This window comes from Balaenoptera ricei, chromosome 10 (assembly GCF_028023285.1).
Source record: "Balaenoptera ricei isolate mBalRic1 chromosome 10, mBalRic1.hap2, whole genome shotgun sequence".
Classification (NCBI taxonomy): domain Eukaryota; kingdom Metazoa; phylum Chordata; class Mammalia; order Artiodactyla; family Balaenopteridae; genus Balaenoptera; species Balaenoptera ricei.
The window spans coordinates 97,584,350-97,848,874 of record NC_082648.1 but is presented as its reverse complement, the minus strand read 5'-3'; the positions used below and the strand labels follow the sequence as shown (position 1 = coordinate 97,848,874).

General features: G+C 55.4%; 6 protein-coding genes and 1 non-coding gene across 9 annotated transcripts; 2 read left to right on the top strand and 5 right to left on the bottom strand.

The window, feature by feature from the left end:
* Positions 1–46,587: 46,587 nt before the first annotated feature.
* On the bottom strand, positions 46,588–161,952 carry CACNA1I (calcium voltage-gated channel subunit alpha1 I). The gene is made up of 37 exons (XM_059934866.1): positions 161,923–161,952; positions 151,496–151,749; positions 132,764–132,875; positions 131,040–131,173; positions 112,060–112,157; positions 97,249–97,408; positions 90,597–90,912; positions 89,339–89,431; positions 85,799–86,105; positions 82,971–83,392; positions 75,378–75,529; positions 74,526–74,711; positions 74,098–74,215; positions 73,200–73,355; positions 72,617–72,710; positions 71,743–71,945; positions 70,599–71,072; positions 70,123–70,223; positions 69,244–69,367; positions 68,901–68,969; positions 68,106–68,290; positions 67,525–67,651; positions 66,093–66,218; positions 63,591–63,680; positions 62,010–62,202; positions 61,299–61,450; positions 59,940–60,049; positions 59,204–59,337; positions 58,276–58,346; positions 54,968–55,046; positions 54,151–54,272; positions 53,326–53,670; positions 52,931–53,077; positions 51,955–52,077; positions 50,153–50,318; positions 48,448–48,644; positions 46,588–47,238 (listed from the first exon to the last, which is right to left on the bottom strand). Exons 2-37 carry the CDS (start codon positions 151,726–151,728, stop codon positions 46,588–46,590), a joined length of 6,570 nt encoding a protein of 2,189 aa, XP_059790849.1. The 5' UTR covers positions 151,729–151,749; positions 161,923–161,952.
* TRNAW-CCA (transfer RNA tryptophan (anticodon CCA)) lies at positions 130,505–130,577 on the top strand. Its single transcript has one exon. It is a non-coding gene; the product is annotated as a tRNA-Trp (tRNA).
* A 24,994-nt stretch (positions 161,953–186,946) lies between the features above and the next one.
* RPS19BP1 (ribosomal protein S19 binding protein 1) lies at positions 186,947–190,431 on the top strand. The gene is made up of 4 exons (XM_059934865.1): positions 186,947–187,055; positions 187,218–187,346; positions 189,469–189,566; positions 189,960–190,431. The coding sequence occupies exons 1-4, from the start codon at positions 187,004–187,006 to the stop codon at positions 190,092–190,094; spliced, it is 414 nt and encodes a 137-aa protein (XP_059790848.1). The 5' UTR covers positions 186,947–187,003; the 3' UTR covers positions 190,095–190,431.
* Positions 190,432–193,479: 3,048 nt separating this feature from the next.
* Positions 193,480–195,572, bottom strand: ATF4 (activating transcription factor 4). The gene is made up of 3 exons (XM_059937011.1): positions 195,370–195,572; positions 194,490–194,807; positions 193,480–194,399 (listed from the first exon to the last, which is right to left on the bottom strand). Exons 2-3 carry the CDS (start codon positions 194,713–194,715, stop codon positions 193,567–193,569), a joined length of 1,059 nt encoding a protein of 352 aa, XP_059792994.1. The 5' UTR covers positions 194,716–194,807; positions 195,370–195,572; the 3' UTR covers positions 193,480–193,566.
* Positions 195,573–199,941: 4,369 nt separating this feature from the next.
* On the bottom strand, positions 199,942–210,494 carry MIEF1 (mitochondrial elongation factor 1). Of its 2 annotated transcripts, none has more exons than XM_059937009.1 (5): positions 210,409–210,494; positions 204,498–204,648; positions 203,477–203,654; positions 203,015–203,277; positions 199,942–202,097 (listed from the first exon to the last, which is right to left on the bottom strand). In XM_059937009.1, exons 2-5 carry the CDS (start codon positions 204,639–204,641, stop codon positions 201,291–201,293), a joined length of 1,392 nt encoding a protein of 463 aa, XP_059792992.1. In that variant the 5' UTR covers positions 204,642–204,648; positions 210,409–210,494; the 3' UTR covers positions 199,942–201,290. The 2 variants fall into 2 exon arrangements, with proteins under 2 accessions (XP_059792992.1, XP_059792991.1); XM_059937008.1 differs by having other exon boundaries at positions 210,395–210,485.
* A 7-nt stretch (positions 210,495–210,501) lies between these two features.
* On the bottom strand, positions 210,502–212,771 carry LOC132373598 (mitochondrial ribosome and complex I assembly factor AltMIEF1). Its single transcript, XM_059937010.1, has 2 exons — positions 212,632–212,771; positions 210,502–210,751 (listed from the first exon to the last, which is right to left on the bottom strand). Exon 2 carries the CDS (start codon positions 210,721–210,723, stop codon positions 210,511–210,513), a length of 213 nt encoding a protein of 70 aa, XP_059792993.1. The 5' UTR covers positions 210,724–210,751; positions 212,632–212,771; the 3' UTR covers positions 210,502–210,510.
* A 15,963-nt stretch (positions 212,772–228,734) lies between these two features.
* Positions 228,735–259,191, bottom strand: MGAT3 (beta-1,4-mannosyl-glycoprotein 4-beta-N-acetylglucosaminyltransferase). Of its 2 annotated transcripts, none has more exons than XM_059934863.1 (2): positions 259,076–259,191; positions 228,735–233,533 (listed from the first exon to the last, which is right to left on the bottom strand). In XM_059934863.1, exon 2 carries the CDS (start codon positions 233,530–233,532, stop codon positions 231,931–231,933), a length of 1,602 nt encoding a protein of 533 aa, XP_059790846.1. In that variant the 5' UTR covers position 233,533; positions 259,076–259,191; the 3' UTR covers positions 228,735–231,930. The 2 variants fall into 2 exon arrangements, with proteins under 2 accessions (XP_059790846.1, XP_059790847.1); XM_059934864.1 differs by lacking the exon at positions 259,076–259,191 and adding an exon at positions 247,906–247,921.
* Positions 259,192–264,525: the final 5,334 nt, after the last annotated feature.

Here is a 264,525-nt window from a genome sequence, read left to right as displayed (position 1 = left end):
GACACTTGAAAATTTATTTGTACAATTAGCACAAGAATTTGTTTTTTGCTTCTGCCAAGTGCCAGGTGCTATTGCACCACCATACTGGTTAGGTAAATCAAGGTCATGGCTTGAAATTTTCTAGAATACCCAGGTTAATCTCAGACTTAAATTCCTCATAAGAGATGATTCATTTCTAATTCATTCTCAATGCATAGCCATTGGGTTCCACTTTGCTGTAAGGAGTATCTCTTGTTAGATGCCCCACCTTGTGTGCAGTAATTTCTGTTCCTATCACCTTTCAAGGCCATCAAAATGAAAGTTGGAAGTTGTTGAACTCAACAAGTGCTCTTAGGGAAAAGTGGCTTATGTGATCATTTGCCTGTCAGGTCTCTGTCTTTTTCAGTGCCTATTATTTATAAGACTCCGTACCAGGCCCCGGGGATACAGTGCTGAGCAAAATCAGATATAGCTCCTGTCCTCACACAGCTTGAGTTCTAGAATTCTGGAGAAATTTGATAGATTAATCAAATTGTTTTTTAAAATGTGAGAGGCTAATAGTTCTGGGAAATAATATATAGGATTTGACCTGGTGAAAGAATTCTTTAAGGAAATAATTTTTGAGCTGAAATATGAATTCCAGTATTATTGAAATAAATGCCACTAATGACATGTTGGGCAAATAAACTTCTTTATGAAATAAAGCAGAGCATAAAATAAGTATGAAATCTTAAGACATCTTCTGTTGGCTTTCTTCATGCATCTGGGAAATCCACCAATGGATTCTTAAGGGGTAGTAGGATACAATATCTCTTTTTTGTAGTGGCTATAGAATTTCTTAGTTGCACATTGCCAACAGTTGAGAAGAAAAAGTTTCCAGAGATAAAGCATTCTTCACTCCCCACCCCCCCATCACCAAAAAGTGCTACGTCAGACATCTTGAAATTTACTCGTTTAGAGAAACCCCACAAATAATTGAGGCAACAAAAACTATCCCTTTGAGAAACTACTTTACTTACTATGTGCTTGTTGCATGCACATAGTAACTTCAGATCTTAACTAGGTTTTACATAGCTCATATATTTTAATTCAACCATTTGTTAATTAGCATAATTAACAAGCACTTATTTGAGTTTCTATTTAGCCAACTCCATTAAACAAATAGAGCAAACTTGGCTTAAATTAGGAGTGGGTATATTCTGATTGACTTTGTAATTATCTCAGATTAAAAATACTTCATTAGATGTTATTCTCTTAAGCATTTTACTTGGAACTTGAGGATCTTATTACAAGGCAGTTATAAAAATATTTTACAGTTTACTTACTGTCAATTACTCATGTGTTCATTCTTTAAACATTTATTAAGCACCCTTTATGAGTAGGCAGTTTGCTAGACATTGGGGATACAATGGTGAACAAGATGGATGCGGTCCTGTCTTCAGAGGCACGGTTTAGTGGAGACACAGACAGATAACTGGGCAGTTAGAGTGTAACGTGCAAGTCCTGTGAATTCGGGAAGCACAGGACGGTGTGGGAGAGCCTGGTAGAAAGCCACAACCAGCTCTGATCTGGGGGTCAGGGACTGCCTCCCGGGGGAAATGAAGTCCAAACTGAATTCTGAAGGATAAGAAGGATTTAGTAAAGCAAAGGGTGTTAGGGTAGAGAGAGAATTTTCTAGGCAGAGAGAACAGCACGTACAAAAGCTGGGAGCCAGAACTAGGAGAATTTGAGGATAGGATTGCAAACTGGTGGGTCAGAAATGTGAGCACTTTAGTTTCCCTTTATGCGTCGACACAGTAGGTGATGGGTAGGTAGTATTTATAGACTAAATAACAGAAAAGGACTGAGTGACAAGGAAATGGATCGTATTGAAAATGATGTGTCATAGAAACGTGGGGGTTAAAGGGTTTCCAAAATCCATTCACAAACGGGTAAAAATAGCCTTTAAAAGGGGGTTTTGGAGACCTTGGTGACTCATCTCCTCACCAAATGAGTTTGTGGTGACAGTGGTTTGCTCCTGGCTGCCCAAGGAGTCCCTTCTTTCGTGGGCCTTCATTTGACAGAGAAAGGGAGCAGAGGACAACTTGGCAAATCAGTTACGTACTCAGTATACTGGGGACTATTGTAGGTTTCACTTTAATAGAGTGGATTCTGAGATGTGATAAAAAAGGGTTTAGGATGTGGAACTGAGAGATTTTTATTTCTTGCAGAACACCAAGTAATTTGGGGAGGCCAACCATATTATCGTTATGCCAGAATATATGTGCCACCTTTTATCAGCAGGCAGGCTTAGAAAAGAGTCAATTGGCTCAGAAGAAACTAGGTGTTTGGTAATTTCAAATTCTGTCTTCTCACTGATGGTGCAGAAAGTTCTCAGAGATGTGGTAATTATCGTAGAATTATGGCTTCGGGCATTCGTAGCTATTCAAACAGTAAAATTCCATTATAAAAGATGACAGTCTGTGTGTTCAGTTGTGCTGCAGTTGAGAACTTGTCCCCTATAGTGTTACTGCATCGTTCTTACGCCATAGAGCAACGAAACAAAATGCAAAAAGCAGTAGTTCTAGGACTGGGTGATTGATTAAATCTGGAGGATGCGAAATAGGAATGAATCAAGGATGAGCTCCAGAATTCTGGTGTGTGTGTGTGTGTGTGTGTGTGTGTGTGTGTGTGTGTGTGTGTGTGTATCAACAACAACAATAAGAATGGTTGACATTCATTGACTGCTAACAATGTTCTAAGCACTTTTTAATTCTCTCCACAACTGTACCAGGAAGCGATTGCCACATTGCTTATGAGAAAACAGAGGCTGAGAAAAGCTAAGGAAGTTGCTTGTTCAGGGTCACACAGGTAGTTGTAAGGGTCAGAGCCAGACCTGGAACCCTGGTCTGTCTGGGTGTAGAGCTTGTGCTTGCACCGCTGCTGGCTGCACTGCCTCGCAGTTCGGGGGGAGGGTAGCCAGGTGGGCGGTGGTGCCATTGGCTGGGATGGGAAAGTGAGGAAGATGGGTGGGCCTAGCCTGTCTGCCCCCTGCTTGGGGAGGAGCTGGAGCTCCTGCCATGCACAGCTGCCCTCCCCATCCACACCCTGCTGTCCAGCCGGTTGCCCCCAGTTTCTAGAACCGCTCAGCTCAAGTGGCCGCCCCGGACCTTCTGGGTCTTGTGCTGTTGGTTCTTGTTGCTGAGGAGCTTTCTGCTTCCACACACGCTCCCCAGCCCTTCCCTGCCCTCTTTCATGTCTAGACCCGAATTAGCAGAGCCTGGAGAAAGCTAGAACATAGTAAGAGCTGGTTAGGAGGTGGAGAGACTGCCCCAATTTCTTTTTCCCACATAATTAAACCTGGGAAATGCCATGTAGCCTCACACACACGATTTTTTTTTTTTAATATTTATTTATTTATTTATTTATGGCTGTGTTGGGTCTTCGTTGCTGTGCGAGGGCTTTCTCTAGCTGCGGCAAGCGGGGGCCACTCTTCATCGCGGTGCGCGGCCCTCTCACCATCGCGGCCTCTCTTGTTGCGGAGCACAGGCTCCAGACGCGCAGGCTCAGCAACTGTGGCTCACGGGCCCAGTTGCTCCGCGGCACGTGGGATCTTCCCAGACCAGGGCTCGAACCCGTGTCCCCTGCATTGGCAGGCAGACTCTCAACCACTGCGCCACCAGGGAAGCCCACACACACGATTTTAATTGGGGATTGCGTTCACTGGTTCACCCCAGCAGTGGAGAATTTTCATTTCTATGATGGGTCTCTGCCTCTGGAGTATATAATATGCACTTGAAAACCACAGAGCGCAACCCAGAAACAGCCGACAGAAACTAAAGAAAAAATTAGTTTTGATTCAGTTACATATGACAGTAATATGCTCATACTTCAGTCTTTAAAAAGTGATGGGGGGACTTCCCTCGTGGCACAGTTCATAGGACTCCACGCTCCCAATGCAGGGGGCCCAGGTTTTATCCCTGGTCAGGGAACTAGATCCCACATGCTGCAGCTAAGAGTTCACATGCTGCAACTAAGAGTTCACATGCCGCAAGTAAGGAGCTTGCCTGCTGCAACTAAGACCTGGTGCAACCAAATAAATAAATAAATATTTAAAAAAAGAGAAAGTGATGGGGAGCTCTTTCTCCATAGTGACTCTTGGTGGTTAGTTTCATTATCTCTGAGCTAGTGGTGTGATATTTGCTTTACGTCCACACTCTCTGTGTGAGAGAGTCCCGGGGGGTCCCCGGAGGAGCTGCTTCTATTAACCCTCAACCTGTCTGTTCCACCTGTATTCCCTCCACCCCCAAAAAACCAAAAACAGGGAAAGGACTGAACCAGAAACAGTAACACACGAGATTAAGCCGAAGGTGAGAATAGACGCACAGCGTGAAAAGTACAAATTCCAAAGATAAAGAGAAGTAGCAAGAGGGAGGAAAACAAATGCGACACCGGGAATGCGGGGGCCCAGAAGGCACAGCAGCCTGTCCCTTTCACAGGGCAGATGGCGGCCAGTACAGACCCTCCGTGGGCCATGTCAGCTGGCGGTTGCCGAGCCTTTGGACAAGGAACCGGAAGGGATGTAACTGAGAAGTTGGTCTGAAGCTGAGAGAGGCGGTCGTAGGGGAGGGAGGTCAGTCTGCGATGCGAGGCTGGGAGGCAGGGCCCAGCCTCAGTGGGAGCACAGCAGGACCCGAGGCAGTGCCGGCAGGCATACCTCCCCTCGTGGGGACCGTGAAAGAGGACACAGGAAACACGAAGCCAAAGCTTCCTACATTCCTGAGACAAGGTGCCCTTACAGAAGATGCCACCGCGCCTCGAGATCCACGTATGTGCCCCTGAATAAACAGGAGCCCCTGGAGGCCCTGAGAGCCCACGGGGAGGACGGGCTTTCCCTGCCTTCTCCCCCAAAGCTGCGGTGGGGACCGGGCTGGCGGTCCTCGGGGAGTGGGCTCCGTTGCAAACACAGCCGTCTTGTCTGTGGCTGGACAGATCCCAGACCAGCTTACTGGGTTGCTGGGAACCACTGCCGAGTGTGGCCCTGCCACCTTGGCCACTAAATCGTCAAGGCTCTACTGAGGGGAGGTGCCCTTCACCAGCTGTGGTCCCCAGTGGGGACAGTAATGGCAAGCAACTTAGGAACCAAAGGTCCAGAGGCTCTTCTACCGGCCGTGTAGGTGGGAGCTGGCCGACAAGCCTCATCCCGAAGCCTGTAGATTTCCTCTTTTAGGGCATCTTAGGAAGCTACAGGAGGAAAATCTCAATACATGGGTTCGTTGTGCTTAACGGTTATTCATCTCAGAAGGTTTTCACTGCTCAGTCTGTTCAAATCCCCTTGGCCTTTGTGCTTCCTAACGTTTGTGGGACACCTTACAGGTGGCAAAGCACTTGAATACATCTCTCTTTAGTCTCATGGCTCTTCAGAGAGCGAGGCAGATGAGGGATTGGAGCCTCAGAGAGGCTGAGTCAATGGCTCAAGGTCACAAAGCTCTGAGCAGTGGGCGGGACGCCTCCCCCGGGTTTCTGATGCAGGAGGCATCTAGCTGTGCCCCCTCCGGCCCCTCTCCTGGCACAGGGAAGCATCAGCATCCTAATCAGTTGCCAAAAACTCAAAATATGGAGTCTCTGCCCTTAAAATTGTCTTTTACATTCTTAAGCTTGTAGATTAGCTTTGTTTAAGCCATTAACATATTTCATCATCTCTAATATATGGAAATCAGTGTTTTCATGTGGCTCATTAATCTCCACTCCTTCCCCTAAAAGCCAGAGCTGTTGGGAACAATATTACACAAAGACCAGAATACCTCACATCCTTGAGATGAGCTGGAAAGGGGCAGCGGTGATTATCCACCCTGAGTCTGCCTCCACGCCTAGATGACAATCTTTAAAAGGGTGAATTTCAATGACTAATCTGCGGAGGTTTGCAGCCACGCTCTGCTGTTTAACATGAGGACATAAGCAGTATTCGACAGCTTCTCAGCCCATCACCATCACGGCATGGAAGAAAACAGTAAATAGAGATGCTTGATATTCACAAGCAATTGATTATTAAAATTCTGAATTTTAAAGAATTTTAAAATAATCTAGGGGGCGGGACAGGGTTGGGAGTGAGCGTGTGCCTTTCTGTGATTTCTCGCTTCTGTGTCTGCAGCTGGCCCCTGCAGATCCGCCGGGACCGCGTCCAACTCCCTGGTCTATATGGGAAACGTGATAAGGTGAGAGCCGAGTCTTCACCGCAGCTCCCTTGGGATGGGGGCGGGGACTTCCAACGGGCGTACTGGTGTAACCTGAGCCGTCCAACGTGGGTCGAGCTGGCGTCGTTGAGTCAGTGGCCTGTCCAAGCTGAGGGCCAGAGCTGAGGGCTCCCACAAGGGAGGGGAAGCTGAGCCACCACCGTCATCCCTGTATTAGTGTCCTAGGGCTCCTTGGCCACAAGCTTGGTGGCTTAAAATAATAGTAATTTATCACCTCACCGTTCTGGAAGCCAGGAGTCTGAGATCAAGGTGTGATCTGAGGGTCGCGAGGGGAAAGTCTGTTCCAGGCCTCCCTCCCTCCCACCTACTGGTGGCGGCTGGCAAGCGTCATGTTCGTCGGGGTTCCTTCGCGTGGAGACACCTCCCTCCAGCTCCCACCATTACGTGGCGAACTCCCTGCGTCTCTTCACGTGTCTGCCCTGTGCACATGTGTCTGTGTCCAAATTTCCCCTTTTTATCAGGACACCATCATGTTGGATTAGGGCGCATCCTAATGACCTCATGTCAATCTGATGACCTCTGTAAAAAAGACTTTCTGAGGGACTTCCCTGGTGGTGCAGTGGTTGGGAATCCGCCTGCCAATGCAGGGGACACGGGTTGGAGCCCTGGTCCGGGAGGATCCCACATGCCGCGGAGCAACTAAGCTCATGTGCCACAACTACTGAGCCTGCGCTCTGGAGCCCGCGAGCCACAACTACTGAGCTCAAGTGCCACAACTACTGAAGCTCGCATGCCTGGAGCCTGTGCCCCACAACAAGAGAAGCCACCGCAATGAGAAGCCTGCACACCACAATGAAGAGTGGCCCCCGCTCGCCGCAACTAGAGAAAGCCTGTGCGCAGCAACGAAGACCCAACGCAGCCATAAATAAATAAATAAATAAATTTATTAATTAATTTAAAAAAAAAGAAAGACATTCTGAGATACTGGGGGTTAAAACCCCAACATGTAATTTTTTAGGGGACACAATTCAGCCCGTCACAGTCCCCCTTTCCCACATGCAGCCTCTCCTCTACTCACATGTGAACAAACATTTCAATAAAAGCAACCCCTTCCCCAGGCTCCCACCTAGCTCAATCCAGCCCCGCTCCCGAGAGAGTGCAGTGTGACCCGAGGCCAGCCCTCCTCATGTTCCCTTTCAACCATTCGGAGGCTGTGCAGGCTCACAGGAGGAGGCAGGGTGAGAATCGCACTCTGGGGATCGGACAGTGGGGACCTGAGTTCAGGCTCTGCCCGTTCTGGGCTCTGCAGCCCTAGGCCTACTACTCAGCCTTCCGAAGCCTCTGTTCCTTCACCTGCATCGTGAGTTAATAGCACCCACCTTGCCTGGTTATTGTGAGAATTACGCGAAAACATGTCTACAAGGTGCCTTGCACATAGTAGATGCTCAATAAATGTTAGCTCTCTCTTCCCATCTCCATGTTTCCCACACACCTCACACAGTCCTGGGATTTGGGGCTGACCTGACATTATTATATAGGCAGTTCTGCAACAAATATGTGCTTTTCGAGCTGCATTTGTGGCTCAATTAGTTGGCAAGGAGAAGCATTTTTCAGTGCCTGGGTTTTCAGAATCCACCAAGGGGTACCAAGCCAACTGGTAGGCTGCCTTCTTTGGAAAAGACACAGGGCCAACGCCGTGCCTGGCAAAGATTGACTGTCGCAGTGTCTCTCCAAGTCCCATGTTGCGTGGGCCTTTGTGTCTGCCGTACAGAAATCAATTGCCCTGTTCCCGGGAGACTGCATCCCGAGGAGTAGTATTCAGAAGAGAGCAGCTGCCCCGGAACACGCGTCTCTCTGCTCAGGGGCCCCGGCTGACACTGGCTCCTCCGTCCTTGCCTCGGGCAGGTGAGGCTGTAACCGCTGCAAAATGACACTCATGGGAGTGCTGCCCCTTGCCGAGGTCACCGCCGCCTCGATTTTGCAGGTTCAGGAAATGCTTGCTTTATTAGCTTTTCCAGAAGTGCTCAAGCCAGAGGAGACTGATTTGTAATAACCCAAATCAAAAGAGACTCTTTTATAAGCCGTATCATTCTTTGGCACCAGACTTCAAGTGTTTATTCATTCATTTGTTTATTCATTCACTCATTCAACAAACTTCTAAGGAGGGCCAGGCACTTTCCCATGTTGACTCATTTAATTCTTAAAATAATCCCAAGAGGTCTCATTATCCTTCCCCTTACAGGCGGGGAAACTGAGGTTTGGAAAGATGAAGTCATTTCCCCAGATGCCTGCTCTTGTGGTGAACTCAGGATAGAGACAGGAAAGAATATGGGGGGGCCAAAGAGAAAAGCAGTGAGGAGACAAGGCTGGAGAGGCAGGTTGGGGCCTGATTATAAACCTGGGGGAGGGGGTGTCCATTGAAGAAACAATACACCAGCATCCTGGTGACCGTCAACCCAGAGAGGAGAAAGCGTGTGTGGCCAGAACGCTTGCATGGGCACATGTGGGTTGCCCAGCATCCTCCCATCTCTTCATTAGGGTGCCTCCCGCTAACCACAGCTGTGCCTCCCCCAGAAGCGTTCCCTGATCAACATGCTTATAGCCAGTGTACTAATCAGCTCTCGCTAAGTTATGCTGTGGTCACAAACACCCCAGATTCTCGGTGGCTTATGACCACCACAGCTTATTTCTCTCTCAGGTTAAACCTCAGCTGCTGGTCAGCCGAGGCTCTGACCCACAACATCTTCTTTTTGAGATCCAGGCTGAAGGAGCAGCCCCTCCCTGGGATGTGCTCTCACAGCAGAAGGGAAAGAACAATGGTGGAACCACACGATGACTTTTAAAACTTCTGGCAAAAGTTACCAAGTAAGCCGCCTGGCCAAGCCTGCTGTCCCTGGCAGGGGAGTAGGAACGCTTTCAAGTCAAGGCAGCAAATAATTGGCAACAGTAATATAACCTACTCTAACAGGTTATTTACATTTATGGTCTATTTTACAATATGGAAATCATAGCAGTTCCCTCTTAACAAGGCACTTACGTAGATTAAATGAAATGCAGTGTGTCTGGCAGCACAGTAAATTGTCAATTTACTTATAACTTTTTAGTGCCCAGCACAGTGCCTGACACACAGTGGGTGCTCAAGAGTTATTTGTGGAACGTTATTCATCAATGAATAGTTACCAAGCACCTACTCTGTGCCAGGCGCTCTTCTAGGAAAGTTCTTGGGATCTAGTGGAGAACGAGACAGGCAAGGTTCCTGTTGTCATGGACCTTACAGCCCAGTTAGTGGGCACAGGCAATAAACAACTAAATCAGAATTCCAGAGAGTGGTAAGAGCTGTAAAGAAAATAAAACAGATTGACTGAAAACAGGCCAGAGAGTGAATGACACTAATTAACAAAGACCCCACCAAAGAGGTAACTTTGAGCTGAGACCTATGTGATGAGAAGGAGCCAGTCATGAAAAGATACAAGGAACCAGCATCCTGAGCAGACGGAGGGTAGCACGGACAAAGGCCCCGAGGCAGAGATGAGCTTGACTGTTTAAGGAACAAGTAGAAGGTCAATCAGGCCAGGGTGTCCTGAGCGCAGGGGGCACCCACACAGAAGGCAGCTGGGGAAGAGGCAGGGGCCTCTGCCCCTTTTCTAGTGTCTTGCTTCCAGGATCGCCAGAACCTAGCACAGTGCCCGGGGCACAGCCAGAGTCTCGGAAGCATCTATTTGAGAAAGAGACCATCACGCTGGGACGACAGCCACACCAGAGGCAGAGCTCCTCCCCTGGAGGGGCTGTGGATGCTCTGCCTGTTCTTTCTTTCTGATTCTCCTTCTTGGTTCCTCATTGGCCCCTGGAAACTTCTCTCAGAGCAGCGTCACCCCATGACATGTTACAATTTCCAAAATTACAGCTTTCTGACGTTGTAGAGATGGACTTCATTCTTATAAATAAACCCTCCCCAAATCACAGTGTGGGATGGGCCAAAAGGAATCCCACCCACTGCGATTGCTGTCGGCTCTGCCTCCAAACCGTGGCAGCCACTGACCTTGGCCTGGATTTCAGGGTGACTTTCATTTTGGGGGCCTGCATCTCGCTACCCACAAACAGTGGAGTCACATAGTATGCAGGTCTAACTCCACCTCCACGCTTCATACTACGCCGGCTTGCAGAAGAGAAGGAGCCAGTAATTTAGGTGAACGCGGTGGACTCAGACCTCAGAATGAGCCGAAATAGGACACGAGACTCAACGGTTCCCTCGGTGCCCTGGTGCCTCTCGCGGTGAGAACATCTTTCCTTCCGTGGTCCACAAGGTCCTAGTGTTTAAAGATCTGGGAGGTCTGAAGACACCTGGCTCCTGTAAAGTGATGGCGCTTAGTGCCAGCATGGAGGACGCCTGGGCCGGGCCGGCCACGTGCAAGCCGGGACGGCAGTCTCACGGGGACGCCTTACCAGGGGTTCCAGTGGGGAGTGGGGTGAGGAGTCACCATATGGGCAATCCCACCGTCTGGGCTCATTTTAGAGCAAAGCCCCGAGCTGCTTGTGCACGGAGGGCACTGGAGGAGGCCTGCGTGCTTGGCTGGGAGTCAGAGGACCAGATTCTGGCCCTGGCTGGTCCCTGAGTCAGGTGACCTGGGCCCCAGCTCCCCATCTGTAAGACAACGGGCTTGGGGTGGATGGTCTCAGTGCCCCGCCCCCATCTCTGACATTCTGGGATCTTGCAGGGGTTGCTGCTGTGGGAATATGGAGCATTGAAGTGAATCCTTCTGGGGAGGGATAGTGGGCAGAGGCCACCTCTGGGTCAAAGGAGCCATGGAGGGGACAACCATTGGACCCTCCCAAGCCAGACTGGAGGATCAGCTCCCACCAGGAAGGAATCGGCCTGTCCAGGAAGCCCTTCAAGAGGGGCCATGGCCCTGGAAGCAGGCTGATTCGGGCAGTCAGCCGACCTCCTGGTCCAGGGAGGCTCCTTAGCCAGTGTCCTCTTTAGCATCGGACGCCCCAGAGGCAACAAAGTGATGCACCGTGTAGGTGAGCAGTCGGGGTGGAGCAGGCCCGGCCCCGGCCTAATTAGAAAGAGTCTCGAATCTCTGGTGGGGCTGGGGCACGGCCCCTCCTGCCAGAGGTCTCAAGGCGAGGTGGGTATTGGAAGCAGACGGGGGTGATGAGGGGGAGGCAGACCCACGAAGGCAGAAATGACAACCTGAGGAGGCTGCCAGTCAGCTGAAGCACCCCAAGTCCGGGTTGCCTAATGATGCAAAGAGGGCTGCGAGGGGGCAGGGCATGACCGAGCAGGCGGCCAGGAGGGTGAGCCGAGGGAGACGGAGGCCCCACCGGGGAGCTGCGCCCAGGGCACCCCTGAGCAGACGCCATGCGGAGCCGTGACCGAGAACCTAGCAGACGGGGCCCTGGGTGGGAACCAAGGTCTCCTGAGTGCCCGGCACAGGCGGGGCCGTGGACGAACCCATGCCAGGGACGGAGCTGTGACACGGGCTAAATATCAACGTGAAGGTGACTCGGAGTCGTGGACGCACGTGGGCCAGCCTCTGAATGGAGTCACAGGCCAGAAGCCCAATCTGAAGAGCCAAAAGCAATAATAAGGAATTCCCCTTTTTGCCTTTACATCTCTTAAAGCTGATGCAGCTTGTGTCCTGAGTGGGACATTTTGGACCCTCTTTTTCCCTCATGCCCCACTCCTCTCCTGGGCTGCTCCTTTGCCAGAGCCCCAGCACCCCAACTCTCCAAGCTCTGCCTGGCCCGCGAGCTCCAGAAGGGGGAGAGAGGCCCTCCCAGCCCAGGGCAAGCCAGGGCCACCCACCTGGGACTGGGGGACACACATGGGGGGTGGGAAGCCCAGAGGAGGGCACTGTGGGCCTAGGGCCAGGGCTGTGGTGGGAGAGGGAGATGGAGAGGGAGGAAGGAAAAGAGGAAATTAATCACCGTCACACACTAAGCTCTGCAAACTAGGCGTTGCCTTCCCCAGGCTGTGGTGAGGACATTAGGCTCAGAGAGGTTAAGGAAATGCCCAAGAGCACACAGCCAGTACAAGTCGGAGGCTGGATTTGAACATGGATCTGCTTGAGGTCAAAGAAGTATTCTTGCAAATACATGACACTACACTTCCTATCAGAGAAGTGCAAAGAGAAAAGTACCCAGAGCTAACTCTGTGCGTGTGTGTGTATGTGAGTGTGTGTGTGTGTCCAGGTCGGGTGAGGGGTGGGCGATGGGGGAGAACAGTGATAAGAAGATACCATTAGCTAGAAAAGAGAAGCGAAAAGAAAGAGCTGCAGACGGAGAGAATAAAGAAGTACAGTTGCAGGCATGAACCTCAAGGACAGACATCTGGGAACTTTTAGAGGTTGTCAAATCTTTCTTGATGTGTTTTTTCTAAAGCCCTGGTATCCAACTGATGGCATAACTTTAGGACAGAAAAACGGAACCAATTAAAGGACACTCCACCACGAAATGTTTTCCCAGAAACCTCTCCATTGCCCTTGCAGGGCCCCAGGGCCCCACTGAATGGTTTAAACGGCACAGTGTTCAGTCACAATGTAAAGACCCAGCACTTTGCATCCGTAGCTGTGCATCATAATGTTTGCTATCAGGCTCTGGGGCCCAAGTCTATTAAAATTCTGATGCTTCTGTGGCTTTGGGATTGGATAATGATAGAAACTTCAGCAGAGGAAGAAAAAGCTCTAATGGCAGTTAGTACAGCAGAAGTCAAATGCAGAGAGCACAGTCACAGAGCAAGGGTCGGCTCAGAGCCTTCTGTCCTGACAGGAAGAGAGCACCTACAACCACTTTGGGTTCATGGTCACAGCTGATTCTTGGATGTTGTGAAAGGCAGGAAGGCTTATTAATAACAGTAATAACAACAATGATAATACGTTAGGAGCTTACATTCATATTTCACATGTGCAATTTACACCTGCAGAGGACTTGATGTTTAACAAAGTGCATGTCATACAATTCCCTCTCTCCATCCTAACAACAACCTAGCGAAGCAAGCAGGAAAAACACTGTGGAACCAAATATACCTGGTCCCCTCCTCCCCCCACGCAGAGCAAAACTGCACGACCACTCACCGGGAGGTTATGGTGGCCATGTCACTTAAAACGTCGCTGAAGCCTTTACGTTAAAAGTCACGTGTTCCCTGCCATGGAACAGCCTGGGTCCCAGAGCAGGGAGACACCGCAGAGTCCCCAGCCAGCATGCGTGTGCGTCGGTTGGTACACATGGACGTCACCACAGCACCACCTCACCATACTGATGCCAAAAACTCGGCCTCTGTGCACCAATGTCGAATCGAATCTCGAAGACAGAGTTTTGGGTGAAGTAGAAAAGAATAGCTTTATTGTTTTGTGGGGCAAAGGGGAACACAGCAGGCTCCTGCCTCTCAAAACTGTGTGTCCCAACCTGGGAGGAATTGGTGAGGAGTTTTATAACAGTGGTTCAAGGGCGGGGTTGCTGATAAGGATTAGGGTGTGTGCAGGGGCCTGCACCCCTTTAATCTGGCCTCAGGTGGTCTTCTCTGGAACAAAGAATGCTAACATTTTCCATTTGTTGGGGGTTTTAGTTCTATAAAGAGCTCAAAGATACTGTTATTCGTATCCCTTGAGGCGGAACCAGGACCCTGCCCCAAGGCTGCACTATTGTTTCTTGGCTGTTCCTCCCTTGTCTCTGCATCCCACCCCCCCCTTCCCTGATTAGCAGTTGTTCTAATCTGCCCTTTGGGACTCAGGGAAGATCATGGAGGCTGGAGTGTATTCCCTACAAACAATAAACTGTGGGACAGAAAGGCTTCCGTACCCAGGAGGCCCACAGGGTCCCACTTGGTTTCAATACTGACTGGTGCAGAAATTAACCCCATTTCCAAAATGAGCCATCAGGGAGAGGAAGGATTGAATCCAGCCCTGCTTGCGTGTTAGAACGGGTGACCCCGGGCAAGTTTAGCCTCTGTGAGCGCTGCATTGCTTGTCTGGGAAACAAGATGAACACCAGGTGGTTGGGAGAACTTAATCGGATGCCGCAGGGAGAGCGCTTGGCTGTAACGGGTGCTCGGCGGCCCTGCGACCCCGGCCCTGCGCCCTCCCCACTCCACCGGCGCCATATCTCACAGGTGCTCCTGCAACTCAGGGAGTTTGAGGATGACTCAGGGCTCCCCAGACACACTCCTTGAATTGCTCTTCCTTCTGCCCTCAGCTGAGTAGAATTTTTATTCCCGTCCGGGCTCAGAATCCAGAAGGTGTCTCCTCTGTGTCCAATTAGAACATTTTTCATTTCAAAATGTACTGTTGTCCGGGAACAATGGTGTGAGGCAGCGCTGTGCTGCTCCTGAGAATAGAAGCAGTGGAAGGCGTCTGAGAACAGTGGCACCTCTGAGCGGCACCAGGTGTCAGCAGGAAGGACTCTGTAATTAATTTTTAAATTTGCTATTATCATGCGTTTAGGCAGTAGGCTGACGTTTCGCTTGGTTTTGACCTTTAAAAATGTTACAGGCAATATCAACTTTTCTCCGATGTGAAGGACACTGACCCAGAGGCTATAAAAACCACAGCCTCGTGGATTGGCATCCTTCCTTTTAAAGATTCCTCTCTTTTCCCTTTATTTTACTTGTCATCTATATAAAGCAAACCCACACACACACAACCTTTGTTTTCCGGAAATGAGGTGTATGTTTCCATCCCTTCATTTTCCATTCCCAAAGTGTCTGTCACACCTTTCTTTTGGTGGTAAAATATACGTAACAAAGTTTCCCGTGTTAGCCATTTTGAAGGGTTCCATTCAGTGGCATGACGTACATTCACATGGTTGTGTAGCCATCACCACCATCCATCCCCTGAGCTTTTTCATCTTCCCAAACTGAAACTCTGTGCCCATCAAACACTAAGTCCCATCCCTCCTCCCCCAGCCCCCGACACCCACCCTTCTACTTTCTGGCTCTACGAACTTGACTCCTCCAGGTACCACGTATGAGTGGCATCATATCAGATTTGTCTTTTTATGACTGCCTTATTTCACTTAGCAGAATGTCTTCAGGGTTCATCCATGTTGTAACGTGTGTCCGAATTTCCTCCCTTTTATAAATTTATTTATTTATTTATTTTTGGCTGCATTGGGTCTTCGTTGCTGCATGCGGGCTTTCTCTAGTGGTGGAGAGTGGTGGCTTCTCTTGTTGCGGAGCACGGGCTCTAGGTGCGCGGGCTTCAGTAGTTGTGGCACGCGGGCTTACTTGCCCTGCGGCACGTGGGATCTTAGTTCCCCAACCAGGGTTTGAACCCGTGTCCCCTGCATTGGCAGGCGGATTCTTAACCACTGTACCACCAGGGAAGGGCCAGAATTTCCTCCTTTTTAAAGGCTGAATAATATTCCATTGGCTGGATAGACCGCACATTTCTTTTTTTAAATTTTATTTATTTATTTATTTATGGCTGTGTTGGATCTTCGTTTCCTTGCGAGGGCTTTCTCTAGTTGCAGCAAGCGGAGGCCACTCTTCATCGCGGTGCGCGGGCCTCTCACTATCGCGGCCTCTCGTTGCGGAGCGCAGGCTCCAGACACGCAGGCTCAGTAGTTGTGGCTCATGGGCCCATTTGCTCCGCGGCATGTGGTATCTTCCCAGACCAGGGCTCGAACCCGTGTCCCCTGCATTGGCAGGCAGATTCTCGACCACTGTGCCACGAGGGAAGCCCCAACCACACGTTTCTTAAATGGTAAAAGACCCTTAATGGTTAGTGGTTACGCCCTGTTTCTCAGTGTAGAAAGTGTTGTCTCTGCACCTGATTTCATTTGGTCCCCAGCAGTGTTTGGAGATGGACGTGATTAGTCTGTCTCAGATGTGAGGAGCCAAGTCTCGGAGACGCTCAGGCCTCGGACCCAGGCCACCCTGATCTCAAATGTGAAAAGCAGAACTTATGCTTTGTTCGGGCTGATGTTCACTTTCCCATTTTACTTCTCTCCTCACATATATTCATTCATCTGAGTTTCCAGCAGGGGCTCAGACAAGGTCAGGGTGTTAATAGACTCTCATCTCAAAAACCTTTTGAGAAAGAAGGAAAAAAACCCACCCCAATCCCAGTGCCTCCTCTGTGATCTGCCAAGTCTAACTCCCAGTCTTCTTTTTTTTGTTGTTTCACATCTTTATTGGAGTATAATTGCTTTACAATGGTGTGTTAGTTTCTGCTTTATAACAAAGTGAATCAGCTGTACATATACATATATCCCCATATCTCCTCCCTCTTGCGTCTGCCTCCCACCCTCCCTATCCCTCCCCTTTAGGTGGTCACAGAGCACAGAGCTGATCTCCCTGTGCTATGCGACTGCTTCCCACTAGCTGTCTATAGTCTTTTTATAGGAGAAGATCATGATGATCGTGGGGGAAACACAGCAGAAGGAAATCTCTTATTTGCATTTAAAACCACGCAGGTGAGGCTGGGTCAAGGCTGGGGCAGAACCACACCAGGCCAGGCCGGGCCGGGGAAGCCGGGGAGGTGACAGTAGCTGCTGTTGGCCGAGCACCCGGGGCAGCAGGTCCTCTGCTGGGGCCTTTGGTCCCATGTCTGACGACAACCCCACAGCCAGGAACATCTGCCCCCATCGTGGAGACAGGCAAGCAGGAAGCAACCCGGGTAAGGACAGCTGCAAAGTCCACGTTCTCCGGCCTCATCCTCAGCTCCTCTGCTGCCAGGCTGGAGACAGGAAGGTGAGACCACTCCCCAAGTCCACCTTCGGGGACGGGGACCTGTGACAAAGCTCAGGCTGGGGCTCTTCCCACTGCTGCCACCACGGCAGGGCCTGGGGACCCTCCTCAGGGACAGGACTCCAAATGTCATCCCACCCCGCCCCCTCCCTGGACCACCTTCAGGCAGGGAGGTATTGGTGGTGGTCCTTAGCGCCGAGATATTTCTTCGCCTGTTCTCAGTAAACCGTGGACATTTCCTGAGTGCCTCTGCTACGTGCCGGGCTCAAGGCTAGGCACCAAGGCACCAAGATGAAGATGACCTTGTCTGTGACCTTGAGGGGCAGACTAGAGACAGCCGTCCCCTACCTGTTACCATACAATGGTGCTGGGTGAGGGGCTAATTCTGCCAGGGATGGGGAGGCGCAGCACAGAAGAGATGTTATTGAGCCGGGTCTACGAGGCTGAGCCCACCAGGTGGAGGCATGGGGTCCAGGCTCCACAGGGGGCACAGGCTGTGTGTCGTGCGCGGAAAGTCCGGCTGGTGAGTGACAGGAGGTGTTCTGGGAAGCAGGTGGGTGCACCATCCGTAAGACCCTGAAGACAATGAACACAGGACTTGGGACTTTCTCTTGCAGGCAGTGGGGAGCCAGGAAACATCTGTAGGGGGGAATCAAGGGCTCGTCAGCGCCTGGTGGACAGACACAGGGGAGCCGCTGGGAAGGAGTGGGCACGCTACTCCCCCTCCTCCCCCAGGGCAGACAGGGCGCCGGGATGGCGCCTGTCACGTCGTGGAGGCTTCTGGGGAGCAGATGTGTCCTCAGGGGCTTCGGGCCCTCGGATCAGCGTGTCTGTTAACAGCCGCTGCGTGCCTGGACTGAAAAGTCTCTGCTCACCCAGCTCATTGAGGGCTGGCCGGCTACGTCTGCGAGATACCACCCGCGGCCGCACAGTGGGGAATGGAGGCTTCAAAGGAGGCAGAAAGGCCTGGCTGGCCGGCCCAGCCTTCCAAGGGAGCTTTGGGGTGTCATGAGGGGTGTGAGGCCGTTCCTTCCCCGACCGGCCTGCGGAGGAGGCTGAAATGTCATCAGAGGCTCATTCCTCTGACATGAGGTCTTTTCTTTCCAAGCACCAGCTTTAGAGGTGCCGTTCAACTTGGCCGCTCGCATCAGCTGTGCGGTCATCGGCAAGCCCCTTAAGCTCTTTGAGCCTCGGTTTCTGCAAGGAATTGACCAGTTTCCTCGAGAATGGTAAGACCTACATCCTCCAAGGTTGGCAGCAAGGGGACACTTCCGGGGGGGATGGGGCAACTCTCCACGGTTCACTGATCCCTACTGCCGGCCACATGAACACATGCCCCCGTTAATGCTCTGGTGACAGGTGGACACTGCCCTTGAACCCACAGACTGGACTAGGGTGACAGCAGAAAAGCAAATGTGACTATGAAGAGACAGTGAATGGACACAACACAGCCCGGTCTCTGGGTTCAGAGGTCCTGTTCTGCTTGAACAAGTTCCAGAGGGAAAGAGCCCCGATGGGCACCAAGTTCTGACGTCGTGACTCTCTCTCCAAATCTAGGTACAGTGACTTCACGTGGGTAGCTTGAAATCGGCCATAGCGGAATTATTTATGCCGTGGAAATTGGCCAGCACTACACAGCAGGACTTTTTTCTTTCTCCCCAAAGAGCTGTTGGTTAAATATTTATTAGCACACCACTGGTTAGTCCCACTTGCCCACTCTCTGACCCAGAAATTCCACCTCTGGGTAAAAAGTAAGAGAAAAGAGTCCAACCATCCATCCAAAGACAAGGGCAGGAATGTTTGAGCTGCCACATTTATAATAAAGCCACATTCATGAATAAACAAAGAGTAGAAATGGGCCGATGTCCACTGGGAGGAGAATGGGTAAACTGAGTCACACCTGTACAATGGATACACCTCGGAGAGAAAGAGGGGCAAATGTTTGATACACGGCACTCAACAGCATGGATGAATCTCACAGACTTTATCTTGTGTCTCACAGAAGTCAGACACAAAAGACTACATTGTGTGATTCCATTTACATGTTCAAGAACAGGCAAAACTGGTATAGAATGATAGAGGTCAGGATAGTGGTTACCTCAGTGGGGGGCACAGGATTGGGATTGAGTGGGAAGGGGCAAGGGGTCTCTTCCATATTTTGATATAGGCGACAGTTACACGGGGGTACATATTCATAAAAGTAAATCAAGCTATGGTTTAAGATTTGTGCACTTTGCACGTTACATGCCTTGCAGGTAAAAACTAAAGACTGTGCGTGTGTGTGTGTGTGTGTGTGTGTGTGTGTCTGTGTGTCTGTGTGTGTGTGTGTGTGTGTCCTCCTCCTTCCTAGCTCCCGGGGCATCTCAGCCCCCATCTCCCAGGAGTTCAGACCATCCTTAAAGCGCAGACTTAAGAAAGATCACCTCCTGAGTTCTGGTATTCCGGAACACGCCGCCCAGGCTCACCTAGCTAGGATGTTCCAAACTCAGGCTCTAAACCTACTTCTTCCACCCAGGATCTGCGATGCTCTGGAGAAGGCAGACCTGGGGCGCACAGCGGAGGTCTGAACCCGCCTGGGGAGGGTGAGGCCGGAGGATCCGGCCCAGAGGACTTGGGGCTGCAGAACTGTCTGAGTCAGTCCTGGGGACTCAGGAGAGAAGGAAGTCAAGCCTTGGGAGGAACTGGAGATGCAGCAGAGCCAGGTGAGGCCCAAAAGTGTGCTCAGCATCCCGCCGGGCCCCTGCCTGCACGAGACCTCAGACGAGTCTCCCAAGCCCTCTGAGACTCCATTTCCTCATCTGTAAAATGGGGATGAAGATTTCACAGGCCTCTTACTTGGATCACAAGAAGTGATATGAGTGCAATACCAGGCAGAGTTTTAGGATGTATGGAAACACTATATGTGCTCAAGGAATATTAGCTGAATATGTTAAATCTAACAAAGCACACCCCCCCCCCAAAATAGATGAATACTAAATACTCCTGCTTAACCAAGCCCAAGGGTCCCAGGGGTTGGAGGGTGGCCTATTTGTGCAGGAAACTCCCTCCCTAAAGCCCTGAAGAATAAAACTTTCTCATGCTTATCCTGCTTTGCTGTTACTTTTATTAGAAATCAGGAATTCACCAAATTCCTCCGGCTGATGCCCTGACCCTATTCCACAGCCAATGCCCAGCTCAGCAGGACAGCTCCCAAGCCCACCCCGCAGTGTCTGCTGGACCTGTAGGGAAATGTCTGCAGTCACCGAGTGGCCCGGGGCGGGGCGGGAGCGCCGCAAGGAGAGAGCAGCCAGGCCTTCTCCCCAGCCCCCTCCCCTGCTTCCTTCGGACCCCTTCTTTCTCAAGGGCACCTAGTGATCAAATTCATAATGCCCCAAGCTTCTGCCTGGTGAAGACACCTTTAGAGGAAACAGCAAATCTTTTCTGCAAAGCCTCCACCTGCCAGGCCACGTGCAGGCAGGGCATCGCTTTAGGGCTCAGGCCCCCAGACAGAGCAGGACACAGACCCTGCCCAGCAGGCCTGGGGGTGGGGGTCACCGATACCATCCCTAACCAGAGCCAGCAAAAAGGCTCAACCTGCTCTGTGCCACTCATCACAGAGAGTGGGGTAGGGGGTGAGGCTACCTGCGGCCCCTGAAGCAAAGGGAAGGGGAGGCAAATGCAAGCTCTCGGTCCCAGCCTCCCAGGCCTGTGCTGCCGGCTCTGGGGTCCTAAATGGCCAAGTCCAGAGCCAGGGCTGGCCAAGATGCCTGCTCGCCCTGGTGTCTGCTGTGTGTCTGGACCCTGAGCATCTCGAAGGCTAGCGCAGACTGGGACCAGACTCTCCAGTCACCCTCTTCTGACCGCTGGCGCGGCGCCCAAAGTGCTCCTCCTGCTTGTCTGTGTCGTGGGGATCCTCTAAGTGCTCTCGACCTGTGACCTTCAGAGGAGCCAATGAGATGCTAGGTGGCAGGGCCCAGCGCCAAACCAGGCACATGGCCGTGGCTGTCACGCTCACATATGTCTAGTCTGAGTGCTCGTGTTGGTGCAGTTATTTCTGCTGCCCTTCCCTGGTCTGTGCGCCCTGGGCCCGGCTGCACCACCGTGGCTCAGACCCTGCCTGGCTAGTCGGCGCAGGCTGGCCCGTCTCCTGCCCTCCCTCAGCCCCTGCCCTGAGCCCAGGGCTGATGCCGCCTGCACCTGCTGGCCACCCCGTCCTGCACACCCCCGGGGGGGCCGACCCCCCCCGACTACCTCCCCCAGAGCCAGCCTGGGCCCCAGTCTAAACCAAGGTCACCCCGCCTCTTGTTTGAGGGCAATTTTTTCAAGAATCGTCACATTATTAGCAAGCAACCTGCTCCTTCCTGCCAGAAAGAAGCTAAATAAGTTTGTTGTTATTTTCCATCTTTAATAACTGCTTTTCAAACTGAGACAGAAATAAAATGGAAAAAGCAAAAGGGTTTAGGATCAGTAAGATGTCCTTGTCTGCTTCCCAGCCTTTGCCACGAACATTTCTACACCCATGCAGGGTCACACCCCACCCGCCCAACCATCCCTGCTTTTTCTTACACCATCCTGCACACGCTCTTCTTCATTTCACAACGCCCCTTGCAGTCCTTTTGTTATCAGGCCATGTAGATCGACTTTATTCTCGCTAATGGCTCCTGGGATTCCATGGTATGAATGCTCCATGGTGTATAGTGTTTCGAACCCATTTTGATGGAAATTTAGGTGGCTTCCATGCTGTACTAAATATCTTTGTGTACTTATGCCAGTAATTCCGTGGAATAAATTCCCGGAAGTGGAATTGCTGGGTTGAAAGTCAAGGCCTCTGTGGCTATTTCGTAGTGACTGCTCCCCGGGGGTCAGCCGGCAGCCTGCCAGGTGTCCTGCGCTGGTCCTGCCCAGCCTGCCCACCTCCCCCTGCCCACGAGCTCCAATGCAGGCCTCACAACCAGGCCCACCCACATTTGACAGTCATTCATTCACTCATTCATCATTAGCTTCTCTGGCCGGCCTCGTGCTAGGTGCTGGGAATGCTACAAGGCCTGGCCTTGGATTAAATCCTCCTCATCGGTTAAGCCACCTGGAAGCCCTCCGTGCCCTCTTCCTGCCCCTGCACCTCAGGAGGGCAGAAACAGCTCCTCCTGCCCGCGGAGAGTGGAGCCCACACACAGAGAAGGGCAGGAACCCCGAGAGGCCAGAAGAGGTGCCCTCCCTCCTGCAGTAAGTCCTGGGGGATCTCCCTGGATCCTGACAGCAGACTCACTAACTCACTCTATTTATACTGGCTCCGAAGAGGTTTGCTCCTGGGAATTCCCTGGCGGTCCAGTGGTTAGGATCCCGCGCTTCCACTGCAGGGGGCCCGGGTTCGATCCCTGGTCAGGGAACTAAGATCCCGCAGGCCCCGTGGCGCGGCCCAAGAAACAACAACAATAACAATAACAAAAAAAGAGTTTGCTCCTTCCGACCCAACAAACCCTAGGGTGCTTCCCTCCTCTGTGGGCCCCTGGGGCGGAGACCCGGCTTCCGGTTCTGCGTCCCCAGCACCTAGCAAGCGCTGACAGTCACTTTCAAGGGCATCCACCATGACCCTGTGAGGGAGCACATGCCCCTTTGAAATCAGGACACTCAGGCCAAGAGGGTCTGTGTTTTGCCAAGAAATGACAGGGTCATGGTTTCAACTCGGATGTTCGCTCTGAGTCCGACTGTAACTGCTTCCCACAAGGATGTTATTGACTCGAATCCAGCAATCCCTCCACTTGTACCAAGTTTCCTCAGAGCTCCAGTCCGACCCCCTGACCTAGGTACGCACCCTGGATCCCCTGTGTCTTATCAGCAGAGAGGTTGGGAGTTGTAGGAGTACTAGCATTTCTGAGAAATGGAAGGAATGCAGATAACAAGGCAAATGCACTTGCATGAAAGTGCCAGGCTGTACAGCACGGTGCCGCCCTGGGGTGGCCCCAAGGGTCCCTGGGCTCCTGAGAGCCCCTGGGGCTGTGCCCCAAGTCCTTTGTGGGCCCCTGAGGAGGAGGAGGAGGTGACAAGACCAGCCCCGCTCGGGAACACGCAGGGTTTACTGTCCCTCAGAGGCTCTTCGGTGTTGGAACAGGGCCCCAATGTGGCTAGGGCTTAGATAAGTCAGAAAATTCAAAAGTTTTCTCCCCATGTGACATTTCACAACCTCGCTCCCGCCCCTCCTCATGACAAGAGCAGGGACACTTCCAGGGAAGACAGAAGCATTCAAGGCCCATGTGACCCTTGTCCACAGGGACCCCATCTGGTCCTTGTCATCCCCTCCTCATGGGCTCTGAGAATCTGGGGTCTATTTGCCCAAGGACATCCTGGTGCCACTTGGGTCCTCCCCAGGCCTTCCTGATGAGAACATGTGATGAAAACAAAATGATGTGATTCTGGGGTGGGTGAGCTGAGGGGACCGGGGCTCTGAGAGCTGAGCAGCCCTCTCCAATGGATAAGACAATGCAGGCTGAGAGCAGCTATAACCGAGTGGGATCTGGGAGAAAAGCCTGCTGGCCGAGGAAATGGGCTTCAGACCCCTTTCACAGGAGCAGAGAGCCCAGTGCTGCTCCTTCCCTCCCTCAGGGCCAGCTGGTCTCCAAGGAGGGAGGTGACAGGGCAGGTCCCAGGAGCCGAGGGGCACGGGGCCCTGGGAGCCCTCCGGCCAGGCTTCTCCCTCAGGATCCCAGCCAGTGCTGGTGCCCGGCCTCAGGAAGTTCTGGGCAGCTGTCTTATGCTGGTTTGCGGGTTCCATCTTGGTGAAGTTAGTTTCTATCTGCATCAGAGGCCCCAGGAGTGACAGAGTCAGGTAGCCTCGTGGGCTGGGATTTGGACAGAACTAGTGTTCCTGGAGAGATGGGACACTGGGGTCAGACAGATCCAAAACAGGCGATGCCATGACATAGCATACTGAGAGGGAGTAGGGTTTTGCAGCTCCAGGAGGACTTCCTGGAAGAGGAAATACCACAGACACTTCTTTTTTTTTTTTTTTTAAAGACTTCTTATTTATTTATTTATTGCTGTGTTGGGTCTTCGTTTCTGTGCGAGGGCTTTCTCTAGTTGTGGCAAGCGGGGGCCACTCTTCATCGCGGTGCGCGGGCCTCTCACTATCGCGGCCTCTCTTGTTGCGGAGCACAGGCTCCAGACGCGCAGGCTCAGTAGTTGTGGCTCACGGGCCCAGTTGCTCCGCGGTATGCGGGATCCTCCCAGACCAGGGCTTGAACCCGTGTCCCCTGCATTGGCAGGCAGATTCTCAACCACTGCGCCACCAGGGAAGCCCCCACAGACACTTCTTATAAAACCGGTAGTCACTCTCCAGCAAAGCCCAGGGAGTTGGGGAGCGGAGAGCATCTAGGCATCCAGGGACCAGCATAAGCAAAGATTTGGGGGGCGGGGGCAACATGAACCAGGTGGGCTGCTGTAGCTAGCATGGAGTTTTGAGACAGGGTACGGAGAGAAGGCTGGAAGAGTGGGCAGAGGGCAGCTGATGTTAGGGAGAGGGAGTCCTGTGCCAAAAGCACTGGGGAGCCACCAAAGGTGAGGGGCTGATGCAGTCAGATTCATTCATGCTTCACATAGATCCCGTGGGTCAGTGAGGAGGGCGAGTGAGGGGACCCCGTGAGGTCCAGGGGAGAGATGACAAGGGGACCCGGCACAGAGGTCTTGGCGGCAGCAGAAGGACCCCAGAGACATTTAGGAGACAAAGTTCTCGGGGCCTGAAGCTCAGCTCCCTTCAGCTCAAGGCCTGAGCAGGGAGAGCTGGTGGCCTGGGCAGGTCCCAGAACGGAAGTGGGCTTCATCCTGCAGGTGGCGGAGGAGTGGCAATGAGGCGGTCCAGGGCGGGAGCCCGAGGGAGCCCATTACACCCAGAGCCCAAGGGAGGGAGAGGCCATTAAACGTGTTCACTAATTTAAGATCAAGTAGAAGCTTCTCTAATGATCGCTACAGGCTGCCCCGGAGGCCTGGCTTCCGGAAGTCAGGGTTCTGCTTGTCAGCTCCAGGTAACAGCAATTCCATTCACATATTATAATCTCAGGCCTAAGCGTCTGCTTTCATGTTCCAGAGACAGAAGAGAAATGGCCCTTATCGTTTCGTTGTATCTAGTGTCACCACCAAAGCTGCGCATAGAGGGCCCTGAGCTGCTTTTGTACCTTGTTTAGTAGGCACTTCAAGACCTTTCTCCAGGAAGAAGACACATCTGAGCTGAGAAATGACTCCTAGTTTAACACAGTCCAAATCCACAGGACCCACGTAGGGGCGCTCACCCCTCCAATTAGAACCGCAGGGCGAGCCTCCAGCAGGAGCGATGGCATCGGTGCCCCAGGGGGCAGGAAGTCAGCAGGGGGGCAGCCAGCCTCTCTCCGGATGACCGGCGGGGTGTTGCAAGAGCAGGAGAGGAAAGGGTGGCGAGTGAGGGCGGGCTGAGGGCCAGGCAACCTGCCCGGCTCTCACTGAGGACCCTCGGGGTTACTCCAGGCGGGGTGATGATCGCCAGCCAGCAGGGAGGACGCTGTGGTCCAGAGGGAGAAGACACAGCCCCTCCACCAGCACCCGTGGGGAGGCTGGGGGGCCGGAGGCCTGCCCTGTGATGGGTGAGGAGATGGGGGATCTTAAAGCCACCACACGATCCAGCCTCCTTATTATAGACCTAGGTCCTAGTCTATCTTTCAAACTAATGAGAAATCTTGTTTGGACGCATTGGCGGTTTTTTTCCTTCATTTTTTATTACTTTCCCCCAAAGCCTTTCCTGAATACAAATCTATATGGGGAAGGGACGTGGCTTAGTGTGCTGTCAGCTCTGCAGGTCCCCTCTGGGGAGGCCGAGCTCGCCCAGGAACCGGTGCTGACCTGAGGGTCTGTTCAGGAGGCAGAGCTGACACTCACACTTCTTTCTTACTCCCCATCTGCCAAGCACCAAGTTTCATGGGTGAATAAAAATCCCACAAGCAAACAGTTCCGAGTGCTGCCTTCTGACAGCAAGAAAGTTGCAAAGACAACAGCAAGGCTGTTCCAGAGTGGAGGGCCAGAAGGGAGGGGAGGCCTGGGCAGGGAGGGGAGGAAAGGACAGGGACGGGGGGGCAGCGGGAGGGGTGGGAGGGGAGGGCGTTCGGGGGGGGCAGGCACTGGGTGCTGGGGTGGGTGAGGTCTGCAGGCGGGAAGAAGTTTCCAGACCAGGTCCAGGCCAGACTGTACAGGGAGACAGAGGTCAAAGCAAGTTGCTGCCAGGGTGTGGGGACCGTAGGGACCAATCATTTTGCACAAGGAGGACATCCCTGCTTCACAGCCCAGTGGCCTCATCGGGACCCAGGATAACAGCCCATGCTGGCGCTCAGCAGCACCTACCAAGAGCCAGGCTGGACCCCTGTGGAAGTGGGTATCAGGTCCCTGACTCCTTTTTCCGGGAGAGACCGGGGGTGGTGAAGCAACTGGTCTCATAACGCATGACAGTGCAAGATGCGTGGCCTCGCACATGCTGGAAGTCACGGTTCGAACCCTATCTGAACTCAGCAGCTGAGGAACCCAGGGAGGCGAGGCCTCGCGGCAGGCAGCCTTCTCACGGCAGCAGAAGGGGAGAACTAGTTCCTGCCTCCCCAGGAGGCGTGCTGGAGGCCGGGCATGAAGGAGGGCACGCCCTCTGCACCCCAGGCCTGCCGCCCCCTCCTGGGCTCCCCGAGGGCACCCCTGCCCCGCACAGCGCAGCCTGGGCGCTGCATCGGAGCCTGAGTCATGGGTGTCCCCCAGGGCCGGAACTGCCTTGGCACGTGGTCCCGCGTGGAAGGAGGGGCGGCACCCTGGGGACCGAGCCACTCAGGGGAGCTGTGAGCGAGCTCCAGGGTGTAGACGCTCCCCCAGGCTCTGGGATGCGGCTGAGAGATCTCTGGAAATGCTCTGCTCCCGAGGATATGGCCACGTGCCGAGGTCCCCATAGGTCCAGCTCCCCTAAACAGAAAGCTGGGCTCTGACACGAGCCTGCGTGGTGGTGGTGTCTGAATCTCCACCCTGCCGGGTGACCCGGGCCCCCCAGGGCGGCTGCTGATGCCTGCCTGGTCCCCCACGGGCAGAGCAGAGGGCCCAGGCCACACCGAGCTTCCCTGTCAGAAAGCTGTCACTCTTTGGGCCCCCATCCCCTCCTGGCCCCAGGCAGCCCCAGAGCTGTGACCCTCCCCTGCTCAGGCGGGGGATGCAGGCCAGGTCTGACCCGCCTCGGGATGAGGTGGTCCAGGAGGAGGGCCGTCGCACAGCCAACTGTGCATCTGGAGAAGTGGCCTCCCCAGGGCCCCGGGCCTCTCCCCGGGCACCTCCCACGCCCAGTGCAGTAGATGCCCCAGGCTGCTCTCCGTGCCAGAGCCAGCTTCAGCCCCGACAGATGTCACAACCAAGACACCCTTCCTGAAATCGGCTCAGTTTCAACCCGTTACTCCTCATTACTCTCCTGAACGGCTCTGTATAAAGCTTCTCCTCCTCCACATTTGGTTCGTGCCCTTCAGAGGTTTGCAACGGGACTCATTTCTTGGCCCCGGGAGAGGCCGTCCATCTTCTTAATCTGACCTCAGAAATCAGCCACCTGGGCATCCCCAGCGGCCCCACTGCCCCCTCCAACCCCCGAGTCCTCTGGGCGCCTCTCAGGGCAGCACCCGTCCAGACATCCAGCCCCTCCAGGAGAGGGACCGCTGCCCCCACGTGCCCTGCCCCGTCCTCCTCCCTCCCGCCCCACCAGGTGAGGGCTCCCAGCTGCTCCCGCAGGAGTCCGCCCGCAGGCTGGCAGCTGCCTGTCCTGTCAGCAGGGGCTTCTCCCGGAACCGGGACGTCTTAAGCTTGTTGGGATCAATTGCCCGTGGCGTTCCGCCTAGCCCCCCTGCCAGGCACTGACAGCTTCAGTGATGGGGAGGAACGAGGGCTTCTCAGGACTCTGAACCAATCCCTAAGGGACATGGCCTTCAGGGTGGAGAATGAAGCGGGATCTGGAGGAGGCGGGGCAGTAAGAAGCATCCCAGAGCCAGTGACCTTGTATTTAGAAAAAGCCACAAGGCTGTAGGCCCGGGGGAGCCCTGTGAGGGGCAGCAGGACCAACAGAGTCCGGTGCCAGGCCCGGCACACAGTGGGCACTCAAGAAGGCCTACTGAGGGGCAGAGGAGGTACGGCAACTCTGGTGAAGGGAAATGGTGTGTGTGTGTGTGTGTGTGTGTGTGTGTGTGTGTGTGTGTGTGTAGGGTGTGTGCATGGTGTGTATGTATGGGTTGTGTGTGTGTATGTGTGTCAGTGATTTCTTGGTGCGGACAAGTCCCAGCCTTCTCTATCTTTGACTTGAACCCCCATTCAAAGACCCACTGGCTGGAATAGACCCTTTAAGTTTATATAGTGAGCAGTTCAAAGAAAACTGATTGAGCATCTGCTCTGTTCTGAGCAGGCAAATGATGAAAATGCAGCGGTAATGATGAAGACGCAGTCCTTGCTTCATGAAGTGTGTGTGCATTCTGGAAGGCTTCCTGGAGGAGGGGTGTTAACCTTGCAACAGACCAGAGAGACTTGGGATTATTAGACTAGTGGTTCTCAAACTGGGGTCTGAGCCCAGCAGCACCTGGGAATTTTAGAAATATAGATTCTCAGGCCAAATCGGACACAGATGGTAAAAAGCCCTCCAGGTGATTCAGGTGAGAACCACTGGGCTGGGCCATGGGAAGACCAGCACCGAGGGAACCAGACCCTGGGAATTCTCTCCTTTGGCCAAGAGTTTGGGGCCTGAAAGCGGTTTCTGGGCTCCTGTCCAGGTGCTGAATCAGCCTGCAGGTCAACAAAGTGTGCACCTGGGGTATGGGCAAAGCAGAAAACATTTCTCAAAGAATTTGATATTTAGTATTTCTCCAAAGAGCATCAAAATCATCATCCGGAAGTACCAGAATCTTGAACATTTTATCTGTTTTATCCCCCAAATTAGTATTAGGACTGCTCTACAAAGTCAGTGTATTCAGGCTTTCCCACGCATGGACCATCTCTCCGCCCCCTGCTCTTGCCCCCAGGGACCCCCTTCCTTCAGGAATCACCTTCCTTTAGATGTGGGTCTCGTGAAGGGCCATTGTGCCCCTCTTGGCTTTCTCTGAAGATGTCTTCATCCTGTTCTTGAGAGATATGTTTACGTGTTACAGATTCCAGGCGGACAATTAATTGACCCGTGTTTTAGTCTTTGATGATATTGGTTTCCAGGCTCCTAGCCTCTCTCACTGTGGTTAAGGAGTTTGCCTTCCATCGAACTGCCATTCACAGGTGGGTCATTTTCTCTTCTCTCGGCTTCTTGTAAGATCTCCTTGCTATTCTGCATCACTGTGACGGGTCCAAGTGTGGTTTTTTGTTAATCCCTTGCTTAGGATTTATTGTGCGCCCTGAACTGAAATTCATGTCTTTTATCAGTTCCGGAAAATCCTCAGCCATCACCTCTTTGAGTAATGCCTCCCTCTCCTGTTCTTTGTTCTCTCCCTCTGGTTCCCCAAGCAGCTGCGCATTTATTTCTCACCCCAACCTTCTCGTCTTAGCCTCCATCTCGTATCTTCGGTCTTTCCCTCTGTCCTGCGTTACGCATTCTGGTAATTTCTTCTGCTCCATCTTCTAGTTCCCTGATTCCCTCCTGAACTGGGTCTACTTGCTATTTCTCCCTCCCATCTGTGGAGTTTCGTGTTTCAGTTATTACGTTTTTCATTTCCAGAAGTTCTATTTGGCTCTTCTTCATATCTCTCTGATCACTTTTTTAGCCTTTTCCCCCCCTTGTCTGTGTTCTCAATTCTTCTTTCTTGAAACATTGTTAACTTATTTTTTTTTAACATCTTTATTGGAGTATAATTGCTTTACAGTGTTGTGTTAGTTTCTGCTGTAGAACAAAGTGAATCAGCTATATACTTATTTTGATTCTAGTTCTGATCATTCAAAACTAGATGAAATCTTTTCATCTAGTTTTGCATGCATGGTTTCTGCTGACTCTGACTCATCATGGATCGTTTTCTCATGTGTTTTGCAATTTGACACTGTGGCCTGATGATATTCTGTAGGCACCCAGGAGGACTCAGAAGACGTGGGTGTGCTCCGGCCATGCGCCCCGGGTCTATCCACCCAACACCACTGTAGGTTAATTTCTTGGCCTGGGGTTTTCTGGACCACTGATCTCACAAATTAGAACCCCAAATGCTAGCGAAGTTCAGGCTAAATTGACGCGTTCTCAGGAAGGAATCTTTTTATCGTCCTTCATTGCAGAGCCCCGGACAAATGAATGTCCTTGTTATCTTTCTTTGCCAGAAGGTTGGTTCTTATAGCCCACCCTTATGCTAAGGGTACCACCTTCGAGTGTCCCAGCTTGAGACAAGGATCTCACTTCCCACTCCCAAGCTCTCATGAGCTCTAGATAAGATAGTGTCTGCATTGCAGTTAAAACCAGAAGTTCTAGGCTCCTGATAGCAAATGCCTCAGGGCATCCAAAGGTCAGCATTTGCTTCTTGTTCTGGTGTCAGCTCCCACATCATTACTGGCTCTCAGGAATTTCCCTTACTTTCTTGCCAACTTAGCTATGCATTGAATAAAGAAGTTTGTGGTAACTGAACCTGCATTTTTAGGTGTTATTATAGCAAGAGTGTCCCCCCAATGCCCAGGGGATCTGACTATAGCAGAACAGATACTGTTTACCAAACCATTTCTTCTTCCTTTGGGGCTCACACCTAGACCACATCCCCAGCCCCCCTTGCAGCTAAGCATGGTGACATGTCCAGTGGGACCATTTCCAGGTCAGGCCCATGAAAACCTCCCACACGATCCACAGCGGCAGATGGCAGAGCCACAGGATGGATGTGCCTGCATCCCTAATCACTGCTTGAAGGAGAACTGCCTACCATTTCAGATGTTAGATGAACAGGAAAAAAGCCCCTGGGACTTAGGGGTTTATCTGTGACAGCAGCTAGCGTTCCTTAACTAGTCCACTGGTCCACCATTTGCAGGAATTAAAGTCTCACTTAGAACTGTCCCACAGTTTAGTATCACCCACATAATCCTTTCACGCCTTAGGGGCTTCAAGGGTATTTATCTGGCCTCACTCTCAGGAGGCAGGACAATGGGTCACAGAGCCTGAGGGGCTCACTGGAGTTGCAAATGGGATGATGGTTTGAGAAAGATCCCCCTTCCCTTCCCTTCCCCGCCTTGTCACCACTCTGTGCCACGCCGTACACTGGCCACTAAGTCCCAGGCACGGCCCTGCTCTTGAGGAGCTCCTGTGTATTGGGGACACAGATGCAGATACAGGCAAGCCTGGGGCAAGAAGACGATGGTCGTAGTGGACTGAGGGGCTGTGATGACTCAGGCTGTGGCCCATTCAGACTGAGATTCCAGGGCCTGGCTGGGCAGCACCTGTCACAGGGACCCCGTGGTCCAGGTCACTGGAGACAGAGAATCAGGCGGGCCTTTCCCTGATCCAAGCAGGCAAGATTCCAGAGGGCAGCACAGCCTGCCTGGCAGGGAGGGGCCAGGGCATGCTCTGGAGGTGGACACGTGGCCCACAGCCAGCAGGACTTCGAGGCCACCCTGGGCAGGAAAACCTCGTTTCCACAGCCCTTAATGACACCTTGCTTGGTCAGCTGGCGACATTGTCGAGATAGCACCTACAGTGAGACATCAGGCCAGGGGATGGGGCTACTGGACCCCATCTGGACCCCAGTAGCCCATGGACCCCATGGGCTACTGGACGGCTCACAGCCTGGAGGGACGAGGAAGGGCCCCCCGCTGGGAACCAACACTCCCCCCCTCCTCTGCCCCTCCCAGCTGCTGGTAACAGCAGTGTCCATAGCCCCCAGCCAATAAGAACACAAGTCGATTTTATGTGTCAACCTGGCTGGGCCGTGGTGCCCAGACGCTTGGTCAAACACTATGTAGGTGTTGCTCTGCAGGTACTTTGTGGGTGTGATGACATTTCCAATCTGCTGACTTTGAGTAAAGGAGCTGGCCCTCCATGATGCGGGTGGCCCCATCCAATCCGTTAAAGGCCTTAAGAGCAAAAACTGAGGCTTTCCAGAGAAAAAAGGATTCTGCCTCAGGATTGGAACACGGACGTCCTGCCTGAGTTTTCACCTGCCCTTGGGATTTGGGATTTGCCAACTCCCACAGTCATGCAAGCTGATTTCTTAAAATCAGTCTCTCAATTCCCCTCTCTTTCTCTCTCTCCCCTGCCTCTCGGCCTTCTCAGCCAAACCACAGTCTCGAGAGCTTCCTGTGCACCAAACACGGAGGGGCAGCCCTTGTCTTTCAGTTCCTGGTGGGTCTCGCAGGGGATTCAGACTCATATACGATGCCAACCCTGACATATCCCAGAGGATGGGATCCCAGCCAGAGGTTCGGGGAAGATGGCCCAGTCTGGGAAAAGCCTTGAGGGACAGGCTGAGAATTCTGCACTTTGCTCTGGAATGTCGTGCCGGCCTCTCCACGTCCATCCTGGGCCTGACTCCCACACACCCAAAATAAAATGTCTGAGCGCACCCCACACCTGGGGGAATTGCCAGAACGGGAGGGGGTGACAGCAGGGACGGCCCGGCCTGGCCTCGCTCCCAGAAGCGTTTAGCAGACAGAGGAGCCCCGCATACCCGCACCGGGGCTGCAAACTTGCCTCAGGAGATCGATGGTCACTGGGCTGCACCTGCTCAGCGTTCACTCCACGGCCACAGGGAGGCCAGGCTCCTGGGAAACAAAGTGCCATGTAAACACCCATCATCTCCTACTCCCCTCCCATCCCGAGCTCCACAGGTCACAAATTCCAGAGGGAAGAGGAGGCCGGCACTGGGGGCTGCGGTCACGTCCCAGCTGCATCTGTTGCTGCAGATGAAGGCCCCGTGGGAATGGGGTGCAAAGGGTCGCCATCAGCCCAGGGCATCCCTGTCAACCCCCCACATATCCTGCAGCCTGGGCCAGACCTCTGACCTTGATGGGGACTATTTTGGTCACTGCCCTGCATTCCAGAGAAAAATGCTCCTCCTCTGCTCCTTCCTTCTCTGGTTACCCCACCTTGGAGTAGAGCCTCTGGGTTTTTAGGGTTAAAGAGCAGTGGGAAAGCTGTGAACACAGGTGAACTAGCTGTTAAGAATTAATTAATTAATTAATTAATTAGCTAACAGTTAATTAGCTGTTAAGAATACTCAGAAGGGGGGCTTCCCTGGTGGCACAGTGGTTGAGAATCTGCCTGCCAATGCAGGGGACACGGGTTCGAGCCCTGGTCTGGGAAGATCCCACATGCCACGGAGCAACTGAGCCCATGCGCCACAACTACTGAGCCTGTGAGCCACAACTACTGAAGCCTGTGCGCCTAGAGCCCGTGCTCTGCAACAAGAGAAGCCACCACAATGAGAAGCCAGCGCACCGCAATGAAGAGTAGCCCCCCTGCTCGCCACAACTAGAGAAAACCTACGCGCAGCAACAAAGACCCAACACAGCCAAAAGTTAATTAATTAATTAATTAATTAATTTTTTAAAAAAAAAAAGAATACTCAGAAGCCCACAGACCACTGGGGAGTGTAGTTCATTTTCACTTACATCTTAAACCCTGTGGAGCCAGCCGGAAACAACACAGACCTCGGTGCCGGCTGGTCAGAGCTGGAATCTCGGTGCTGCCCCCGACTGGTGGAGGGCCCTGGGCTGGTCCCTTCACCTTTCTGAGCCTCCAACTCCTTGTCCACAGATGTGGGGATAATAACATCCTCTTCACCAGGCTGCCATGAGGGTGAAGGGCCACAAGGAAGCGCTCAGCCGGCATCCGGAGCTCTGTGCCCAGACCCCCAGCTCCACCTCTGTCCCTGTTTGGAGAAGCCTGTGGGGACACGGGACATGTAACAACTAACACGATTCCGGGGTGAGAGGCAGCTGGGGGGTCAGAGAAGGCCGGGAGGGATTTCAGGTGGGGAAGAGCGTGGGCAAAGCCCAAGACAAAACGTGGGCTTTGTAGGCATTTGAGGGGCGTTTCCTGTGCCCCTTGATACTTTGAGAAGTAGGGGCTTGGAGGCTTCGTCTCAGGCCAGGGCTCCAGATGGACCGAGCGGCCTCCCTCCTTGTGAAGGGAGGGACGGGGGTGAGGGCCCCGTGGAGCCCTGGGCTGTAAGGCCTCATCACCTCTACAGCAAGTCGCGTCCCCTGTGGGATCTGACCACGCGGGAGTGAGGCCCCAGAAGCCCCCCGGCCGAGTGTGGGAGCCGCAGAGGAGAGGAGGCCAGCCTCTAAGGAAGGATACGTCTCCCTGTCCTGAGTTACCTACCGTGCACCGCCCCTGGTGGAGGAAGCAGGGCCACAGAGGTGAAGTTCATGCACTGAAGGGTCTCACAGTGCCTTCCACAGCTTCTTGTGGCTACAACATGGAGCCTGTGCGGAGCTGCCCTTGAGAAACATAGACACAGTGACCTGATCCCACCTGATGCAGCAGTTTCCATCTTCACTTCAGAGACTAGGAAACTGAGGCCCAGAAGGACGTGACACCTCTAGACTGACACAGCTCAAACCTTCTGAGTACTCGGACCCGGGGGATTCCCAGCTCTGTGGCTTCCTCGCTGCATGACCCTGATGGAGGCACTCCCACGTGCCTTGGTTTCCCCATCTACAAACTGGGAATCATCACTGCTTCCTGTGCACTGGCCCTAATAATGAAATGAGATAACACACGTGAAAGAGCCTCATCAGATGCCTAACATAATAAACCTTGATTAGAATTAGTATCCAGACCACAATGCTATTATTCTAATTTTCTCCCATTAAGTACTCTGTATTTGCTAAATGAGTGATTTTTTTTTTAGCGTTTTATTATGAAAATTTCAAACACACAGAAAAGTTGAAAGACTTTTTAGTGAACACCCAGATACGATAACAGTAGAATTCTACTGTTTACATTTTGTAATACTTGCCTTATCAATATCCATCCATCAATCCATCTTATTTTTTGATGCATTTCAAAGTAAATTGATGATATCAGTCCAATTCCCCTTAAATGCTTCCTAGTTAACTGTTTGAGAGGTGAAATTTACATACAATGAAATGCACAAACCTTAAAAGTCATTTGCATATAAATGTGTAACACAAACTTGTATCAGAATAAAAGACATGATAATCATCCCAGAAAGTTTCTTCGTGCCTCTTTTCAGGCAGTCCTGCCCCTACTCCAGGGAGGCAACCACTGTTCTGATGTGGTTTCCACTATAGGTTTCCACTATAGGTTAATCTTCCTGTTGTAAAATTTCACATAATACAGGACATGATTTCATAACACAGTACAGTATGTACTTGTACCAGTTATCTGTGGCTGCATAACAAATTAGTCCAAAATTTAGCAGCTTAAAACAACAACACCTAAGATTTCACAGTTTCTGTGGGATGGGAACCTGGACATGACTTAACTAGACCCTCTGGCTTGGGGTCCCCTAAGGCTGCAATCCACACACTGGCTGGGGCTGCAGTCTCATCTCCAGGCTCGGCTGAGGGAGGTCAGCTTCCAATCTCACTGGAATGGGTGTCGGCAGGATCAGTGTCTTGGAGGTTGTTGGACTCAGGGCCTTGTCCCCCCAGATATTGGCCTGAGAGTGGCATCTTTCAATCCCTCGTCACGTGGGCCTCGCACACAGCAGCCCACAGCATGGTGGCCAGTTTCCATCAGAGCACGGAGGTAAAGAGTCAAGAGAGGGCAAGAATGATGGAAGCCAGACTTTTTGCCGACTGCTCTGCAAGTGACATCCTGGACTTCCCTGGTAGCGTAGTGGTTAAGAATCCGGATGCCTGCCAATGCAGGGGACACGGGCTCAAGCCCTGGTCCAGGAAGATCCCACATGCCGTGGAGCAATTAAGCCCTTGCGCCACAACTACTGAGCCTGCACTTTAGAGCCCGCGAGCCACAACTCCTGAGCCCGCATGCCACAACTACTGAAGCCCATGCACCTAGAGCCCATGCTCCGCAACAAGAGAAGCCACCACAATGAGAAGCCTGGGCACCGCAACGAAGAGTGGCCCCCACTCACCGCAACTAGAGAAAGCTGCGTGCAGCAAGGTAGACTCAACACAGCCAAAAATTAATTAATTAATTAATTAATTAATTAATTAAAAGAAGTGACATCCATCACTTTTGTCATATTCTATCCATTAGAAGGAAGTCACTAGGTCCAGCGCACACTCAAGGGGTGGGGACTGTACAAGGGCATGAGTACCAGGGTCAGGGTCACTGAGAGCCATCTGAGAAGCTGCCACCACGGCACCCTTGGGCAAGACACCCAGGGCCTGCCCATCACCAGCTGGAACGGCTCTCCTGGCTGCTCTTTCTCCAAATGCCCCTCTGGCTCCGGAAGATGACCACAGTGACAGTGCTTGTGTCCCTTGGCGTGGCCTCCTGGGTAGGAAGATGCTCCTCTCCGTGGTTGCAGGTGGCCTGGTTCTTGTCCCAAAGCTGACTGGGGCCTTGAGCTCCTGACCTTTGCCTCTCCGTCCTCCTGGAAGGAGCGTCTGGTGCGGAACACCCCTTCGGGGAGCATGTAGCACGGGGTGCCCTGGGGTGGGGATGAGAACTCCCCCAGCTCTGCATTTAGCTCTCTTTTCCTTGGGGACAGTGCTGGCCATTTTCAGCACCAGCACGGCAGGCTGTCCCCTGATTTGCCCAAGAAGCGTGACCCTGGGCCATGGTCACTCAGTGGCAGGACAGGGACACTGACCTAAGTGCCCTTCCCATCACCTGAGACACAGGACGCGAGAGCGCACTCAAAATGCACCGTGTGAGGAGGAAAGAGCGCAGAATCAGGTCCAGGCCGTGACTCAGCCCTCAACCCACGTGGAGACCACAGCCCTCCCGCCACAGACTGTGAACACAGAGGGCCTGGGGTGGCCGCCTGGCCGGTGATGTGCTTTCTATTATTGCAAGTATGAGGGGGAAACGGGCAGGAAATCAGCAGAGAACCAGAGATGGAGGGAAATAGGACAAGACAGAGAGACAGAGATGGACAGAGAGAGGCAGGCAGAGACGAGACACAGAGATGGGCAGAGAGAGAGGGAGAGCAGCAGAGAAGACAGAGGGACCAGGACGTGAGGCTGGAAGGCCCACGCTAACGGGCTGAAATGCAGTGAACGGGGGTGTCGGCAGCAGCACGGGGGGAGACCTTCCTCCCAGTGCCCTGCATCGCCCAGGGGAGACTCAGAAGCCTCATCCTCAGGAGCTTACATCTGGATCGTAGCTGAGGAGACCCCAGGAGCTGCCAGCCTGGCCCCGGCGGGGCACAGGGACCCCAGGCAACTGTTCGGGAGAAGATCAGACCCGACCCCTGGGAGCGGGCACAGCCGGGAAGGCGCTGCAAACCCACACACACCGGACAGATGGACGGGTCAGTGCAACGTGTGTGGAGGGAGGCTTCCCGGCCCAGGAGCTCAGAGAGGCCCGAAATGCCACTTCTGTGTCCTCGGGGGTTGTCCCCACCCAGGGATTTGCCTCAGCGGTGTCCAGGCCTTAGAGACCCCTCCCCCTCCCCCCACCCCATCCCCCGAGCTCGTGAGCCGCGTGTGGCCCTGGGATGCTTCGGCCGGGCAAGTGCTCCACACGGCCACCCCTCCTGGGGTCAGACCCCAGTCCCGCCGGAGCAGAGCTCAGGACCCTCTGCTGGAGCAGCGGGGCAATGCCCCCTCCCCACCCACCCCCCTCCTCCTTGCTGGGAGCTCTCTCCTCCTCCCTCCCCAGAATCTCCAAGTTCTCCTTTGTGTTTTGGAAATAAAAATCAGGAAGTCTTGAGCAGCACTCATCTAAGCCGCTCGCCTCCCCTGAGGCCAGGAGGCCGGAGTGTGCTAAAAAGAGAGGAAAGGAAACGAAGACGGGAAAGGAGAGGCAAAAATCTATAGATAATATATCCAAATATTAGCCAAGCCTCACACAAAAGCGAGGAGCGGAGGGGGCAGTAAAATGGTGCGGCTGCTGTGGAAAACAGCACAGTAGTTCCTCAAAAAATTTAACACAAGATTACTACGACGCAAAAAAAAAAAAAAAAAAAAAAAAAAAAAAAAAGATTACTACGACGCAGCAATTCCACTCCTAGATTTGTACCCAGGAGAAAGGAGAGATGTTTGTGCACCGATGTTCACAGTAGCACTATTCACAACAGCCAGAGGTGGAAACAACCCAGATGTCCAACAGCAAATAAACAAAATGTGGTGTATCTGTACAATGGAATATTATTCAGCCTTTAAAAGGAAGGAAATTCTGACACACAGATGAGCCCTGAAGACATTATGCTCAGGGGAATAAGCCAGTCACAAGAAAACCAATACTGTATGATTCCACTTATATGAGCTACCTGGAGTGGTCAACTTCGTAGAAGGAAGAATAATGGGTGCCGGGGGCTGGGAGGAGGGGGAGGGGGAGTTGGGCACAGAGTTTCAGTTTGGGATGATGAAAAAATTCTGGAGATGGATGGTGGTGATGGTTGCACAACCTAGTGAATGTTAATGCCCCTGAACTGCACCTTTAAAAATGGTTAAAATGAAAAAAGAAATGGTTAAAATGGTAAATTTTATGTTATGTATATTTTACCATACACACAAAAAATACATAGCTAATTTTTTTTAAAAAGTGAAGAGCTGGGACTTCCCTGGTGGCGCAGTGGTTGAGAATCTGCCTGCCAATGCAGGAGACACGGGTTCGAGCCCTGGTCTGGGAGGATCCCACATGCCGTGGAGCAACTAGGCCCGTGAGCCACAACTACTGAGCCTGCGCGTCTGGAGCCTGTGCTCCGCAACAAGAGAGGTCGCGATAGTGAAAGGCCCGCGCACCGCGATGAAGAGTGGCCCCCGCTTGCCACAACTAGAGAAAGCCCTCGCACAGAAACGAAGACCCAACACAGCCAAAAATAAATAGATAAATTTATAAAAAAAAAATTTAAAAAAAAAAGTGAAGAGCTGATAGTCATCAGAGGGTGGAGACCACCTGGAGTTGCAGGAAGGTTTCTGTAGGCAGTGACACCCAAGTTGGGGCTTGAAGGCTGGGGAACAATGACCAAGTGAAGGGCAGGGAGGCGGCGGGGACATCATAGTGGTCGGAGGGTGAGGACCAGAGCACCAGCAGGCCTCCGGGCACGGAGCCATGGAACAGGGTGGGGCAGGCAGAGGTGGGCTCAGAGGGCTCAGAGTGAGAACAGATTGCAAGGGCGAGACTGGCAGAGAGACTGCAAGCAGGCTTCCAGGAGGACCAGGGCAGGGTGGCGGGCCACTGGGCAGGGTGTGGGCCCCACTCCACCACTCTGGACCTGGGCAAGTCACCTCATCTCTCTGATAGGCTCGGCAGATTTAGCAATTAAGAATCTGAACTTAAAGAAAAGAATCTGAACTTCAGACAAACCACAGATAACTTTAGTGTAAGTATGTCCCCAGTATTGTATGGGACATACTTGCACTAAAAAATTATTCGTGGTTTATTTGATAGTCAAATTTAACCGTGCATCCTGGATTTTATCTGGCAGCCCGACTCTCTGAGGGGTGGCCAACGCATTTGCATGGCTGTCTACCTCTTGTCCTTCAGGCCCTGGCTCAAACGACTCCTCCCCAGAGAGGCCTCCCCTGACCGCCCCTCCCCTCAGTCACTCTCTGTCACATCACCTGGCCGTAGCCTTCTTGGCCCTCGCGGGCTCTAAAACAACCCCACTCATGTGTCTGTTTGCTGTCTATTTTCTGTCTCCCCCTCTGAGATGCAGACCCATCCATGCTGTATCCCCAGCACCTACCACAGGCCTAGCGCATAATAGGTGCTCAACAAACATCTATTGAAAGATGAAAGTGAGGAGCCATCAGGGAGGGGAGTGAGAAGATGTGGGTGACGTTGGGGCACTGTGCACTTGCTGATTTTTCATACCCCACCCCTCCCGCTGGTGACTTGTCCCCTCTCCTGTGAGGCTCAGGGCTGACTAGGGGACAGAGCTTCCCCGGGCCCAGCCCGCAGGTGGGGCCTGGAGGTCTGCACCGGCCCAGCCCAGCCCGGGCTGGCCGCCCCTCCCCACAGGACCAGCCTCCTATCCACAGACTCCTAGGGCAGCCCTGTTACCATGGCAATGGCAATCGGAGGTCACAGCACTGGAAACCAGAGGATGCTTCCCTCCTGGAACGCCACCTCCAAGTCAGAATCTAATTCTCACTACAGTCATAATAGTGGTTTTGCATAATCGTCCATATATTAGTACCTAACATGCCAGTGTTTATTTGGTTAAAATTCATGAATTCAGGCCTAAATAAAAAGTGCTGATGGCCGAAGTTTTTCATTCTCTTAAAATGTTCTTGGTTTTTTTTTTTTTAAGTCAGTCTCTCTCCTTGACAGCAGCTTGCTTTTAATCCCATTATAAACGGGTAAGGGAGAGGAAAACAAAGCACGGCTCTGCTCCCCAGGGCCCCCCACCTGCACCCCAGCCTCAGCAGCAGAGCTGGACGCTAACTCCCCGGAAGGGGCGGTGCGGGTCACCGTCACCCCTGGCATTGCCTCCCTGTGTGACCTGGCACATGCCATGCCGCCTCTCTGGGCCTCAGTTTCCTCAGGTAGAGAAATGAGGGAAGGGCTTAGTTAGTCTTGAAAATCCCTTCTGCTTCCAAAACATAGACATGTAGCTGACATGTGCTGAGGCTCAACCAGGCACCAGGCTCTGGGCTGGGGGAAGGGACCATGGCTGCAGTCCTCTGACTGACGCAGTGTGATGGGGGCTCAGGAAACAGACAAGGACATCGGGGAAAAGCGTTGGTGTGGAGGAGAAGTGGAAGCTGGGGGGCAAAGACATGGGGCAGCCAGGAAGCCTTCCTGGAGGAAGTGACGTTTGAGCTGAGGCCTGAAGTGATAAGTAAGAGTTAGCCAAGGGATGGGGAGAAAAGGAACAGGGGAGTCTAGTGGGTGGGCCTTGTCCTATAGGACACTGGGGAAGAGGCGTGGGGTCAGCAGCACACGGATGGTCTGCAGAGTGAGAGAGACTGACGAGGCCTGGAAAGGGTGAAGAGGAGGGGCCTGGCCCCAAGGCTCCTGTGAGAACCATGAGGCAGGGACAGCCTGGGGGCTGGGAGGGAGGAGAGAGTTCCAGAAGGAGGGATGGTCCTAGTGACAGCTGCCTCCACAGGGCTCAGCAGGGTGAGCTGCGGGGCTGAGGGACGTGGCCCTGGGGGTCAGCAGGGAGGGTTGGGAGGGGATGAACGTGTTTGGATGAGGAGGAGTTTGGGTCAGGGAGCAGGAGGGAAGCAAGTGTGAGGTGGGCCTGATTCAGGCCAGGGTCCCTGGTAAGGGAGGAGTCGAGGCTGGGACCGAGACTTCCAGGGAGGGATAGGTGTTGGGGGACAGCGATCTAGAGATTTTGGACACGTGGAGTCCAACAGGTCTGCCTCAAGGGGCTGGAGCAGGCGGTCTCCCCAGGGAGCCAGGGCTTGCTGCACCCTTCGGCCATGAGATCCTAGGTTGGGCAGCCAGACCAGGTCTCACAGGTGAAGAATGAGGCTCAAGCTGGGGCCTGGACCTGCACTTGGCCTGCTCTGTGGACAGCCTGCCTTGCCTCAGTTTCCTCAGCTGAAAATGAGGGTAACACCCCTCTCTGGACGGAGGCAGGCCCGTGGCCGGCACACAGCCCCCACCAGGGGTCGCCTCTCTCCCTGCCCCCACTGCTCTATCTACCGTGAGGCCGATGCCCAGGTAGAAGGGCCTTGGAAGGGCTCCCCTCTAGACACCCCGAGCAGGGAAAACATGGTACTCCGAGCAGCAGGGCTGGCAGCTGGGAGGGTCCATGTGGGTACCATGCAGAGGGGCCTAGACAGCTGCAGTGATTTCCCTGTTATCTGCCAGAGCTGCAGGGGCCACCAGAAGGGGATCACAGAGCAGAAACGGGGAAAGCAGGGGCGAGCGGACAGGATCACGCAGGGCCAGGGTTACAGGCCTGTCTGTGGGGTGGCCTCCGCTCACCTCGTTCTCCAGAGTGGGCGGGGCCTCAGAGAGGGAGGTGCAGTGTTGGAGGTTACATGCGATATCCCCGTGTCCCTGCCTTGGCCATGCCGAGACCCCCAGTCAGCCCCTGAGGAAAGACAGCACACACTGGGGGGGTGGGAGGCCCAGAAAAGGCTGTGAGGACCAGGCAGGCCCTCTAGCCACTAATTTGGCTATTCTGCTCCCACAGCTTGTTGACATCCAAGTGACCAGTCTCTGGACCTCTCTGGGCTCCTGGCCTCATCTGAAGGGCGGTGATGAGAGTGCCCTTCCCAGGGACGAAGCTGCAGGGAGCTTAGCCCGAGGCGAGGTTTTGCCGCATGCCCAGCCTTCATCCCCTCCTTCCAACAAGCGCACAGCGGTTCTCCTTGACAGTTCCTCCCTATCCTGCTCTCAGGCCATGATGCAGGTAGGTCACCCCCATCCCTGGATCCCCGAGTTCAGACCTGGCCAATCAGAGCATGGCACGTACCCCAGTCAACCTATGAGATTCCGTGAACTTTGCCAGACTGTCAGGGAGAGGAGCTCTCTTTCATCTGGGGATAGGCAGACAGGCCCAAAGCCTGGGCTGCTGGTGGCCACTAGGAGAGGAGGGAAGCAAACGCAGAAGGAAGCAGAGCCAAGAGGTGGAGAGAAACTTCATCCTAGCAACATAGTTGGAGCTCTTGATCCAACTGCACCTGAAGGCAACACTACCTCTGGACTTTTTAGCTACTTGAGCCACTAAGTTATTTCCTTCTTGTTTCTCACTTTCCTCCCTCCCTTCCTTTCCTCTCTTCTGGCTCTTTCTTTCTTTTATTCTCAATTTCATTTGAGTTGGGTTTTTGTCCTTTGAAGCCAAAACAGTCCTGAAAATACCTATAGTATGATTTCAGGAACAGTGCCAGGTGAGTAGACTATTACTCTCTGTGACCCTCTCACCCAGGTCCAGCATCTTAGCTACAGAACCAGAGTGCGAGAGCCAGGCCCCGCTTCCTCCCCAGCCCAGCCGTCCCCAACCCATACCCTGGCCATGAGAGGACACTTTCAGGGGTGTCTCTAAGTCCCAGACACCCCAGGCCCCACAGCGTGGGCATGATGAACACATCACCACCCCACCCCCTAGGAAGCCCCCCAACTCTACACCCACCCCGCTGGAGAAAGAACAGCACAGACACATGGAGAAATTCTGAAATAAGCTTCTGGGTTTTATTCAAAACAGCACTGGTGGCAGCTGCCGCTTGGTTTCTCTATCCCGGGCCATCTGGGCCAGCAGGTACCAGCGCCATCAGCAACTAGGAGGGAAGTTTATTCACACCATAGAAACTGTACAGCGACTGGGAGTGCGATAGTCACAGCAGCAGGGCTGGGTCGAGGGCTTCCAGGAGGAGGCGGCCTCTGTCTCCTCCCTAAACCCCAGCACGGCCCAGGCTCTGCCAGGAACACTGATTATTGCACAGAGACAAAAAGAGTATGTGTATCTGGGCTAAACAGCGGCTTCTAAGACCCCAAGCCCTTACACAGCGCAGCAAAGGGGGCCAGAGGTGGCCCTGGAAACAGAAAGCTCCAGTGGGAAGATTTGGGGGGAAGACAGGCAGACAGGCTGATACTGTGCACACTTCGTCCACTTTTAGGGGGCTGCCTGGTGCAGGAGGCGGCCCAGCAGGGGACAGGAAAAGGGTTTGGCCGGGTAGACTATGCCCCATCTGGGCTTGGGTCCCTTTGTACAGGTGTTGAGTGGCCCACCAGCCACCACTCTGCAGAAGCCTGCAAACAGACAGCTTGGGGTGTCCAGCACCAGGGTCCCCACTCTCCGCAGGGCCAGGCCATGTGGGTTAGGGTAGGTTTGTGCTTTTGTGATGGACAGGCCACAGGATCAGGGAGGGCCGAGGGGCTATTCACCCAACCCTTAGCCATTTGGGCTTTTCCTGGCCAGCCAATCACAGCTTCCCTGGTCTCCCATCGCCTGTAGCTCCCAGGAAAAAGGCCAAGTGCCTGGGGTCAGCATTTGGGACCCTCCAGGAGCCAGCCCCATCTCCCACAACTCCCTCAGACAAAGCTTCTATCTTCCGTGTTCAGCTATTCCCACCTCCAGACACACCCTGCTCTGTCCAGCCCTCGCACCATTGCTCAGGCGATGCCTGGATCACTCTTCCCACGTGTCTGCTTGCTCTGGGGTCACTCAGTTCAGGGTAAAAGGATGGCTCTGTGTCAGTTCCCTGCCCAGCCACTTATAACCCGGTGACACCAAGAAAGTCACTTCCCTGGTCTGTGCATGGGGCAGCAGTGCACACAGCTCAGGGCCACCGTGCAGAGTAAACAGGATGACACCTGACCCCAGAAGACGGAAGCCGCTGACTGGTGTCAGATGCCATCCCCTTGAACGCCAACCCACCCTCCACACACGGTCCTCTCAGGTCCCACTGGCCACCCTCCGGCCCCCAGCACACACGTCCCTCCAGGAACACGCTGCCGTGCGCAGCCACTGTGTGCCTGGGCTCCCCTCCACCTCGATGGCTGGGGCCAGCATGGCGCTGGGAGGGCGGGCGAGGCAGAGCCGGGCCGGCTACCCGTGCCCCCTTCTTCCCCAGACGAGCGGGCGTCCCCGTGATGAAACCATGGGCGTGGCAAAGGCAGCCAGCGCAAGGCTCTCTGGAGCAGGCAGGCGGCTTGGGACTTGGGCCCGGCCTCCCTCACCAGCCAACAGGCCACCGGGGGCAGGAGGGGACGCGACCCCAGGCCCAGCCAACCTCCCACCCTGGAGGCTCCCGTCCTGGGAGGGAGCACAGCGTCTGGGGATCGCCTTGTGTGTCCTCATAGCGACCCCTCGAAGAGGACTGCCCACCACCACACTTCTGGGCGAGGAGAGGGAGGCTCCAGAAGCGCGGGGGCAGATCCAGGTCTCAACTCCCCCGCTGCCAAAAGAGGCCCGCGGCCAGGCTGTGCCTTCTGAATCCACCCGCTTTGAAACACAGGGTCACTGTTTCACATTCCAGGTACTCAGGTGCTGGCCCCCCAACGGCACCCTAGCCTCTTTGCTGCCCAGGCCCCGGGGGATCCTGGGGTGGCCCCTTCACCTCCCTGGGCCTTGGTTTCCTCAGGTGTAAAGTGGGCCTGGCAACCCTTCCCCCCACCAGCTCTGGGGGAAAGGCTTTGCAGGCCACATTGCCCTCTCCCTGTGCACGATGCCCAGGCCCCAGGAGGCCCCATGCTGCCCAGAAGACACCCAGAGCCCGTCAAGCAGACCCTCCCCACTTGCAGCCCAGCCCAAAGCCAGACTCTTTAAGGTCAGGGTTTGGGAACAAGGTCAAGGGCTCCTCAGTGGGGCCCAGCTGAAGCCACTGAGATGATCTCACACAGGCAAAGGGCCTGGTTATTCCTGAAGCACAGTGGGTCCCAACTTGCAGCCTTTCCCACCCCATGACCCCTGCGTGTCTGCAGACCATTCCACCACCACATCCCAACCTTCTTCAGACTGACTTCAAGTCCATTCACTGCTCAAAAACCTAGCCTTGACCTCGGCAATATGTCTGTGAAATCATGGGTTCAGTGTACTGTCTTTTTTCTAATAACTACTAAACTAAATGCATAACTAGTCAAATAAAAAAATACCTGTCCGTGAACCCATTTGAGAAGCACTGCAGCTCTGGGAAAGTGGGGGTGATGGGTATGAAACAGAGACCCAGAGACAAGCAGCGGGAGGAGGAGGGAGGATGTGGTCTCCAGGTACCAGGCTGGGCATCACCCCTGCTTAGAATCCTGTCAGATCTGCTTTACCCTGAACTCCATGGAGGGTGGGGAGAGGGGCAGCAGAGCAGCTCAGGGGACAGGGGGTTGTGAGGGGACGGGGGGTACAACCTCCTGGAATGGCCGTGGCTCAGGGTCCACCTGGGGGGTAAAAGGCAATAAGTAACGAGCCACTGACTGCCCGAGCCCAGAAGCCCCAGGGGCAGCCCGAGCAGCACAGACCAGGCGGGTTCCCTTGACCTCCAAGCATCTCATCTGCTTAACGCCTCCACCTTTCCTCCCCCTCCTGCAGCCTTGCTGCCCTCAGCCTCCTTGGGGCAAAGCCACCCAGGCCGGGGACCTCACCTGAGGCAGAGGCCCCTGCCCAGCCTCGGAGCCGCCCTTCCCCCCACCCCTGCCCTAAAAATGTACGACTACTCACCCCTGGTTTTTCTAAAGAAAGACATCTAACTGGTTGACTAAGAGAGTTTGTGTGCTCTGGGGCATCTACAAAAGACTGTCACAACAACCAGACGATCGGGAACAAGACAGACACCCCAACACCTGGACAGACGGGATCTTAGCAGCGTTTCTTCTTTAAAGGAAAAAAATGCACCCTGAATTCCACCTCTTCTTCTGGGCCTGTCTCCCCGGCCATGGGACCCTGGGAGGCCTGAGAGCCCTCTCCAAGCTACTCTCAGCCCAGGGGAGACGCCAGAAATCACAGCTGCCAACGCCCCGGCAGGACCTTCTGCCCTGGAGTGGGTCTGGCCTGGGTCCCAAACATCAGGCCAAAGCCCCATCTGGGCCCGGACCTGCACTCCCCAACTTTAGCACTTTCTGGAAGTCATAAGCTCTCGGTAGAAAAAATAAATAAATATATATGTCTGTCTCTATGTATATGCATATGTATACACGTATATGCACGGGCAGGACCACGCTGAGCCCATCTGAGCCTCGGCAACCCGGACCCTGCTCCTGCCCCAGCCCCGGCGGCTCGGCGCGGCGCCCAGGTCGCGGACGAAGTATTGCTGTCTGCCCCTGGCTCCTGAGGTAAAGAAGGTGAGACGGAGCGGGCGGGCGGGCGGCGGCCCTCATCTCCTCCCCTGGCTCGCGGCGTCCCCGGGCTGTGGCTCTCCCGGCGGCGGCGGCGGCTCGGGCGCCCAGGGGCCCCGGGCGGCGGCCGGATCGGCCTGGCACGGCGGGTCCTTGCGGCGATCGGCGGCCCAGGAGGGGCTGCGGGCCAGGCCTCGGGGCCGGGCGGCGGCGCTGGGGCGGCCGGGGCCGGCGGCCAGGCTGCTGGTACTGCTGAACCTGCGCGCGGGCGGGAGGCCGGGCGGCGGGGGCGGCGGCCCGAAGAGGGAGGTGAGCGAAAGGCTGCTGAGCGTCTCCGAGTGCTCGCTGCCCGCGCCCCCGCCGCCCCCGTCGGCCCGGCCGCCCGCGCCCTCGTCGTCCGACGGGTCCATGGAGTCGTGCTGGGTGCAGCCCGGGCTGGTGGAGCCCCCGCTGCTGTGGCTGCGCTGATGCGCCCGCAGCCCGCGCAGGCTGAACGGGCCCCGGCCCCGCAGGCTCGGGCGACGGAGGGCGGCTGGCGACGGGCCGGCGCGGAGCCCCGGGACGGGCGCGGGCGGCCCCAGGGCGCGCCGCGGGCTGTCGCTGAGGGTCAGGCTGTCCTCCAGCGTGGTCTGCAAGCTGCCCGCCGAGCTGCTGCGGCTGCCCTCCAGCGACGTGTTGCTCCCCGTGGCCTGCGGGGAGGTCACAGGGGATGGGGGACCGCCCGGTGTCCCGCAGCCCGCCCCTCCCGGTGACACGCGGGCACGCCCAGCCCTCCTTCCAAGCCCTCAGGAACTCCCTCGGGTCACACGCGCCATCCCAGGCTTCCCCTTCGCCCTACCACCACCTGTCTGAGCTCCTGGGTGGCCCTCCGACCCGGCCCCCTGCCCCACCCCACTCCCTGACCCTCGGGGACAGTCGGCATCATCCTTCTCGGACCCCATCAGACCCTGGCCCCCGGCGGCGGCGGCGTAGGCTCCGGGCTCACTGGGGGTAAAAGCCCTTGGGCCCCACCCCACCCCTCTGGGACCTCACTTCCCACCACCCTCCCCCTTGCTCACCGGGGTCCTCCCAGCCCAACCACACTCCCCTACCCCCACCCGCACCTCTGCTCTGGCTGCCGCCTGGAAAGTTCTTCCTGGCTGATACCCAGCCGCTTCACCCCTCACAGCCTTCCCAGCCCCTCCGCGCCCCCGCTCCCTGCACAGCGTTCCTCCTGGCCCGTATCACTATCAAAGAGACTGTACTTTCCATGCATTTCTTTTGGTGTATCTTCTCTCCTCCCACATCCCTGCAACGCACTAAACACTAAACTGTAAACCCCAGGAGGCAGGGATTCTGTCATTGTGCCGCCCGCTGTAGCCTCCAAGCCTAGCACACAGCCAGGCGCGCAGCTGGGGTCCGCAGTCACCAAGCAAGCAAACGACTGCCAGGGCCCTGGGCCCCGCCCTCCCTCCGCCGCAGGGTGCCTCTCCCGGAGACCTGGTCCCTTCCCCCAGTACCCGCCCACAGAAGAGGGACCTCATGTCCGCTGACCCTAATCACACCCCAACCCCCTCAGAGCTCCACCCCACCCCCTGCAAAGCCTCCCAACGCCCCCTCCTCCCCATCCCCTCAAGCTAGAGCCCATGACCTTCCTTCAGGGCCCCCCCGGCCTGGGCCCGCCCCACACTCTTCTGTCCCCAGATGCCCTAGGACCCGGCCCTGCCCATTTTATCAGCCTCTAGGGCCACCTCCTCCCTCAAGTCTCAGCACTACCCCCTCACTTTCCCAAGTGCCCCCAGCACTGCCGTGCCCCGTGCCTTTGGCTGGGCCCATCCCCTCCTCCTCCACCTTGGACTTAAGGGCCCCCCTCAGATGTCCCCTGACAGGGGAGCTCTCAGAGCTGGGAGGTGCCATACCTGCTGAAGGAGGGTGCAGTTGACGCTCGGCAACCGCAGGGACGCCCAGGAGCCCTGCAGGGCAATTTTGGGGAGTGTCCCGGCACCAGCGCCCTTCTCCTGTCCTTTCTGGCTGGCGGCCACAGCAGGGTGGAAGAACTCGGCCGGCATGGGCAGGAGTGGGCTGGAGGCATCCGGGGAGAAGCGGCTCGGGGGCGCTGCTGGGGGGGGAGAAGAGGGGGCTGGGGAGCAGGCTCAGGCCCCTGAGGGTGGCTGGCAGGAAGGGGCCACCTAACAAACTGGCTGTGAGGCCGTGGGCTCCCTCTCTGAGCCTCGGTGTCCCCTTTGTGAAAGCAAGAGAGGAACCCCGAGCCTGCCCGTGTGAGTCCTGGGAGGGTGGGCACTAGGCAAAGGCACAGGTTCTGGAGCCAAGCAGACCCAGGCTCAAGGCCCCCTGGGTTCCTTCCTCTGTGAAATGCGGACCAGCTGCCCACCTCGAGGAGTGGAGAGAAGGCTGTAAGAGCAAGAGGCAGCTGTGGAGCTCCCAGCCCCGTGCAGAGCAGTGCTCTCTATGACAGTCACCCCCCCCCCCCGCAGGTCCTGACACCCAGGAGGTCTGGCCAGGCCTGGGGGCCCCCCTAGGACAGCAGGCAGGATGGCAGAGCAGACAGAGTGCTGGGGATGGAGAGGGGCAAGGAGAGGGCGAGGGGGAAATGAGAGCTGGGGCCGGTCTGTGGGGGCAACCTCTGTCCACGGTCCCCTCAGTGCCTTCCAGGATGAAGATGGAAGCTTGAATGTCCCCAGGTAGGGGGATTCCTAATGTATGTCTTATTATTTAAGAAAAATGCTAATGAATGGTTAGGTAAAGAAGATGGGATTTCGTTGGATCAGAACGGCTCTTGGGTCCTGTGCCCCAACTTTTGGTTCAGGAAGTCTGGGGTCTTGGCCCCTCAGCCATCATGTCCAGTCCAGAGGCCGTCAGCTTTAGGGAAGGTCCTCGGAAAAGTCACTCCACCCCCAGCTCCTGGAAAGCGCTCAAGGCCAGGCCCCCCAGAATAGTACTTGGGGTGAGCTCAGGGTCTGGGGGCCCCTCTCCTGCTGAGCTCACCCCTCTGCCCCCTTCCCCAGCCAGTGCTGTGAAGCCAGATCCCATCACCCTCCAAGGGGACTGGAGGTGAAGGTAAGTCCGTGATGGACCAGTCAACTGAGTCCTCAGTCCTCCCGCCCAGAGCCCAGCCACAAGCCCAAAGCGCTAACAGAGGATGCTGAGGGCGGGGCTTTGTATGAAAGAGCTGTTGAGGACAACAGGCTTTCTGTTGTTCAGCATTACCTTGTGTGACGATCTGTGGGATAAACACCTCTCGAATTCAGCTCTAGAAAAACCCTTCAATAATTAGGCAGCTTTCGTTCTGCTTGATGAGCTGTGTGCCAACGTGTTTCCTCTTTCACCACAGCTCCTGGGACACTCAGCGTGAATCTTCCACTAGCCTAGACTTCTGGTATAATTATGATCTCATTTCTCTGTATTGTTTGGCTCCTAATCTTCTGTCATTGTTCTATCAGGCCTGAGATTCCTATCTTTTATTATCAGTTATCCATCTGGTTCTTTCTGGACTCAATATAATAGTCTAGGCAAAAATACCAAGGAAAAAACTCAGCCCGCCCCCTCTGAAGCCAACACCCGAGATCAGGGCTGTGGGGAGCTGACGGGGGCTCCACCCCTCACCTTGGCTGCTCTCGTGTTTCAGCCAGGACCGGACAGGGTTGAATGGGATCGACTCCATCTCACACAGGAAGTTCTCCGGGCCCGACGAGACGGCCGTGTTGGATAAGGGAAAGAAGCATTCACCCAGGTCCCCTACCCGCATCGGCTCAGGCGGGTCCGGCTCACCCTACGGGAAAAGGGAGGTGAAAGGGGCAGGATGGTGGAGGGGGGACAGCCTGCCACAGCTGCTTTCATGGCCCTGCTCTTCAGCCCTTTGCTTGGTCGCTCTCACTGCCTGGGAAGGCCTTCTCGCCTCCGCCACCTGGCCAGCAATCATCATCTTCCAAATCCTGGGTGAAAGGGCCCCGCCTCCAGGAAGCCCTCTCTGATGTCCCAGGCAGGTAGCAGTTTCCCACTCACTCCCCTCATGACTCTGAGATCCTTGAGGGTCTTCCTTGTCTCTGTAGCCAAGTGCCTAGTTCAGACCCTGGCCAGTAAAAAAGCCAAGTCTAGGCGGGTAAAGGCACCAGAAGATTGGCCAAGCGGCTGCAGGGCCTCCCTGTGAGCATGACCCTGGGCAGGTCCCTTCCTGTGGCTGAGTCTCCGTTCTCACAGCCATAAACGAGAGAGTAACCCCTCCTTCTGGGGCCTGGCACCCAGAAGCTGCCAGCCTTCCTTCCTGGCACTCCCTGGGCCCTAACCCTTCTCAACCCTGCAGCCCAAGGCGACCTCTGCACAGTAAGCTCCTCAAAAGCTGCCTCAATGTCCCTCCCAAGGCAGATGAGCCCCCTACGAACTGTTCTTTGAGTCCTAATAAAACAGCACCCATCTAAGCCCAACGAGGCCCTAGAAACTGTGCACCCCAACATCCTGTGTGGAAAACAGTGCAGGGGTGCAGGAGATACAGGAAGGGGCTGGGGATGGGTGGCAGGAGCTGTAGGAGCTCTCAGCTCTCAGGGAGGGGACAGGGGGGCAGGGAGGGGCTGGGAAGATCCACTCCCCCCATCCCAGCCTTCCTGGAGCTGATGGAGGACAGCCCTGGGGGGCAGTGGTGCCAAACCCAGGCTGCCCCAGGAGTCAGGGGTCAGGGGGACCGAGGCTCTCTTAGGGCAGGGCCACTGCACCCCAACCTCAGGCCAGGGGCTCCCTCTCACATCCCCGAGCTGGGGCAAGAACGACTTGGCCTTGAGGTCACAAGCCAGGTGGCAGACCTCCCCTGCCCGGGTCTGCAGGATCAACACAGTGGCCCTTCCAGCCCTCCTGGCCTTCTCAGACTGACCACCTCAAGGGCAGAGGTTGGGGACCAGCCCCAGGGCTGGCTTCCCTGCTCTGCCTTGCCCGGCTGTGTGACAGGACAAGCTAGCTCACTTCTCAGAGCTCTCATGTCCTCACATGTGAAATGGAGCCACATTATCCCTGCCGCACAGAGCTGGGGAATGGACACACTGAGTGCAAGTAAAGTCTGGCACACAGTAGGTGCTTGCACCTGTTTCAGCTCTTCAGCCTTACGGCCCCCTTGTAAGTTTGGCCCACCAGGGACAACTCCCATTAAATGGATCAAAAACATCCAAGGCTACAGTGACTGGCCAAGGCCACTTGGATGCTGTGATTGGAGCCCTGGCTGGCCTTGTTGCTGTGTGACTTCAGGTAAATCACTCCACCTCTCTGTTCCCAGCCCTCATCTGATCAACAGGCGATGAGGGCCCAGCACACAGTGGGTGCCACTTAAATCGTGAGCCAGGAAGAAGCAGTGTTCCGGCACAGCAGGCAGAGGCCAGGCTCAAGGACAGATCCGCCTGCCCAGGAGCCCACCGGGCGCTCACCTTGCTGTCTCTGGGGCCGGGTGGGCAGGCTGCGGGGTCCTCCAGACTCAGGTCATCGCCAAGCAGGATGGACGAGGACCTGTCTGAGTTCAGGGAGAAGGCCTCTGTCTCGGCCAGCTGCACCTGCAGGGAGAGGCGGCAGCGTCGGGTCACCCCTGGGGCTGGGATGGGGCAGTCCGGTCCTCCAGAAGGACGCAGGGCAGGGGTCAGAGAGAACCAGAGATCTGAGAATGGACAACATGTCCACCCTGTGAAGGGACCCAGCCTGGGCAGGGGGTGGGAGACGACACGAGGGTGTCACAGCCAGCGGAGTGCCAGGCCTGGGCTGGGCTGGAGGGCAGGTGAGCTGCCGTGAGCTGTGAACCAAAGCTGGTCTGCTTGCCCCCAGGCCGAGTGCCACTCGAGGCTGGCTGGGTCTGACTCACCCGTGGCCCTGTGCAGGCTACCCGCACGTGCGGAGGTGTTTGCAAGCCCGGAGGACCCTGGGGAATTTGAAGCCACTTCAGGCTAGGGGGGTTCCCAGGGGCTGGAACACCCCTGGGGAGGAGCTCAGGGCCCCACTGGGGAGAGGGGAGAGGGCCCGCCTGAGCCCGCACAAGACAGGCCCAAGGCCACTGGACGCCCTGGGATGCCCATCCGGGAAACTCCGCCTGGAGTTTGTCACAGAAAAGGCAAACTGCACCAGAGGTGACACATGGGCTTCCTGCTGGCCCCAGCAGCCCACCACCAAGGTGGGCCCTGTCTGAGCACCCACTGTGTACAGACACAGAGAGGGGCCTCGCAGCTCCTGAGGCCACGCCACAGGCCTGCACTGAGCGGAGGGACAGGCCAGCCCAGGCTCGGGGAGGCAGGTCTGCCACAGCCCCCCGGGGCAGCGTCGGCCAAGTCGGGCCAGCCAGGCCTCCGCCCAGAGCCGCTCTCCCCTCCGGCTGGCCCCCCACCCCGAGGCCCCAGCTCCCTCCGGGGCTGCCACTACCTCCTGCTTGTCGTGGTGACACTTCTCGCAGCCGGCCGGCGAGGAGTAGTGGTGGAAGATGGAGCCGGACAGGTTGTCAATGATGGTCAGCTCCCCCTCCAAGGAGTCCTTGATGATTAAAGAGACGCTGTCCAGCCACAGGTTCTCCTAGGCGGACGGGGCGGGGTGGGGACAGGCGGGATTATCGGCCGGGTCGGGACGGCGGGGTGGGCGGGCACAGCTGCCCTCCTGGTTCTCTGCCCGTGGCCTGGGCCCGACCCCTCATCACAGGGTCGCCCCATCAGTGGAGCTGAGCGATTGGGGCCCGAAACGACAGAGCTTTCTGCCCGAGGCCCCCGGCCCAGCTGCCCTCCCGGCCCTCGGCGACCCCGCTGCCCTCTCCGGGCCCCGCCCACCTGGGCTGGCGAGTAGCAGTTTCGGATCAGGCGGCCCTCGGCGTCACCCGCGCTACCCGCCCCTCCTGGCCCGCGGCCAGGCACGTGCGCCCCCGGGGAGCCGGCGGGTGGCCGCGGGCCGGGGCCCAGGCCGTGGGCCATCTCCAGCTCGAGCTCAGCGTCCATCTCGGCGTCCTCCTGGGCCTCCTTGTTGCTGTCGTCCAGGTGCTTCATGAGCACGGCCACCACCACGTTGATGAGCACGAACTGGGCCGTGAGCACGAAGCTGACGAAGTACAGCGGCGACACGAACTGCAGGCTGCTCAGGCAGCTGCGCTCGTCATGCGTGCAGTCCCGCAGCGTGTCCTGCGCCCGGCGGGGCGGGGAGGCAGTGGTGAGGCCCGGGGGCCTCCAGGCACAGGCCTCATCTCTGTCCCCACGAGCCCCTCCCCGCCCAGTCCAGGCCAGACCGCGGGCCAGAGCCGGGGAGCCTGCGCTGGGTGATGGGCAGTGAGGCCAACGCCGAGGGCCTGGCACCCGGAGGAGCGGTGCCCGGAGCCCCTGGCCCTGGCCGTGGGCCCCCAGTCCCCTCTGGCCCTGGGCGGAGTCCTGTCCCCTAGAATCTGAGCACTGACCCCAGAGCAGCACTTAGGGGCGGACAGAGACCCTAGCCTCATCTCCACCTCACTGTGCTTCAGGGTCCCGGGCAGGTCCCTCTGCTTCTCTGTGCCCTGCACCCCCCTCCCGTGTGCGACGGGGCGCTGGGCAGGCAGAGGGCCCGGGAACCCTGGCTGTCAGGACCCGGAACCCAGCCCAACTCTCCCTCCCCAGCCCACCCACGTGTACCTTCATGATCCCGTTCCAGTTGTCGCCAGTGGAGACCTGGAAGAGCGTGAGGAAGGCCATGCCGAAGTTCTCGAAGGTGGCATGCCGGCTCATGCCCTCACACGGGTTCTCGTCATTGCACACTGCAGGGAGAGTGGGGTCAGCCCGGGCCACCCTGCACTGCTGCCTCTCGGCCTCATCTCAGAATCCCCACGGCAACCTCAGAGGTGCGTGCGGACTGTGCCCAGCCCACAGATGGAGAAACTGAGGCTCGAGGAGGTGGCACACAAGCTGGGACTCAAATTCCGGTGGGCCTGGCTCCTCCCTCCACCCAGGTATCAATTCCTGAGAGAGAGGATGGGGTGGGTGAGGGCCAATGCCCAAGGGAGCCCCACTTTCTGGAGCCAGCCCTGTGCAGGGCTGGGCTGGATGTGGGCTGTGTTGCCCTTGGTCTGTGCCCCAGCCACCCTGCCTGCTGGGGCGGCACTGGCTCTGGACGGGCACCGGCAGGTGGAGCCGGAAGGGGCAACCCTGAGACGCCAGACAGTTGGGGGGCCCCAAGTCGGCGGTCCACTGCACAGGCCTGGGTGTGCCTGCGGACCCAGGCTAACGTCTCTCAAAAGCTCCTATTCACACTGGGAGGGGCATGTGGATGGCTGAGGGTCGCCCATCCATCCCCGCCCCCAGGCCTGCTCTGGGGGCATCTCCCCAGTACAAAGACCTTGACGGGACAGTCTGGTGGGGGAGTGAGTCTCAGGCCTCTCCACCCTGCCGAGGCCCTCCACCAGACCTGTTCCATGAACCCCCCAACCCCAGGCCTGCTTCAGGCGTCACTCACCCAGCTTCCCGAAGAGCTCCACTCCCAGGGCAGCGTAGATGAAGAAGAGCAGCATGAAGAGGAGGCCCAGGTTGCCCACCTGTGGGGACAGCAGGTGGGACTGGGCAGGGCCTGGGGAGGTGGCGGGTGGCAGGCTCCAGGAAAAGGACCAGCCTGAGGGTCGGGGCAGCTGTAACATTTCACCAGGCTCTGTGTCCGTGTCTGCCACCCCCGCACAACCTCCTGGAGGGGAGGCCAGGTCCGGCACAGAGCACAGGACAATAATAAAACACATGTGGAGCCTTTGCTGTGAGAGGCCCAGTTTCAAACACTCCACGTTCATTACTGCACACAGGGATCTATGAACTCTCTTTTATCCCCATTCTTCAGATGAAGAAACAGATGTACTGAGAGGTGAAGTACTTGCCAAGGGCCCCATCGCTAGTAAGTGGTAGGACTGGGATCAAGCCCAGCAGGCTGGCCCCAGGGTCCGTGCACACAGTCGCTACACCTGTGTGTGGTTAGTCCCATCCCACAGATGAATGGAGAGAGAGAGGAAAGGAAGGTGCAGCAATAATGCCACCTCCTCCACGAAGCCTGCCTGGATTCCTTCAGGCAGACCAGGATGCAGTCTGACAGCATGAGAGTAACTGGTGTGTCCCTGTCACTGTCTCTGCCAGTCTGGGAAGTCCTTGAGAGCAGGGACATGGCTGAATTAATTCAGATCTGCTTCCTCAGGCCAGCACGGGCCCCGACAACAGAGCAGAGTGAACATAGGAATCATGCAAGACTGGGGGCCCCAGAAGCCTCCTGCAAGTGCAGCCACCCCCATCCCACAGCTCCTGTGGGAGAAAAACATCGCAGATTCCAAACCTATTTCAAATCTATCCATAGTCCAGAGACGGCCTTTAACTCGTGTTATGGATGAGATAAGGCTCAAAAATGTTCCTGCCCTAGAAATGAAGTATCTCCAAGAACCCTCAGAAGACCTGCATGAATAGAATCCGAGGATGTTTGCATTAATTGCTGAAAAATAAACCACGTTAATCACAGACTCCTAATGCTTCTTTGCTGCAGACAAGGGTTTCCTTCCGATCTGTGCTACAATCACACCAACAGTGTCTGACTAATTAAATGATGCTCGTTCATTAATGAAACAAGCACTCATTGAGTACCTCTGAGGCCAGATGTGAGTCCCCGACTGCCAAAAGGAATCGGCAGGGCCTGAGCCTCAGCGCAGCTTCCCACCCTCTGCGGGCCCAGGTCAGCGTTTCTTCGACCTCACCTTTCCTACCAGCTCCCCCTCTTCCCTGCCCTCAGCATCTCCGAGTCTGCATGGCTACAGCAGCCTCCTCAACGGCCTCCCTCCCTCCAGCCTCTCCCTCAATCCATTCTCCTCCTGGTCACCAGAGCAACCTTCTTAAAGGCAGCTCTGCTTGAGGCCTCCCTTATCCAGACCCTCCCGTGGCTCTCACTGCCCACAGGACAAAGCCCAGGTTTGCTGTCTTGGCATCTAAGGCCTGTGTGATCCAGCCCTGCGGACCCCCTCCCAGCCTGATTTTCCACCCCGACTCCAACCACACAGAAAACAGACTCCATTTGCATATTCTGTTTCCTCTGCAGGGAAGACCCTCTCTCTGTCTTTGCCTGTTAAATGCCTCCTCCCCACCCCTCAATACCCAGATCATGGGTCACCTCCTCTGAGAAGCCTTCCCTGATGCCTCCTCCCTCTGAGTGCCTGAGGCAAAGCCTGGAAGGATGGGGCTGAAGTTTCATTTTCATATCACTTTACATAGAACCGAGGAAATGTCCAGGGTCAGCTAGTAGATGGTGAGGGGTAAGCCCCTCACCCCAATACCACATGGTTCTTGGCACACGCATCTCTTAAAGTATAATTACTGTCACGTGTCTCCTACTTGAGGCTGGGACCTCCTAGGCATCTCCACATGCCCTGTGCCAACTCAGGGCTGGCCTGGGAGCCACCCTAGGATGCCCAGGGGTCAGAACAAGGGGAAAGGGGGAGGGGCAGGGGCAAGGAGGCCAGGCAGGCTGGGGGCACACACTTGCCACCCCCATTTCCATCCTTAGCAGACTCTTACCTGGCACTTCCTATGATCCAGGTACCGTTCAGTGCTTTATAAGCTTTAACTATTTTAAACCTCACAACACCCCTTTGAGGTAAGCGCTGATATCATCCCCCATTTCACAGGCAAGAAAATCAGGGCACGAGAGACTGAGTCACACACCCAGGCTCTCACGGGGGATGAGGCTTTGACCACAGGTCAAAAGGGCTTGAGTCTGGGCTCCAACCCACTTCCTGTCTACACCCCACTCCCCCAGCCCAGCATTCACCCTCCGTCTCCCATGTGACAAATTCCTCTGAAGAGATTTCACGTTAGGAAAGACCACAGCTCTCTGAATGAAGGCCCTTGCTTTCCACCCAGACCTGCTGTAAGCCGTGTCACTTTCCCTTTGCAGCTAGGCTGCTGGGAAGCTCACACCGACCTCAGAAACAGAACTCATTAACATCCTTAGCCCAGGTTCCTGAGAGAATTAGCTTTGCTTTCACCTGCCCCGGGCTGCTAATCTTTTATCCTCATTTTTAGCATGCTGTATCCGTGCCTTTTACTTTAAGACACTTAAAGTTCCTTAAGACTAGGTGAGTCATAACGAATAAATGAATGTATATGAGGCTCACCTCAGAGTGAGGTGAGACCACACTGAGGGGAGGGAGAAGGGGAGCCATCAGTAGTCAGGACAGTCGGGGAGGGGGAGCCTGGGACTGCAGAATTCCGAGGAGGATGAAAGATGCACCCTCTGTGGCCCTGACCCATCTCCCTTCCACTCACCAATGTGGGGGGCTTTCCTAACTTCCCAGGGTTCTCACCCAGGTCAGGGTTTCATGCTGTCCCCTCCTCGAATGTCATATCTGTCACCTCTCCATCCACATCACCACCTCTCCTACCAAGCCACCTTACAAGGTCAAGCTCAAAGTGCCCTGACGCCTTCCCTGATTCCCCAGTGTGAGGGCCTCTCCCCACACCTCCCGGAGGCCTCTGTCTTCCCCACCAGGCTGGTGACTCCTGAGGGCAGAACATGGGTGCTCAGTGGCCAGCCCAGGGGCCGGTACACAGCAGGCATGGGCAAGCGCTTGGCGAATCAGGGAGAAAGAAGCAGAGGGGACCCCGCCCATCTCTCACAGCCCCTGGCTCACATTTGCTTCTCTGGAGGTGGGACTCTGCCCCGGGTCCGGGAAGGTCTGGAGAGAAGGGAAGTCAGGGCCCATGCCCCCCAGGGCCCCAGAGAGGGTCCAAAGGAGCAGCTCTTACCTGGGGCAGAGCTTGCACCACGGTGTCCAGCAGGGCCCGCATCCCCGTGGCCATCTTCAGCAGCTTCAGCACTGTGGGCGACACCCAGCCCGGCCCACTCAGCCCGGGCCAGTGGGGACAGGCGTGTGCACGTATGTGCTCGTGTGTGAATGCAAGAGAGTGAGAAAGTGGAGGAGCGTGACATCAAGGATGACAGCTCTGCGATGCCATACTACAAGCACGTGGGTTCAGCTGAACAGGGCGGGGCGGGGGGGGGGGGGGGTGGGTGCACAAAAACATGTGTGCCAAGGTCGGAGTGTCAGTGTAAAAAAGTCCAAGAGAAGGGGGGCAGGCACAGTGGGAATGGAGGGACATTAGGTGTGTGAGTGTGTAATTCACCGTGATGAGGCCACGATGACCGACGCGTGAGTGGCCCTGGGGTCTCTCCCTTCCCCTCTGGCTGGAGAGGGCCCCAGTGTTACTGCTGAGTTTCTCCACTGGCCCCCGCACCACTTCAGAATCTGGGGGCAACAGGCAGGGCAGGTGGAAGGGTGAGCACTAAGGCAGGAGCTTTTTGAAAGAAGTGTGAGGACAGCCGTGGGGAGAAAGGGAGGCTTCCGGGAGAAGAAAGAGGATTTCAAGGAAAGCGCGTCCCAGGCAGTGTTGGAGAAATGCTGGTGAGGACCCAGTGTCTTCCCAGCTGCACTGGGTTCCTTTCAACCCAACCTGAGACTGGACCGCAAGGATCAGGGTGTTATATGGAGGGGGCGTGCAGGGTGCAGTACAGAGCTGTCAGGACGAGGGTGCGTGTGTGCCCCCGGGATGGTGGGTTGAGTGCGTATCAGGTATGGGCTCCTCCTGGCTCCTGTTCCCCTGCTCAGCGGGAGGCCCATGCTGCCCCGCAGCCCTCCCCCACCTGTCCCCACCCGGTGCCCGGCCCGCCCCTAACCCCGGGCAATGCGCAGGACCCGCATGATGCGGATGATGGTGGGGTTGATGGGCAGCGCCGCGTTGATCTCGATCTCCTCCAGCGTGATGCCCATGACAGACAGCAGCACGATGGCCAGGTCCAGCTGGTTCCACCTTTGCGGCCGGGCAGAGGAGGGCAGGAGTGAGAAGCAGGGTGAGAGGCACTCGAGGTTAGATACGCCCCAGCTGGGAGGAACTTCCCAGCTCTCCACCCTCCTGCCATGGCCCAAGGGGATCCCTAACAGCCCCTCCAGACCCCAGTGGTTCCAGCTCCTTCTCTGCCCCCCACAGCCTCTGATCCCTCAAGCAAGAGGCTGACCAGGCTAAATGAACATCTCTGGCCTCTGCAGGGAAAGAGGAATGGGCTCTGACTCCTAGGTCTGAACCTTGAGCCAGATGCTCCCCCTGTGTGGCCTTGGGCTAGTCCATCAACCTCTCTGGGCCCAATGTGTTCCCTCTGAAAAGAAGGACTAGCATGAGGTATGCCCTGCTCTGCCTGTGGGGTATGGAGGACCCAAAAGAGATGAGCTGAGGAGGGCTTGGCAGAATGCCCTGCACCCATCAGGGCTGTAGGCAGCTCACACCTGGGGTCCCTGGCCATCAGTGCCCAGACACTTATTGGTTCCCCTCCTCCAGCTGCTCCAGGCTTCCCCAGAGGTCAGGACTGCTTCCCCATCCTGCAGCCCACTCTCTGCTGCCCCAGCCCAGCTGCTCACCGGTCCTTGAAGAAGCGCCTCAGACCAAATGCCACCAGCTTCAGCACAGCCTCCAGCACAAAGACAGTGGTGAACATGTAGTTGCAGTACTTGAGGGCTGTCTCCAGAGACTGCAGGGGCAGCAAAGAGAAGCATGATCCAGGCCCCATGACCTGTCCCCCACCTTACTCCAGCCAGAAAATCTCTGCCTTTTAAGGGGAAAATTTACTCCATTCACATTTAATGCAATGATTTACATATCTACTTTTATGCTTTCCACCTTACTTAATGTGTACGATTTACTTTACATTGCTGTTTTCTTTTCCTTATTTCTGCTGGCTTGGTCCAATTGCCACTCTATGGAGGCAGTATGGGGTAATGGTTAAGGGTTGTGGTTAAGAACCAGACTGCCTAGATTTGAATCCAGACTCAGCACTTACTCCTTATTCACTGTGTAACCTTGGCAAGTCACTTGACCTCTCTGGGACTTAGTTTTCTGATCTATGAATTGGGGATGATAATAGCACCCACCTCAGAAAGCTGCTATAAAAATTAAATGAGGTAATAGCCCAAGACCAGACAGAATAAATACTTGGTAAATGTGAACTATTATTATTCCATTTCTTCATGTTAATTTAGACGTTCTACAATTACTGTTCCATTCCACCAATGGTTGCCTTCCTTTTCCCTGCACTCATAATATTCCTCTCCTACCATTTAAAATAAGATACTAATTCCTCATCTGGAGCCTCTGCTCTCCCCTCCTTCCCCGACTCCAGTAAGTCTTTAAGAAGACTTGCCCCTACGTACCCCTCACGTGTCCCTCAAGCACACTGCCTGCAACTAGCTGGGAACTGGTCACCTCTCCTACCGCAGTGTTTGCCCCCAGTGGTCCTGCCCCTCCCCCAGGCTCCATATGCCCCGTAGTGGTGGAGCCAGCTGGCAGGCCTTGAATGCAAATCAAAGTTCCAGTCCTGCCTCCACCACTCACTGGCTGAGTAACTTGCACATATTTTACCTCTCTGAGCCTCGGTTTCCTCATCTACAAAAGCCTCCCCCAGACACACCTTAGGATTGCTGTGAGGATTAGAGAGTTAATATCCGCAGTGTGCCCTGCAGAGTCACACTGAACATACCACAGCTACTGTCACCCATGTTCAAGGCTGGGTCCAAATGTCATCCCTCCTACCCTCACCCCCGCCGCACCCCGCTCACCAGGACCGAGTGACCTTTCCCTCTCACTCATCTGTCCTACCAGGCCCTGCGCCTCCTGAGCATGGGGTCGGTTCAGACCCTGCCCGACCCCATCCCTGGGGTGGGGTCTTGCTGAGGACCCAATCCCACCACGTGACCTCGGGCCAGGGGCCAGGCCAGGCTCACCGTGGGCTGATTGTAGTGCTCCAGGGACATGGTGACCACATTGAGGCAGATGATGAAGGTGATGAAGATGTCCAGGTAGTGGCTGGTGCACATGGAGTGGATGAGCAGCCGCGTGGGACAGTAGGTGGCATAGTAGGGCAGCCGCTGGGCCTCTGCAGGGGGTGTGGGGCGGCAGGGGGCAGAGCGGCACAGACCACAGAGGGTTGGGGCCGAGGTGGGGGCAGAGCACACGGAGGGAGAGGTGGAGGGGAGGGAGGAAGCAAGGGGGAGAGGCGCCAGTCCACACCAGGCCCTGGGAATCAGTTAGGTCTCCTCCCCCAGGCCAGGGCGCCTTGAGGGAAAGGGGTAGGATGTGAGGGAAGGTGGCAAAGGGGGCACCGATTCTCCCCATGGTGCCCATGTGGGGGGTCCGGTCTGCTGGGGGCAGGACAGGGCTCCCGCAGCTCGGGGCGGGGCATCAAGGCTCTGCCCTTGCCCTCTTCCTGGACTGAGCTGCCAGGGTCTCATTCAGGTGGGCAGTGGGGTCACCATCAGACTCCGGGTGGACACCGAGAGGAGTCAGGTCACCTGGACAGGTGGATGCTGGGGGAAGGGCAAGGCCAGGGGCCTGGGGGCCATGTTCTCTGTTCCCTTCTGGCTCCAAAGGCCCAGCGGCTGGGGTCACGCCCCGGCCTCGGCCCCTGCGCCCCGCCCCCCGCGTCACCCACTCACTCCGGCGTTTCTTCTCCAGGCGCCGCAGCCGCTTCTCCTCGCGCCGCCGCGCCTCCTCGGCCTCCTGGTGCTGCCGGCACTTGTGGAAGTTCTCCACCACGACGCCCACGAACATGTTGAGCACGAAGAAGCTGACGATGAGCAGGAAGGAGATGAAGTAGAGCAGCATCCAGGGGTTGTGGTTGGGCACGGGCTGCGGGGACCAGATGGGGCTGAGGGAGGCTGGTCGGGCACCGGGGGGGCCCACTGTGCAGGGCGCGCCCCACCTCGCCGAGCCTCCGTGCAGTGGGGGCACCGGCAGCAGCCTCCTGGGCAACTGGGAGATTTGAAGGAGGCAGAGGTAGGAAGTGCCCACCCTGCTTGGCACAAGTATGGTGCTCAGCAAAGAGAGCCGTCCCCTTCCCCGCCATCTGTCTTCTTCCTCTCACCCACCATCTATCCATCCCCCATCCACTTATTCATCCGTCCACTCGTCATCCGTCCATTTATCCAAACATTCATCCACTTATTCATCCATCTAGAAACAAGGCAGGAAACAAAGCAGCCAGCAGAGAGAGCGCAACCCTGATGGAGTCTGTGCGTGTGTGTGTGTGTGTGTGTGTGTGTGTGTGTGTGTGTGTGTGTGTTGGCAGGGGTGGCAGGCAGGAGGGTACAGACTAAGAAGTGGAGGAGGATGTCTCCACGTGCTCTATTCCCCCCACATCCCCAAGCCCCACCTCTACCTCCAGCTCTAGAGTCTACGGGGTGAGGCCCAAGAGGCCAAGAGCCCGAGACTGCTTACAGGCCTAGGCGCTACCCGCAGCCCCGATTCCTGCACTGAGTGGGCCCTGTCATGACCAAGAGCAACTCCCTGCTCCTTCTCCCATGACCCCCACAGCCACGACACTGCCAACCCTGGTCAGCCACGTGTCTTGCCTAAAGTCCCAGCCTAGCCCCAGAGGGGGTCCCCACTCTCAGGGGGATCTTGGGAGCGAGGGCTCAGGCCTCCTCTCGGGCCCAGCCTCCCCCCTGACCCCTTCCACCCTCCCACTCCCAAATCCATCCTCACCCAGCAGCCCCGGGAAGCTCCCGCAAGCTCACCTCGCTATAAGCCCTTCACTGATACCCACTGCCCTCAGCTACGCTCCATCCCCGGCGGCATACACAGGTCTTCCTGACCTTCCCACCCTGCTTCCCCACGCCACCCGCCTCCTGCCACTCTCCCTCCACCTCTAGCCCTGGCCCTGGCCTCAGGACTCCCTGAGCACGCCACTGTCCGGCCCAGGCCTGCACCTGCCGTCCGCAGAGCTGGCTGGCCCCCGGCCTCTTCCCACACACTCAGTTCTCCACACACGGGCTCTGCAGCCCTCCTGGCGGAGCCAGCTCGCAGCGCTCGCCCTGCACAGAGCGGGTTTGTTGAGGCAAACAGAGCAGTGACTTACACCAGCTGGGGAGCGGCCCTCGTGGGGCAGGGTGCAGGCCAGGGCGAGGAGGGGCGGGCTGTGGCTGACAGTGGGAAACACCAGCTTCAGACCCCGGGGCCCCAGAGACACCGTGTCCCTCCCCCACTGCCCGGGCCGGACCTGGCCCAGCCACGCCCACCTGCTGGTCCACAGCGACCGCGTCCAGTCCATTGTACATGATGTTCACCCAGCCGTCCTTGGAGGCCAGCACGAAGAGGGACATCAGGGCCTGGAACACGGGAGGAAAGGGTACAGGGGCAATGGGCGCGGGCAGTTCAGGCTGCATCTGCCCCCGCCATAGCTCTGGGAGGCAGAGGGACAAAGAGGCCTTCCCCAAGTCCAGGGCAGAGCTGTGTCCTCAACCGACAAACCTTTTCTGAGGATGCACTGTGTGCCTGCCATATGCCCTACAGGCACTGCTGCAAGAGAATGAGCACGGGACCGGGAGTCCTGGGCTCCAGTCTCAGCTCTGAAATTAACTGCACAAGAAAATTCATGAGGTCTTTTCCTCTCACCCACATAATGGCGCTAACACTTCAGTGACTGCCTGCCATGCTGGCTGGGAGGGTCAGCTGAGACTTTAAACTGGAAGGTTCGTGACAAACATGTGGGGCCCTGCCACCATCACTCCAAGCTTGCCTCTGGCACCTGAAAACAGGAGCTCGTGAGAGAAGTCAGGACCAGCCCAAGCTCTGCCACTCACTGGCTGTGTGACTTGGGGCAGGCTCCTTAATGTCTCTGGGCCCCAGCTTCTTTGCTTGTAAATGGCAATAATTGCCCCATCTAACAGATTTTAGAAACAGAGGTGATCCCCAGGAGACAGCCAGCCAAGGCTCCTATACAGACGGCAGGCCGAAGCATCCTCAGGATAGATCTCCTGCCCTGAACTGGCCCCTCCTTCCTACCCACCCAGGGCACAGACCCCTCCTCTTCCCTTCCAGGCGGGAATGGTGCTGAGGGCTGCCCAGAAAGGGCTCAGGCCCAGGAGGAGGGCAGGGCAGGGGACAAAGAGGGAGCCCTCCCTGCCAGGCAGGCACACGAAGCCCTCACACACCAAGGGGCAAATGTCCCCGTGAGCCCCCGGATCACAGAGGCCTGCAGTACAGAGAGCCTGGGACCTTGGAATCACAGACCTGCTATCACTGTCCCCAGTTACAGACGAGGACACGGAAGCACAGCGAGGGTCAATACCGGCCTGAGGGCACACTGCTGATAAATGGCCCTACAAGGAATCCAAGGCTTCAGGCCATGCTGTAACCTCCCACATGGCTCTGCAGGCTGACAACACCCTACTCAGGGGCCCCAGGGCATCAGCCTGGCATCAAGCATGCCCAGAACGGGAAAGAGCTGGGGACGCTCCATAGGGGCCAGGCCTGGGCCTGGCGCTGAGGTCAGGGAGGCAGGAACAAGGTCATAAAGGGCCCCCCGTGGCCTTCCCTCAGCCTCCTGGAACATCTCTTTTAAAACATTGTCTTAGGACTTCCCTGGCAGTCCAGTGGTTAAGACTCCGCGTTTCCAATTCAGGGGGCGCGGGTTCGATCTTTGGTCGGGGAACTAAGATCCCACATACTGCGTGGTGCAGCCAAATAAATAAATAAAACTTAGAACAAAATAAAAATTTTTTAAATTAAAAAAATAAAACATTGTCTTACCAACCACTGAGTTGTTAAAGAACTTGAAAATGTACTACTTCTGCAGAATCTGGAGGGGCGGGGGGTAACTGAGACCCAGTTCCTGACCCCATTTCCCGGCCACTCACTGCCCCTCTGAGGCCCCATAGCTCCTTTCCCAGGGGCCCTGGGGAGTGGAATCCCTGGTCATGGGGATGAGCGCTTCAGTGGATACAGTTGGACGGTCCTCAGCAGAGAGGCCCGGGCCCGGGGCCACCCAGAGTTGGATCCGTGCTCCCTTCCTGTGTGAACTGGGGAAGGCACTCCCAGGCTGGTCATACCCAGCCACCTAGGTGGGCCCTCAAGAAACAGGAGCAGTTTGGGGGTGGGGGGAGCTCTTTGGAGGCAGCCAGCTGGGAGCTCTCATCTGGGACACTACCCAGATGGCCGAGCCTGGAAGGCCCCCAGGAGAGGGGACCAAGGGCAAAGCAGGAACTGGGCAGGGGCCTGCCTGCCAACTAGAGTTGGGACCAGAGGAGATGGGTGATGGGAGAAGAAACCCACCCTGGGCCAGGAGCTTGATACACTTTAATCTCTGCCACAGCCTGTATGGTGGCCTGTAACACTCCCATTTTACCAACAGGGAAACTGAGGCTCAGAGAGGCCACACCTACAGTAAGTGGCAGAGCCAGGATTCACACCTGGTCTGGCTGACTCCAAAAATGCCTGTCAGGGCCCCTCGGGTAGGGAGTGGGGGCCAGGAACCAATGTCCACTAAAGCACTTCCTAAATGCCAGGCACCTGCTGGACACTCTGTATTCAGGGTCCCTAAGCCTCACGCTACCTGTGAAGTGAGTTCTACCCCTAACCCATTCTGCAGAAAAGGAAATCAAGGCTTGCAAAGCAGAAGCCCTGGCAGGGGAGGACTGGAGCCTGGTCTGTAATCCCAGGGCTGCCGGCACCAAAGAGCTGTCACCACCCCCCCCCCCAACCGGGGATGGGTCAGGTCAAGAGCAGAAGGGGGCACTCACCTGGCCCAGGTTGTCGAAGTTGTACTTGTGATGGACCCAGCGGTAGCTGGCGGCCACGCAGTCGGAGCGGTTGGTGATATTGCGGGTGTCTATGCCCAGACAGTGGTAGAACTTGCCCTTGAAGAGCTGGGGGTAGGGATACGGGTCACGGGGTTAGTGACCGTCTTGCCAGTGCTCCCAGGGGGTGGGGGGGGAGCGCAAATCAGAAGAGGGCCCCGCCCCTCGGGGTCACTTCCTCCTTGTACAGCCTGAGCCGACCACTCCACCCCACTGTCTCTCCAAGTCCCCCAGCATGAAGCGGGGCTGCTCGCATCCCATCTCACAAGTGAGGAAACTGAGGCCCAGCGGTGTTAGGCAATTTTCTCAAAGTCATTTGAGGTTTAAGAAGTAGCAGAGCCAAGCTTCACACTCTGGTCTGTCTGATTCTTAGCTCTTCCACAGACCCCAGAGATCAGACACCAGTACCCACAATGGGGACTCGGGCAGTGACTCCACGCGAGAAAGTTGCCTGTACATCCCTGAGAGACAGAGAGAAGTAAAGGGACCCTCTCTAGGACCCAAGCCCTCTCTATGTCAACTGCCTGGAAGGGGCAAGGCCACTGTCCACACAGGGTCCACACCAAGCCCGTTCTGCCCAGGAGGCCACGCTGTGAATCTCTCAGCAACCCCAAAGGACACCTGTGCATGGGGTTCCTCCAAACCTACAGCCCCAAACACAGGACCAGGTGGGGAGCCTGGGGGCCTCAGCACCAGGTTCAGACCCTCAAGAAATAGCGTCTCAGCAGCAGCTCAGACCGCAGAAGGCCCAGGTCATTCTGGCCGCCCCCCAACACTCTCTGCGATCTGCCCCACTCCTCGCTGTCCAGCCCTGAGGCCTCATTCTGTTCCTGGGCTGGGCCCCAACCCCAAATCTGAGTCACCTCAAGGCCCTGCCTGGGTCAGAGACCCTCCGTAACCCCTACCCCAGAGAAGCCAAGCTCCAATCCTTTAGCTGCCATTCCAGGTCTCTCCCCACTCGGCCTGGCTCATCTCTCCATGCCAGCCGTAGCCCCGGGGCTCTCTCTCCACACGTGCCCTGCTTCGTCCCGCCTCCCCACACGCTGCCCATCTGCTCCTGACACACCTTCCCCCCATCGTGACCTGCCCAAACCTCCTGTCTTTCAAGGCCCAGTGCCAAGGCCACCCCCTTCAGGCTGTTTTCCCCACTGTCCCCAGCCCACCCCTGTGCTCCCATTTACCCAGCCTGCCTGGCAGTTAGCCATATGGGCCGTGTCTGTCTCCCTCCCTGGAATGGGAGCTAACTAACTGCTGGCAGGGACCATGCTCACCAGGGCCACCTGGCACAAGGTCTGGAGAGTTGGGCAGGAGTGTGGAGCCTCTTCCCCGACTACAGAGCCCACCCCACCCCCTGCCCAGCCTGGGTGCCCCTCACCTGCACCCCCAGGATGCCGAAGATGATGAAGAAGGCACAGCAGATGAGGACGATGTTGCCGATGGGCTTGAGGGAGGAGATGAGTGTCTCCACCACCAGCTTCAGGCCAGGGGCCCGGCTGATGACACTGCAGGCAGGAAGGGGTCAAGGGTACCGTTAGCCGTCAGCCAGGCCCGAAAACAACCCCTACTTGGCCCAGAGTCACCAGAGCAGAGGCTCCCAGGCTCCAGATCTATATGAACAGCAAGGCACTGTGTTTTCACCCCAACCCCTTGGGATCCACACCACACCCTCCTCTAGGTATTAACGCCCAGAGATGGCAGTGAGCCACCAAGGACACACAGGGAGTGGGTAGCAGTCCTGGGGGCCACCTTCAGCCCCCGCCTTCCAGCACCTGCTCCAGGCTCCTCCCCCAGGAGCAGGGCCCACAGGCGTGACCCTGGCCCTGCTCAGCTGGTGCTCGGCACTCGCTACGGAGGACTGAGTGGGTGTGGATGGCCGGAGTGAGGGGTCCACTTAGACCCTGGGGGCTTCCTTGGACAGTGCAGGGATCCCCCATCCTCGGATGCGAGGGTCCTCACCGCAGGGGTCGTAGGGTGCGCAGGAGCCTCAGGACCCGGAGGACCCCCAGGATCTTGGCTCCCCCAGCCGAGGCCAGGGACACCACGATGTCGATGATTGACACGAAGACAAGGAAGCCATCCAGCACATTCCAGCTGCTGCGCAGGTACGCCTGCTCACCGAAGTACAGGCCCAGCGAGACCACCTGGGGGAGGGGAGATGGGCGGGGTTAGCTAGACTCCTCAAGAGGGTGGAGCGAGATCAGCTGGGCGAGGGGCCCCGCCCCCTGTTCACCCACCTGAAGCCCTCTCCCCATGGCCAGGCCCCCCCCTTAGGCGGGACCCCTGTCAGAGTCAGGTAGGTGTGGGAGAGCCGGGAGCGGGTGGGCTGGAGCGGACACGTGCCCTGCCGCCCCCTCTGAAGGTGGGCTATAGGTCTCCCCCTACCCAGGGAACCACTCCCTGAAGCACCCCATTCCCTTCTCCCTGCACATCTGGTTAACCCAATTCGAAGCCACGTGCTCCGGGAAGCATCCTAGATGGAACCCTCCCCCTGTGCCCTGCACCTCCAGCAGGTACCTCCACGACACTGGAAATGGGTTGTGAGCTCCTGGGCAGCGGGCACAAAGCTGACCGCATCCCGCCTTCCCCAGTCCCAGGAGCCCAACCCAGGGGCTGGGACCAAGTGGGGGTGAGCCTCCAAGGCCACCTGCAGAATGCTGTTGAGGGGCAGGTGAGTGACAAGCTGAGCGGGGCTGGGCCAGGGCCTGGGGCCCCAGACAAGGGGGAGGAGAGGTCCCAGGGGAAGCCAGGTACCTTCAGTGTCATCTCGCCCACGAAGATGGCTGTGAAGATGTAGTTGGACACAGTGAGGAAGATGCGTTCCTGAAAGAACAGGGAGGTGCCATGGATCCAGGGTCGCCCAGGATTGGTCAGCCTCTGCCTTCAGCCAAGGGGCACCCAGGAGAGGCTGCCACCTCACAGTCCAAGGAGGCGGCCCCCTCTCCAGAGGCAAGCTCCCGGCCACATCTCCCTCCATGGCATCCGGTCTCGCTGGGCTCTCCAACCCTCTCAGCGCAGCATGCTGTCCCCCAGCAGGCCCTGGGGACCTGTCCCTCTGCCTCATTCCTTCCACCGCCCGAAGGCCCCAGCCACTCACGGTGCTGCCGGCCTCAATCTGGGGCCGCTCCAGGGCGATGGTGATGCAGTTGAGGAAGATGAAGGCCAGGACGACATAGTCAAAGAGCTTGTGGGCGATGATGGTCTGACACAGGACCCGGAACCTGGGCAGGGTGGGCAGGGGGCCACGTGAGTGTCAGTTTGGCCCTTACCCCAGCCAGGAGGAAGGTACCAGGAACACATGAGAACCAGGATGGCCTAGAGGAAGCTGATCCTTCTTTTCTCTGGCCACACAATAGGTGGTGGCTTTAGGTCTCTGCTCAGGATGCCCACCTGAAGCCACCTCTGCTGACCACCCTGCAAGCTCCTGGCACCACAGGGTGAAGGGCACCTGCCTAGCCCTGGCACTCAAAGCTTTCCAAACACTGGCCCAAATCTCTAAGCCTTGTCCTCCAGCTGCATGGACACATCGTCTGATACCCTCAGCTTCTGCCCCCAGGCCTTCCCTCGGGCTGCTCCCTCCACCTGGACCAGCCTCCACCTCCTTACCACCCCTTCTTCATCTACAGAATGCTGTCTGCCTCCAAAGCCCAGCACAAAGGCCTCCTCCCCCAGGAAGCCTTCGGATGCCCCCCTCCAGATGGAAGCACCCCAGGTTACTGGAAGATTTATCCAACCTGGTGCCCAGCACAGGATGGCCTAGACTGGAGGAGATGCCCCCACATGAACCCCTCCCTCCCCTGCAGACCCTCCACTACAGGGCCGGGAAGGTCCTCTCGGGTGTGGGAAACCACCCGCCCGCCCCCCTACCTCCCCACCCGCGCCCCGCCAATGGCCCTGCTTGGCTTGGCAGAAATCTCTCCCTCCTAGATGTGTCAGCCCCTTACTCTAACCCCACCCCGAGCCTGGCCCTGCCCACCTGTTCTCGGGGGAGAAGAGGTAGACAGACCAGTCCTCACGGACTTCACACCAGTCAGGCTTGTAGACGTCAATCATCTTGCGGACGCGGAAGCACAGAGTCTGGCAAGGGGAGGACGGGGTGCCGGCGAGTCAGCGCTGCCCAGAGCCGCTCATCTCCACCCACCCTGGCCATCCAGCAAAGCGGGGCCACTGGATGACCTCCGAACTCTCCCAGCAAGACCAGAACCCTCGCCCCACCCAGGGCGGTCAGGGAGGGCTTCTCTCCCAGGGGCGGGCCCAGCTCAGAGGTGGGCAGTTCCGGCCCCGCCCCCTGTTCGCCCACCTGAAGCCCCCTCCCCACGGCCAGGCGCCCCCCTTAGGCGGGACCCCTGTCGGTCCCTCCCACTCCAGCGCCGCCCCTCGACCGCTCCCCGTTGCGTCCCAGCTGACCTCCTCGTGGTCCCCTCCGTGGCCCCTAGAGCCTCGCGCACTCACGTAGTCCATCTCCTCCTCGTCCTCCCCGCGATCCCGGCGGTCGTCCATCTTAGTGAAGACGTCCTTGGCGAGGCTGGGCATCCTGCCATTGCAGTCCTCGTGCCCGGGGGCCGGGCCTGCCGCCCTCCAGGCAGCCCGTGGGTGGGCGCCCACGGCGGGCACCAGCTCGGCCAGGTCCACCGAATCTCTGGTGTCGAGGGACAGCGTCCGGCGGTGGTGGCGGTGACGGTGCGCCAGGTGGGGACCATGCTGCGCTTGGTGGGCGTGCGGGGCGTGCAGGGGCGCGGCCCGCAGCGGCCCCTCGTCCCGGGCACCCTCGCAGGCCCGGGCGCCGCTGCCGCGCTCCGCCGCCGAGAGCAGGGACTCGTGCTCCGCCGACGGTGGCTTGTGCTTGAGGCTGTTCCAGCTGGAGCGACGGCTGGCCCAGGCCCCACTGCGGCCCCACGGCCCGTGATAGGAGCTCCGAGAGCTGGACTGGGAGGAAGCCCGGGGCTCCGGTCAGCGCCACCACACACACCCACGGTTGTGACTGAAGGGAGCCTGCACACCCGCTGAGGCCCAAAGAGGGCTGCCCCCCTGGCCAGTGGGTGACAGAAGGGGCTAGACCCCAGGGGTCCTCTCCCTGCTCTGCCTCTCACTCCATCCACATCTACAGACACATGGGCACCTCCACTGTGTGGCTATGTCCCTCCTGCCACCTCCCTTCCCTTGATAAAGGTACAGCAAGTCATGGCATCTTCCCATTTTACAGGAAGGGAAACTGAGGCTCAAGAAGGACTGTAACTTGGTCATGGTTACAAAGTTTGGCAGTGGCAGAGGCCAGATACAAGCTCAGGTCTGCCCAACCCCAAGGCCCAGCTCTTAACCCTACACATTGCTGCTAAGACAAAAACCCAACTCTCTACACCAGACCCACTGGCACTACTCATTCATTCATTCACTCATTCCTTGTTGCCAGGTCCTGCTGTGTCCCTGGGCACCCAGGAGTGCAACAGACATGGTCCCTGCCTGGTTCTGGCTGGGCAGTCTGGTGCCCTAAGCCTAGGTACCAGTCTGAGGCTGGACTGGCAGACACTTCTTCTCAGGGTCCCTCAGCACACACCCAGCAGGGAGCAGCCATCCAGAGCACCTCACGAGGACTCACCAGGGAGCGCTGGTCGTAGCTCACCCTCCCCAGTGACATGACACTGCTCTTGCGGGAGCCCAAGGCCATTAGCACGGGGTCTGGCTGCAGCGAGAGGCGGGGGGCGGATGCTGCAGCCCCAGTGGGGCCCAGATGTCCACCCAGTGGGAGACTGGGGTCCAGGTGCCCGTTGGGGGTCATGGGGATTGGGCAGAGCTTGGGATCTGGAGGGTTCGGATAGAGACAGAGGGAGGAGCAGACAAGAGGACAGAACAAGAGCAAAAGAAGCCATGAGACAAAGAAACAGACAGGGACAGTAACAGAAATGAAGAGTTTTTCTGGAGAGACCTCCTCCACCAGGAAGTCCTCCTGCTTGGACCCCATCACATGTCCCTCCCCTCTGCCCCATTTGCAAGGCTCTCAGCTTTATTTTTGGATGAGTGGATCCCTTGCCTTCTGTGTTCAGGGCCAGCTCCGAGCTTCACCCAACATAGGAACCTCACTCCCATGCCCAACGCAGGAAGAAGGCAGAGCCTGGTTAGCCCGGTTACTGAGAAGGACACAGCATGGGCTGGAGAGGTTTCTTCCAAGCTGCGCAGTGGTGCTAAACAAAACCCAGGCATCCTGAGGCCCAAGGCTCTTCGCTACAGGCCAGCTGTATGGAGGGGTGAGGGTGGGCTGCAGCCACCCCTGTGGCTAGAATTCAGGAGAGCCATGAATGTCACTGACCTTGGAGATTTAGCAATTCTTTCAATTATAAACGTAAACAACAAACCATAGAGAATGAGCAGTCCTGGAGCCTTGGCTTGAGGGGAAACCAGATGCTGTGCCCTCTGCCCACCTAGATCTGGGGAAGAGTCCTGGCCTCCTAGGTGACGAGTGGAGGTCCGTTTACCTCCGCCACTGTCCAGGCCCTCCTGGAGCTTGTCAAACTCCTCCATGTTGGATGAGCTCTGGTCCTCGTCCGAGTAGGAGCGATTGGCGTCGCCCTGGGAGACCGTCCCTCACATTGGAACGAAAGTCAGCTTAGCCCTTCCCTCCCTCCTGAATTTTTCAATGGGTGTTTTCACACCCCCCCATTTTACAGATGGGGAAACTGAGGCTCAGAAAAGGGAAGCGAGAAGCTAACAAGGACCTAGGCCACAAACCCACATCTGCCTGATTTTAAGTGTCCCCAAAGCCTCAGAAAATGAAGGAGGCAGGATCCAGAATCCCAGATCTTGGGGACTTTAGGATCTCAGAGATGGAGAAGCCTAGGCCTACACCCCTGGGGGAGAGGCAGGGATCCTAGATGCAGACCCCCCCCCACTTGCATGCTTCCTGTGATGGGAAGCTCATCACCTCACTGGCAACCCCCTCCTCTGGAGACCTGTCGCCTGCTAGATGTTTGAATCGCAGTCCTCCTCCATCCAGACCACCCCCCGCCCAGTCTCGTGCAGGCCCCAAAGGGGTGCTTCCTCCACCAGGGCCACAGTCACCTCCGCCTGGAAGCCCTCCACCAGGATGGCCACCAGCAGGTTGAAGAGCACATAGTTGCCGAAGGTCATGAGGGCAACGAAGTAGAGGGAGGCCCAGGGGGAGGTGGAGGCCATGCCATTGTAGAGGACGACGTTCCAGTCCTCCTGGGTAAGGATCTGTGCGGGGAAGGGGGATGACAGCTCAGCCCCTGAGTATCTCCAGGCCCCCCAGCCCACCGGGTGCCCTAGGTGCAGGCACGCCGCAGCCCATGAGCACCTAGAGCACCCTCTCACACATGCTCGGGCACACCCAGGGTCCTCGAAAACCATGGCCCTAGCTGGGGGCAGAGCCGCAGAATCATGCACGTGTGCGTGTGTGCGCGCACACACCCCCCCCCACACACACACACACATATACACACACACACTGCTCTTCCTGCTGCCCGGCCTGCCCACACCCTCGAGTCCTACGTCACACACTCCTGCCCTGACACACGCTCCCCACTGACCCGTGCTCCCTCCTGGCTGCTCCCCAACCCCATCCTCTCAGCACCGTATCCCACCACCCAGGGCACAAGCCCACCCTGCCTTCTCCCCTCGTTCCTTCTGCCCCCACCACACCTGTGTGTACACACCCACTCAACCACGGCCACAGTACACTGGAGGAAACAGTCTCAGGGAAGAATCCTAACCCCACAGTCTCAGGGCAGGAGCGAGGGGGCGGGGACGGGCACCCGGCAGTCAGTCCAGCTCCCAGAGCCAGCGCTGCGTCAGCCTGGCCACTGGAGGCCGGGGTTGAGGGGCCTCCTTGCCAGGCCACTGCTCTTCCCTGGATTCTCTGAGGCTGGGGGCACCTCCAAAAAGTGATCCTGGGAGAAATCCCTTCCCCAGACACCCATGGACACATGCTGGGGCTCACCTGGAACACCGTGACGATGGCCCACAGCAGGGAGTCAAAGTTCTTCCGGTCAGGGACTGTGTCTCCCGTGTCCGTGCGGAGGCTGAATTTGCAGCCAAAGATGTGCATCCCAAGGATGCTGGGGGAGAGACAGAGGTGGCTCAAGGGACTCACACACACCGAGCTCTCTGCCCACCCACCTTGTTTCATTCTCAGAACAACCCACTAAGATGGGAGGGGCCAGTGTTGGTCCCATTTTACAGACGTGAACACAGAGGCTCAGAGGGGCAGTACTCGCCCAGAGCCATAGGGGATTAAGTGATGGTGTCAGGATTCGTATCCAGGTCTGGGGTGTTGCCCGGAGAAGCTCAACCAGCCACACTCCCCAGGTTCCTGCCCACGGGCCTGGCAGGCCCCACAGGTGTGGCCCCAGTGTGGGCGGGACTCACCTGAAGATGAAGATGAAGAGCATGAGCAGCATGCAGAAGGTGGCCACGTTATCCATGGTCTTCATGAGCACCACGAGCTGCCGCCGCAGCGCAGGCATGAAGCGCACCAGCTTCAGCACCCGCAGCAGCCGGAAGGTCCGCAGCACCGACAGCCCGCCGTCCGCCTGCCCCACAATCTCCCAGATGCTGCGGCCCGCCAGGCAGGGGTGGGGAGGGGAGAGAGGCAGGAAGGGTCAGAGGGAGGCCGGGAGGAGACGAGGGCAAAGGAAGAAGGAGAGGCCAGGTGGGCGGAGAGATGGAAAGCTTCCATTCATTCACTCATTCATCCAACGGGTATTGTTTCGCAGGTCACTGCGTCTCGTGGCACGCTAAAGCCAGGACTCTGAACCTGGATTCCATGGACCACCCCCCCCAAGAAGTCTATGGCCCATAAATATCACTGACCTCTTTTTGAGATTTAACATTCTTTTGATTATGAACGTCAACAACAAACAGCAGAGAATTAGCACTTCCTATGACCTTGTGGCCAATCGAAATCACTGATATTTTTCTATCACATGACAGCCGATACAGATGTTTCCAGATATTATTTATACTCATCCTTTCTTTGGAATGATGGTAGTCACGGACCCACTGCTAGATCTTGCTATTTAATGAATTAATCCAGAAGTACATATATTGCTAAATCACAAATTTTCAAATATTTTGATAACTGTATTTCAGTGTAATTAGCTTGATCTTATGTCCTTCATTTACTGTCTGGGGTCAGTGCATTAAATCCCCCTCCCACCCGGCTCTGTTTCTAGGCCCACAGGCTAGGGGCGGGGTTGCGGGGGGCGGGGAGGGCGGCACCTGATGATGACAATGATGCTGTCGAAGATGTTGTAGGGGCTCCGCAGGTAGTCAAAGAGCCCGAAGGCGGCCAGCTTCAGCAGCATCTCCAGGGCGAACATGCTGGTGAAGACCACATTGCAGATCTCCAGGATGTTGGTCAGCTCCTCGGGCTGTGGGGGTGTTGGGGAAGGGATCGGGGACCCGGTCAGGTCAGAGGGCAGCCGGGACACCCATCAGCTCTAGAACCTCCGGGGAGGCCCGGCTCTGCCACCCCCGGCTCCATGACCTGCATGTCAGTGTCCTCGCCGGAGCTCCATCCTCCCCCTGCACTTGGCCTCAAGAACCTTACAACTCTGCCTCATCTCTGCTGTCTTGAGAGGTCCACTGAGATGGGAACACACGGGGCTAACCTTCCACAAAGTTGGCAATGATGCTGGTACTGCACGCTAAGGGCCACATTATGATACCCATTTTACAGATAAGGAAACTAAGGCTCAGAAGCCAGCCAGAGGTTACATGGCTAGACACAGAGCAAGACAAGAAGGCAAACCAGGGGCTGTGGAAACCCCGTTTGCCCACGACCCTAACCCATTTTGGGAGCACGTGCAGGACCTGCCCTGTGCACTTCATAGGCGTCATGTCACTTAGTCCCTCACAAGAGCCCATTATGCACATGAAGAAGCAGGTTCAGAGAAGGCCAGCCCCCTGCCTGAGACTGCACGGTTAGTAAGGGGCAGAGCCAGGGTTTGAACCCAGGCAGCCTGGCTCCAAGTCTCCACCCTTAACCCCTGCCTGTGCAGACCTTCCTACACAGCCTTCCCCCCACCTCGTTCCTTCCTTAGCAATGGCCCTCTCAGGATTGTGGGTGGCTGGAGACCATCTGCCCTGTGAAGGGAGGACAGAGACCGTGCACCTACTGTGCGCCACCACGGCTCCCAATCCACCTGACCACCTGGTCAGTGGGGCTTACTTCGCCCGCTTCTCAGAGGAGGACACGAAGGCCCAGAGAGGTGAAGGGTCAACGTCACCAGCTGCTCAGAGGGAGACTGGCCCCTCTGGCCGCAGACCCAACCTCTGCCCCTGGAGCTGTTTACCTGCTGGTTATTAGCAGTAGGTGACACCCCTGCAAGTAGGACCACCCAAGGAACCCGAGTGTATGAAACAGGCCACCCTGTTGGCCACGACTGGGGGTGGGGTTCCAGGTCCTCCCCCCAACAGCCCGGGCCTCAGTTTCCTCATCCATAAAACGAGGGGATGGAGTCAGATGAGGGCCATACGAGGCTCCAGCCCCTTCTCTCCGCACCCCTCCCCCAGCCCTGGCCCCGCCAGGACTGGTGAAGTTCCTGGTCTCTGCTCACCCTGAGCCAGGTTGTTCCCACCTGAATCACGGAGAAGGGAAGGGCCATTTGTTAGGCCTGAACGTGTGCCCGTGTTGAGCTCGACCCCAACACAATTACTGACAGTCAATCTGTGAGGCCACTGTTAGCAACTCCATTTTACAGATGAGGAAACTGAGGCTCAGAGAAGGGAACTGCCCTGCTCAGAGCCACCCGGCAAGGCTGTGGCAGAGCCACCAAGTCAGACTCCAAACTGCTCTCCCGGTATCCACACCCACACCTCCCCAAGCTATTCCATCCATCATCCACTTGTTCTTCACTGCATGGACTCCACAGGTCTCCCAAGCATCTGTCAGGGGCTGGGCTTGTGCTACCCAGGGTGGGCGGTGGTGAATGAATCAGCACATTCTTCCTGCCCTTGAGAAGTGCAGGCTCCGCTGGCAAAGCCCATCGCTCAAGTTAACAAACCACTCAGCAGTGATAAAAACAGAGGGAACTAGAGGGTGGTTTGGGGCAACAGGGCGGTGGAGTCAGGAGCAGCTTCCTGTAGGAAACGACATCTCAGCGAGACCTCAAAGCCGAGAGGGGAAGTGGGTGACAGGGAGAAGAGAAGGTTGTCCAGGCAAAGGGACCAGCCCAAAATCGGGCTGGGAGGCGGGAGAGTTCCCAGCATCAGCACCGCCCACCCCACCCCAGCCCAGCCCAGCCCCCGCACCAAGCAACAGAGCCTCAGGCGCCTGACTTTGATTCCACTTGGGCCAAAGGGAGAAGAGAAAAAAATAACAACCCAACCCTCCCGCTTCCCGCCTGGTGCCTGGGAAATCTAATAAAACTGCCAGCTCCTCTCAAGGCCAGATAAAAGGAGAAGGCACCATTTCCACCTGTAATTACATCTGACTCACAAAACGGTCCCAAAAGGGGAGTGGGACCCCGAGAGAGGCCCCCAGTGGGGGAGGGGCTGGGGCCCGGCATCCCTGGCTGAGCCAGGGCCCAGATGCTACTCAGAGCCACCAATTTCCTAGCCTTTCAAAACAGAGGTGAAAGATTTGGACGCTGACAGGCCGTAATGGCAGTCACCCTGCTCTGGGCCACACGCACTGCACACACACTCCCGCCCACCTGCAACTGATGCAGAGCCCGCAGCTCTGCTCTCCCCGAAAGGTAGGTCACCCACTCGCTCCCCTCCTCCCTCGCAACAGCTGTTTCTCTAGTCAAGCGCACACCTGTTAATCTTTTTCTAATGGACCATCCATCACTCCTGCGAGCATTTTTCTGAGAGAGACAGCGAGTGGGAGAGAGAGATTGACAAATACAGACACAGTGAGTGAGACCAAAGGGGGAGGTATGTGGAGAGGGACAGGGCAGCCACGAGAGAGATGGACAAAGAGATACTCGAAAGAGAGGTGGACCGATAGACAAATATAGACCCAGGGAGTGAGAAGCAAACGCAGGGTGTGGAGAGACAAGACAGAGAGAGAAAAACAGAGATAAACACATAATGAAGGGCCAAGATCATGACACTGTGAGTCAGAGACAGAGCCAGAAAGTGAGAGAGAGCAGGCAGACAGACAGACAGACAGACAGGCAGAGACTGCAGAGAGGTGGCTGGAGATGGCAAAGACCCACCCCATGGAAGAGGAGGTGCCGAAGGGCAGAAAAACCAGGTTAAGCCAGAGGCAGGAGGATAGAGGGCCGATGAGGAGGGGCTGCAACCTGAAGGTGAGGCCAGAAGCAGAGGGAGACGGGGCAGGGGTGGGGCCAGCTCGTCCCTGCTGGACGCCAGGCTTGGGAGGCCCAGCTGCCCAGCCCCTGGTCATTTCTGCAGGGCCAGATAAGGGCCCAGCTGGGCAGGGGTCTCTAAGCTGCCCCCAGGAACCCCTTGAGCCCAACATCATCCTCATGATAACAATGGCAGCTGGTGTTGAAACACCTCCCATGTGCCAGGCGGTGCTAAGCATTTTCCACGGATTATCCCGTCTAAGCTCAAACATTACCCTATAGTATCCCCATTTTACAGCCAGGAAACCTGAGGCTCAGAGAGAAGTGACTGTCCCTGGCCACAGCCAGGCAGTGGTAAAATCCGATCTCAAACCCAGGTCTCCTCCCTCTGGCCCGCCCCACCTCCCCGTGGCCTAGGTGCCTCCATCTGCACTACTTTCCCGACTTCAGGCTCCAGTTCAGCACGGGCATGTCACTGCCCTGCTTACAACCCTTCCATGGCTCCCCACTGCCCTAAGGATAAAGCCAGTCTCAAGACCCTTCATGGACTGACAGCCCCTGGCCTCTTGGGCTGTCTGCCCTGCCCCGTGTGCACATCCTCCTTTCGTAGGAATGCCCATGCTCCTGGTGCCTGCATCTGCCCCTCCTTTGTCTAATGAAATCCCTGTCGTCCTTCAGGATCCATCTCCAGTGCCATCACCTCCAGGAAGCCTTCCCCAACTGCAGTTCATGTTGGTGTCTCTCTCCCCTAAGTCCTCACAGAGCTGGGGAATGTCAGGTACTAAGCCACTCCATCTTCCTCTTCCCAGAGTCGCCCCAGATCTGGCTTGGCAGTGACTTGATGAGACTGCTGAGAAGAGAATAAAGCCTGACCCTCTTTTTGTTGTCCGACGTGGTGAGCACCCTCTAGTTCCAGGACAGCCTTGTGCAGCTCCGGAGGAGTCATGGGTCGGGACGGGCGAACGCTGGGAGAGGGAGCGGCTGAGAGAGCCTGCCCCCAGGAGCAGTGCCTCCCCACCCACCTCCCGTCGGCTTCCTGGAACCTCCAATTCAACCTCAGCGTCTCAGCTTCTCACCACGTCACGCTGGGCAAGCCAGTCCGCCTCTCTGAGCCTCGGTTTCCCCATCTGCCCAGTGGGGACAAGACACTCACCCTGCCTGCCCTGGGGGCTGCCGAGAGGATCACACCGGGAAGATATGTGACAGCAAATGATGACAGAGAAATCTGGCTGCCCAAGCCGACCCCGCCCACCTGCCTGTCACGCAGCCTCAGTCACAGACTGTTCTGGGCCCACTCCCCTCCAGGGCTATGCCGACTTCAGCACCATCTGACCACCCCATGGGTCACACACAGGCCACTGCCTGGCTGACCCCCACTTTCCCCTGTCACCTCCTCCTAGGCCGGTCCCTGCAAGGAGTAGCTGCGGCCACGAGGAACCTGGTGACACTCCCTTGTGATTTTGGCAGCCGTGGCCACCTAAAGGCCACGGGCAACCACAGTCTCACCCCTCGTTCGAGCACCTGTGACCACAGAGGCCGGGGTGGCCCCACTTCACAGATGGAGCAGGAAAGCAATGCCCAGGCTCTGTTCTGCCCTCACCACTGGCCCCCCCGGCCCCCCACCCGGCGGCCACACCAAGCTCCCTGCCGGCAGGGGCCGCCACGATGCCTCCCTTCTGCGGTCACTTGCTCTGCGGGAGGGGGGCTGCGAGCGTTCACCGGCCTCTCCTCCCGCTCCCCCCCTTTTCTCCCTGCCCCCTGGCAGCCCTGGGCCACCTCTCTCTGCAGGCACCGCCTCAGCGGCTGCTCAGAACGACCTCAGGGGCGGAGGGCTTCCTGCCAGCAGCGTCTGGGAGCTAGGGGCGTGGAGCAGAACTTCCCGCGCCCCCCACAAGCAGGCCCTGCGCAGAGCTTGGCCAAACAATGGCTGCCACTCAGAGCTGCTTTAAAGAGAGTATTTTTAAAATTCTCCCTCCCCCTCACTTTTTCCTTAATTAATAATTTTTTGAGGCTCCAGACGGCAGCTGGTAAACTTACCCCAAGGGTGGTGGTGTAAGGCTCCAACAAAAGATTCACAAATCTTTCCTAACGAGTGGGCACCTACTATGCGCCAGGGTTCTTAATGCATCGAACCCTCCCAGCTACCCTGGGAGGAGGGGGTCCGTGTGCCCATTTCCAGATGGGGGGACACTGGCCGAAGGAGGCCAAGTGACTTGCCCAAGGCCACCCTACCAGTCGACAGCAGAAGCAGGGATGGAGCCCAGACCTGGGGCGGCGGATCGCAGCTCTCTGGCGGTGGTCTTCAGAGTGCGGCCGGGGTTGGGGGGCGGAGGGGGGTGTTAATACCTGCCTTGAGGATGGTTGTGAGGACTCAATACACCAGGCTGGCTCGGGGCCTGGCGCTAAGTAGGTGCCAGGGAGCCGATCGCTATGATGGAAAGGGCACGAAGTTAGGGCACCTGCTCGTGGATGAGGAGGCCAGGGAGGATCCTTTGAAGGGGCAGAGAGTGCCTACTGAGGGCAACCCAGTGGGGGCACCAAGAGGGGTCCTACGGTGCCAGAGAGAAGAGGCTCCCCCATCGGGAGGCTAGAAAGTTTGCCCAAAAGGACGTGGCAGAAGGAGTGAGGGGGGACGGGCCAGGCAGGAAGACCCTGAGGAGGCTTGGGCAGGGACCATAGCCTGGCCTGAGGCTGGGGCTGCAGAGAGAGGGGGAAGCTGGACCCAGAGGATGGAGCCACCCTGGCCACCGTGTTTTGCCGTGGAGGGATGGCTGAGAAGGCAGGAACCAGTAGTACACTGGCAAATGGGCCTCTGAAAAATAGCCCTGATTTGCAGCGTATGTCAATTTCCATGGTGTAGATACTCCCACCACGGCCAATTTCAAGCTACCAACTGTTTATAACGATGGGCTTGCGAAATCCTTGAGTATGAGGAAATCGGCTCTTGCGAGCTGGTTCCACAAGCCACTGGCAGGGGTGGTGCTCAGGCCCCGGTGCAGCAGGACTGTGACACGCGCCCTTGGTGCTGCCCCACCCAGAAGCTAGAGCCAGCACCCCAACAGCGCAGGCTCCCTGTGGGGCCTTCCCCGGGGATGCTGGGCCAGGCAAAGGCCAGAAGGCTGGACCCTAGGCGAGGGGGTCCAGCCTGCCTGTCTCACCAGCTTTACCCTGCAGAAAGCCTCCCCAGCCCTCCCCAGAGACACTTAGTTAAGCCGGAATAACTGGCAAACAGGCAGCTCCGAGCAGAGCGTGGCGGCAGCCCCAGGGGCCGCATTTAAGTGAATTGAATGAAGCCTGTGCCTGGTGAGCGAATGAAGAGGGAAATGAGAGTGTGGCCTGCCATGGGGCACCGCAGGTGGGGGTGGGGGGGGGGGCGGCAGAAAGAGGGCCACGGGGAAGCCAAGGAGGCGTCGAAACCCTAAACTCTGCGGTGGTGTCAGTCTTGCCACACAAAGATGTGGGTTCAGATTCGGCCCCTGACTGGCTATAGGACCTTGGGCCAGTGACATCCCCTCCCTGGGCCTCAGGGTCACCAACTGCCAGATGGAGTGCCTCATAGGAAAGGGGTGCAGGTTAAGGGAGGGACCCCACCTAGCAGCTGGGGGACAGTGGGAGCCAGAAAATGATGTTTTTCCAAATGGATCCAGGGCTGGACTTGTCCAGGCTGTCACCCGGGGTGCGACCTATGGATTGGGGACATCTGTGCAGACCCCCCAGAGCCCTCCATCCTGTGTCCCCACAAATACCCTCTTGTACACATCCTCCCTGTGCTCCTGCCACTTCCCAGGAGCCATGCCCTCCTCCATGTGCTATCCCCCCTTGGGGACCCTTTCTCTGAACTCATCTCACCTGTGAATCCCCAGCAGTACCCCCCGATGGCCTAGGGGGCCTGGGACACACCAATCAACGCAGCCAACACCCTCCCTGCGCCCCACGCACCCAGAGCTGAAGACAGAAGAAACCACAGATGGGGGACAGCCTTTGCAGGGCAACCCTGGGGCCCCTCAGTGCCGAGGGGCTGTGGTGAGGCGGGGAGTAAGTGGGGGGCGTGAGGGGCAGGAGGGCGTCCCACCTGCGGAAGGTATCAATATGTCGCAGGTGGAGCACGAAGGGCCTTGAATGTCAGTGGAAAGGTCTGCATTTTGTGCCAAGGTCAGTGGGGGCTCTGGAAGTTTGGGGGCAGGGGCGCTCCCAGCCTCTGGAAAGATCACTCCAGCCGTTTTGGAGAGAAGAGGCAGGAGGGTCACATGGAGAGGCGACAAATGGAAGTTAGGACTCTGCAGGGACTGGCGGGGGATGGGTTGTGGGGGACCTGGTGTCCACGCTGAGAGGCTCAGAGGGAAAGGAACCACATCCCCCTGTTCACACCCCAAGGGGCCATTCGGTCACTCGTTTACCCTGAGCTCCGCCCCCTCTGTGCCAGGCCCTGGGCTGGGCACTGAGGTCACGTGGCTGAAGGGGACCCAGGTCAGGGGAAGACAGACAGACAGCGGGTGTTCGACAGGCCCGGGCTCACCCGTGCCGGGCCCCCCCGGGCCCCGCCCCCCACACTCGCCTGCTGGTGGTGCTCAATGCCCATGCTGACGGTGTTGACCAGGATGGCCATCATGATGCCCCGGCTGAAGTACTTGCTCTCCACGATGCCCCGCAGCTTGGCTCGCGTCTCCCGCCACACGTCTCCGCACAGCCAGGCAGCCCCGTCCGCCTGCCCCCCCTCGTCCTCGTTCTCCAGCTCCGAGGAGGCCGCATCCTCACTGCTCCGGGCCCCGTGCCCGCCGGCCTCGTCCTCGCCGCCGCCCGAGCCCCCGGAGCCCGAGCCCTCCTGGCCCGAGTTGCTGCTGCCCAGGCCCGAGGGCCGCCGGCCCGCCTCGTGCTGGCAGCGGGGACAGCTGGTGGGGTCGGAGGCCAGAATGGCAGAGATGGGCTGCACCAGCGTGTGGAGCGTGGAGCCCGGGGGGCTGTGTCGGGGGCACGGCTCTGGAAAAGAAGCCGAGGGCGGGCTTGGTGCCTCGGGTCCCGCAGGAGGCGGCCCAACCTGGGTTACCACTCGCGTGTGCCCACAGGGTCTGCCTGGAACCCGCCAGCCCCGCCTGGAGGCCAAGTGGCTTGTGGTTCCTGGGGAAGCAGCTTCACCCTATGGGCTTCGTTGGCCCCCGAGGAAAAGCGGGGACCGGAAGCACCCACACACCGGGGCCATGGGGCGGATTCTGTTGGTTAATACAAGGGATGAGCCCAGAGCAGTGTCCTCGCCTGTCACTTCCTGCCCCGTGGCCCCAGGTCGGTCACCGAAAGACCCTCCAGGAACCCCAGGCCCTCCCCACCGTCCTGCTTCATGACATCATGGAGCTTGGAAGATGGCTGAAAAGGCCGTTGTGGAGGGGAGACACCCCTCAGAGGAAGCCCAGGTGGCCTCAGCATTCCTCAGTTCTCCTGCCCGCGTGGGGGGCCTATCACCAGGGAGGAAGGGGGCAGGAGCCCCGGGCAGGGGCAAGCCCTTGCTCTAGAAGCACCACCCCCTACGACTCCCCCCCACAACCCTGCACAGCTGAGTCAGGGTTAACCCCGGGAGGGGCAGGAGCTGTCATCCCCCGAGCTGCCCAGGGAGAGTGCGAGAAGCCGGGCCGGTCTTGGACCCACGTTCTGTGATCTGTGAACCATTTCAAAGAGGTGTCAGAGAGGCTCTTTCTGGATAGTTTGGTTCCTTCTTTATATTTGTCTGTGTTTTCCTAGAATACGCAGGTTTGGCTGGCGTAGCAAAAAATAAATAAATAACGTTAAAGGGAAAGAAAAACCTGTAATGTCCACCGTTCATTTCCACACTTGCTTCTGAACACCCCCCTATGTCTGGACAAGGCTCTCTGACTCAGTCACCCTCTAGACCGGTAGGGCGGCCAGAAGCCCAAGGGTGGGCCACCTCAGTGCTGGAGGTCACGGCAAAGTCCTTCCCAGCCCAACTGAACATGGGGCTGGGCCCCCTGACACTTGTTTCCCAAGGAAGGGAGATGCGGGAGGCACGAAGGCCCAGGGCAGGGGGCACGGCCTCCCTCCAGAAGCCTGTCTAGGGCTTCTCTCCACGTGGTTTCCACGGAGAGGGCGATGGGCGGCAGCAGGAAGCCCTGAGCTGTGAACACCCCTCTCCGCGTCATCCAGAAACACGGGGTGCCAGCCTTGCCTGACCCCAGCTTCCCTGTCCACGTGCTGGGCCAGCCCGCGGGCCACCTGGAGCCTCCTCCAAGACCACGCCTGGACGGCTGGCCCCCAGGGGCGGCTGGGCGGCAGCTCTGAGGATGAATTCTCCAGCTTGCCTCCGAGAACCTCAGGTTCCCAGAACGTGAGACCTGCAGGGGCAGGGCCTGGGGGTGGCTGGCTCCCACGGCGCACGGCCTCATCCTCACTCCACGGCGGGGAGCCGGGCCGTCCACCGTCACAGCTGCGCCTACTCTGCGCTGATGCCGGCTGACTTCCTTGTGGGCACCGCCTGGGGGCAGGACTGGGCCTGGGGTGGGGCCCACCTCCTGTGGCCCTTTGCCTCCTCTTATGGGAGCGGTTCACGTCCCCCTAGAGGCGGGCTCAGCAGAGCCTGCAACTCTGACGTCCCCAATGCCGAGCTTTTGTCACTGACACGCTGTGTGACCTTAAGCGACTCCCTTCATCCCTCTGGACGTTAGTTTTCCCATCTGAACACTGAGGCTAATATTACTCACTCTGCTCCCTTCGCAGGACTGTTTTCTAGAACAGATGAGAAAACGAATGGAAACCCCTTTTTAAGCCTACGCTGCTGACTCTCTGGAACCGTCTACAGTCGAGCAGGAGAAACGGCCCCAAGGCAGGAGCAGATCACAGTGTTCGTGTGTCCCCAGCACGCCCTGCCTCTCTCTGCAGGGCTGGCCGCGGCCCTCTCATTCCAGCTGCCCGACTTCGCTGCTCAGGTGTGCTAGCAAGCAGGCAGGCGGCCACCGGAGCCCATGGCGGATCAGCGGGGTGAGAATGGAGACAGGCTACGGTGGTGGAGGATTTTATAGTTTCACAGGACTACGGACAGACTATTGTTCGTTCTTTCAAGCGTGGCTCCCAGGGCGGAGCCCGAGTCCCTGTGCACACATGGGATCAGAAGAAGATTCCTCCAGGTCAGGGCTAGGTCCCCCAAGCGCAGGGCTAGCCCAGGCCAGGCACCAGCAGGTGGTCAGGAAAGGGGGGCAGGGAACCCGGGGGTGTGGATTGGAGCTGCCAGGGGAAGATCCGGGTTCTGAACTTGCTGGATACCTCTGCTTGTGCTGGGAAGACAGGGCACGTTTGCAAACAGTGCTGTTTCTGAGTCCCCAGCTAGAGGCACACGAGGCCTGCGCGGGGCACCCTGGAGGCCAGGGGAGGTGGGCCACTTACTGTAGTGCCTGGGCTCCTTGACGTGGGGCCCGGGCTTGGTGGACCCGGGTGCCCCCGGGGCCTGGCGCCGGCTCTGCAGGGCCTGGTAGAGGCCCAGGGCCCGGCGCTTGGCCTTGCGCAGGATGTGGCAGACGTACTGGAAGATCTCCTCGTAGCAGTCACCAGGCTCGGCGTAGCTGGCCACCGTGCTGGAGGACAGGTAACGCTGCCGCTGCTCCAGCATCAGCCGGTGCTCCCGCTGCTTGGTCTCCGAGAACTGGGTCGCTATGACAACGAGGCACAGGTTGATCATGAAGAAGGAGCCCACCTGTGACCAACGGGAGGAGAGGACAGGGACAGAGGGGACGGTGGGGTGAGAGGAGGTGGGGGCAGGGGCGGGAGGGTGGGAGAGGGAGACGGAGAAGGAGAAAGAGAGACGGGGAGACGGCGATGGAGGTGGAGGGACGGAGGCAGAGCGAGAAGCAGAGGGATACAGAGGCCGAAAGGAAGACCGGAGGAGCGGCAGGGGCGGATCCCAGACATGGAACCGGGAAAGAGAAAGCCAGAGACAGGGAGGTACAGACAGACAAGGGCAAGGAGGGACACCAAGGGAGAGTGAGACAGGCTCAGAGAGGACAGAAACGGAGGGTGTGGGAGGCACAAAGTGACAGGGGCGGGTGGAGACAGGGAGAGAGGAGGGAAGGGCGGAGAGCCCAGAGAGACGGAGAGGTACGGGCACAGATAGGGACAGGAAAAGATCGCTCAGGCCTTGCTCTGGGAGGAGGCCGGGGCTCAGGACAGCGGTGGCCCAGGCAGCTCCCCAGGCCCCCCTGAGGCCTGCTTCCAAGCCCTCTCCCCTCAGGCCCCTAGGCCTTGGCCACGGCTGCCCTCCCACCTGGGACATCAGCGCTGAGGGCAGGGAGGGAGGCACAGCCCCCCTCAGGCTACGTGGGCCCTGAGTCCCACCCCAGCCCTGCCCTCACTGTGGCCTTGACTTTGGGCCTCCAGACAAGAAAAGAGGAGCTTCCCTCAGAAAGGGCTTAGTTGTGCGTCTTTGTCTGGGCTCGGATGGGGTGGCGGGGAAAGGCTACCGGCTAGTGCTAGGAATTCTGCCACCTCGAGTCCCAGGGCCCAGCCCCAGGAGCCACCACAGGCAGAAGAGCCCCAGTTTCCAGAGGCAGCTCCTCCCAGGCACATGCTAAGCCTTGAACAGACTCTCGCCTGCCAGAGGGAGGGGGCAGCGTGTGTTTCACCCTCCGCCAGGCTGCCTGCCAGGAGGTTCCTGTAGGCCGCAGCCCCGGCTGCTGATCCCCCTTCCTTCCTCTCCCCCACAGCATAGCTGGGGAGCTGGGGCTCAGGAGGGGGGTACGGGGGCGGGGGGGCTTCCTGGCCCAGAGGACTCTGGGAAAATCCCCTGCCTCTAAAGTAAGAAGATGCCTCACTCATTTGCTCTCTCCGCATTTCCTGGAGACCCGCTCGGCAGGCCTGTGTGAGGGGCACGGGCCCTGTCCACTGGGATCTCACACCTGGCAGCCTCTACCCAGCCCGCCTCTGTGGCTGCTGTCCCTGGGTAACTAGGCAGCTCCCCATCCCCTCTGCACCTCCATTTCCCCATCAAAAACATACGGCTCGGACGAGCCGACTTCTGCAATCAGAAGGAGCCCTGGGGACCTGCGTGCAAAGGCCGAGGACCCCTCACCGGCTGTGTGGCCCAGGCCAGGCACCTCGCCTCTCTGGGGCTCAGGGTCCACACCTGGGAAACAAGCAGGTGACCCTGCGTGGCCAGGGTTGTGAGGGTAGCAGAACGGCACGGTCACTCGGCCTCTGCTCGCTGGATGCGTCCCAGCACCTGGAAAACTCACCATCCTCAGCCTCCTGCCAGCACCCTTTCTCCCGTGACAGGGCCACCCGGGGCCCAATAGTCGCAGCAATAATAGCAGCAGGGCACATTTATTGAGCATGTACTGCGTGCCAGGGGCTGTGCAGCCGCAGGCTCTGTCTCCTCTAACCCTCCCCAGGGCCCGTGAGGCAGGTGCCGTCACTGTTCCCCGCTTCACTGTGAGCTCAGGGAGCTAAGGGTCCTGCCCAGGGTCATGCTGGGTGTTACCAACCCCGGATTCCACCCCTAAGTCCATCAGGAGAAGCAGATGAAGCGTCCTCCAGCCTCTCTCTGGAACTCAAGGCTCCTCTCGCAACCTCGGTGGTTCACAGTTCCCCCCACTGCAGGATTCTGTCTGGCTTCAGGGTCTCTGTGAGGCGTCCCCTGCCCAGAAGGTTCTTCCCCCTCCAGCCTTTAAGGCTCAATTCCGGCATCACCTCCTCCAGGAAGCCTCTCACTTCCCCCATCCCTTCTCCAAGCCGGGTGAGAGGCCTCCTGTGGGCTCCCTCAGCCTCTTGGGCTTCCTTCTGTGATGGCTCCTAAGATGCAGTCTGGTACCTGTCTGCTGTAGCCCATCTTCCCCCACAAGACTGTGAGCTCCCAGGGGGCAGGGAGGGCCTGACTCACTGCTCAGTACCCAGCATGCGGCTCAGGGCCTGGCGCAGAGCAGGCTTCCCTGAATGTGCTAGGGAATGAACGAGCCAGTGGATGGACGGCAATGCTGAACAAAGCCTGGGTCCCTCCCTTTCTATCTAGGGTGTCTCCTCATGGGTCCAAGGCCCCAGCACCCCTAGGAAGGCATGGAAGCTAAGCCAACAGCGGGGGTGTCTCAGGTCAGCTTGTCCTGAGCCCCCAGGTCAAAGTCCCAGCAGCCCAGGATGGGGTGCTGCCCCGAGCCCCAAGCGTGCTCTCTCCCACGGCCAGGAAGCCAGAGATCCCAGCCCTGCAGCAGCAGGGAGCCAGCAGCGACTCTCCCAGGAGTGAATCACCTTGACATCTGGGGACTGTGCTATGGCTGAAGCCGCAGTCAGGCATGACAAGGTGGACGAGCTCGCTCTGCGGAGACTGTGCAGGGGAAGGTGGGAGGGGCCGGCCGGACAGGGGGCCCTCTCTGGGGGCGGAGAGAGCACCCCTTCATCTCCAGGTCTCCCCCACAAGACAGAGCTGCCCGAGAGCTGGGAGTCCCTCCGAGAATTTCAGGGAGTTCTACCAGCTCACAACCAGGCTCAGCCTCCCCTCCAGACCCTGCCCGGGAAGCAGCCCCGGGCTTCCGTTTCACAGCATCTCATCTTCCCGCCCCAGGAAACGAGGGAGGTGCTGGAGCCCTTGAGAAGCTTCCATCCTGAGGCTGCATCCCTGCTATGGTCATAAAAGAATGTATTCCCAGAGACTACGAGGCAGAGAGACACGCAGGAGCAGCGGGTGGACTTAAATGCCCAGAAATGAGAAATGAAGGCAATCGGGAGTGATGGAGGCCTCCACAGCCACCCCCGACGAGCTCCCTCAATCACCTGCTGCTCGGCTGCATTTAAAAACTGCCCCTCCTGCTCTCTCCCACTCAGCTCTCCGGGCTCTGAAGGGGCACCCTGGGGACTCCCAAAGACCCCCGCCCCCACTCTGGGGTCCCCTGGCCCATGGGTCCTTGAGCTTGCCCAGAGAGCCCCAGCTCCCCTGACACTTACTATGATAAGCAGGATAAAATAGATGAAGTTGTAGAAGGAGTGAGCATCCATCACGTAATACATGATCTCCACCCAGCCTTCCAGAGTGATCACCTGCAGCCAGGACAGAGCAGAAGAGGAGAGAGAGCGTGAGACGGCTGAGCCTCCAGAAAGGCGGGCAGCAAAGGGAGTGCCCCAGACAGAAGCCCCACCGCGTGCCGGGACACTCTACACACGTCCCCTCTCGTACTTCTCCCAAGGGCTCCACCGGGCAGACATCCTCATCCCCGACATGCAAGTGAGGAAACTGAGGCTCAGAAGGTCAGGACACTTGCCCAATGCCACACAGCCAGGAAGCAGTGGACCAGGGACTTAACCTGGTCCCTCTCGCTCCAGAGCCCCCCACCTTCCAGTCTTCCACACCAAGGCAGGAGGACTGGAAGCAGGGGGCCCTGGGCTGCGGCTCCAGCTCCCACCCCGGGCCACTCTCTGAGCCTCGGCTGCTTCTTCAGTGTGTGGGATTAACAGAGCCCACCTGGCAGGGTCGGGGCGCAGCTCAGGTGAGCCCGGGAGGGGGGCTGTGAGAAGCCTGGTGTGACTCTGTCCCCCATGCACTTTCCCAGAGAGGAAAGCAGAGGAGCCTTGGGCGAGACGAACGCTGGGCCCCCCCAGCACCGCGGTCTTGTTCACTTCTGGCAAATGCACAGAGCATTTGCCAGGTCACTGCCACCCACCCTCTCGGGGCCGAAGGGTCCCAAAACGCAGCTGCTGGGCTGTGATCACATCACGCCTTGCAGCTCTGAATTCTGTGACCCTGCTGCTCCCCAGAGCAAAGCGTGCCAAGCAGACCCCTCAGCGGCTTCTCAGCCACCGCCCTCTGCACCTGCCCCTTCCTGCCTCTGACGACAGCAGGAAGGCGACCTTGACTGAGCACTCACCGCACACTAGGCTCGGCTCGCACCATCTGGTTTATTCTTTTCAGCCACTCAAGTGTGGGGGGGGAGCTGTTATTACCCCCATTTTAGAGATAAGAAAACTGAGGCACAGAGGCATCAGGCAATACACCCGAGGGCCTACAGCCCTTTCTTCGAACGTCAGTTGCTCTGTCTCTAACATGGGCATGATAGTGCCTGTTGTGCCAGCAGAACAGGTAGATTTCAATGACATGGGTGGCAAACCCCCAGCACAGAGCCCCGCCTGCCAGGTGAAGCTGCTCACCCCACCCCTCCCCAGCCGCAGCCCCCAGCATGGCGGCCGGTGCCAGGCCCGAGGGCCCCACCTGGAAGATGACGATCCAGGCATAGCCGATGTTGTCAAAGTTGATGGCGCCCTTGTGGGGGTTGGCGCTGCCTGTGCGGCACACATTGTAGTAGCGGTTCCAGTTGACGCAGAGCCCACTGGCATTGAGGTCCTGGCGCCCCGCCCCGAAGTCATAGACGTCATCCTTGGACAGGCAGCACTCGCGGCCCTGCTCCTTGAGCGGGGGGATCTCGTGGCAGCCCATGATGCCGTTGTCCCCCGACAGGGAGCAGATGAAGGGCATCTCGTCGTCCTCCTCCGGCTGGTAGTAGGGGGGCAGGGCCACATCCCCTTGTCTGTCCACAGGTGATGGTGGGGAAAGAGGAGAAGGGGAGGGGTCACTGCCACACAGCATGGCAGGACTGGCCCAACATGCCACCATCGCCTCCAGGCCTTCGCACATGCTGTTCCCCCTGCCTGGGACACCCTTCCCCACCTCTGCCATGGTCACAAAAACTCCCACCTGCCCACTGTGGGCAGTTCCAGGGTCCCCACCACCACCAAGAGGGAGCCTTCCCTGGGGGAGCCTCAGGGAAGACTGGGCCCTGCACTCACCCCCATTATTGCTCTTGGGGAAAATGCACCCAACTCCCCTGGGAGGCTGGAGCTCTTTTAGGGCAAGGACTGAGTCTCAGCATCCCTAGTACCCACACACTGTTTGGTCGGCGCAGAGTAGGTGCTCAATATACAAATGCTAAATTTTACTGATGCAACAGATTAAGGTAAGATACCTTCCTGCCCCACCCTCTCCCATCTATGTGACCTTAGGCTGGTCACTTCCCCTCTCTGGACCTCAATTTCTTCATCTGTAAAACAGAGATGACAATGCCTGCCCTGCCCATCCCGTAGAGCTAATCTATGATTCACTGCAATCCCAATCAAAATCCCAACATGTTTTTGTCTATGAAACCTGGCCAGATGGTTCTAGGATTTATATGAACGGGAGAATAGTCAATACAATTTTTTAAAAGAATAAAGATGAGTGGAGCGCAGCCCTACAGGAGAACAAAATACTCTACAAGTACGATTATTATTACAGTGTGGTATTGCAACAGGAACAGAAAGATTTGTGGAACACCACAGAGCACAGGGACAAACCCAGGTATAAAAGAGAAATTAGTATATTATAGAGACACCTTTTGAGGTCCATGGAGAATGGAAGGACTAGTCAGTAAATGGTGTTAAGACATTTGCTATCCATTTGGAAAATTAAAAAGTTAGATCCTTACCTCACACCATAAACATGTCTTGAAGACATGGTATCAAAAGGAAAAAAGAATGTCTATTATCTCATCATTAATTGTTTATATTGATTGCACACTGAAAATAATAATATTTTGGATATATTAGGTTAACTAAAATATATCATAAAATTTAAAATAGTAAACTGGTGCATTAAAAAGCATAAATGCAGCAAAAATAACCACAAAAACATCACAAGAAAATATGACATATTTTTGTTAACTCAGGATAGGTAAGGCCTTCTTGTATAAGACACATAAAATCCAAAATCTATAAAGGAAAAGGTTGACAAGATTGATTATGTACAAAATTTCTATGAGACAAGCAATAGTATACAAAATAGGCAAACTTTTTCCATAAAGGGCCAAATAGTAAGTATTTTTTTGCAGACCACATGGTCTCTGTCCCAGTCATGCAACTCCACCATTATAACATGAAAACTGTCATAAGAAACAAGTAAACAAGTGGGAATGGCTGTGTTCCAATAAAACTTTATTTACGAAAACAGGCCGGAGTTTGCCATCCCCTGGGATAAAGTATTTGCAACGTATAAAACAGATAAAAAATAACCATCTAAAGCATATTAAAATCTCCTATAACTCAGTAAGAAAAAGAACCCACTTGGGGGGGAAGGACAAAAGAATGGAAAATTCACAGAAGAAATCAAAATGGCCAACATACAGGAAAAGATGCTCACCTCACTAATAACAGGAAAATACAAACAAAAATAACAGTGAGATCATTTTACATCCATCCCAACAGCAAACATTTCAGGGCTGATAATATTGAGTATGGGTTGAGTGCAAACACGCTAATACACTATTGGTGGGAGTGTAAGTTGACATGACCTTTTTAGAGGGCAATTTGGCAACAACATCCATTAACAATTAACATGTGGACATCCAACCCAAATACATATGGTCCCCTGACAGTTTAATAAAGGCACTACTGCAATTCAGTGGAGAAAGGATGGACTTCTCCATCAGTGGTGCTGGGACAATCGGTCATCCATATAAAAAATGAATCCTGACCCCAACCACAGGTCGTACTAAAAATTATTTGAAATGGAATATAGACCTAAATGTGAAAGATAAAAACAAGAAAGCTTCTAAAAGAAAACACTGGAGGACAGTTGGTAACCTTGGGTTAGGAAAGGATTTCTCAAACTGGATACAAAAAGCATACTAGGAAAATGATTGATATCTGGTCTTCATTACAACTGAGAGCTTCTGTTTATCAATCAAATGACACCATTAAGAGAGTGAAAACAGAAAAAGAACAAAACGAAAAAAGAAAAAATTTTTAAAAAGAAAAGAAAAAACAAAAAGTATAAAGGAACAAAAAAATTTTTAAAGAAATAAAAAACAAAAAAAAAAATAAAAAATATTTTAAAGAGTGAAAACAGAAGAAAAACAAAAAGAAAAAAAATTTTAAAGACAATAAAAGAAAAACAGAAAAAATATACAAAAGAACAAAAAGAATTTTTTATTTAAAAAAAATAAAAAACAAAAAGGAAAAAAAATTTTTAAAGAAAAAGAACAAAATTTAAAATATTAAAAAAAAAAGAGAGAGTGAAAACAGAAAACTTAGACTGGAATCAAATATTTGCAATATATATATATCCACCGAAGGACTCAAATCCAGAATATGAAGGTCCGCTACAAATTTATAAGAAAAAGAAAGGCAATCCAATTTTAACATGGCAAAAGACCATACAAACACTTCACAAGAAGATACACCAATGGCTGATAAAACACACGGAAAGGTGCTTATCACCACTAGTCATCAGGGAAATTCAAATTAAAACCACAATAAGGCACCATTGCACTCTCACTAGAATAGTAAAAATTAAAGGATTGACAATTCCAAATGTTGCTAAAGGATGTAGGGCAACTGGAACTCTTAGACTTTGCTAGCAAACATTTAGTGCAACCATCCTGGAAAACAGTTTGGCAAAACCTACTAAAGCCAATAAACATATGCACTCCCTTAACCCAGCAATTCCACCCCTGAGAATTTACCCAAGAGAAGGAATGGCCATATCCACCCAAAGACTTGGACAAGAATATTCATGAGCCATAGAGCCAAAGAACAAGAAACCACCCAGATCAACAGGAGAATGGAAAAACACATAGTGGTATATTCACTCAGCAGAATCCTCACAGCAGTGAAAAAGAAGGAGGGACTTCTCTGGTGGTCCAGTGGGTAAGACTCCTCGCTCTCGAAACATGGGGCCGGGTTCGACCCCTGGTCAAGGAACTAGATCCTGCATGCATGCTGCAACTAAGAGTCTGCATGCCACAACAAAGATCCCCCGTGCCACAACTAAGACCCGGTGCAGCCAAAATAAATAAATAAATAAATATTAAAAAAAAAAAAAAAGTAATCTAGAGATGATTTTTTTTAAAAATGAAAAAGGAAATACACAAGCAACAACTTGGATGAACCTCACAGACACTGAGACAAAGATGCAGACACAAAAGGTAACGGCCTATATGATTCCATCTAAAGAAACCTCAGAAACAGGCAAAGGGAATCTATGGTGATAGAGATTAGAATAGTGGCTACTTTGGGGTGAGGGGGAAGGTTACTGGGAAAGGGCAGGAGGGAGCCTTGCTGGGGACAGTAAGTTTCTCAGGGTAGATTTACAGGGATGTACAACCCAGGTAAAACCTCACTGAGCACTTAATAGCTGTGCCTGCTACTGAGTGTAATTTATACCTTAACCAAAAAAAGTATTTTAAAAAAATGGACACGGGGGCATACGTCGTTTTTTTTGAGATTTGCTTTATTGCGCTTCTTACAAATTGAAGGTTTGTGGCAACCCTGTATCGAGCACATCTATCGGTGCCATTTTTCCAACAGCATTTGCTCACTTTGTGTCTCTGTCACATTTTGATTATTCTTGTAATATTTCAAACTTTTATTATTATTATATTTGTCATGGTGATCTGTGATCAGGGATCTTTGTTGTTACTATTATAACTCACTGAAGGCTCAGATGATGGCTAGCATTTTTTGGTAATAAAGTACTTTTTAATTGGGGTATGCTCTTTTTTTAATACTATTGCACAATCAATAGACTACAGTATAGTGTAAACATAATATGCACTGAGAAACCAAAAAAGTCATATGACTCACTTTATTGTGGTGGTCTGGAACCAAACCCTCAATATCTCTGAGGAATGCCTTACATTTTGACTAGAAATTATGAGTCTAGCCATTGATCACAAAGATCGCAAGCATACACAATGCTCCCTGCAGGCTTGAATGTAAGAGCAAAAACTTGGAAACCATGCAAGGTCCATCAACAGAAGCTGGCTCACCAGCTTCTTATTCATTCGTGGAATAAGAAACACTGATGAAAAACACACTCAAGACACGCTGCCAGAGCAATTCTCATTTTTAAAACCTGTCTGGGGTGTAAATAGTCGTGTGTATGCATTAATGCCTAGACAGAATCCGCAAGAAGGGACCAGATGCTTTGCAGAGGACACCAGCCCAGGGCTCAGATTCCGGGCCCTGCCACTTCCTAGCTGGGTGACATCGTCCTGATTCTGTGCTCATCAAGAACACTGCAAATGACCATCTGGGGTCTCCTGAGGGGCTCATGTGCCTGGAAGGCTGCTTCGCACACACTCCCTGGGGGGCAGTCACGGCAGGCTTTAGAGTCAGGGGAACCCAGGTTCTAATTCTGTCTCTCACTTTGCCAAGCTGGGTGCCCTGGAGCAAGATTCTCCTCTCTCAGCCTCAGTTTCCTGGTCTCCACATGTTATCAAAAGTCAAGCATCACCTCCACGGCCCCTGTCACACAGGAGCGCTTCATCCTTGCTAACCAAGTAAATAAACTGGTCTAGAGATACCCAACAACGAAGAAAATAAACTCACAAGTGACATAATTTCAGACAGAGATAGTGCCAAGAAAATCAAGCAGGATAAGGCAGTAGAGGGTCTGGGGGAGTGGGGTGGTGAGGGAAGGCCTCCAGGATGAGGCGACATCGGGGCTGAGCTGGGATAATGAGAAGGGAGCCATGTCGGAATGACCTAGAGAAAGATCCATATGGGACGGAGGGGCCTGGATGAGACCTGAACCCAAAGCTGAGAGCTCATACCTACCCGTCTCCATCTTTGAAGGCCAGACCAGGAGAAGCAGGGTCGACCTCTCCTGCTGCCCCAGGCCCTGACTCAGGGGCCACCTCTTCCAAATGACTGACACAGTGAGGGCACCCCTGCCCCCCACAGGGCTCTTACCCACAAGGGTGCCCCGTCCCTGATCTACCCAGGTACCCTACTGTTCACGCCCACAGTGGTGGTCGGGTCAGTCCCTTCCCCAGGCTTCCCCCTGGCTCTCCAGCTTATCTCCATCCCCACAACCAACAGTCAGGCCAAGAGGGAGGCCCAGCCCATGCCTGTGCAGTGTCCTCAGGGGCAGGAACTGTCCCTCCTGCAGTCCTCGCTCCCCAGGGCCAGGAACTCCTTCTGCTGCGTCCTCGGCCCGAGTACGGGCTGGGCAAGAGCTGCCACTTGGATGAGTTTGTCGAGTGACAGGATGAATGAAAACGCTTTTTTACTTCAGTCTCCCTGGGGCCTGGCACACAGCAGGAGTGCACTAATGCATATTAGTGAAACAAAATGAAAATATAGTCATGTCCAAATACATATGGGCATGTATGTACACTGAAAGAGGCTGCTTATGCCTCGTCGCTGAGATTCTGTAGATGTCACATTTCTCAGACAACTCAATGCAACTCCTCCAAGAGCCAAAGCTTGATTTCTGTTTACATAGCTTTGGACAATCATCTCTCTGAGGAGTTGCTCACCCCACTGCTTTTAGACGCAAGTGGGCCACATGTGAGCTGACCTTTCCCTGATGACTCAGAGTCACTGATAGGAGTGTCTGTGCTGTAATTAGAAAGCCAGGTTCCACGTCTGCTTTGAAGGTTTTCTGTCTCTTTATTCCTTGTTGTCATCACTCCTGCTTGGATCTTAACTGCCCTTTCCCCTCTTGCCCGACCTCCTTCTCGTTTGCTGTTTCCACTCCTTCGGTCCCAATTCCCAAGTAAGTTAAAACTATGTGTTAAGTAAGAGTCACTAGGTACTGAATTAGCATCTAAGGGCCTATCTTGGACTGGGACTTTGTGATACCAATTTTGAGAGCTCAGGGGACTTTTGTGCTCATTCTGGTGTCCAGCCATTCGTGAGAGACCTACCACCAACTCACCTGGGCACATCCCTTAATCTCTCTGCACCACTGGAAATAAGGATTGGGACCAGGTCTCAATGTGGAGACCTTCCTAGCCCTGAAACAGTCAGCGCCACTGCTCCCCCAGCTAAAGCTGGCCAGGAGCCTGGGGCAGGGGGGTACAGGGTGGGGGTGGGACTGCACTCACATGGTGAAGTTCTCCTCCAGGAAGCAGCGGTTGCGCAGCAGGCCCGCCCAGAGCTGCACGCCGATGATACCGAAGATGAAGAAGACAAAGAAGCAGAGCAGGAGGACATTCCCCAGCATGGGCAGCGTGTCCAGGAGCAGGTTCACCAGGATCCGCATACCTGAGAGAGGGAAGGGTGGGTGAAGGGATGGGCAGACAGGGGCAGAGGTCCCAGAGAGGACAGAGGGAGAGCGGGGTTAGAGGCACAGAGAGGGGGCAGTGAAAGGAGAGGTGGGACATATGGGCAGGGGCTCCTTACTGCCCTCAGCCTGCTCAGTGGCCACCAGACAGACTTCCTCCTTGGTACCGGCCCCTCCTCCCAGAGGCCATGGAAATGGCTCTGGGCCCCACGACACTTCCACTAGATTCTGGGTGAATAGGCAGGCATTTATGGAACACCTTTTATGTGCCAAGTGCTTTTCTGGGTAATGCACAAATATGATCTCCTTCGTGAGGGTGGTAATAGTATCCCTATTTTATAAAGGAGGCAACTGGAGGTTCCTAGAACTGAAGCTACTCGCCCAAGGTCACACAGATAGGAAGCAGCAGGGTCTGGATTTAAACCAGGTGTCCTGACACCAAGTTAGCACTCTTTCCACAACCCCCAAGTACCCGAAGGCCTAGGACTGAGGCTGGCTCATCTCCTTATGCCCAGCACCCACCCAGGATGGGCACAGTAGGTGCCTAATAAGTGTCCTTCATCTCCGGGGCAGTCAGTGGTTCCCTGACCTTGCCAGGACACATCAGTACCAGCCAAAACCACCCTGCTGACCCGCCCACTGCATGATGGAACCAGGCAGAGCTCTCAGAGCCACCTACAGAAGAACCCTGGCCAGCCGAGGGACTCAGACCTGGCCTGATGCCAGAGGAAGAGGACTTTTCCTTTCCTAAGAAATAGCTGCAATGAACAACCCAAGCCAGAGTCAAAAGAAGAGAAAATGGGGAAATGGGAGTGGAGATAGACATCCCCAGCGAGGGTGACGGGGTGACTTGAAGGGGGCTTCAGGCAGGCATGGGAAGGGGGGCAGAACATGTGTTCCTGGGGAGGTCTGACATCCTGAAATGCCTCAGGTAGGGAAAGCCTGTGGAAAGCACGTAGCCTCTGATTTAGAGAGATTCGGGTTCAAATCCTCACCCTGCTAGCCTCTGGGACCTGTGGGACCTGAACCAGTCCCTTCCCCTCTTGGAGGATAAGGCCCCTCAGCAGAGGGGCCCAAGAAGACAACAACCACTCTACAAAGATTCCCCAGCTCAGGGCCCACACCCAGCTCTCAGCAAACTCCGGGGCTCCCACCCCACAGAGGAAGTGGAGATGCTCAGCTTCCGGCACTGCTCCACACACTTACCACCCTTCACGTCTGTCTCCCCATCCTTCCCCTCTGCCCCTCCTGCCCTGGGCTGACCCATCTGCACCCTCCATGCCCTCTCTCTCCCCGTGGGCTCAGTACCCCAGCTGTGAAAAGGACCCAGCTCTCCCAAGTCTGGGTGACATCATCTGCACAGCTTCAGTAACTGTCTGCATGTCACCCACTCCCTCCTGACTCCTCAAGAAGATCCAGCCAACCCAGTCACTGGAGAATCTGCAGGAATGCAAGCCCCAGACAGGTGGGTCACCTCTGTAGTTTTGCCCAGCTCCCTTTCCCAGTCCTATGAAAACAGCACCAATTCCCCCATTCCAGTCCTATGGTTTGGGTGGGCTGACATGGAGATCACATGACCTAGGCCTGGCCAATCAGCATAGCTTGTTCCTCTAGCCTCAATGATTGGTCCAGGATGGGCACGTGACTCCATCCAGGACCAATGAGAGTCTGCACTGAGATTTCTGCTGGAACTACAGGAAAAGAGATGCTCTCTTTCTGCAGAAGTTACAAGCTGGGAGGAGTTAAGCCTGGAGCTGCTGGGGCCATTTGCCTCCCGGGAATAATGCCTGCCTGGGGTTGAAGCCAGCCCAAGGAAATCAGAGCCCAGGACAGAGAGGGAGTGATTCCTGATAACACACTCTACAACACAAATCTGGGCATGTCATCACTATGTATGAAAATTGCTGGCACTCTTATCAGTTACAGAAGCTGTGGTTTGTGGACCCCTGGCAGGTTGGGGGAGGTCCCTGGAAGGACTACAGAAGGTCCATGAACCTTATGGAATTGCTATAAAGTATGCAAGTATGATGCCATGAATTTTTCTGGGAAAAAGGTCCACACAAATGTCTGTGGCCCCAAAGATTGTCAAGAGCTGGTGGGTCACCCTTGAGTGCACACCCCCCAAGATCCTGTGATTCCTGTGAACCCTGCCTACCTCTCTAGCCTCATCTTCCTCTCTCCCTCCCTCTGTCCCCAGTGTGCACCCTATGTCTAGCAATATCAAATTATTTAAAGTTCCATAAAGCTACCATGGGATTTCACACCTTCATGCTTTTTTACTCACGCTGTTCCCACTTTCTAGAACACTCTTCCGCCTCTCTTGTGCCTGGCAAACCTCTATTCAGCCACCACAGCTCAGTTAAGGATCTGCTTTCTCTCTGTGAAGACTTCCCATACCCTTTCTAACCCCATCCCTCTCTCTCCTGCTCTGGGCAACCTCAGCACCTCTGACCTAGCCTAGGATGTACAGTTGTGCCATGTACAGTTGTGCAGGTTGCATACTGCACAACCTTGGAGGCACCATTTACATCAACATCCAAACTTCTTCTAACCCTAGTGTGTAGTCATCTGTTTACCCTCCTGTCTCTTCCACTTGGCTCTAACCTCCTGGGGGCAGGGCCTGTGTCTGTGTCACCTCGGTGTTCTTGGAACCCAGCAGGTCCTGGCCCAGAGCAGAGGCTCAGCCAACATTTATTGAATGACTGCTTGTGAATGAATGATGTGCTAAGTCATAGGGAGGGAGTGGAATGTTGGAGAGGGGAGGATGGAAGGATGGTGACCAGGAGAACAGTGGCCCTGGCCAGATTTTTATTTATTCCAGGGGTGATGGCTGAGGTAGTTATTAATGAGGGTAATTATTTGGGATTTGCATCACGAGCTCTGTATGGAGTGATTTCCAGTCAATAATTAATGCCCACCCCCATCCTCCCTCCCCACAAAACTAGGTCAGCCTCCTCTTGGGAAAGGCAGTGGGGCTCCTTTGCAAGCTCCTGCTCTCCAACTGAGAGCAAGCCAGGGTGAGTGAAGGCTCAGTACCCCACCTCGCCACATCTGCCCCCCCCCCCACTGCAGGGTAGCCAGGGGGTGTGCAGAAGAGGGAAGCGAGAAAACAGAGCAAGCACCCTGCAATCCATCCAAATGTTAAGTCAGTTGCAGGCCTTTCTGATGCCCCATCATTCATTCACTCATCAAACACTCATAAATACTGCTGCATACCGGGCACAGTGCTGGGCACATGGGGAAACCAAAATCCTCATTTTTTTATGCCCTCATTTTTTACCCTTGCTGGTAGAGCTTTCAGTCTACCAGCAGGGGGTCAGGGGACCACAGTGTTGGGGAAAGGGACCATGCCTGGGCAGTGAGGGCAGCTCTAGGCACATTCCTGGAGGGGCTGACTCAAGCTGGGCCCTGCAGGATGCCAGGAGCTGTGGCAAAGGCACAGAGGGGTGACCATTCAGAGAGGGCATCCAGACTGTGCTTGGGGGTCTAAAGAGAGCGGGGCTCTCTGTTAGGTGGCTGGTCAGGGTGGTCCATGGGCAGATTTCTAAACAGGCCGAGCGCTTGATCAGCTCTGGGCTTTAAAGGGGAAGGAGTAATCCTGGAGGACAGGACAGAGGACAGGACAGAGGCAGGAGGCAAGCACGGAGGGCCAGGTGGCAGCTGTGAGAAGGGGTGAGATCAGAAAGGCCTGGAGGAGGCGGCTCCGCACCATCCCAGCCCCGCTTCTCCGTGCCTGTTCCCCGGGCCCAGCCTTTGTTGCTCAATTAATTACATTTCTCAGTTCTCCAGGACATTGAAATTCTGAAACGCTCCTGAGAACCTGCCAGGCTGGCTTCCCTGAATGGCAGCCCGGTCCCTCCTCCCCTCCTGCCACCCTCTGCTGAGCTGGGCCGCAGCTCACTTCACAGCCCCCCTGGGGCCCGGGGAGTCCCAGGGCCACTGAGCCACCACATAATTAGCTAATTAGGGACTCAGAACGAGTTCATCACTTCCGCACCAGGAAACAGGGGCCACGCGATTAGGGAGCCAGGAAGGACCCCGCGAGAGCCCAGCTAATCCTCCTTTTATGCCCACGGTCAAGTAAGTAATTAGCTAAGGCAAATCCGATGGTTCCACTCTGCCCTCATTTCCCCTGGCACTGTGTACAGGAGAGAGAGAGAGACAGACGGAAAGTGAAACAGAGAGAGAACTGTAGACAGAGAACAGAGATGGAGAGAAAGAGAGACAGAGAGAGACTGCCTTTAAGACCCGTCACCATCTGCCTCAGACCATCCTTCCTGCTCATCTCCCTCCACACCGTCCCCCAGCCAAAGCCTCCTCCTCCAGGCAGTCTTCTCTGATTCTCACTCCCAGATACTTAAGAAGGCTTCCTGCGTCTAGTTCCCCCATGGCTCTCCTTTCTCCTCTCTCAGGATGAGCTTACCTGGTTCTGCTCTCTTAGTGTGACTTTTCAGGCCTTCAGCCTGGGGTGGGGACCAGGTGTGCCTTGGTGAGGGCAGGCTGCAGGCGACCCATGAGCGTGGTTGAGGGCCCTGCTTCCCTAGTTTAGAAGGGAAAGAGGACCCCGGAGTCCTCAGAACATCCAATGTAGCCCCTACCCTGATGAACACCCAGAGCATCAACCCACAACAGGACATCTGGGTCCCAGTCCTGGCTGCGCATCCTTGAGACAGAGCTTGCCCTCTCTGGGCCCCAGCGGCCTCATCTACAGAAGAGGACGGTGGTTCCTGTCCAGCCTCAGGAACACCCCAAGGCCAGGACACCTCAGAGTGGGGTGCCCCCAAAGTTAGAAGCCTCCAGCAGCCCAACCACCCCCCTGGGGAAAGTGTAAATCCTCATCCCAGCTGCCTCCCATCCCCCACCCACAGGCCCCACAACCAGGCTCCAGTCTAGCCCCCAAGCCTCACACCCCGCGTCCTCCACGCCGCACCCAAACCTGCTGCTCAAGCCAGACGGCGGATGCGCCCGGCACCCCGACTCCCCACCTCTGCACACACTCTGTCCCACTCACACCGCCCGCCACTCTCTGCCACAAGGGTTCCTTTGCTATTGTGCTGCCAGGGGCAATGCCGGGTGCACTTCCCACGGCAGGACGGGGTCCATGCTGGAGTCAGACTGACCCATTTCCAGTCCCCGGGAAGCCCAGGTTCTGGGTCACCGCCGGGCCCTCAGAGTCGCCCAGAAGTCCATCTCTCCTCCATTTTTAAAACTCAGCTGCGTGGTCACCTCTTCTGGTCCCTAGGCTGAGCTCGTGCTCCTGCAATGAGCTGCCACAGCCCCATCCTCCCTCCATCGCAGCACTTGTTACACTGTCGGCCTTCATCACAGCTCTGCCCTCCTCTCCCCGCCGGAAACCAGGAGGGCAAGGCCCACCAGGGGTGTTCTGCATCCTCCAACCCAGCCCAGGGCCTGGCACAGCGTGGCCCCTCCAAGGAGGGCAGCTTGAACGAATGTAGGAGTGATGGTTGAGTGGATGGATCTGTTCAACAAATATTTAGTGAGGGCCTACTACATGCCAGGCACTGTTTTAAGCTCTAAGGATACATCAGTTTAAAAAAAACACACAAAAGGGACTTCCCTGGAAGTCCAGTGGTTAAGACCCCTCACTTCCACTGCAGGGGGCGAGGGTTCCATCCCTGATCCGGGAACTAGGATCCCACATACCACGCGGCACGGCCTAAAACACAGAAACACACACACACACACACACACACACACCCCAAATCCCCTGCCCTTGTGAAGCACACATTCTAGGTAGGGGTAGGGAGAGATAGGCAGAGAAACAGCAAACATAATAAGTAAGTACATTTCCTCATTTGTTGGGTGGTAAGTGCTACGAACACAAAAAGTAGAATGGGGGAGGAGATGGGGAGGGCCAGGCTGGGGCCGGGGGTCAGGCTGGTATAAAATGGGGGCCAGGGCTTCCCTGGTGGCGCAGTGGTTGAGAATCTGCCTGCCAATGCAGAGGATACGGGTTCGAGCCCTGGTCTGGGAAGATCCCACATGCCACGGAGCAACTAGGCCCGTGAGCCACAACTACTGAGCCTGCGCGTCTGGAGCCTGTGCTCCACAACAGGAGAGGCCGCGATGGTGAGAGGCCCGCGCACCGCGATGAAGAATGGCCCCCACTTGCCGCAACTAGAGAAAGCCCTCGCACAGAAACGAAGACCCAACACAGCCATAAAAATAAATAAATAAATAAACCCAAAAGTTAAAAAAATAAATAAATAAATAAATAAAAAATAAAATGGGGGCCAGGAAAGGCCACACCAGCAAGATGCGTAGAGCAACTGTGTGCACAGCTGGGGAAGAGCTCTCCAGGCAGGGGGAACCGCCAGGGCAAAGATGGGAGGAAATGGGGCTGCCTGCAGGTGACTGTGAATCTCTGGCTTCGACTCACTCTGAGTGTTGCGGGCAGAAGAGAGACATGGTCTCCTAGCTGCTGGGGAGAAAATGGACGGTGTGGGCCAGGGAGGAAGAAGGAGGCCCGTTAGGAGCCCCAGCCTGCAGGATGGTCTACAAACACACCTGTGTGACCCTGGCACATGCGGACGCATCTCTGGAAAGGGGGCCGGGCCTGTGGGCTGCATGGCCAGGAGGGTGACAGTGGCCACACGGTGGCTGCTTCCTGAGGGCACCCCCTGCCTTCCCCTGGGACAGAAATGGGGAGCACTGAGGGGGCGCCCAGGAAAGATGCGGCCCCTGCCCGGTGCCCTCCCTGCTGAGATTGCCTGGGCCAGACGCTAGGCTTCCTCCGTGACTCTCCAGGGTGGGGACCGGGCCTTCCGTCCACCTGCTCCTCTCCATCCCACCTGGCCTGGCCCAGCCATCGCTCACCTGCCATCCTGATAATGCACATCTGGCTGGTCCAGATGACATGGCAGTGGAGGGGGTCGTGGTTGGGTTCAGGAGACATTCTGAAGGTTGAGCCGAGGGGTGGGATGTGGATGCGGGCGGTAGAGAGGAGCCCAGGCATCTCCAAGGTTGGGGGCCTGAGACTAGAGGCACGGAGCAGCCCTCAGTAAAGATGGGGGTCCGCGGGGATGGGTGGAGTCTGGGGTGCATGGCGTACACCCATGTGAAGTCGCTTCGTAAGATCTCAGGTCCAGGGTTCAGGAGAGAGGAGTATGGCCTGGAGCGTCATGTGGGTAGCATCAGGGTAGAAATGGTCTCTAGGTGGCATTTAAAGCCAGGAGCTGGGGGAGATGGATGACAGGTGGGCAAACTGATGGAGCTGCTCAACCTTTTCGCCCCTTCTCGCCAGGGACCTCCCCAGACCAGACCCTCTGCCCTAAGGGAAGCTGGGCAGCAGCGAGGCAGAGGGCCCTGGTGGCGGTAGGGGGCCAGGAGGAAGATGGGGGTGTGCTTCCTGACAGGCATCTCCCCTGGGGGTCCGGGGTGCTCTCTGCAGACGGGAACGGTCAGCCCACATTAGCGGGGCCGCTCTGCCAGGCCAGCTCAAGCAGAAAGAGCCGAACTCGCACCAGCCTCTGCCAGGGGCACAGCCCGCAGCCAGGAGGAGGGGAGCCAGGCCCGGGGCAAGGGGCGCCGAGGCTGGGGTTGGCCTGGGGGATCCCCTCTCTCCCTGGTCTGGCCGGGTCAGCGGAGGGCGCTGAGCAGCCGGGAGAGGCCGTCTGCTGCTCCTGCCATGGCCAGTGCCAACTAATCAGGGGCACAGTGGGTACCGGGAGGCCAGGCCAGGCAGCATACGGCTGGGCTGCCGAGGACACAGCTACTGGCCGCAGCCCAGCCTGGGAGGGGCCTGTGGGCTGAAGAGGGGCCTCAGTGCCCACTCCTGAGATAAGAAACAATCCCCGGGCAAGGAGTCTGCAGCCCTGCACCCTCCACCTCAGGGGAGGCCTTGGTTTCCTCCCCAGGGCTGTCAGGGCTCACGCCCTAGAGGGTGGGCCTGGCCCTGTGCCACTGAAGGTCCTCCCCTCACTGGGGCCCCTGCTGCCCTCTTATTCATTCTTCAAACGTCCTGTGCCCCACTCCTCTCTGAAGCCTCCTCAAAGTATGTCGTTGGTGGCCTTCCCCTCGGCCCTGATGCCTCCATTAGAGCACACATCCCCCGGCCCAGAGCTCCTGGCTTGAGTGTCTGCCTACAGACACGGGGCTGCATCTGAGTCTTCTCCATGACCCCACAGCTGACCCAAGACCTGGCCCCGTTGCCCCTTAGTGGATGCTACTTTGGATGAACGGATGATTGGATGAATGGATGAATGAATGCATACACAGTGCCTCTCTCCCTTAATCTTGTGTCCTGTCCCCGAATCACTCCTTCCTGATTTGTAGAATAGAACTTGACCCTGGCGGAGGAGGTGGCGGTAGGCGGGGCTACCTTCACCCCACCCCCACCCCAAGCATCTCTCCTCTCACAGTCCCGGCTGCTCTTTTCTGTTCCCAAGCCAGGTTCTCATCAGATGTTCCAGCCAGATGCTCTCCCGCCCACCCCCACTTCTGCTGAAAGGCAGCAGCCCTGGGGAAATTGGGCCCCTCCACTGCCTCTTCTCTCTTCTCTCCCCACCTTCCTCCTTCCCTCCTTTCCTTTCTTGGGGGCTGCCAGACCTTTCTTCCTCAGGGCAGCTGGGGGACCCTTGTGGGATCCAAGGACAGACAGTCTGAAGTCCAAGGTCCTGCACCCCAAGTCCCATTAAACACACGTACAGAGTAGAAGTGCTGAGATTCTCATGCAAGCTCTGTTTCAAGGTCCCCCAGCCCCACTGCCAATAGATGAGGAGTATGAGACCCCCACGTGATCAATATACGGTGTTTGCACCTTCACTGGGCACCTTCTAGGAGCAGATGTCATAAGGATGTTTTGCTGCCCCACAGCCTAGCGAGGAAGGGCTGGGACCGCATTTTATGGATGGAGAAACTGAGGTCCAAGAGGTGGAGCCACTGGCCAAGATCCCAGGCACAAACCCTGGTCTAACTGCTCTGGATGCAGCAGTCTGTAGCCCCAACACTGGGACCCTCCCTCTGTGAAAAGGGCAGGGATGGGGCAGTTCACAGGGCACATGTTCTACACCTGGCGCTGCAGACTAACCCACATGAACGTGCTGTGTGCCATCCCCCTTGTGCAGACAGGGGTCCGAAACAAGAGAAGAATCTTTCCCCAGGTCCTGCAGCTAATTAACACAGGACCAAGCTTTGAATGCTGGCAGGGTGACTCAGACACCATGCTCTGCACTAACCATTGCGCCATCCTCCTTCCTGCCCTGACTCATCCACCTCGGGCTGCTTGGGGCCTGGCACCACGAGAACTCTGCGCCCTGACAGTGAAAGGCATTCAGAGGTCTGGGGCACACCATACTTGGGGGTAGATGGGAAGAGAAGGGGCCTTGAGGGCATTACTTCAGCCCACGGGGCCTTTCTACTTTGACCTTGGATGTGGGCAGGGATCTTTCCTGATGCCCTGCAGATGGAGTGGGCGGCTGAGATGCCTACACACTAAAAGGAAAGGAAGGAGGTTGTGAAAAGGAGCAAAAAGCTCTGGCCAGCTGTGTGGCCTTGGGCAAGTTACTCAACCTCTCTCTGACTCAGTTTCCCCATCTGTAAAGTGGGCATCACAATGGTACCAACACCCTAGGGCTGTTATGAAGGTGAAATGATACAGCCCATGTAAAGCATCTGATAAATTTTAGCCATTTATCATTATTAGGAAATCCCTAGAAGATGTGGAATGCTCACCTCCCACCTCCCCATGACATGCAGTCCTCTGCCCAGCCCCACTGTTCCCAGGACAGCCCCTCCTCTCCACCTTGGCACATGCAATTCCACTCCGTCTGCAGGGACCACCCTCCCCAGCCCTCTGTGTCCTTGGTGAGCATCTTCCAAAACCAGCCTCTGCAAAGAGGTCCTGACGCCCCCACCTTCCACCCCCAATGCTCCCAGCACCTTCTTCATAATAGTAGCGCCTATTGGCCACTTACTGCATACAAGGCTCCGTGCTAAGCTCTCTACACACATGAGGGCATTTCATCCTTACAAAACCATATGGAAATTGGTATTATTAACCCCATCTTATCGTTGGAGAAATAGAGGCCCAGGGTCCCACAACAGGCAGGTGAAAGGACTAGAACCAGGGCCTGTCGGCACAGAGTAAATCTCCAGTCCTGCCTGCAGCTGGGGCCGGACAGGAGCCTCACCCACAGCACTGTCAGCTCTGCCTCCCTGTCCCTGGGCCCTGCCCAGCCCAGCCCCATCCCAGAGGCCCCTGCACAGAGGTGGCTTCTTGCTGACCCAGGGGTTGTTAGTTGGATGGGGCTCCAGGAGGTGGGCAGGGGCCCAGGCGAGGCTCAGCATCCCCAGGAGCTGCCCCCGAGCTCCCCAGGCCTCCCTCCCAACCCCCTCCACAGACTGGGCAGGGGTGTGCAGTGGCAGGGTGCAGATGTGGGCCAGCAGCTCAGACTCAGCCGGCTCAGGCTTTAGCAGTAACTGCCCTAGTTTCTTACTGGAGAAAAAAGCACTTTTCATATTTAAATGGCTTGGCCAATGGGCTTTGGGAGGCACTGAAGCTGATTGAGGGGTGTATAGGCTGGGTGAGGCCTGGAGTCTGCCGGTGCCCGGAGGGGGCACTTTCAGAGATAATCCAGCCCCATCTTGCCAAGGCCCAGAAAGGGATAGCAACTTATGAAAGGTCACACAGCAAGGAACCAGAACCCAGCCTCCTGACTGGCAGTCTAGTGCTTCTTCCCTCCCTCCCCAACCTTCTCCCACGCACTATCTCCTGCCCTTTATCCACCAATGGTTCAGTGGCCAGGACAGACCTGGCAGGAGTAGGGTGGAGGGACATATTTTTAACGAGGTTCTGTAAAGAGCACCACGACTCCCAGGTGCCCCAACCATCCTGGACAAAGTCAGAACCACACATCTAATCAATCCCTCCTCCTCCTTTGTGCAAATAGGGAAGCTGAGGCCCAGAGACACCCAGGGGCTTCCCAGGTCACAAAGCAGGCTCCCTGCAGAGCTAAGAAGCAGAAATTACATTCCCTGACAACCCAGCTGAGTCTTCCTGGTTGGTCGTGTTTTTAAACTACTTTTTAAACTACAGGCAGCCGCCCCCCTCTCCACAGCTTTGCAATTAATAACCCATAATTTCACTTAGCCTAGTCCCAATTCTCTAGCCTGCCATCTAGTGGCCAAATTGAAAGCTACAGGCTATTGTTGAAAAGAAAGAGTCCCAGGGCAGAAGCGTCTCTAAAGATAAATAAATTGGAGGACCTGGAATGTTCAGGGAAACATCTAGGAAGAAAGAAGGTAACCAACCAAACTTCTCAAAGACACACTTCCAAGACTCTGTGCCCCCCGCCCATGCCACTCATTCCCCAGTGACTCTGGGCAGAACTCCTGGCACCTGGGAAGGACGCTGCCCCTTCTGTAAATGAGGGTCTGGATCAGAGGACCTGCTCCAACAGCCTGAGGCTCCTGTTAATCAAGTTGTTCATGAAGATGGATTTATCTTAAGGTCCCTTTCCAGGGGGGCGCATCGGTTATATTTTGGATCCTGGAGGGTTGTGCTTCCAGGTTCTGAGAAAGCAAGATTCGAGATTCATTTGTCAGCTGAGAGGTGGAATCAGCTCAGAGTGGAAACAGAACTGCCCACCTCAGGCCACTCTGGGCCTCCCAGCGAAGCCTATTAGAAGGAAAGAGGCCCCTAAGGAAAGACCCGAACTCCTCTCTGGGCCCTTGGGGCTACCCAGCCTCCAAAATCGGAACCTCCAGGAGCGCAGGGCCCAACCCCGCCCTTCTCCAGAGAAGTGAACGGACTGGCTCTGGGGACCTGGGAGCGACCCCTACAGCCAGGAGCGGCAAATGAGCTCCTCACGCGGGCAGCGAGAGAGGGCGAAAAGGGCAGGGAGGAGAGGCACATGGGCCCACACCCCACACACGTGCACACCCCGCACACGTGCACACACATATACATACAGCACATGGTCTCTCATAGAGACGGAGACCCTCACACCCACACGCGCGCACACATGTGCACAGGTGTACAGAAACCCACCCAGAGAGAGAGGCCCATACCCTGTGTGTCTATCCTGTGTGTCTATCCTGTCTGCCCCCCACCCAGACCATCTCTTCTGAAATGTCCTGTCACATCGCTGCTCCCATGCCTGTCAGATCCCGAGACCTGACGGGAGGTGCAGGATGCAGGATCGTGTACAAACGCCCCTGTGTGACCCCGACACATGCACCCGCATCTCTGGAAAGGGGGCCGGGCCTGTGGGCTGCGTGGCCAGGAGGGTGACAGTGGCCACACGGTGGCTGCTTCCTGAGGGCACCCCCTGCCTTCCCCTGGGACAGAAATGGGGAGCACTGAGGGGGGCACCCAGGAAAGATGTGGCCCCTGCCCGGTGCCCTCCCTGCTGAGGTTGCCCAGGCCAGACGCTGGGCTTCCTCCGTGACTCTCCAGGGTGGGGACAGGGCCTTCTGCCCACCTGCGCCTCTCCACCCTGCCTGGCCCGGCCACGGCTCACCCACATTACCAGAGCAGTCCTCTGTGTCCACTCCTTCACTTCTGCCAGGTGTTTCTAAAACACTCCCTTGCCAGGTCAATCCCCACACTCCGCTGGGTCTCAGCTCAGACTCCACCTCAGGCCCCCAGTGCCCCCCACTCTGCCCCTCCCTGCACCCCCATAAGCTCCACATGCCCGGCACCCTTCCGTCTGAGCACTGACTGCACAGACTCGATAAACTTGGCCAGCGGGTCCACTTCACACCTATTTACTGAGCGCTTTCCACACACCAGGCATAGCTCTGGGCACTGAGGGAACAAAGTCTGCCTTGTGGTCAGTTTCCCAGTAGGAGGTGGCACCTGAGAGAGAGGAACATGCACCCCTGGGGAAGGTGGGCTGGTTAGAAACAGGCTCCAGTTTAGTCCCTGCCACTAACCTGCTGTGTGACCTTGGGCTGGTCATGGCCCTCTCTGGGTCTCATTCTCCACATTTGTTAAAAGGGGTAAAGATGGTTTTGAACAAGGTAATCTTTAAGGAGACTTCTAGGCTTGGTGGCAAGTGGGAAGGACAGAGACAGTCTGCCACCTAGGATGGCCTCTCTGGATGTCCCTTCCCTGCCCCCGAGGGAGTCTCCCCAGGACAGTGGGAGGGGCAAAGGTGATATAGCTGAACTGCTCCTCCCCCCTCTCCCACAGCTTTGGTTCTCACCGCTCACCCCCAGTCCCACCCCCACCTCTCAACCCCTCCCTCAGGACCTTCACAGCAACTCTCAGGGGCCCCTGGAGTTTCCCATCACGTCAAGGCTCATGTGTGGGGAGGTGACCTTGTATGTGCGACCTTGAGACCCCAGCACTCCAGGACCCTCTATGTAATTCACCCAGCCTGTGCCAACCTGCCCTCCCAGGTCACCTTGCTCCACAAATATCCCAGAGTACAGCCTCCATTGCCCGGCCAGGCCTGTCCAGGCTGACCAACACGTGCTGCGAGCCCAGAGTCAGGCTGGCCCCGCAGGCACTCACAGCGGATGGCTGCAGAGAGGTGGGCAGGGTGAGTGGCAGGGACCCCCAAGGCCCCAAGCCTGGGTATTGGCAGAGTGGGGTCAGTGGTGACTCTGGAGGAGGACGAGGTGCCAGGAGCCCTCTCACCTTCTGCAGATTGGGAAACTGAGGCTCAGGCAGGGAAGAGAAGCAAGGGGTCAGACAGAGCCAGGGAAAGAGCTCGGCTTAGGACAGACATAACTATGCTCAGATCCCTGCCTTGCCCCTGAATTGCTGTGTGACCTTATGCAAGCCACTTAACCTCTCTGAGCCTCACATAGGTTGTTCAGAGGGTTAAGTCAGCCAGCGACATGTCAAGAGCCTGGCACACAGGTGGTGAGTAGATGCTCATAAAAGTTCCTGACCTTCCCCATCAGGGCTGAAGCCCCCTGCAGGCAGGGCCCTCCCCCTCTCCTTCCCTGGATCCCCATCCCATTCCAGACACAGGGCAGTGGAAAGAGTCAGGAGACCTCGTGGGCAAGTAAGCTCAAGTCTCCAAGTCTCAGTTTTTTCATCTCAGTTTTTCATGAGACTAACCCACCTCCCGCCAGGGAGACTGTAAGGCTCTGAAGAAATCACAGAGATGAAAAGCTTTGAAAGCTCCATGATTCTGGGCAGGTGTCAGCGTTTGTTGTTATCAGATAACCTCTCTCAATACTAGGTGGGCGGACAGATGGACGGGCAGCCGGTCAGATGGGGGAGAGGGTGGGTGGACCCGTGGGGGATGAACCTACGGAGGGGGTGAGTGGGTGGGTCGGGAGCTCGAGCTCCAAGTCAGCACAAGTTGGGGGTCTGGGAGCCCCTCCCCGGTGGAATGCTGCACGACGCCCTCCCTCAAACCGAGCAGCTTCTTTTCACACACCTGCCACCTTGACAGCCCCCCCACAAGGAGCCTTGTCCCCAAAGAGCCAGCACTTGCTGCAGTCCGAGTCCTTTTGGGACCCAGAGGCGCCAGGGCCACCTTCCAGCATCTTCAGGCCCAAATAGTGCCCCTTGAACCCCTAACAGCAGGGCCCACATCTGTCCGGTCACTGAAGGATCCCGTGCCCAGCACAGGCCTGGCATGGGGAGATGCCGGTCAGTCTCTGCTGAGTGAGTGAGTGCCCTGGGGCAGGGCAGGGGGCACCAACTCACTGGGCACACGGTTGATGGCTTTGAGGGGCCTCAGGACGCGCACGGTGCGGATGGCCGACAGGTTGATGTTCTGGAGGTCCAGGGAGTACTCGACCATCCTGCGAAGAGAGGGGAGAAGAGTGAGGCCCGGAGCACGAGGGACAGCAGGGCCAAGGCCGGGCCGGCCACGCCCACGCCTGCCTGGACGGGGTAAGACAAGTGGTCAGAAACCCCGCTAAGCCCCAGTCAGCCCTCTGGCCTTGGGCTGTCTCCTTGGGCCTGTCTCCTTCTCTGTAGGCAGCGCAGCTGACATCCACCTCGTGGACTGCCCTGAGGGTCCCGGTAGATGCGGCCAGGGGCACAGGGAATGGAGGAGCAGAGAGCCTGGGGCCCCACTGCATGCCCAGCACTGTGCCAGGCGGCTCCGGCCCCCGCTTCCAGGGCAGCCTCTGAAACAGGGAGGATTCGCCCCATTCCTCAGAGGGGAGAACGGAGGAACCGCCGAGCGGCCCCCAGGCTGAGCCCAGACGGCGACTGGACACCACAGACACAGCAGCAGCAGCGTCTGCGAAGATTCTGCTGAGGGCAGAGGCCGGAGTGGAGCCCCATTCCCTCCGTCTCCCCAAGTCCCCAGGGGCCCCCCAAGCCGGGGTTAGACGCCCAGATTTATGAAGAGATGAGGCTGTAAGAGAGGTGACACCACGTGTCCCAGGTCACCCAGCAAACGGGTAGAGGCTCAGGCCAGGAGTCGCACCAGTTCTGCCCCCCTCCACCCCCTCACACCCATCCCCCACCCCCCAACTCCCAGCTCCGCTGCCGGCTCAGCGAGGCCAGGCGCAAACTGTACTTGGTCTGCAGGAATAATCCCTCTCTCCTGGGCACACCCACCCAGCCAGCCCCTGCAAGGCGCCCGGCTCCAGCCTCGCGGGGCCCACTCCCGGCCTTTCTCCCACTGTCCCTTCTGCCGGCAACGCCTCCATCATCTCTGTCCATTGAAACCTTCCTCGGGTTCTGTGCAGATGCCCCTGGAGTCCTGGAAGTTTCTCCACACATGTGTCCATGATGAACCAGGCCAGTCTAGGTGCTATGGACCCAAGAATGACTCAGACCAGCCCCTACCCTCAGGCGTCCGCACTCAAGCAGGGGAGAGACTGAAAAGCAAAGACAGCACTGGAGCCCTCACCACTGCTCTAGTTCTCATCCTCGGGGCCTCACCAAACAGGTCCCCCTCCCCTTCCAGTCTGCCTCCTCCAGGAGGCCTCCCCAGATCTCCAGGGGAGGCAGATCTCCGGTGTCCCCTCTGTAGTTTCCTGCACGTCCGTCAGATCCTTCCTGCTCAGTTGCTACCTGCCCCCCGTTTCCCCCTCTGAAAGACAGGTCCCAGGGGCCTGCAGCCCCAGCCTGACCCCAGACGTCCCAGTCACCGGACCTGGGCCCCCCACCCTGGGACTCCGGCACTGCCGCCAGCTCCACCTATCACCACCATCAGCGGGAAGTGAAGGCTTTTCCTGCACACCATGCAAACCTGCCCGATTGTTGTGGAGCCATCGCCCCCTCCCGCTGCTTGAAGAGTAATTGAGTGAAAGCTCCGTTTTCCTGAAATGCCTCCATCCATCCCCCAGCTTTCTGGGGCACAGGCTCCGGCTCCCATGCTCGTGTGCTCTCTCTCTCTCTCCTTTTTCACACACACACATATGCAACACAAAGTCAAACGTCTGCACACAACCATTGGTGCGCACACACATACACACTCACTCCTTGGACACCCTCATCCACACTCACTCCTACCAGGGCCCAAATTCAGATGAAGGGACGTGACAAAAAAGGTGACAGAGACCTAAGAACTGGAGACGGAGACCAGGGGTCCAGAGGAGGGGGCGGTGGGGGGGGGGGCAGGGGGACAGCAGCCAGGCAGAGAGGGTGAGGGCTGAGGCGCCCAGGGGCAGGGGGTGATCTGGGCAGGGGGCGCCGAGGGCGTGGAGCGGCGTAAGGATTCCGCGCGTGGGTGAGCCAAACTGTCATTTTCGTATTTGGTAGAAAGAGCTCTCCAGGCACCCAGGGAGATGTGTGTGATGGAGGCACTGCGGGGGCAGCACACACGGGCCCACAAACGGGCTCTCACGCTGGCGCGCACACGTGCACGTGCACACGCGCACACACGCCAGGCCCAGGAGAGCCACCCCGTGGCGGGCAGCCCCTCCCCCAGGCCCCAGCCTCTCAAACACAGACCCTCTTCCTTCTGCCTGGTCCTCTCCCTCCTGCCAGTGGGCTCGCTTTATGCTTTGCTGGGTGTGCTGGAGGTGGGAGATCCCAGCCCACGCCAGACTGAACCCACCCAGGTACTACGTCCCAGGAGCCCCTGGGCACACCTGCCGAGATCCATCAAGTGCCAGCGCAGGATTTGTTCCCATCCCGTGAAGTCTCACCACAGAAATAAATAGATGCTTCATAGACGATGGGTGGACAGAAAAGCGAATGGTTTTTGAGGACCTCTTGTGTGTGTTACCTGCGTTAACCTGCTCGAGCCCCCTCTACATTTCTCAGATCCCACCTCATCCCTCTCCCTGCTGCCCTGGACCAGGCCGGGCCCACGGCTACAGGCCACACCAGGGCCTGCCTCCTGCAGGAGCCCTCAGGACAATCCTGCCTGGTCCCTGACTCCCCCGCCCCACTCTGCCACGCGGGCCCTGTGCCCCCTCCATCCCCCCTCAAGGAACCCATCGCCCACCGTCTGGGACTACTGGTTCTAATTAAGTGAGGGGCACCCACCATGGGCCCTGCCCCAGGATAGGCTGGGAGGCAAGAATGGGAAACTACAGATGCGCTGTGTAGTCAGGCCCCGTGGTGAGGATTCAGGTTCACCTTTCTTTCTCTAAAATAAGTGTTGGGGGTTGGGGGGGGCGGCCTCTGGGTCCTGAGTGAGATACAACTTATGGCTGGGTGTCACCGAGGCCCACAGTTACCCAGAGTTAGTAAGCTTTAGGGTCTGAACGCCTCCTAGACCCCACCTCATGGGAGGCTGATCTGACTCTTGTCCCCATCTCTGAAGGGGACTAAGCAGCCACAGCCTGGCAGACCCAGAGCGACACAGTGACCCAGTCCCTTCCCTTCACCTCTGACCTGATCCTCTACTGCAAAAATTCCCCTAAGAATTCATCAGTTGCAGCCCTCAGGGTCCCCACTGAAAAGCCCTCAAGAGAAATTTCTGGGAGAATTTAGTGTCAAGATCTTAGCTCTGAGCTTCCTGGCAGTTGAGTCAAAAGGAGAAATGCGATGAGTCACTAAGTTCTTAGCAGCATGAACAACCTTGGCTCTGGGGGGTTCTGTTTGTTTGTTTTCTGGCTGCACCACGCGGCTGGCTGGATCTCAGTTCCTAAACGTTTCTCCCAGGTCCTAACTCTCTCTTCTATATTTCATGAACCCATCAGGGTGGCGGGGGAGGGTGTCCTGCTGCAGCCGCATCTCCCGTCTGGGGGAGCAAGACCAGATGGAAATGCTTTCAGTGATAAAGAGCAAATAGCAGGTGCGCAGTGAGGAATCCAGGAGTTCCCGTTCCCTGAGGGGAAGAGGATAGAAAGCTGGACATTGGACGAGGACGGCGAGAGAGGGGCTGAGCGAGTAGCCGGGAGGTAGGAACTGCGGGTTTAAGTCTCTGCCCCGGGATCACGCTGTCCTGACGGTGACCGAGCACCAACAAGCCCAACGCGTGGGACAGTCGCTGACAGCTCCAGCACGCAGGCCTCTCTGCTGACAGCTGCAGCAGCCACCTGCTTCCTCTCCACACGGCCCATCCTCGGTTAGTCCAAACCTCCTAAAACTCGAATCTAGGGACTTCCTTGGTGGCGCACTGGTTAAGAATCCGCCTGCCAATGCAGGGGACACAGACTCGAGCCCTGGTCCTGGAAGATCCCACGTGCCGCGGAGCAACTAAGCCCGTGAGCCACAACTACTGAGCCTGCGCTCTAGAGCCCGTGAGCCACAACTACTGAGCCCTCGTGCCACAACTACTGAAGCCCAAGTGCTCTAGAGCCCGTGCTCCGCAACAAGAGAAGCCACCACAATGAGAAGCCCACGTACCGCAATGAAGAGTAGCCCCAGCTCACTGCAACTAGAGAAAGCCCACGCGCAGCAATGAAGACCCAACGCAGCCAAAAAAAACCAACTCGAATCTAGCTGTGTCACTCCTGGCCTTAAACCCTCAATGGCTCCCCATTGCCCTTCAAGGCCCTGCAGTCTGGCCTCGGCCCCCTCCCCCCACCCCTTGCTCCTACTCCATGCACCTCGGGCACCAGGCCAGGCCCACGGAGCTCACCAAACACGCGATTCTCTGCCCCCTTCCCTTTGCGCGTTGCCTGTTCTCCTCACTCTCGTCCTTCAAGACGCCCTCCTCCACGAAGCCCTGCTCACGCCCTCCCTGCACGGCAGGCTGAATTCAACCCTCTCTGCTCTGGCTGCTTCCACACTCTGTTCACACCTCCTGTCTAGTTTGGGTTCCCCCAAAGCAGACTCAGCCAAGGTTTTGGGAGCAGCAGTTTATTTGGGGGTGATCCCAGGAGGCACAGAGAGAGAGCAGCAGAGAGGGAAAAGCCAGCGAGGGGCTGTTCAGGAGCAGGTTCCCCTGGGGTGCAGTGCCAGCAGGGACCCCGACGGGCTGTGTGCCTCAGACGTGGACCAGGAGGGCGGGGCTGCAGCATTATCCATCGACTGACCGGCCGGATGCTGGCCGGGCACCCCTCTCCTCAGACACACCCCGCTCCCGCCCCGCCACGCAGAGCCGGCGCCGGGAATCTATGCAGCATGAAGAACGCCTGTGACAGAAGCAGCCACCTTCCGCCTCCTTCCTCCTCCTCCCCACTGGGTGAAAGCTAAGGCAGCATCCCCCACCTCCAAAAAGAAAGAGGGTGAAGAGGGCCGCTCTGTGGGTGAATAACCACCCGGCTGACTTCCCTTAGGCCCCAAGTAAGACATCACTTGCGGGAGTGAGAAATTAATCCCTAATTACACAGTTACTTTATGGTGCGGCTTCAGTGCTAAAAGTCTAAAAAAAAAAATCAACAAAAACCCCCACTGCCTCCTGCCAGCTCCCAAGTGCCTAATTAGGTAAGTAATTTTGCTTTAAAGCGAGCACTTTCGTCCTGACATCACCCCAGAAGGAGGCTGACTGCACCCAGCTCCCGGGTGCCATGTCGTCTGGGGAGAGGGGCTCGGAGGTGGCCGTGCTGAGGTGGGGACCGTGCCGGGGTGGGCAGGCGGGGTGGACATCTGCTCTCCAGGGCCCTCCCCACGGATTCCTGCTGAGGGGACACCCTGCCCCACTCCCAGTTCCCCTGGCTCCCGGGACAGGCCCAGAGACCCAGGCCTGGTCAGCCAGTGGACAACCATTCCCCGGCCACCACCCTTGAGCTGGGACTGCAGGGAAGAGGTGCTCTTCCCGGCTAAGCCACCGCCAGGAAACCCGGAGGCACTAATGGCCATCTTGCCTCCGTGGTGGCCTGAAAGTTTTGCCAACACAAAGGAAGGCTGAGGCCAGAACTGGAGAGAAGCAGGATCCTGACCATATGGTTCGAGCACTCCCTCCAGCTGCACCCGAATCGAAGAGCTGCCCTCTATTCTTCCCAGGCACGTGAGCCAGTACCTGCCCTTTGGGCCTTGGGGGTCATTTGAGTTGGGTTTCTGTCACTGGCAACTCAGAGTCCTGCTGATTCAGAGGGGTTTCTGGAGCACTCACCACGTGCCAAGCACTTCACACCCCTTCCCACGGTGGGATTACGGCGCCCCACGCAGATGAGGAAGCTGAGGCTCAGACAGAGCCCAGGTCACCCAGCTGAGTAGTGGGGGACCCAAGAGCTCTGCATGACCCCTCCCCACCTCATCAGTCATCAGGCCAGGCGTGAGCACCTCCCACAGCTGGCCAGGTGGCCAGTAAGTACCAGTAAACTGAATCAGCAGCGCTTGGAGTAGAGCCAGCATCCATGGGGGCAGTGCTGCCCAATGGTTAGAGCATGGGGCCTGGGTTCCAATCCCAGCTCTGCTGCTAGTATGTGACCTTGGGCAAGTCACTGAATTGACCTCATGGGGGTGTGGGGAGGCTGAAATGTGTTCACATATGGGTTCAGTGCCTAGGACAGGGCCTGGCACAAGAAAGAGCCAGCTATTATCATATCACAGCCTCATTCGCTGCCTCGGTTCACACTGGCCCACGAATCACATGAGGCCTGCTTAAATCCTTCCCTGGATCCCACCTCCTGCCGGGGAAAGCCCAGGCAGTAAGGGCCTCCGGAAGTTCTCTGACCATGACATCAGCACTGCCCACCATTCGCCCTGCAGTCCAGGGACACCCACCATCTCAGTTTCCCAGAGTGCACCATGCTGTTTCCAGCCGACGTGCCTTTGCACTTGCCAGTCTCTCTACCTGGAGTGCCCTTCCTGGCTGTCCAGATCCCACCCCCAGGCAGAATTGAACTCTCCTGCTCTGGGTCCCACTGTGCCTCTACTAGGGCACCTCTGGCCCTGAGGGGTGCTGTCGTTGCCCCTGTTCCTCAGGGGCTAGCTCAGAGTCCTAGTTGAGTCCCCAGCCCCCGGCCCAGGGCCTGGCTTGGAGGCAGCTCCCTTGCCAGCTTGTCAAACAAATAACTTGAGGGACAAGATCAGAAAAAAAAAAAGCTTGGAGCTGACAAGAAGCACCATAAAATGACTGAGACTTAACATCTTTCCAGGAAATACCCCTCCCAGGAGATGATTCTTGTGTGTTGCTGATAAAAATAGGGTGTTTCCTCAATCTTTACAAGGGACCCACGGGGGCTTTCTTAAAATGTAATGTAAGATGTAGCTAATGGAAAGGAAGCTGAGATGCTGGAAATGGCAGATCATCTGTCAGGAGGAAGTTCTGTGATGACTCAGGCTTGTGTTGCTTGATAACTAGACCACCAGCCTATGCTCCTATGCTGGTACCCAGCACATAGTAGGTGTTCAGTGGAGGGAGAGAGGAAGGAAATAATGGAAAGAGAGAATTAGGGAGTGATAACATTAACCCTTGACTTTGGCCAGCGTTTTATGATTTATGGGTCATTTTTACCCATATATCCTCACACAAATCCTATGAGACCAGAAGAACAGGGTTTCTTTAGCCCGCTTGACAAAGAAACTGATGCGCTGAAACCAACTCAGGCCAAGTTCAGAGTAAAGGGGGAACTGGGGGCCACAAAAGAATTTGGGGACCTCAGCAGGAGACCCTGGACCTTCTCTCGACAAGGCTCCACTCAGATGACAACACTCCAGTGACTTTATCTCTGGGTAGAATTGCCAGATACACACAGGACGCCCAGTTAAGTTTGAACTTCAGGCAAGCAATAATATATAATTTTTTAGCATACATCCGAAATATGCCTCCTGATGAGCCTCCCACAAAATTCAGCTCCCTTACTCCAGGGTAGTCTTGGCACCACGGTAGTTGGGCGCAGCTGCTGGAAACCAGACAGAGATTCTTTTGGCTCTACCACAGCTTGAGGGAAAGGTCCCTCTTCCGAGACTCACTCCACATCCTTCTGAGAGCTGGTGAGGCTGCCCAAGTCCTCCAGGGGAGATCAACTAGAATATTTTGGCCTCTGAAAAGGTAAAACCCTTCATATAGTGAGTGAGCATGAGCTCTGGGGACGGTTGTACCTGAGCACCTCCCAGATCTGGTCCATACGGGCTGTGTGACCTGAGGCAGGCTGCTAATCTCTCTGAGCCTCCATTTCCCCATCTAGGAAATAAGGTTAACAACCCCAAGTTCTCTGGACTGTGGGGATGTAAGAGAGCCCAGCCCAGTCAGGAAACTTTAGTTCTGGTAACCCACCTAAGCAGCGGTGGTTTGTGCCTATCTAGAGCACCCTTCTCCGCTTGTAGGGTAACAGTCCTGGGATTTTCCAAGTCCATCCTCCCCACTCTTAGGCCACGTGGTATGAGAGAGGTCGACCCCACACCCAGCGCCAGGGGATGGGTCTTGACCTAGGTCTGGCCAATCAGAGTGCTGCCGCATTTAGGCTACAGTGATTGGTTCAGGGATGAGCACATGCCAATCCAAGCCAAGGAGGCTCTGTTCTGCCCTTGCTGGAGTGGCTGAGAAAGCAAAGGTGTCTTTCTGTTGAACCAGAGGGAGGAGGCTGGGCACTCAGGGCTGCCCGCCGCCATCCCCCCAACTGAGAGGAAAGCTGCCAGGGATGGAGGTCGACACAGAGGAATGAGAAGAGCTGTGGGACGGGAGGACACACTGCCTGGTGACATCTTTCAGGATTCTGGATTAAGCGTGCCCTGAAGTCAGAGACCCCTCGACTTTCAGTAAAGGAGATGATAAACTCCCTTGAACAAGGTTCGGCAGGTTCCTGTCCATATAACTGAGAGAATTCTGAACGATTTATGATTGACTAGTGTCTGGCTTGTCAACCTGTAGCCTGAGAATCTCTGGTGATTTACCCCCTACCCCGCCCCCCATGACATCTAGCATCCTGTTTCCATGGAAACGGACCAGAGCAGTGATCATCACTCTCTCCCTCCCTCCCACTTTTCTCCATATGCAAATGAAAAATCATCCACACCAGGATTCTCCCTGGAAGCTTCCCAGGTCCACACCCACCCAAGGGCCAGTTCGGCTACAAGAAAATGGCCCCAGATCCCCCAGCTCTGCAGTGACTGGGCACAAAGATACACAACAAACATGTCATGGAGCCTCTCCGCCATGCTGGCTCAGGGCCAGGCTCCAGGGACTCCAGGTCGATGGCTCAGCCTCAGCCCTGCCCCGCAGCACGCAGGCCTTGGAGCAGACAGACCTGTAGAGCCCAGGATAAAGCAGGGTGTAAAGTCAGTGGCAGAGCCAGGGGGCTGCCCTGGGCCTGCTGACACGTGGAGTGCTTCCCTGACCCAGAGATCATGCACACAGAGCCATGCGGGAGGGAGGCCGGCAGCAAAGGCTTCTGGAAACAGCCCAGTGGTGACTCTCTGATGCTGGTAACCACAGCGGGCCTGCTGGCGGGCATGGGCCTCTGTGGAGCTTACACAGGTTGGTAATTGACTTTAGATTTCTCAACAGATCATGTGCACCCACAGTCAGCCCAGGTAGTGCTCCCAAGGCTCCAACCAGGACTTGGAGACATGGTAGGGCCACAGCTTTGGCCAAGAGCAGACGAAGAAACTCAGACCCTAGGAGAGGCGTGTGGCAGACTTGGAGAGTTGCCCACCCAATACGCATTCTCTCTTCTTCCAATCTTGCCTGGCCCCAGGGAACGATTCTTGGTTGACTTACCCAAATTCAATGATGTTTTCTATTTTCCTAGCTTCCCCTGCAGCTAAGGATGGCCATGAGATCCAGTTCTGGCCGAGCATGCTGGGACAGGGGAAGGATCTAGAAAAGAAAATGTTGTTTTCCAGATCCAAGTAGACAGGCGCGGCTGGCATAGCCCTGTCTCCCTTCACCCTTCCTGCCTTCAGTGCAGACACGATGCCCACAGCTTCAACAGCCACCTTGTGACCATGAAAGAAAGACCTGGAAAATCACAAGGACATCAGCCCCCGCATCACAGAGCCATCACTGGTAACCACTGACCTCAGAACATCGTGTTATGTCAGACAAAACACCCCAGGATTTGCACAAGTCACTGTTGGTCATATGTTCCGTTACTTGCAGCCAAATGCATCCCTGACAAATACACCCAGCAAGTTACACAGAACCAGGATTTGATCCCAGCCCATGGAGCCAAGCTGCCTGGGTTCAACTCCTGACTCTGCCCCTTGCCAGTCCATGACCTCGGGCAGGTCACTCCCTGTCCCCGTGCCTCATCGGTCAAATGGAATTGACCGGAGTCCCTCCCTCGCAGAGCTGGTCTGCAGATGAAGCCAGATAACGCACAGCATAGGGCCCAAGGTGAGTACTCAGCAAATAGTAGATGCTCTTATTTTTATCACCTGGATAATGCCTTTCAATTCAATTCCCTTTGCTTTTTAAAGTCCCACTGATGGGGCACTTTGGACAACAGGAACTCTCAGCAAGCAACCACAGAGGGGACACGTCTGCCTGATCTTCCTAGAAAGCCCTAGTCCAGGGATAAGGAACAATTCTTACTGACATTTTGTTTCCCAAGAGCCTGTAAGAGTCAGGTTGGAGAAGCTGTTCCCCACGCATACTCGGGAGAAGCTGTTTCCAGGGTGGGATAGATCCTGGTCCAGCCTCTCCTTCTCCCTCCCTGGCCAAGGCGCAGAGTTCCAGACGTTACCGCTATTTGTGTTAATATTATTAACGATGATAGAAAGTCTTACAAGGAGTCCCCACTGTTCCGTTGACACAGCACATCTGCTTGTCATGAGCATTAATTCAGGTCCTGGACACAGATCAGAGATGAAGCCCTCCCCAAGCCTCTCCCCCTTCCTGCGGCTTCCAGGACTGGGAATCGTGCTCTCCACTTGAAGCACTCCCAATGAGGGGTTCTGTGAGGGTCAAATGAACTAGACCCACTTGCATCAGGGCCACCTGGGCATTTGCATGTAATGCAGATTCCTAGGCCCTCCGTACCTGCTGGGTCTAGATCCCTTGGGTGAGGCCCAAGAATCTATATTTTAACATGTGCCCCAGTAACCCTGTCACTCTCTGAATTTTGAGGAGCACTGAGAAGGGGTACCAGGCTGCACGTATGTTTGAGGATTGGGAGGTTGCCCACTCCTGATCTGCTCACGCTCAGCCCTCAGCTGCTCCAGTTTCTACACCGAGGTCCTTTCCAGGATACCATCATAGTCAGAAGCTTTCAAGGGACATCAGACTCAAGGCCACTACTGTTGCCTGCACTCTTCCAAGGCGGGGCCCACACCAGCCATGCCCTTGGCAAGGGCTCTGGCTCAGCCTCATTCTGGAAAGGTCCCTACAGCCCAGCCCTAGAGCCCTGGCTCAACCCCACCACAGACACCAGTCATCAGAATTCTTGGGGAAGGTTTTAACAGAAGCACCCAGGCCCCTCCCCACAGACGTCAACGGCCAGTTCATGTTGTTGGTTAGGGGAGGCGGTAGTATTACCAGCTTGATACAGCAAGGGAGATATACAGATAAAGAAAATCTCAAGTTCAACAAGAATGTCATTCAATATTTCACGGCCTCCTAATGGACTAAGGCAGAAAAGCGTAGCTTAAACAAGACAGTGAGGTCGGTTCAACTATTACCCATGGATTAGTGGGGCTTTGTCACACACTGGAAGAGAGTCTCTAGTGAGGTGCCACAGGGCTCACTGTCCTGGGCTGATCAAGCACAGGAAGTAAATGTAATGAGTGACTGAATCAAGACTCCAAGATATCACTATAAGATGAAATTAATAACAATAAATGCAAAGTTTGGTATTTGTGGTTTCAAAAAAAAAATCAACTGTGTTTAGTTCCAGGGTGGGAGAGACCTGGCTTGGAAAGTGAACAAGACCTAGGGGTGGTAGGGAGCACAGCCCCTCACAGGTCACCATGATCCCACATGACCCTGGGGCAAGGGCAGTCCCTTCTCTCCCCCAAAAGTCATCATTGGAAAGTTGGGGTCCTGCTCCCCAGTCAGGGACCAAGACAGCCTGAAATATGTCCAGCAGGTGAGGCCACGCACCTGTCCTTGGACAAATGGTGGGAGGTGCTGGGGAGACTCAGGGAGGATATGAGCCGCCTTCCAATTTGTGAAGGCTGTCATGAGTCTGTCGGGAGGCACCTGCCCATGCGCTCCAGGCCCCTCTGTGCGATCAGGCCCCTGCCCCCGTCTCTGGCTTCATCTCTCAGCACCCATCCATGCCCCAGATCCCTGGGCTCAGACAGACACCCTCCCCCACCCCCTGCCTGGTCAGCTCTTGCACACACCCCTGCCCCCCCGCCCCCCGCCCGGCCTCTCTTCCTCAGGAAGCCGTACACTAACCCTCCCCCTCCATCTAAATCAGGCCCCCAGTCCACATCCTCATGGCCCTTCTATACTTCTTTGCAACAACATTGGTCCCAATTTAGAAGTTATTTGGAACTTTATTATCTGTTTTATATCCATTTTCTAAATCGGGAGCTCCATGAAATCACAACAGCATCTGTCTTGTTCCTCTCGTGTCCCCGCTGCACAGCACCTGGCGTGTAGTAGGTGCTCAATAAATGCTGATTTTGTGAATGAATGGTCCCATCAGGTGGGAGCTACAGGAAGACAAATTTCAGCTTCGTGAAAGAACTTCCTAGCACATTAGGCTGTCCCAGTTTGCAATCGACTGCCTTGTGAGTTGCCCCCAGTGGCAGCACACAAGCAGGGGCCGAATGGATGTGGAGGTGAAGGCTCTGACCTCTAAGGAACCTTCCAGTACAGAGGTTCTGTCTCCTCCATCACTTGAAGAGGGAGCCAGTAATTTGGGGAAGAGGAGGAGCAGGAAGGAAGAAAACATCCTCGGGATGGCAGGCCGGTTACTCAGGAAACAGGACATTTATAGCTGTGAGCTTGGGTGGAACTGGGCGGGGGGTTGGGCTCTGGAGTCCAGGCTTGTGGCTTCCCATCCTGCCCTCTGCACCCACACCATCCCTAGGCACAAAGGACAGGAAGGACCCAGGACAGGGGTAGGTCTGGGTCACCAGAGTTCCCAGCATCCCACACGGGGCTGTTCATGACTCACAGAATGTCTTCATTGAACCCACCCCCTAAGCCAGGACTGGCTACGTAATTTGCGGGGCCCAGAGCTAAGTGGAAACGTAGGGCCGCTTGTTCAAAACGTATTAAGAATTTCAAAATGGTGAAAGCAGAGCATTAAATCAAGCATGGGGCCCTAGGGGACTCCATATGCACCCAGCCCTCCCTGACTCCCAGGAGGATGCTGGCCTGTGGACCCCACCCCCTCCCACCCCCACCCCAAGGACCAAGAGAAGACATCAGATGGTGACCTCGCCACAATGCTGAAGCCAGGCCAGCACCTCACTCTGCTCAGCTTAGATCTTCAGCGTCTTTATTTATAAATATGAGCAGACGGTGAGGGGGAAATCACTAAGCAATAGAGGAGACTCTTCAAGTCAAAAGGGCAGAGTGGGGGCACCTCCCTGGCGGTCCAATGGTTAAAAATCCATCTTCCAATGCAGGGGACGCGGGTTCGATTCCTGGTCCGGGAAGATCCCACATGCCATGGGGCAACTGAGCCCAAGCTCTAGAGCCCGCAAGCCACAATTACTGAGCCCACGCGTCGCAACTACTGAAGCCTGTGCGCTCTGGGGCCCGTGTGCCACAACTACTGAGCCCATGTGCTGCAACTACTGAAGCCCGTGTGCCTAGAGGCCGTGCTCCGTGACAAGAGAAGCCACCACAATGAGAAGCCCGCGCACCGCAACGAGGAGTAGCCCCTGCTCACTGCAATTAGAGAAAGCCTGAGCACAGCAAGGAAGACCCAGCACAGCCAAAATAAATAAATAAATAAATCATGCAGTACTGACTTAAAAAAAAAAAAATGACTTCCCTGAAACAGGAGTTAAGAAAAATTATCCTAAAACGTGGAAATACAGCAAAGGGAAGGCAGTATTTCTCACAATGTCTTTTGGAGCATTATTTAACAGACCTATCTAAGGATTATTTCATCATCTAGGGGAATATACCTTTGTTTGATTCACTCTTTACCGTTAATTAACAGTCTGGCTGCTGTGCAATTACATGTAAACTCGGAAATATTTGTAAGTGATTTCTGAGAGGGCAGACAGCAGAAGCAAGAACTACAATCCTGCAGCCTGTGGAACAAAAACCACATTCACAGAAAGATAGACAAGATGAAAAGGCAGAGGGCTACGTACCAGATGAAGGAACAAGATAAAACCCCAGAAAAACAACTAAATGAAGTGGAGATAGGCAACCTTCCAGAAAAAGAATTCAGAATAATGACAGTGAAGATGATCCAGGACCTCGGAAAAAGAATGGGGGCAAAGATCGAGAAGATGCAAGAAATGTTTAACAAAGACCTAGAAGAATTAAAAAACAAACTAACAGAGATGAACAATACAATAACTGAAATGAAAACTACACTAGAAGGAATCAATAGCAGAATGACTGAGGCAGAAGAACAGATAAGTGACCTGGAAGACAGAATGGTGGAATTCACTGCTGCGGAACAGAATAAAGAAAAAAGAATGAAAAGAAATGAAGACAGCCTTAGAGACCTCTGGGACAACATTAAATGCAACAACGTTCGCATTATAGGGGTCCCAGAAGGAGAAGAGAGAGAGAAAGGACCAGAGAAAATATTTGAAGAGATTATAGTGGAAAACTTCCCTAACATGGGAAAGGAAATAGCCACCCAAGTCCAGGAAGCGCAGAGAGTCCCAGACAGGATAAACCCCAGGAGAAACACGCCGAGACACATAGTAATCAAAGTGGCAAAAATTAAAGACAAAGAAAAATTATTGAAAGCAGCAAGGGAAAAATGACAAATAACATACAAGGGAACTCCCATAAGGTTAACAGCTGATTTCTCAGCAGAAACTCTGCAAGCCAGAAGGGAGTGCCATGATATACTTAAAGTGATGAAAGGGAAGAACCTACAGCCAAGATTACTCTACCTGGCAAGGATCTCATTCAGATTCGATGGAGAAATCAACAGCTTTACAGACAAGCAAAAGCTAAGAGAATTCAGCACCACCAAACCAGCTCTACAACAAATGCTAAAGGAACTTCTCTAAGTGGGAAACACAAGAGAAGAAAAGGACCTACAAAAACAAACCCAAAACAATTAAGAAAATGGTCATAGGAACATACATATCAATAATTACCTTAAACGTGAATGGATTAAATGCTCCAACCAAAAGACACAGGCTTGCTGAATGGATACAAAAACAAGACCCATATATATGCTGTCTACAAGAGACCCACTTTAGACCTAGGGACACATACAGACTGAAAGTGAGGGGATGGAAAAAGATATTCCATGCAAATGGAAATCAAAAGAAAGCTGGAGTAGCAATACTCATATCAGATAAAATAGACTTTAAAATAAAGAATGTTACAAGAGACAAGGAAGGACACTACATAATGATCAAGGGATCAATCCAAGAAGAAGATATAACAATTATAAATATATATGCACCCAACATAGGAGCACCTCAATATATAAGGCAACTGCTAACAGTTATAAAACAGGAAATCGACAGTAACACAATAATAGTGGGGGACCTTAACACCTCACTTAAACCAATGGACAGATCATCCAAAATGAAAATAAATAAGGAAACAGAAGCTTTAAATGACACAGTAGACCAGATAGACTTAATTGATATTTACGGGACATTCCATCCAAAAACAGCAGATTACACTTTCTTCTCAAGCCCGCACAAACATTCTCCAGGATAGGTCACATCTTGGGTCACAAATCAAGCCTCAGTAAATTTAAGAAAATTGAAATTATATCAAGCATCTTTTCTGACCACAACGCTATGAGATCAGAAATGAATTACAGGGAAAAAAACGTAAAAAACACAAACACATGGAGGCTAAACAATACGTTACTAAATAAGCAAGAGATCACTGAAGAAATCAAAGAGGAAATCAAAAAATACCTAGAGACAAATGACAATGAAAACACGAGGATCCAAAACCTATGGGATGCAGCAAAAGCAGTTCTAAGAGGGAGTTTTATAGCTATACAAGCCTACCTCAAGAAACAAGAAAAATCTTAAATAAACAATCTAACCTCACACCTAAAGGAACTAGAGAAAGAAGAACAAACAAAACCCAAAGTTAGCATAAGGAAAGAAATCATAAAGATCAGAGCAGAAATAAATGAAATAGAAACAAAGAAAGCAATAGCAAAGATCAATAAAACTAAAAGCTGGTTCTTTGAGAAGATAAACAAAATTGACAAACCATTAGCCAGACTCATCAAGAAAAAGAGGGAGAGGACTCAAATCAATAAAATCAGAAATGAAAAAGGAGAAGTTACAACAGACACCGCAGAAATACAAAGCATCCTAAGAGACTACTACAAGCAACTCTATGCCAATAAAATGGACAACCTGGAAGGAACAGACAAATTCTTAGAAAGGTATAACTTCCAAGACTGAACCAGGAAGAAATAGAAAATATGAACAGACCAACCACAAGTAATGAAATTGAAACTGTGATTAAAAATCTTCCAACAAACAAAAGTCCAGGACCAGATGGCTTCACAGGTGAATTCTATCAAACATGTAAGTGATTTCTGCCCAATATAAGAGATAATCCCAAAGGTTATGTTTTATGACCTTATAAGGCTGTTAACCAGCTTTGATTCTAACTGCCTCTTATCCCCACATTTTTTCTCCAGTGCCTGTCTTCCTAATTCTGCTGATTACCATCCTGCTTGTTCCCCATTAATGAGTTGAATAAATCTGATACATTTTCCTTCTAAGATTTGTGTGAGGGTAATTTTTTTTTTAACTTTTTGGAAATTACACTTTGACTTCAGGATCAGGAAAGGACTTTTAAGAAGGCTGATTTGGGGCTTCCCTGGTGGCGCAGTGGTTGAGAGTCTGCCTGCCAATGCGGGGGACACGGGTTCGAGCCCTGGTCTGGGAAGATCCCACATGCCGCGGAGCAACTAGGCCCGTGAGCCACAATTACTGAGCCTGCGCGTCTGGAGCCTGTGCTCCGCAACAAGAGAGGCCGCGATAATGAGAGGCCCGCGCACCGCGATGAAGAGTGGCCCCCGCTTGCCACAACTAGAGAAAGCCCTTGCACAGAAACGAAGACCCAACACAGCCATAAATAAATAAATAAATAAATAAATATTAAAAAAAAAAAAAAAAAGAAGGCTGATTTGTATCTACAAAGAGATACGAGTGAATAATGCGTCCATAAAAATAAGCTGCTCTGAAAAATAAATTCAAGAGCCAGAAGCGATCCTGGGAATTAAAAAGACACAGAGGAGAGGAACGCTTCCATTAGGGGCGGTAAATAGAGAAAAGGACATCGTTAGTGATTCAGAAGGCCAAGTCAAGGAGTTCTCTCCAAGTACAGATGAAATCTGTGAGAGAAATGAGGAAAAATGCAGAGAATAGAGGAGGGAAATAACCACTTACTGGGAATTCCAGGAGAGAGCAGAGAAGAATGGGCAATCACCAAAGAAGATACAGAAGATTTTTTTTCTGACTTGAAGGAATACATGAGTCTTGAGTTCCAAAAGGCCCCACAGGGAGCAGTTCTTCACTTACACCTGCCCTTGTGAAATCTCTGAATTCTGAAGGTGAGGAGAAAACCTACAAGCTTCTAGCAAGGAAAAAGCAGGCTGTCTCCCAAGGAAAAAAGAACCAGATCTATAGTGGCCTCAGCTGCAATACTATGGTGTCGATTTGGCTGGTATCATGGGCAGGGTTCTGAGGGAGAAAAACTATGACTCTAGAACAGTACAGACAAAAACTGCCCTTCACCCACAAAGATCAAAGGAATACATGTTCAGACAGGCAAGACTGAAAAATGGCACTATCTAAACACCTTTTCTTTTTAAAAAAAACTACTTAAGGATGTCCTCCAGCCAAATCAAAATGAGAATGAGAATGAAGAATTTGACAAAGGGGTGACACAGCTCCCAGCATAGGGACCCCAGCACTAACTTCTAGTTTGGTCTAAATCATCGCTGATAATGTGGTTGTGAAACTGAATACAGCTCTTAGGGAAGGATACTCAGAAGAGCTGCCACATTTTAAAGAACACCAGTGAGCGAACCACTGCCCTTCAGGACTCATCCGTGGAATTCAGCATATACTTGGGGATACCAACTCCCCATCTCAGCCTTGTGCCTGGTCACCCTCCCTGCCCCTTCTCAAGGGCATCACACACGTATGCTGGCACGCACACATATGCAAATGTACATGCTCTCACAGATACTGACACGTGTATACACTCACACACACACACTCGTGGGCCTCCAGCCTTTTTGTCTCCCCCCCTCTCACCTCTGCCATATTGACCATTACTGGGCATGGTTAACACCTGCTCGTCCTTCAGCTCTTGTGTGTGTGTCACCTCCTCAGGCAAGTCCTCAAGCTCCCGAGCCCCCAGCCTGGCCCAGAAATGCTCTCAGAAAATCATAACACTTCCCCAGAGCTCTGGTCTCAGCGTGGGGCACGTTCACCCATGTGGCTGCTGGATGCCTCTTTCCAGACGGTAGTTGGGAAGGACAAGGCCTATGTCTGGATTTGCCATCCTCCACACCCCACATCGAGGACAGCGCTGACACTTAGTAGGATCTCAGTCAACCCCTGGCTGTGGGATGAATGTGTGAATGGGCCACCAGCCTGGTTTGACCCAGGAAAGCAAGGACAAGGCACAGAGCAGAGTCCAAAATGCTCCAAACAAGCTGAGTTGTCACCTGGCCTCTCTCTGACTGTAGCTTAAGTCTTGGCAGAAATAACCACAGTTTGGAGTCAGACAGTACTTGAGTCTGTGCTGGATCTCTGACTTGCCGAGTGATCTAGATGGATAATGATAATAATAATAGCTGGGATTTCCCTGGTGGTCCAGTGGTTAAGACTCCATGCTCCCAGTGCAGGGGGCCCAGGTTCGATCCCTGGTCAGGGAACTAGATCCTGCATGCCGCAACTAAAGATCCCACACGCGGCAACGGAGCTCCCGTGTGCACAGCCAAATAAACAAATAAATATTTTAAATAATAATAGCTAACATGTATTGGGTGTTCACTTTGATGTAGCTACTATTCGTTAAATTATCTCCATTTCACAGATGAGGAAACTGAGGCTTAGAGAGGTTAAGTGGCTTTCTCAAGATCATAGTTAGTATAAAACAGACCCAGTATCAGCTGACAGTGCAGGAAGACACATGATTTACCCGAATGGGGAGGTATGAATGTCTGTCTGTCCAGGCCACTCAGGGAAGGGACATAATTCCTTCCTTTGCAGGTGTCCAGGAAGGACCCAGACAATACCACACAGCTTCTTCAATATTACCAAGAAGCCCCAGGGATTATTCAAATTACGTCTGGCATGTACCAGAGGCTAGGACCTGTCTGATATGGTCTACCTACCCTGCCATGACAATGAAGAAATCCAGTCGGTTCCATGTGTCCCCAAGGTAGCACTTCTTGCCAAAAATGCCCAGGGCCACCATCTTGAGCACCATTTCCATGGCAAAGAAGACAAAGATGAAGTCATCAAAGACCTGCAGGGGCAGGAGGAAGGCAAGAAGCAAGGGACAGCATGAGGTTCTGGAGCAGGACCCAGGGTCAGAGCCACGGTGTGAGGTGGGAACATGGGCACGGACACGAGGGGCCAGGGAAAGACCTGGAAACTTCTTATCCTAGGCAGGGAGAGAACCTCAGAGATCCTTGTCCAATGGAGTCATTTCACAGATGAGGAGACTGAGGCCCAGAATGGGGAATGAGCTTGCCCAGGGTCATCCAGCCCACTCTATTTGTTCCCTAAAAGCAAGCATAATGACAAGGGACCCAGATGGGAGTGGGGCAAAGAGGGTCTTCCTGATAATCGCCATGCACTGGGCTAGATATTTGACCTCTTCAATTCTCACAATGACCCCATGAATGCTCCCATTTTACAGATGAGGAAACTGGAGCTCAGACTGTTTAAGCGACTTGCCACAGGTCACACAGCAGTGAATGGCAGACCAGAAATGACACTCAGGTCTATCTGACTCCAAAGCCTACATGGAAGGAGCTTTCTCAAGACAGGCCTGACACCCCCAGTGGGCACAGGTCTCGGTGCTGCCTTCTTCCACTCAGAAAGGAGGCCCCAAATATGTCCCTAGTCATGGGCTCAGGTGAGTGTGTATTTCCTGAGGATGGGGCCTGGGTGGAATTCCTCTTCCCAGGATCAATGAGGGCTACAGTCAATTCAACAAATGGGCGCTGAGCCCTTTCTGTGGGCAGCACATAGACTGGGTGTTGGGGACACAGAGGTGAGTGCTCGGTAAACTCACCACCTGGTAGGGAAGCCAGCCTAGTACCCACTGAGGCTAAGTGGTTCTAGCTCTACCCAGGGCCCTGGGGCTCACTGAGGAGCATGTTACCCACTTGGACCCCAGACCCTCCCCAGAGATTCTAATTCTGCAGGTTTGGGATGGGTCAGGGGTCTGGATCTTTAACTAGTGCCCCAAGGGAACCTGAGGCCATGGGCTGCTTGGGAACCACTGAGTCCTGTGGGAACACAGGAAGCAGAGGGCAATTCCTCCCAGGAGGAATCTGACTTTCTCAGGGGGACAGAATTGGATGTTTCCACATCTGTAAAATGGGTATAAACCTAACACCCTGCACTATGGGTGTACATGTGCCACAGGGACCAAACGTCAGGTCTCCATCTGGAACCTCGGTGAGATGAGAACAGGAGAGGTCCAGGAGGCCACCCCTAAAGGCATAGACAGAGTTATGGAGCTGGGCCTTTATTCCATGAGCACTGTGAGCAAAGGGCAGGCTTTCTGCAGGGAGTGTCCGGTCACCTGTGCTTTACTGGATGGGGGGTAGGGGTGGGGAGAACAGGAGGAAGCTGGTGGTGGGAGATAAAGGGGGTGTGGACTAGGGCAGAGACCTCGAGATAGAGAGGGTGGAAGGGAAACGGGTAAGACCAGCTGGGAGTGAGGAAGAAGAGGACAAGAGAGAGGGCAGGCCAGGTGGTGAAGATGTGGCTGGGCAGGGTGGGGCGGGGCATGGCAAGAATGGGCGGGGCATGGCAGGAGGGGCGGGGCATGGCAGGAGGGCGGGGCATGGCAGGAGGGGCGGGGCATGGCAGCCGGCCTCACCTGTAGGATCTGGCAGCGGTCTGACAGGCAGTCCACGTCGTCGCACGGCTGGTACATGCCGAGTGTCACGCAGTTCAGCAGGATCACCAGCATGCTGATACATTCAAACCACGTGCGCGCCAAGTCAAGGACGAAACAGCTGGGGGACCGCGGTGCGCCACCCACCACAAACACAGGGCCACCCCATTGCCCTCCAGGTGCCCCCCCCTGATGGGTCACTCCCCACATTTTCAAAGACCTTGGAGACCTTGGAGCCAGCCTACCCCTCTCACAACAGACAGGGCCACACGTGCCAAATCCACCAGGGAACCCAAACCCCACCAAGCCACCGCCTGCCAGGACGCCCCACCGCCTTGCCCCAGCCTGAGAGTTCCCCTCAGGCCCAGAAAGGGAGAGGTCCCTAGAGGCCCAGCTGGCGGGCCATCTCCGGACTACCCCAGCCGCTCTGTCTCTGACCACCTGCCTCTGACTGTCTTTGCCTCCCTTCTCTGACCACCCTTCGTCTCCGCAACCCACGGCCCCTCCATCTCTGTCCGACCCCTGGAGCTGAAGCCTGCAGAGGGCCCGCCCAGCGTGGCTGAGATTGGCTGGACACCCTGCTCTTCTCTCCTCTCCTGTGGCTGCGTTACAACTCGTGACCAGACTCAGGCACGTCTGTGCCTAGGCCCTCCTCGGTCCCTGCACCAGGCGGGGCGGGGCTCAGCCTCCTCGGGCCTGTCCAGGCAGAAGGTCTCCTGCAGCCACCAGCCTTGGGCAGGGCCTCAGGGGCACTGCTTGGGCCCAGATGAGTGGGCCCCCCAGGCCAGGCCGCTCTCCTCACTAACACCCTCCTGCTTCCTGACTGGTTCCCGCCCAGTCTTAGAACACAGCCGACTGATGTTCAGCCCACCCCTCCCAGGCCACCTAGAGTCCTAGAACCAGGGGGGCCAGAGCTCGAAGGGACCTGAGGGCCTGGGTCATTCACAAGTTATCTTGCTGACATGCTCATGGTCTTTATCCACAACTAGAACCGACATTCCAGGGGGACGGGGGGTTACATTCACAGCCCTGACAGGGACAGGCACCTAGGAGGAGTTCAGTAAATGTCTGTTGTGATTAAGTAAATCTCTCTAGGCACTGCCCACTCTGACACCCAAGGATTCTTGAGGGTCCTCAAATGAAAGCCCTGGCCCCTCAATTTCAAAGCCCTTGCCCTGAGCTCAGATGTAGCTATGGAGGCCAGACCCTTAGCCAGACCCCATCCAGTGCAGGGGGCGGGGAGTACCTCTTGCCTGATGGAAGACTGACCTGGTTTCCTTGGCAACGAACTCCTTCCCATCCCCGGCCCTTGCTCAACTTGGGATGCTGCCTTCCCTCCCGCCTTCCCCTCAGACCCTCCTCGCCCCAGCCCTGCTCCTTCCTGCCTCCCCAAACCTCTGTCACTCTCCTGCCACAGCCTGTAATTAACTTCAGTCGCTGCCAGGGCCCCCTTCTAGCCTGAGCATCGCTCCAGCAGCAGCTTCATCATTAATTAAGTTTTTTGAAGTTCAAACGTTCTAATTACCAGCGAACGTCCCCCACCCCCTTGCCTTTCCCCCCTGCCTGTTGTGCTCGCTCTCCTTCCAGCCACCTCTTCTGCTCCCTCTGCCCTTCCCGCCGGTTTCATGTTCAAAGTGCACTTGGCAGGTGTCTCCCAGGAGCCTGGCACTCCCACTTCTTCCTCACCAAGGCCCTGAGCAGTGGAGGTCAGCAGGCCCATTTTACAGATGAGGAAAACTGAGGCTTAGAGAAACAAGGGGCCTCTCCTAGGTCACAAAGCTGGAAAGCACCGGTGCTGAGATTCACACCAGGCCTGCTCTCCTCTGTAACGCAGGGCCCATCTCTGCCTGTGTCTTCACCACCCCTCTCTGAGGCCTCAGCCCATCCTCAGCGTCTCTCACCTGGACCCTGCACAGCCTCCCCCATAGCCTCCAGCTCTGGTCTCTGCCTCTCCAATCTGCCCTGTACACAATCCCCAGGCACTTGCTGTGTGGTCAACACTATCCAAGCTCTTTGCAAGTGTTATCTCATTTAATCCCCCATTTACAAGTGAGGAAACTGAGTCACAAAAGGGAACACAATTTGCCCAAGGACCCCAGCTGGGAAAAGGCAGAGCTGGGATACAAAACCAGAGCCTGCTTTTCTTGCCCCCAAGCTATTTCATCACTGCCAGATTAATCTGGCTGAAACACAACTCTGATGATACCTCTCCCCTGTTCAAAAACCTTCCATGGCTCCCCATCACCTTCCCTGGCCTGACACTCAAGGCCTCCTACATTCTGACCTCACTGAACTCTTCTGGCCTTACCTCCCACCAGCCTTTGCATGCATTGAACTTCTTGCTGTCCCCAAGCATACGCTTTGCATGTATTTTCTTCTACCATCTTTACTAGGCAAACTCCTACTCATCCTTCAGGAGACAGCCCAGGTCATTTGTCACCTCTTCTTGAAGCTTCCCTTGAAGCACCTTCCCCCACTCACATAGTGGTGGCTCAGCATCCTCTCCGGAAGTGCTCCCCACCCACCTGGTCTAGCTCATATTACAGTCATGAACTTGGCAGTAATCATGACTACTGCATGCCAAGCCCCTAGGGGTATGGCCCTAACGCTCATCACAGCCCACTGGGGGCAGGTGGAGAAACGGTCTGGAGAGCTGGAGTGACCTGTCCAAGGTCACACAGTTCGTGAGTGGGTCTGACTTAGTGGTGCGGGAGCCGCCGCCACGGGGGTGCCCCTGTGGCTCATCCCTCGAAGGGGCAGATGGAACGGCTTTCACCTCTAGATTGCTCAGCTTCAGACACTCAGAGATGGACAGTCTCAGCCCTGCCCCGAGGCGCTGGGGGAAATCCCAGATGGCACAGCCTGGGCCCTTTCCAGGAGCCCATGAGACTCAGAAGTCAGGCCAGAGCTGGCATCGCTGCCCGTGGTTCCTGACACGCTCCCCACTGGCTTGGGGATCAAAGGCACCAGCCCTCCTTGAAGTTAAACCAGACCACATGGTGCGGGATCGGAGAACGTCAGAGGGAGTAAAGGTCGCGGGTTGAGCAACTTGGTGGCCTGGCCCAACGCCCAATGTTGCCATCATTAGTCACAAGCACTGAGGAGCTCCGAAAGCCATCAGGCAAAGCTCCCGGGTTCTGGGACAATGTGAGGGAGGACAGAGGCCCAGAGAGGGTGGTAAGGGATTTCTGGGGAACAGGGCAGGCAGGGGTCTGAGTGCCAGCTCCACGAGGTCAGGGGCTTGTAAACAGCCCTGCGTTACCTCCCACAGAGAGGCTCAGGGCCCCCGTCTGGCACCTGAGGCTCTGCAGTTAGGACCCTGCCCCCTTACCCACTTCATCGCCCAGACTTGCATCCCTCTCTGTGTGACCTTTGTCACAGAACAACCCCAGGTCCTCAGAGAGCCCCTGATCCCATCCCCCACTGCACAGAGGGGACACAGGGGCAGAGAGCATCCCAGCAACACGGCGAGCCTGGATCAGAAGTGACCCTCTGACGAGAGACTCCCCGCCCACAGGGGTCTGTGACCCACGGCTGGATTCCAAACCCTACCAAAACCCCACATGTCCCCAAACGTCCAGGCTCTGCGTGTGTAGCAGCTACTAGGCACAGGTCACCACCCCACCTCCCAGCTCCACTCCTGCCCCCATCTCAGCCCCACCTCCTGCCAGCCCCGCCTTAGGAGCCGGCCCATCTCCCCGCACCCCCTGCTCTGCTCCCCTGCTCTGCTCTCAGTGCCTATGGCCCTCAGAACTGGGGCCTCAGAGCCCAGCAGTGAATTAATGCGCACCTACTGAGCGCCTGCTGTGTGCCCGGCACCAGGTTAACAACAGCGATAATGGTAACAATGGCAAACACATCTCAAGTGTTCTTGAGTGTTTGTCTGCCAAGGAGCTTTCTAATCAAACAGCATGTATTATCTCATTTAAACCTTACATGCCAGTCCAGGCCCTATTCCCGGGGCTCCAGAACACAGAGCCCGCGTAGCCATGGACTGAGGACCGGGGTCTGTCATCTGTGTGCAACAGGGGAAGCCCCGGTCCTTGTCAACCTCTTCTATAACAGGGTCCAGAGTTTCCCATTCTTTGGCTTTGGGGGGAAAAAAAAGCCACCTCACCAGCAAAGGACTGAAAATCCCAGGCTGCTGTTATGTGCTGATTACTTAACATGACCTTGAGTAAGAATAAGAGATTCCATCACAAACCCTTTAGACAATGGCTGTCTTCCAAGCGCTGAACATTCGCTCACAGCCTTTAAATACAATCAATCAATTCAGGCCTGGCAGCGTGAAGAGTCGCCCTGCAACTTCAGCCAACTCCCCCCAGCTGGCAGGTACTATTGTTATCCCCATTTTACAGATAAGGAAACTGAGGCACCAGTGCTGGCTCCAGGGCTCCAGCCACAGCCACCCAGGGTCACATGGCTGGTATGTGGCAAGGGCAGGATTTGAACCTGCTTCTGTTGACTACAAAACCCCTGTTCTCGGCCACATGCTCTCTGGCCCCAGGCACAGGGCCTGGACTGGCATGGGCTCTGTGGAATATTTGCTTTTCCCTTCTCGCCCACATTGGCTCCTCCCGATTGGGCCTGGGTCAGCAGTGCGGGGTCAAGAAGGGGGATAGTCCACCCCCGCCGTGGCTGGGACGGAAGGACCTGTGTGCAGGAGATGGCAGGAGGGGAAGCCAGTGAGGAGAGGGTGCTGGCCTCAAGGCCCCCAGTAAGAGCCGAGCTAGATCAGTACCATCTCCACCCCATGCCTGGCTGCTGTCTTAAGAAGGCCGGGGTGTGATCTGGGAGGACAGGGTCACCAGGGGAGCCACAATGCCAGGGGCCCCCTCAAACCTGCCACTTCCCAAAGAGCAGAAATGACCAGCTGGGCAGTGTCCAAAGCCCCAGCAGGCCCCTCAGGGCAGCCTCCCTCTCCAGGAGCCAGAGCCAAGGCCTGCACAGTTACCATGGCAACCACCGCCCTCCATCCTGTAGGCCCAGCTGACAGTCATGGTTTCTGTAATTTGGGGGGCTCTGGGAAGGTGGGCGGGGGGTGGGAGTGCTGGGTTTGGCTGGGGCAGCCAAGTTTGTTTTAATTTTTGTCAAATCTGAAATCAGATCCATTTCCCAGGGTGCACCTCAGTTGTCTAAATAAATCAAGTGGAGGAAGGGGGCTGGGAGCTGCATCTTCCTGGACCAGGGAGGCAGGGAAAGTGGGCCAGCCCCTATACAGGGTCCCTCCCATATACGTCCCCAGGGAGTCCAAGGATGGGCACGCAGGCCTCGGCCCTTCATAGACCAGGGCCTGAGGTTCCAGATCCCTGTTCTTGGGCCAGCTCTTTGATCCTCCGAGGCCAGGTGCACAAGCATCCATGGAGCACCTGCTGTATACCTGGCCTGTGCATCAGTGTACTGAGATGAACCAGGCTCACTCCTGCCCGGGAGATGTCCAGAGTGCTTCCGTGTTCCAGGACCCGCCGTGGTGTGAGGCCACGTCGTAAAAGTGGTTACCATTTTGAATGTCAGCTATGCTCCAGGTCCTGGGCTTTAAAGAGGATATCCATTCGCTCATTCATTCATTCATTCGACTTATCTTTATGAGCAGCAACCACTCTGGAAAGCTGCTTGGAAGCATTTATTAAAACAAACATAAGCCTGTGCTAAGATCCAGCTGTGCCACTCCTCGGTCCATACCCCAGAGAAATGCCCAAATAAGTCCACAAAAAGGCACGTGCGATTCTTAACAGCCCCAACCTGGGAACAACCCAAGTGTCCATCAACAGGAGAATGAGTCGGGCAGGAGATTTCAGCTGGGGATGATTTTGGCCCCCAGTGGACATGTGGCCATGTCTGGAGACATGTTTGGTTGTCACAACTGGGGTTTGAAGGGTGCTCTTGGCACCCGGTGGGTGGAGACCAGGGACACTGCTCAAAACCCTACAATGCACAGGGCGGCCCCACTGCAAAGAATTATCCAGCCCAAAATGTCAACTGTGCCGAGGCTGAGAAACTCTGTGGTACATCCTTTCGATGGAATACTACCCAGTGATGAAAAAGAACAAACTACTGCAGCAGCATGGATGGAGCTGCCGGGCATAACGCTGGCAACAGGAGCCAGATGCGAAAGAGCAAAGAGTGTCCGAATCCAATTACACGAAGTGAAAACCCAGGCAAAGCAAACCAATAGGGAAGGAGGTCAGAACGGCGGTAACTCTGGGGGAGAGTCCATCGCAGGTGGGGGTGAGGGAGCTTGCGGGGCTGGAGATGTTCTTCTTGGCCTGACTGGGGTCACAGGAGTGTGTGTATATGGAAAAATGCCTTGAGCTGGACATTAAGATTTGTGAGCTCTACTGCAAGCACACTTTATCCCAATAAAAAGTGTAACAGGGCTTCCCTGGTGGCGCAGTGGTTAGGAATCTGCCTGCCAATGCAGGGGACACGGGTTCGAGCCCTGGTCCGGGAGGATCCCGCATGCCGCGGAGCAACTAGGCCTGTGTGACACAGCTACTGAGCCTGCGCTCTGGAGCCCGCGAGCCACAACTACTGAGTCCGCGTGCCACAACTACTGAAGCCCGCGCACCTGGAGCCTGTGCTCCACAGTGCGTGGGGGCCGCCACGGTGAGAAGCCCGTGCACCACAACAAAGAGGGGCCCCCGCTCACTGCAACTAGGGAGAGCCCATGCGCGGCAATGTGGAACCCAACGCAACCAAAAATAAATTAAATAAATTAATTTAAAAAAAAAAAGTGTAACAAAAAAATGATAAAGAATCACAGCTATAAGGAAAAATAAAATGCAACAATTAAAAAAACACAAGCACCCGCTGGGGCACCAGCTGTGATGGACCCCTAGGGCACCTTCACCACAACCCTGCAAGAGAAGGGTGCCATCCTTGTTTCACAGACTTGCCCAAGGCCACAACAAGGGACAGAACCAGATTTGAACCTCACACCATTCCATCTTTCTTTGTTTAAAGATTTGTTCTGTCCAAACCCACGGCAGCCTTGGGAGACAGGCATGGCAGACATCATCACACCCACTTAACGGATATGAAAATGAAGGTCCAGAGACTGCAGGACTTGCCCAAGGTGTCACAGTTGTTGAGCTGAGACAGAAAATTGTTCCACAAAGTGAAGAGACCCGCTGGGCAGATGGTCCTAGGCCTCTCTCCACTTACATGCCTCTAGCAACAGGGAGCTCCCCACATGACACACGGCCCTGCCCAGGCTGATTGGTTCTGGTTATAAGCTATGGAGCCTCAGTGGGCTGAGATCCCTTAGAAGGAGCGAGCTCTCCCTTCCTTGTCCCTGCCCCCCAGCCCACTTCTTAGAGCCCCTGTAATTTGACAACTCATTGAATTTGGCCAGTCTCTGATTCCCAGATGCCCAGCAGGCCTCCGTGCCCAGTGCAGACAGCTGGAGTGGGGGAGGCAATGGTGAGGGAACTGGGGCCGTCAGCTTGGAAGAAAACCCGGGGCGGATGGTCCACAGGAAAGAAGCTCCAGCCAAGTACACTCTCCAGACGTCACACCTCAGCCATCGCTGAAGAGAAGGGCAAGGAAGGCCCCTGGGGGGCCAGGGTCCCACTGTCTGTGAGCTGCCCCAGCCTCAGGAGCCCATCCACAAAGAAGGTGCACCGCAGGGGAGCCTCCTGGAGTCCTAGGCAGTGGGTGTGGATACTTCCCCTGGGCCCTCCCAGCACCTTGGACGTCCCCCTGACGACGGTGTGGTCTGTCCTGGCCTCCCGCCCCCAACCAGGCTGTGCTCTCCAAGGGCAGAGCATATCCGACCCTCTCTGTGCCCAGAGGCCCACCTGGAGCGGCAGCTCAGGGGTATCTGCAGCCTCAGGAGGGAGTGAGGTCCCCGTCACCTGGAGGCATCAAGGAGGCTAAGGAGGGACTTCTACACCAGAGGGATCTGCAGCCTCCCTCCCCACCCTGAACTCCCCCTCCTCTCCTTTTTACCATCCATCACTCACTATTCATATATTCAGCCCCTCTTCACTGAGGGTCCCCTCTGTCTGGCCCACATTGGCTCCGGGAACCCCAAATAAAGAAGACATGGTCCCTGCCCTCCAGAAACCATGAGCAAACACTCCGTGGAGACACAGACGGAGAAGGTGAGGGCTGGACAGTGGGTGATGACAATCTCCCTCAGCCTCCTGGGGGCCTGTCCCCACCACACATCTCCCCTGCCTGCCCCTGATCACCCACGTACACACGTTCACGTGTGCATTCCCATGGAGCCCCACAGCCCCTCCCGCAAGTACACGCGCTAACTCGCGTGCACACCATCCTCCACACCCCCCAGGCAGCAGCACTGGCCACGGCCGACCCACTCTCTCCCTGGGGAAGCTCATGAGCCCTTTCTCAGAATAATGTTTTTAAGTGCAAAATTGTTCTTAAAAGAATGCTTAGTATTAGAAAGGAAGGAAGCCAGCTCTGTTAAAATAGTTGTCAAAATATTTTTTAGAAAAACAAATTTGTGATGGGGGTGTGTTTCGTTATCAACACAACGAATAACCAGAGCTGGGGCGGGTCTGATACCGTCTGCCTGGGAAGCAGGGATGAATGTCAATGACATTCCGAGAGCTCTACAAAGACCATGGGGCACGGAAATATTAAATATCGGTGACCGCTACTGGTGACAGTCGCAGGAACTGCCAGTAACCCCACCGTGCTTGGTTGCCTCCATTCATAATAGATAGAAATGCTCCATTTCAGTCAGAAGTCAGGGAAAACAAACATGCAACTTGTCCCCATCCAAGTTCACGAACCTTAGTTTAAGACCCTTGTTCTACAAACTTTCTCCTCCAGGGCGCTGGGGACACCACAAGCCCCTGGGCAGATGCCCTTCCTGCTTCGGGGACTCCACCCCTTGAGTGCTGGCCCTTCTCAGGCTCCCCAGTCCCCGATCTCCCTTCTCCATCCCCTGACCCCACACCCTCTCCCAGAGCCTTGACAACTGTCCCTGGGCTGACCAGGTCCTGTCTGGTCCAGCTACAGGCTCACTCCCTGCTGAACTGGCCTCCCGGACACTGCTCTGGGACGTCTCTGGGAACCTCAAATTCATCAGATCCAAGACAGGATAGGTCCTCCTCTCCCCAGACCACCAAATTCTCCCCTGAACTTCCCACCCCCATGAACAAGGACCCCAACCACCACCAATCCTGCAAGTCGTCCAGACTAGAACCCTTCAGAGCCCACCCGCTCCTCGGCACCCCACTGCCCCAGGCAGGCTGCACTGTCTCACCCCTAAGCCCGTGAACAGCCTCCCCCTCCAGCCCTGCCTCCTCTGCCACATCCTCCACGCAGCAGCCTGAGGGCTCCTCCAAAACCAAAAGCCTTCCGTGGCTCCGCTGCCTTCCAGAGAATTTCCAAATTCCTTGGCTCGCCATTCCTTCGTGTGAGGGCTCTGGGTCGGCCTCGTCTCTGCCCATATAACCTCCACCTCCAACCTTGTTTACTAGGATGCACCTCATTGAAGGCTTTGCTGCACACCTACTATGGGCAGGGCTGAGGGTCAAAGCTAAATCGGAGACAGGCATTAATAGAACATGGCACCTGTCCTCAAGGAGCTCACAGTCTAGCAGAAGGTGAGGAGAATAAGTCAGGTACAAAAGGTCTTGTAAGTAAATAGTACAAGGAGAGAGTGATGGTGCCCAACACAGGGTTGAGCTGGGGATTCAGCATCTGCCAAACAAGTGAATGGATGAGTGGGTGAATGGATTGACAGATGGGTAGGTAGGAGGGAGGGGGTGGGGCCTTTGGGTAGTTGGATGAATGGATGATTGAATGGGTAGATAGTTGGGAAGATGGGTGAATGAATGCACGGTTGTAAGGGTTGGGTGGATAGGTGGGTGGGTAGGCAGATAAATGGATGCAGAGATGAAAAGATGGATGCATGGATGGGTGGATGGATGGATGAGCAGGTGGGTAGATGGATGGATGAGTGGGTGGGTAGATGGATGGGTGGGTGGGTAGATGGATGGATGGATGAGTGGGTTGGTGGATGGATGGATGAGTGGATGGGTAGATGGATGGGTGGGTGGGTAGATGGATGGATGGATGAGTGGGTTGGTGGATGGATGGATGAGTGGATGGGTAGATGGGTGGGTGGGTAGATGGATGGATGGATGAGTGGGTTGGTGGGTGGATGGATGGATGGATGAAGTAAAGAAAGGCGGGTGGGGAGGTGGGTGGGTGGGTGCATGGGTGAATGGGGGACAGATGGATGGGTGGGCATATGGGAGGGTGATTGGGAATGTGACTTTCTAGTAAATGGCAGCTCCAGGACTCAAACCCAAGTCTACGGGACCACAGGAAACCCTTCCGGTTGGGACTCAGCACCGTCCCCGACTCCTCTTTGAGTGATTCCCACCCTCCGTCCCAGCCCTCCTCCTCACAAGACCCTCAACTCCGTTCTTTCTCAGAGCTTCAAGAGATCTCAGGGACCACCTAGGCCAGCGCTTCTGAGCCTCAGCATTATTGACATTTGGGGCTGGATAATTCTTTGCTGTGGGAGGCTGTCCTGTGCGTTGTAGGATGTTTGACCTTTATCCACTGGAAATCAGTAGCACACCCTCCCCAAGCTGTGACAGCCAAAAGCATCTCCAGACATTGCCAAATGTGGCCCGAGGGAAAAATCACTCCCGACTGAAAAATCACAGTTGATACAGCTCAACCTTCCCTCACCAACAATTTTAGGGATGAGAAAAGTGAGACGCAGACAGGAGGAGTGACTGGCCTGAGGTCACGGGGCTTGCACGTGGGCTCGGCCTCTCTCCCCAGCCCAGCGCCTCCACATTCATACAGCACCTCACCACCAGCCGAGCCTTCTCCTCCTGCTTTCTCATCTAGATGAGCCAGATGGAAACCGGCGCCCAGAGAGGTCCAGTTGTTTGCTCAGTATCACACAGCAGTAAGCACCCGTGTCAGGATTTGAACTTGGGGAGAGACGAGGGAGACGGGGGAGCAGAGCACAGCTCCACAGGGCAGCTGGGGGCGGAAATGCGGAAGGCAGCCCTATAGGAGAGCTGGAGGGAGATGAGCAGGAAGACACTCTGGCTGATTAAAAAGACATATCGATTTCTCTCCAAGGGAAACAAACAGGGCCATTTGTCTCCCCACAGGACCATGACGCGGTCTGAGGGAGGCGACAGGTCAAAGTTGGCTTCTGACACGAAGCTGCAGCCCAGGCAGGACGGACGAGTAAAAATCCAATCACGTTTTAAATGCCCCAGGAGGGGGCTGACTCTTCATCAGCCAGCTCTCTTTCTAATCCTCCTGCTGTGCACGGGTCACAAGACTTCCCCTGGTCTGGGCTCTTGGGCTTCACAGGGCCAGCACACAGGCCGCCCCCCAACCCGCCTCCGCCACCGCCAGCCTGGGTGGCCCGCATGAGCTGGCCTCGACTAGCAAACGGGCGATCTCGAGGGGGGCGCTGAGCTGCACCCAGCGCACGGGAGGCCCTTAGGGGACGCAGCGCCCGCTCCAGCACAGCCTTCCAGAAGCTGGACCCCGAACGTCCTTGCACGCTCAGCCTCCACTCCTGTCTTCTCCCCACCCACACCCCAGGCTATAATCAGCAGCCCTGGTGACCCCAGCTTGGCTTGGAGCCTTTGACCAGGCTGTTTCCTCAACTGGGACGCCATGCGCCTCCGCCCACTTCCCATCAAAGTCTCTCCTGCCCTGCTCTTCCTCCACCGACGGCTCCTGCTGCATCCCGGGTCAGGACGGGCTGACCGCTGCAGCCTCCTGGTGCCCTCAGCCCCTCAGGGTCCCTCTGCCCGGTCTTTACCCCATTTTTCTTCACTGGAGTATGATTCGGGTGCGGCTTTGCCTCCCCCATCAGGCTGGGGACTCCTAGGGGTCACTGCGGGGTTCCAGGCCTGGTACACCGTGGTCCCACCCAACATGGCTGAACAGCCCTGGGGGCACCTCTGCTCAAGTCTGGAACAGTGTCCAACACTACTGACGCTGGGCTTCGATAAACACTTGTTGAATCAATCAGTCAATCAATCAATCAATCAATCAATCTTCATTATAGGTGCCTCCTGCTTGGTCTGCAGACCTTACTCTCTCTCCCTCAAGCATCCTCCATTCTGCTCCAGGAGGGACCATTCTAATAAATGAAATTACTCATGTCCTATCCCTGCTGGACCCCCTTCAATGGCTCCCCAGTGCCCACGAGATGGAGAGCAAGCTCTAACCTGACACTTCATACCCTGCTATCCAGCCCCTGCCTCACACTGTTACAGCCACACTAAACTCCTCACTGTTCTCTACACTATTCCCTCTGCCTAAAATACCATCCCTCAACTGTTCTCCTGGAAAACTCCTACTCATGCAGCAAGACCCAGGCAAAATGTCCCCCCTCCAGGTAGGCTTCACCAATGCTCCCAGGCTGGGTCAGGGGCAGCTTCTGCACCTGTAGCTCTCTTTTTCTTTTTCTTTTTTTTTTTTTTTGGCTGCGTTGGGTCTTTCTTGCTGCTCACGGGCTTTCTCTAGTTGCGGCGAGCGGGCGCTACTCTTCGTTGCCGTGCATGAGGTTCTCATTGCAGTGGCTTCTCTTGTTGCGGAGCACGGGCTCCAGGCTCGCAGGCTTCAGTAGTTGTGGCACGCAGGCTCAGTAGTTGTGGCTCACGGGCTTAGTTGCTCCGCGGCATGTGGAATCTTCCCGGACCAGGGCTCGAACCCATGTCCCGTGCACTGGCAGGCGTATTCTTAACCACTGCGCCACCAGGGAAGCCCCCTGTAGCTCTCTTTATATATAAATCTCCAGGTGACAGTACCTGAGATTGCCCTGTGAGTCAGGCTCTCCCTGGCCCAGCCAGGCTCCTCTACCTGGCCGTCCAGTCTACCCTGCTGACCAATGAGCATGCAGCATCCACTCTGACCACCATGAACATCTCCAGGGCACAACTTGATGCTGACTTTTAGTTCTGAGAAAAACAACCTTCTCTACACCAGATGGAGGGAAACGGACAATTTCCCAGACATGTGTTGCTTCTTCCAGCAACACTTGCCGTCCGTCTGGGCATTCCGCTTGGGCCAGGGCTGAAGGAGGAGGGGACACCTTCTCCGAAAGAACCCCTTCCCTGGCTGCGAGCAGGCCCTGGCCTGAGAGTCCTGGGCTCCGGTCTGCCCTGGCTTTGCCAACTACTCAACATGTGACCTCGGGCAGTTCACGCTCCCTTCCTTGGCCTCAGTCTCCCCAGCTGTAGAATGGGGAGTTAGCACACTCCCAGCCCTGCCACTGCATGGGAGGAGCTGAGAGTATCTGAGAGGTCATGGCGAGTGGGAAAGTACTTTGTAAACCGGAAAGTGATGAGCAAGCCCATCCGTGCCAGGCCTGCGCGTTGGAGGCACAGAGTAAAGTGAGAGCCACAGGTCCAGCCCTCTGGGGCCTCACGCCTGGAGGAGGAGACAAGGCCAGCAACAAACAATTCCCTGAGGCAGGAGGAAACTAAGATAGGGAAGGACTGATAAAAGGCTGAGAGAGCCTAGAGAGGAAAAAGCTGAGATCCAGGAAAACTTCCTGTAGGTGGCAGCCAGGAAGCTGGGGCTGGTGGGGCTGGCAGGATTTGGCACCATGGAGATGGGGGAGAGGGCATTGTGGGGGCAGACCCAGCAGAAGCAAAGTCAGGGAAGCAGGGGTGTCAGGGAACACCAGCAGCTTGTTTGGGCTTCAGAGCAGAGTGCGTGAAGGGAAATAGCAGAAAGGCAGCTGGAGGCCAACGAGGTGGATCATGGAAGGGCCTGAATCCAGGCTAAGTGAAACTATTCTGGGGGTGACAGAGAGCCACGGAAGGTGTTTGAGTGAGGAATGAATAAGCAAACAAATGGAAGAAGGCAGGCAGGGAGGGAGGAAACAGTACCTAACAAATGACAAAACGCTTCCATACTGGGAGCCCCAGGACACCCTGAGGGTGAAGGCGAGTGGGGAGGAGAGAGGGGGTCCAGGGGAGAGGCACTGATCCGAGGTTGCTAAGCTTTAGGCTCCTGGTCGGGTGTTTTTTCCACTGTGCAGGGAAGAAGAGGAGGGTGACACCAGCTGTCAGTGGGGCAGGAGGGGTGAGATCCTGGGAGCCACCTGCTTAGACAGGAAGAGGTGGAGGAACGCAAGGCCAGATTTCCCAAGGGCCCAGACACCGGGAAAGGGCTCAGGACAGGAGGGGTGGGGGTGAGATTAAGGAGGACTTCCTGATAGTCAAGAGCCCTCAGAGGCCCTAAAGGTCCTTATCAGGAGGCCCAAGGCCCCGTCTGGTGCAGCAGGACTGAGAGGTAGCCGCCAGAGGCAGGGGGATGGACTAAATGACCAGAGCAGGGGAGCAGGGTGATGGGAGAGGGGTCTTCCTACTGGTGATGGCCCCGTTTCTCTCCCCATGGTTAGGGCTTTTCAGGTTTTTCCCCCTCTCACTCCCCAGCCATCATGCCCTCTCCCCACCTCGACCCTGCAGGAGCCAGCACATTCCCACCCTTGCCAGCACTGCTCTCCCTGGCGGCCCAGCCCACAACCTTCTCAGACCATCGTCAAAGACGTGGGGCCCAGCTCCCCGCCAGCCTTCAGGACCCTTGTCCTGAGCCAGGGCACCCGAGCCACCCTAAGCCTGAAAGCTCCATCATCAGCTCCAGTGTGCACACAGCTGCCACTCTGCACTTAACAGTTTGCCCGGTCAATGCTTGCCCTGGAATTCTCACTGAACCCCCTGACATTCCCAACTGGGGTGGGGGTTGTCGCAGAGGCTCCCATTTCACAGACGAGCAAACAGAGGCTCAGCAAAGACAAAGGCCTCTCGGCCAAGAAGCCAGGAGCAGGTCATCATTCACACTCAACCAAGCCACAGTCCCGGCGGTCACCTCTAAGTCCTCTCCTTCCAACACCAACCCCAAAGCAGCCACACCTCCACTCGGACCCCCCCTCTCCAGGCCCCACCAGCACCCTGGGCCACCATCATCCCTTGTCACCATCCCACAGGTCCCCTCTAATGATGGTCTCCTGGTCGACGTCTCTCCAAGGGAGCCAGAGTGACCCTCTCCTGCCCAAAATGGCCATAGCTGTCCTCTGTACGTGCCTGGTACACGGCACACACTCAGTAAAGGCTTGTTGACCGAGCTCATGAATGCGTGAGTGAAGGATGGATGAACAAGATCCCTTTCACCCCCAGAACCAACACACTGAACCCTCACAATGAACAGCACAAGGCTTGGCACCGCAGGGCTGTGATGAGACCCTGGGCCCTGCCCTCTTCCTGCCCAGTGACGACCCAGGTCAGAGGGTCTGCAAGGCGGGGGTCTCAGCCAGGTGGACTTCAAAGCAAGAGCACCCACAGACCCTATCCTAGCGGCAGAGGGTCCCCCGGCAGGGGACCAGAAGCAAACAGAAGTGGGACAGAGCGGCAGATGAGAACCAGGACCACAGCCATGAAAGCACAGAGCGATTGAGCCCACAAACAAGGAACGCGAAGCCCCGTCCCCACAGACACCACTGAGATGTTTCCTGACAAAGGCGGCAGGGAAATGGGCACCCCAGGCAGCCTCTCCTGACTTCACTGCCCAAGTATCCCCAACGTGCAGACAGGGAGACTGAGGGCAAGAGAGGGGAAGTGACTTATCCAAGGTCACTGGCAGCTGGCGGCTCCCCGCTCCCGGGCCAGGCTGGCGCCCTCCCCCGGCCCAGCAGAGAGGAAGCCTTCACAGCCCACCGGCTTCCACCGTGCATGGCTGGTTCGCGCCACGGCAGAAGCGCTGGCTCAGCGCTGGCTGGCGCGGGGGACACAGCAGCCAGGAGCATGCCGGAAGGCAGGGGGCTGCGAACTCCTCCAGGGGGCAGCCCCTGGCAGGGCACAGTGAGGTGGCTGCCGAAGGTAGACACTGGAACCCAGGAAGACCCTTGCCCGGCCACCCGGGACTGCAAAGCAAACGTCCCTGCTCCGGTGGAGTGGGGAGAACCCCGTCTCCAGGCTCCGCAGGGGGCAGCCGTGTCCTGGATAAAAGCTGAGCCTGGGGATTCAGAGAAAGTGAGGATTTCACGCCAGCTTTACCACATCCTGGCTGCACAACCTGGATAAAAGTTACTCAGCCTCTCTGAGCCTCTGACAGCACCTACCTCTTGGGGTGGTTATAAGGGTTAAAAGGTGATACTTCAGGCAAAGCGTTCAGCACAGGAAGCGCCAGCTCTTGTTATTATCGTTCCTGAGCCCTCCTCTGTGCTGGACACACGGCTGGGTGCTTTGCAGGAATCATCTCTAATCATCTTTAATCGTCCCATTACAGAGATGAGAAAACTAAAGCTCAGGGAAGGGAAACTAGAGTGAGTACAGCCCACCATTGGCCCTTCTCCCACATGCAGCCAGTTACACGCCTAAGAAAGGCTCTCAAAGTCTAATCTAGGGTGGAAAATAGGTTTCCAACTGATTAGTCATGCTGCCACGGGTGCCCTGCTGGAGGATGCTGTTATCGATTAGCAATGTCTGCACGGATAAGGCATGGGTTCTAGCAGCGAAACTGGCACAAATGTACCTAAATCACAGAGATAGAATCTGATTTTCCCTGGAAACAATGTCCTCTGAAGGCATTATGTTCTATCTAAAGACTTTATGCCCAATGTCCTATTGAATCTACCACGAGCAGTGTTTACTCAGCTGTATGTGAGGGCTCTGTTCACCTTTTGGGCACAGGTAATAAGAGTGATAACCACATGTGTGGCAGTTTTTCCAGTTTACAAAGATCCATTTTCGCATTATGTACTGCTTTTGTCTTCAGTGCAATCCTGTGAAATGGGTAAATACCACCCCCGTTTGACAGGTGGAGAAACTGGGGATCAGTGAGGCTAAGAAACTGGCTTATGGTCACACAGCAAACAACAGGCAGAACCAGCCCATGGGTCTGTCTCACTCTGGTTCCCAATGCTTTCCACACGCCACCTACCCATGAGTCAAACAGCACCACGGACCCCTTGACATTTCAGACCCAGGGTCCTCCCTGCTGAAACCCTGCTGACGGTGCATGTTCAAGGCCCAGGCCAGGCAGGCAGGGAGTGGTGCTGACATTTGGATGTGCGGACCTTTCCCACCCCGGCTCACCAGCTCGTAGAGGGTCCCAGCAGCCTTCTGGCTCTCCAGTGAGTCAGGCGGTGACTCAGGGCCTACCTCTGGGCTGGGTGAGGAGCTGAGTCAGGGAGCACCAAGCTTCAAAGGGCAGCTGGCTCTGAGCCAGGGCCCCTCAGCTCCAGGGACACTGGCGCTCAGGACAGTCTGTCTGGGGCAGACCTCCCACACTGCCCTGCCCCTTCCCAGGCCTGCTGGTCCTGATAGCCATTCCCGCTGGCCTGACCCTGATGCCTACATGTCCACCCACGTTCCTTTGGGTTCTTGATGGGGAGCAGAATCCTGTGACATCTGGAAATGCGAAGGGTCATTTTTGGTTGTCACAATGATTGAGGGCCACTACCTGCCAATATTTAGGGACCAGGAACACCAAATGTCCTGTACTGTGCAAGACAGCTCAGACCACAAAACACTGTCACATCCAAAATGCCAACCGTGCCCGCATTGAGGAGTACTACGTTAAGCACTGCCCCCTCCCTGAGCTCCCTCCCAAGGACGAGGGGCGGGAGGGAGGTTTCTGGCCAAGGAAGAATCCTGGAACCCTCAGCACCTGATCGATGACATCCCCCTTCCCCCACCCACCCCAAGACCCGCAAGCCCAGCCTGAGTGCCCCATGGTTAAGCCTCCGCTCCATTCACTCCTGGAGACCCAGCGAGGACACTGCCAACACGCCCCCAGCGAACACTACAGGAGCACCCGTGGTGCGCCAGGCACTGTGCTGGGTGCTGGGGTCCCGCAATGAACAAGACAGGCTCGGTCTGTGTCCTGGTCACCTGACAGCACCCTGGAGGAGGCAAGTGTTAGATTCAGAATCACATACTGGCTAAAACGGAGGGGCTAATAAAACGGAGGGGCTAAGGGGGAATCACAGAGGGCTGCCCTGAGGAGGTGGCACTTAACTGCGATTTGAAGGATGCAACAAAGGACCTGGCCAGGTGAAGAGGAAAGGAAAGCATTTCAAGAAGAAGAGCAGGTGAGAAGGCCCTGAGGCCTGGAAGAGCTCGGGAAGCAGAGTGAGGTAAGCGAGGCAGGGCTTAGGGGGCTGGTTAGGACTTTGCTCTGCTCCTGCAGGGCAATGGGAAACAGTCAAGCGTCTTGAGCAGGGGTGACCCGAGCAGAGCAGACGAGAGGCAGCAGGTGGGTACAGAAGAACTGTAGGAGGCAAGGTGGGTGGAGCCTCGCCCTGCGTGCTGGGGTCAACTGCCTCCGGTCCAGGCCCCTGGGCTTCCCGTCAGGCTGTCATCACCCCTGTAGTCACCACCCACCAAGTGGCTCAGTCACTGGGAGCTGGGCCACAGGCCAGGGTCTGGCTTAACTCTTCCTCCTCAGTCCCGGTGCAGACCTGAGGTTCACACCTGAGGGCTTCCTGAGCCAGCGAGACACTGCACTGACCCCCACGGTCATCCACAACTTCCAGAACATTCACATCAGCAGGACCCCAGGTCCTCATCCATCCGAACTCCACGGCCCGAGCAAGGTGTCCCCTGACCCAGCACGTGAGTTGGCTCACCACCACCAGAGCCCTGAAGCCTCAGTCCAGGCCTCAGGCCTCCTGATCAGAGGGAACAGCCGGGCCCCGGGCAGGACCCAGACAAACCCAGGCCGCACAAAGGATATGGGTTACACACCATCTTGATGCACCAGTTCCGGGGGCTGGTGGTCTGTCGCAGGCAGAAGAAGGCAACGGGAGCCAGGTCTGGGTGAGGGACGTCTGGATTGACTCCGTCCAGGGGCTCCTCCGGGCCTGGAGGGGAGGGAGGGGGGCTCTGGGGCCCGGGCTGCTCCGTGACTCCTGGCTCAGCTGCCCGGGCTGCGGCAGGGGAGGAGGGCCGTGGGGAGCAATCGGCCATGTCGGCGCTAAGCAGGGAGCCCTGCGGAAGAAAAAGAGATGGCACTTGGCGGGGGACAAGCTTGGCACCCGTTCTGCGACCCGCCTCCCCCGACAGGGGGACACGGCTCAGACAGCCCAGCCTCAGGCCCCTCGGCCTCACTCTGGCTGTGAGAATTAGGAAAGAGCTGGTGGTCCTGGGGCAGGTCTGGTCAACCTTGCTGAGCCTCAGTTTGGGGAGATGAAAAGTGGGGAGAACAAAACCTTCTTAGAGTGTAGTTGTGATATTGTTGTGAGTTGTTGGTTGGTTGGTTGGTTTTTTTCAATGAGACTAGAGTTGTGTATCTATTGCATCACTGAAGTAAAGAAAATTTGCAGGAAAAAGGTGAAAGTGATTGTAAAGACAGACATTACTGCCAGGATGATGCGTGTTACAAAGCAGAGGTTGGGGTGCCGTGGGACCAGATACTAGCGTACCTGGGCAAGCCAGGATGGAATCAGGGCAGACTTCCCCGAGGAAGTGACATCTGAGACGAGACTTACGGCTGAGCCCAGAGGCACCCCCACCCACTGCCCCACAAAGCTGAGAACCCAGAACCCTCACACACCAACCTCTCTGCTTTACAGATGGAGAAGCTGAGGCTCAGAGAAGGGACACGATGGACACAGCCAGGTAACAGCAGAGACAGAGCTCCACCAGGGCTGGATTCCTGGGTGTGCACCTGGGCACCCACCCACGGCAGCACTCAGAAGGGCCCCGTGCTTGGTTTAAAGCCCGGCTGTCACCAACTTGAAATCCTTAATACTTTTTGATCAAGGGGCCCACATTCTCATTTTGCGCTGGGCCCTGCAAATCACGTAGCTGGTCGTGACTTCAACACAGAGGTACTCTGACATCCTGGCCTCGTCTAATGCTCATTACAACCCCAGAAGCCTTATTAGGCCCATTTAGCAGATGGAGACACTGAGAAGGGAGGGGCATGCCAAGGCTACACACTGAACTAGGGCATGTCTAGAGGCCAGAAGCCCAGCACCAGCCCACCAAATTCAGTGATGACTGACTGTGGCCTTGCTTAGCCCCCTCCTCAGCCAGCCAACGGCAGGGCCCGCCCCTCCGCACCTCACCCAAGAGGTTACCAATCCCTGAATCCTCACCCACTGGGGTATCCTGGGCCCTGGCACCCTGGCAGTGCCAGGCTGGGCACTAGGAGTAAGAGATCCCTGGCACCCACCCGGCTGCCGCCCGCGGCCGCTTGGCAGTCAGCTGAGCTGCCCAGAGCTGATACATTTGGACATTTCTCTGGCTCCTGGGGGCAACAGGCGGGAGATGGCGCCTCCTGCCACTTCAGCCGGCTGGTCAGACAGGCAGAGTTTTCTCCTGAGCTCAGGGCTTTGCTCTTGGTTCTAGAAAAACAGCCACAGGCCTTACATAAGCTCCCAGGCACCTCGGTCCTCCACGTGTCAACCACTGGGCGGAAAAACATCCTTCCCAGGGTTGCTGCAGGTCTGCTCACCGCCGAGCCAGCCCAAGTCCACCGCTCCCCGCACTGGCCCTCGCTCCCGTTAAACTCAACCTCGTCAGGTCCCAGGGTGCCGGCTGCCCCACCTAGGTCTCTGCTCACACGGCTCCCTCTGCCGGAAGCACCCTCTCCCCATCTCCCATTCACCGTTCTCCCAGGCCCTGACGATTCATTCATCTGTCCAACAATTATTTCCTGAGCACCTACTATGTGCAGGCACTGTGAGGGCTCTGGGGTTAGGCTGGTGAAGAAGCCAGACTGGGTGCCAGCCCTCATTCAGCTTTCACTCCAGCAAGGGAAAGAGGCACACGGGTCAATTCATTTCTCTCTCTGGGTTTCCATAGCTCTTATCACCACCGAACATACCGTATAATTTATGTATTTATGTATTTATGATCCAGTGTCTGTCTCCCGACCTGAAAGGAGGCTGTAAGAGAGCAGGGACTGTGGTCTGTTTCGTTCACTGCTGTATCCCCCAGAGCCTGAAACAGTGCCTGGAACATACTAGGTGCTCAATAAGTATTTGGTGAATAAATAAAAAGTGCTGGGAAGTAAATAAACAAGGAAGAAAGGTGGGAGTGGGGAGAACCCACCTCGCCCTCTCTAAAGAAAGACCTTTAAGATAAAAACAAGAATCAGAGGTCACCAGCCATGGGTGGGCTCGGGGAAGAGCCGTCCAGGTACCAGGAATGGCTGGGAGGCTGGAGCGCCCAGTGCATTTAAGGAACGGAAACGAGACCAGGGTGGCTGAACAAGGGGCAAGGAGGGGGGATGAAATTGAAGAGTTTGGCAGGGCCCACTGTGAGCCCACGGAAGGAGCTCGGGCTTTCGTCCGAGCGCAACAGGAGGCCACAGGAGGGTTTTTACGCAGGGAGTGGTTTGCTCTGGTCTCTTTTTTTAGGCCATCCTTCTGTGGGCTGAAGGGAGACAGGGTGGAGGGGCAGGGGTGAAGCAAGGACGGCCAGAAGGAGACGGGAGAGATGGGCTGGGCTGGCCTGGGATGCTGGTGGAGGTGAAAAGAAGGCGGTGGATTTGAGGTATATTTCACAGGCAGGAGAGCCTGGCCTCGCCTTGGCCCCAGGGCCACCCCACCCAGCTCTGCCGAAGTCCTGCCTGCAACCGCAGAGGTGGAAAGGGCTGCCGTGGCCTCTGGGACCACACAGAGCCGCCTCCTCTCCTCCCTCTCAGCTCCGTCCACGTTGTACTAACTTGCCCTTTGCCTCGCTCGGCCCTGTTTAAAGCTGTCACACTGTGCTGTCCTTTGCCCTCACACCTCTCCCCACATGCTGCGGGGCTCCTAGAGACCATGACTGCCAAAGCCACCAACCCACTCCCCAGGGCCCACCCAGCCTCCACCTCCCCAGGGCCCACCCAGCCTCCACCTCTGACCTGCTCCCCAGGGCCCACCCAGACCATCTCCCTTTGACCTGCTCCCCAGGGCCCACCCAGCCTCCGCCTCTGACCTGCTCCCCAGGGACCACCCAGACCATCTCCCTCTGACCTGCTCCCCCGCAGCTGCCCAGGCGACAGCCTTCTGGCCTGCTCCCCATTCCCAATTCCCTCTGCTCCATGCCTGTAGCCCAGCTCCTGTCCCCAGCTGCCCACGTGCCCACAGCGGAAGGCTCTTGGGCATTCGGCCGCTGGGGCCCCCTGGGCTCCAACCTGTCTGCAGATGGAGCCTCGGAGAGAGCAGAGGACTTGCCTTAGGTGGCAGCATTGGTGGATTCCAACTCAGGTCCATCTGGCCCCAGAGTCTGAGCTGCTTCCACAGCCAGAGGCTCCTCCCCCTAGATGCTCCCAGGGGCCCCCGCAGGCAGTGGTGTCGTAACTCGACTGGCCTCCACGAGCAGGGGCAGGAGCGGGACCCCACTGTGTCTAGAACACCCTCCCCCCACTCCTGACGCCACTGGCCTCCTGGAGCCTCACCTTCCTCTCCGTTAAGCTCAGCCTTCCTCTCCTGCCTCCCTCTGCAGGCCCCTGTGAAGAGGCAACGTAACCTCGATGGAAAGGCTCTCTAGGACCCATGAAGGTGGCTGTCCAAGCGTGTATGGGGCCAGCTGTGCCATCCCCAGGGGCTGCCACCCCAGCGCTCTCTTTGCTCTCACCACCGTCACCACCACCAGAACTGCCATCACCGCCATCACCATCATCACCATCATCTCCACCGTCACCACCACCGCCACCATCATCACAGCAACACAGAGGCTCTGACCGAGTCTGACCCTGTACCAGGCAATGGGCAGAGGGCTTTCTATGCATTGTTTATGTCGATTCCCAACACAGTCCCATGACGTACAGACCATGATTATTCCTACTTCATGGAGAAGGAGACCGGGGACCAGGGAAGTCCGGCCCGAGTGCCCGAGACCATGCAACTAGTATAGGGCAGGGTCAAGGCCCCAGTCCAGGTCTGCAACCCCTGAGCCCAAGCGCTGAACCATCATAGGCACCACTTTGGGACAAGGAGAGGTGCCCTGGAACCAGCCCTTCCCCTCCCACCTAAGTCACCAGGCAGTGCAGATATAGATGCTGGTCCAGCCAAGACCCCCAGTGTGGGCAAAGACCCTCCAAGTCTTCCCAAATCTATGGGGAAATCTGCCTCCCAGAGCCTTTAGAGTGTGGTATGGGGAAGTCTTGTGTCTGCAGAGCTCAGAGTCCTGGTGGAGAAGGACCTGAGGCCTGGCCTGGTGACCCCAGGCCGTGTGCGTGTGTGTGCATGTGTGTGTGTTCACAGGTGCACACAGGCAATAAGCAACTTGTTTATCCCTTTGTCAACAACCACACATCAGCTAATGTCACAGCTCGAAGAACAAGCTACAAATTCAGTCCGGAATTCTAGAATCCAGGAATCTCAGAATCCGAATATCTTAGAATCGCCCAGGACCTTAGAGGCCCAAGATATTAATGACGGTCACCTTACACTCTATAGTGTGTGTTTCAGAGCACAGGCACAGGAAGCCGAGACCTGTGTCAGAGTCCCAGCTCTGACACCAGCCCACCTTGGCACATGGCTCAGCCTGGCAGGGACCTTGGATACCCTGTCTATAAAATGAGGGTGTCGGCTGTCCCGTGGCAGGCTCGCTGGGAGGATGAACTGGGGTAACACATCAGCACCTGACCACGCCACCAGCCACTAGGCCAGCACACAATGAGCCCGTGATGGTCTCCCACGCTTGTGAGCGCCATCAGCCACGGAATTCCAGAACCCTGGAATGTAGGCATCCCAGAAACACAGCGTCTGGTTTTAGACCCTGTGGGCTCCAGATCTTTACACAGGGAATCTCTGAAAAGACTGGGACCCCTGAAGTGGCCTAATCATCACCACACACATTCACCAGCACAAAGATCACACAGTCACACTCACACACACCCTCACACACACAAGCACACACAGAGACATACATACAATTACACACTCACACGACACCCAGTCACACAGACATCCATCTTACTATCACACTCACAGACAGACATGATCAAACTCACACACAGACACACACTCACAATGACACACACTCACAATGACACACACTCACACACAGACACATACAACGTTTACTCACATAGACATGCACTCACACACCTCACACACTCATTATCACAGACACACAGACACACACCACAGCATCCACTCACACACCACACACACCAATGCAGAGCCTGCATCTAGAGGCCTGGAGAAAAGTCTCTATGAGGCTGCGGGAAACCTGCCTCCCAGAATCTTCCAGCCGGTGTCTCAGAGCCCCTGGAACCCTCTGTCTGTTCCCTCTTCTGCATGACAGCCCTGCAGATGCGTGACGACAGCCCGAACACCCCCAAGCCTCATCTGCCCCAGGCCTCCTGTCACCAGCTCCCTCATCCATTCCTTGGGTGGCAATTTCCAGATCATCTGTTCCTTGGGACCTCTCCCCAGTCATGCTCAAGTTTGCCTTCTTTCCTCCGCAAGGACTGGACCAGGTTTGCACCAAGTCACCCAGAGTAGAGCAGACAGGTCACCTGCCTGATTCTGCAGGGACAGAGATGGATCTCTCTTGATGCAGTCTGGGAGCCCCAGAGCCCAGCTGGCAACCCAGTCAGACTGAAGCAACTATGGGGCATGTGGTCCACTGGTCCCCTCTGATCTTCTTCCGAGGAGCTGCAGCCAAGTCAAGGCTCCTCTAGCCTAAAGAGGAATGGCTGAAATCTGGCCTCTAAGTGCAGAACCTGACACAAAACTTGCTCTGGTCTGGCCAGCTAAGCCTGCCCACATATTGCAGCCACCGTGGTTCTGTCACCAAAATCAACAACTCGCCCTCCCAGCTTTTCAGTGTTAAATGAGTTGGATCAGCAACCCCTCCCATGATGGCTAACAAGACTCATAGCCAACATTATTTGTTGAGCACTTACTATGTGCCAGGCACCTCATTACAACCCAGTGAAGTAAGCAGTTTTGCCCGCTCCAATTTATAGGTGAAGAAACTGAGGCACAGAGAGATTAAGGGATTTTCTCAAGGTCAAGAGCTACTTAGTCAAAGAGCTGGGATTTGGATCTGGGAGGTCCGAATCCAGGTTCCCTGTTAAAGGGTTGTCCAGGCCTGGCTGTATACAGAAGGCTGCAGCCCCCTCCCCCTCCCCCAGTACCTGTCCATGTGTCTGTCACTAGGCATCATCGTTTGTTTGTTGGCCCTCGGCCTCATGACAAGTACCAGCAAGTGAGGCTGTGTTTGAATCTTGATCAGTGTGTTTGAACATTTCCCAGCAGGTGACTCTGCTGATCATTTTTCACTCACTCTGCAGTAATTAGAGCTTTGGGTCTTACTTCAGCGAACAAATCAGGGTGAACATGGCCCCTGATGGAGGGAGAGTATTCTAGCAGGAAGAGCACTGGGTCAGGAGTCCCAGGGCCCAGGTTCAAGTCCCAGCTCCACCCTCTCTGCATCATAGAGTCTCAGCAAGCTTCATTTCCTCTTGTATAAAATGCAGAACAGGATTCTTTCTCTACCTCACAAAAGGGACAGCAAATGGGAAAAGAGATTCAGAAAGTACCTTAATGAAAGAAAAACGGCTTCCCTGTACCAGGTCCCATGCTAGGCACTGTAGAGACATTTCTAAGCCTCACAAAAATCCGTTAAGGTGCAAGTTATTATCCCAATTTTACGAGAAGCCGATGCTCCCCTGATGCTAAGTGCCTTGCCCCTCGGGGCCAGGCCTGTGACCATGGACTGGCTCATGCGTCTCCCGGCCAGGACAAGAGCTGAGTGATGCAGGGTGGAGGCCTAAGTCCCTGGACCAACGATGAGGGAAACACAGCCCTGACTGCTCATCAGGGCCGGTGGTCTTGGGTTAGGAGAGGGAAAACCCTGATGCTCTTCTCAAATAGCCTCATCAGCGAGATTGCCCAGGCCAGAGTGCAGGAAAGGGGGATTTGGTAGAGGGAGGGCCTCCAAGATGAAAGGAGAAAGTCTGCAAGGCAGGGCCAGGCCTGTGCTGACCTTGGTCCCAAAAGACTGTGGCTTCCACCCTGGAGAAACCACTACCCTCTCATCCTCTCCTGCACAAGGAGCCCCAGAAGCTCCCAGCACTTGCTCCAAGGGTATCCAAACACCTGTGCTTCCAAAGCACCCCTCCCCACATGCAACAACCACAGCCCTGGTTCTCCTTTCTGAGAGCACAAGAAGAAATCAGGCCCTATGGCCATGTGCCCACATGGCACCTGGCACAGGGGATGCCCCAGGCCCCCTCCCAGGGGCACAGAAGCTCCAAGACTTTGTCTGTTCCCTTCTGTTCACTGCTATGTCCCCCAGTGACCAGAACAGAGCTTGGCACATAGTAGGTGCTTAACAAATACAAAAGAGAAAAAGAGAGAAGGGAATCAGGAAATCAGGTTTGTTTTCTTCCCTCCTTAGACTGGCAGCCATGAGGGGGAGAGACTCAGCCCACATCTTTCTGGATATCAGGAGCCACAGACCCACGAACCTACGCCCACGGACCCATGAATCCACACATCCACAGGTTCACAGACACATATACCCACAGATCTATAGATCCACAGACCCACGGACCTAAAGACTCACAGACCTACACACTCACACATTCAGAGATCCACAGACCATGGATCATGGAGCATGGGCCCACAGACCATGCTCCCAGCTCCTTGGACTGTCTCTGAGCCCCCAACCCAGCCGTAGCACTCCTGGGGGCATAAGGATTGAAGGCACAAGGCAAGAGCACATCCTGGGAACGTGCGGGAAGAAAACATTCTGCAGCAAAGAACAAGAGGGAGAGGAGGGGTCGGACAGGAGCAAGGGGAAGGGAGGATAGAAGAGAAGAGGGGAGCCAGAAGAGGGGGAGAGAGGATGGGGGAGAGGGGAGGAGGGCGCTGCTCCCCCGGCAGCCCCCAGCCAGCCCAGCAGCCTCTCTTTCCAAACATGGTTTTTGAGCACCCTGAGCTGGGGGCTGGGCACCCAGAGAACAAGGCAGCCGAGGGGGAGACAGACGCGACTCAAGGAGCCCCACAAGAGCCTGTTATTACGTTGGACCATGTTCAGAAGCTGCTGGGGGTGGGACAGAGCTGTGCCCAGAAGCAGACTTTCCTGGGGAGCCCCACTCGGGGCACAGGGTGAGGGTGGCAGAGATGGTAGTGGAGGGGGACAAGGGCAGGAGCGTCGGAGGCGACCCCCCACGGGCTCAGGCTGTGGGTCTGGGTCCAGGACCACAGGGAGGCTGCAGCCAGGCCAGTCCTTGAAGCTGCTCCCAGCTTGGCTGCGGGCTCACGAGGGTCAGGCTGTCTGGAGCCAGCGACAGCGAGTGGGAGAGGAGGGGTTCTGGCAGTCACCTCCCCACCCAAGGTCAAGGGGAGTCAGGGCACAGGGATGTGGAACTGCTGCTTGGTGCCCTCTGGTGGGCCTAGAAGATGCCCTCTCAGAAGCACCTGGAACGGGGGTGGGGGGGAAGGGGGCAGAGAACCTTGGTCAGAGGAACCGGGAGGGACCTTCAGCCAGGCCGGTAGCCCCTCCCCCAGGCTGCCCTCCACGGTGCTCCAGAGGCAGGCCTGGGCAGCTCTGAGGAGCCAGGCACGGAGCTCAGAGGTCCTGGTGTGGTACCCAGGCCCCCGGGGGGTGTGTGTTGGGGAGGGTGGGAGCGAGTTTGGTGCCAGCCAGCTCGGCACCACCCCAGGATGTGCTCTTCCCTTTTCCTCTTCCTCCCCACCGGACTGCAGCCCCAGAATCAGTCCCACTCAGTGCCACCTGCCCTGACACCTACTGGATCCTCTCCCTCTGGTCTCAGCACGGATGGTGGAGGTGGGAAGGGGACAGGGAGGTCTCTAGACTCCCCCGCCCAGTCCCCATCCCAGGCCGGGGTCCTGGAACCTGAACAGAAAGTTTGTCCTCAAGCGTGGACAAGAGTTTCCAAAGCCAGTCCTTGGGGCTGAGGGGAGACACTGATCCGAGAGGTGGCCTCACAGCATGGGCAGGGCCTGAGGATTGAGACAGTGGGGAAGCAGGCCCAAACTCCTCAGCGAGACCCTCTCCCGCGGGGCCTAGCCCACGGACCCACAGCTCCATCTGCACACCACTCTAGCCCTAGGCAGTGCCAGGATCTGCTGGGTAAATCCCCCAGGTGGCGAGAGACAGAAGGACAGACTGGGTCCCTGGTCAGGCCAACCTGAGCACCCCAGCCCCTAGGACGCTGCTCACATGGCGTGTCAGACCCCATCACACTGCACGGCAGACGCAAGCAAGCTTCCTCTCTCTCTCTCTCTCTTTCATACACACACACACACGCAAATAGGGACACACGCACACATGCATACACCTGGGCCCAGAACATAGACTCCTAGGGCCTGAATACGGCTCGGGGTTCTCTCCAAATGCCAGTCTCATCCATGGCTCAGGAGCCCCCAGGACCCCAAAGGGAAAGAAAGACACAAGCAGAGCAGCTGACTGACGCCTCCGCCTGGGCCCATCCAAGAGCCCCCTCCCCCAGGCATCATGACCTCCCCCAGAGGCCCTCCCACTCCCTGCCAAGGCCTCTTGCCCCCAACATCCCACACACACACCACTCAGCAGACAATTAAAACCCGATCATCATGAACACTCATTATATAACCAGCCCCGACCTGCTGAGGATTCCTTTTACCCCCTAAAGTCCCAGCTCCCTCCTGGCTTCCTACAGCGAGGAATTGGGCACCCCCTGGGTGCTGACCAGAGAGGGGGCCGGCTCTCCCCCCCACCCGGGCCTCGAGGAAAGTTAAGGCTGCCTGGGATTTCCCCCATTGCATCCCCTGCTGCGGCTCTCCCTCCACCAGCGCTCCCAGCTCAGTCCCGTGGACACTGGCACCAGCTATGGTCCCGCTGGCCGCAGAGCCGCAGCAGCTTAGGGGCAGCGGAATTGACAGCCCCCGGCCGGCAGCCTGACTTGTTGAATAAATTTCTGCAGCGCTGGCTCAGCCGGCTTCAGCATTGGCACCGAGAGAACTTTCGTGGCCTTGGAGAAGGGACCGGTCAAAGTTTCCCGTCCTTCCTCCCAAGGCGCCTACCCCGAAGGCACGGGGTGGGGGGCCGGCCTGATGGGCACGCGCGGGTGGGGGACCGGTCCCCAGAAATAAATAAATAAACGCCTCAATAAAGAAAGAACCCGACGCGCCAAGAAACTGGCATGGAGCGGAGCCCTCCCTTGCTTCCCCTTCCCCCCATCCCCGCCCCCAACCCACCTACCTTGGCATGGACTTGGCCGGGCAGCGGGGGGTCGTCCACGTTAGAGCCGCAGGGACGACGCGGCCCCCCCGAAGCCAGAAATCGAGGGGGACCCCCAGCCCCGCCAGCTGCTCCCCCGCCAATTCAGGATCAGCTGAGCCCCCGGGGCGCGAGGGGCGGCGGGCAGTGGGCTGCGGGCCCCGGGGCCCGGGCCATGGCTGGAGGAGGCGGCGGGCTGGCGGGAGTGTCGAGCGGCTCAGGCGAGCGGCGAGAAGCCGGCAGCGCGAACGAGCCGCGGACCGAGCCGGAGTTGGAGCGCGCGGCAGGCGGCGGGCGGGCGGGAGCGCGGCGCTCCGGGGCCGGGGCCGGGGCCGGGGCCGGGGGCGGGGGCGCTGCAGGGACCGAGCGGCGGGCAAGTGCCCAGAGGAGAGCCGCGCGGGCGGCGGCCCAGGGCGGGGGCGCGGGGTCGGGGCCGCGTCCCTCGCCCGGCTCGGCTGGGCTCGCGCCTCCGGCCCCGGGCTCGAGGCGCGGGGTCTGCGCGCGGCGGGGGCTGCGGAGGAGCCCGAGCGCCCGGCGGTGCGGGGACGTGCGGCAGCGGCGAGACCGAGCCGCGTCGCGTGCGAGGCAAAGCCGTCCTTATACTGACACCAAATGTCTTCGGGGAAAGCTGCAGGCGCGGGACGCTGGAGGGGGGAGGCGTGGAGGCGACAGACAGACTGACGGCGACGGCTGGTGAGCCACCACTTCTCCCAAGCGGACAGGTAGCCCCCAGCCTTGAGGCCACCTCCTTAAAATTCAGGGTCGTGCCTGGGGGAGGGTCCTAGCCCCTCAACATGGGGGCTGCGTCATGCATAAAAAGGGAGGGACCCTATTACCGACCATTCCCAAGTCCCAGGTGCCTGGTTTGCCCTCATTACAGTCCGGATTCTCACCGAGATGCGGTGAGAAGGGTGGGGAGAGGGTCCTTCACTGCCCCAGTGAGGGCCTGCCCATCTAAGACCACCAGCTTTTACAAGGTGGAGCCTGGCTAGAACTCAACTCCAAAGGTCACTCCACAGCCCAGGCAGCCTCCCCTCTTCTCATCCACATCCAGCTTCTTCCCACCCTTCAAGGCTTGGCTGAAAAGCCACCTCCTCCAGGAAGGCTTCCAAGAGGGCTCCCAAGTGGAACAGATGCCTCTCTCCAGCTGCAAATGCCCCAGCCTTGCCAATTCCCCTGGGCAGCCCAGGCCACAGGACCCTGAGGGGTCAGGAACCTCAGCTCAGCTCTCCCACCCCCACTTCATCTTCTTGGGGGTTGGTGGGTGGGGGCATCCTGCTGAGCTGGGGGCTGTGGTGGGGGGATACTGAAGCCTGCCCTGCTTGGTCTGGCAGATGGACAGAATGTTGGGGGAAGGTGCCTTCAGGCTTGATCCCAGCTTGGCCCCTTCCTGACTGAGGGCCTTGGGCAAGCCCCTTAAGGTCTCTGAGCTTCAGGTTCCTCATCTGTGAAATGGGGGTAAAAGTTCACACTTTGCAGAATAAGAGGAGTCTAAAAAGGTTTTAGCACCATGCCTGGCGCATAGTAGGTGCTCAACAAATATTCATCGCTTCCTACCTTTTCGTCTGTCCAGGGAAACAAGACAAACCTTTGTCACCAGACCAGAGTGCAAGGTCTTATAAGCACACACCAGGCTAGGCGGTGTCTCACAGGCATGAACTGAGCAGGCCAGAAGGTGTCCACCGGTGGGATGGATTTATTTCAGAACAGAGTGGGCTTCAGATCAGGAGTCTCGGGGAAGACCTCATCAAAGGCCAGAGGCTTGCACCGGGCCTCGAAGGCTTGTGCAGGATTGAGATAAGAGAGGGCGTGGGTGGAGAAATGGCATCGAGAAGGGATAAAGGACATGTGCAAAGACATGGAGGTGGGAATGAGGTGGCGAGAGCAGGCACTCCATGCCCTGACCGGCTGAGTGCCCAGCTGGACAGCCCGAGGCCTGGGAGAGTGCAAGAGATCAGGCAGCAAGGCAGGGAGAAGATGCCACCTATTGCTCGCTTCCTCTCCATTCTCCTCTGGCAACACTTACATTAAGTTCAAAGGCTGGACGGGACCCTGAGAAGCACCAGGTGGTGAGTTCTCAGGACTGGGGCTTTTCAGTTACAGTCTCCCAAAGTGACTGCTCAGCTGCCCCCACCGCAGTTGCATACCTGGAGTGACATAAATCTCACCGCCTCCTGAGGCAGCTGCTTTGTTCTCTGTGCATCTCTGATCCTTCAAGTTCTGTTTCAGATTTAAGGAGAAATTTGCACCCCCCAGCTCCATGATCCAAGTCCCTTCCCTGTCCGGACAGGACTAACAACCCCTCCCAGCCTCCTTCAAGCATCCACACTGGCAGGAAGTCCTGCTTTATGTCCAACCTAAATGCTTTATGCTTCAACTAAAACCTTCATTGTCCACTCCTTCACTCTTCTGCCCACCCCACCGCTCAGCACTGGGATGGGCTCTGTGGACATGGGGGGGCACACATAGACTAAAGGTCACGGAAGGAGTGTTGATGAGGGGCGACCCTCAAACCTGCTGGTGAATGGAAGTGCAATTCCAGGTCTCCGCAAGAAGCAAGGCTGTGGCAGTCTCTCCTGGAGGCCCTCGCTGGCTGCAGGAGCTTCATTTATTCATTATTGCTATTTATATTGGGCCTGGTATTTGCAGAAGGCTGCAGCAGTCGCGCACACTCATTAGGCCCCGCCGTGCCCTGGGAGCTGGAGCCTGCCAGGGCCCTGCCAGGGCCCTGCCAGGTAGGGACCTGCCAGGAGGTAGGTGTGATGGGCCCCAGCCCGGAGTCCCCTAGTGCACCCACCTGACAGCTGGGCCAGGCTCCCTATCCCCTCCCCCAGGGACAAGGCCCAATCCTTGTTGGGCCCTCACTCCCTATTCCAGCAGCTGCTGGGCTTCTCTGCCCGTCCCCGAGGAGAACTTTCTAGCAATTGTAGTGGCTGGAAGGGTAGGGAACACCTGTCAATGGGGATAAACAAGCTGGGACTAAAGGAAGCTGGGGCAGGATTCCTGCCCTAGGACATGAGATAGGTCCCTTCCAGGCCTAAAGATCCAAAGAGTACAGAGACAAAGATTCCAATATCCTCAGAATCCACAATGATTTATTTCTCAAACACTTACAAAGCATTTTTCTGTGCCAGACCCTGGTCTAAGCCCTTGACAAATATTATTAACGCATTTAATCCTTTCCGCAGTCTTGTAAATTGTCACTACTATTTTACAGATGAGGAGCCAGTGGCAGAGAGAAGTTAGGTAACTTGCTCAAGGTCACACAGCTAATAAATGGCAGAGCTGGTATTTTAATTCAGGGGACCAGGCTCCAGAGTCTGTGCTCTTAACGAGGATTCTGGATTCTAAGATTCAAAAACTCTGAGGCTTCCCTGGTGGCGCAGTGGTTAAGAATCCGCCTGCCAATGCAGGGGACACGGGTTCGAGCCCTGGTCCAGGAAGATTCCCACATGCCGCGGAGCAACTAAGCCCGTGTGCCACAACTACTGAGCCCACGTGCCACAACTACGGAAGCCCACACGCCTAGAGCCCGTGCTCCGCAACAAGAGAAGCCACCGCGATGAGAAGCCTGCGCACCGCAACGGAGAGTAGCCCCCGCCCGCCGCAGCTAGAGAAAGCCCGCGCGCAGCAACGAAGACCCAACACAGCCAAAAATAAATTAATTAATTAATTAATTAATTAAATTAAAAAAAAAAAAAAGATTCAAAAACTCTAAGAGTCAAGGTTTCCAGGATTCCCAACAGGCAGAATAACCCCATCTACTAGGGCAGGGAGGGGATGGCCTGAGATACCCTCACATGGGTCACCCCGTGCCGCTTCGAGCACATTCCCCCGGGGCATGGAGAGGGACTGCTCTCAGCCCGGTACCCTGGATGCCTAAGAACCAGGCCCTGGGAGCCGCCCGCCATGATCAGAGCTAGGGATAGAAGAAAACCAATGGCAGAAAACGAACTTCAACATTCCAAGAGCTTTTATTAAGCATCTACTGGGTACCTACCGGGCCTGTGCCAGGGCTGAAGGACGTGACAAGATAGAAAGGTAACAGAAATGCTGACTGTGGATGAAACAGGGCGGAGATTTGGAGTCAGACTCAGAGGGAAGGTGGGCCAAAGCTGGGCCCCGCAGAGACAGGTGCTTGATGGGTTCAGAGAGGCCAAGACGGACCCAGAGCCCAGTCTGGAGGGTCGTGGCTGGATTGGTCAGGGGAGAGAAGAACCGGAAGTTTCAGAAGGGAAAGAGCAGAGAGTGAAGGGAGAGGAGAGAAGATGAGGGGGTGGGGTCACGGGGAAGGAGAGCCCCTGGGGAGGAGTCCCCGGAGAGCAGGACTCCGATGTGCCAGTCCCCTCTCCCCACAAGCCCCCAGGAAGTTGCTAGATGCGCACAGTCCTTGTGAGAGTGTGGGAATGTCAAGAAAGGGATGAAACCCCCTGGGAGCTGATGTGCACGAGGCCAGCCCTGGGCAGGTCAGCCAGCCCATCCCCCAACTGGACTAAGCTGACGGAAGCAAAGGTCAGAGCCAGAGGGGCCCAGGAGGACGCTGGCATCCCTTCAGAGTCGCTGCAGCCACAGGAATCCCGCCCAGGCTGGAAGGGTGGTGGTCCAGCATCTTACCCAGCTGAGGAGAGGCAGCCCCCTCCCCCGGACAGGTGCCCATCTCCTCCATCAGCCCACTTAACCCTGGTGAGAGGGATCACGAAGCTCATTTTACAGATGAGAGAACCAAGACCCAGAGAAATTAAGTCAATTGCCCAGGGTCACATAGCTAATGAGCGGCAGAAACAGGGTTCTATGCCAGAGTGAGTGAGTGAGTGAGTGTGTGTGTGTGTGTGTGAGAGAGAGAGAGAGAGAAGAAGAAGGAGGATAGAGATCCACCTGCCCAGGAAGGAGGCTGGAGATGGGCAGAGGAAGAGGGGACAGATCTCAAGACACCCAGTTTCCTGGCAGGTGGGAGACCCCTGACTCACAGCCAAAAGAAGCCTTTGTTGCCCTAGAAGCTTCGCAGATGGGGCTTGAAGAACCTAGTCTGGGCGCAGTGGACACGGCTGCTGGATGCCCCAGAAGTCTGCAGTGGGTGGGGGCGGGGGGCAAGGAGGGGCAGCAGCTTTATTCCAGGGTGAACGTCAGAGAAGAGAACAGCAGCCCTGCCCAGACCCCCAGCCCAGACAGGACACCAGAAACCCCCTAACATCCGACTAGCGCTTGACCATTGGCAAATCACCCCCTCTGTGCCTCACAACATCCGGCACGCATAACCCGGCATGCAGTAGGTGCTCAGCATTTGCTCAGTGCATTCCTTGAATGCCAGCACTCAAACAGTCATTTCCAGGTCCGTGTTACTGATGAGGGAATTGAGGTGATGTGGCATGCGGACAGTCACTCCAGGTGGTCACTCAGTGACATTTACGAACCACCTACTATGTGCCAGGTATTGGATGTACCGAGACGAATGAAACCCAGCCCAGCAGGGGGATGGCCATGTTCAGATAACAGGTGTTAAGCGCAGTGGAGAAGGGGGCCCACGAGGAAACCGTCTTTTCTGGTGGGGGAGGGTCAAAGCAGGCTTCACATGCAGAGCAACCCTCTGAAGGCTTGGTGGGGGGCAGTGGGCAGTGGGTGGGCGAGGGCTTTCCTGGCAGAACATTGCAGGAAGGTCATCTCAGGCAGGGGTCAGGAGGAGCAAAGGCCTGGGGGTGTAAAGGAGCAGAGCTTGTTGTGGGAACAACCCTGCTTTGAATGCCAGGCCAAGGGGGTGTAAGTGGGGAGTGGCAAGGTCAGGTTTGTTGTGGAAGCCCGGACCTGGGTGCCATGTGAGAGCCCATCGCAGAAGGCAGGATTAGGGCCCGGAGGCCTAACTAGCCTGGGCTGTATTGCTGACAGGAGGGATGGGGACAGACTTGAGGGATGTTTTGGAGGCAGAGGGACAGGACTTAGAAACTTAGGGAGGGAGGGCCCTGGTTTCTGGTCCTTCCCCAGGTGGACGGTGGTGCCTGACATCTCCCCCAGCAGAGCCCCCAGGGCTCCTCCCAGCCTGGGAAGGCAGACAGTGGGATGGGGGTGAGACAGGCACAGTGAGGGAGAGACAGCAAACGAGAGAGATGGGAGAGTATGAGATAAAGGACACAGGAAGAGAGAGGTGAAGGGAGAGACCAGAGACACAATGGAGCCGGAGGAGAGAGCGATGGGAGGAACCAAGGGAAATCAGCCTCTGCTTTCTTCTCTCTGTCTCTGTCTGTCTCTGTGGAAGTGCTTCTCCTTTTTCCTGTTCCTCTTTCCCGTCTCCTTTCCTCCTCAGCTGCCTCTCTGTCTTCTCCTTTCTCTGACTCTGTCCATCTTTCTCCCTCCATCCCCCTCTGTCCATGTCCACCTCTCCTCCCAGTATTTCCCTGTCTCCCTAACTCCGGGGGCCACTTCCTCTCCATCTGTCTTTGTCCTCTGTGTGTAAGTCTCCCTGCACACATGCTCTCACTGTCTTTTTCTCTCTGCCCTTCCTGCTGTTTGCAGAAAGAATAATGGAGCAGGCATCTCTTCCCTTTATCCTCCGCTGGACAAAGGCTGGCACCCCTGCAGTCAAGCCTCCGGGAAGCCACCTTCAATGTCGCCCTCAAGGAGAGATGATTGGGGGCTGTGCGGGTGGGAGAGGGGCCCTGGGCTGGAGAGGCTGCTCCAGGTTGGCCTCAGTCCTCACCCTGCAACCTCGGGACCCCTGCTGGCTCAGGATAGGCATTGGAGGGAGCAGCTCCTAGACCTCCCTGCGTGGTCGAAATTCTTCCTTTCTTTTAAGGTTCTGATCTTTGTTAAAACTGGAACCCACCTCACCCCACCTCCCACTCCCCTACCGCCCCCCCCTCACCCCTGGCTCCGGGAAGAATCATGGAGCCCAGTTCCCCAGCCCTGGGGCCAACTCTGGGTTTTAGAGAATAATCCCCAGTCCTGCCCTCTGTTTGGCCTTGGTCTTGGGGGTTGGGGGGAGGGGATGAAAAGCCATAATCAAATGTCTCTGCCTAGAGAGTGCCTTTGCGTCCTCTAGGCCAGCTCAGTCTCTTCCCCCCATCACACCAGACAAGTCAGAGGTCCCTCACCCCTCACCCCCACCCTGACTTGATGGCCTAGCACTCTGTCCTGCCCCTGCCAGACTGGGACCCCTGCAAAGAAGGGCAGAGCTGGGCATAGAGCAGGTGGCAGAGGCTTGCTGAATGAATGAATGGATGAATGAATGAATGAATGATCACACAGGAGGGTGTAACAGGGCCACTTTGCCCGTTTAGCAGCTCCTCTCTGAGCCCCAACTATGTGCCAGGCACAGTTTTAGGCCCTGGGGGTACAGCAATGAACAAAATGAAGTCCTTGCCCTGTCATGGAGCTTATATTGTAGTCAGCGAGTCAGAAAATACGTAAGATAAAAATGTGAAATATATAGTACATCAGATACGATCAGCCTGTAGAGAAAAGTAAAGCTGGGGAGAAAGATAGACAGTGAGGATGGAGGGATCATTTTAAGTGAGGTAGTCAGGGACATGATCAGACTCAGATCCTAAAAACTCATCCTGGCTGCTGCATAGCGACCAGGCTGGGAGGGGGCATTGCTCATCGGTCTCCGCACGCCCTAGGGCCAGAGGACTGATGCTTTCTCAGCAGGTCCTTGGTCCCTGATGCAAATGGCCCTTGACATCTGGGCCCACCTACCCAGCTGAGGGCCCAGACTCTTCCTTCTCCCTCTGGGTGAGCAGAGCCTGGGGCTCAAGCTGCCGCACTTTATCTCAGCCCCTCCCGTCCATCTCTCATCTTCCATTCTCTTCCACCATCCCCAGGGCACACACATTCCCTTTATAAAACCTTTCCAGGAGTCCCTCCATCTAGGGCAGAAACACAGACCATGGTCAGGGTGTTTGAGGGGTCCACGGGGGAATGGAGGACACAGGTGCACATCCTAAGCGGAGATCCGGGAGGCTTCCTGCAGAGAGTGGCTTTCAAGATGCACCTTGAAGGTGAGAGTAGCCATCCACAGATTAAGGTGGGGGGACACTTCCAGTGGGGGGTGGGGGGTCGCAGAATCCAACCTCCAATTCTGTTTGAAAGTCAAATTATATATACACGGTTGGGGAAGCAGTATGAGCCAACCCTCTGAAGCAGAAAAGCACACACCTGATGGAGAGGCCTCAGGTGCTCTGGTAACCAGCATGACCTCACCACCTCCACATCCATGAGTTCCCTTGCTCCCCACCCCCAGCTTTTCAAGGTGAGCAGGGTCATCATGTTCCTCTGGCAGATGCAGAAGCAAGGACCAGAGAGGCCAACAGACTGGCCCGAGGTCACACAGCAGAAAGCGACAGAGCTCCAAAGCCCAGCCTGGGTCCACTCTCTAGATAGCCTGGAGCTTGCAGCCACCCTGCTCCCAGTCTTTGGGGACCTGGTGATCTCCCCGCACCCCAAGCCTCTGGGTAAAACTGGAGAGGGGTTCTCCACTGCTTTCGCTTCTGAGGTATAGAGCTGCACGCCCCCAAAGAAGAAGAAACACACAGAGACACACAATCCCCACACTCCTGTGTGTACACCACAAACACCACAGACAGCCTCACACATACACCCAAACAGATAGAATTTTTATTAAATACATCCTCACAGCAAGACACAAATTCGCACAGATACGTTCACACTCCCTCTCAAGTACACACAGCCACTTGAGTGTTACTGTTATTAGGTTCACACAAACACAAACACGAGAGCAAAAATACCCTTTCTCAAATGCACTCATGAAGGGAGAAAGACGAAGTTAAGTGTTAGAGAGACAGAGGGAAAGGGAAGGATGAGAAAGAGGAGGAAGGTGGAAAAATCGAGGGAGAGAGAGAGAGTGAGGGAACAGGCAGATCAGGGAGGGAGCGAGTTTAGAACATCCAAGAGGAGAGAGATTTAGGGAGAAAGATAGGAGAGGAGAGAGGAAAGATGGGGAGGAAAAATAAGGAGACAAGGAGGCAGTAAGGGGACAGAGAAGGAAGAAGGGAAAGAGGGAGAGGGAGCCTGTGATTGGAGCCTAACTTTAGCTGCAGCAGCGCTGATGACTCACACTCGGGGGGGAGCGTTGGGTTGGCTCCAGGCTTCTGTTTATATACCTCGATGAGCTAAATATACAGGCTAAGGGGTTCTTCTGTTCTGGTCCAGCAGCTCCTCTGCGTTCTTCCTCCCGCCCTCACCTCCCCTCCCTAACACACACAGGCACACACACGCACACACACACACACTCAGAGCCCCTGCCTCTCCCTCCCCCAAGCCCACAGGGCCCTGCCTGTGCCCTCCTGCAGCCACCAGCACACATCCTGCCCTTGCCTACAGCTCTCCCCACCAGTATATTGGCTGCCAGGAGCTGACCATGGAGCTTGGCTCCAAGGTCAGAAATAACATGGTCCAAACTGCCCCTTTCTGATTTCAGGAGGTCAGGGGGGAGGGGTTGACACTTGTCCAAGGTCACACAGCGTGCAAGTAGATGAGCCCCACCAGAGCCTCCTGTGACTGCCAAGCCAGAAACTCCCGCAGGAGGCAGAGGTGAGGGCCTGACGTGGTGGGACTGAGTGCCCAGGGGCAGGCAAGCTGGGGCCTGGAGAAGGAAGAGTGGAGCTTGGAGGGAGAGAGAGCACGACGAGGCAAATCCTGCAGAACAAGGAAGAAATGGAACTGGGGCTGATGGTAGGGGGTGGTGATTGAGGGTCTTGGGAGAAAAGGAGAAAGAGAATTCCATTGGCGAAATCATCTCTGGACCCACAGGGAGCTCTTCTGTCATCATCAGCCCCCAACCCAGCTCCCTGCACCCAGACCTCCTGAGTTGGCGTGCAAGGCCACCCCACAAGCTCAGTCAGAAGCCTGTAGGATCCCATCCTGTAGATCGTGGGCCGTGTCGCTGTCCGTGGTGCTGAACCTCTCCGTGGCCTCTCCCCAGCCTGGACAGTGTCCATTCCCACCCAAACCTCTCCCGGCAGTTCAGCAAGGTTGAGGGATGAGATAGTGGTGGGAAGGAAGGGGGAGATGGAGACAAAGGACAGGGATTGTGAAGGAGGTGGCCTCAGCCAAAGATTTTCAGGGAGAGAGAGCGATTTCTCCTTTGACATAGTTTTCAAATAACCACAGTGACCAAGAACACCACAGCAAAGATGGCTGACAAGTCGCAGAACCAAGGCAGAGTGAGATGTCTGCAAATCTGGGCGAGTGTTGACACGCACAAATGAATCCAGGCCGGAGGGCGGGAACTGGGCAAGCTGAGAGTAACGTCCTCAGCAGACTTGAACCAAAACACTTATAGTTTTCCTGTGTTTTTATTACCCATCTTGATGAAAAGATTGTGAGTTTTCACACTGTCACAGAACAAACAGAGCCGTGACTTCCGTTTCCCAGGGTATGTGGCTATTTCATGTACTCCTAACAGCTCCATCACATTCCTGACAGTTTCGAAAATTTTTGTTTTCCTCTGGGAACGTAGAAGAATGCTAACCCTCCCTTTCTCCATCACACGCCAGGCTCAGGAGCCTCGTTCCCTGGCACACACCTGCCCCCGCCACCAATGCTCTACTTACACTTGCCCCCTCCCTATGCTGTCTCGTGCCTCCAAGGCCTTTGCACATGCTGTTTCCCCACACACACCTGAAGTGCCTTCCTTCCCCCTTTTCTCCATCTAGGCCGAGCTTCTCTGTCTCCTCTGCTGGACACTGCAGGGCAGGAAGTACCACACTCATCTCAGTAACCCCAACAGCCAGCATAGAGTCTGTCATACCCATTTACTGGGCTTCCCTTCCATTTAGATGAGTGAGCTGAACCGAAGAAGCACTTGACTAAATATCCTAGGATTGGGGAGGAGGGGTGCAAATTGACTTTTCGAGCAAGGAGAGTGTTGCAGGTGTTCAAAGGGAGAGGTCTCCAAGTTCTTAGACAGAAACTTACTGCATAAAGCAACCTTAAGGGAAGTTTAATAGAATCCTCCCTCCCTACTTTGTCTCATTTTGCAGATGAGAAAACTGAGGCTGAGAGAGGAAGGGCCTTGGTGCACGGTTGTCCAGGGAGATAGTGGGCATCCCGAAGTTGCCCGAGACAGCAGGGATGTCCTTCTGAGTGGGAGCAGGCGGGGAGGGGGCTGGCTCTCTCTTCCAGGCCCCTGGGCCCCAGCTTGGCCATACATATCCCTTAGGAGAGAATCTATCAGCCCTGGCAGAAAGATGGCCCCACTCCCTCTCCTCCACCACCCCACCTGCCAGAGAATCCCAGCCTTCAAATAATGAGCGATTCCTAATTTAATTACATCTTTAATTCATTTGGGTCTCTGAGGAGCTTTGAGCTGGAGTCTGAGGAAATGCTCAATAGTTTCCGAGAGGGAGGGAGGACTTCTTTTCCTGTTTCAGAGAAGGGAGAAAGAGAGGCCGTGGTCCCCTTTTCCTCTGGGACTGTGTGTGCCCCCTACTTTCCCTGAAAGGAATCCCTCCATCAGACTTGGACTTTGAGACAAACAAGGTGCTGGCAGAGGGCAGGGTGGCAGCTGGTGGAGGAAGCAGGGGGTATTGGGGAACACCCCCCCACTATTTTAAAAGACACATTGCTCACTCACGCAGCAGGGAATTGGTTGTGGACTGCCTTCCGTGTGCTGGAGCCTCATAATCACTGCAATCATTTCTTGAGGGTCTTCTGTTGTCAGGCACTGCATCCAACTTAACTTTTACCTCTCAATATTACCATCTGTGTTTTGCAAAAGAGGAAACCAAGGCTCCGAGGAGAGGAAATGACTTGCCCAAGACCGTAAGGTAGGTAAGAGGCACAACCAGGACTCAACAGTTTTCTTTCTGGCTCAAAGCCGCTGCCCATAAACTCCACCTCCACCCCCACCCCCACCCGCCGCATCTCAGACAAGGAATCCCAGGAGATGTCTAATCCAAGGATGCTGACAGTCCAGGGATGAACCTCTTGGAAGTATTTGGGAAATCTTGTGCCTATGTGCAAATTTCATCAACTTATAATAATAAGGGCAGACATTTATACAGTCTTTACTGTGAGTTAGGCACTGTTCTAAGCACTTTCACATATTACCTCATTTAACCTTCACATCAGTCCTATGAGGTAGGTGCTAGTATTATCACCCCCATTTTACAGATGAGGAGACTGAGGCACTGAGAGGCGAGTAACCTGGCTAAAGGTCACATACCTGGGAAGTAGTGGGTTCTTAGAGTCCTGCAGAGTAAGGTTTATAATCCTGACTCTGAAGATCAGGAAACAGGCTTAGAAGGGGCAGGGCATCACCCAAAGACACACAGGAAATGACCTAACTTAAACTCACACCCAGGTCTGACCAAGTTCCAGGCTCTCCATTGCATTGAGTAGGTGGGAACCTCAATTTCCTCATTTGTTGAATAGGTCAGACTTCTGTGTCACAGATTAAGTGTGAGGACCAGATGTTAACTGGGAAAGCACTCTGTAAATGGATAGGCACCAAAAACATGACAGCTATGTTCCTAAGGCACTTAGAATGTGTTCATTTAATCCTCACAACAACCTACAGGGTTGACATTATGGTTAAGCACAATTTATGATGAGGAAACTAAAGCACAGAGAGTTTAAGTAATTTGCCTAAGGTCACACAGCCCATAGATGGTGGAGCTAAGACTTGAACCCAGGCAGCTGACTCCAGAGTCATGCCCTTAACCACCATGCTCTGCTCTCTCCACCTGGGAGCATCAGGGAGGGTGGGGAAGGGATGGGAGCCAGTGACGAGGCCTGGGAGGACACAGAAGGAGGTCATCTGGCAGAGAAGAGGGGAGAGCAGATGAAGAAAAGGGGACAATTCTGGGACCAGACCTGGGGTGGGGACACAGCCTAGTGCCCCACCCCCAGGACCGAGGGGTCTTAGGAGCCTATTTGTGTAGAAGCCAAAGCCGTGGGGCCCCAGGCACAAAGGTTTGTATGGTGGGGAGGGGGTGTGTTGCCAACCCAGGGACCAGCAGACGGGGCAACAGCAGCCCTAAAGGCCACATGGGCCACCAGCTGGACAGGCAAAAGGTGCCCAGCAACTCCTGCCACAAGGAAGCATCTGAAGGGGGACAGGCCTGGGGGCAGATGAGAGGCTGTCCAGAGGGGCTGGTGACCTGGGCTGGGGCGCAGTCCTGGAGGTGGAGAGACAGGAGAGTCTGAGGTGATTTAGAAAGTTGAATGGACAGGACGGGTGACTCCTCTCATGGGGAGTAAAGGACAAGGGGAGAATGGCACCCCAGTTTCTGGCTGGCGTGAGACAGAGGAGAGGAGAAGCAGGTTTGGGGGAGGAAAGCAAACTCCAGTTGGGACAAGTTGAGGCTGAGAGGTTTATGCAACATGCAAGAGCAGAGGACACGCCCAGGAGGCCATGGAGACATGAGTCTGGGGCCCTAGAGAGAGGTCTGAGCTCATGTAGAAGCCATACAGCCTGGGATGGCTCAGCCAAGGGCTGGTGGACTCACCAGCCTCCTTTTACCTGTTTCTCAGGAGAGGAGTTGAGTGGAGCTGCCAGGACCCTCTGGGGACATCTCCTGCCACCGTCCACCGAGCCAGGGCCCCAGTGGGGTGGGGGGGGGTCACCCAGGACTCCCTCCTAGACGGAGGCTGCAGGTTGCACTGTCCTCAGGCTGGGCTTTGCCTCCCGTCCAGGCAATTCAAGAGACAGGACCTCAAGCACAGACGCTGGCAGACAGTGTGGGCGCCAGGGGCTGACTTTACCCCAGCTTCAGGGAGAACTCTCCAAGTCTGAAAGCCATCCTGCCAGGGAACAGGCTGCCCGCTAAGGAGTGAGCTCCCCATGACAGGTTACAGCCACACAACTAATGAATGCTCCCTCCTCCCAACCAAGCCTTCCCACCCATCTCCCTGTCTTTGAGTCTGTGGACACCATCTGTACCCCACCCATCACACCAGGCTCTACCATCTCACATTCACACTCACTCTGCTCCCCTGTCATGCTTCCTGCCTCAAACCTCGCTCATACTGAATGAGGAAACAGTCTCCGGCACATAGTAAGTGCTCAATAATATTTTTTACCTAACAAATGGCTTGACATTCATTCAACAAACATCTGCCAGGCACCATTTGAGACCCATTTGAGGGTCTGTGGCTACAGGCAAGAACGAGATATAAACTGTTTCCCAGACAAGCAAAAGCTAAAGGGGGTCATCACCACTAAGCCAACCTTACAAGAAATGTTAAAGGGATTCCTTTAAAAAGAAAAGAAAAGGCCATAACTAGAAATACAAATACTATGAAAGAGAAAAATCTCACAGTAAAGACAAACATATAATAAAGGCAGTAGAACAACCACCTATACAGCTAGTACGAAGGTTAAAACACAAAAGCAGTGAAACCGTCTATTCTACAATAATGAGTTAAGGGATACACAAAACAAAAAGATGTAAAATATGACGTCAAAAACATAAAATGTGGGAGGGGGAGTAAAAATGTAGTGCTTTTAGAACACACTCAAGCGACCATCCACTTACAAGAGACTGCTATATACATAGGTTGTTATATAAAACCTCATGGTAGGGCTTCCCTGGTGGCCCAGTGGTTGAGAATCCGCCTGCCAATGCAGGGGACACAGGTTCGAGCCCTGGTCTGGGAAGATCCCACATGCCGCGGAGCAACTAGGCCCGTGAGCCACAACTACTGAGCCTGCGCGTCTGGAGCCTGTGCCCCGCAACAAGAGAGGCCGCGACAGTGAGAGGCCTGCGCACTGCGATGAAGAGTGGCCCCCGCTTGCCGCAACTAGAGAAAGCCCTCGCACAGAAACGAAGACCCAACACAGCCAAAATAAATAATAAATAAATAAATAAATAAATAAAACCTTATGGTAACCACAAACCAAAAACCAATAACAGATACACAAAAAATAGAGAAAGGAAGACAAACATAACACTAAAGAAAGTCATCAAATCACAAGGGAAGAGAGCAAGAGAAGAAAGGAACAGAGAAGAACAACAAAAACAACCAGAAGCAATTAACAAAATGGCAATAAGTGCACTCCTATTACATTTAATAATTAATTTAAATGTAAATGGACTAAAGGCTTCAATCAAAAGACTCAGGGGAAAAAAGGGTGTATAGAAGCTCTGTGGCCCTCACATCATGATTGAGAAGACAGACAAGACAAGAATAAGAAGTGGAAGTAAAGGAAGGGGTGCGGGGAGTGGGGTGTTGGGGGGCAGGCCACAGTAATTTGAAGATCCCAGGGTGATCCACCTGTGGATCCATTACTGCCCCACGCTGGCTCGAGGCTTTACATGCTGGCACTCCTGAGTCCTCACAACCCTAGAAGGTGGGTGTCATTCTTTTCATTTTGCAGATGAGGAAACCGAGGCACAGGCAGGGTGAGTCTCTGGCCCCTGGTCTCACCCAGGACCTGAACCAGGCTGTCTGGTTCCTGTGCTGGGAGGGTGGGGTGAGAGCGTCTTAGAAAACCCTTCCAGGCAACCCGTGTGGCCTCGCCCTCGGGCAGGGCAACATCACTGGGGTGTGACAGGCACAGTCCCACGGGGCTCCCCTCCCCCCGCCCCCAGAAGGGCCTCATGCTTAGTTCAATGCTCTGCTCTCAGCTCACCATCTCAATTATTTTTTAATAGTTATTATTTTTTAAAATATTTATTTAGTTAGTTAGTTAGTTAGTTATTTGGCTGTGCTGGGTCTTTAACTGCGGTATGTGGGATCTTTGTTGCGGTGTGCGAGACCTTTTAGTTGCGGCACGCAAACACTTAGTTGCGGCACGTGGAATCTAGTTCCCTGACCAGGGATCGAACCCAGGTCCCCTGCATTGGGAGCGCGGAGTCTTAGCCACTGGACCACCAGGAAAGTTCCCCCATCTCAATTATTTTTGAACAAGGGGCTCCACACTTTTATTTTGCACTGGGATCCACAAATAGGTAGCCAGTCCTGCCCTCAGAGAACAAGGCCTCTAACAGATGCTCTCCCCACCCCCACCCCCACCCCCTCTTCCTCAGGCCTGCCAGCCCTAATCACACAGCCAAGGGGCACTGTCACCCGTCTTCCCCACCAGACTCCTTGACGGTGGTGGGGACAGAGCGTTCCTTCTCTGTGTCTCCAAAGCCCAGTGGGCAAAAGCAGACCCTCTGGGACTGTTGGCTGGGTTGGACCAGCTGGGTTGGGATGGAATGAACTGGCCCCTCTTGCGGGTCCTTGGTGGAGTTATTGGTGCAAATCTCTAACAACTCTGCCTCCTTCTGGGAGATCCTGCGATTCCCCTCTGGCCACGTCTGACTCCTGATCCCAGGCTCCTGACTGGGAGGCATCCCCTCAGGACACACCCAGTTAGGGGCTCTGGGGTCCAGGGACGTCCCCACCACCCGCCCAGCCCCTGCCCCCTGCACCCTCAGCTCCACCTGTGTGGGGTGAAGAGAGTCAGACATTTCACACCTTCTCTTTTCACTGGTTGGCAAAGAGGATCAGGGACTTCCCTGGTGGCACAGTGGTTAAGAATCCGCCTGCCAATGCAGGGGACACAGGTTCGAGCCCTGGTCTGGGAAGATCCCACATGCCGCGGAGCAACTGGGCCCGTGAGCCACAATTACTGAGCCTGCGCGTCTGGAGCCCGTGCTCCGCCAGAAGAGAGGCCGCGATAGTGAGAGGCCCGCGCACCGCGATGAAGAGTGGCCCCCGCTTGCCACAGCTAGAGAACGCCCTCGCACAGAAACGAAGACCCAACACAGCCATAAATAAATAAAATTTAAAAAAAAAAAAAAGAGGATCAAAGGGGGCTGCCTCTCCTGGGCTGAGAGCAAGGGCGTGCAGGAGCGGGATGGGAGCCCCAGCCTCTGACCCTTGTTCCTCTCTAAGTCCCCCCTCTGAGCAGCTCAGGACCCTGGGGGTTCCTCCTCTGTGGCTGAGGAAGCCCCAGAGGCCTGGCCAAAGTCTCAGTACACCCATAGGTCTGAAGCTCCAGCTCCAGGCTTCTTCGTCCTCTGCATTCTCGAAGCCTGAGCCTGCAGGGGACCAGGGTTTTCACCATCGAGCAGACACAGGACCCTGAAGCCGTGACAAAGCCTGCTCCTCCTTGTTCTGCCTCTGTTCATAACCTTCACATGACACAGGTCATTCCAGAGCCCCAGCCTGACCTCCTGGAGGCTCCTGGGGACGGTCAGGAGGGGAACTGGGAGGTGTATTAGTCAGGATATGACTGGCTATGCTGTGGTAACAAATCGATCCTGAAATCTCAGAGCTATAAAAACTATAACAGCAAGAGTTTATTGCTTGGGCTTCCCTGGTGGCGTAGTGGTTAAGAATCCTCCTGCCAACCAATGCAGGGGACACAGGTTCGAGCCCTGGTCCGGGAAGATTCCACATGCCACGCAGCAACTAAGCCCGTGTGCCACAACTACTGAGCCTGCGCTCTAGAGCCTGCGCGCCACAACTACTGAGCCCACGTGCCTCAACTACTGAAGCCTGCACGCCTAGAGCCCGTGCTCCGCAACAAGAGAAGCCACCGCAGTGAGAAGCCCGCGCACCGCAATGAAGAGTAGCCTCCGCTCGCCGCAACTAGAGAAAGCCCGCGTGCAGCAATGAAGACGCAACGCAGCCATAAATAAATAAATAAATTTATTTAAAAAAAAAAAAGAGTTTATTGCTTATCTGTGTCACAGTTCAACTGGACCATCCTCTGCCATCCACAGTGTAATGTACCAAGGTCATGGTAGCAAGAAACATGAGCCGAAGCTTGCAAGGGATGCTTTCAAGAGCCAGGCCAGGCCCAGAGTGGCAGTATTCCCTCCACCAACACTCCATCAGCCAGAACTAATTTCCTACCCTACCTAATTGCAAAGGAAGCAGCGGTAGAGGTAGGGGAGCTGATGTAAACACCAGCACTGTCCAGTCATCATTGGTAAGGGAGTTAATGCATATTCTCTAGCCACTTCTGAGAACTGAGCCCCTGTCTTGTTCAATATCTGGTCCCTCCAAGACCAGCCCCTAGAGCCCCACCCTTGTTCTTGCAGGGATGCAATCTTACCAGTTTAGCATTAAGAACTCAAAATCAATCATCAGTCGCATTTTACAGCCGTTACTCCCCACCCCTGTCTTCCCCTCCCAGCACTTAGCATAAGCCCACAATCACCCAGAAGTTCAGGAGCTGAAAGGTTTGCACAGAACAGCCCATGCTCATTCTGTCATAATTGTTAATTTACCATTTATACTCTCAGCTATTTCTAAAGAGGATTTCTTAGAAAGTGAAATAAAAGATTAGAAATCATTTAGGGAACAGGAATGAGCTAGATATATTAGAAAGTTGAAATGAACACATTACAGTTGAATAATATAGTAATGTAATACAATAATGTAATCAGTTACATTTATTACTGCAGTACAGTAATAATGCTGTCCAACCTGAGCTTCCTAGCAACAGAGGCAAAAAGGGAAACAACTTCTTCCTCCATATAGTCATCCCTTCCTGCTTCTTTTGCCAGTGCTCTTTTCCCTTCCCAAAGTTCTTTCTGTTTATCCTCCCTTGTTTTCAGATCCACTTGGGATAGAGAGATCCCCCCACCGTTTTTTAGGCACCCATGTCCCCCTTGCAAGGAAAGAACGGCATAAAGTCAAATGGCTAAGGACATGGAAGCAACCTAAGTGTCCATCAACAGATGGATGGATAAAGATGTGGCACATATATACAATGGAATATTACTCAGCCATAAAAAGAAACGAAATTGAGTTATTTGTAGCAAGGTGGATGGACTTAGAGTCTGTCATACAGAGTGAAGTAAGTCAGAAAGAGAAAAACAAATTCCATATGCTAACACATATATATGGAATCTAAAAATAAGGGGAAAAAAAGGTTCTGGGCAGGACAGGAATAAAGACACAGACATAGAGGACACGGGGAGGGGGAAGGGTAAGCTGGGATGAAGTGAGAGAGTGGCATGGACATGTATACACTACCAAATGTAAAATAGATAGCTAATGGGAAGCAGCCACATAGCACAGGGAGATCAGCTCGGTGCTTTGTGACCACCTAGAGGGGTGGGATAGGGAGGGTGGGAGGGAGATGCAAGAGGGAGGAGATATGGAGATATATGTATATGTATAGCTGATTCACTTTGTTATAAAGCAGAAACTAACACACCATTGTAAAGCAATTATACTCCAATAAAGATGTTTTAAAAAAAAAGTCAAATGGCTACAGTATTAGTGTAAGGGAAGCTCCAACCTGAAGAACTGAGCATACACAGGACTTGAAGGTCACTGTCACTCTTTTGGCTCTTGGTTCAGGGATGGAGCAGAGGCTAGAACTCCAGGGCAAGAGATACCTTATTCTTCATGGGGAGGGGTCCAGGCCATGGTTTCATCAAGTACCCTGGAACTGCATCTGGAGGGCAGACGCCCCCTTCCCTGATGTCCTACACATTAAATCACTGAATCCCCAGGATGACCCTGCAAGAGAGGCCTATATCTCCAATTCCCAATGGAGACACTGAGGCCAAGAAGGGAAATGACTTCAGCAATGTTACCCAGCTTCCCCTAAAGACCGAGCCACAGGGCAGGAGACCCCCAAGCTGTGGATGAAATGCTCAGAGTTCTGAGAGGGGGAGAAGTGGGGTTCCCAGGCAGGCCCCAGCTTGGTCAGGAAGGTTCAGGAGATGGAGACCAGTTCCCCTCTCCCCAACCTCAGACTCCAGTTGCCATGACAACAGGGCCTCCATTCCGGGTGTTTGTTGGAAATTTGCATTTTAATGGAGATGTAATTAGAATTTAAAAGCTGAGGCTGGAAGGGACAGAATCCTTCCCAGTCCCTGGGGAGTCAGAACCCCCCCTTCTCACTACTCACCCTCTGCTCCACCCAGAGCCCTATTCTGACACTTTCACAACCACTATACTCCTGGCGTCCGTCCCCACTGCCCAGATGGGGACCCTGAGGCCCCGAGCAGAGAAGGGACTTATTCAGGATCTCACAGCGAGGACAAGTCCCCAAGGTCTGCTCTGCCTAAGGACTCCCAAATTGACCCCCTCCGTGGTGGTGAGGTCTCAGAGCAAGAGTTGGCTGGAGGCAGGGGTGCTGGCTTGCTGAGGGCCCCTCAAGTCCTCCCCTCACTCTTCCAAGCTCACCCTTCCTCTCCCTGTAACCTCACAACCTCTCAGTGGCCCTGGGGGCCTGGCAGGGCTGGGGGACTCCTCCCATCTCAGCCCAGGGGGAACTGAGGCCCAAGGGATGTGCCACGGTCACACAGCAGCTTAGTGGCAGAGTTGTGCCTTTGGCTGGTCATCGCTGAGCCCTTAAAAATATCCCACCCTTGACCCCCCCACCCAGAGTCACTATCTGACCCCAGATCTCCGTGGAGAATTTCTAGCAGCTTCTTCCTGTGTCTTTATTAAGTTCTTAAAATCAGTCATGCCAGCAATTTTGTCTTTTCAAATCGCTGAAAAGAAGCCACTCTGCCTCTGCCTGGACCCCCCCAGACAGGCTGCTGTCCCTGGGAACTGTCTATGGGCACCACCCTAAACTCCACAAACCCTGGGGTCACAAACACAGGCCCTCAAGAGGCAGAAAAGGCTCACACCTGCTGAGAGTGTAACACAAGTGTGTGAGCAGCACAGGACCCAGATCCCTTGTTCATCTAAAATCCACTTCCCTGCACATGGCCTGGCTCCTAGTATGGGCTCAGCAGATGTTTATTGAGTGAATAGATGATTAAGCGCCAGGCCTGGTGATGAGGACATGCCATGCAAACTCCCACTGCACCCTCCCCTTCCACAGACCCGCCCCCACAAGAGCCCCCATGAAGCTCAGAGAGGCCATGTAACTTCCCCGGGTCACACAGCTGGTAGGTGGCAAAGGCTACATTTGAACACAGACCCGCTGACTCCAGGCTCTTGAGCATTACTCTCCCCTTGTGCTGATCACAAGAGCATGGAGGTCCAGCAGCTACATACATGTACAGGTCACACTCACAAATGTGGACACGGGTCCCACGGGCACACTGCTGGCCCACATGGCAATCCTTTATTTTCAAACATATAGTGCTTACTCTGTGCCCGATGTGCTGTTCCAAGTATATACTTTGTACTCAACCCTCACAGCCACCCTGCAATGTAGGGACCATTAACATACAGATGAGGAAACCAAGGCACAGAGAGGTTATGTGAATTGCCCAAAGTCACACAGCTAGTGAATGAAAAAGCCAGAATCAGAACCTACACAGCCTGGCTCCAGAACGCATGCTCCCTCCAGACCTCAGGACCCCAGAGCCAGGAGCTCTGGGCCCCCACCACCCTCAGCCCTGGGAGGAGGGCTGGACAATATTTCTCAAAGCCCAATTCACAGAGGAGGAAACAGGTCTGGAGAAAGAAGGTGGCCTGCTTTGGGGTACACAGCTCTGTGAGCCCAGGCTGTGAAGCCCAGAGCATCTGCATCAGCCCCAGCCCCCTGGGGGTTCCCCCAGCCCTGCCCATCTCCCAACCCTTCCCTCTGCCCACGGTGCCCTCCCCCACCCGGGGGGGACTGAGGAGGAGTGATTGCCTGGTGACAGTCTGGTCAGGAGGAAATGAGACCTGAGACATGAGCATCACCTCTCAGAAAAGAAAGCTCCAGAGACCCTGAGAGGGACGTGATAAAACCAGAGGCCGAAAGGAGCCCATTCCTCGTCCATTTAGAACCAGACAGCACAGAAATGGATTTTCTCTTGAGAGCTCTTGTGAACACACTTCAAAGCCACTGATGGCAGGAGTAGGAAGTGAGAGGGAGGGAGGGAGAGGGGCCTCGGAAGTAACGCAGGGCCAGGCAGCAGAGAGAAGGGAGAGGGCCAGGCAATCACCGGTCAGAAAAGGCAATTGGAAATTCCATTTGGGTTTTCAATTTGAAGGTGGAGAAAGGCCAGGAACTTGGGGGGGGGGGGGGCCAGAGACACACAGAAAGATGGGGAGGCAAAAGCAAATTACAAGATCCCAGGTGTCCCCCCCCAAGACACAATCCAAAAGGTCACACACACGCTCACTCATGCTCTTGCTCAGGACTCAGAGACCTGGGTTCTAGTTTTCCCTCTGCTCTTGAAATACCCTGTGACCTTGCAGAAGACCCTACCTCCCTCTGAGCCTTGGGGTTCCCCCCACCAAGGCCTGGTGAGGTTAAGTTGGTTCCAGAAAGGCCAGGAAGGAGACCGGGATGGGGCACGTGGGCGACAGAGGCTAGGGAGGCGGCCACCTCACTGTGGTGCTGCTTCTGTGTGGCCAAGGGCCTGGGCTGAGCAGGCACCGAGGGGCATCCAGAGAAGGGCCAGGCGGGAGCCCAGCGCTTCCACGTGTAGATGAGGAAACAGGCTGAGAGCAGGAAAGCACCCTGAAGCCAGGCAACCAGGACAGGAACCCACCTGTGAGACCTCATGACTCCCGCCCTCCACCCCCCACAGGGACAGGGACAGAGCAGGAGGGAGCTGCCCTTTCAGAGTCTGTCCCATCAGGGGTCCAAGACAGGCCTGGCACTTCTTAGGTGCCCATCTGCGGGCACCTCGTTCTTGCTCAGAGTGGGGCAGACCCGTCTGTAATATCACTGACCGACCCAGTCCCTATTCGGGTAATAAGAGCTTTACCCGTATTAACTTACTGGCTCCTCACACCCACTTTATTACGGAGCTAAGCCCCATTTAACAGATGAACAAACTGAGGCACTGTCTATTAAGGGATTGAGCGAGTGAGTGCCCAGCTGTCATGTGCACACCTTTCCGGAAGAAAGCCTCATCTCCCCGCTGGGCAGCCCAGCCTGGTGGTTCTGCCTCAGCTTCCCCACTCAGTCTTGGAAGGCCGCGGGGCAGGGACAGCCGGAAGCCAGGGCCACGCAGGGCTGGCCGCAAACAGCCAGCTGACGTCAAGGGGCGTCCAGGCCCCACCCTCGGACACCCCGGCCTGGACGGCGGCGGACCAGATCGCGGAGCCGCGCCGTGCGAGAAAACTGTCCTGCGGCGCCACCTAGTGGCCAGAGTGGCCGCTCGGCCCCTCCAGAGTCTGGCAGAGACGCTGCAGGAATTTACTGCTTCGCTGGGACATTGGAACACAAAAGATCCCTCCACCCTGGGGACCGTGTTCTGACCATCCCAGGTCGGGAAGAGAAAGAGGGTACGGTGGAGTTTGGTCCTTTGCCCTCCTGAGGGGCAGGCTCACTCATCCCACCTGGACATCTCTGCCTTCGTCTATCTGATTCGTGCATTTATGGAGCCCTTACTATATGCCAGACTCTATTCCAGGCGCTAGAGATGTAACAGTGAACAAAGAAACATCCCTGCCTTTGTAGAGTTTACAGTGGCGAATGGGTGAGGAAACAGTCAATAAACAATAAATGAGTGGGACTTCCCTGGTGGGCAGTGGATAAGACTCCATGCTCCCCGTTCAGGGGGCCCAGGTTTGATCCCTGCTCGGGGAACTAGATCCCACACGCATACCACAACTAAGAGTTTGCATGCCACAACTAAGGAGCCCTCCTGCCACAACTAGGACTCGGTGCAACCAAAAAAAAAAAAAAAAAAAATTAAAATAAAACAATAAATGAAGATAATAAAAGAAATTAAAAAACAATCTGGCTATTTCAGAAGCAGGAGAATAAGAGCCTGTCTGACAGCATCACTGAGCTCCAGGGGACCCACAACCCTCAGGGCAAATCCGTGGAGCCTGATGTCAATGAAACCATGCAGCCCTCCTTGCTCCTCTGGGGCCACTCCTGTCCCAAGGGACATGCCCTCACTACAGAATCCTCCTGCCTGAGATACTCCCCTCCCACATGGCCATCTCCTCTTCTCCTCCAGAGTCCTCCTGACCCCCACCCAGCGCCCCAGCAATACTCTCCTGGGTGGCTGGCACTGGAGAGCAGTGCATAACTGCTCAGGCCAGGCTGTCTGTCTTGATTCCCAGCTCTGACACCACCTTGTGACCTGGACAGGTTCCTTGGCCTCTCTGTGCCCGTTTCCTCATTTGTAAAATGGGGAAAGCAGTTGTTCCTGCTCCAGAGGAGGGGAGGGTGGTGGTGGTATAAGTGAGTTAACAAATGTAAAACACTTAAGACAGCACCTTGACACAGTGTTTGTTATTATTAATGTCTGTTTAGGTTTTTCCCTCCTGGACTAGCTGATGGAGGTTAGTGAGGTTCATTCACAAAGGACCAACTGAGTCATCTCCATGTCCTACACTCTACAGTGTCAGGTATACAAAAGGATCTCAGAACATGTCTGTACGGTGAATTCAGTGGTTCCCCCTCATTCACCACTGATTTATTGAGTGCCTTCTGCATGCAAAGTACTGGGCTAGGAGCTGCAGATGGAGCAGTGAACAAGACAGGTTTCCTCCCCACAGCAAGAAGAGTACTAATTTCTAAGCCAGAAGTTCTCAAACTATTTTGTCTAAGAACTCTTTACTCTTAAAAAAATTCAGGATCCCAAAGAGCTTTTGTATGTGTAACTATCTAACAAGAGTTACCATGTTAGGGACTAAAACAGAATTTTAAAAAATACTTATTAATTCATTGAAAACAACAATAACAAGCCCACATATTAACATAAGTGACATATTTTAATGAAAACAAAACAAAATAGTGGGAAAACACTATTGTTTTGCATTTTTGCAAACGTCTCTAATGGAAGATAGCTGGATTCTCATGCCGAACTAGATCTGTGCGAAATGTTGCTCCGGTTGAAGTATATGAAAAAATACTTCCAAAAATACATTCCCCTTTTTCGTAAAAATTGAGAATACTAACACTCCGTCCCGCCCCCGGCCTCGCCCACTACGGAGACGCCTGACGCGAGAGAACTGACCCACCAGGCTGGGCTAGCGGTGGACGGCTTCCGGGAGAAGGCGGGGCCTGGCTCCCAACGGGTCGGTTGGGTTGCGATTGGAAGACAAATGCGTCCTTCGGCGCGTTGGCCCCGCCTCCAGATCCCGCCCAGTGGTAAACCTAACGCATGCGTCCTAAGGAAGGTGGGCACTTCCGCCCGCCCACTGCGGAACCTTTTGTTCTAGCTCGCGTTTCCACCGAAACGACAAGTGCGGCCAAGGCGGAAGTAGTTGAGGCGTGTGGGCGGAGCTAAGCACCGCTATGTCGGCTTCCTTGCTGCGGCGGGGTTTGGAGCTTTTGGGGGTGCCTGAGGGTGAGGAGCTTCTTCCCAGAGACGTCCAGCCTGGGCGGGAAGTCGGCAGGGGCTGGGGGCAGGAGCCCCGAGGGTGCGAACGATCCAGACCGGGCTTAGCCTCGGTGGGATGGGAACCCTGAGCGCCCTCCGAACCGAGTCGGTTCCTCTCTTCCCCTACAGCCCCCAGGGACGCGCCAGGCCAAACCAAGCCGAGCGAGGCTCCGATGAAGCGGACGCGGAAGGCGAAGGCGACCCAGGCCCAGAAACTGCGGAACTCGGCCAAGGGAAAGGTGCCCAAATCGGCGCTGGGTGAGCTCGGCAAGGGGCTGGACGCGCTGCTCCCGGGGTCGGGGGCGGTGCCCTGGAGGAAGGGGCGCTAGAGTGAGGGCTTGAAATGTTCCCCAGGAGTTTCTAGAATACCTGCTGTGCGACGGGCGCGGGGCGGGGCCCTGGGAACACGGAGGTGAACGAATCACATTGTCCTGGCCTTCAAGGTCTACAGCCCTAATAGGGAGAGAAGCATCGAAGAGTTTCAAAATCAGCGTATGGTTGCTGTGATGGGGTCTATGCATTAAGACTGTGGTGCTCTGAGAGGGACTTAGAATGAAAGGCCAAATCAGGCTTCTCTGAGGAAGCAACATTTAAGCCCAGACCCGATGGAAGTATACGAGTGAACCGGGGGAAGAGTATTCTAGAGAGAATGGCATAGGCGGAGTCAGAAAGAAGTTTATTGCCTTTGAAATTTTGAAAAAAAGAAGCCTGGTCATAGTGACATACAGTGAACGAGGGTCAGAGCCGGAGCATTAAATAAAATTAATACTCCTTGTTCCAGGTGCTGTTCTAAGCCTCGTACAAATGTTTGCTCATGTAATTGCTCACAGCAACCCTGTGAGGTCGGCACTGTCATTACCTCCATTTTACAGAAGCAGAAACAGGCCCCTGCCCAGATAGTACAGGTAGAAATCAGGCAGATTGTCTCCAGAGCCCTGATCCCACCTACTGCTTCAAGGTGCTATGGCCTGGGCAGCGGTGATGGTGCGGAGATAAGAGAATTGTGCAGGTGGAAGATGCGGTGAGGAGGGGGCATTGATGGCGTCGGTGGTGAATTGGCTGTGAGGATGGAGGAGGAGGGAGTCAGCGAGTACGGAATATCTTGGGGGATGTGGCACCACTTAACAAGACCTACAGACTTGAAGAGGAGCAGGAGTGGGCAGGAATGCAGGGTAATTTTGACCTGTGGCAGGACTTGGTGAGCTCCTAGTGTGTCTTTGAATTCCAGGGCCTGGTGCATAAAAAGTGTTCAAGTTGTTTGTTAAAAGAACTATGAATTCCGAGGAAATACAGCATGAGCAAAAGTGTGGAGGCAGGAAAGTGAGCCTGGGTTGAGCCACAGTGATTCTGGTGTGGAGCAGGCACACAAGGGGCCCGAGGGAGGTCACTCCTCCATCCCAGCCCCCGCCCCACCGCCCTGTCATGGCACGTGACTGAGGACTGAGGGGACTCTCTCAACCCTCAGTGGCCAACCTAAAGAACACCTCTGTGGCTGCCACCTTGGTCTGAGCTACACCATCTCTTGCCTGGATTATTGCAGAAGCCTCCTAACTGGTCTCCCTTCCACTCCCCCCCCCCTCCCCCAGTAATCTTGTTCTCACCATAGCAGCCGAAGTGATCCCGTAAAATCCTGAGCCAGACCTGTCTCTCCTCTGCCCTGCACCCACCAGGGTGAGAGCCTGAGTTTTTCGGTGCCTGCTGAGGCCCCACATGATCTGCTCCTTCCAGCTTCATCTCCTCGGCTTCTCCCCTCTCTGTCTAACCACCTTCTGTTCTTCAAGCACATTAGTCACACTTCTGCTTCAGAGCCTTTGCACTGGCTGTTCCCTCTGCCCAGAATGCTCTTCCCCCACAGTGTCACTCTCTCTCTCCAGTCTTTGCTCAGAATTCATTTCAGTGAGGCCTTCTCAGAGCCTCCTGTTTAGAATTGCAACCCTCCCCCTGGCATTTCTCATTTCTGTTTACTATTCTCTTTTTCTCCATAAAATGATCACCCTCTGAAATACTGTTTACCTTGTGTACCATCTCTCTTTCCACGGAATGGAAGTTCCATGAGGGCAGGACTTTTTGTCTGCTCTGTTTCCTGCTCTGTGCTCTTGCACCTAGAACAGTGCCTGACAGACACACGGTAAGTGCCCAGGACACCTTTGTTGAGTAAATCACTTGAGCAGGTGGAACCAAGGGGGACTTTGAGCAGGATCTGTGTGGAGTGTGGCTTTGACAGAAGAGCCCAGGCTGTTGCAGTGACCTGGGGAAGGGACGACGGGGCCTCTGGCAGGGCCATGGGAGGTGGGAGTGGAGTGGAGAGATGTCAGGAAGGGACCCAGAAGGCTTCCAGGGAGTGAATCTGAAACGATGCCACCCTGCCTGCCATCCACAGCTGAGTTCCAGAAGCGAGAGCGGCGAGGTTACCTTGGATTAAACCTGAGGTTTATGACTAGTGCAAGAAGCACAGTGGCCGAATCCGTCACCCAGCAGGTTCGTCAGGGGGATGGGCTGTGGGAAGGAACCTGGGGGGTGAGAACTGAGGCTGTTCCTGGGATCCGTGGGAGTCTCAGCCCTGAGCACAGGCTGGAGGGTGGGGCCCCCTCCAGGCTCCTAAGATCTGGACACCCGTCTGTGCTGTGAGGGGCCTCCCCCTGGAGGGCCGAGAGCAGAGCGGGGAAGGTGGGAGGCTGGGCCTGGCCTTGCTCCCCTGGGACCCCTGTGGGCCTCCGCTGGCTCCTCTGTAAGTGGAAACCACGTGCCCTGCCTCCCGGGACGGAGTGAGGGCCAGGTGAGAGGGCGGCACTTGGGCGGCTGCACCAGGTTGTGTGGCTGCAAGTGGCTGCGAGTCACCACCTAGGGCTCCTGACTCTCACCCGCCCCCAGATTGTGCGCCAGGACCGGGGCCGCAAGGCCTGTGACCGGCCTGTGGGCAAGACTAAGAAGAAGAAGAAGGCCGAGGGCACCGTGTTCACCGAGGAAGACTTCCAGAAGTTCCAGCAGGAGTACTTCGGCAGTTAGGCTCCCGGGAGGGCACAGCCGCCTCGGGCCTCTCAGCCTGGCTCGGGGAAGCCCTGGAGTGGAGGCTGGCGTGGAGCTGGCGAGCTGGAAGCCTAGGGAGGACCTTCGCTCAGACCCGAACTGACATCTGCAGGCTCGGGAGGTGCCACCTGCCTGCTGGAAAGGAACACGTCGGGCTGTTTTGTCTGCTTTGGCCCAGGGAGGGCCTCGGGGCTGTTGGCTGTGGAGAGGCCGGTCACTGGGCCCTTGGGGACCACACCTCTGATAGGAGGAGGGCCGCTGGGTGGGCTTCCAGGTTCTAATAAACGTGGCCCAGGGGCTGTGTGCGCTGCTCTAACAGGGTGTCTCCCGCCTCCTCTGGCAGCGGGGAGCCTTCCCTCCCTCCCCCACCTCCCGGCTGGTTCTCAGGGCTCCAGGTCAGAAGTCCTGCAGCCCAGCCCCAGCGCAGGCACCACTGGAGGGCAGTTCACCGCACCTGCAGACCCCGCAGGCCTCCTCTCCCTGGGGTGGCAGCCCCAGCTGAGAAGGCAGCTGTTGAGGAAGCTGAGGGAGGGAGCGTGGCTGCCTCAGCCCGTGCCCAGGGCTTGTGCCCTTGTGTGTTTGGCTGGGGGGTGGATCAAAGGCCACTTGTGTTTTCTCTTACTTCTGTCACAGGAGGTGGGGACTAGTGGGGCGACTCAGGAGGTGAGCTCAAGAAACAGGGTTTTACGCTCAGGTCTGCGGAGCAGAAGGGTGCTGCCGGCCCAGAGCTGCTCCACCAGGGGAAGGCGGAGGCCGGGCCGCGCCCGGCGGGGGCAGCGCAGGGCAGGTGCTGTTGAGCAGATGCCCGAGTGGGTGGGTGGTGCTGCCCAGCTGGGTCTTCAGTGTGGCACTGATGACAAGTCCTAGAAGCCCAGGAGTCCCTTCTGGGGAGGGGGCCCTGGAGGCCTCCAGGTGGCTCGGTCTGGCTCACCTAGAGCCGCCCCCCGCATGCCTAAGGGCTCCTTGGGACATGTGTTGTCTGGTAGAGGACTGCTGAAGGGACCCCGCCGTGGGTTCTTCTGTGCAAGAGGAGGGAAAGTTTTATCCCTCACACAGCCAGACCCCGGCGGGGCTGTTCCTGGTTACTAGCCAGCTTTCCATCCTAAGTGGGGACAGGAGGGGACCACAGAATTGCCTGAGGCAGAGTTGGCGCCTGTCCTACGGTGCAGGTGGCCTCCGAGAGTAGGAAGCAGACCAGCCATCCAGGAAGTCAAGGTGGGCAGGAGAGGTGTCGTGACTCCAAACCGGAACTGCGCCACCGTCCTCGGATGGCTTGTTCCAAGAAGGGAGAAGGGGGTGTTTTCCCAAGCTCTCCGGCCGCCTGCGGAGCTCCAGTGGCCGCTGTGAGGAGAGACACTCCCGTGTCCTGGGAGGCTCATTCCCTTCCTCTTTTAAGCGGCTTAGCAAGCAGCAGCCTCAGCTTCCCCCTCTCTCTCACCAGAAGTTCTCTGAAGAACCGGCTGACCAGGGCCCCCTTCTAACAGGCACGCACCTGCTGTTATGTCATCACGTAGGGGTTCCTGCCCCCTCCCCAGGTGTAGAATGAGGGGCCTGCCTCTGCGGGAGGGTGAGAGCAGGGGTCCTGGGCTTCTCTGCTCTTGAGTTTTCCAGTTTTAACGTTTGTGCCGAGTAGCACCAGTAGGTGTGTGTCCGTGACCCCTAGGCGTGACTGACGTTAGCGTTCACCCGAGACTGGTCCTGTGGGTCAGGGTGGGACTCCAGAATCTACTGTTAACAGTCACCCTGGACGGTTCCGTTGCAGGTGGTGAGAAGGCAGCAGGGGGCCCTGGGGAGGGGCGCGCCGGTGCAAGAGCCACACATGGGGGTGCTGACTGAGAGCCGCGGACCTGGTGACTGACAATCTGCTGGGAAAGGGACAGGAACCAAGTCAGAGGACACTGGGGTGCCACATTGAGGGCCGGGAGGAAGAGGCCTTCCCTGATGGAGCGGCTTTATCTCCGGTGGTTTGGAGCAGCTGACAAATTCACTTAGAGACCCAGGAGAGGGCAGGACTGCCACGCGGGACCTCCGCCAGGGTGTGTGTGTATGGGAGGCTTAACAAGTTCCTGCAGGAGCTGGGCGGATCCCATCAGGTGACTTTCTCCAGCACCGCTGGGGCCGGGGAGCCCTCTTGGAGGTGGGTGGGACTGTGTGCCCATTCGTCCCCACCTCCGACGCTTCTTCTCAGGGTGCTCTTCCCCATTCTAGTGCACAACTTTCCCTGTCCTTCGAAGCCCAGCTCAGGGCAGTTAAGACCTTGAAGATCACCAGGTCCAAGGTCCACATGTGACACCCACTCCCTTGGTGCCTTGGGGAAGCATTCCCATCTGGGCCACCATTACTTCTCCCACATTACCCTGTTAGGCATCAGGAAGCAGGTCAGGGAAATACCAGCCCCACCACAGGGAGCAGAACAGGCAAAAGCCCATAACCCTGGGTTCAAACAGGCCCTACAACTTCTCCAAATGCCCTCTGCCACAAAACCTGTGACGGGGTCACCACAGGGGCTGCGTGCAGTGTTTACAACAGTGCCTGGTGCCACATTTGCATCACCCGCGTCCCAGCGGCTCGTCTACATTGTCTTTCACAATGGAAAACTGGTCCTCCCTCAACAGGCCCTAAAGGACACAAGAAGAAACCTGCCCAGGCTGGGTTCAGACTCTTGTACTCAACGAGAGATGCCTGCCTTATCTTGCAATAAAATGTTACCAGCCAGGATTGCAATAAAGCAGCGTGGCTCCAGTGCCCTTCCATCCCGACATCAGGGATGGCAGGCCTTCCAGCTTGCCAAGGTGCCAGCCAGGGAAGCCTAGGAACCAGCCAGCCTTTGGGGCCTGCTCTTCCGTTTGCTCCAGCAAAAACTAAGACATCTTTCCCTGAACAGACCCTTCTGGGAAGGTCTCTCTACAGAATTGCAGCATTTCAGTGAAACCTAATCCCCTTGTGTGCCCAGCTCAGACCGTGGGGCCTTATCTGGGTACTTAATATTGGCAAAAAGCAACAATCATGAGGGAACAAGTGGAGCCCAGGCTGTTCTCTGCCACCCTGGTCCTTAGGCTAAAATTCCCCAGCCTCACTCGCACCCAAGGGTGGTTAACATCGAGTCAAAGTTTTCGGTCCTGGGGCAATCACCCAGCCACCTACTAGGGGGGGATCTAGCCCAACTCCCTGTCTCAGGGGTCCAACTGAAGTCATCAGTGATCCTGACATACAGCCCTACAGTGTCAGGAAAAAAAAAAAAAAAAATTGACTCTGGACTTAAATTTCAAGTCCTGACAACGAAGCCCACAGCAAAATGCTGCTTCTGGGGATTGACTGGGCTCTTTACCAAAGACAAGAAACCAGACACAGCAGTCTACAGAAGTACTTTCACTACAAAATAATTTATTAAAACACACAGCTTCAGCACTAGCCTCCTATGTACAAGCACACACCCTCCTGACTACCCTAACTAGGGGATCCTCTTCTTCCCCCTTGCCTTGCGGACCTCTTCTATTAAATCTTTCAGATACTGGATCTCCTTGGCCAAGGAATCTGCCTTCTCTTTCAGAGCCTCATTCTTTTTTTCTAGCTCTTTACATTCACCAGTGAGGGCCTCCTGCTCTGCCCTCTTCTTCTGGCGATACCTAGTGGCTGCTGTCTTGTTCTGCTCCATTTTCTTCAGTTTCTTATCTAGTTTCTCACCCTTTACTTTTGCTGCTATCATCTTCTCTCCAGGAGGGTCGTAGGGTTTGGGGCGGGCAGAGCCACCAGGGGCACCTGGAGATAGCAGGCTTCTATTCGGAGAGCCCCTTGAGGTAGGGGGGCTATGCTGGGGAGAGCCCAGATAGGAGTCAGGGCTCATACAGATGCCACTATCATTATCTGAGGGGGCATCCTCTTCCTTTACGCACTGAGGGTGCACCGTAACGTAAGCAGTGGAGTCTGGCTTCCTATCTTCTTCAGAGATCACCACTTCACTGCATAGCTCTAAAGTAAAAGAATGATCTGGAGTGGAGGACAGGGCCCCTGGGGAGAGGGGAAGAGGCTGTAAGAAAGTGAAAGGGGCACCCTGGTCAGTTGTTGGCAAACTTTCTGGAAGATGGCCTATTGGGTTCACTATCTGGGGGGGCTCCTTATTAGCCTCCTGAAGTAGGGGGTCAAAAAGATCACACGTGTCATCCAACGTGGCCAAAAGCTCATCTGGCATGGTTTCCAGATCATCTATACCCAACAGAGCATTAAAATCAAACTCCTTCAGATCCATTTTCTCCACCATCCAATCTGTCCCAGAGAAAGCATCCTCTGCAAAAGATTAAAGAGAGTTGGAACCAATGAGTCAACTGTACAAGACTATCACCAGATCCCACCATCAGATAAAAGAAGCCCACTCACCCTTGCCGTTATCTGAGGCACTGACCAACCCATCCACAGCCAGCCATTCGGAGAAGCCCGCCTTAGCCTTGTCGCCAGAGAACCCATGAGGTTTGAAGTGCTTGGCCACCTCCAGGTAGTCATCTAGGAGACCCAGGCTCTCTTCAGCCCCCAAACCCGACTGGTCGAAGGGGGACATGAAGTCCCCCACCAACACCTCGCTGCTCAGGAAGCTCATCTCGGCCATGTTGCGAGGTTTTGGTGGAATCGAGGAATGTGCTTAATTCGAAGGTGTCTTTGTCGGTTACAGCAACGCTGCTGCTGAATGCCGTGAAAAGCCTGAATACGAATCAGAAACCAAGTCCCATTAAAGATCAGCTGGCCTAAGAACTTCATTTTTTCATCCATAAGGCAACATGGCCAAAACAGAACTCCATTCGGTGTTGAGAATCGGGACCACGTGGCCCCAGAGCCATCGTGTCACCCCCGCGTCCATCAGGCTGCACAAGATGGACGCCCGGCCGTTCCCCAACCGGCCAGAAGGGGAAGCCGCCCCACCCGCATGTCCAAATCCGGCTCTGGACGCCCGGCCCCGCCCACGCCCCCCCCATGACTCACGCCGCGGCCGCCGCCCTGCCACGCCGCCATCTTGGCTGCTGCCACGTTTCGCGGGGCGCCAAGTGGAACCCGGCGGGTTCGGGGGGGCCGGGGCTGCCGAGGGCTCCCGACCCAAAAGCGCCGGCGTTTTGGGGACACCCAAGCAGGGGCCACGCGTCCCGGGCGCTCGTAAAACCGCTCCCGCCTCCGCGAAGCCGCCCAGCCGCCGGCCGCGCCCAAGCAGGCAGAAACCCCTCACCGACCCGGGGGCGCACGGCCAGAGCGGCGCAGGCCCAGTACTTACGCCATGGCTTAAGCTGCTGGGGGGTGCCGCTGCAGAGCCTGGTGCTGCTGCCGCTGCTGCAAAAGCCAATGCTGCCGCAGGCACTGCTGCCTCTAATACGCCATGGTGGCCGCGGACCCTGCGGGAGCGGAGGAAAGAAGGCACGCACTCGCACGGAGAAACCACATTTAGGCAGAAGAAGAAAAAATGGCGGCGAGACGCTGAGCGCGGGTCCCTTATAAACTCTGCTCCCTGTAAGGACGCATCACGGACCACATCCTTCCGCCGCGGTCACGTGACTCGCTCCTCCCACCCACGCATTGCCATCTATTCGACGCCCCTACCGTTTCCAATCTCCGACTTTTAAGTCTAGGGCGTAGCTGTGAAGAGAGAATGAATTGTTTTTATTTACGGCCTCAAGAAAAAGGCGCACTACTTTACAAGGCTTTTAAGATCAAAGGGTCACTCCCTTCCGCCGCCGGGGAGCGCGGAGGGATCCGCCACACTCATTTCCGGCGTTAGCCCGAAGGGCGGAGAGAGAAGTCTTTCAGCCCAAGAAAGGTTTATTACTGTGAAGTACGAGTTCTCCTAGTTCTCGCGCGAGATGCTGGAGGAGAGCGCGCATCAAGATGATTGGTCAGACATGGTGAGTCATATATATCTCGAGTTCCTATTGGTTCAGGCCCCTGACTTGCGCGGGAAGGGGCGGAGCGGCCGACGGTTCCAGCCGTCTGGTTCTGCGGTTCACTCGGTCTTCTCTGTGACGCCGCTTTGCGGTGGCTTCCTCAGCCGTACCCACCCGCAGCCGGTCAGGATTGCCCCAGGCAGCCCTGGCCCAGTGCGTCCCAAATAGTGGCGTTAAGCCCCGGCCCTTGCAGTCCTTTCCTGCCGTCCTCAGTGAAGCTCCAAACTAGCGACCAGGTTCAGGCCCAAAGATGAAACTAGGCAAAAGGAAATGTCATTTCGTGTGCATTTTCACACGCAAACACTTGCAAAATACTGAGGACGTGCAAGCCCTTCAGTAGTTGAAAGGGGAGGCTGATGACCTCAGTCGAGATCACCCGATCTATGTGCACTTACCATCAAAGGCGAGTCGGGGAAATGCGTAATCCTATAATCTAACCTATCGTATTTTTACATATCCGTTTAGCTAAAATATAACTTAGCTATTTTATTGAAGAATGCAGCCTATCACAGGGGAACTTCTTTCGGTTTATGTAGTTTCAGTTCCTCTAAGAAGGAGAGATTTTATTCAGCTGCTATCTCTCACTCTAGGGTAGTTTCAGTTAGCTCCCAACGCTGTAACTCCCAGGCATAACCGCTTCCCAGCAAGTCCTCCTAATGCCCAATTGCCGGAGTTTGTGTGTTTGGAGGCCGCAGTCCAGGTCAGGCCAACAACTTGCCCTCTCTACTGGGGAACTGTTAAGAGCAACAAGAAAGCCCTCCCCCACCCTCCAGCCCTCTCGTCAGGCACTGCAGGGGCAGAAACCTTGAGTTTCTGCTTCCATTCCTTTCAGTAAGCCCTACAAATATTATTTCTGAGGACTGATGTCAAAAATTTGGGAAGAACTGTCCTACATTACTGACCATTGACTTGATTCAGTCTAGCCCAGCAATTTTACAATGGTAAACTGAGGACTAAAGGGATGAAGGGTCTTGCCCAGTGAAGGCAGTATGGGGTAGGAGTTATAAGAGATTTTAGGGGCAAACCCCCAAAACTTGGCTCTTCCATTTATTAGCGGAGACATTTTGGTTGAGTGACTTATCCTCGCTGAGTCTCAGTTTCCTGAGCTGTAAAATGAAGCTAATGGTGAGTATCCTTACACTTAGAATGAAGTAAGATAATATAAGAAGGCACTGAGCTAAGCGCCTGGTATCTGATAAGTGCTGGATAAATGGTTGCTATTACTGCTATTATTAGAACTCAGGTCTCCTGACACACCTCCCAAGGCCCCCTCCCCATCTTCATTACATCATCCTGCTTCCTCAGAGGACTATTATTTACTGAGATGAAATCAACAACTATAAACAACTGGTATATGCAAAGCATACTGGATGCTTGATGTGGTTTTTTTTTCCCCTTGGGGAATCACGAGTATCTACATATATATAAGGCATCTAGTCTTTCAGTGCAAAGGCAGTAAGAATCCCTGAGCCACTACCCAAATCTTACAAAGGACCCTCGGGGCATGTCCTCCTTTCGCTGTCAGATGACCATGCAGATGGTTGAGAATTAAAAGTAATGCTGCCCCAGGTTGACACCGCAGAGGTGTGGGAGAATGACTCCAGTGGCACTTTGTCCCATCCTTTCTATTATGGTGACCCAGATCAAGCACTTCAAAGGTTCTCCTAGCTGCAAATGGAGAACCAGTCCCACTCCTGTAGGAAAATGTTTCATACCACACACACAAGTCAAAGCTGTTGGAAAGGAGACTTTTATTTTCTTCTTCCCATGCTGTGGAAGGACAGCATGTTCCCCAGCTTTATTTCCTCCCTCAAGGAGAAAAAGGGACGGTAGTTTTCTGGGTCTCAGGGCTAAGCTGCTTCTATATGGACCTAGCCAAGACAGGACAGAAAGACTGGTGACTGATTCCAAATCTATCAGCTAAACACATCAACTGCTTATTGAAGGGCAAGCGACTGGAAGGCAGGTTGTGGACTTGGCCTCAGGGGCCAAGCATAGAGAGCATAACATGATCAGAATGGAAAGGTAAACACCACGCTATATGCGGTTAACCCCAGAACTCACATCTCTGGTGTTTTGGCCGCTTAGAATCAGCCAAGTGTATCTACAAGGGCTACAGCCTCACAGCTCTAGTCCTAAGTCCTCTTACCGTTCTCTTTGGCCTTGAGCTTCAGCACGAAGAGCAGGGTTCTCACAAATCCTCTAAGAGCAGAAGTTCTCAACCAGGGTCATACTGTCAAAGATGTGCCACAGCAGAGCCTCTGGACACATGCAGGGATCCCAGCCCCGCCAGCACCTCTCCAGGACCTTTTGATCCTGAAGCTGATTCCTTGTCAAAACCATTTGAGCTCTCAACTTGAGTGGAGTAGAAGGGAGCAAAATCAGCTAATCCGGAGTGTGAACAGGACCACCAAGGGCTGAGCTCAGCAGGAAAGACTGTAGGCCTCACAACAGTTTTTCCAAACATGAGCTTCAATTATTTTTTTATTTGAAAAAAAAAAAGTCACAACCAAGCATATAAAGAAAACTACTGTTGTCCTGAACTCATGTTTTAGGAAGGGGCAACAGGGAAAAGCAAAATACACTTTGGAATTGATTGGGTTTTCAAGATGATGAGTCTTTTTTCAAGCATTAGGCTAACTATGTGCTTTGCTAACCTAGATGGTGCAAAAAAACTTCCAGCTGGAGAAGTCGGAGCAGATGCTGTTGCTTCAGGCAGAGGTGGGGGTTACTGAGTAGAAGGGCAGAGAAGCAGGAAGAGGCCCTACATCTTTCCCCAGAGATTAAAAAAAAAAAATGTGTGTGTATTGGCGGGGGGGGGGGGGGGGGGGGTCTTCCCCTCCTCCAACCAAGAATCTCAAAGCACTTGGCTGTCATCCAGGTGTTATGATGAGACTTGCCCCATCTCAGTCAGCAAACCCACCAGGACCTGAGCCAAGGATTCCCACCGCTTCTAGTTCTGAGGACTTCTAAGAGGTTCTTGCTTGTGAAGTGGCAAAGTTCTGCTTTTTGGTTTTGTGAAACATAGGTAAGAGACAGAGCTGCCCTGAGAAAGATGCTCTTTAAGAGGAGATACACTCAAATCACCATTACACTTGGCTTTGATAATTCAGGATTTGATCTTTAAAATCTTTTCTTTTTTGAGCTCTCCTTCCAATGTTTTATATGGAATTTGGTCAGACTCCAGCTTGGGAAAATTATAGGTTTTATAATATTCACATTGGGAAAACCAAATTCTTTATCTGAATGAAGACAAACCCATGCTTTTCCAACACATTCAGCCCTCCCCTCTCCCTTCCTTCCAGTGACACCAGATGGGCGCACTGGAACCGTCAATGCCAGGCTCCACCCCACATCCTCTACACCCTCTGTACATCCTCTACACCAACCCCCCAGGGTAGCACTCAGGCATATGGAGTGTTTTATAAACTCCAAGTTGATTCTGATGAACAGCCAGGATGGAGGAGCTCTCTCAGGGTTCTGGGTTTTCTATTTTTCATGCTCTCTCAATGTGTTCATACAAAAGAAACAACTGAACCATTTTAGGGAAGCTTTGCATGTATATGAGAGAAGAGGCAGGAAGAGTCTCCAAACATAGCCAAGGTTAACCCTAGTTCTCAACCTCCTAATCCAGGACAAAAAAGGGGACGGGAAGCTCTACCTTAAATTCAAAGGGAAGCTAAGGTTTCAATGCTATTTAAAGAGTCATTTCATGTCGCGGTCATTGGGAAGGAATGAGACAGCTGCAGAGAGCTTCACCAGAATCTCACTGATGGAGAGGTAGTAAGAATAAAAATAATAATAGGATTTGACGGCAGGAGAACAAAATACTGGATGGGCAGATCAGAAACAGAATTATCATCAGCCTCTTGGCACAAACAGGAAAAAATAAACACAGAACAAGAAGATGCACTGACATTGTATATTAAACATTCCTCCCCACTCTCAGGATACTTTTTACATTGCAATAAATAGTGCAATTCTAGCAGCGGGAAACAAGAAGGAACGTGGCAAGTACCCACCTCCCTCTCATATGTGTTTTAGCCATATGCTCTCTTCCTAGGTAGCACCGATTTCCCCAGGTGCTGGGTGAGAGACAGGACAGGGGGAAGAGGTCTGTGCATCTGTGCCTGCCCTTTGGCCTCTGGAGGTGCCTGGAGAGTTCAGCAAACACCTCCATCACGTTCCTGTGACAGACACTGGGGAGCGGAGGGCTGGCTGTTGGGCCCGTTCTTGCTCTAAGGCAACATCCTAGAAAGGCAGGGCCTGACGTGGGAGAAACATGGTCACTGACGTTCAGCCGCCTGTATAGCTGAACCTCTAGCACTAAGACTGTGTCCTTGAAGGCCTTGTCCTAATTGGCAAGAAGGTGAGGAAGGGGGCAAACAACAGCCCCTTCCCTCCCGGTCTTTGTCTGACTCCTGCACACGGTGGTGCTGGGCTGGACCAGCCACAGATGAGGCACAGACATCAAGCACGCAGACCCTCTCCACCACCTCCAGGTTCCCCCACTCTACACTCTCACTGATGGCCACTGAGAAACAGTCTCCGAATAACTCTGCATCCAGTTTATCTTGAGCCCTCACTCCCGGGTGCGGCATCAACAGTGCTCCCGTGAGAGACCTTCTTAGCACTTACGGATATGAGTTGGTCAAGAGTTGGGGGCGGGGGGGGGGGGGGCGGATGGGCTTCTTTTCCAGGAACCTGGGTCAAAGGCCAGCTTTTCCACCAGCTTTACCCCTAGAAACCCTAAATACTGTCTGGGCGCTCTCTGCAGAGTTCAGTTTGAAACATGCAATCATAACTTCAGTGACAGTCAACTACAAGGCAGCATCTTGATTAGGCAGATGTGCTCCAGAAAAAAAAGCAAAACAGGTGTGAACAGGTGGAAAAAGAGAAGACACTGAAAAGGGGCAGGTGGCAGGGCAGACGGAGCAGACCCGTGCCAAGATGCAGAGCACCAAGTGGCCTCCACAGCCCGGGCCGGCGCTCCGCCTTCTCAATTCACTCAAAGAAAAACGAGCCTGGGGCAAGGGGGAGGGGAGGAGTAGGGAGCACAGTGCTTGGTAACGAAAATAGAAACGGGTGGTGAGAAAAGAGGAGAGAGAGATGCCTTTCTCATCAGCGTGAAGTGCCCAGGCCGATGACCAGCAAAGATGGGAGGCACCTAGGGACCCTGTGAGGCACCAACCATGGAACCAAGTGTTTCTAACAGAGAATCCAGGGCCTGACCGCCCGACACCTGCCTTCACCTGCCCTATGTCTGCAGCAGCACCTCCGGCTCAGACAGTGAGCAATAGAGAGTGTATCCCAATTCGTCTATTTCCTCAGGGGTGAGCTCTGCAAATAAGTTCACCTTGGGGTTTAGGGCGCTGGGCAGGACTCCGGCCTCTAAGTAGCTGATGAGTCCCCTCAAGGCCTGCAGGAATCGGTCCGCCAGCACATCTGGAGACCAGTCAGCCTCCTCCTGGGCCAAGTGGAGGATGGCGTTGGTGAGCTGGCTGGCGCTGAGGTGGCCCAGGGCCGGAGTGGACTTGCACACGGCCTTGAGGATCTTGAGGCACAGAGAGCGGCAGCCCGAGTCAGCCTGGTCCAGAGCCCGCAAGCGCGCCGTCTCGGCGGGACGCAGGCTCAGCCGCCACAGGTTGTCATACTGGGCTAGCCGGTGTGGTTTGGCCACCAAGACAGTGTCACCAAGGGTCACTGATGGCAGGAAGTCAATGACGAGATGCCTGTCGCGCTCATACTGCACTTCCAGAGTCAGAGCCTCTGGGGGTGGGGCCGGTCGAATCACATAGTCCAAGAGGGACCCGATGGCCGGCCAGTTGATGGAGCCAGCCACTACCTTTTCGAACGTGTCTGCCACTGTCTTTGGAGAGAGGTAGCCCCCTACTACACAGCGGTCCCAGTAACTGCTACCACGAGGAAAGTACTCTGGGTTCTCCCGGCGAACCAGGAAGAAGCCGGGGATGTTCATGATGGTGTCCTCTCCAGGGATACACGACCACAGGTTCTGCTCCAGCACGAGGGGCACGATGAGTTGGATGTGGTCGGCTGTCACCACCTGGTGGAGAAGAATTAAAAAGGTTTTGAGGGATTTAATCTGCTCAAGAGCCAAGTTTCCCCAAACACGGGTCCCACCATCTTATATCCCCCCCAACAAAAAGGGAAACTAGGGCTTCCGTGGTGGCGCAGTGGTTGAGAATCTGCCTGCCAATGCAGGGGACATGGGTTCGAGCCCTGGTCTGGGACGATCCCACATGCCACGGAGCAACTGGGCCCGTGAGCCACAATTACTGAGCCTGCGCGTCTGGAGCCTGTGCTCCGCAACGAGAGGCCGCGATAGTGAGAGGGCCGCGCACCGCGATGAAGAGTGGCCCCCGCTTCCCGCAACTGGAGAAAGCCCTCACACAGAAACGAAGACCCAACACAGCCAAAAGTAAGTAAATAAATAATTAAAAAAAAAAAAAAGGGATATTCCATTGTTTAAAAAAAAAAAAACAAAAAACATTTGGGGCAAGCACCAAAGCTGCTTAAGAAGCTCCCTATAAAAAAAAAAAAAAAAGGGAAACTAAGAATTCTTCCACGTGACTATATCAATTCAGAGTATGGATTTCAACCCAGGTCTGTCGGACACCGGCGCCCGTGCTCATTCCACACACCACGTTGCCTCTGGACACAGGAGTACACATGACATCCCCCAGGCCTTGACGACCCGAAGGAAAGCCAGAAAGGAAAGATAGGGACAAGAATATAGGAAGGAGGAGGCCTCTGACAGCTTCCTAGAAGTTGTGAGTATGACTAAAAAACAAAAAACATTAAAGGCAGGGATCTCCAAATGCTACCGCAGTATGTGGAATTCAGACGCAGTAGGACTGACCTTTCTGGCAAGCCTGGGGGACTGACCTCCTGTACCAACAGACCTACTGAGAAGCATCCTGGTCAGTACAACCCTGCCCTTCGTAAGAACCCCCTGCTTACCTGCAGGTCATCATAGAGGCTGCCACTCAGGTACATGTCCCGAAGTGGCATGTCAGGCAACTTGGCCCGCAGGAAGCTCCGGAGCTCGGCACATATGTCCACGGCAGCTTGCTTGGCCCGAGCCTGCTCGCCAGCAGGGATGGCCGCCCGCTTCCGGTAGTAAGTAAGAAGTTTCTCCTGCAGGGACATGCGGAGTCGTGACTTCTTCAAGTCTACCTGGCCCTTCCTGGCCAATGGCTTGGGCCGGGGCAGGCAGAATGTATCTGCCAAGGCAAGAGAGAGAGGCACGTGAGCTCTTCCCGTGCTTGCTCATCCATGGCTGCCTCAGCCCCAAAGGAGACGGGCTTGGCACAAAAGGCTAGCATGGTGCCTGGCACGTATGTCCTTAAGAAATGTGTTGAATGCATGAGTAGCACTGAGAGCCCCGAGGTCAGTCCCAGAAGGGGTACCAGCCTTCCTCACCTGTGTCAAAGGCCAAGGAGCCTGTGGGAAGGGCCTGTAGGGACCTACTCAGGCCTGTCTTCATGTCCTTGTTGAGCAATCGGGGGGAGCCCATCCAGTTTGGTTCTTCCCAGCTCCTTTTCCCTGAATGGCTCAGGCGGGTGGGGCTGGTAGGGGCACTGATTGCCCTATCGTACATCTGAAACAGCAGAGAGGACCCAGCACATGACCTTCTTTCCTGTTTCCCTCCTTCCCAGCAGCTTTGCCTTAATGAGTTCAGCTACTATTTTTCAATAACTTTGTTTTATTCTAGATTATGGAATACTTTGCTCCGCACAGAAGATCTCAGGAAATACTAAATGATATAAATAAGAAACAGATTTATCCATAATGTCATAACCCAGAGATAATGGTTAATATTTTGGTATATTTCTTTCTGAAAATATATATTTGTGTAATTAGGATCCTCCTCTATATACACTTTTGAAAACTGATTTTTTTTTACGTATCATTTTTATCACTCCCCCATATCACTAAAAATGAATCAGTGTTGAACATTATGGTACAATTTCACTGAATGGCTACTCTGTGCCAGGAGTTGTTCTAGGTGCACAGAATAAAGCAGTAATCCAAAGAGACCCAATCCCTGCCCTCATGGAGTTTGCAGTTTAGCAGAGGGATACAGGCAATATATAATCAACAAGCTAAACCATGCAGATATAGGTGTTAAGAAAAGTAAAGTAGGAAGGAGAAATAGGAAAAATGTGTGGTGGGAGTCCTGCTATTTTAAATAAGGTAGTCAAGGAAGGATATTTTGATTATTTGCAATTTTTAACTCGCTGGGATAAACTTTTTATTTGTATCTCCAACAGTTTCTTTAGGGCGGAGTCCTAGAAGTAGATTTACTGAATCCTCTTAAGGTCTCGTCTAATAATGCCAAATTACCAAGTTACATTTCCATTAGCGGTATCGAAGTCTTATTCTAAGTCAGCTCCACTCGGCAGCCTCACCACCTCTCCAACCCCTGGCTGAGTGCACTTACCCGCTTAACCGCCAGCGTAGCAATGCCCAGCATGGCTGCTCCGCCCACCCCCAGCACCAGCCGGGCGTTGGAGAGCACAAAATCAATGGCCGTCCCGATGCCATTATCATCCTTCTTGCTTTTGCGCTCACCAGCGCCTGCCATTGCTCACCTGAGGATGAAGGCAGAACACAGCCATCACCACCTCGGACCCTGAGAACCAGCCCTCCTCCTCCCTCCCCCGTCAGGCCGGTCCCCAACAATTTCAGGGTACTCTGTGAGTTCCAGGAACCCAAATCCTCCTGCCTCTCGCGCTCCATGTTCTAGGGTCAGGAGGGAGGTGTCGTGTCCCTTGATGTATCTGGATGCAAGGCGGAGGAAATGATCATGCTAGTCACGGGAAAACCTCCCCGCCAGTCTATTGAGATTACAAAGAGCGATTAGAAGCTGTCAGCCCTTTCTCGTGTGAGTGAAGTACCCCGCCCCCACGCAATACAACCCTCCGGACCCCTTCCCAACATTACAACGCAGATCGTATTTTGATCCTCTGACCACTGCTTATGGAAGGTTAGATCTGAGAAGGTGTAAATTAATTAGAGACCCACCTAATCCCATCACATCACTTCACACATAGGGAGGTGACTTGCCAGAGGTCCCAGAGAAAAGCAATGACAAAGCCATATGCAAAACTCAGGCCGCCTCTCAACTCCTAGCATGATGGTTTTTCTACTGTATCATGTTTCCCCTTACCCAAGTCAAACTGTTCCTATTCTACGTATTTTCTGCGAAAAATAATAACAACAACAACACGGACTAAATACCCTGGCACACGGAGACATAACTACAAGTCCATATGTGAGAAAGATCCAAAGAAGAAAAGAACTCTCTGTGGACAGTCCCACTTGACAAATGCTTTGTTTCTTGGGGAAAGTGTGCAGGGGCACCACAAGAAGCTCAGGTGAGCCTGGCACTGCGACAGAGACTGAGAATAAACAAAACGGTCACTGCAGACTCAGCTGTTAACTGGAAAACCAAATACCCACCTGCTCAAGTGTGCATGGAAAATGAACTAAAAATGTGGTCGCCTACGCGGAGCTCATGGGCACAAGGCAGAAGAGGCTGGCCTCCGCACAGCGCTGGAGCGAGGCGAGCACGCCTTTGCTCCCCGGCAACAACGGGGTCATCCTGACTGAAGCTCCCCTAGTCTCCCAGTAAGCCCATTTCCCATGGAGTTAGAACCCTGGGCCTGACCCAGATAAAGGATGGCAAAGTGGCTCAAATCTGAACACTGCTACTCCTCCTACCTCCCGTGTCCTGCACGCCAGGAACTATGTAGGGAAAAACAGCTGTCTGCCATTCACCAATACACCTGTAACGGGAGGACAGAGCGGGACGAGATCACTGGTGCCTCTCCCAGTGAGAAGTAACATCCTCTCTAAACCCTTACAACTGGGTGTTGCTAGCGTTGCACGTCACGCCCCCGGCCTCCCCTGTCAACAAGAGAGAAATACGTCTGCCTCTACTTATTCCAGCAACTGAGTTAACTAAGAGTCGCTGTCAATCCCAAAATTATTTTCTTCCCTAACTAGAGTTCACAGCCATGGCACTTTTCTTTTCTCCACCTTTTACCATCGATAGGAGCCTCAGGTTTAGGGACCTAATGAGAGTCTGCTTGGCCAAATGAAATATACTCCCACTTCAAATGCACAGAGCAAACAAGGCTGAGGAGCAGAGTTAAACTCTGTATTTACAGGTGGGGTCAGGCAAGAGCTCTAGTCATCCTCCCTCCAGTGGCCACTGAGACAGAGATGGGACAGAAACTCATCTGAGGCAGAGTAATCCAATCAGGACAAAGCTGATCATTACACAGTTCCCGATACAAAACCATGACCACTGTTTTATTGCTTTTAAAACAAAAGAAACTTTAGGGATGTATTTACAATAGGGAGGACCACCCTCTGAGTCAGGGGTCCCCAACCCCCGGGCCGGTAGTGGTCCACAGCCTGTGAGGAACCAGGCCGCACAGCAGGAGGCGGGTGGTGGGCGAACGAGGAAAGCTTCACCTGCCGCTCCCATCGCTCCCCGTCGCTCCCCGTCGCTCCCATCACCGCCTGAGCCATCATCCCCGCCGCCCGGGCCCGGGGAAAAATTGTCTTCCACGAAACCGGTCCCTGGTGCCAAAAAGGTTGGGGACCGCTGCTCTAAATGATCCTTGCATGTGATGCAGCAGAGCAAGAAGGGCACATTCTCACTCCGCGCAGAAGCCGGAAGGAGCCTCTCTGGTTCCTTGGCCCCTCGGCCCCTCTGATGACTGGTGAGAACAAGGCACTGAGGTGGCATAATAGAAGAGCCTGGGTTTTAGTCGGAAATCTTGAGATTGAGTACTTGCCTTTGAGCCCTAATTAGCTGGGTGACCTCAAATGAGTTTCTTAACCCCTCAGCTATGTAATGGGGATAATGATGTCTGCATGGCCTAAATCACAGGGTTGTAGTGAGGAAAACATATCTACTAAAATACCGTATGTGAACACTTTATACACCGTAAAAGGACTCTACAAATGTGGGCCATCATTAAGTCTTTTAAGATCTCCATCCACAGGACAAAAGGTCAACTTCCAGAAGGCAGTCAGCAATCCAGACTGTCCTGTGAGTTACATTTTACCTTCTGAGATGGAGCCAGGAATGGCCTATGAAACCCAAGGTGATGCTATCCTGGGCTTGAGACCAAAACTATGAAGTTGAGCAGGCTTGGGAAAAGGCTTTTCTACTCTAGTGCAATATACTCCCCACCCCATCCAAGGACCAGGTGATGTCAAAGACCTGGTGACCTGGAAGAGGAAAGAACATCCACAGCTCCCATAGGGAGATCAAAGTTTCTATTCTAAAACTGAACTCAATCTGTTCCAGTTGAAACTACTTAAGCACAGTCTACCGTCCACTCAGGCTCTGCCGCACTAGCTGGGAGCCTGCGGGAGGCGGGAGCTCTGCCTGGCAAGGAGAGGGGCCTGGAGGAGCCCTGTTGTTTAATGGGTTTAGTTCCAGTTTTACAAGATGAAAAAGTTCTGGAGATCTCTTGCGCAACAATATGAATATTCTTTTTTTTTTTAATTTGTTTATTTATTTTTGGCTGCATTGGATCTTCGTTGCTGCGCACGAGCTTTCTCTAGTTGTGGCGAGTGGGGGCTACTCTTCATTGCGGTGCGCGGGCTTCTCATTGCTGTGGCTTCTCTTGTTGCAGAGCACGGGCCCTAGGCACGCGGGCTTCAGTAGTTGTGGCACGTGGTCTCAATAGTTGTGGCTCGCGGGCTCTAGAGCGCAGGCTCAGTAGTTGTGGCGCACGGGCTTAGTTGCTCCGCGGCATGTGGGATCTTCCCGGACTAGGGCTCGAACCCGTGTTCCCTGCATTGGTAGGCGGATTCTTAACCACTGCGCCACCAGGGAAGTCCCTACAATATGAATATTCTTAACACCACTGAACTGTACACTTACAAACAGTTAAAATATTGGAAAAAAAAAAAAAAAGAGGAGGCGGAATACTGACCTGGTGGGCAGGGCTAAGGATGGGGAATGTGAACTCTAGGCACATTTCAGACAAGTTGTTTAACCTGTCTCCTTAGATACAAAAATGGGAATAGAAATACTCATCACCGCATTACAGTGGGAATGATGAGTAATGGAGGCCCTGTATCTTCCTAGGATGACAGCACAGAACTGTGAAAATTCCAACTTATTCTCCTTGAAAAGGCCATATGACTTAAACATCTGGCTTGAGTAAACTTGAGAAGAGCTAACATATACTGAGTGTGTACCATGTGCTGGGCATTTTACACCTATTAGTTCCCTTGATCCTCACAACAATCCCATGAGATCAGTCACATTGTTATCTCCAACTTACAGATGAAGAAACTGAGGCAGAGGTTAAGTAATGGCCCAAGGTCACCATGTCAGAAAGTTGTGCAGCCAAGAGTTGAACCTAGAGCTCACGGGGCTGGGGAGTAGTTTACAGGGGTCCAAGTAGCCTGCAGCCCCTCCTCGTACACGTCTCCTCTCCACTAACCACTCGGACTCGGCCATACGCTTCCCGGGGGCATTGTGGCTCATTCCCTGCTGTGTCCTCAGGGCCAGCAGTATTTGACACGTAGCAAATATCTGTTGCATGAATGAGCTACTGATTCTATGGCTTTTTTTTTCTGGGCGGGGGGTTGGGGGTGGCGGTGAGGAGGTGGTAGCAGCACCTGTAACCCAACTCAGTCAAGAGACGAGGAACACAAAGCCTTCGGTGTTCACTTCCTCTCTCCCTGGGCAGGCAGGCCCTTGTGGGCATCATCTCTCACCTGGCCCTTTACTCCCCAAAGCCAGTCTGCCCATCAACCTGTGTAGCCGAGGAGGACCCAAAGCCACTACGTCAGGCTCCTCCTCCTGCTTTCCCTCCGTTAAAAACAGCGCCGTCCACCCAGCTGGCACGCCTCACACCTCACGGCCATCGCTCGCTCCTCTCTCCTCCTGCTGCGCCAGCTTCCGCCTGGAGAAGTCCGCTGCCGCACACGGTGTGCTCACGAGCCACCCCACCGCCGCAGTCCCTCCAGCTCACCTGGTCAGAGCCGCAGCCTCTGGTATCCCCTGCCAGTGTATTCTCCATGCTGCCACGGCCACGATCCCTCACCCACGCCATTCCCCTGCTGACAAAGCTCTGATGGTCCCCCTCTGTCAGATATCACGACCTCCTCAACAGGGGATTCGATGTCCTTCCAGACCTGGTCCAGCCTCACTCTGGTCACCTGCCTTACAGGTGCACCATTCGAGCCACTCTGGACTCGGGTTTCCAGACTATAAAATGTGGCAGTCTGTGTTTTCACCTCCACACTTGCTCATTGCCCGTCTGCCCGGCGAGCTTCTATTTCGCACCTGAGGCAGACCTCAAATGTCCTCTTTTCTGTAGCCACCTGTGATCCCTCCACCGCCATCCGCCCCCAAGGCACGGTTTTAGCATCATCCCTGTCTCCAAGCTCTTTACCCGACCTCTAGTACAGAGCTGTTCGCCCTGGAATTACCTCCCGCCGATCTCCACATGAGACCCGTCCCTTGATGGGCCACATCGTTCATCTCCACCTCAGAGCCTACCAGAATGCCAGGGCCAGAGAAGGCCCTCTGGGAAGTTGCTGAATTAAATACAATCATTTGGTTACAGTGGGACTATCACACTGGCATGGGAAGTAAATAGAACTAACATACCACTGGCCAAGAACCATTCCAAGTACTTTGTTTGCATTATCTCTTTTTTTTTTGGCCACACCGTGCGGCCCTCAGGATCTTAGTACCCGGACCAGGGATTGAACCTGGGCCCTCAGCAGTGAAAGCGCAGAGTCCTAACCACTGGACCGCCTGGGAATTCCCGAGTTGTCTCATTTAATTCTTGCAATAAGCTGAAGAGGTTAGGTACTGTTATTTCACAAATGAGGGAATGGAGGCCTAGACAGATTTAGTGATTTACCCTAAATCCCACAGTTGTTAGTAGCAGGGCCAGGAAGGCACCGTCCTCCAAGGTCTGTACACTATGTTTGCTTTAGAGACTGTTGCAACAAAGTCTAGTTATGTTTGGGGAAACATGATCTTGCCCTCAATAGAAGTGAATCTACCAAAGAATGAGGCAGCCAGGAACTGAGCTCTAATAGTTTTAACCAATGTCTTTTCTAGCATTTTCATATGTAAAATGTTTTATGAAACAAAATGGTCTCCCGGTGGGGCCTGAAACTCAGGGCCTTTTTTTTCTTAACAAGGGAACATACTTCTGTTAATATGTTGTATTTCCTCCATTGATTTATGACTAAAGGACTCTGGTCACTAAAAGGAAAGGTTCTCCCTCTCCTGGTCCCCTGCAACAGAAAAAATGAAACCTATAGGAACAAGGGCCTACCTACCTGAGGCTTCTTACCGCATCTGTGAGGTGGAGGTGGGAGAGAGGCAGGCGTGTCTATGGAAGGCACTTTTGTCCTCTTTCCCTTGGAATTAGGATGGGAGGGGAAAGGAGAGGATCCTAAATAATCCCTCCCAGTTTGCTGTGGAGGAATGCCAGGCCCTTTTCCAGCTGCCTCTCCCGGGCCGCAGGATCCTCTAGCTTCTGATTTTTCCGGAACTCACGGCGGATGGAGGCAAGGTAGAAGTCTCGATCAGTGTAGCGAAGCTCTCGGCCTTGGCGCAGCAGAGCCCGGTAGAGACTCAGCACCGCCTCTCGGCTCCATGGGGCCATGGGGGACTGACAGGGGCTGGGCGTCAAGCTATATGCAGAAGGGAAGAAAGAGAAGCCTAGAATCAGAATTAATGCTGGAAGGGCCTGTGGAGACTATCTAATTCAGTAGTTCTTAATCTAGGTCTCAGAGACCGCCCCCCCCCCCCCAAGGTCACAATATGACTTAGTGGCGGGGCTGGGACTATATCCCAGCCTACCGACTCCTGCTCCTGGGAAACTGCCGGTTACGCTGAAAGGCCAGGGCTTGGAAGCTGGGCTGTGTGTGCTTGAATCTTGGCTCTGCCACTTGTTTGCCATATAGCTTTGGGCAAAGTACATAACCTCTCTGAGCATCAGCTTCCTCACTTTTAAAATACAGATAATGCTATCTACCTTTACATATTGCTATGCATCAATACTATATACACTAACAGTACTTACCACATAGGGTTATTCTGAGAATTGCCTGAGATATCACTTGTAAAGCACCTGTAACAGAAGTTCACCACAAGGGGTGGTCTAGAGTCGTTGGAGACGAGGGGTCTCAGTCATACTTGAATCCTGGCACCACCGCTTATGAGCTCATTACCTTGGGCAAGTTTCTTAACTTCTCTGGGCTTACCTTAGTTCCTCATCTGTAAAATGAGGATTAAAATTGTATTTACCATATGGTTTGTATGAGGATTAAATGAGTTAATGTATGTAAACGTGGTTAGAATAGCACTCGGCATATACTAAGCAGTCTATCAGGGACAGGTATCAATATTATTAATGCTACCTACCCTCGTTTGTAAGTGCTCGATAAGTATTAGAATTAGATACACATAAACTGTCACCAGCTTCCTCCCGTAAAAATAAAGTCTTACACAATCACAGAGGGTTACCATCTGTAAAGTGCTTTGTCATCCATTATCACATTTAAACTGAGGACTTTATGAAGTAGCCAAGGTTCATAACAAGAAGCGTTAACGCTTATGGAGTGTTTACTATGTAGCACGCATGGGCTAAGCAGATCCCACGTGACAACTCTTCTCATTCCATCAACAATCCCAGTGTCGTCAGTATCCCCATTTTAAGTGGAGGAAACGGACGCTCCCAGAGGGAAGTAACTTGCCCACAAGCACCCAGCTATAAAGGGGGGGGGGGGCACTCCTGACCCCCAACTCTGACTGCCTGTGTAATGATAACTACTATTTGCTGGGATCTTACCATGTGTACAGCACTTCCAGGTGCTTTACAAACTTTCCCAGCACAGCGCCTGGCACATACCAAGGGCTCAAAAAAGAAACTGAACGAAAGAGGGAACCCTCACAACGTCCCTGTGTGGAAAAAAGCATCATCCCTCTTTATGAAATAAAGAACTGAGACTGAGTGGAAGAGGTATTTGACTGGTAAAAAGGTCTGGACTTTGGGCCCAAAGTCGGCTAGCCATCAGCCTCCGGCCTTCATAACTTGCTGCGCGAGCTTGAGGAAGCCACTGTCCGCGTCCCTTTTTCCTCAGCTGTAGAAGAGCGCCCCTCGGCCCCAAGGGCCTCCCGGAGTGGGAGAGATGAATCCAGAAATCAACAGGAAAAGTGCTTTATGAAGTAGGAGGCGATTGTCACGCGAGGGCTGTTACTACAAGGTCGATCGGCGAGTGGACCGCTGGGCCCCGGCAGGTCCCCCCGACCCTGCGGGGCGTCGCACCGAGGCGGGGTGGAGAGACCCCGAGGCTGGGGCAGGCCGGCTCAGGGGCCCCGGGAAGGCTCCGGAGGCTGAGGCGGGGCCCCGGAGCGGCCTCCAGGGGAAAGCCCAGGGCGGGCTGGGGCGAGACCCCCGACGACCAGGCCGGTAGCCCGGACCTGGGCCGGATGGGGGGGCCCAGACAGTGGCCCTGAGAGAAGGCGTGGCGAGCCCCCGACCCCGGCCCTCACTCCAGCCCTCACTCACCTGCGGACCGCGCGCGCTTCCACTCCTCGGGATTCGCCTCTCGCCCGGTATCTCTCCTGGGGTCACCCACCAACATGGCCCCTTCACTTCCGGGACACGACCTTGCGCACGGAGCTGAAGAGTGGGACCGAAGAGAACCTGGAGGCAGGCGGGGACTGGAGGACTTCCGGTCTTCCAGGCCTACGCCTCTCTAGGGGTGGGGCCAGGAGCCGCGTCAGGCTACGCCCCTTGCGCGGCTCCGCCCCACAGGCCGGAGTCCCTCCTCCGTAAGTGACGTCACCTAAGGACGGGCCGGCCGAGGCCATTCGGGCCCCGCCCACCCATTCGGGCCCCGCCCAGTCGGAGGGCCGAGGAGCCGTGGTCCGGGTTGGGTAGAGCTGGGGAAGGCCGGTTGCAGCCGTTGTGCGGCGTAGTCCCCCAACCTGCTGCCAGCTCTGTAGCCTGTCAGGCCCCAGCACTGTCTGCTGATCTCGGGCTGGAGCCATGGGCGTGCCTGGGGGAGGTTTAACACTAAGGGTATTCCCTATCGTGGCTTTTAAAGGTCTTCCGTTTTGTCAGACGGCTTTCTTTTCATCCCTCCGTGCTGTTCCCGCACCCCTGGCAAGGACCTACCTTTCAAGGTCCCCTTCAAATGTTCCCCTCTAGAAGTCTTTTACAGCCCCTTCCTCGCCCCTCATCCAACACACTTAGGTGTCTCCTTTGGGCCCCACAGAAATGTCTGCACACCACCGTTAGGGCTTCGCTCCTTCAACAACGAAACGTGTTTATTGGCGCCTGTTATTTGCCAGGCACTGTTTTTTAATTTCTGCATTAGTTTCTGTCTCTCATCAGATTTGAGGGCAGGAACCATGTCATTATGGAATCCGTAGAGGGAGAGGGGAAGAGGCAGGCTTTGGAATCAGGCCCAGGCGGCTCCAGATGCAGCTCCACCACTTAAGGACAGCTGCCTGCCCTCTGACAACTTTCCTAACCCCCTCAGCCCCTCTCCGCTTTTGTGAGGATTTAAAAGACATCTATCAGGAAGGGGTGGGCACTTACACAGAGCAGTTGCCCACCCATCCATTTATTCTTGCACAAATCCTTGTTTGGGGTGTCTAGTGTGCAAAGCACTGCCACAGGCATTGCAGGGAACAGAGAAATCAAGTCCTCATCTTCTAGTGGGGGCTGATGTGAGAGGAGGTGATAAGGGCTGGGAGGAGAAATACTGGGTGAGAGGATGGAGAGAAAGGAGTTGCTTTTTTTCTTGGAGTGTTGCTGGAAGGCCTGTCTGATAAGGGGACCTGAGTAGGACCTTCAGGAAGGGCATTCCATGTGTTGGCCCTCAGGTGGGCCCTCAGGCTGTCCTAGGAGCAACAGGGAGGAGGCCAGTGCATGGGGAATAGCGTGAGAGCGTGAGCAAGGGCTGGGGGGGTGGGGGGAGGCGGGTGGGGAAGAGGCAGGACAGGGGGTCCTTATCAGGGGCAGGGGAGGGGAAATCTTGCTGGGACAGGAGCCACCAGAGAATCTGGAGCAAAGGAGTGATGGGACCTGACTTCCATTTGTTTGTTTGTTTATGGTGAAAAAATTTATATTTAGAATTAGCCAGCTGGATGCAGTTTAGATGATCCCAATTTTGTTGGCACCACCCCAAGCATCATAGTCAGGGCCAGTTAAACATATGCCTTCTTCTTTCCATCAGACCCCATCAGGGTGTTGGCCTTGGCTATGTGATGTCATAAAAGTGTCTTCCCAGCCTGTTTGATACGTGTTGATGGCCTTGACCTCCACAGTGAACACAAGTGCGTTGCTCTCTTCTTCATGGCAGACTCAGTGGTCTGGGGAACGTGGTGTTGGTGTAGTGGTCAAGCTTGTTTCTCCTGGGGGCGCACGTCCGAGGATATTTAGGCTGCGGTTGGAGCCGCTGTGTCTTTTGTGTGTGTGTCTGTGGATTCATTTCAGCACTGCCTTCTTGGCCTTCAAAGTCTTTGCTTTGGCTTCAGCTTTGGGAGGGCAGGGGCTTCCTTCTTCACTTTCGGCACCATCTTTGTGAAAAGGGTCCCTGACTTCCATTTTTTACAGGATCAGTCTGGCTTTGAGACTAACGGGAGGATGCAAGGGCTAAAGCAGGGAGACTGGTCAAGAGGCTGCTGCAAAGCCACAGGGGAGAGAGGACAGGGGTTCAGACCAGGGTGGCAGTGTGGAGGGGAGTGGTAGTGTGGAGGGGAGTGGTCAGATCCAGGAGGTATTTGGAGGTAGAGCCACAGAAGTTGCTGATGTGGGGGTGAGATAGAAGGGTAACCCGTGGCTTCGGGGTCCTGCCTGAGCAATTGCCCTGGTGCCCCTCTGCTCCAGTCTATTCAGGAGCATCTTCCAGGCCTTCCAAATTGCTAAAAGAAGGCAGTTTTCCAGGGCCCTAGGGTCCCCACTCAGGTAAAGGAAGACTTTCCATGGCATAGGGAGCCCCATCAATACTGGGGAGACTGTGAACCCCTGGAACCTCTAGGAAAGGGAGGGGCCCAGATGGGGGTCTTGAGGAGGCTTAAGCTTTAAGAGCAATAATGCGTGTGGCATCTGGAATCTTAGGCATCATTCCCCCAGGGCTGGCTTGGTGTGGGAAAAGCACTCACACTGAGAGGGCACCAGCCTCTACAGCTGCCTTTATTAAGCATCTCTTGTGTGTCAGACACTGGATTGAGTAGTTTACAAATGTTGTATTATGTCTAATCCCAACAACCCTGTTTGGTCAGCATGATTATCCTGATGATGAAAACCAAAGCAGAGAAAGGTTCGGGCATTTCTCTAAGACACTGAGCCAGGCAGCCAAAAAGCTCGCTGTGGAGCCCAGGTCTGTCTTACTCCGAAATGTGTGTTCTTTCCGCTCTTCGAGGCTGCCCTACTTTGCTCTTTAAAGAAATAATTTTGTGACACAAATAAATCTAATTGGTGACATTCCCGGCTGGAAGACCAGGGGACCTTTTATGTCTCTCCTAATCCTCCTGTTCTACAGAACATTATTTTTAGGAGGGAAGGAGGGAGGTCCCTTGGCGGGGAGGGGTCTGCCCTTCAGATCAGCTCCCCCAGACTCTTCTTACTCTTCAGGGTCTTCTCTTTATTTCCAGACTCACAAGGCTCCTCCCTGCCCACCCCATCCCATGCTCCCATGGCAACGGAGGTGGGGCAGTGGGGCAGGCATCTGGCAACCACATGCATCCATGGTGCCGAGATCTCAGGGCTCTACCTGGTTCGACAGGATGGGCAGGCTGAGACCTGCAGGAGATCAGTCCCCAGGCCACTGTGGTGTCCCTCGAAGGGGTCATCAGTGGACAGTAAAAGTGAACAGTTCCTGAGCTCTCTGCCTGTGCCAAGACACACGTGCCAACCCCCACCTGCCATCAGAGTCCTGTGAGGATAAGACTGTCATTGTCCCAGTTGCATCCAAGGAGATGGGATCTTGAAGAGCCGTAAGCGGTGGGACTAGGGTCTGAGCTCCAAACCATCCAAGGGCTAGATGAAGTCACTCAGGACAAGGGTGGAGGGAGGGCACAAGGAGGAGCAGCCCTGGGGACACGTATCGGAAGCAAAGGATGCTGGAGAGGGCCAGTCAGAAGACAGGAGTGTCCTGCAGTCTTGGGGGGAGGAGCGTATGGTCACAGAGGCCGGCGCCCCAGCAAGTCCCGTATCATCCTTCCCCTGTTAGGAGCTGGTCTCCGACTGACTGGCTCAGCAAGAGGTGGGGGCAGAGGCCCAGGGGCTGAAGAGTAAATGGAAAGTAGAGAGAGACACAGTGATTTTGCTGAGAAGGGAAAGAGCAAGATGAGAGGACGGTTAGAGGGGAAGAAAAGCAGGTTGGGTCGGGTGGGCTTGGGCTTGGGCTTGGCTGATGCTCGTTCTAGCTGCAAGCAGGGGAGGGAAGGAGCCAGTAGAGGGAGAGAAGCTGAAAATGCCAGCGTGAGTAAGCCCTCCCTGGAGTGATGTCACAGAGGGGCAGGAGGGGAGAGTGAGAGCAGTCCAGGTTCCCCTTTACCTGCAGGAGGAGTGGCTCAGGCCAGCCCCAGGCTTCCCTAAGAAGGCAGAGAGAGTGAGAACCCTGAGGCCGGGTCTTTCCGGTCTCATTCCCTTTACTTTGCCGGGGAGGATGCCTTATAAAATTGAGACGCTCTGTAAATGCTTGGTGCTCTGAAGTGGAGGGAAATTGCTATTGGATGACAAGACAGAAGGCTCAATCCAGCCCACCAACCCTCCGCAGCCCTCCCAGGGGAACCCAGGGTGGAGTGAAGGTGTAGATGCTCGTATTACCCAGGATGATGGAGATGTTGGCTGTAACCAGATCCGGGAGAGTGAGAAGCCAGGGACCCGGAAATCATTCTCAGAGAGCCAAGCCCCTCCGAACGGGGTTTGCTGTCTTCAGATGTCACTGATCCTGTGTTCACCATACGAAAACCTGATATCCCTGGACGGGAGTGAGGTTCCCCCGTTGTCCTGTGAAATCTTTGCTGCCCGCGTTGTGCAGTCAAGGAGAAAGTGTTACAGGGGGCAGATGGGTGTGGTGGGCTGAGGTCTCTGGGCTTAGAGTCGGGGTGAAATGAATGAATGGCAGCTGTCGCCGCTGTTAGACCTGGGAGTTTATCCAGCTCAACCCTCCCTACTGACCCCCCGCAACACACATACACACTCAACTGTACAGCCACTCAGAGACAGAAAATACTGACCAAATTTTACTTTTTAAAGTTTTTATATCTGTGGTGTATTCATCTGGAATTCACTTTGGTGTAAGGAGTGAGGGAGAGGGATTGTAATTAGCCTTTTTTCTAAATGGCTGTCAGATATTTATGAAATAATCCTTCTTTCCCCCAATGCCACCTTTATTTTTTTTTTTTTTTTTATAAATAAAATAAATACATTTATTTAAAAAAATCACCATACAACTTAACCAAACTACTTGAAAGAAAAAGTAAAACTCTCAAAAAGCTTAGCCATGTTAAGACAGAATATGTATATCTATGTAGGCATTCACACTGACAGCCTCAAGTCCTGCTTAAAAGATGCCAGCAATGATAGAATCATCACATATATACACTAATATGTATAAAGTAGATAACTAATGAGAACCTGCTGTATAGCACAGAGAACTCTACTCAGTGCTCTGTGGTGACTAAAATAGGAAGGAAATCCAAAAAAGGGGATATATGTATACACATAGCTGATTCACCTCACTGTACAGCAGAAACTAACACAACATTGTAGAGCAACTATACCCCAATTAAAAAAAAATGATAGAGTCATCAGGAACAGCAGCTCTAGAAGCAAACAATGAAAGCTAAATAGGTCCATCTTCGTAGTTCAGAGTGGGGTCGATTTTACAGCAAAAATGCAGAACAAAGAGAACCAGATGAGTTGATGGCTGATATTGCAAGAAAGAGCAGAACATCAGAGGACCTGACAAGGAATGCTCCCTGTAAGGAAAGGTTTTCACTACCCCTCCCCTTATACACACCCTCTCCTTTCCTATGGGGTTTCTTTCCTTTGCTTCTTCCTCAATTCAATTAAGATCTTTCTTGCTGATGCATCCCAGGGGACAGAGTTCACAGCTCAAGGACCTCTTCTTCCTCCTGGTCCTGTGGAAAGCTTGTATAATGCCACCTTTATTATATATTAAATTCTTGTGTGTATGTAAGCACCCCATCTCCAGTTCTTCAGAATATTGTGACAAGTTTACATTTTCCGACTTCCGGGTGAGTGTGCCCTCCGCAAGGCTCGCTGGAGCTGCATCAGGAACTTTGACTTGGCACTGTAGGTGATGAGGAGCTACAGACTATATTTAAGTTGGGAAGGGGTGGTAATAGAATCAGATTCTAGATTGTAATAGAATCAGATCTAGAATGTAGAGGCAGGGCTGCTGGGTGTGGTTGTTCAGGTTACGTACTGCACAAGGACACCACATCCAAGGAGCACCTGTCACATCTTAGACCTTGTAGAGTTGTATGTTTCTTATGACATTTCTTTAGCAGAAGGCAGTGATTTGTCTCATTCTAATGAAATCAGTACATTATGGCAATTTTCCAATAGATGAAGGTAAAATGTCTTGAGGAAGAGATGCCCTTCCCAATTTTGCACGAAAGCCTTTATGGGCTGGCAGTAGCCCTGCATGGAGAATGGATTAGTAGAGGGAAACTGGAAGAGGGAAAAGGAAGAACAATGGATGATTTCTGCATTTCCAGGTCAAGGTCTGGGGTGTATGGCAAGGCCAGTAATTGAGTCCTTGGGGCCCGACTGGGGACACGCCGGTGGAGCAGATAGCAACATCTACTACTACTAACTCTAATGCCAGTTAGAGGCCTGGGAGACCGGTCACCCAAGGAAGGGTGAGTTACTACGTGCATCTCGGGTCAGTAGAATTCAGCAAGGATTTAGTGAGCGTGGCCAGGCCCTGGGCAGAGTGCTGGGGACCCAGAGGTGAGGCCCAGCCCTGCTGGGTAGATAAGACAAATGCTCCAGAGGTGTGTCCTCCACCAGTGTTCTTCCTCAGAGCGCTGACACCTCCCGTGCAAGTTCTGGAAACTTCATTTCCTCTGTAAAAGGGGAGACAAGGATCCCTTTCCTCTGTCTGCCTTTAGCACTTTGACATTCCCCCAGCACTGCCTTCAGCGTTTTGAGTTATTTCCTAGGTTTGGTTTTCTTTTATCGTTATCATTTTCCACGGTTCTGATTTTTATACATTTGCTTTTCCATTCTGTGGCCTGTATTTGTATAATCTACCTCATATCCTGGGTGGTGTCCAGTGAGAAGGAAGAAAGAGGAAGGAAAGGAGAGAAGGGAAGCCAGCGCCGCGGGTCACGGACATGCCCGGCTCTCCCACCAGGCGGCAGTGCTGCACCACGAGAAGGCTGGTGGAACCCTGGTCCTAAATCCCAGCTGGGAAGCTGTGTGCCACTGAGCAAATTCTACCCTTAATGTCCCTAAATCCTAGGCTCCCCACCTCCAATCTCGCAGGCTGGAAAGTGGGAGGAAACCCCCCCCCCCCCAAATACTATTCAGATTACAGGAGGTCGCGTATGCAAAGGGCCTGGCGTGGACACAGCAGATGCTCAGTGGTCGGGTTCTCCTGCTCCAGGGGTCCTTACCTCTAACAATGTCTGGAGACATGTTTGGTTGTCACACTTGGGGGAGTGGATTCTACTGGTGTCTAGCGGGTAGAGCTCAGGAATGCTGCTAAACCCTCTGCAGTGCACAGGACAGCGCCCCCAGCAAAGAACGATCTGGCCCACCATGTTGGTAGCGGTGAGGTCGGGAAACCCCGGTCTACTCCCAATCGATTCTGAGCTCCTGGAAGGCAGAAAATGTGTCTTGTCCATTTCTGTATCTTCCTCAGGGCCTGTCACACAGCAGTCTGTCATTGAGTGGAGGGTCAAGTTGAAAGGCAGGTAGTGGCCTGGATATGGTGGTAGGACCAGCGGGCGTCAGACCAGAGGACTGATGGGCATGGAGCAGGGCCACGTGCCTGACTGCATTAGCAGTGGGGCTTCCTGAGGGCTGAACGGGATTTGCAAAAACGTAACTGCCTCCTAAGCACGTTAGTCAGATTGCTTCAAATGCTAACGATCAAGGGGCCTCTTTGAAAGTTTTATTGACTTGAGCACCCCCAGCAGAGCCTTCTGTCCCAAGAAGTGGTCTCATTAACTGGAACGGGTGAATCAGGAAACTCTGCCTCCTACAAATCTCAAGAATGTCGTGTCTTGTTCCTCCCACCCCTCAACCTATGCCCCAGGCCTTGACCAATGTTTGTGGAACCAAATGGGAGAAAGTCTAGAAGTCCCGTTCCTGGAAGGGCAAGGGAGTGGCGGACAGAGCAGATCAAGGAAGGGAGAGGATTGTTATTTTTGCCTCCCTGATGGACTGTCACAGGGATGATGGCCTGGCTTTGTCCTGTGTGACCCTCTAGAAGGCAGAGCCCCCTAAAGGGGGGCTTGTGGGAGGCAGGCTGGGTCTTCAGAGAGGCAGCCTGGCAGGACAGGCCGAAGGTTCTAATTACGCCACAGAGGCTGATCCAGTGTGATATTCAATAGAAGTGGCAAGTCTGGGCCAGGTTGGGTGGATAACTGCGGGGCAGCTGATCCTGTGGGCAAGCCCTGCAGAGGAGGAAGTTTGGGCCATAAAATACCTACTGCCCTCGGGTGGGCAGGGAGGGTGTCCGTGACAGAACGCCAGCCCTCAGGCTGGCAGAGTGGGGTGACCAAGGAGCAGGTGGTCAGGGAAGTGGGGGTATCAGACAGCACTGGAGACAGTCCCGGGTTCAAATCCTGGCGCCTCCACTGTTTAGTGGCGTTGAGTTGTTTAGTCATTCATTCCTCTGATAGCCATTGAGTTGTGCCAGAACTGTTTCTGGGAGACAAACCCAAAAGCAGGCAATTCTAAGTCCATGTGGAAAGGGCATCATTGGAGACATTCAGGCAGAGCGGGAGCCCAGAAGGTCAGCACCTAACCCGGGTGTGGAGAACCTGACACCGGAGTGGAGCCCAAAAGAGCGAACAAGTTGGGTGCAAAATGGTGGCAGAAGGTTCTGGGAGGAGAGAATAGTGGGTACGAACTGGCAGAGGAGTGCTGAGTTCCATCAGATGAGTTCAAATGTTTCTGGCTGTGAGTAGCAGAAAACCCAACTCAAAGTGTCTTTATTTTTTATCTTTTTAAAAATATTTATTTATTCCACTTTCTTTATGGCCGCATTGGGTCTGAGTTGCGGCACGCAGGATCATTGTTGTGGCAGGCGGGATCTTTCGTTGCGGCACGCAGGCTCTTCGTTGCAGCTCATAGGCTTCTCTCTAGTTGAGGCCCTCAATAGTTGTGCCGCGTGGGCCCAGCTGCCCCGCGACGTGTGGGATCCTATCTCCCTGGCTAGGGATCGAACCCGCGTCCCCAGCATTGGAAAGCGGACTCTTTACCACTGGACCACCAGGGAAGTCCCTCAAGGTGTCTTTAACAAAAGGGAATTTATGGGCTCACATAGCTGAGAAGTCCTAGCTGTGGGTTTTAGCGGAGGCTCCACACAGCAGCCAGTGCTATAAGCTATATGCTCTACACACACCCCTGTATTTTTTCTGGTAGTGGAAGGGTAGTAGTTCCTTTTCTATTACTCTTGAAGAAGAGAGAAGAACTTCTTTTCTAGGAGCTTCCCGCGATTTCTTCTGTATAACTAGCCTGAATTGGTCCACTTGTCCATCCCTGAAGCAATCGCCCTGACCTGGCAGCAGATGTCACTAATTGGCTTAGCCATGCAGGGCTACTTCAGGAGCTGGTGTGTGCATGTGTGGGCATGTGTGTGTGCACATGTGTGTGTGTGTCAACCTTGCCAAAATGCATGGTTAAATTCTGGGAGGAAGATCAGGAAACTTGCACAAGCCTCTTAGATAGCCTCATCCACCAGAGGGCAGACAGCAGAAGCAAGAAGAACTACAATCCTGCAGCCTGTGGAAAAAAAACCACATTCGCAGAAAGACAGACAAGATGAAAAGGCAGAGGGCTATGTACCAGATGAAGGAACAAGATAAAACCCCAGAAAAACAACTAAATGAAGTGGAGATAGGCAACCTTCCAGAAAAAGAATTCAGAATAATGATAGTGAAGATTCTATCTTCACCACTATCTTCACTCTCACCACTATTATTCAACATAGTTTTGGAAGTCCTAGCCACGGCAATCAGAGAAGAAAAAGAAATAAAAGGAATACAAATTGGAAAAGAAGAAGTAAAACTGTCACTGTTTGCAGATGACATGATACTATACATAGAGAATCCTAAAGCTGCCACCAGAAAACTACTAGAGCTAATCAATGAATGTGGTAAAGTTGCAGGATACAAAATTAATGCACAGAAATCTCTTGCATTCCTATACACTAATGATGAAAAATCTGAAAGAGAAATTAAGGAAACACTCCCATTTACCATTGCAGCAAAAAGAATAAAATACCTAGGAATAAACCTACCTAGGGAGACAAAAGACCTGTATGCAGAAAACTGTAAGACACTGATGAAAGAAATCAAAGATGATACCAACATATGGAGAGATACACCATGTTCTTGGATTGGAAGAATCAATATTGTGAAAATGACTATACTACCCAAAGCAATCTACAGATTCAATGCAATCCCTATCAAATTACCAATGGCATTTTTTATGGAACTAGAACAAAAAATCTTAAAATTTGTATGGAGACACAAAAGACCCCGAATAGCCAAAGCAGTCTTGAGGGAAAACAACGGAGCTGGAGGAATCAGACTCCCTGACTTCAGACTATACTACAAAGCTACAGTAATCAAGACAATATGGTACTGGCACAAAAACAGAAACATAGATCAATGGAACAAGATAGAAAGCCCAGAGATAAACCCACGCACCTAAGGTCAACTAATCTATCACAAAGGAGGCAAGGCTATACAATGGAGAAAAGACAGTCTCTTCAATAAGTGGTGCTGGGAAAACTGGACAGCTACATGTAAAAGAATGAAATTAGAACACTCCTTGACACCATACACAAAAATAAACTCAAAATGGTTTTGAGACCTAAATGTAGGACCGGACACTATAAAACTCTTAGAGGAAAACATAGGAAGAACACTCTTTGACATAAATCACAGCAAGATCTTTTTTGATCCACCTCCTAGAGTAATGGAAATAAAAACAAAAATAAACAAATGGGACCTAATGAAACTTCAAAGCTTTTGCCCAGCAAAGGAGACCATAAACAAGACGAAAAGACAACCCTCAGAATGGGAGAAAATATTTGCAAACGAATCAGTGGACAAAGGATTAATCTCCAAAATATATATACAGCTCATGCAGCTCAGTATTAAAGACACAAACAACCCAATCCAAAAATGGGCAGAAGACCTAAATAGACATTTCTCCAAAGAAGACATACAGATGGCCAAGAAGCACATGAAAAGCTGCTCAACATCACTAATAATTAGAGAAATGCAAATCAAAACTACAATGAGGTATCACCTCACACCAGTTAGAATGGGCATCACCAGAAAATCTACAAACAACAAATGCTGGAGAGGGTGTGGAGAAAAGGGAACCCTCTTGCACTGTTGGTGGGAATGTTGATTGATACAGCCACTATGGAGAACAGTATGGAGGATCCTTAAAAAACTAAAAATAGAATTACCATATGATCCAGCAATCCCACTACTGGGCATATAGCCAGAGAAAACCATAATTCAAAAAGACACATGCACCCGAATGTTCATTGCAGCACTATTTACAATAGCCAGGTCATGGAATCAACCTAAATGCCCAATGACAGACGAATGGATAAAGAAGATATGGTACATATATACAATGGAATATTACTCAGCCATAAAAAGGAACGAAATTGGGTCATTTGTTGAGACGTGGGTGGATCTAGAGACTGTCATACAGAGTGAAGTAAGTCAGAAGGAGAAAAACAAATATCGTATATTATGCATGTATGTGGAACCTAGAAAAATGGTACAGATGAGCCGGTTTGCAGGGCAGAAGTTGAGACACAGATGTAGAGAACAAACGTATGGACACCAAAGGGGGAAAGCTGCGAAGGGGTGGGGATGGTGGTGTGATGAATTGGGCGATTGGGATTGACATGTATACACTGATGTGCATAAAATTGATGACTAATAAGAACCTGCTGTATAAAAGAATAAATTAAATAAAATTCAAAAATTCAAAAAAAAAAATTCTCTGAGGAAGAGATGTGGGAAAGAGCAGGTGCAGATGTCCACGGCAGGTAGCACTGCCTGAGTGCCTACTGGGTGCCCAGCTCTGTGCCAGCTGCTTCACAGGCATCATTTAATACCCACGACAACCAACGCTTTGAGTCGTCATCTCTACTTTTTTTTTTTAAATAAATTTATTTATTTATTTATTTATTTATTTATTTATTTTTGGCTGCATTGGGTCTTTTGTTGCTGTGCGCGGCTTTCTCTAGTTGCAGCGAGCGGGGGCTACTCTTCGTTGTGGTGCGCAGGCTTCTCATTGCGGTGGCTTCTCTTGTTGCAGAGCCCGGTCTCTAGGTGCGCGGGCTTCAGTAGCTGTGGCTCGCGGGCTCTAGAGCGCAAGCTCAGTAGTTGTGGTGCACGGGCTTAGTTGCTCGGCGGCATGTGGGATCTTCCCGGACCAGGGCTCGAACCCGTGTCTCCTACATTGGCAGGCAGATTCTTAACCACTGTGCCTCCAGGGAAGCCCAGTCATCTCTACTTTACAAATGCTGAGATGAACACATCTAGGGTCATGTGATTAGCAAGTGGGAATCTGGGATTTGGACCCTGGATGGTTAGATCATAACACAGTCCCCAGTATACAGCAGGTACTCAATAAATGGTAGCTACTATTAGGGAAAATTCAAGAATGGCTCTCAGATTTCCAGCTGTCGTGATTGGGAAGATGAAGGGTCATCAATGGGATGGAAAGTACAGAACAGGGGGAAGAGCCTGTGGGGAAGCTGAGTTCCATGTGGCTCCTTGGTGTTGGAGGTGACCTTGACACCTTGCGGGCTCATCTAACAGTGGGATCCATAGACCAGATGCTCAGGAGAGAGGACTCCCTGGAGAGAGTGAGCCGACGCCACCTTGACTAGAGTCATATACTGTAAGCAGAGCAGTGGGCCCAGGACTAAGCCATGGGGAGCCCCCTTGTTGAAGGGGTGCATGGCGTAAAAGGAGCCCAGAAGGGCAACCAAGGAGGAATGTCAGGGAGGAGGAAGAGGAAGTTACAGAGGTTGAGGGAAGGGGTGTTGAGACAGGCTGTGTGATCCGTGTGTCAGATGCACCACGTGAGGAAATGGAGCGGGAGAACATAGTCATGATGAGGATAGCTCACACTTACGACACTCTCACAGTGCTCCGGGCTTTGTCCCAAGCTCTGAGCACCTTCACAACCACTCCGGAAGTCTGTCCTATGAAGAGCCTCATTTCACAGATGATCCAGGAGAGGGAGTTTACCAAGGGCTGGTAAAAGGCCTAACGGAGGCAGTTGAGGTTGTACCAATGGTGACATCTTTGCCCCCACTTTGGGGGGACCATCCCCCCTCCTTTTCAATAAGGCGATCAGTATATTCCAACCCCCCTCCAGCCTCAGTGCTCAAGGCATGATCACATGACCACATCCAAGTCAGTGAGATCCAGGCACAGGACTTTTAGGGGGAGGAGCTCTACTTCTTCTGTGCTGAGTACACAAGATGAGATGGTGTGAGACCTGGAGCTGCTACAGCCATCTTGCAGGCATGAGGGGTAAACCCATCTAAGAATAAGGACAGCACAGGTTGGGATGTGGAACTGAGCTGAGCCACAGAGAGAGCTGGATGACAATGTGACACTGAGCTCTGCCTCAAGCTGGATCCAAAGCCTTTGCCATTACTGAACTTTACCCCCAGCAAGCCAATAAATTCCTTCTCTGCTTTTCTAGTTTGGGTTGGCTTTTCTGTCATTAACTGAAAGCAAACTGTATCAGTTATGTAGGGCCACAACTAGCTGTGTAACAAATCACCCCACAGCTTAGTGGCTAAAGCAGTTTAGCTCATGAGACTGGATTGATCTTTAGATTGGACTTGACTGGGAAGTTCTCTGGCCTTGACCAGTTGGGATGATGGGGACAACCAGGCCCATGTTGAGGCCACACTGGTAATGATCTGTGTCACTGTTGATGTTTTGTCTCTGGAAGCTTTCAGTAGTCTAGGATAGGTGCTTCAAAGATGGTCTGTGAACTGCTGAGCCTGCGCTCTAGAGCCCACGAGCCACAACTACTGAGCCCACGTGCCACAACTACTGAAGCCCGTGCGCCAAGAGCCCGTGCTCCACAACAAGAGAAGCCACCGCAATGAGAAGCCCGTGCACCACAACAAAGAGTAGCCCCCACTTGCCGCAACTAGAGAAAGCCTGCGTGCAGCCAAAAATAAATAAATAAACAAATAAATTTATATATATATATATATATATATATATATATATATATATATAAAGATGGTCTCTGATACTGATACAGGGTTGGGCTTTTCTCGCAAATACTGCAGGACAGGGTTGCAGGCAATAAGGGGGGTATATACATGAAGGGCCGGTTTTTTTGTAGATTGTTCCTTAATGTGGGTTTGTGTGATGCTTCCTTGGGATCATCGTCAGGCAATGCCTTTTTTGGCAGTAGACCTCATGGGTGATGTGGGGTCCTTCTCAGAGCGTCTTCTCAGTGGGTCTGTGAGGTTGGGGGAGTCCTGTCTGTGTGTGTGATGGCTGACTGGCCGACAGGCTCATTCTTTTGTGCGTTATCCCTTCCTTTGTCACCAACAATGTAGGTCAGGTCTGAGCAGGTGGGTGCGTCCCTGTAGCAGCTGCCCGCCCGCTGCTGGGCAGAAGAACTGTTCAGCTGAACCCAGCCTGATGGTAAAACTGTGAGCAGATACATTGTTGTTTTATCTACTAAATTTCAGGGTGGTTTGTGTTACAGCAATAAATAAGCAATAGAGTGAGAAAAAAGAAACTATTAAAAGACTATATGAATTTGAAAGAGTTAGTTTCCTGCAATAATGGAGTCTCTGGAAATTCACTAGAACAGCAGGTGAGGGGCCAAGGATGCTGGCCAGAAGGCTGGCCCTGGGCCGGGCCTTTCACTCCTTTGAGCTTTAACCAGAGATTTGTGGATGTTTCATGATTTGGGGCACATGGGTGGGGACTTCCAATGGGCTCCAGGATGAAGGGCCTTCGGGATTTGGGGGTTTTATCTGCACACAGCTGAAGCTCCAACTTGCAAAGCAAACTGGGCAGGGCGGTGGTTAATGACTGGTGTTGACTCTAGTCATCACTTTTGCTCTTGTCTCCTCCATCCTGATGGAGCTTAACAGGTTGTCATGCATTTCCCTTTATTTCATTTTACCCTCTATGTGCAGTAAAGCTTTCTATGGGCCATTTTTACAGAGAGAAGAGTCTGGAAGGGAATATGCGTCCTTCCCAAGGTCATGGAGCCCGTCAGCACACCACACCCTCCTGGACAGCCAGCTGACGGGGAGTGTTGTACCTGATGCTCATGGACAGAGCACCATGCCGGTTCCTGGGCTCTGAGGACTCTGCGCCAGCCTCACCTCACCGTCCTGAGGTCGTGCTTACCTGTCTGTGTTCCCCCACTGACTGTGGTCCTTCTGAGAACAGGGACTGTCCTCGCTCGCAGTGTCCGGTGACCCAGCACTGTGCCTGGCTCAGTTAGGAGCCTGGATGATGTCTGAACATTGACACAGGCATCGCCACCATCCTCTCCTCCTCATCCGCTTCCTCGCCTCTTCTCCCCCTTCCTCCTCCTCCCCGAGTGGATGCTGATAGAGGCAGTGCAGTTTGGCAGTTAAGAGCTCAGCTTCTGGGTTTAGGCAAACTCTGTCTGCCATTCACTGCCTATTTAATGTGTCCAAGCCTCACTTTCCACATCTGTAAAATGGGAATGATGGGGAGGGAACACTCTTAGCCCAGAGTTTGGCACAAAATAGGCATTTAATAAATAATGTCTGTAAATATTTATGATGGTGATGATTCACTCTCAGACACCATCACAGCACAAGTCCAGATTAGCTCCATAGGCGAGATGACCCATCCTGGAGGCTGCCGCCCTTACCTGCCCTGGAGGGTTGGTGACAGGACTAGTCCTGGGAATTCAGATCTGGCCCTGGTCTGCCAGCAAGTGGCTGTGTGGCCTTAGGACCCCTGACAGGCGTAGGGAGGAAGACCACTGAGAGCACAATTGCAGGAGAATCGCTCCACTCTCACTAGAGGCACCAAAGTCTTCATCTAGATCCCCAAAGGGGTCCCCACCCACCTCAGGAGGGTGGGTATTGCCAGGCCAGGTCCTTCTGTGAAGGACTGTCAGCGCCCTCCCTTTCCAGGCCCGTTTCCACCGGTGGGAGGGACAGATGCTCCCTTGGTCGGGGAAAGGGGAGGGGGTAACTGCATCTCTAAATGAAGACGCTCAGAATGGCCCCCTCCCTCACTGCTGTCCAGTCCTCAGGCAGGCTCACACCCCACCGACCCAGCAAGACCAGAGCTACCCACCCGCACCCCTCCCTGCCCCAGAGCACCCCCAAACCGGCCACTCAAGCACACACTTCAGACTTTGTAGCTGTTTTTATTATTAATATTATCTTCTCCTTTAAGCATCCCTTTAAGGGTGAAATGAAATCCAACCATTTACAGAGAAAATGATTTCAGAATGTACATATTGATTTTCCCTTACAAAAAAAATACTATTATTATTATTGGTGTCCTTAAATTACACATTTCCCAGGACTCTGCCCGCTGCTTGGGCAAGTCCCGTCTCCCCACCCTGTCACCTTTGTCCCCAAAGCTCTTCCACGCCTGCCCATGGGAACCAACATGATCCGAGGTGTGCTGGGCCTCCTTGGGTCTGGAGGCCACAGGGCGGGTGGTTCCCAGAGGAAGAAAGCTGGCTGCGGCGCCAGGGCCAGCAGTGCAGGGTGCTCACGTTCACAGCTTGGTTTCCCTTCATACTGGGGGAGTGGCCCAGGGCTCCCCTGCCCCCGAAATTCCCAGTGTCTGACGTGCCTATAAGTGAAACTCTTCAACCCCATGCCTTGGCCCCCACAGCCCGCTGGCAGCCGTGCGCTCCACTCCATGGCCAGGCCTCCACTTGGCGGTGACCATGAACGCGCCTGGCCCTCCTGGGTCTGAGAGGGAAGGTGGGGCCTGGCAGGTCTGAGCTCTTCCCCTCTGCCGTCCCCTGCCCCTGAGCTGGTGAACTGGAGGCCAGCGACCCCTGACAGCCTGGAGGAGGCATCCCTGCAGCAGCAGAGGGTGCCAGGGGCGTGGGGTGAGGAAGCTGTCAAGGAGGGGGGCCCTGGGCTGGGGCTCAGGCACGAGTCAGAAGCCCCCAGGGACCGCCCGCCCGGCGGGGAGCAGAGGTGGCTGGGAGGTGAGGCCAGGTCACCCTGGCCTGGGTGACCCAGAGCCACAGGGACACCCTGACCTCTTGAGCCCCTTAGCCCCAAGAGGGGCCAGAGAGAAGGGGGCTGCTCTACCTCCAAGGGAAGGGTTCCCTTGGGACACCCCCTCGACGGGAGGGACAGTGGGGGCAACAGAGACCCCCACACCTGCTTCACGCCCGCTCGCCTGAGGCTGCTCCGCGGCCAGCTCCCCGAGCCACACCCACGCTGGGCGCCTCCCCAGGCAGAGCTGTGGCAAAGGAGACGCCCTCCTCTCCCGGCGCATCAGGAAACCCCCAATAAGACACCCCAAGAAAGTCCCGGCTGGAGGCTGGAGGGGCTGGGGTGGAGGGAAGGGGCCGGGGGGTCGTGGTGGGCTCTCAGCCCTACAGAACTCTGGTCGGGAGGATTCTCATTCCTTGGACTGAAAGACAGACAGACAGACAGACCCAACATCCCCTTTAGCCTGGCTTTCCGGACTCCCCAGCTTGCTTTCTGCCTCAGTCATTTTGGGAAGTTGCAGGAGGTGTGGCCACAGGCTCCAGGTCTCGGAAAGGGTGGCCCGGGCCCTGCTTCCACATCCACACACAAGCATATATGTACAGGGACACACCGACACAGTCACGTACAAGTATACAGCAAGCATGCACCCATGCCCATAAATACACACACACACACACACACACACACACACAAACACGTACGGTTCCACAGGCAGGCTCTGCGACCCGGCATCACTGGGTAAACATCTGAGGGGGCCTCGGGGAGGGGGCGTCTCTCCCAGCCCACAGCGGCAGGCTCTCACTGCACCCCGGCCCTGGGCTGGCAGTGAGGGGGGCAGGGGCAGGTTTCAGGAGCCCTGAACATGCGAGCAGGATCTACAGCTGCAGCAGTCATTTCTACCCTCTCCCCTCCTCTCCCTGTGCCAGAGATGCTCCTTGTGCCCATATCCATCCTCTCCTCCTCCTTCCTTTAATAAATGAACAGGGCAGCCCAGCTGAAAACTACTTTTCCCGCTTCCCTTGCAGCTACTTGTGGCCATGTGACTAAGTCCTGGCCAGTGAGACGCCATCGGAAGTGACTGTGCCATCTCTGGCTCATGTTCTTAACAGGAAGGGTGTGCACTTCCATGCCTTTTTCTGCTTCCCTCAGACATGGATGCACATGTGATGGTGGGAGCTCGAGCAACCACTCTACCCAGAATTGGAAAGTGTGAGGAAGGAAAGCAGAGTTGCCCTACCAGATCCAGACAACCTCCCTCTAGAGAGTTAAGTTAGAAACCAGCTTCTGTCTGCTTAAACCACTGTATTTGGGGGTCTCTTAATTATAGCAGCTTAGAATCTACTCTAACAAATACATCCCCTCCCCCACGAGGCAACTAAGGAATGAGATGACACACAGCTGGCCTTAATGTCCCTCTTGGGCCCAGGGCAGCCTCATGGCCCCTTCCTGGCCCCTAGCCAGCCCCAAGGAGGGGCACATGGGTGACTCCACCTGAGACGGTGGAGAGCTGGGGCCGTGGGATCCAGTGGGAAGGGGTGATGGGGAGGAGGAGGCCCCTCCCCCAGGTCTGACTTACTAGGCTGCCTAACGGTCCCGTCCCACCCTGAGAACTGGACTCCTGGTCTTGCAAGCACTGGGTGGGCAGCCCACAAGACAGCGATATCAGAAGTAAGAAGGAATGTCAAGGCCAGGTTTGGAACCAAAAGGAAGACTTCCCAGGCTTCCCCAGGCCCCACACCTGTGTCAGGTCCGGAGGGGCTGGGGGCACAGGGCCATCTGCGCAGTGTGTCCTGTGGGGCAGGCGGGTGGAGGTCCCTGCTCGCTCTGGCCCAGCACTCCTGAGGACACTACAAAGCATCCATCGGGGCTTCCTTCCAGCTGCCACTTTTCATCCCCTCCCACCTTGGTGTCCCTTCTTCCTCCTGGGCCCAAATGCATCTATTTACAGAGCCCTGGAATCTCCCGGCATCCCCCTTTCCCACTGCAGGTCCAAAGCCCCAGGAGGCCGAATGGTGGGCTTCTCCCCAGAGGGGACCGTAGCTCCCACTTGGCTGCCCTAGGGAGTTCCTGCAGGCTCCCTTCCCCACCCTCCCCTGCTCCCCAGTAACCACCGTGCACTCTCCGTTGGCACCTCCTGGCTGCAGCACTCTTGGAGGGGTGAAAGGGCCTGCTCTCCTCTCCTGACGAGGAAGGATGTTTTCTGAGCTCACAGGCCTGACCCTGAATTCACAAGGGCTTGAGTAGGAAAGACTCCCCCACCTATCCACTCCTGGTTCTCTTAAGAGCCACCCAGACGGCGGAAGGAGACATGAAGGTAACAGGGGGGCAGCTGCCCAACCCCCCTACCCCGGCCACTGGCCCTATAAGATCATGCAGCCTTAGCCTTCAACCACGTCCAATTTGCTCCTGGCGGGTGGCCTTCCCTCCGGACCCTTGCTCCACCGCCCACCGTCTGCTGTGCTCTTGGGCTCCTGGTAGGGGTTGTCCAGCAGGTAGCGGAACTGGTCGTAGTTCTTGAGCAGGTACTTAGGGGCATACATGTGTTCGCCGGGGTCGGCCGGCGGGTACTCCTGCTGCGTGCCGTCGAACCAGCCCCCCGTGCGGATCAAGCTCCGGATGTAATTGAGGTCCCGCTTATCCTCGTAGTCACCCCAGCGGGGGAAGTCGCCGTTCTGGGCGGACACCAGCTTGAAGTAGATGCCCTCGGGCGTGAAGCACCAGGAGCAGTGCCAGCCGGCGAAGTGCAGGGGGCTGCCCAGCGACCACTGCACCAGGATGTGGCCCGTGTGGTTCTCGTACTGGCGGAAGTTGGGCATGGTGTAGTACTGGCGGCGGCGCAGGCGGATGCCGTCCAGCCCGTATACCGTCTGCAGCATGCCCACCGTGCAGCCCGACACCACCTCCAGGGTGCCCGGCTGCTTCCAGAAGAAGCCGTACAGTGACTTGCGCATGTGGAAGGCGAAGGGCTCCGTCCAGCCATCGTAGAGCTTGAGGAAGAGCACGCCGTCGCGAGCGGGGATCTCGTCGGCGTCGTCGATGATGAAGACGTCGTCGGGCCGCAGGTTGCGCAGCCGCGACACGCCGTCCTGCGTCAGGAAGGTGCGCAGGTAGTCGTCGGCGATCCAGCCGTCCTGCCGCCCGCCCAGCGGGAAGTGGTCCAGGAAGACGTAGAGCACCTTGTGCCGGATGTACTCGAAGGTGCCGTTGGTCAGCATCTCGCGGAACTTGAGCGGCCGCGGCTCCCCGTAGGCCGTGAAGTTGGACTCGCACACCACGAAGGCGTCCACCACGTCGCCCAGCTCGTGGAAGCGCACGTCCAGCAGGTCGAACTCATGGTTGATGTTGATGGCGTTGATGACCCGCCGCGGCACCTCCCGGGGCACCAGGCGCTCCTTGGTGGGCAGGTTGGAGTACTGCACCACGGTGGGCACGCCGCAGCTCGGCCCGTGCCAGCCCGGGAGGCACACGCACTCCACCCACTTGCGCCGCGCGCCGCGCCCCCCCGGCCGCTCCCGGGTGCTCAGCAGCTGCCGGCCCGGGCCCCGCGCCGACGCGCCTTCGCCCGCCTCTGCCTTCTCCTCTGGCCGCCCTGATGGCGGCTTCTCCAGCATCTTGGTACCTGGCTTGAAGCAGACGCCCCCGGCTTTGGTGCGGAGGAAGTACTCGGTGGTGTCCTCGGGCAGCACAAAGTCCATCCGGTGGATTTCCTCCGTGGCCTTGCTTGGCGACAGCGGCTGGAGCAGGGGCGAGTGGGAATAGAGCGGGTTACGCAGCAGGTCGGGGCTGCCTGGCTCGGGGCTGGCCTGGGGCGTGACCGGGGCATTGTTCCAGAAGAAGCTGGACACCAGGTTAGGGCTGAGGGAGGCCAGTTCTCGGGGGAAGGTGACATAGGACAGGGTCTTAAAGAAGTGCAGGAAGGAGATGAGGCACAGGCCGGCCATACAGAACATGAGAAAGAGCTTGTAGCGTCTCATCTTCATCCTGCAGGAAACAGGGAGACAGCAGATGGGTCAGGGGTCTGCAGACCCGGGCAAGGGGAGCCTGAGGCTCTTCTCCTAAGGGAGGGAACGGGGAGGGCTTTGTTGCCACCGTGTTTGTGCATGTCCTGACCAGCGCCCGGTGACCCTGCAGGAAGTCACCTCCAGGCGACTCCTCTAGAAGTCAAGCCTGTGAGTCCAACTCACTGCACCAAGGACCCCTGGAAGCCCCAGCATCAAGGAAACCCCACCAGGCTCAGGACCCCTCCACTCCCACAACCTGTCCCCTCCAAGACCACCAGGTCACCACACATCCCCCTGGCAACCTGCTCCAGCACCTGGCCCGCCCCACCCTGACTGTACCAGCTGCATTGCTAGGCTTTGCTCCAGGAACAAAATGCATCCTGGGAAGAGCGCAACCCTGCAATGCAGAACCTGCCCCAGGGGGCTTCCAGGCCCCAAGGGAGGGGGAGGGTGTGTCGCAGGCTGCGGAGGTGGGGCCCCTTCCCTGCACCGCCCAGGGTGCTTTCTCGTTCTATCTGTCCATCTCTCTGTCTCTTTATCTATCTTTTTTGTGTCTATATTGACAAACCTTTTTCACTGAAAAAATTCCCAGGTCTCAAGGGAACACTTTTAATTCTAACATATTTAAAGAACAAAATCAAGTAAAAGTTCCCCTTCATTACCCCATGCCAGGCAGTAGATTGCTATCCAGCCATAAACAGTTCATGTGTTTGAGGTGTATCACCAGTCTTATATGCAATTTCTCTGTTCTCAGTTTTTTATAATTATTATCATACTTGGTTGGGATGACCTACAGAGTCACAGGAGGGGCTGGGACAGAAACCGGCCTCTGGCACCTGGTGTTTTCATGTCCCCTTCCATAGATCCCTGTGTAGGGGACGCTGTCCTTTCCCTTAAAATGTTCCTTTCTGTGGCTTCCCCTTACATCTCTGGTTCTTCCTCTGGGTCATTTGGGTGCCTTCCTGCCATACCCTCCCCTTCATATCCTAACTTAAGCAAGGCTCCTCACCATTCTGAACCTCAGTTTCTACATCTGTGAAATGGGCACAGAGTTCCTGCTGTGCAGCAGGTGCTCAATAAACTTTCGCTTCTTTCAAAGCTCGAGGCTGGAAGACTCCAACATAAATTTTCTCTAAGCTACATGGTCATAAGGCGCAAAATCATGAAATGCTGGACCCAGAACAAAACTTTAAGGACCATCTCCACCAACCCTTTCATTCTGTGGAGGAGGCCCGCCCTCCCCGGCCTCACCTTGGTGAGGAGTCCTGAGCACGCTAGTGAGGAGCAGTCGAGTCGCCGATCCCGCTGGCCAGGGCAGTACTTGTGCTCTCAGGACCCAGATGTCCCCCCTCCTCCAGTTTAAATGCTGACCCCCTGGAGCCTGCCATTGGGGGGCCGGCACAGCTGACTATAGGAGGCAGGACAGTCAGGGGTGAGGGCCTGACCTCTGCTAAATGTCAGCTGCCCCAGGGCAGAGGGGGGACAGGTCTCCACTGGGAGGCAGGAGGGAGGGCTGCTCCTTGGCAACATTTTGAAGTGGGTCTTCCAGGTTCCTCTCCCCACCATGGGTTCCAGCCCTGCTCTGGCAAAGTGAGACCAGGCAGGCCAGGCCAGCAGGGCGAGTGGAGGGGCAAAGGGCTGAGGCCCAATGGAGGCGGGCGGATAGGAGCTCTTGCTGGGGTAGGGACTAAGCACAAGGCGACACTGCAGAAGCCTCCAGAGTGACCCACCCGAGGGCTTTTAGGACCTGGCAAGGCAGCCCTGATTTTTCTGGCAGATTATTTTCCCCACTTGGGGCATGTCTCTGTGGGGCATCCCATCCCAGCCCTTGCTGGACTGGGCGTGAGCTGTGAAGGGCAAGGCCGGGGCTGCCACTCAGACTAAATTCCCTGGCAGCAGTGAACAAAGGCCCTAGGAAGGTAAGTGAAACTCAGGGAGGCAAGAACGCCCTGCTTAGAGCAAAGGGGCCCCTACGGCCCTGCTGAGGTCACACTGACCCAGCTGCCCCTTGGCTCCCTGGTCAGGTTGGCTTTCAGGATCTAGTTACACCTGGCCAGCTGTGCGCTTCAGAGGACAGACTCACCAGTGCCTGGGATCCCCCTCTTAATCAGTGGGGTCTTCAGGGTGAGGCCGTTTGATAAGGCCCAACCTGGCTTGCTGCCAAGAATCATGGAACCGAGTGTGTCTCCCTCATCGCTCGGGCTGCTAGGAGGCTCACAGACACGGTGGTTGGCCCAGAGCAAGTCAGTGCCTCACAGGCCAAGTTTTCCAGGACACCTTCACACACAGCTGCCTGTGTTTTTTAAACTTATTTTTCTTGGCCCGATCCCTTTTTATCTTATCTTCAAGTATTTTGATAAGTGTTTCAGATACATTTTTTAGACTGAATGGCATATTAATAAGATACCAAATAAATAAATAAGCATTGGCACCCGGGGTCTCATGTAAGTCTCACCAACCCTGGGAGACTGAGGACTGTAATTGCCCCATTTTTACAGGTGGGGAAATTGAGACTCAGAAAGACGATGAGACTTTCCACAAAGAACCTTAAGAAGGTGACTGAACAGGACCTGAACATAGGTTCTGTTCCTGAGCCAGCCTCTTCCTCCTGACAGCTGAGACCATAGCCCTCCCTGGAGAAGCCGGCCTGGCTGTGGGCTAAAGCCATGGAACCAAATTTGGCCCCAGCTCCAGCATTTCTACCTCCGTTATAAAGCTTCATCCAGAACCATCAGGTGTAACGATAAAGCTGATGATCGCTGACCCTTACAGGCCAGCTACTGTCCTGAGCACATTACATGCATGTCCTCACTGAATCCCCCCAACACGCAGCAGGTACCCTTGTCCTCTCCATTATACAGATGAGGAGACCGAGGCCAGAGAGATGGTATAACTTGTTCAGTGACACACAATTAGCAAGGGTCAGACTCGATTCTGTGGGGTCAATAATGGGATTTCATCCAGTGGTAAAGCTGTCCTGGATCCCTTCCATCTGCCAAGATCAACCCAAGTGGGGTGATAAGGGTCCCACGGACAGTCCACCAGTGACCAGTGAAGACAACCCAGTGGATGGAACAGCCACCATTGCATTTGACCCACACGACCCCCCGTGGGGTGTCACCCAACCCGTCTCCTCCATTCACTCAGCGACTACTTACTGAGAGCCCACTGGGTGCCAGGCACTGCGCTGGCCCTGGGAGCACCGGGGACGCAGATGACAAGAACCCCCATCCCGTGGAGCGGGCACGGGGGTGAGCCGGGCAAGGGACTGCGGCAAATCACATGGTACGTTACCAAGAGTCGTGCTCTGGGGAAAAATACAACAGGGTAAAGGATGGGGGGGGCAGGTTCAGTGGTCATCAGGTGGCCAGGGAGGGCCTCACTGAGAAGAGTGAGGCCAGAAGACGAGGGTGCAGGGCAGCGGGTTCCGGGCAACAGAACAGCCGGCGCCCAGAAGGAGAGCGTCTGCCGCGCACGAGCGAGGAGCCACACGGAGGGCAGAGCGGAGGGAGGTGGACAGGCCAGATCGCACGGGGCCTGGGGCCGCGGCCGGGAGTGCGGCTTTCACGGGAGGATTCTGAGCAGAGCCTCCAGTCTGAACAGGCTCGCTTGGGCTGCTTGGCTGACAGCAGACTGTTGCCTCGAGGGCAGAGCAGGGAGAGTGGCGAGGAGGCCACTGCAGTGTCTGGGCGAGAGGCGGGGCTGCGGGAAGCGGTTAGATTCTGCTGGATTGCCGATGACCTGGCTGTGAAGTGTGAGCAAGGAGTCACATTCGGTGGATCCAGGACCTGCAGGATGGACCAGCTTTTGACTGGGGCGGAGGCCACCCCTCAACGGCCTCCATGGAGATGGCCAATGGCAGAGCTGGGGCTGGAGGCAGCTCTCTCTGCAGGGTCCTCTCTCTAAGCGCTGCCCTGCCCGCTTCAAATGAGACACCAAATCGGAGAGACCAATCCACAGCCCCACCCCTGCCCCCTTCCCAGCGCTCGCCATGCTCAGCCCATCTCCTCGGATGTCTGTCTCCCCAGCTGGACACGAGCCCCCGAGGCACGGGGGCCCGGCCTCCAGAGCCCCGGCCTCCAGAGCCGCCTCCACGGGCTCACTGTCACTTGCGCGCGCACAGACTCTAGAATCAGACTGCCCAGCTCCAATCCCGGCTCTGCCACTTCCTATCTGTGTGGCCTGGAGCAGGTAACTTTCCTCCTTTGGCTCATCCAGAAAATGAGGGTCGAATAATAATCCATGCAGAGTGCCTAGCACATAGTAAGAGCCCAATAAGCTTCAGCTCATCTTATCATTACTGTTATTCTCCCACCTGGAAGAAGAGTAAGTAGAGAGGGACTTCACGTGGGGGGCGCAGCTGGTGCAAAGGCTCGGAGCTGAGCCCCTGGCAGGGCCTGGGCCCTGGTGGGTGCTGCCTTGTTTAAGAGCAGCAAGGAGCAGAGTGGGGGCCCAAGTGGAGCCTGGACAGAACCTGAGCCTGATGGGGGGTGGGCTGGGAAACGAGTGACCCGCGTCCTGGGGCTCCAAGGAAAGGAGGGAAGAACAGTGAGGATCTCTGGGAGCCTCCCTAGAAGAGTCCACACACACATACACACGCTCCGTGTGTTGCACCCAGCCCCAGGGGCCTGGGTTTCCGGCATGAAGGTGATGGGGGATGGGCCAGGTGCTTCCTGGTAGCGAGATAGTCATGGATGCAGGAGGCTGACCCAGACCCAGGATAGTGGCAGGACCAGCCCACCCTGGGCCTCCTCTTTCTGTACTGACTTGCAGCCGTGCCCATGCCCAGAAGGTTCTAGCTGGGCAGATTTTCTTCCTTCCCTCCCTCTTCCCACTTCTCCCTTCTCCTAGTGACCTCTTTCCTTGGGCTCTGCTTGATAAGCTTATGAGGTGAGAGACGGAAGCAGATGAGCCTCACCCCACGACCCAGTCACAACCTTGGGGTCTGGGCTCAGGCTGAGTCCAGTGGGGGCTGCTGGCCAGAGAGAAGACAGGTGCTCCCTGGAGGCCACAGGCTGTGACTTTGGGGCTAGCCAGGTGGGCAGCAGCCTCCCGGGTGCAGACGCACCCTGACAGCTGTCACCGGGTGACAGGAGTCTCCTGTGGAGCTCTCCGTGGTCCTGAGCTCACATGCGCTGACCAGGGTCCTAGCTCGGCCCTGGGATGCCCTTGGCCAGCCTCACCCTGGCCCCTGCCAGCCTCCTCTGTGGTTCAGCAGCTTCTGTCCTGATGGCCACTTCCCCTGTCTGCCACCTTCTGGCCCCCTTCCCCACCTGCCTTACAACACCCTGGTGACAGCTGTGATCCCTGGTGTCCTCAGCTCTGGGAGAGCCTCAGGGCACTCAACTCCTCCAACTGGGAGAAGGGGCCAGCAGTGAACAGGTCCGACACCTAGTAGGTGCTCAGGGTGCTCTTGGAATATCCATGGGGGAATCTTAGAGGTCGCACAGCTCACCCTCAGTCTCCATTCCTGGCAGGAATTGGCCCATCTACAACCCCCAACCCAAAAGTACCTTCAGATGGACCCCCACCACCACCCATCTGCTTCAAAGGGCACCTTGACTTTGAGCTGAAGGCTGACTCCCACCCCATCCCAGTTCTGCCCCATGTTACCAAAGGGCTCTGCCAGTTCCGTGTGCCAGGCCTTGCTCCTGGCCAGCTCTGTTAAAGGACTGGGCCAACTGGGGGGTTGCTTACTACTGACGGGCACCCACCACCCTGCAGGGCACTCTCAGTGACCCATCTGGCTTCCAGAACCAAGGCCAGAACTGGGAAATCTCGAGCCCCATGGAGGGTCCAGACTCCTCTCCCAAGGTTTGAAGGACCCTGGAAAAAGAATATTGCCCAAACCTTCACCCTAGGCCAGTATCCCTGCCAAGTGCCCATCTGGCCTCTGCTTGTCCAATTCTTAGTATCGCCCATTCCAGGCCATTTGCGCTGCTAGAAATTCTTCTTTCTTTTGGCCTAAATCAGCCTCCCTGGAACTTCTGCTACCACTTCTGGGTTCTTCCTTGGGGTTAAGCAGAACCAATCAGCATCTCAGAGATCAGAAGACGGCAACCACCACCCGACTCTGAAACTAAATAAAGGTCTTTCCAGCGTGAGGTTCCATAATCCCACACGGAGAAGAAAGGCAGAGGAGGTGACTACGGAATATGATAGATTCCAGAGTTCTGGCAAGATGGGAGAAACAGCTGACGCTGTGTTTATTCCTGCGTCTCTCCTTGTTTTATTCATTCCTTTGGTTCATATCCATCAGGCAGGCTCCACAAAAAACAAGCCTACACCCTGGGATCACTCTACAGGCAGCACATCATCCAGGCTGCTGGCGGACATTCACCAAGAACCTGCCGGGAGCCAGGCACTGCCGATGCAAGGGCTGGAGAGAAATCAGGGGCACATTCATGGGACCAACCCTGAAGGAAGGTATATGTGTGTCTCCATTTTGCAGATGAGGAAATGGAGGCTTCAAGAGGCTAAGCTGAGGCTTCCCTGGTGGTGCAGTTTTTGAGAATCCACCTGCCAATGCAGGGGACATGGGTTTGAGCCCTGGTCCGGGAAGATCCCACATGCCGTGGAGCAACTAAGCCCGTGCGCCGCAACTACTGAGCCTGCGCTCTAGAGCCCGCGAGCCACAACTACTGAATCCCACGCACCTAGAGCCTGTGCTCCGCAACAAGAGAAGCCACCGCAATGAGAAGACCATGCACCACAACGAAGAGTAGCCCCCGCTTGCCGCAACTAGAGAAAAGCCTGTGTGCGGCAACGAAGACCCAACGCAGCCATAAATAAATAAATAAGAGGCTAAGCTATTTGCTCAGCCAGCCAGGGCTTGTGGGAATGAAGCAGATGGAAACTGAGGCTCCCCAAGCATCCTGCACCTGCCAACAGGTAGACCTGGAGCCCAGTGGGGCTGCAGATTTGGGAGTCCTCTCCCAGGCTAAGCATGAATGTCTTGGCCAAGGGAGGGTCTGGTGTATCATGACCTTCAGTCCCCAGAAATTCTGCTCCCCTGGCACTCCCCGGAGAGAGGGAATCGGCTCAAGGGGCCAGCCCCGGCCAAGGACTCCCTCTGCCCAGGTGACCAGAATGTCCTGGCAAAACCTGTTTACCATGGGCTGGGGGTGGGGGCAGCTGCTGCTCTTTCCATCCACAGATAAGGACACCAAGGCCCAGAGAGGCGAGGCAGAGCCATACTGGGAGCCAGTTCTTAGACTAGCCGGACGGGGCACCCAGGCCACTTCCCTGGGCACAAGGGTCTGGGCCCCACTCTCTCTGCTGGCTCGGCTCCAGGGTGAGAGCCTGGCTGAAGGCTCAGTCCCATGCCCATGCTGAAGCCCACCCCCTCCCTGCTACTCCACAGCAAGCCCCTGTGCACCCTGGCCCTCTCTCTCCTTCTTCCAAACCCCTCCCCACTCCGCCTGATCCCAGCCCCTTCAGCTGCCTGAGGACTTTCCCACAGAGTGGCTAGCACGTGCCTGGGAAAGTTAGTCTCCGAGGCTGGGACCCGCCCTCGACTCCCTGGGGCTTCCTCCCCTCTTCCCACCGGTCACTGGCCCAGCCAGGACATCAGCCTCTGGTCCCCAAAAGCCCATGGGTGGGGAAGATATAGAACATTTCCACCGTCCCAGGATGTCCTATTGGACAGCACTGGAGGCTAAACAGATGAGTCATCCTCCGGCACCAGCCAGTGGGGTGTTTGTGTTCAGAAGCCTGCAGTGGCTCCCACTGTCCAGAACCGAAGTTCACAGCTGTTGTGACCCCTGCCTTGAAAGCTGCCTCCGCCTTGCCTTATTCATGTTAACTCGATGGTCACCACCCAGCACATGCTTAAATCTGTGCCAGCTGTCAGCTGGGGGTTTTACTTATACTTGACCCTCACAACCATCTTCGGAGGTAGGAATTATTGTCCCCATTTTACAGATGAGGAAACTGAGGCTCAGAGGGTAAAGCAACTTGTAGAGTATTCCTCTGCTCACCTGTGCAAACCCAGTGCTCTCCAGGGTCTGAGACCCACACAGCCTCCACTTTTAAAGGGGGCAGGGGGAGGTGACACTGGCCTGAGCCCCAGGCCACTGAAGGCTCTGAGTGGCGCAACCCCAACAGCCTGTGCCTCAGGGTGATCAAACTGTTTGCTTCCAGAGCTGTCCAACAGCACAGTCTGCAATGGTGGAAACGTCTAGGCCTGGGCTGTCCAATGCACCATCCACTAGCCACGTGTGGCTACTGAGCACTTGAAATTGACAGGGGAGACTGAGGAATTAATTAATAATTTAATTTAATTTTTAGTTTTAATAGCCACGTGTGCTAGTGGCTACTGCATTGGACCGCCCAGGATTAGAGGGACTGTGGAGGACGGAGGCAGGGAGGCGGGTCTACTGCACCCGCCCTGTGGGAGTGGTGGAGGAGCTGCGGGGGCGGGGACACACAACAGGACAGCCGTGGTGCTGAAGTGAGGGGGCAGTGGTGAGCCGTTGGTGAGGTACCTGCTAAATACTAGGTGACTGAGGGAGGGAGCGGGAGGAGGGATGCAGCCCGGGGGGGACTGGGGCCAGACATCCTGGGACCGAGAGTGGGTGCTGGAGGCGGGACCTGGGGAAAGTCTGGGAAGGAAGAAGAGCAGAAGCAGAGCCGTGGAGGACAAGCAGGTGCCGGTGGTCAGCGCGAGGCCGGGACACACACTGCCCCAAGCCTGGGGGAGGGGCCTAGGCCTGGATCTGCACACAGGCCACCTGAGGCAGCGTCCAGACCCTGCAGCCAGACGGCAGGACTTCGCCATTTCCCTGGGCCTCGGCTTCCTCATCAGTGTAATGGGGCTATAATGGCGTCCATGTCACAGGGCTGTGGTGAGCGGTCCGCGTATCTAAAGTGCCTGGAACAGGAAGTGGGTGTGAAACAACAGCTGGTGAGGGGCACATGGTGAACGTTTGTCACAGGAGGAGGGAGACCAAGGCCTCTGAGGTGGAAGCAGGGACTCCTGGGTGGCTTTGGGGACAAGGAGAGGGGCTAGACGCAGAGACATACAAACACCCCACAGAAAGGGCTCTGTGGGCGCTGAGAACAGGCGTTCCCAAATCCGGCGCCCCTCCAAGGTGCCCCAGCCCTAACCCTAACCCTAACCCCCACTCCACGTGACCGGGCACCGCCGAACCGTCTCTTCCAACCCCTGCTTCTGCCCTGTCACAGCAAACCTCAGCAGCAACTGGGCTGGTCCCCTGCCTCGCCAACCTCCGTTCCCACATCGTGAATTCTCCAAGTCAGGTGGGGCCCGTGCTCCCCACGCCCAGCCCGGGGCCCAGACAGACAGACAGACATTCAGTGAGTGTTCGGGACAAGCCAGAGCGAGGAGCACTACGGCGGAATTTCAGGCACGGGGATCTTCGGGCGCTGGGCCAGGGTGGAGGGAAGCCACCCTGGGGCTGTGAGAGGGCCTTGCGGGGATATGAGGACCGGGGTCGGGCCGCTGGTGCTTCTGCCCTGTCCTGGGGTGGGTGGAGAGAGCAGACTGGCCCCGGGCGTGGAGCTGGGGGTGCAGCAGGAGCCAGATGGGGGGATGAGGTCCTCACAGAGCTCAGTCCAGTGGAGGGACAGAGGACAAATGAGAGAACCGGCCAACAGAGGATGCCAGGCGTCAGGGAGGGCCTCCCGAGGAGAGGACACTTCAGCCGAGACTCAAGGTCAAGAAGGAGCCACCGCGCAGAGTGGGGACAGCGGCCCAGGCATTGGGCCAAGGGCACAGAAGCCTGTGTGTTGGGAACCCCAGTGCAGCGGCAGCAAAGCAGGGGCCCCAAGTCTTGTGAGGGGGTGTAGGGCCTCGAGGAGTGGCAAGGACACTCCCCACACTTCAGGGGCTCCTTAGGCAGAAGCCTGGGCACCCCATCTTGGTCAGCATCCTCTTGGGTCGCAATCCTAAGGCTGCTGTGAAAGATTTTCAATCTAAAATAGAACCAGAGGATGTAAAATGGAGAGTCTCACGCATGTGCCCTCAGGGAGACAAAACTTAAAGACCAGGAGACTTGATTTCCCGAAAACTGATAGCGATGGAATTTTCTTGCATTGGAGGGTTGATCAGAGGTTGCCTCCTATCAACCTTGGAAAGTTTTGCCAGAGGCAGGATGGAAGATGACCCAGGTCGAGTTGGTCTCACAAAGTGGACCAGATTGAGCTTTGTTTGTGTGACTAGACTGATTCTGTCTGCTCAAGAAGTTTTTAAGGCTGGTCTCCTTTTGTTTCTGATTTTAACAAACCCTCACTGAACTCTCCCCTCTACAGTCCCTGCCTGTAAATACGACCTGCCCCAAACCCTCCACAGACTTGCTCGTAGCTGGCTCCAGTTTGCTTGTCCTCACCTCTTTGAGCTGGCCTCAGTTTACCTCTTTATTGAGGTCAACACAGCTACACCCTCTAGCTGGACAGGGCTGGGCAGGGCTGGAGAGCAGCAAGCCCGGAACATTCCTCCCAGGAGATGGCGCCTCCATCACCACCGCCTTCCTCAGGGCAGCTGGCACTTACTGATTGCGAGTGCCCGCGGGTGCCAGGTGCTGTGTGCGCTGGCCTTACTCCATTATCCTCAAGGCAACTGGGCGGTGAGGAGAGGGGCACAGGGGCTGAGGGACCTGCCTGAGACTCAGCTGGCAGCAGCAGGACTCACACCCACACGCCACCCCTGCGGCTTCTCGTTCAGGGTTTCCCGCACAAAGTCTGGGCTGCTGCCTTGAGCCTAGCCCGGGCCAAAGGCCCCCGCACGTCTGCCCCGGCCCCCAGCAGGAGCCCGTGGGCCTGTGTTTGTGGGTCACAATCCTCCCTGGCTCTGGCATGTGCCCAGACCAGCCACCAGAGCCCTGTGCCCAAGAGAGCTGCACCCTCCCAAAACCCCTCTGCCTGCAGCTTCCCCGCCCCCCGCCCCCGACTCCCCCTGGAACAGTGTGAGCGCCCCCTTCCCCCGTGGCACTCTCAAGGCTGGCCTGCATTGACTTAAAACCACATTTCACAAAACCCAGGCTTCCCTGAAAGGCTGCAGGAGCCCCAGAGCCCTTTCCCATCCCCCACCAACTCCAATGGGAACAGATCACCCTGGACAGGGTCCCGTGTCAGGGTCTCCAGTAGCCTGAAGGGGGTCTGATGCTCTAAAAAGTTGAGAGACCTCTGAGGCCAGGCCTGGACTTCAGGAGCTCTGGCGGCCTGAAGCTCCTTAGGGGACCTGACTCCTGCAGACCCCTGCCAGGGGTTGTCGCCTGCCCATGTGTACTGCCCTCTTGCCCACACCCTCCCTCTCTTCAACTTCTATCCCCACCTTCCCCATTATTTTTTCCCTAGCCCTGCTGGCCTGGAGCTCAGAGACAGTGAGGGAGGGTCCCACACCGACTGCACCCACCACTCAGGGGTTTCTGTTCGCTTGCAGTTTGCCAGCTGGGCCTGGCCGTATCGCCTGGGGACACACAAACCCCGCGCCCGTGGCCACCCCTACCAGCCTGTTGCCGTATGGGGGGAAGAAGAGGGCCCACCTAAGGCCTATCCCAGAGCCACTCTCTGGCAGGTGCACTAAGTGCTTTAGCTCTAATCTGACCCTTACATTAGCCCCCATCACCATCCCAGGTGAAGAAAGGGGTTCAGAGTCTGAGTGACCAGCCTGACTCACCCTCTAAGTGGCAGCAGAGTGGCCGACCCAGCCCCTGGGCCCTCCTGCTCCCCACCACCCCACCCTGCCTTGATCTCTGCCTGGCACCTCCCTGGAACCCCCAGGCCCACCCTCCCCTCACCTCACCCATTACCTGCCCCGGGTCCCGGTGTGGCACACCACAGGTAAGGCAGTGTCCCATCCCGGCGGCTGCACCGTGCTTCCCGACCCCGCTCCCGGCCTATATGGCTTGATGGCAGCTGTTTGTCCCTGGAGGCTGTCCCCCAACCCCCAAGCTGAGCGCAGGCAGCAGTTAGGTGACTATGTGGTGAGCCAACTCTGGCCTGGCCTGACACCAACTCTGCCCTTCATCGGGGCTGGTTTCCTGGCTCCACCTCTTCCGAGCTGGGTGGCCTCACCTCTCTGGGCCTCAGTCTCCTCATCTACGAGGTACAAACAGGTAACCGAGCGGCAGGGCAAGGCAGCCCCGCCCTGCGGGAGCCACTCCCCAGAGCCAGGAGCTGAGGAGGTGAGGGCACCTGGCGTTTCCGCCTCACAGGTGAGGGGGCCTGTCGGTGCCCTGCGCTCAGTAAACCGCGAGCCCAGCTCCTCTTGGAGTCTCTCCCTGCTCCCTCTCTGGGCAGAAGGTCACCGTGAACTGTGCCCTGACTCCCAAGGGGCTGCTGGGCACGTCCAGCGGGACGCAGATGGGACACGGAGGTACACACAGAAGAGCTCAGAAGCAAACTCCCTCCACCGGTGGGACCCAGTGGCTCAAACAAAGCGGGGGCTGGGGGCGGGGAGAAGAGCTGGGGAACCTGGGTCTGAATGCGACTCTGCCCATTAGAGAACCTGGGCCGTTCACCTGCATGGGGGCCCAGCTCTCCGGGGGTGGGGGGGGTGGGAAAAGAGGCTGGCCAGGGATGAGAAATCAGAGGGCTCAGAGGAGACCCCCAAACAGCTACCGTACTGCCTGGCTTCACGTCCGAGCCCACCACTGGCAAGGCATTAGTCCTCTGCGTTAGGAATGGCCCTCTCCGGGGTCCTCCCGAGAGGGTGAAGACGTAAATCAGGCCCTGGCGCAGAAGGGGGCTGGCCGGCAGAGCTGCCAGCATTCGTGCTGCTGGAGGGTGGGATGCATCAGAGGCCTTTAAACACGCTGCCCCACACCCCTGGGACCCCTTCTCCCCCCCCTCACAATCCAGCTTAGCCCTCGGCTCCCGGGGGGGCGGGGGGCGCGGCGCTGCAGGGGCGCCTCAACCCCAGCCTGCTCGGGAGAGAAACTTCCTGTTGGTCTGTCTGCCTGCGCTGCAGCCCCCCTGTGCCTCAGTGTCTCCCTCTGTCACATAGGGTCAGCCCCACCCAGTAGGGTGGCTGGAGGCCCGAGTGAGGAGAGTTGAGAGGACGCCCCCATGTAGGGGGACGTCCCAAGGGCCCAGGGGCTGGGTCACCTCTGCAGGGAGAGGGCTGGGAGAGGCGGGGCGGCGTGCGGTGCCGGAAGGGAGAGAAAGGAGGAAGAGAGAGGAGGTCAGGGTCCAGCCAAGGCGGAGCCAAGGCAGCAGGAGGCAGCAATGATGACTCGGGCAGACTATTAATCACTAATAGAGCTTCTGATTGAAGGACTGAGAAGAACCCGGCTTCCTCCAGTTCATGACAGTAACACGCTGCAAGTCCTTCAACGAATGTGGACGGAGCCCCGCCCCACGCAGGCGTATTGCTCACATCCTTACGGAGCCCACTGAGGCCAGTGGGGAGGAAACCCCCCCAGAGACCCCTGCACCCCGGGCTTGCAGCTCCTGGCCCACCTCCGAGCCACTCGGCCTTCCAGACCCAAATGACCCGCCCTGGCCCGTCAGGAAGAGAGGGCGGCCAGAGCAGACCAGTCCAGGGGCCGAGACCAGCCCTGCCCTGCCTCAGTCTCCACATCTGTGGAATGAAAATCAGAACACCCACACCTCCCAGACTCACAGTGAGGAAAAAACAAGGCCAGTCAGGCCGGGGCTGAGCACTTTCTGCCTCTACAAGAACTCATTTCGGGATCCGGCACGATGTGAGATGCCCTCATCCCCATCTCTCAGGAGACAGAGCACTCAGTGACAGAGCAATGGGGCAGCAGCTCCCTGGAATCCAAACTCCAGGGGAACTGTACTCAAATCCGGCCCCTGCGCCTTCTCGACCCCCTGTGTGATCCTGGGCAGGTCACTCAATATCCCTGGACCTCGGAGTCCCCGTCTACAATGTGGGATCATCCCAGCCCCTCACCTCATGAGAATTAAACGGGGTAACACCCAAAGCTCCTTGACAGAGACCAGTCCTCTGATCTCCTAGGCTGAGGTTCATGCCGGCTCTCACACAGCCTCACCACGTGCCTGGGTGGTCTGGCTGGGGTGTTGCTAGGCCTGTTGGCACCTCCCTCCAAAATGCCTCTACTCCTCCTCCTCACTGGCTCCCCTTGCCTTTATTTATTTTCCATCTTGAAATTCTTAATTTTTGAACAAGGGGCCCTGCATTTTCATTTGGCACTGAGCCCCGCAAATTCTGTCACTGCAAATCCCCACCAGGCCACACCCCTCTGCTCAAACCCCTCATCACACTCAGAATAAAATCCAAACTCCTTTCTGCACCCACAGGCCCTGGCCATCAGGTCCCTGCATCTTTGCTGACCTCGCCTCCTTTGTCCACTTGACTCCAGCCACAGTCCCTGCCTTCCCGTCCCTTCCACACCCCAGGCTCACCTGTCTCAGGGTCCTCGCACTGGCTGTTCCCTCCGCCTGGAATGCCCTTCCCTCAGATCTCCACATGCCAGCCGCCTGCTCAGAGGGGCCTTCCTGCCCAGCCAGCTAAAGGGGCCGTCCCCTCCCGGGTCATCTGCTCCACAACACTCCTCACCGCGGAAGCTATCTGTCTCCTTGTTTATGTGTTAGTGGTCTGTCTCCCCCACCCACACCCTGCTCGCTTGGAATGTCAACAACATGAGAGCAGGGTCACCATGGGCCCCAGTCATCGGTCACAGCTCCCCACCCCCTAGGACAAAGCCTGTCCATAAACAGCTGTTGAATGAGGATGGAACTCATATGAGAAGTGATGCTAGACCCCTGGTGGCAAGTATCATCTGGTTTGGGGGTGCCTGAGGCAGCAGGCCCGCCACTGCACACCCACACCTAGCAGGCCTCCCTCCACTGCTCCAGAGAAAGCCCCCCCAGCCCTGCTGAGATCAGCGCCGTCCTGCCCAGGCAGCCGCGGCTGTGCCAGCCCCTCCCGCCAGGCTCGCCCATCCTCCAGGGACAATGTACAAAGGGCCACTTCAGTTCGGAGCCTCAGCTCCATCTCCAGCCCAGCAGGCCTGAGTGTGGGGGAAGGGAGGGGAGGGCACACCCCACCCCTCTTCTGTCCTCGTGGAGCTTTCTCTAGCACAGGCAGGATGCAGGGTGGGTGACAGAATCAAGCGATAGCTGGAGAGACTCTGTCCCATGTGCTGCACCCTGGGGGGCGGGGGTAGGTGAGTGCCCACGTGGGGGGCGGAGCGGTGCCCATGCCCAGGGTGGAGGCAGAGGTTGGCCCCCGTGTTCCTAGGCAGTAGGAGTGGAAGGACTCCCACGGGCACCTCCCCATGTGTACAGGGCGGCAGGTGGTGGGTACACCTGTGCATGCGGGAGGCCCGAGTGCCGGCTGGGTAAGGGAGAGAGAGGAGCAGGGCCAGTGGGGTCTGGGCCAGGCTGCAGGGAGGGTGGGGACCTGGGCTTTACAGTCGGTTCCCATCATGCCTGGGACCCTCCACTGCAAGACGGGGCGTAAGGGACTACCCTGGTGGCGCAGTGGTTAAGAATCCGCCTGCCAATGCAGGGGACACGGGTTCAAGCCCTGGTCTGGGAAGATCCCACATGCCGCAGAGCAACCTAGCCCATAAGCCACAACTACTGAGCCTGCGTGCCACAACTATGAAGCCGGCACGCCTAGAGCCCGTGCTCCACAACAAGAGAAGCCACCGCAATGAGAAGCCCGTGCACTGCAATGAAGAGTAGCCCCCGCTCACCGCAAACAGAGAAAGCCCGCGCGCAGCAACGAAGACCCAACGCGGCCAAAAATCAATCAATCAATCAATATTTAAAAAAAAAAAAATAGACAGGGCGCAAAGAACTTGCTCAAACAGTTGTTCCAACAACCTGAGCTGATAACCTGTGACCTGAGCCTGGCACCCAGGATGCTTGTACAGCTTCGGGCATTACCAACTTTCCTCCTTCTGGAACCCGTCAGGGATGTAACCGTCCACCCAGCCGCCCACGCCAGGAACCCAGGAACCTCCCTAAATCCTCCCTCACTGACCCTGCACGACTAGGCCTGTCTATTCCATGCCCTGATACCTCTCAAGTCCCACCCTTTTCCCTGTGCCACTGTTCCACACTGGTTGTGCCACCACCAATGCTCACCTGCACAACAGGAGTGGCCTTCCCAAGGGGGCTCCCAGCCAGGTGCCTGTAAGCCAAGCAAAAGCCCCATCTGACGCTGCCCCTCCTAGCTTGGAACCAGTGTCCTCAGGTTAAAGTCCAGATCTTCCAGGAGGCTCGATGTTTCTGTGTAATCTTACACTCCCCCTCCCCATGCCGGTCTGGAGAGGGTTCAGCTGAACTGGACTTCCTCCGGGTCTCCCTGACCCCAGGCTATGGAAAGAGCCGAGCTGTTTCAACCCTGGCCTGCCCCCCACTCCCCTGGTCCCCAGCTCCAGCACAGCGCCTGACACAGAGGTTTGCTGAATGAATGAAAGACCTTCCTCCCAAATCCACACACCTGCACTTTTCAGTCAATACCGCCGGGCTCTCAGGCCTGGTCTGGGGCTTGGAAAAGTGCCTGCGGGTCCTAGTCCTGCCTGCCATGTGACCTCGGGCTCAGCACGCCCCAGTGAAGCGGCTCATCTGCGTGAATTCTCAGGGTCCCTTCCAATGGGCTGGTGGTGAAGGGAATGGTTCCATCCTCAGAATGCTCAGCAACATGACGGCTGATGGCTGGGAGGCAGTACAGGAAGGAAGAAGGTGGAAAATGAAGCAACGGCTTCGAGCAGGTGAGGATCCTCCCCACCATGGCTCACCGCTGCGTGCTCAGTGCCCAGAGCCAGGCCTGGCCTCAAGCAGCCGCTGCTGAATGAAGAAATGGGCTTGAACCCTGGCTCTGCCACCCATAGCTCTGTGGCCCCGCCACCCATAGCTCTGTGGCCCCAAGCAAAAGTCCTACCCTCTCCAGGCCTGTCTGCTGAGCCATTAAAGGGAGGCTGGTAACACCACCTGCAGGGTCCTCGGAGGGATGTGGGGCTGCACCTGGCCCAGAGCCTGTGGCTCCTGCAACCTGGGAACCTGAGCACCACAATTAGCTTCCTGCTGGGAGCGGTTCTGGCGGAGCAGGTGCGCAGCTGGTTGGCTCTGCGGCTCTGGGCACCCAGTGAGCCTCCTGGAGGCTGAACAATGAGCCTTTTCTCTTTTCCCTTCCCGATTACTCTCTGTCCGCCCCTGCCTGCGAGGGGCCATAGCTTCCTTGGGTCGGTCCCCACCAGGGACTCTCAGTAAGCCCTCACCAGATGGCAGGGGACATCACCCAGGGCTGCAGGCACCGGGCCCCGTTCCTTAATTTCATGGAAGCCACCAATCTGTTCTTGCTCCTTTAATTACTTAGTCCTTCCGACCTGCTGGATCCAGAGAGCATTCTGGAACAGGCCTGCAAGTGCTCAAACTTCCCACTGACGGTGGGGCAGGAGAGAGGGAATGAAACAGCAGTGACAGAAGCATCACCACAGGTGAGAAGGTCATTCCGGGGGTCAGGTGGCTTGGGTCCCGGTCTCAGCAACTCTGCTAACCTCCCGGGAGACCCTGGGCGCCCAGAGCAGCGCCCCCTTCCCAGGTGATGCGCTTCATCTCAGCTCATCTTCGCGAGCCCACTTCACAGATGGGGACCGGGGCTTAGAGAGGGGACGTGCCTTGTCCAAGGTCAGGTGCCAGCAGGCCATGGGAAGGGCCTGGCTCAGCAGAGACCACGTGCGTGCCCACTGCTGCTCACCAAGGTGCAGGACCGCCCCATCCTCTCTGGACCTCAGTTTCCCACTGACCCCTGGGGGCACGGACTTGACCTTCCAGCTCTGACTGATATCAGTGTTCCGCGTTCCAGAAGGCCGCATTCTAGGTTTGCTGCTCCATTTCCCCCCTCCAAGTTCCATAATCCAGTTTCTCTGCTCTGAATTGACGGGTTCTACTTCTAGGTGCTGTGTTCTGGGGTCTGGTCCCGAGGCTCTCCTCTCATGGAAAGTTCTGCAGCCCGGGCTCTCCAGCCAACATGCTACTTCTTCAGGGCACTGTACTCTCCTCCCTGCACTGGGAGCGGGGCTCACAGCCCACAGCTCCGTGTTCCAGCCCCATCAGCCTTCAGGAGCACTTCAGAGCAGCGAAACCAGCAAGGAGGGTCAGCTTGGGGTCCCAGGGCCATTGGGGGATTGCAGAGCACACCCACAGCTGGGCAGGAATGCCCCTCCTCACCCTTCTCCCCATCCCTCCAGGATGCCATCCTGCCCACCCCCACCCCTGCTGGCCACCGTCCCCACCAGTCTGCACTGGGATGACCCGACAAGATGGGCACTTCCCAAGAGCAAAGACCTTGGGACACTCATCTTCAGGGTCAAGGCCTGGCACCCCCTTGTGGGCACTCAATAAACGCTTGCTGAATGAATTAGCTAGGCATGCTCAAGACTGGCAAGGTTACACATGGGCACAGCCTAAGGGACACACATTCATACGACGGAGGTGCTCCTGCTGTGTGCATGCGCTGGTGACGCACAAAAAAAAAAAAAAAAAGTGTGCACAAAAACAAACACGCTCACACCCTGCAGTCGGCAGATCTGTGCCCTGGCACCTAGCCCAGCCGCTGGCACAGAGTAGGCACCTGGTGATTAAGTGCTGAATGAATGAATGAGTGCTTTGTACCAGGGACAGAGTCAGGGGCCATGGGGGAGACAGAGATTGAGTCCCCACCCGGACTCAGGGCTGAGCTGTGATTAGGAATACTATTACCACAGGGGAGAACTTGACCACATTGCAGGACTGCAGAAAGGTACTTCGAGGCAGGAGTCCGTCAGGAAGGCAGTCAACAGCGGTGCACACCCACTGGGCACAGGGGTGCGGGGGTAAAGCCAACAGCTCTGGGGTCACCCCTGGCTGGAAGGGGCAGGAATGGCTTCCTGAGTGGGTGGCAGCACCTGGGGTGGAGTGGGTTGGCTTTCCAGGTGGAGGGTCCAGCACAGCTACGGCCCCAAGGCTGGAACGTGGGGTACATGGGAGAAGAGGAGCGAAGGCCGGACCGGCGCCATAGGAAGTCAGAGGTTGGGATGGAATTCTCGGGGCGCTGCATCCCAGTAGCCCCAGGCCTGGACTCTCACTGACCCAATTTCCAGGAATGAGAGAGACGCAAGCTGTTTGCCACGGGTGCATCTGTTCTGGGGGATGTGCCTGGGACGGGCCAACTCCCACCCTGAGACCCCACAGCCAGTCCCCCTGGAGGCCGCCCACAAGCAGTGACCCCAGAATCCAAAAAATGGGGAGGTGGCTGTTCTCACGGCACCTTTTCTTTCATTTTATTTTTAAATTAATTAATTTATTTATTTTTGGTTGCATTGGGTCTTCATTGCTGTGCGCGGGCTTTCTCTAGTTGCGGCGAGCGAGGACTACTCTTTGTTGCGGTGCGCAGGCTTCTCATTGCGGTGGCTTCTCTCGTTGCAGAGCATGGGCTCTAGGTGCATGGGCTTCAGTAGTTGTGGCACGTGGGCTCAGTAGTTGTGGCGCACAGGCTCTAGAGTGCAGGCTCAGTAGTTGTGGCGCACAGGCTTAGTTGCTCCGCGGCATGTGGGATCTTCCCGGACCAGGGCTCGAACCCGTGTCCCCTGCATTGGCAGGCGGATTCTTAACCACTGCACCATCAGGGAAGCCCACGGCACCTTTTCTTACCTCTCTCCTTTAGAATATTACTTCATCTTTCTGGTTATAAAGGTTTCTCATACATTTTAGGGAATCTGGACATCACGGCGAAAGAAACAGGATGATACCACCCACCATCCCGCCACCCCCTGGGCTAACATTTTGGCTTAAGTTCTTACGGAGTTTTTTCCTGCGCACCTTTTTGCTGGAATGAGCTATTGACATGGATTTCCTGCCAGCTTTGGGGCAACACACATTTTTCCTAAGGAGCTTTGTCTCCCACGCCGGAGGACCAGAGGGCAGACCTGAGCCCTGGGGACGCTGCTCTCCTCGACTCCTTCTCATCCACCCCCTAACCTGGACCCCACTGAGAAACACCCCAGCTTGGGACAGGAAAGGGGGTGGGGTGCAGCCCCACAGTCCCAGGCTCTCCTCCTACAGACCACAAAGGTCTGGGTCAGTGCCAAGCACCCCGGGATCCCATCTTCCCTCTGGGAAATGAGCCGGTCCAGCTCCCCGGTGGCCCCAAGCTCCCCAGTCTGGCCCCCTCTCTGGACTGAGGTGACAGTCACCGAGTGGGCTGCACTTTGCAGTTGCCTTCAGGAGCTGCGCCGGGAGGCCCCTTGGTCTTTCCCAGAATCCCCTCCCTTTGCCACCCAGACACAAGGAACAGCAAAGCAACCCCACTGCTGGCCCTAGTGAGCTGCACCCGAGTCCCCTGACCCAGTCCTCTCTGTTCACTCCACTGGCATCCCTGCCAGACCCTCAATAGACCTGTCCTGCACAAGGTTCTCATCCCATGGGGACGGACAGACAGAAATCCCCGGCGAGGAGGATCAGCCTTGCCTTTGGGGTAGGGGTACGGCGTGGCTTCCTGAAGGAGTCTTAAAGGATGAGTCAGGAGAGGAGGGGAAGGGCATTCTGGACAGAGGGACAGCAGCAGAAAAGGCTTGAGAGGAAAGGTGGAACCTGGATTTCTAGTCTGGCTGGGGGAGCTGGTGCATTGCCCCTGAGGTATGGAAATGAAATCATGCAAGAGAGCACCAGCATCTCGTTCCCATTTGTGCCATAAATATGAGTTACGACCATTAACATTCACAGTCCTGGGCGATGGGTCGAGAAGGCACCTTCTCAATCTTTCACCTAAACCAGCCAATCTGCCTTGTTTCCGGAAGTGGCCCTCACCTTCCACTCTCAAAATTACCATTCAACAAGTACTAAAGAAATACCTCTCGGGCTTCCCTGGTGGCACAGTGGTTAAGAATCTGCCTGCCAATGCAGGGGACACGGGTTCAAGCCCTGGTCCGGGAAGTTCCCACATGCCGCGGAGCAACGAAGCCCGTGCGCCACAACTACTGAGCCTGCGCTCTAGAGCCCACGAGCCACAACTACGGAAGCCCACGCGCCTAGAGCCTGTGCTCCGCAACAAGAGAAGCCAGCGCAATGAGAAGCCCGTGCACCGCAACGAAGAGTGGCCCCCGCTCGCCGCAACTAGAGAAAGCATGCACGCAGCAACGAAGACCCAACGCAGCCAAAAATAAATAAATAAAATTAATTAATTAATTAAAAAAAAAAAAACTTCTCGAGTGCCTCCTCTGTGTGAGGCATGGTGCCAGCCCCCAGAGAGTGCCTGTGTGCCCAGTCCAGGAACGATTCCCCCACCTTAATGGGCAGCTCTCCCTGGTCCCCCTTCCCTGGCCACCACGGTTCACCCAGACTGTGTGCTGGTCCCCAGTAACAAGAGGAGAGTGGTGAGGAGGGATTTGTCCAAAGTACTAAGCAAGCTCTGGGGTGTCCACAGCCAGCCCAGGACCTGTTCCCTGGAGGAAGCGGCAGTAGCAGGTGCTGGGATAAAAGCAATGGGCGGGAGGAGGGGAGGAGTGGGCGGGGGGCGTGGCACAGTGTGTGCAGAGCTGGGTCGAGGCTGGGGATGGAGCAGAGGCCGAGAACACAGGAGGGGGCTGAGTCATAGGGATCTGGGTCCCAGAGGGCGGGGGTCTCATCCTGGAATTCATGGGGCTAAGCAGTGGTTCTTGGAGTCCACAGACCTCTGAATCCCCAGGGGATTCAAATCTGGGTTTCCAGCCCTCCCTCCCATGGTGTGATTCTGACTCAGCAGGGCAGGGTGAGGCCTGGGAAATCCGTACTTTCCCCAAGCTGCCCAGGTGAGGCTGAGCAGGCCTTCCTGAGGCAGGGTCCCAGGACTATGGGAAGGAAGGAAGTAGCACCAGGGCCCTGAAGAGGGTGGCCTGGAGGCCAGGACACGGGTGAGGCAGCTGTCTCAGGCATCCAAGCCTCAGAGAGCAGTCACCTCTGGGTGATTGAGGGGGCCTAGACAGGCAGCCCCATCAAGCTTTGGGGTCCTACAGGCTGGATATAATCCCAGCCCTGCTACTTCCCGTCCCTGGGCCCCAGGCCCCCTCAAACTGCCAAATGGGATAATAATATTGATAGTACCTACCTCGAGGGAAGTTAGAGGCACCTCTAGGATAATGCAGACAAAGTGCTTTGGCCCAGAGCCCAACACATAGTAAGTGCTCGATAAATAGCAGCAAATTATTATGACTGGAAAGTCCTCCATCATGGGTCTCTCAACCGGAATCTCAGAGACTGCCTCTGGCCACCCTTCCTCCACCAGACGCTGTCTGGCCTGTTCCTTCTGGGAAGTTCCTGGCCTGCCTAGAGAGGTAGCCAGAGGCTGGGCCCTCAGGAGGCCCCAGTGTCCACACAGACTCCTACCTTCTGTCCTGGCCTTCATCCTGCACCCCACCCCACCCCCGGGAGTCCCACTTCAGTGGGAACCAAAGTCTTAGCCAAATAAGCTCTAAATTCATAAAACAACAGAGTAATTAGGTGTGTGAATGATTCCTATTGTTCCAGTTTTATTTTTACGGAAAAGATGAAAATAAGTGAGCCAACAGGGGAATTTCAGCAGTGCGAGGAAAAGTATTTGGGGACTCTGTTAACTTCTTGGATTATGGGCAAAACCTCGGGCCCCCTTGTCAGCCCATTCTAGACCACAGGACCCTGGGCCACTACCCTTCCACCCCCCACCCCCCAGGCCCGCTTCCAGCCCTTGGGACGTTCCCACCCGCTCCTGAAGCCTCTCTTTCCCCTTCTGGAAGATGGGGACAAGCAAGGTCCCTGTGACCATTCTGCTGCAAGTGAGGCTGCCCTCTGGAGGGTCAGTGTTCTCCATCAGGGATGGAGAAGGGGGAAGAATGGGTGGAAGGAAGAGCAGGGCCGTTCCCCTGGGCTGAGAATCATTTACACCCCAGCTCATTCGAGACCCAGTTGCCAGCATACCACTGCCCCCTGCTCAAGCAATGGGTACAGAAAGGCAGGCTCTGGCCCATGGGGACTCACAGACAGAGGGGAAGACAACACGGAAGTGGACAACACATCTACCGGGGCAGGCTGTGTAGTCTCTGAGGAAGCAGGGGCGAAGAGGGAGACACATTCAGGAAGGGGGGCAGCGAATGCCCAATAGAAATTGAACCAGGCTGTTCAAATAGCAATAATGTGCATCATCCCCATTTTAGAGACAAGGAAACTGAGGCACAGGGAGGCAGAGTCACTAGTACACTGTCACACAGTAAGAAGTGACAGGATCGGGATTCGAACCTGGGCCACTGGATCTGGAATCCTTGCTTTTTAACTTCTGCACTTGGCTGCCTCATGGCACAATTATTGAGACTCTCCCCCTACCCCCAAGCAGCCAGCACAGAGCTAGGCAGACCATGGGTGCCCAGGGATATCTGCTGGCCAACTAGATTCCAATCTCCGGGGGGCAAGGCCTGTGTCCTCTCCACCTGGCTGCCCGGCACAGTGCCCCTCACAGGAGGACATCATGTTTGTTGGTCAGAATATCTGAAGAAACTTCTGGAAGGGAGCCCTGGTCCCCATGTGGTAGACTAGAGCTAGCTGGGAGTGGGGTGCACCATGCGGTATGGGGAACAAAGAGGCTTTGGCCTTGGGGAGCAGAGCAGAGCCCCCTGATGGGCATGGCTGGGGGCCAGAAGGTGGTGGGTGCCCACGAGGGCAAGAGGAGGCTGTCTGTGCAGACCCCCCTGCCCCCGGTCACTCCTCACCGCTCCTCCTAGAAGGAGGACACGGACACACAGCTCCCCCAGGCCTCGGCTACCTCCGAGTCACATCCAGCCCTCACGGGATCCTCACCACCACCCATGAAGTGGACGTGGCCCGCCAGCTGGTATCCATGTCCCTGTTTTACAGGTAAAAGTACGGATGCAGCAGCCAGCGCTTCCCGAGTGCTTCTCAGGTGCGGCATGCAGCATCTCATGCAGTCCTCGCCACAACTCTGTGGAGGATTCTCCCCACGTGACAGATGTGGAAACTGAGGTTCTGAAAGCTGCCCAGCCTGAGGTGGTCCAACTTCCACAGTAAAAGGGATCACCAGTGTGGGTCAAGCAGCCCTGACCACATCAAGGGCACTGGGCAGACCCTCAGAAGGGGGGCAGCTGAGCCAGACGGCGCCATCCCAGTCAAGTCAGCCCCTCACTGTGCTGTCCTCGTGCCAGCTCCCTGGTGTGACCCGCCATCTCGCCTCCACCTGGCCCTCCTTCCCTCCAGCCTTGGCTCCCCTCTCTTCATCTGGCTTCTGATTTTGGCCCGCCGCAGTGCTTGACCATCCCCCCACCTCCATCTCTCAGCACATACTCACATCTCTGAGCCTTTGCTCATGCCATCCCTCCTCCCAGAATGCCCTTCCCACTTTCTCCATCAAGCAAACCCTTCCAGCTTCCTTTTATGTTTCCCAGCAAGTTCTCTCTCCCCCTTGGGCTGGCAGCCCCTTTTTCAAACTTTCCTAGGACCTTGTGCCTATCTCTTTAGCACTGATAAGCCCACACAATTGCCAGCTCCTCCAGGTAGGGGGTGGGGAGGCACTTGTCTTGCTCTTCCCTCCATCCTCAGGCCTGGCCCGTTGCCTGGATTTTTAGTAACTGCCCAGGAGGTGACACAACAGCGCCCGCAACTCCCCCATCAAGGAAGGTCTGGCCTGGTGGCCCAGGAGTGAAGAGGAGTGCTCTGGGGTGGAGAGTGCCTGTGCTGGGGGACCCTGGAGAGAGCTCATCGGGGTAGTGTCCCTGCCCACGCCCCTTCTAGGAAGTCTTCTAGAGCCTAGACAGTCACCCGACCTCAGGTCACCAGGGTTGGCTGAGACCCATCTCTGCCTCTCTGGCACCCCAGCTCAGGCACCCCCCCCCCAATATAACCCAGGTGCACTCCCCTCCCCTCCCCGGTTCCAGAACTCACTATTTGCAGATATTTATAGCGCCCTCCCCCAGCCTGGTTGCCTCCCCCGCCCTGGGCAGTGCAGTGGAAAGAGCGGGAGCCCCCTCACCAGGAAGGGTTGGGGTTCTTCCCCCACTCCCCTCTGCCTGGTCCCGGCCTCCGCACCCGCCCAGCACCCAGACAGCGCCTGGGCCCCTGCCGCCGCCGCCGCCGCCGCCGCCGCCGCCGCCGCCGCAACCTGGGGTGGGGGGAGGTGGATGGGGGAAGGCGGGCGCTGAGGCCTCCCACCCCCAGTCCCGCGCCGCGCGGGAGGTTTGTCGGGGGCGCAGCGCACAAAGCCTGGCTCAAGCCCCGAGGCTCGGGGACGCCCCCAGCCCAGGCCGGGGGTGGGGGGGTCGAGGGGATGAGGCTTTGCCCTCCGGGGCCACGGAAAGCTCCACTGAGCAGCCGGGTTGGGGGAGGGGGCGCCAGAACTGAGAAGCCGCCTCTGCATCCGCCCCTCATGTCGGCCCCCCAGCGTAGTGCTCCCGCCCCCGCCCCCGCCCCCGCCCCCAAAGGTCACGCTCAGGGAGAGGGTCTGTGGGAGCTGTGACTGGGGGCGCAGCGAGCGCGGAGGAGGAGGCGCGGAGATGGAGGCGGAGGGCCGGAGTGCAGGGATGGAGGGGCTGCGGCTCGGGCCCCCAGGACGCCAGGGTCAACTCACCCATCGCCCGCCGGGTCTCAGCAGCGGCGGCATCAGCGGCGGCGGCGGCTCCGCGGCCCCCGGGGCCCCCGGCGGGGAGATGCTGGCGTCCGCCGCAACCTCTCGCCCCATCCCGGGCTCCGGCGGCGGCGGCGGCTGCGGCGGGCGCCCGGCATCGCAGGCGGCGCGGCCCCGGCCCGGCCCCGATCCCCGCCCCCACCTCCACCCCGTCCCGCGGGCCAGGCGCGGCCGCCTGCCTGCACCACGGGGCCGCGGCGGGGGCCCGACGAGCAGACCGGCGCCGGGGAGGGCCCCACGGGAGGCGCGCGGGGGGTGCGGAGCCGAGGCCCGAGCGCTGAGCGCAGAGGTGCCGCTCCCTCCGGGCTCGGGCGGCTCCGGCCCCCGCCCCGCCCCCACCGGCGCCCCCTCCCCTCCGCCGCCAGCCGGGCTCCGCTCGTAGCCGCGGGACTGGGGTGCCTCGGACCGCAGTCTCGGGCCGCCGCCGCTCCGCGCCTCCCGCGCGTGCGATCAAATTGTGTGTGTGTGCGCGCGCGCGCGCGCGCGCCCCTGCCTATGACCGTGCGTGCGCCGGCCCACGGCCCGGTGCGTCCTGTGCGGTTGTGTGTGTGCGATGGGAGGCGGAGTGGGTCGGAGAGTATGTGTGTCTGGCATGTGCATGCGTCTGCGTGTCCGGTTCTGCGTGCGCCTGGATGCGTGTGTCTGTTTGGCAGTGTGAATGGGTCTGTGTGACCTGCAGCGTGTACCCGGGTCTGTTCTCGTGTGTGCATGGGCGTGGATCCCGGGCGCTGTGCCTGTGTGTACCTGGATCGTGATTGTGTGCACACATCTCTGACCGTGTGCAGAGAGGCCTCTAGGTCTTGTATTGTGTGCGTGCCTGGCCCTGGGCATCTGTGATGATGTATATACGCATTTGTGACCGTGGGCAGAGGCCTGGTTTTGTACTGTGGTGCGCGCATAGCGCTGGGCCTGTTACTGCGTCTACACAGGTCTGTGTGTCGGTAAAGATCCCCGATGTACACTGGCCTGTGGGCCTTGGGCCTTGGCTCACTTGTATCCTTCTAACCCCCTCCATCCATGCATATGACCAACACAACTGTGTGCTCCCTCTCCCCCAGGCATGGCCCACTGACTCCGGGCGGAAACTTCCCCTCCCGCCGCAGCGGGCACTCAAAGCCCACTGGCCCTGCCCACTGCTTGGGCGTCCTCTCCTGCTACACGGCCAGCATTAGTTCTCCAAGCGCCCACCATTGCACACCTTGGCTCCTCGTGCTCTTGCTCCAGGCTCGAGGTGCCCGCCATGTGCTTCCTGCCCTTCCAGGGCGGTGGGCTTCAAGCTTCCGCTCTGGGGGGCCCGTTGAGCAATCACTTCCACCCGCATGTGCAAGGCATCTTGGGTATGCAGCAGCACCACTGCAGACCATCGGCAAAGGAGAGCGGGGCAGGGCAGGGAGATGCCTCAAGGCTAGGTCCCAGCAAATGTTCCCAAGGGCAGTCCCACGGACCTCTGGAGCCATCTCCTGCTGGTCTTCCTACTCCAGGTGCTCCGGGCCCACCTTTATCCATTCTTGCTAAGCAGCCAGGGTGACCCTTCTTCAACATTCATTTGAGCAGGTCACTTTCCTCCCTGAACCCCAAATGGCTCCCACTTGCTCTCAGCTTAAGCTCAGTTCTTGGGCAGGGAAGAAGGAGGCCCTGGTGACCTGGACCCATCCGGTTTTTCAGCATCACCCCGTACTGTTCATCTCTGCCTGAAAGTTCCCTCTAAGCCGAAGATGAGCAAACTATTGTCTGTAAGAGCCAGATAGTAAATATTTTCGGCTTTGCTGCTCATAGGGTCTCTGTCTCAACTACTCAACTCTGCCATTGTAGCATAAAGTCAACCATAGATATTGTGTAAAGGAATGAGCATGGCTGTGTTCCAATAAAACTTTATTTATGACCACTCAAAGTAAACCATTATTCTTCTTTTGATTTTTTTCCCCAACCACTTGAAAATGTAAAAACCATTCCTAGCTGGCACTGCTCTAGGTACATATATCCCTGAGCCCTATGTATCACCCATGACTCACCTGCTTCAGGTACTCTGTCACTCCCCCCAAATCCCATCGATTCTACCCTGAAAATGTCAGCCTCCTCTTCTCCCCCACCTGCCTCTCTAGCAGACTCTCTGCCCTTGTCTCTCCTCCCCCACGGAATCCTCACTACTGCTCACACACACTCACCTCCACCTCGCCATGCCCCTCCCTGTGCCTCTGCCTGGGGATTCCTGCCACCTGGAAAGGGTGCTCTCAGAGACACTTTCCTTGCCCCCCACGTCCCCAGGAGAATCTCCTCCCACGGCCTCCTGCAGTAGCTTGGGCATCCCTCGGCCCAGAAGTGGAGCACTGTTTCAGGTCTGGCTTCCCCAGCAGACTTGTTCTGGGCATCTAAGAAACCTGGACACAGGCCCAGCACCAAGCTGGGCACAAAATATCATATCCCTCAGTCTTCACAGCTTCCAGCAAAGGGGAGGAGGTGAAGTGACATGCCCTGGGCTCGAGTTCAAGTTTGTGGGGCTTTCTCAGTCTTCACTCTCTTTGCCAGGATGCTCATGGTGGGTGGTCTGTAGCATTCATCTGTCACGTCGTGTGTGCTCTTTCTGGCCCTGACAAGCTCTGGCTCCCCCCTAGACTACGAGCCCCGCAGGTCCAGATCAAGGCCTGAGCCACAAGTACGCCTTTTTGTCCTTTGAAATTTTTTAATTGACTTGAGCGAAGAGAGAATAACTGCACACAGTGCAAATTTGAAAATTATTGAAGGGTGGCAGGTGGAAAGCACGCTTCTCTCTATGTAAGGATTTTACCCTTATGACATTTTTTGTGATGCAGCTCGTTTGATGTGAAGCCATTTTGTTGTGACCTAAAAACCAATCCATTCCACTTATAGCCTGACTCCCTTTTGGTTTTTTTAGTAAGGTGCAAAATTGATGTGGTCACCTGTCGTTGAGCCCCCAGGCCCTGCCCGTGGAGCCGAGTGAGAGGTAAGGCTTGTGGGCAGGTCACTTTGCACGGTGGTAACTGGGTTCAGGAACCAGAGACATTTGGCTTCAGTCTGGGTTTTTGTGCAAATGACTTAATCCTCAGTTCCCTTGTCTATAAAATGGGGATAAGGAAGCCTCCCTCATAAGGCTGCTCAGAGGGTGAAATGGGTCCCTGTACATGAGGCCCTCCTCGGGGCCTGCCATCCAGTCTATCTTAGCTTCAGGGCTGCCGTCTCCTGAGCCCTGAGTACAGGGCTTGGCATGCAGGAGGCACTCAATCAATATTTGCAGAGAAAAAAAAAAAAAAATGAGTTCATGCTGTGTGCATATTGCTTGTCATTAAAAAAAACAGTGATTGGCCATTTTGACCTGTCTGAAAATGGCCACTTGGGAAAGCTGTGTCCCCAGCGTCCTGCTTCAGGGGACCATACCCTGCATCCCTCACTGGGGCACCTCCACTCACATGCGGGTGCTTTTAGGCCCATGGACTGGAAAGGGACCTAAAGGCAGGCACCCCCCAGGGAGGGCAGTTGTGTGGAGGAACAAGAGTGGGATTGGCCTGCCCTGCCCGGAGCTGGCTGGGTCAGGGAGACTCTGGGGCCTGCTCAAGCATGCTGTGTCCTCTCCCCACTTGGGTCCTTGTTCTCCGGAACCTTCCAAATTCCCAAGCTTCTTGGGAGACCACAGGGGAGTCAGACTTGGTTGGGGCCACACCAAAGTCGGCCTCCATCTGCCCATTGTGTTGGGGACTGCACGTGGCAAATGCCTGCCACCCACCCCAACAGAGATGACAGGTGACTTGCCCAGTCACACACAACCTGCCTCTGGCAGAGCTGGGCACACCAGGCCCCACCTCTCCACCCTCCCTGTACAGGCCCTGCAGCGCCAGGAGCCCACCTCTGAGATAGCTGCCAGGAGGGAAACAACCCCCAGTTCTTTCCTCCCCAGTCTCTTCCCCTCCAGCTTTTATAGAGGGCTGGCCCCCAGTAGGTGCTCGACAGGGGGAGAAGCCAAGTATTGTCGTGATTAAGACCTGGGTTCTAGGGGCTTGCCTGGTGGCACAGTGGTTAAGAATCCACCTGCCAATGCAGGGGACATGGGTTTGAGCCCTGGTCCGGGAAGATCCCACATGCCACGGAGCAACTAAGCCCGTGCACCACAGCTACTGAGCCTGCACTCTAGAGCCCGCGAGCCACAACTACTGAGCCCACGTGCCACAACTACTGAAGCCGATGCTCCGCAACAAGAGAAGCCACCACAATGAGGAGCCCACACACGGCAACGAAGACCCAACACAGCCAAAAATAAATAAATAAATTTATTTTAAAAAAATCTTGTAATAACCTATAATGGAAAAGAATCTAAAAAAGTATATATATATATATATATATATATATGAATCACTTTGCTGTATACCTGAAACTAACACAACAGCACAACATTGTAAATCAACTATATTTCAATAAAATAAAAAATTTAAAAAAAAAGACCTGGGTTCTAATGCAGCTCCACTGCCTGTTCCAGTCATTTCACTGTGCTAAGCCTCTGTTTCCTCATCTGGAAAATGGGGATGATCCCTGCCCAGTCATCCCGTTGACATTAGTGGAACCTGCACGTCCCCATCCTCTCCCTTCCCCTCACTCACTTCCCGCCATGTCTCCACGCCATCAGAGGGATGTGGGGAGGCAGAGGTTCAGTAGGTGGTCCTCCCTCTCCACTCCTCCTCTGGGGCCAGGCTGCCTGACAAGGAGGCTGTGGGAGGCTGGAGCTGAGAGAGGCCCAGATACAAGATTAGCCACCCCAAGGCAGGTGTTGCCTTACAGATCTGCTGTCCCCTTTCACCCGGGACCTGTTTGGTTCTGGGAACAATCGCTAGGTCTGTTATTCCTTTTGGCAGCTGCTGCCTGACCTGTGGGAACTACATTCTCCCCTCCCTGGGTCATCTCACGCCTGGTCCTGGGTCTCCAGTTGAGGAGTCCCCTGACCTGTGATGAGGGCCAAGCACCTGCCCTGCCAAGGCTCCTTGGGGGCCAGGAGCACGGCAGCGCCACGGGCGGAGTGAGCTGGCTCAAAGCTTTGCCTTCGGGACTTCCCTGGCGGTCCAGTGGTTAGGACTCTGCGCTTTCACTGCCGAGGGCACCGTTTCCATCCCTGGTCAGGGAACTAAGATCCCGCATGCTGCCTGGTGGTGCGGCCAAAAATAAATAAATAAATAAAGCTTTGGCTTCTTCATCTGCAGAATGGACATGAGGCGACTGCCTGACAGCATGTGGGCTGGCAGCAGAAGGATTCCATAAATGTTAGTCCCCTTCCTTCCTCATCACCTGCCAGATGACGTCACCAAACTTGGCATCCTCTCCTGCCCTCCCCCACATGCTCTTCATTCATTCATTCATTCATTCATCCATTCCTTCATTACTGAGCCCCTCCC

Coding starts and splice junctions, on each gene's coding strand:
- ATF4 (XM_059937011.1), bottom strand. CDS start 194,715: ATGGCCGAGATGAGCTTCCTGAGCAGCGAGGTGTTGGTGGGGGACTTC. Junction 194,400..194,489: donor TGCCTCAGATAACGGCAAGG/GTGAGTGGGCTT, acceptor AATCTTTTGCAG/AGGATGCTTTCTCTGGGACA.
- RPS19BP1 (XM_059934865.1), top strand. CDS start 187,004: ATGTCGGCTTCCTTGCTGCGGCGGGGTTTGGAGCTTTTGGGGGTGCCT. Junction 187,347..189,468: donor GGTGCCCAAATCGGCGCTGG/GTGAGCTCGGCA, acceptor TGCCATCCACAG/CTGAGTTCCAGAAGCGAGAG. Junction 189,567..189,959: donor CCGAATCCGTCACCCAGCAG/GTTCGTCAGGGG, acceptor ACCCGCCCCCAG/ATTGTGCGCCAGGACCGGGG.
- MIEF1 (XM_059937009.1), bottom strand. CDS start 204,641: ATGGCAGGCGCTGGTGAGCGCAAAAGCAAGAAGGATGATAATGGCATC. Junction 203,278..203,476: donor CTCCTTGGCCTTTGACACAG/GTGAGGAAGGCT, acceptor TTGCCTTGGCAG/ATACATTCTGCCTGCCCCGG. Junction 202,098..203,014: donor GCCTCTATGATGACCTGCAG/GTAAGCAGGGGG, acceptor CTTCTCCACCAG/GTGGTGACAGCCGACCACAT.
- LOC132373598 (XM_059937010.1), bottom strand. CDS start 210,723: ATGGCCCCATGGAGCCGAGAGGCGGTGCTGAGTCTCTACCGGGCTCTG.
- MGAT3 (XM_059934863.1), bottom strand. CDS start 233,532: ATGAAGATGAGACGCTACAAGCTCTTTCTCATGTTCTGTATGGCCGGC.
- CACNA1I (XM_059934866.1), bottom strand. CDS start 151,728: ATGGCCGATTGCTCCCCACGGCCCTCCTCCCCTGCCGCAGCCCGGGCA. Junction 67,652..68,105: donor CGCACCCTACGACCCCTGCG/GTGAGGACCCTC, acceptor TCCTGCCTGCAG/TGTCATCAGCCGGGCCCCTG. Junction 53,671..54,150: donor ACTGGAACGGGATCATGAAG/GTACACGTGGGT, acceptor CGCCGGGCGCAG/GACACGCTGCGGGACTGCAC.